The sequence below is a fragment of the Lissotriton vulgaris genome, chromosome 3_1, assembly GCF_964263255.1.
Source record: "Lissotriton vulgaris chromosome 3_1, aLisVul1.2, whole genome shotgun sequence".
NCBI classification, from domain to species: Eukaryota; Metazoa; Chordata; class Amphibia; order Caudata; family Salamandridae; genus Lissotriton; species Lissotriton vulgaris.
The window spans coordinates 45,820,785-46,109,142 of record NC_141689.1 but is presented as its reverse complement, the minus strand read 5'-3'; the positions used below and the strand labels follow the sequence as shown (position 1 = coordinate 46,109,142).

Here is a 288,358-nt window from a genome sequence, read left to right as displayed (position 1 = left end):
TATGTTCAAGTGATGATCTCTTTGTAACGGTGTCTGGTTGTGTGTCTGTGCCTCTCTGCTCGTGTCCCTATGTTCAAGTGATGCTCTCTTTGTACCTGTGTCTGGTTGTGTGCCTGTGTCTCTCTGCTTGTGTCCCTATGTTCAAGTGATGCTCTCTGTGTACCCGTGTCTAGTTGTGTGCTTGTGCCTCTCTGCACGTGTCCCTGTGTTCAAGTGATGCTCTCTTTGTACCTGTGTCTGGTTGTGTCCCTGTGTCTCTCAACTCGTGCCCCTCTGTTCAAGTGATTCTCTCTTTGTACACGTGTCTGGCTGTGTGTCTGTGTCTCTTTACTTGTGTCCCTATGTTCAAGTGATGCTCTCTTTGTACCTGTGTCTGGTTGTGTGCCTGTGTCTCTCTGCTCGTGTCCCTATGTTCAAGTGATGATCCCTTTGTACCTGTGTCTGGTTGTGTGCATGCCTTTCTGCCTGTGTCCCTCTGTTTTAGTGATGCTCTCTTTGTACCTGTGTCTGGTTGTGTCCCTGTGTCTCTCAACTCGTGCCCCTCTGTTCAAGTGATTCTCTCTTTGTACATGTGTCTGGCTGTGTGTCTGTGTCTCTCTACTTGTCTCCCTATGTTCAAGTGATGTTCATTGTGTACCTGTGTCTGGTTGTGTGCCTGTGCCTCTCTGCTTGTGTCCCTATGTTCAAGTGATGCTCTCTTTGTACCTGTGTCTGGTTGTGTGCCTGTGCCTTTCTGCCCGTGTCCCTCTGTTTTAGTGATGCTCTTTTGTACCTGTGTCTGGTTGTGTGCCTGTGTCTCTCTGCTCATGTCCCTATGTTCAAGTGATGCTCCCTTTGTACCTGTGTCTGGTTGTGTGCCTGCCTTTCTGCCCGTGTCCCTCTGTTTTAGTAATGCTCTCTTTGTACCTGTGTCTGGTTGTGTGCCTGTGTCTCTCTTCTTGTGTCCCTATGTTCAAGTGATGCTCCCTTTGTACCTGTGTCTGGTTGTGTGCCTGCCTTTCTGCCCGTGTCCCTCTGTTTTAGTAATGCTCTCTTTGTACCTGTGTCTGGTTGTGTGCCTGTGTCTCTCTTCTTGTGTCCCTATGTTCAAGTGATGCTCCCTTTGTACCTGTGTCTGGTTGTGTGCATGCCTTTCTGCCCGTGTCCCTCTGTTTTAGTAATGCTCTCTTTGTACATGTGTCTGGTTGTGTGCCTCTGTCTCTCTGCTTGTGTCCCTATGTTCAAGTGATGCTCTCTTTGTACCTGTGTCTGGTTGTGTGCCTCTGTCTCTCTGCCTGTGTCCCTATGTTCAAGTGATGCTCCCTTTGTACCTGTGTCTGGTTGTGTGCATGCCTTTCTGCCTGTGTCCCTCTGTTTTAGTGATGCTCTCTTTGTACCTGTGTCTGGTTGTGTGCCTGTGCCTTTCTGCCCGTGTCCCTCTGTTTTAATGATGCTCTTTTGTACCTGTGTCTGGTTGTGTGCCTGTGTCTCTCTGCTCATGTCACCATGTTCAAGTGATGCTCCCTTTGTACCTGTGTCTGGTTGTGTGCCTGCCTTTCTTCCCGTGTCCCTCTGTTTTAGTAATGCTCTCTTTGTACCTGTGTCTGGTTGTGTGCCTGTGTCTCTCTGCTCGTGTCCCTATGTTCAAGTGATGCTCCCTTTGTACCTGTGTCTGGTTGTGTGCATGCCTTTCTGCCCGTGTCCCTCTGTTTTAGTAATGCTCTCTTTGTACCTGTGTCTGGTTGTGTGCCTCTGTCTCTCTGCTTGTGTCCCTATGTTCAAGTGATGCTCTCTTTGTACCTGTGTCTGGTTGTGTGCCTCTGTCTCTCTGCCTGTGTCCCTATGTTCAAGTGATGCTCCCTTTGTACCTGTGTCTGGTTGTGTGCATGCCTTTCTGCCTGTGTCCCTCTGTTTTAGTGATGCTCTCTTTGTACCTGTGTCTGGTTGTGTGCCTGTGCCTTTCTGCCCGTGTCCCTCTGTTTTAGTGATGCTCTTTTGTACCTGTGTCTGGTTGTGTGCCTGTGCCTCTCTGCTTGTGTCCCTATGTTCAAGTGATGCTCCCTTTGTACCTGTGTCTGGTTGTGTGCATGCCTTTCTGCCTGTGTCCCTCTGTTTTAGTGATGCTCTCTTTGTACCTGTGTCTGGTTGTGTGCCTGTGCCTCTCTGCTTGTGTCCCTATGTTCAAGTGATGCTCCCTTTGTACCTGTGTCTGGTTGTGTGCATGCCTTTCTGCCCGTGTCCCTCTGTTTTAGTAATGCTCTCTTTGTACCTGTGTCTGGTTGTGTGCCTCTGTCTCCCTGCTTGTGTCCCTATGATCAAGTGATGCTCCCTTTATACCTGTGTATGGTTGTGTGCCTGTGCCTTTCTGCCTGTGTCCCTTTGTTTTAGTAATGCTCTCTTTGTACCTGTGTCTGGTTGTGTGCCTGTGTCTCTCTGCTTGTGTCCCTATGTTCAAGTGATGCTCTCTTTGTACCTGTGTCTGGTTGTGTGCCTGTGTCGCTCTGCTTGTGTCCCTATGTTCAAGTGATGTTCTCTTTGTACCTGTGTCTGGATGTGTGCCTGTGCCTCTCTGCTCGTGTCCCTATGTTCAAGTGATGCTCTCTTTGTACCTGTGTCTGGTTGTGTGCCTGTGCCTTTCTGCCCGTGTCCCTCTGTTTTAGTGATGCTCTTTTGTACCTGTGTCTGGTTGTGTCTCTCTGCTCGTGTCCCTATGTTCAAGTGATGCTCCCTTTGTACCTGTGTCTGGTTGTGTGCCTGCCTTTCTGCGCGTGTCCCTCTGTTTTAGTGATGCTCTCTTTGTACCTGTGTCTGGTTGTGTGCCTGTGTCTCTCTGCTCGTGTCCCTATGTTCAAGTGATGCTCTCTTTGTACCTGTGTCTGGTTGTGTGCATGTGTTTTTCTGATCAAGTCTCTATGTTCTAGTGTTCTCTTCTCTTTCTCTTTGTTTGGTTGTGTGCCTTATCCTTTCTTTTCAGCTGGTGTCCCTCCGTTCTAGCAATGGTGCTGGTTCAGTTTTCAGAGTGGGTGTGCTGCCATCAAGGTAACTTCACTGAAGTACTAGAACAAAAACAGTATGCAGTTCCTAACAGAGAATGCAGGATAAGAGTGTTTGGTGCGGAAACTCAAGGAGAACCGCAAGTTACAAGGTGGAGTGGAGAGGGCACCTCTCCTTCGGAACCCGGACCGGCTACGTGGGGGTAGGATCCCAGCCCTGATTTGCACTGAGCACCAGGACACTACTTCTGAGTGTCTACACGAGCCGGTACTGCTGAAACATTGTTTTGACCCCATATGGGTTGTGTTCATACAATCTACTAGGTACCACTTTTTAGGGTGCTGTATTGGTGGTCACTGATTCACTTTAATTGTTCCCATGTGACCGCTACCAAAAAGTTTAGGTAGATCCTTCTGGTCCTGATGAATCGTTATCTAATAGGTTAAAAGGCGAGAAACATGTTGACCTTTTTTCACAAACAAGTATACTCCACATCCTCAGAGTGAAGATACGCGTCTTGCTGGTATTTTTTTGAGTTCAAAATAAGTTTATGAATTATATACCACAGTAGGAATACAAAATATAAAAAAGAGTAATGAGGAAAAACAAAAGGGGGGAAATGAAAGGAAGGGAAATCACAGGAATGATAATCAAAATACATTACATAGTAAAACGGGCAATAAGAAACATAATGAACTAATCATGGGTTGCAGGAAGGTAAATAGAAAGGGTATAATAATTATACAATAATAGCAAATACAATTATAATAATGCAGTAAAACATCATGGCAAAGAATGAGGAAGGAGAAAGGGCATCAAGGGGGTTTGGATACCTCCTGCTGAGCAGGTCGAGGACGAAAGGAACGAGTTGTGCAGTTATCTAAATACAGCGTAACAGGAAGCCATAAATCAGCACGTTTAGCTGCCAACTGGGCAGGAAAAACAAAAGCAGTATCAAGTCTATGATTGTGACAAACATTATACCACCATGCTTTGAAAGTAATAGTGGATGAAGACTTCCAAATAACAGACTAGGACAGAGGCCACAGTCATTAAAATTCTTCTGAGTGGACCTCCTGCCCTATTTTATCACACCTTATTTACACTTTACCCATACCTACACTCACCTAGAGCCCTCAAACGCACCTCACCCACCGGAATTAAGAAAAAAAGCTCTCCGCCAAGTAGGCCCCATCTCGGGCGCCTTATCGGGTATTGCACCACCGACCCGATAAGGAGCAGATCCGATGATGAAACAAGATACCTAGCTGGCTGGGTGTGTGAGGGTATTTTTCCGAAGGAGAGGTGCCCTCTCCACTCCACCTTGTAACTTGCGGTTCTCCTTGAGTTTCCGCACCGAACACTCTTATCATGCATTCTCTGTTAGGAACTGCATACTGCTTTTGTTCTAGTGTTATCGCGGACATGTATGCTGGACCTGGTTAAATAATAGTCCGTTCTACCCCTTCTTTGATTTGCAACTTCACTGAAGTCACAGGGTTTGTGAAACATCCAAGCATCCCACAAAGAGCAAGTGTTGCAAATGAGCGATGCCCCTTCAGCAGGAGAGGGTGAGGGTGTGGGGTGTAATCGGATATGTATTAGGACACACTCTCACAAATATACTACTAAAGGACAGTGTAGTATGTCAGTCATTTACAGACAGCACCTTTTCCATCGAGATGGGCATCACATGTGCACAGGCATCCAGTTTTACTTGTGAAACTACCTACAGCACAAACAATATTATTTGTGGAAATCGTTTTTCAGCAAATATTTGTTGTGTGCATGAACAAGTAAAGTCTTGTGACTTTGTTTTGATCCCAGTAAAATCTTTGTTTCCTTCACATTTCTAAATTACAAAAAGTGCTTCTTTCTGCTTCCCTAACAGCTGACAGAGAAAGTAAGGAAAACACAATCTCCAGGTTAAAATTGTAAGCATCGATTTGTCTAAAGGCATGGCCTGGCGTTTGACCTCCATCTTTGAACTCACAGTAAATGTGACAAAATAAAAACACAATTTAAGGCGTTTTATTGCTCATTCCCTTCTAAACTCCATGGTGCCTGTGTTTCTCTGCTTGTGTCCCTATGTTTAGGGATGCAGCACCCCTGCATCCCTAAACTCAGTGCCTCTGGGTTGTAGCTTTCCTCTCTATGTCTGTATCTTTGTCTAATTGTGTGTTTGTGTCTCTCTGCTCATGTCCCTGTGTTCTAGTCTTTCTCTCTTTGTCTGGGTCTATGCGTGTGTATTTCTGCTCATTCCTCTAAGTTCTAGTGTCCCCCTCTCTTTCGCTTTGTCGGGTTGTGTGTTTGTGTCTCTCTGTCCACTTACCTCTGTTCCTGTCTCTGCATCATTGATCAATAGTGTGCCTGAATCTTTCTGCTCTACGGGTGTCCCTCTGCTCTATCGTTCCTATCGCTGTATTTTAATCTGGTTGTGTGTCTCCCTGCTCATGTCCCTGTGCACTTGTGTTTCTCTCTTTCTTTCTCTCTGCCTGATTGTGTGTTTGTGTCTATCCGCTTTTGTCCATCTGTTCTAGTGGTCCTCTTACCATATACTTATCTGCTCGTGTCCCTGTGTTCCAGTGTTTTTGTCTTTCTCTTTGTCTGGTTGTGTGTTTGTGAATCTATGATTGTCTCTAAGTTCTAGTTTTCCCCTATCTTCCTCTTTGTTGGGTTGTGTGCCTGTGTCTCTCTGTTCCTTTAACTCTGTTCCTGTCTCTGCATCATTGATCAATAGTATCAATAGTGTGCCTGAATCATCTTTCTGCTCTCCTGGTGTCCCTCTGCTCTATCGTTCCTCTCTCTGTATCTTTATCTGGTTGTGTGTCTGTGTCTCCCTGCTCATTTCCCTGTGTTCTAGTGTTTCTCTCTTTCTCTCTGCCTGGTTGTGGGGTTGTGTCTCTCCACTCTTGTCCTTCTGTTCCTGTGGTCCTCTATCTGTATTTCTGTCTGGTTGTGTTCCTGTGTCTTTCTGCTGATGTCTCTCTGTTCTAGTGTTCCTGTATCTTTAGACAGGTTTCTTCCTGTGTTTCTACCTGCTTGCTTCTGTGTGGGTGACTTCCATCCTCCCATTCATATGTTGTAATGTACATATCTATATATTCTAGTATTTGTATCCAAATGTCATTGTTGCATTGTATGTTTTTTGTTCACCTACCAGTATCTGTCTCTCCCAGATCTCGTGTCCATATTTCAAGTCCCAATGTCCCTTTTGATTGACCTTGTTTCTTGCCACAGAGTAAACATTTATTTCCCTGTCCAGTTGTTTCTGTCCCTTTATCTGCTTATTGCTGTATCCATGTCACTCTGTCCCAGTATGTATGTCTCCCTGTGTTTCTTTCTATCAGTGTTTCTGTCTCCCAATGTCTGCATCTCTTGTGCTTTAGTCTGTTTGTTACTCTATCACACTATGCTCTGGTGTCTGTGTTTCGCTGCCACAATGTCTGTCTTTCCCTATCCAAGTGTCATTGTTCTTCTGTCCCTTTGATTGTGTCTCCGTGCCTTAGTATTTGTGTCTCACTGTCCTGGCACGTGTGTTTACTTATCTTAGTATCTGTGTTTCCCTCTCTGGGTTCCAATGTTCCATGCTCTCTTGTCTGTGTTTCTCTGCCACAATGTCTGTCTTTCCCTGGCCCACTGAAGGTGTCCCTCTGTCCCTTCAGTTGTGTCTATGTTCCTTAGTATTTGTGTCTCCTTGTCCTGGCGATGGTGTTTCTCGATCTAAGGATTTGTGTTTCCCTCTCCGAGGGTCAGTGTTCCATGCTGCGGTGTCTGTGTTTCTCTGCCACAATGTCTTTCTTTCCCTGGCCCAGTGTCTGTGTCCCTCTGTCCTTTCGGTTCTGTCTCTGTGCCTTAGTATTTGTTTCTACTTGTCCTGGTGCTGGTGTTTACTAATCTTTGTATAGGTGTTTCCCTCTCCGGGTGTCAGTGTTCCATGCTCCGGTGTCTGTGTTTCTCTGCCACAATGTCTTCCTCCCTATCCCAGTGTCTGTATCACTCCGCCCCTTTAATTGTGTCTCTGTCCCTTAGTATTTGTTTCTCCCTGTGCTGGCAGGGCACTGGTAGCTCCTGATCTTAGTATCAGCGTTTCCTCCTCCGACTGTCAATGTCCCAGACTCTGGTGTCTGTGTTTCTCTGCCACAATGGCTCCTCTGTCCCTTCAGTTGTGTCTCTCTGCCTTAGTATTTGTGTCTCCCTGTCCTGGTGCTGGTGTTTCCTGTTCTTAGTAATTGTGGTTCCCTCTACAAGTGTCAGTGTTCCATGCTCTGGTGTCTGTCTTTCCCTATCCCTTTTTCTGGGTCTCTCAGTCCCTTTGGTTGTGTCTCTGTGTCCTAGTATTTGTGTCTCCCTGTTCAGGTGCTGGTGTTTCTTGATGTTAGTATCTGTGTTTTCCTCTCTGAATATCAATGTTTCATGCTCTTGCATCTGTTTCTCTGCCACAATGGCTTTCCTTATCCCAGTGTCTGTGTCCTTCTGTCCCTTTGGTTGTATCTCTGTGCCTTAGGATTTATGTATCCCTATCCTGGCGATGGTGTTTCCCTGATCCTTGTGTCTGTGTTTGCCTCTCCAAGTGTCAATGTTCCATAATCTGGTGTCTGTGTTTCTCTGCCACAATGTCTTTCTTTCCTTGGCCTACTGTCCCTGTGTCGTTTCAGTTGTGTCTCTGTTCCTTAATTGTGTCTCCCTGTGCTGGCACTGGTTTTTCTTGATCTTAGTGTCTGTGTTTCCCTCTCTGAGAGTCAGTGTTCCATGCTCTGGTGTCTGTGTTTCTCTGCCACAATGTCTGTCTTTCGAAATCCCCATGTCTGTGGCCCTCTGTCCCTTCGGTTGTGTCTCTGTGCCTTAGTATTTGTGTTTCCCTGTCCTGGTTCTAGTGTTTAATGATCTTAGTAGCTGTGTTTACCTCTCCAATAATCAGTGCTCCATGCTCTGGTGTCTGTGTTTCTCCGCCGCAATGTCTGTCTTTCCCTGGCCCAGTGTCTGTGTCCCTCTGTCCCTTTGGTTCTGTCTCTGTGCGTTAGTATTTGTATCTACTAGTCCTGGTGCTGGTGTTTGCTGATTTAGTATCCGTGTTTTCCTCTCCAAGTGTCAATGTTTCATGTTCTGGTGTCTGTGTTTCTCTGCCAGAATGTCTGTCTTTCTGTATCCCATTGTCTGTGTCCCCTCAGTAGTGTCTCTGTTCTTTAGTATTTGGTCTCCCTGTTCTGGCGCTGGTGTTTCCTGTTCTTAGTATCTGTATTTCTTTCTCCGAGTGTCAGTGTTCCATGCTCCGTTGTCTGTGTTTCCCTGCCACAATGTCTGTCTTTCGAAATCCCAGTGTCTGTGTCCCTCTGTCCCTTCGGTTGTGTCTCCATTCCTTAGTATTTGTGTTTCCCTGTCCTGGTTCTAGTGTTTCATTATCTTAGTAGCTGTGTTTACCTCTCCAATAATCAGTGCTCCATGCTCTGGTATCTGTGTTTCTCTGCCACAATGTCTTTCTTTCCCTGGCCTACTGTCCCTGTGTCGCTTCAGTTGTGCCTCTGTTCCTTAATTGTGTCTCCCTGTGCTGGCACTGGTTTTTCTTGATCTGAGTGTCTGTGTTTCCCTCTCTGAGAGTCAGTGTTCATGCTCTGGTGTCTGTGTTTCTCTGCCACAATGCCTGTCTTTCCCTATCCCAGTATCTGTGACCCTCTGCCCCTTCGGTTGTATGTTTGTGCCTTAGAATTTGTTTCTCCCTGTCCAGGCGCTGGTGTTTCCTGGTCTTAGTATCTGTGTTTCCATATCTGAGTGTCAGTGTTCCATGCTCTAGTGTCTGTGTTTCTCTGCCACAATGTCTGTCTTTCCCTATCCCAGTGTCTGTGTCCCTTTGGTTGTGTTTATGTCCCTCAGTATTTGTGTCTCCCTGTCCTGGCGCTGGTGTTTACTGATCTTAGTGTCTGAGTTTCCCTCTCCAAGTGTCAGTGTTTTTATGCTCTGGTGATTGTGTTTCCCTGCCACAAGGTCTGTCTTTCCCAATCCCAGTGTTAGGGTCCCTCTGCCACTTTGGTTGTATCTCTGTGCCCTGGTATTTGTGACTCCCTGTCCTGGCGCTGGTGTTTCCTGGTCTTAGTGTCTGTGTTTCCCTCTCCGAGTGTCGGTGTTCGATGCTCCGGTTTCTGTGTTTCTCTGCCACAATCTCTGTCTTTCCGTGTCCCGGCATCCTGCACCAGTCACTTCACAAAAGGGACCCCCGCTCTGCTAAGATCGCCTGAGAGGTCACTCAGATACTCTTCAGCTTATCCGTTACAGGTCCCCAAGTTTAGCAGATCTCGTTGGGGTGGCGCTCATTTTTAGGTCGAGTATATAGCGGCAGCGCACATGCGCTGTTCGCTTTACGAGGCATGCAGTATTCAGTATGGCTTGGAAGCTCCGTGGAAGCTCTGCCCACTCTCCCCCATCTTTTTCATTGGCTCAAGTGCTAAATGCTGCCTTCCCATTGGTTTTAGGCTTGTTATTGCCTCCTCATGACCATGTTGTCATCATTTGTATCCTTGCATAGCTACTGGCCCCTTTACTCCTAACACTATTTTCTACCCTGACTGCCCCCGCCCCCTCCCACAATCCGTGACTTCTCGGGCCTACCTCCAACCACCACCCACACTCCTTTTTGTACCTTCTCGCCCGCACTCCTGTTTCCAAAGCAATAGGTCTTGCATAAATGCGAGCCCTATTGCATCGCAAATGTTTGTTACTGAGAGCCCGTCAATTCCCTTTTTTTTATTTATATTTGCATCTTAACATTTTTAGGCTGGAGTGATTTCTTGAAGTGGAACGGTTTCAAGAGGTCGCCTTTTTTGCTCAGACTTTGCAGCTCCTGCAGAAAGCCCTCTGCTCTCATCCCTGCGCTGCTGTTCTGGCACCGAGAAGCACTGTCCCCAGCGGCAGCACCCGTTGGTGGCAGCGAGAAGGGAGAGGGCCGAAGTCCTTCGCCGGGCCGAGCATCGCAACAGTCGCCAGAGTCGGGGGAGGAGAAGAGCTAGGTGGAATGAGCACCACGCGGGGCTTGGCAGCTCCCCAGCCACAGCAGAAGCCCCTGGCGGTAGGGGGGCCCGCTAAGGGAGAGCTCCAGATGTTGAGTGCCGCCTTGTGCACCGTGGGATGGGAGAGATCCGGTGGTGCCCACAGATCTTGGGTAGTCTGCATCAGTCAGCCTCAAGTGTCGAGTCTGCATCAGGTATAGACCTCGTAAAGGACTCTCTGTGCGCTCAGTCCCGGAGTTTGCAGGGATGGGGCAGAGGCCCGATGCGACTCCCCTTTGCTGTGCGAACAGGGCAGGGTGGACGTTATAGTGACCGTGCTCACCCCGTCCCGTGGTGTCCGTAGCTCGCCCATCCCCTCCGCTTCTGTCTGCGGCGTCAGGCCTGGACTGGCTGTTGCGGGCACCAGGCAATCCCCCGGTGCGCCGCAAGGGTGGGGGCCGGTTTTGGGCCCAGGGGGCCGTTTTTGTTTCAGAGCCGTTTTTGCAAAATCGGCCCTGTAACAAAATCGGCCGAAAACCGGCCCTACAACGAGCTCGGTCACACCCCCAGGGGGCCGGCCGAGCACTTTGCCAGGGCTGGTTCTGGTTCTCAGTCCGGCCCTGCGTGTGGGTGCTGATGCAGCGGCTCTCGCATGGGCACCTTCCCCCAGGCGGCCGAGGATGATCTTCCCTGAGGGTCAGAAAATGCTTGTTAAAGCCCCTCTATGTTGGGCTTTTCAAAAGCCCTCACTTTTTTTAATGTTTCCCAAGAAAGGCTGACTACGAGGGGTGCTGTCCCACTTAGGACAGAGTTTCAGCGAGTCTGGCTACGTCTGTCTGCATTTCTACCTACTGTATATTTGTTATCATTTTTACAAATATCTAATACGGGTGACTTTTGGGACTTGAATCCGATGCATTCGACTTTTGCCAAGCCATGAATAAAGCAGCAAAAATTAATTAGCAAGTTGATGATAAAAGCATATTCTAGCGGCAATCCCATGCCTGGATGACAATTCAAACGTATGTCACATTGCAACCAGAAACATATCTATATCTAACCTATCCGGCTTATTTCAAGAAAAAAACTATTGGCCATACGCTTAGGTGAACTGCCATCCTTGGCAGATAAACCACTATGGCGATATAAAGGAGCAAAAATTTGCAGAATATGTGATGCCCCAATAGAAGACTTCATGCATTTGGTCTGCATATGTCCCTTACTAAATAATGTACGCCGCACACTTTTAAAGCACCTATTAAATGAGAGAGGGATTCACACATGTAAAACAGCTATCACTAGAAGCCTGGACACCACAGACCCTTAGTTAAACTGCAAACTCTTGATGTTTTTACAATTTCACGATAAAACGGTCAAATAGAATTGCAACCTACTTACAACAGCATAAGGAATTGCCCTACATTGTGAGCATAAGACATTGATATGATATTGACACAATTGTGGGATGTTGACATTTGGAGCAGTGGATACTTTTATAAACAAAACTAGTAGTGAATTTTACACTGATGCACATGTCACTTTATAATAACTGAGAAGAGTATCAACGATTGAATTGTAGAAATGTTATAATGATACACTTCAAAGAAGACATATATATATATATATATATTCACTGAAAAAACCATAGGTTATAGACCATATATAGTTAGGAATTCGCATTTACAAAACCTTATTTTACTCACACAAAACCATTGAAATTCCATATTTAGTTAGTTGCACTAACTATATATCGCGCACCCGCAATCCACTGCTGATGATGTCACATATTACATCATTCATGACATGGTCAGTGACATCACTGATGACATCTCAAATGACATCACTGATGACATCTCAAATGACATCACTGATGACATCACTGATGACATCTCATTTGACATTACTGATCACATCACTGATGATATCATTCATGTGATAATACGATGAACCTCTTCAGACTCTAATATAACCTTAGATACAATCAGTGTAAACAGACACTCACAGACTGTCACTCATCCATGGAGTTACTCACACACCTAGTCAGTCATGCAAAGAATCAATCACAATTCCATTTCCTCAACTATACAGTTATACAAACTTTACTTATTCAAACATATACTAACACATATTTACTCTCTTATACAATCCCTGATACAAGTTCACAAGGATCCATACAGCCACTCACACATTCACTGGCTCTTATGCACAGTTATTTATATATGTCAACTCTCACATGTACTGTGTTTTACATATGTACTTACTTTGACATGTAGCACTGAGATATCCATTCACTCACCAATACACTCATGCACACAGTCAACCGCCCATACAGCTGTTTCCACATGCACTTTTGAAACCATACATCTAGTGAATCAACTGCTCACACATCTATGCACAGAGTCATACACCTCCCAGCCACCCACACACACACTCAGTCTCCCATACAAATACTTGGGCAACCAATCAATAACCCATATAGTTACTCATATAGCTACTTATCAATACATGCAACAGTTTACAGAACAACAGACATAATGATGCACAAATTAAGACAGTTTAGTCACTAACCCATGCACTCAGTGAGACACATTTAATCACTCACTCATACAGTCAGTCATGCACCTACTAAATCCTTCATCCAGACACTTATACATCCACTCATTCTTCAATATGTAAGACATATTTTAACTTTACAGAAACATACAGTCACTGGATGTTGTCATCAGTGATGTCATCAGTGATGTCATTTGAGATGTCATCAGTGATGTCATCAGTGATGTCACTGACCATGTCATGAATGATGTAATATGTGACATCATCAGCAGTGGATTGCGGGTGCGCGATATATAGTTAGTGCAACTAACTATATATGGAATTTCAATGGTTTTGTGTGAGTAAAATAAGGTTTTGTAAATGCGAATTCCTAACTATATATGGTCTATAACCTATGGTTTTTTCAGTGAATTTTCAAGGTTTTGTAAATGCTAATTCCTAACTATATATGGTCTATAACCTATGGTTTTTTCAGTGAATTTTCAAGGTTTTGTAAATGCTAATTCCTAACTATATATGGTCTATAACCTATGTTTTTTTCAGTGAATATATATATATACATACATATATAAACATATTTCATCTGTATATCTATATAAATACAAACATAAATGCATGCATACATATACATATATGCATACAGATGCATGTTATTTACATGAAAGTTGAAAAAACACTAATAAAAGCAAAGCTAAAAAGCCACCTCATTACAAACAGAATGGCTTTAACTTAAACGAGGGCGAGATCTATTGCATTTTCAATGCTTGTTTACTTTGGTTCCATCAAGAAGGCATTCAGATGTGTCACACATTTGCCATAAATTCTGAATGTTAGCACTCTAGTTGCACATTAGATCACTGTAGTAAAGCTACTGCTCACCAGGGACGTCTGCTGCTGGTATTCAAAGTGCATGTTTCAGTCTGCATGTCAGAATTTTTTTAATGAAATAGAAGAGGATTTGAGAAGTCACTCAAAATGATCCCTAATTTTTCTTTCTGAAGCACTAATCATAATTTCTATGGCAAAATTAACCCCCTCATGTTGTTCCTTTTTAAATTGAGTGTTTTCAGACTTACCACTTCATTCCAATCAAGATGGCTTCTGGTGTGCCATACTTTTGTCATAAGTAAGACTGTTAGCGCTCTAGTTGTTCTTTAGAACACTCTGGGACATTCTGTCATTGGGCTATACTTGGGGTACATCTGGGTGATATTTGGGCTACATTTAGGCTGTTTTGTCCCTGGTGGCCATCTTGGGAGACTGTATGTCAGAATTTTTTAATGAAATTGAAGAGGGTTTGAGAAGTCACTCAAAATGTGCCCTAATTTTTCTTTCTGCAGCACTAATCATAATTCATATGGCAAAATATACCCCCTCATTTTGTTCCTTTTTAAATTAAATGTTTTAAGGGTTACCACTTTATTCCAATCAAGATGGCTTCAGGTGTGCCATACCTTTGTAATAAGTAGAACTGTTAGCGCTCTAGTTGTTCTTTAGAACACTCTGGGACATTCTGTCATTGGGCTATACTTGGGCTACATCTGGGTGATATTTGGGCTACATTTGGGCTCTTTTGTCTCTGGTGGCCATTTTGGGAGACTGCATGTCAGAATTTTTTAATGAAATAGAAGAGGATTTGAAAAGTCACTCAAAATGTGCCCTAATTTTTCTTTCTGCAGCACTAATAATACCTTCTATTGCATAATATACCCCCTCATTTTGTTCCTTTTTAAATTAAATGTTTTAAGAGTTACCACTTTATTCCCATCACGATGGCTCCAGGTGTGCTATACCTTTGTAATACGTAGGACTGTTAGCGCTCTAGTTGTTCTTTAGAACACTTTAGGAGGCTGCAGTAGAGCACAAAGGAATCAACTGACAGTCTCTGTCCTTGTTGGATGTACATGTTTTACTGAGAATGTCAGACTTCATTTTCACATGACTGAGAAAGATAATGTGAATTTACAGAAAATATGCTTTCAGTTTAGCTTATAGATCCCCTTCCAAACCACTGTGGGAAAATCATGAGATATTAGTTTTCTTTCAAACAATATTCATGATATCACAGCAGAAGGCTTTTTCACATGGTAAAATCACCTTAGAACCCACCACAATTCCTAAAACGAGTATGGCACCATCAACAAATGATTTATAATGTAACTAAAGTCCTAAAACCCTCTATTAACTACAATGCTTTTTAATGAGGTGCTATCATGTATATTGGTCCCAAGATGGCTGCCAACACTTCTTGGATGAAGTGCTGACAGCCAATCAGATCAGATGTGTGGTTAGGCTCCGCCCAGATATATATATTTTTTTGAACCTAAATTACTCAAAATCCACTGGAGCACATATATTGAGACCTAGCAAAGGCACATCGGGCTAACAGTCCCTACAATTTTGCCAAGTTTCGTGCAAATCCATTCAGCCGTTCGAGCTAAAAGTGAGGCCAACCGCCCTATGGAAATTAACATGGGAAAAACGCGTTTTGGGACCCCCCTTTTTTCTCGGGCCCCCCTTGATGTAACCCCCCCAAATTGTCAGGGGCTGCTCAGAAACAAAATGTTCCATTTTCCTGAACATTTCAGCCAATTCCGTCCCCAAACGCCAAAGTTATTAGACATAGAATTTTCAAAAATCCCATAGAGAAAAAATCCTAACTATATATACCTACTGGCGACCGCCAGTAGGTAATATATATATTCACTGAAAAAACCATAGGTTATAGACCATGTATAGTTAGGAATTCGCATTTACAAAACCTTATTTTACTCACACAAAACCATTGAAATTCCATATATAGTTAGTTGCACTAACTAAATATCGCGCACCCGCAATCCACTGCTGATGATGTCACATATTACATCATTCATGACATGGTCAGTGACATCACTGATGACATCACTTATATGCATACAGATGCATGTTATTTACATGAAAGTTGAAAAAACACTAATAAAAGCAAAGCTAAAAAGCCACCTCATTACAAACAGAATGGCTTTAACTTAAACGAGGGCGAGATCTTTTGCATTTTCAATGCTTGTTTACTTTGGTTCCATCAAGAAGGCATTCAGATGTGTCACACATTTGCCATAAATTCTGAATGTTAGCACTCTAGTTGCACATTAGATCACTGTAGTAAAGCTACTGCTCACCAGGGACGTCTGCTGCTGGTATTCAAAGTGCATGTTTCAGTCTGCATGTCAGAATTTTTTTAATGAAATAGAAGAGGATTTGAGAAGTCACTCAAAATGATCCCTAATTTTTCTTTCTGAAGCACTAATCATACTTTCTATGGCAAAATTAACCTCCTCATGTTGTTCCTTTTTAAATTGAGTGTTTTCAGACTTACCACTTCATTCCAATCAAGATGGCTTCTGGTGTGCCATACTTTTGTCATAAGTAAGACTGTTAGCGCTCTAGTTGTTCTTTAGAACACTCTGGGACATTCTGTCATTGGGCTATACTTGGGGTACATCTGGGTGATATTTGGGCTACATTTAGGCTCTTTTGTCTCTGGTGGCCATCTTGGGAGACTGTATGTCAGAATTTTTTAATGAAATTGAAGAGGGTTTGAGAAGTCACTCAAAATGTGCCCTAATTTTTCTTTCTGCAGCACTAATGATAATTCATATGGCAAAATATACCCCCTCATTTTGTTCCTTTTTAAATTAAATGTTTTAAGAGTTACCACTTTATTCCAATCAAGATGGCTTCAGGTGTGCCATACCTTTGTAATAAGTAGGACTGTTAGCGCTCTAGTTGTTCTTTAGAACACTCTGGGACATTCTGTCATTGGGCTATACTTGGGCTACATCTGGGTGATATTTGGGCTACATTTGGGCTCTTTTGTCTCTGGTGGCCATTTTGGGAGACTGCATGTCAGAATTTTTTAATGAAATAGAAGAGGATTTGAAAAGTCACTCAAAATGTGCCCTAATTTTTCTTTCTGCAGCACTAATAATACCTTCTATTGCATAATATACCCCCTCATTTTGTTCCTTTTTAAATTAAATGTTTTAAGAGTTACCACTTTATTCCCATCACGATGGCTCCAGGTGTGCTATACCTTTGTAATACGTAGGACTGTTAGCGCTCTAGTTGTTCTTTAGAACACTTTAGGAGGCTGCAGTAGAGCACAAAGGAATCAACTGACAGTCTCTGTCCTTGTTGGATGTACATGTTTTACTGAGAATGTCAGATTTCATTTTCACATGACTGAGAAAGATAATGTGAATTTACAGAAAATATGCTTTCAGTTTAGCTTATAGATCCCCTTCCAAACCACTGTGGGAAAATCATGAGATATTAGTTTTCTTTCAAACAATATTCATGATATCACAGCAGAAGGCTTTTTCACATGGTAAAATCACCTTAGAACCCACCACAATTCCTAAAACGAGTATGGTACCATCAACAAATGATTTATAATGTAACTAAAGTCCTAAAACCCTCTATTAACTACAATGCTTTTTAATGAGGTGCTATCATGTATATTGGTCCCAAGATGGCTGCCAACACTTCTTGGATGAAGTGCTGACAGCCAATCAGATCAGATGTGTGGTTAGGCTCCGCCCAGATATATATCTTTTTTTGAACCTAAATTACTCAAAATCCACTGGAGCACATATATTGAGACCTAGCAAAGGCACATCGGGCTAACAGTCCCTACAATTTTGCCAAGTTTCGTGCAAATCCATTCAGCCGTTCGAGCTAAAAGTGAGGCCAACCGCCCTATGGAAATTAACATGGGAAAAATACGTTTTGGGACCCCCCCTTTTTTCTCGGCCCCCCCTTGATGAAACCCCCCCAAATTTCCAGGGGCTGCTCAGGAACAAAATGTTCCATTTTCCTGAAAATTTCAGCCAATTCCGTCCACAAACGCCAAAGTTATTAGACATAGAATTTTCAAAAATCCCATAGAGAAAAAATCCTAACTATATATACCTACTGGCGACCGCCAGTAGGTAATATATATATATATATATGGTTTTGTGTGAGTAAAATAAGGTTTTGTAAATGCGAATTCCTAACTATATATGGTCTATAACCTATGGTTTTTTCAGTGAATATATATATATATATATATATATATGTCTTCTTTGAAGTGTATCATTATAACATTTCTACAATTCAATCGTTGATACTCTTCTCAGTTATTATAAAGTGACATGTGTATATATATATACACATATATATATATATATATATATATATTCACTGAAAAAACCATAGGTTATAGACCATATATAGTTAGGAATTCGCATTTACAAAACCTTATTTTACTCACACAAAACCATTGAAATTCCATATATAGTTAGTTGCACTAACTATATATTGCGCACCCGCAATCCACTGCTGATCATGTAACATATTACATCATTCATGACATGGTCAGTGACATCACTGATGACATCGCTGATGACATCTCAAATGACATCACTGATGACATCACTGATGACATCTCATTTGACATTACTGATCACATCACTGATGACATCATTCATGTGATAATACGATGAACCTCTTCAGACTCTAATATAACCTTAGATACACTCAGTGTAAACAGACACTCACAGACTGTCACTCATCCATGGAGTTACTCACACACCTAGTCAGTCATGCAAAGAATCAATCACACCTCCATGTTCTCAACTATACAGTTATACACACCTTACTTATTCAAACATATACTAACACATATTTACTCTCTTATACAATCCCTGATACAAGTTCACAATGATCCATACAGCCACTCACACATTCACTGGCACTTATGCACAGTTATTTATATATGTCAACTCTCACATGTACTGTGTTTTACATATGTACTTACTTTGACATGTAGCACTGAGATATCCATTCACTCACCAATACACTCATGCACACAGTCAACCGCCCATACAGCTGTTTCCACATGCCCTTTTGAACCCATACATCTAGTGAATCAACTGCTCACACATCTATGCACAGAGTCATACACCTCCCAGCCACCCACACACACACTCAGTCTCCCATACAAATACTTGGGCAACCAATCAATAACCCATATAGTTACTCATATAGCTACTGTTCAACACATGCAGCAGTTTACAGAACAACAGACATAATGATGCACAAATTAAGACAGTTTAGTCCCTAACCCATGCACTCAGTGAGACACATTTAATCACTCACTCATACAGTCAGTCATGCACCTACTAAATCCTTCATCCAGACACTTATACATCCACTCATTCTTCAATATGTAAGACATATTTTAACTTTACAGAAACATACAGTCACTGGATGTTGTCATTTGAGATGTCATCAGTGATGTCATCAGTGATGTCACTGACCATGTCATGAATGATGTAATATGTGACATCATCAGCAGTGGATTGCGGGTGCGCGATATATAGTTAGTGCAACTAACTATATATGGAATTTCAATGGTTTTGTGTGAGTAAAATAAGGTTTTGTAAATGCGAATTCCTAACTATATATGGTCTATAACCTATGGTTTTTTCAGTGAATTTTCAAGGTTTTGTAAATGCTAATTCCTAACTATATATGGTCTATAACCTATGGTTTTTTCAGTGAATTTTCAAGGTTTTGTAAATGCTAATTCCTAACTATATATGGTCTATAACCTATGTTTTTTTCAGTGAATATATATATATACATACATATATAAACATATATCATCTGTATATCTATATAAATACAAACATAAATGCATGCATACATATACCTATATGCATACAGATGCATGTTATTTACATGAAAGTTGAAAAAACACTAATAAAAGCAAAGCTAAAAAGCCACCTCATTACAAACAGAATGGCTTTAACTTAAACGAGGGCGAGATCTATTGCATTTTCAATGCTTGTTTACTTTGGTTCCATCAAGAAGGCATTCAGATGTGTCACACATTTGCCATAAATTCTGAATGTTAGCACTCTAGTTGCACATTAGATCACTGTAGTAAAGCTACTGCTCACCAGGGACGTCTGCTGCTGGTATTCAAAGTGCATGTTTCAGTCTGCATGTCAGAATTTTTTTAATGAAATAGAAGAGGATTTGAGAAGTCACTCAAAATGATCCCTAATTTTTCTTTCTGAAGCACGAATCATTCTTTCTATAGCAAAATTAACCCCCTCATGTTGTTCCTTTTTAAATTGAGTGTTTTCAGACTTACCACTTCATTCCAATCAAGATGGCTTCTGGTGTGCCATACTTTTGTCATAAGTAAGACTGTTAGCGCTCTAGTTGTTCTTTAGAACACTCTGGGACATTCTGTCATTGGGCTATACTTGGGGTACATCTGGTTGATATTTGGGCTACATTTAGGCTCTTTTGTCTCTGGTGGCCATCTTGGGAGACTGTATGTCAGAATTTTTTAATGAAATTGAAGAGGGTTTGAGAAGTCACTCAAAATGTGCCCTAATTTTTCTTTCTGCAGCACTAATCATAATTCATATGGCAAAATATACCCCCTCATTTTGTTCCTTTTTAAATTAAATGTTTTAAGAGTTACCACTTTATTCCAATCAAGATGGCTTCAGGTGTGCCATACCTTTGTAATAAGTAGGACTGTTAGCGCTCTAGTTGTTCTTTAGAACACTCTGGGACATTCTGTCATTGGGCTATACTTGGGCTACATCTGGGTGATATTTGGGCTACATTTGGGCTCTTTTGTCTCTGGTGGCCATTTTGGGAGACTGCATGTCAGAATTTTTTAATGAAATAGAAGAGGATTTGAAAAGTCACTCAAAATGTGCCCTCATTTTTCTTTCTGCAGCACTAATAATACCTTCTATTGCATAATATACCCCCTCATTTTGTTCCTTTTTAAATTAAATGTTTTAAGAGTTACCACTTTATTCCCATCACGATGTAACTTGTTAATAAAACTTTTCATTGGTTCATTTTACTTTTGTTATTTTAATGATGAAAAGCTTGGTCATATGACCTAAAAATTACGCTTTTTTTTGGTTTCGAACATTATTTTTTTTAAACATATATGTTGTAATGTTCCAGGCTAATGTACTTTCCCGGAAAATTTACAACTGTCCTGCAAGTAAAATATATTCCTTTTTCGAGAAAAAGGGCGTTTCTTCGTCCCATGACGGGGCCGTTGAGTAAAAGAGGCTCGGCCTGCTGTCTTACTCGCCGATACGCCTGATTATCAGATTCTTATCGATCACTTTATGTTGCAGGAGTGGAAAACACAACTGCCCTTGACCATTTATCTTTACTGCGTTCCTACGTATTATACCTTTTATCCGTCATGTAATTGGACTGCTTTATTTCACTTGCCTTTTACTGATTCGAAAACAGTGACTAAAAGTAAAAACTTTACCAATGTAAATACTACTACCATGTTTTGTTTTAAAAACCTTTATTGTGAAAATGTCAGTATACAAATACGGGCCTATAACCACGTGGGCCGGCCACGGAGCAAACTGAAATCGTATATGATGAGGAGACATTTACACTGTAGAGGAACGTAACGAGCGGGCCATTAGGTTGCAAGAACTAAGGTGTCTAACAGTTGCGGAATCGGTGGACGTACATTTTGTAATTAAAATACGACAAAGCCACTTACAAAAAAATCATCTAGATATACATTTGCGGGCAAGTACCATGAGTGACGTTAATTCGAACTTTCAATAGTACAGTAATCAATAACACATCAGAACTTAATATCAATAGGGATGTCGAAATATTCAATCAATTCTCGTCCCCGCCCGCCATGAGCATCAAAACTGCATTCATATCTCGTGATATCAAGGTTGTTCAACCAGTACACAACAAGGAGTTACGAGTCCCATTTATACCGGCGCCATTTTGGGCGAGGCCGGGCAGGTCCAAGATATAGTCAAAATGTCTCCACCAACCATCGGCCAGACCAGAACCCCTTTCGGCCCTTTATGCTACAAGATGGTGTCTTCCATTCAGAAAATATTGTTGGCATTATTTTGAAAGGAAAGATAAACAGCCGTTCTCCTAGTGAGTCTCACATTGTTACATTTAGGAAGAATGTTGAAGAGTAGTATGTTGAAAATCTGAAGCCATTGTTCTACAAACTCTCAATCAGCCTTGGATGGAAAAAAAAATCCTGAAGAATGTACAAACTGAAAACCAATTTTTGTCTGTATAGCATCAGCAGCAACGCTTGAGTCAGCTTTGTGTGAAGCCGCCATTTTGATTCAATCAATAACGTCCCCCTGCACACATTCAGGGACCTGGTCGTGTCTTCAGGTCAAACGGATTGTGGGACAAGATGCAGAATGGAAAAGGGAAAAAGTTCCGCCGGACCCCGGGAGCCGGCCGCCTATGTCATGGGCGATCTTTGGCCACACCAGGACAATAGTGAAGCTGCAGCAGGTGCAAATAAGCTTCAGACAGTCAATCAATCAATGACACTTATAGAGCGCGCTACATACCCGTAGGGTCTCAAGGCGCTGGGGGGGGGGGGGGGGGTGCCGCTACTGCTCGAACAGCCAGGTCTTCAGCTTCTTCCTGAAGGAGAGGTGGTCTTGGGTCAGGCGGAGGTCGGTCGGGAGGGAGTTCCAGGTCTTGGCGGCCAGGTAGGAGAAGGACCTTCCTCCTGTAGTCGCTCTTCGGATGCGGGGGACGGCGGCGAGGGCGTGGTTGGCTGATCGGAGGTGGCGTTTGGGAGCGTAGAAGTTGATCCGGCTGTTGAGGTAGCTCGGGCCTTGGTCGTGTAGGGCTTTGTGTGCGTGGGTGAGGAGGCGGAAGGTGATTCTTTTGTTGACGGGGAGCCAGTGAAGTTCTCTCAGATGTCCGGAGATGTGGCTGGTTCGTGGGATGTCGAGGATGAGTCTGGCTGAGGCGTTCTGGATCCGCTGGAGTCTCTTCTGGAGCTTGGCGGTGGTGCCGGCGTAGAGGGCGTTGCCGTAGTCCAGTCGGCTGGTGACGAGGGCCTGGGTGACGGTGTTCCTGGTCTCGGTGGGGATCCACCAGAAGATCTTCCGTAGCATGCGTAGGATGTTGAAGCACGCCGAGGAGACGTTGTTGACTTGCCTGGTCATGGAGAGGGAGGAGTCCAGGATGAAGCCCAGGTTGCGTGCATGGTCTGTCGGTTTGGGTGCGGTGCCCAGGGCGGGAGGCCACCGAGGTGTTACAAACACTGCTCAGAACTCTCAACGATGGCACTCAACATCCAGGACTTGCCATCCGGATCTTGGCGCCTTGTGCTGGTTCCGACCTATTCACACATCGGTCCACTACTGACATCACCTCATAAGCCAACGGGGCACCCCACGCCGACTTTCGGCGCAGCATTGTAGGATGGCAACACCAGTGCGGCAACTTGCTGGACACAACCTCGGTGCCATCCGGATCACGGCGCGTTCGAGTCACTGTACCGCAAGAGTGACCGGAACTCAGCTGGACACGCCGTCTTTCGGCGCAGCATTGTAGGATGGCCACACCAGTGCGGCAATTTGCTGGACACCACCTCGGGCAATAGTGAAGCTGCAGCAGGTGCAAATAAGCTTCAGATAGTCTTACAAGCACTGCTCAGAACTCTCAACTATGGCACTCAACATCCAGGACTTGCCATCCGGATCTTGGCGCCTTGTGCTGGTTCCGACCTATTCACACATCGGTCCACTACTGACATCACCTCATAAGCCAACGGGGCACCCCACGCCGACTTTCGGCGCAGCATTGTAGGATGGCCACACCAGTGCGGCAACTTGCTGGACACCACCTCGGTGCCATCCGGATCTCGGCGCGTTCGAGTCACTGTACCGCAAGTGACCGGAACTCAGCTGGACACGCCGTCTTTCGGCGCAGCATTGTAGGATGGCCACACCAGTGCGACAACTTGCTGGACACCACCTCGGTGCCATCCAGATCTCGGCGCGCTGTGATGCCTTCGGCCTACTGTAGCCGCAAGTGCGGACGCAACTCAGTTGGACGGCGAGTGAAAAGATAAGGGGCGCCGCACTGCAGCCGAGGAGCCTCCATCTTGGGGGAGACGCACAGCCCCCACTGACTGACGCGACCTTACAGGCCAACGGGGCGCCCCACGCCGACTTTCGGCGCAGCATTGTAGGATAGCCACACCAGTGCAGCAACTTGCTGGACAACAACTCGGTGCCATCCGGATCTCGGCGCGTTGTGCTGCCTTCGGCCTATTCGCACATCGGTCCGCTACTGACGCCGCCTCACGTGCCAACGGATTTTCTACACTTTTTGTAGCCCTATGCCGCATAACAGGTCATGTGACTTGTTTATAAAACTTTTCATTGGTTCATTTTACTTTTGGTTTCCTAATGATGGAAGGCTTGGTCATATGACCTAAAAATAACACTTTTCATTGGTTTAGAACATTTTTTTTTCCCAAACGATGAAAGCCCCACCTTGTTTCTGGATGTTTCAGACTGAAGCTGGCGTCAGCATGAGAGCACCACCATCTCGTGGCTCCGTCGTGGTCATTCCGCGAGCAATCATGGCAGCCGCTCCCAACCGGAAGCCTGAAGAGTCGAGGGCCCCCAAGACTTTTGTAGAATCTTCACGGCTGAGGGGACGCTTTCGAGGATGGAGCCCAAGCCCTAGCAGGCAAGCGTCCGAGTTCCAAGGTGTCCCAGGGCCATTTTAGTGGACCAGGCCCAAATCCGAAGAGCCGTCCGCCATTTTAAGAATCCAATGGCAGACGCCTATCGCTGCACCGCAAGAGTGGGCGCAACTCAACTACATGGTGAGCGAGACGCTGTAGCCGCAAGAGCGGGCGATAAACAGCTGAATGGCGGAAGAGGCACAGTGTAGCAAAAGCGGGCGGAATGGCAACTGAAACGGTAAAGGGGCGCCCCAGTACAGCAGACGAGCCTCCACCTGGGGACGCCCGTTCACGCCGCCTCCCCCACGCCCCCCCCGGGGCGCCCCACGCCGTTTTTCGGAGCAGCATTGTAGGATACCAAAACCAGTGCGGCAAGTTACTGGACATCACCTGGGTGCAATCCACATCTCAGCGCGTTCTGCTGCCTTGGGACTATTCGCACAACAGACCGCTACTGACGAGGCCTCCCCCCGCACCACCCGGGACGCCCCACGCTGTTTTTCTGAGCTGCATTGTAGGAAACCAAAAACCAGTGCGGCACCCAGGTAACATCACCTGGGTGCCGTCCAGAACTCAGCACGTTGTGCTGCCTTGGGACTATTCGCACAAAAGACAGCTACTGACCATTGTTGCTTCTTTTTGCCAAAAAAAATGTTTAAATGTATTTACAGTTTTTGTTGCGTTCGATATATTTATAAAGTTAATAAAGTTTTATAATCCTACTTTGTTGGAGTACTATATATTTTTAAAAAATCGGGTGAATGGGGCCTTGAATCGGGTTTCCGAAGCATGGAGCGCAATAGCAGGCAGAGAAAGGGTAATGCAAGTGTTGAACACTGCCTGGCCTGGCAAGTTGCTGGCAGTGCCCCCCCCCCCCGCCCGCTCCTGAAAGAGGGCACACACACACCGCCGCCCCCGAGTACTTCACATATCTTTAAAAGACCATGCGCTTGTTAATGAGGCTTAAATGGTTTATCACCCCTTCTAGAGCCCCTGCATCGGCCCTCTGACGTTTCCTGGAAGAATTAGCACGTAACACAATACCAAGCACTGTCAGCTGAAACCCCCGAGGAATCGGGTTTTTGCTTGCAGGAATCGGGAGGCGGGAGACTAGCACTGAAATCGGTAGTCTCACGCCTGAATCGAGAGGGTTGGCATGTCTGGATTCTCTGCAGCTGGGGCCATAAACTACATCCGCAGGGCTAGGTGATAGCCTGGGACCGGCCTGGACAATCGGACACAGAGGAAGAGGAGTGTCAGAGGGTGCGGTAGTGAATAGGGTGAAAGGGAGGTGTCGGACGGGCACAGGGTGTGATTCTCAGGGAAGAGCAGCGCAGATGGGGGGAAGTTTATGGCCCATGCATGAGAGAGAGAGCGGGGGTGACCAGTGCGTGGGGGAGATGCTTGCGAGGGTGGGGAACCGTGCTGAGGATCGGCGGCGTGCAGAGAGTGGGTCTGGTCAAGGCATCTAAAATGGCTGCCGTGCACGACAAAATTGTGGCATTGGAAAAAAGGCAAGATGGCGCAGACAATGTTTATCAATAAGGATTAATTTATAACAAAATATTTTATCGCAGTGACAAATTGGCGGTCAACACTTCCTGATTTCCATCGAATCGAACGTTAACAGACGTCACGCAGCAAAAAAAAAAAAAAAAACACGCACTGCCGCTGGAAGACATGTATCAACATATATGAGCCTCCTCAGCCACCCTCAGAAAACATAAGGGATCAGGATACGTCTCCCGCACCCCCTTATACCTAGTAATTTAATTAAAACGAAACACAAAATGGCGAATTCCCGTTTCGCTACCAGTTTGCGGCCCAGTTCGCGGCCCGAGAAGCGCTTCTACCGTGAAAAATCATTTTTTTTTTATTTTCCCCACGGGACCCTTTAATAACCCCAACATCATTCCTAGGGGGTCAAGAGGGGTCTACCTTGCCCCCTTTCATTAAATTCCCCCTTCGTTTTTCACCTCTTCTTCTCTCTCGATCCTACTGAGAGATAAGATGGCGGCCGCTCCGGACTGTTTAGAATGTTGACAGACACCGGAGAGCCAATCAGCTTCGCATCGCAAAGTTCCGTTTCGCGAAAAGTAAGCGGACCGGAGCGCAGCCCGGAGCGCTGTTACAGATATATATCTTGTTTTGAACGTTAATTTCTCAAAATCCACTGGAGCACATATATTGAGACCTAGCAAAGGCACATCGGGCTAACAGTCCCTACAATTTTGCCAAGTTTCGTGCAAATCCATTCAGCCGTTCGAGTTAAAAGTGAGGCCAACCGCCCTACGGAAATTAACATGGGGAAAACGCGTTTTGGGACCCCCTTTTTTCTCGGGCCCCCCTTGACGAAACCCCCCCAAATTTTCAAGGGCTGCTCAGAAACAAAATGTGCCATTTTCCTGAAAATTTCAGCCGATTCCGTCCACAAACGCCAAAGTCATTAGACATAGAATTTTCAAAAATCCCATAGGGAAAAAATCCTAACTATATATACCTACTGGCGAGACGCCAGTAGGTAATATATATATATATATATATATATATATATATATATATATATATATATATATATATATATATATATTCAACACAGAGCTGCTCCTGCTGCAACGCGGTGACCCGTGGACAAGTGGCGTACACTCCGGCGAAGCAACCGGAAATAGATATCCATGAACGAAGATGCAGTAAAGTACGCTCTCAGGAATCAAAACTCAGTCCAGAAGTACAGTGTAACCTTGGTTTTAATCACACAACGCGTTTCGGCGACCTGCCTTGATCTCGTGATCAAGGCAGGTCGCCGAAACGCGTTGTGTGATTAAAACCAAGGTTTCACTGTACTTCTGGACTGAGTTTTGATTCCTGAGAGCGTACTTTACTGCATCTTCGTTCATGGATATATATATATATATATATATATATATTTCTTTTTTATTTTTTTCTCTTCCTACATTGTGGTAACATTAATCTATGCTTTTTTTAAAAAAAGGATTTCTTGTATATGCACATCTAATCTGTGTTGTGACGGTAACTAAAAACCATGAACGTATTCATTCTGTTTCGACCTACTTTACGCCTTTGTCTGTGGGCCTCTAGTCTGACCTCTTAGGGTGAGTTTTCGGAATCAGCACACCTTATCATTCAGCGTTGCAAGTTTCCGTGAGGGGCCCCAGCGCTAGTCCTGGGCGGTAAATTACCTTCTGCTCACGGAATTTGCAGAATTTGGGTAATTTCGCGTTTTGCAGAGAATGTGGAATTGCCAAAAATTCTGCAATCCACGGCTTCGCGGAATTTTTTGCTTGTTCGCGCTTTTAAAATGTATGTTTGTGAGATATTTCCCTCAGAGCATGCAAACAGCGTTCACAAACGGGTGGCAAAAGCAATTCGGCGTGTTGGCGGAACTCTGCGCACTCAAGGAGATTTTTTACCATTTCGCGGAGTCTTGCGTAGGGAGACTATGCAAATTCCGCCCACCCCTACCCAACGCCCACTCTGAGAACATGACAACTCCCCTCTGAAGCGAGAGAGTAGGGAAAGTACACACTGAGCACACAACTCTTATCCACAGTTTTGTGTTTTAATGACTTTACTGCCGTTGTCTGTTTTTTTCAAAATTTACGATTTAAACTCATGTATATGTGTAATTGGTTCACCTTTCTAAATACAACCGTCTGTGATGCATTTTATGGGCTATCGACAACAATAATTTGAATCTTGGTGCACATGCTGGTGGAAACTCCAAGTTGTATTGTTCTTTGTATCCCACTTTCCATACTGTTAGAAAGTGGATTATTGGTAGGGGCAAATGTAGGTCTGCCACTGGCAATAAGGCCACTAACACATGATAGGACATAACATAGGTCTTATAAAATGATTCCCATGCTCAACCCTTGGTAGCTTAGCTGCGAGCAGGCAGGCTTAACTTCAAAGACAGGTATGTAAAGCATGTAAAAACACCCAATTCAGTAAATATTTAAGACACAACACATAATAAAAATCTAACACCAATTTATAAAAATGGGAAATATTTTTATCTTTAAAATGGCACCAACACAACAAAAATCCAATGTAGTGAACAGAAGATATACACTTTTAAAGATTTATCACGTTCTAGCACTTAGAAACGTATAGCACCATATTGGGACATCTGGTCACGATAGACCAGCTGAAAATCAAAGTTTCAGTCCGACCGCGATGGAGCCCAGAGCGGCTACCCCTCTCGGTAGGTCACAATTTATACCTTCGGACGTAGAATCATTTTTTTTTTTTTTTAACTTTATTTTTGTCGCAGGAAGAAGACGGCTGTTGCCAGCCCATACACTACATTGCCAGGCTGCAAATTACACATTGACACATGATGTAGTTTGTATCACAGCCCATCAGCCCACATCCCGGAGGCCGGGCGGCGCCACTTCCACCACTCAGCAAACAGTATTTCAGGCAGTATCATTTCGGGCTGCCAACGTCAAGTCGGAAACCTGCATTTTTGTTTTTTAACAACTTCCCTCCCCCCCAACTGTGCCCATTGTAACTGAGACAACATTCCCCAACAAGCTTAATGCCACATCATGTCCTTATTGCACCTGGGTAGTTATTGCACCCGCCCCCTGGCGGTAATGTTGCACCACCCCACCCCCCTCCTCCCAGCACTTCCCCTCAGAACATTGCAAGTCCATTCTCGTGTTTTAAATGTACCCTCAATATTTTACACCCTCTCCCCTGTGTCTGTACCCGACCACCATTGGACCCTATTCCGTCTTTGGCACTCCTCGCTGAGCCCCACACCCCTCACTGCCTTCCTTCAAGACCATGGTATTGCCTCCATTTTGCCCACACCCTCCTGAACTTCTTCGGGCATCCCCTCGCCTTATATGTTACCCTTTCTGCCACTTCGGACGTAGAATCTTTTCTGTTTTTTTTTATTCCACAAGGTCCCTCAATGCTCTTCACCTGGCTGGATTCGGCAAGGGTTCGCCAGCCTCAGATTTCTTCTACTCCCGGTCAAACTCTATAAGTCGGACCTACGGAGATTTTAGCGGGTCCAACCTGGATGGCTTGGCAGGCTCGCCATTGAAGGCAGGCGGCTTGGCTGGCCAGGTTGAGGCTGTCCCCCTATGGAGCTTTTTTCCAAAGTTGCTCCAAAAATCTTCAAACTTCTGGAACTTCTTCCTGAAGTTCCCGAAAGGGTCCAAACGTGTCTCAAACTTACTCCAATGGTCTGGAAGCTCCAAGATGGTCCTCGAAAGTTGAGGACTTTAGTTCCCACAATCCAACCCTTACAAATCCGACTGGTAGTTCTCCAGGTGAGGATCCTTGGTGGTGATGTTCCAGGTGAGGTCAGTTAACCTCTAGTTTGCAGGGAGTTGACTCTTTAGTTCTTTTACAGCAAGGTAGTCCACAGGGCTGTAGTTTCAGCTGGTGCAGTCTTCAGAGGGCAGGCCTTAGAATTTGCACCCCAACTTCTCAGCACGGCAACGTCTTGCTTTTTTACGTTTCAAGCAGCAGATCTGAGGGACTCTACCCCTCTCAGAAACTTATTCCAATTTCTCTGGGTCATGCAGGAGGTTACTGCTGACCAATGGGAGCAGGGTAACTCCCCATGGGTATGATCACATCCTGTAGAGTGTGGCAATATTTTGTGCCAGAGTGCACCAAATTTTCTAAATTTATAATGGCTGATTTTCCAGCAGGGAGGTAAGAGCTGGCTAAACACACCCCTAGGATGGCTATTTTCCATAGACTCTCCCCCTTGCATCTGCTCATTCTTGCCTTAATCCTAGCTCTGGCTTTGGGTCAAAAGAGTAGAGTTGTAAATGACATTGAGCCTGTACCCTTGCCTTTAAAGACAATGGTGTACGACTCCTCCACCCTGCCCTGGCTTTCCTGTGTAGCAGCACACTGCCCTCTGAGCAGAGCTGGTTAACCCCAGGGGCTCTTAATAACCTCTTCAAGGCAGCCTGGCTAATCCACTTAACTCTCACAAATCAGGACAGAACACTGGAAGGCTGAATCTGGAGTTACAAACAAGAACATATTATAACTTCTTGTCTGTACATTTTAGGAGAAATTCAACAATATGATATTGTTGGATTCATCACTACCATTCTGGTAAGTCTTTGAATGGAAGTTCTATCATTCACTTATCAGGAGTTATTAGTTAATAGCCTATTGCCATGTTAACCTAAGTGGCATAGGATTTGCAATGGAAAAAATGACTTGGCGCTTTTTCCAGCACCAGGACTTACAAAAACATATTTTATAAGTACTTGGCTTATATCTACAGGACCCCCACCCCATGGAACAACCGGGGAAGACTTTGGGGGTTTTGAATCTGTAGAAATAGTGCAGATCCTCCCTCCACAGTGCTTCTAGCCTCAAATTCGAATTTAGGCGGCACTTTCACAATGTGCGGAGTGAAATGTGAAATTTCACTTAACCCAGTGCATACAAAACTCATTTTATAAGGGTCTACCTTATAAATACCTGACCCCCTACCCCTGGGACACCTAGAGGAGACCCTGGGGGTTCCTAATATGCCCAAACAGTGTAGGTTATCCCTTTTTAAGTGCCCCAAATTCCAAAGTCGAGTTTGGTCAAAATTTACTTTTTAAAAGCAGTCCTGCCACCCAGGACTGCTTTTAAACTGGCCTCAGGCTTCTGCAGTGCACACATGCAAGTGCAGAAAAAACTGCAATGCCATACTTATACTAGGGACCGATAGGTAGTTTCAATCCCACTGCCCTAATATGTACTAGGGCCCTATGGGGTAGGTCATGGCAATTACAGGGGTACATGATAATTCAAGTCTTAGGGCACAGATAAAAGATTTCTTCGTGGGCCTCTACAAGAATGTGTTTTGCATAACAATGAAATTCATGTGAATTACAGTGGAATAAATGTTCGTTTTATTTGAATAAAAAAAGAGCTTGGTGTAAAGCTTATTATATTTTGATTTAATGTTGCAAAAGGGTTAACGCAGATTATAAGATTGTGGTAGCAATTGCTCACTATCAACAGTGCGTAAAGGTCAAGCCCTAAGACTTGAATTATCATGAATTAGACACTGGCATGACCAGGCAGCATGCCAGCTTTTGCAGCACGCTGTGTTAAATAACGTAATTATAAAAGTGAGGTATATCTAGGATTAAGAATCAGGAGTGCTCCTCGATTTTCTATTATTTCTCAAATCACAGGGGTACCCCATACCATAGTGTACCCAAGGGTACGTAGGTATTTTCACTGTATTCTAAATGTATCTCTTTCAGCATAGCCCTGGCCTTGGGCCTGGTTAGGCAGAGCCCAGGGTCAGTCAGAGTCAAGTACCACCAGTACCAGTCAGCAAAATGTTGGGGGATGCCCAGGGCACAGGATGACTTTGCAACATATACTCCTTGCGAGGCCTAAAGCTTTATACATGTTCTGAGCAGCTGGAATTTATTAAAACAGTGAACAAAGTAACTCGCTCCTGTTACTCTTAACACACATGCATCTTTGTGTCCATTAAGTGTATAATGTCTGGATGCTGGAATGCTGAATAGGGTGCTTGTAAATGCTATTGCTAGCAGATGTGCTTTGTTATCAGCCTCTATGAAGCCCTTTCTATCGGTATTCTGATGCTGTAGCGCTTTCTTAATCTTGGCTCACTTTCATTTACTCTCAGAACGCCATCAGTCGGTTGTATGTGTTTGGCAGTGTGCGCTTAGCAGACAGATGTAGAACATTTGGTTCAGAGGAGATTTGTGTCTGTTAATGTGAAAGTAAAATGCCTTTCATGTAGAGCCTCATAGGAATTCATGAGTGTGGTGAAGCATTTTCCCTTTTTATGGTCGAGCATTTGAGACCTCTTGTATTTACTTTAGTATATACTTATATGTATAAGTATTTTGTGGGCTCTGGAGATCAGGCCTAGGACTTCTTTGCTTCCGCTTAGAGGCTTTTTTTTCTATTAAACTGCCACTATTTAACTGTCTTGATAGAAAACGACCAGTAGAGGTCAGTAAAATATCAGAATTGCTTTCTACTGGGGGACTTAATTTTTTTATTTTTCTGGCAACTGCCTCTATTTAAGGTTTGTGCTAGAAAATGACCAGCAGATGTCAGTAAAATACCAGAATCACTTTAGTATTCTCTGGATTAAAGTCCACAGAAATTGTCTTCCATAAGCACCCGTAGACAATAATATTTTTTCCAAATCTTGTATTTTCAGTGATATGACCTCTGAAGGCCCCGAGTTAATGGTAAAAACAGAGCTTTGGACATTACCATTTCCCGGTGAAAGGCAATATTTCTCTCTATGTGTTCCCATACCTGGCATGTCACGCAGTTTGGTGCTCACTTCCCCTCCATGTTAAAGAACAGTAGATGTTTCAGCACCCAGGCTAATGTGCTGCATAGCTAAATACATATAAGGTCCCAAATGCGAGACAGATTGCATTGCAAATGCTTGTTCCATCAGGCCTCCAAAATTGAAACTCTCTTCCCCTAGAACTGCGCCAGCTTTCTAATGAGCTCTGTTTTTTTTTGGACCTTGAAACCTGGCTTTACCGTAATTAGCTCTTGCTGGCGGACTGGCTACAATGATGACTTTTGTAGCGCTGGGAGGCCTTCAGGCAGCTATGCGCTTTACAAGCCACACAGAATACAATAGAATTGTAAAAGTATCCATTGGTCCCAGTGGCTGTATCCATGTCCCATCGTTTGAAGCTCTCAGTCACCTTGTCTGTTACAGTGCCTTATAGTATGTGTCTCTTGGTCCTAACATCTGCATTTTGGTGTCCCAGTGTAGGTGTCTCTCTCGGCCTACTACCTGTAAAACTGCGTCCTATAGTTTTCATCTTGCCACAGAGTTTTTGTTACCTCTGTGTCTGTGGTTGTGTCTTTTTCCCTTAGTATTTGTCTTTCCCTGTCTTGGTGCCTGTGTTTACCTGCCCTAGTGTTTGGCGCTTTCTGTCTGTCAGTGTTTCCTTGTTCCAGTGCCTGAGGGCCCAATTAACAGAACTAACTTAAGACAAAATCCTAAACATACTACTTTTGGTATTCACAGAAGTTAGGATTTTGTCTTAAGTTTTCTTAAGACAGACTTAAGACAGACTTAAGACAAAATCCTAAGTTAAGTCTGTCTTAAGTCTGTCTTAAGTTTGTCTTAAGACAAAATCCTAACTTCTGTGAATACCAAAAGTAGTAAGTTTAGGATTTTTTTTTTGAAAACAGATTTTATTGTGTGAACTCACATATCATGCATATCTCTGACACCCAGAGACAAACCACCATCAATGTACCAGCTATATCTTTAGTCACATGCATAACAATGAATATAACTAAACACCCCCCCGCTGATGAATTAGTACCTCAGGATGTAATCAATATGCAACCCCCTTCCCTCTCCCCCTCCTGCACACTCCCTGCATGCCAACTCGCCCACCAGACGCATAAAATAGCAAAACATTACATGCCATGTACAATCCATACCAACTGCCACTGTTCATAGTCCGTGTCCTCATATAGTCGGGAGGGTGGCCTCCTCGGTTGGCGGGTCAATGTCTAGACCCCGGTAGTCCGCCCACCGTTTCCAGATTTTGAAATGCTTCCGGGGACAGCCCCTTGCTAGAAATACAGGTTGTTCCAAGCCCATGCAATAGTCCATTCCGTTCTTCCAGGCCGTGAGTGACGGTTCCTGGGGGGCCTTCCATGCCTTCGCAATATCACGTTCCGCCAGCGTAAGTCCTAACAACATTAAATGACGTTTATACCTGTTTCCACCGACCCCAGCCATGACATGCAGCAGTACTAGTTTGGGGTCCCTCTGTATCCTCCAGGCTAAGACTTCATCTAGGCAACGATGAACCCCATCCCAAAACCTTTGCAACGATGCGCAGTCCCACACCGTATGCAGTAATGTGCCAACTTCTGACCCACAGCGAAGGCAGTCGGGGGACGCCACTGGTGCCGCCTTCCACAGCTGCTGTCTGGTGTAATATGTGCAGTGCAAGTATCTGAACTGGATTAGCCGCAGGCGCGTGGATATGGCTGCTCCCCTGGGACTCTCGAGGGCTTCGACCCAATCCTCCTCGTCTAGTTCCCCGACATCCCGCTCCCAGTGGGCTCTAAGGCTACTCAGATCTGTGGAGCAATGCCGCACTAACATCTGGTAGATACGCAATAGTTTTTTGTCTGGCAGCTCACCCATGAAGATTTTCGCTTCAATGGGACTGAATTCAGGGATCTGCTCCAGGCCAACTAAAGAGGGCGACAGGGCATGGCGGAATTTAAGGTATTTAACTGGGTGCGGGGCATCCCATAGTCCTCCTGTAGATTCGCAAAGGATTTCAGGGTATCGCCGGACAGAACGTCGCCCAGGATGGAAATACCAATGGTGTCCCAGCCCCTGAAGCCCCTGAAGCCCGTCAGGGCGTCCAACTGTGGGAGCCTTCCATTGCGCCAAAGGGGGGTTTCCTGCGTAAGGACATTCCACCAGCCCGTTCGCCGCAGTGCCTGCCTCCACACGTGAAAGACCACCTGCGTGGCTGATGGGAGGGACCTCCTAAGGGGTGCCGCATACAGCAGCGTATGCACGGACGCCGAGCCCGTTAAATGCCTTTCGACAGCGTAGGCCGGTTCTCCCCGGTCACCATACCGCCAATCATTCAACACCAGAAGATGCGCCGCCTGATAATACGAGAGCACGTCCGACGTGGCCAGGCCACCGGTGTATGTTGACAAAAAGCACATCCGTAGAGCCACTCGGGCCACGCCCCCTTCCCAAAAATATGCGCTCAAAGCTGAATTAAGCTGTCGAAACCAGCGGGGGGAATCACATGTGGATGATTCTGTAGTTGGTACACCAGGCGTGGGAGCGCCACCATTTTAAAAATTTCAGACCGCCCGAGAATAGATAACGGCATCCGCGCCCAGACCTTCAGGTCTTCGTGTACCCGATCCCATACTGGAGTGATGTTGCGTTCCCGGGATATAGCCACATCTTCGGATAAAAAGACTCCCAAGTACTTCACTCCATCCTTCGCCAACCGGTGGCACGATGCCCAGTTCCCAACACTCGGCCGGTCTCCCAGCAGCCACAGCGTGGATTTGCCTGGATTCATGTATAGGCGAGAGGTCTCGCCAAAAATCTGCAAAATACGCAGCAGTCGCGCGCCGGAACGTCCAGGGCAGTGAGGAAAAATAGGACATTGTTAGACCTGGCACCTTGGCGTGAGTCTCCCTTCCACTTTTTGCTGATGTGCCTCCGATGTTTTGCTGGTTTTCCGATACTCAGGGCACTGCGCCACGGCTGACCCGTGCCGCAGTGCAAGTGCTCCCTACTGTAAATTGTACATGCGATTGGTATCCCTGATTGGTACATTGGATTTACTGTTAGTCCCTAGTAAAGTGCACTAGGAGTGCCGGGGCTTGTAGATGCCAATACTGCTGGTGGGCCTGCAGCGCTGGTTGCGCCTCCCACCGAAGCAGCCATAAAGATGTATCTGGGAACTGCGACCGCAGAACCCGCGTGCGGTCTCGTACTGTCACGCTAGCTGGGCAAGTGCACCCACTTGCCAGCCCCCGAACCTTCCCTTGACCACATATTAGTCACCCCTATGGTAGGCCTGCGGGCAGGGTGCGTTGTAGGTGTAAGGTAGGACCAGCCCGGATGTGTGTGGCAGGTCCTAGTAGTGACTTACAACCCAAACCGTATTTCACTATTGAAGGCTACCTGCTCCATTAGGCCAGACTGAGCTGCTGGAGTTATTACACCCTATAATCCCAGCAGGCTCAAGGAGCATGGTAGCGCGTCGTGTTTAGTATGCCTGAACTCAGGATGATAAAATATTTCTTTTAGTAAAGTTTATTTTAGTATCCTGGGTTTGCAAATGCTACTTTTAGAAAGTTAGCATTTGCTTGCCTAACCATTTCAGCCCGCCTCTGCTGGTATGTGTATCTGACTGTCTGGGGCGTGTGAGTGACAGGGCTGGGAGGATGACAGGTGGTGAATGCGCAGATTACACCTTAGTGGGAGGTAGGAGTGGCTCTTGACTCTGGATCTTGCTGTGCTCTGCCACCACAATGCTGGCTCCACCCTCCTGGGGAGCGTCGGATGATTCCGCCGACACCTGGCCCGGGAAGGGCGAAGCCCCATCAACAAGGTACTCTGGCTGCCCCTGTCCGCACAATGCTGGCTCCACCTCCTGTGGGGCGTCTGATGCGCCTGCCCCTCACACTGAAAGCAGAAGCCGGAGTACACCCGCCAGGGTACTCAAGGACTGAGAGTGGCTATGCAAAGGCCCCCCTGGCCTGCGAGAACAAAAGAAATGCCATATAAAAGAAGGAGCCCTGCTCCTTGGAAAGTTAGATCCTGTTTGGGCTACAGAAGGAACTCTGCCCGACGAGAAGGACCAGGAAGGACAAGGAAGAGTGCTGTCTCTTGCCTGTGTCCGGTGCCTTGCTGCCGAAGGAGAGGAAAAAGGAAAGACTACGAAAAGACTTTTGCTTTACAAGACTTTGTGCCAAACTCTGCTAAAAGATCTCCAAGGGCTTGCAACTGAACTTGCCCCCTGACCAGCGCCCCAGGACCAGTGGGCGCTACACCCTGAAGAAAGCAACTGCGTGTGCTGCTTCTCGCTGCAGTACCGACGGAGGAATCTCCTCCAAGGCAACAACATCCACCTGACCAACGTGACCGGGGCCCAAAGCAACCGCGAAAGCAAAGTGAGGACCAGCCGCCGCTGGCCCGAAAACCGTGACCGCAACTGCACCGGGAGCCCGAGAGCAAAGCGAAGGAGGACCCGTCCGGTCCGAGCTCTCGAGTTGACTGCGCAACGAGCAGCCAATCCACTTGCAAAGACGGACAGTTGTCCTGTGAGAGTCCCCTAGGTCGGTACCTTGCCCGACAGCTCAGCTGTGAGCGCACAGCTGCACCGGCACTTGGCTGGGTACGTCCTGCACTTGAGGACCGTACTGCCACTTGCCACCACCACGCAACCGCCGCCTCCAGGGTCGGAGCGGACGACGAGGAAAGGACCCTGCCGCCACAGAACACCGCTGCCCCGGATGACCCGTGAACTGCTCGGCTGAGAGCCGCAACGAACAGCGACCCCGGGAAGGCAACGCGACGTGGGACAGATCCCCTGGGAGCCGCCTGCTCCACAAGAACTTTGTTGAACTGGGCAGAAGGCCCTAAAGAACTCTTATTGCTCGAAAGAACTGTGGCAACTTGAACTAAGTAACTTGGAACCGCTACTTGAAAGTCTGATAACTGTATTCATAAGCCTGCTTGAATTCTATATAAAGATATATATTTTTACAGAATACAGTCTGGTCTCATTGTGTGGTGGGTTGGTTGTGACGGTGTAATATTGCAAGTGTTTAACCCTATGTGCCCCAAAGATTAGCCTACGACTGCTTAAGCCACACTACCTAGAGGGTAAGCAGAGGTTGTCTGGAAGGTAACCCTCAGCCCTGACGAGGAAGAGAGAGGCCTTGCTTGTCGCTAGTGTTGCACTGCGCCAACTAGAGCCTCCCCCTTCCTACAGACATCGTCAGCGTACAGGGCTATTTTGTCGGGGAGACCAGGCGCCCACCGGAATCCCCGGAGTTGGGCATCAATGCGCATCCACGCCGCGAGGGGCTCCATAGCGAGCGCAAATAAGTATGGGGAGAGGGTACAGCCCTGTCGCATCCCCCTCCGGACCGGGAACGAGCGAGACACCGCGCTCCCGACACGCAACGATGCCGTAAGAGCTGTGTAAAGCAAGTGGACATACGCTAAGAACCGTGGGCCAAGATTTAGGCGGCTCAGCAGAGTAAAGAGATACGTCCAGCTGAGTGAATCGAATGCCCTATCCATGTCCGCTAGGAACAACGCGGCTGGCTCCCCCAATCCTCTCCAAGCCGACACCGCCACCTGAGCCCGCCTGATGTTATGGCAGGTAGCCCGCTGCGGCATAAATCCGGCCTGATACGGATGTATCAGATCTGTAATATGCGGCTTGAGCCCGGTGGCAAGAGCCTTCGCCACAATTTTGGCTTCAGTGTTCAGGAGCGATATTGGGCGGTAAAACGCATGGCTCTCCGGGGGTCTCCCAGGCTTCAGAAACACCACCACCTCGGCATGGCGCCAGTCCGGCTGGAGTGAACCGCCTCTCCCATGATTCTCGCATCATGGGAGAATGATGCGAGAATTCTCGCATGATTCTTCAACAACCGGTCTAAGAAGCGGGCCCAGTTGAACCGAAAACGTCCGGAAAAATTCACTTGGAAATCCATTGGGACCCGGCGCCTTGCCCGGGTTTAGTTCGCCCAGGGTGGCGCCCAACTCCTCATCAGTCAGAGGCTGATCTAGCAGATCCCTAACCTCATCCGAGACGGCTCTTGGCGGGAGATCGTCAAAAAAACGCTGAACAGTATCAGCCTCCAAACATTCCCGGTGGGCGTATAGGGCCTCATAATACCCTGCACAACTCTCCGCAATCTCCACTGGATCTAACATGGGTTCCCCCTCAGGGGTAACTACCCGAGGTAGCGGCTGGGCATGCATGATGCCCTGGCAAAGACAGTGCAACATTTTGCAGGACTTGTCTCCCCACTGGTAGACCCGACTACGGGTCGCCAACCAGGCCTGCCTCGCCTCATCCAGCAAAACTGAAGCGTGTTGTTGCTGCGCTAGCACCAGCTGTCGCAGTGCCGGCCCACCATCTACCTCTCGTGTTCTGCGCTCCACTGCTTCCAGCTCTGCCTCCCGTCGCAATAAGTCCTTATGTCGCTCCCTTCTGGCCGCCGTGCACCAGGATATGTCCACTCCTCGCAACGTAGGCTTCAAAGCCTCCCAGAGAGTAGATAGATAATGATCTGTTTCTACCGTAAGGTGCGCTGTGTATTTATCTTGATTCAAGTGCCAGGCCGACATCCGCCACCGAAACGGCTGCGTAGCTGGGCCCACATGTAGCGCGGCTAGCACCGGCGAGTGATCTGACAGAGCCCGCGGTAAGATTTCCGCTGAGGCTATTCAAGAGGCAGACCCCCTAGGGATAAGTATGTAATCCAACCAGGAGAACAAATCCTGTGCCGCCGAGAAGTATGTGTAGTCCCTTCGCTCACCCTGTTTGTGTCGCCAAGCGTCTAGCCAATCCAGCCCTATGATTAACGCTGACAGTTTGGTGTTGGTTCCCTCACTCCCCTGATCCTGACCTGCCTCCCCCCTCCGCCACCTATCCCAGGTAAGTTTAGGATTTTGTCTTAAGTTAGTTCTGTGAATTGGGCCCTGTGTTTTCCTGCTCTAGTGTCTGGCGCTTTCTGTCTGTGAGTGTTTCCTTGTTCTGGGGCCTGTGTTTCCCTGCTCTAGTGTCTGCTGCTTTCTGTCTGTCAGAGTTTCCTTGTTCCGGTGTCTCTGTTTACCTGCTCTAGTGTCTGCTGCTTTCTGTCTGTCAGTGTTTCCTTATTACGGTGCCTGTGTTTACCTGCCCTGTACTTTTTGTTTCTGTGTTCCACTGTTGTGTCTCTCTGCTCTGTATTTCCTGGCCCTAGTGCCTGTCCTAGAGTTTATCTCTTTGTTGAATGAGTTACATATCACATTATGTATGCTGTACATCGAAGTACATACGTCCCTTGCTTTTAATAGTGTATTAGGTAGGTGTAAAGTCTCCACTTCTCAGGGACTAGGAATTCAAGCCTGCACTCCCACCTGTGGATCAGGCAAAACGGCTATGGGCCTGAAGACAGTCTTAATGGATGGGATATTCCATCACAAACCTGACGGATATTCAGTCCGCCGTATTACAAGTTCCATGGGATGAAATGGGATTGTAATTTGGCGGACAGGTTTTCTGACGGAGTAACCCTGTCCGTAAAGATTGTAAATTATGCCCAATGCCTCTACTCTGCACACAGGTAGACCAATCCTGAATATTTGAAGAACACATAAGTTAGCGTCACGAGGCATCTCTGGTGAATGAGTGCTGAAACTAGCGCTAACAAAACTTCACCTGTAAAAAAGCAGACATGTTACTTTGAGCCTGTGAGAGCAGTGATGCTGTATCACATGAGGAGGGGGGGTTAAATACCTACGCACACTCTTCCCTTACTATATACATCCATACACACCGGGTCAGTAGGTATTTATATGGGATATGGAATTTTGGGGCACATGCATCAATGTGGGCTTTTGCGATTCCATAATTGCGATTATTAAGGAATCGCAATTAAGGAATTGCAAAAGCCTATGCATATAGGAATCGCTATAAAATTTGCGATTCCCAAACATTCCTTAATTGAGACTCGAAAATTGCAATTCGCAATTAAGGAATGCCTTCCCATTCATTCCTATGGGTCTACAGGCCCAAAGGAATGAACGGGAAATTGCATGCGGAATTTGCGAGTACCTAATAGGTACTCGCAAATTGAGCATGCAATTTCAAGGGTGCAAGGGTGTCAAAAGGAAATCCTGTTGCACCCCTGAAAATGATTTGTCCACACATGTTGCGCACACACATACCCCATGGGTATGTGCGTGTGTACCCAACAACTTTGAGAAATTCACTTTAGTGCATTTTTAAAAGTTTTTGCAAATTACCATCAAGTTCAAATTGATGGTAATTTATGACTCCTATTAGCGAAATCGCTATTTGCAATTCCATCATGCATTGCATTTAAGGAATCTCAATTTGCGATTCCTTAAATGCAATTGCAATTTAAGAAATCGCAATAAATTGCGATTTCTTAAATTGCAAGAGCCTTACAGTTTGATGCATCGCAGAAGCCTTTTTTGCGGGCGCAAACTGCAGATTTTTGCAATTCGCACCATTTGCTCTTGCAAAAAACGTGAATTCATGTGCCTGTTAGTGTAGTGTTATGTTATGTGAAAACGATATGTAAAGCACATCGCTGACCCAACAACGGGTTTCCCAGCAATTGACTCATAGGATGAATGAACTACATATGACGGCCTTTCTGAGGGAAAATGAGAGAGGGATGCTAGTTGGAAAAGGGCATGTATTCGGGATTTTTCTGAAATGCAAGTTGTCCTCAGTGCTCCTCATGGAAAGAGGAAGCGAGTTTCAGAGATCTGGGGCTTTGGACCGAAAAGAGCGCCCCCCAACCCTGGCTCTCTTAATTCGAGGGACAATTGCCAAGTTGAGATCGGCTGAGCATAAGGGACAAGAGAGTCGGTAAGGGGACAGCAGTTTAGACAAGATGGGGGCCCCTGGGAGTGCAGGATCTTGTGAGCGAGACACAGGGTCTTAAAGTGGATGCGCGTATCCACGGGGGTCCATGGGGTCCACGGGGTCCATGTGGTTCATGAAGAAGGCCGGGGCGGAGCAGAATTAAAGATGATGAACAGCATCTCGGCCATCTTCAGGAGCGAAAGGATGTTTGACAACTGGATAAATACAGGGTTCAAGATCAATTAAAAATGTCTGAGGGTAAACCCAAAAGAATAACTTTTATCACATAGGTACCCTTGACATGATTAAAAAAGTTTGGTCTCAGATTCCTCTTGAAGATGATACTAAAACCATACATATTTTTTGTCCAAGTGTGGGCTCAGCCTTTGATAGTCTCAGGACCCCCGCGGCACCATCATGTCCCCCGGACCCATGCTGTGGGGTGCCGGTGCAGCAGCACTTTGATATGTCAGGTGGAGGCGGTCGTCGACTCTCACTTTGTCTTGTGTCTGCAGACGAGGGGTGAACAGGACAGCTGGACCAGTCTTGATGGGGTCTCACTGTCCCTGAAGTACCTCAACATGCAGGTTGGTCTTCATTGGTGTTGGTGTCCTGTCTGGACAAAGCAAGCCTTAGTTGCTGAAAGAGGTTCGGTAGCTCATGTATTGGCATTGCGCGGCTCCGGTCAGCCCTTATATCCCCACACTTGGAGGGAGGATGAGTCTGACCTTTAGGAGTATAGTGACCTCTTCATGGGTGGCTGCAGCATCGATAGTTCCGGTAGGTGGCAGGACGGTGAACCAGACCTTGCTTCTTTGGTGCCTGCGGCTGCAAGGAGTAGCTTCTCTACTCCAAGGGAGTTCTCTGGCAATTTATGAAGCACCAGCAGACCTCTGAGTTTCTTGGAGTCTGCACAGTGGCAGGACGAGTCGGTTTCTCCATGAGGGCCACGTGCAGCAGGCACACTGGCAAGGTTGGCACATAGTCAGTAGTTACTCTGGTCTTGGGTCATCAATCTTCTCAGTCCACTCCTTCTTTGTGTCTGTCGAATCTGGAGTCCTGGTATCAGGGGTTCCCCTACATCCTCAATTTAGGGATTTTAAGGGTAGTGAGGGGCAGTAGACAACCGGCTACTTACCCCTGGGGTCACTTCATCCCCTAGATGTCCACTTCTTTTGGGGAGTGGGCATCACCCTGTCCCAGAATTCCTAATTCCACCACACACAAGATGGTTGAATTCCTATCTTTTTGTACACTTCAGGCTGCCCACCCTAGAGGTGTGTCCAGCCTGGCAGTGCAACACACCTCTTGCATATCAAATTTTCTCTCCTGTCCTGGGCTAAATGGGCCCAGTAGGTGGCATTTCCGCAGTCTGGGGAAGCCTTGGGTCGCAAACCAAAGGCAGCAGAATCTTTGAGGCCTCCTGCTTTGATATGCTGATTTACAAGCCTTCCTGGAGGAGGAGGTGTAAACACCTCCTGCCAGTGCAGGAATTGTTACTGACCTCTAAGAGCATGGCTCTCACCTCGTAGGGGGTCATAAACTAATCTGTAGGGGCACGCAGAACTGGACTAGTGAGCCAGCACACTAGAGGGCTAGTAGGGTTCAGGGGGTAACTTTAAAGTACACTCTAGGTGCAGGTATTAACCCTTTCGATGCTGATGACGAGCTCAGCTCGTCATCAGCCACGGGTGTCGTGTGCTGATGACGAGCTGAGCTCGTCATGTAAAGCGGGATAACGAAAAATGCAGCATACCGCAAAAATCGCCGCAGCAGCGATGCGGTTAATACATCTATCACTGGAATCAGTGTGGGTTTATTAATATGAGGTGGTTGATAACAAACACCATATGTTTCAGTGAAGTCATTATGTAGCTGGCAAGCTCATTTTGACCAGTTCCCAGTACATACTTTAAGATCGCTTACCTGTTCACTTCTACTGTCAGTAATCAAACTGCCAAATACAGAGGCATATCTGCTCATGCATATATGTCCTCACAAGTAATATAATTCAATTTGCCTTAGGACTTTAAGGCGTGCTGTAGGGGTGACTTACAAATTTTACATGCAGTGTCAGGGGACATGACACATGAAGTGTATGCCATGTTGTGTTTTGACTTTTTATAGCACCTTGCCACACAGCCTGCAGTGGCAGTCTGTGAGAGTTTGGTGCAAGGTCCCTTATAGCGGCACAAGATATGCTGCAGCTTTTAGGGACCTTCTATAGTACCTATGCCCTGGGTACCAGAGATGCCATTTGCTAGGGACTTACAGAGGTGCTAAACGCCTGGCCAAGTAGGGATCAATTGACCAATTACATTGTTTTGGGGAAAGAACACTGGCACTGGGGACCCAGTTGTCTACGTACAACTGACAGAATATCTACAACACTAATATCGACCTACAGAAATATCTGGACATAAATATCATTGTCAAAAATAGCAACCTCCTATCTTCATTAAGGTAAGTAGAAAATTAGCGAGAAAAAGAATATTGTTGTTAAAAATATCGAAGGGCAAAATATAGTTTTTTAAATTTGTATAAACAATATTGTAAAAGAAATTAAATAATACATTTTACTTGAGAAAAAATATTTGGATGTATTTGTAAATGTTAACAATTGTAGGTAATAAATGTAATTTACAAAAATAAATTAAACATACATATATAAAATGAAATATATATTTACTAAAAAATAATTAGAATATAATAATTTTAATTAATTCTAAAATGTTAGAAATATATTAAAAAATAAACATAAATATACATATACATAGACTTGTAACATAAAATAAAAAATATATAATATAAAATAAAATACTAAAATATGTAATATTTTTAAACCTACATTTTTACACTACAATTATTGCAAAAGTAGAAAAAGTGTTGGACAGCGTAGGGAAATAATTTACTATTCCCACTCCAGCGAGTGCAACAGTAGGGAAAGTGTTGGATAGCGTATGGGAATAATTTACTATTCCCACTCCAATGAGTGCAAAAGTAGGGAAAGTGTTGAATAGCGGAGGGTAAAAAATTACTATTCCCACTCCAGTGAGTGCAACAATAGGGAAAGTGTTGGATAGCGGAAGGGAATATTTACTATTCCCACTCCAATGAGTGCAATAGAAGGGAAAGTGTTGGATAGCGGAGGGCAAAACATTACTATTCCCACTCCAGCAAGTGCAACAGTAGGAAAAGTGTTGGACAGAGGAGGGATAAAAATTACTATTCCCACTCCAGTGAGTGCAACAGAAGGGAAAGTGTTGGATAGCAGAGGGGTAAAAATTACTATTCCCACTCCAATGATGCAACAGTAGGTAAAGTGTTGGACAATTGACTGATACAAATTACTATACTCACTCAAGGGAGTTCAACAGTAGGGAAAGTGTTGGATAGCCTAGGGGAAAAAATTACTATTCCCACTCCAACAAGTCCAACAGCAGGGAAAGTGTAGGATACTGGAGGGGAATAATTTACTATTCCCACTCTAATGAGTGCAACAGTAGGGAAAATGTTGGATAGCAAAGGGGATCAAATTACTATTCCCACTCCAAGGAGTGCAACAGTGGGGAAATGTGTTGGATAGCAAAGGGGTACACATTGCTATTTATTCCCACCCCAATGAGTACAACAGTAGAGGAAGTATTGGATAGGAGAGGGTATTAACTTACTATTCCCACTCCAATGAGTGCAACAGTAGGGAAAGTTTTGATAGCTGAGGGTAAAAAATTACTATTTCCACTCCAGCGAGTGCAACAGTAGGGAAAGTGTTGGATAGCAGAAGGGAATAATTTATTATTCCCACTCCAATGAGTGCAATAGTAGGCAAAATGTTCAATAGCGGTGGGGAAAAAAATACTATTCCCACTCCAGCAAGTGCAACAGTAGGAAAAGTGTTTGATGGCGGAGGGATCCCACTCCAGTGAGTGCAACAGTAGGGAAAGTGTTGGATAGCATAGGGGTAAAAATTACTATTCCCATTCCAGGGAGTGCAACATTAGGGAAAGTACTGGATATGGATAGGGGAATAATTTACTATTCCCACTCCAATGAGTGCAACAGTAGGGAAAATGTTTGATAGCAAAGGGGAAAAAAATTACTATTCCCACTCCAGCAAGTGCAAATGTAGGGAAAGTGTTGGATAGTGGAGGGGAAGAATTTACTATTCCCACTCCAATGAGTGCAACAGTAGGGAAAATGTTGGATAACAAAGGGGATAACATTACTATTCCCACTCCAAGGAGTGCAACAGTAGAGAAAGGGTTGGATAGCGGAGGGGTACAAATTACTATTCCCACCCCAAAGAGTACAACAGTAGGGAACGTGTTGGATAGTGGAGGGGAGAAAATTACTATTCCCAGTCCTGCAAGTGCAACAGTAGGAAAAGTGTGCAATGGCGGAGGGATCCCACTCCAGCGAGTTCAACAGTACGAAAAGTGTTGGATAGCATAGGGGTAAAAATTACTATTCCCACTCCAGCGAGTGCAACATTAGGGAAAGTATTGGATAGTGGAGGGGAATAATTTACTACTCCCACTCCAATGAGTGCAACAGTAGGGAAAATGTTTGATAGCAAAGGGGAAAAAAATACTATTCTCACTCCAGCAAGTGCAACAGTAGGGACAATGTTGGATAGCAGAGGGGGCAAAAATGACTATTCCCACAGAACAAAATTCTAATTGAAAAACAAACAAAATATCAACTACAATACAAAATATGATTAAAAAAAATATAGATATATATAAATATAAAAATCAGGAAAACATATAAAAATATGTAGCAAAAATCTTGAATTGACATAAAAATATAACTTTTTTTAATTTACCCAAAAATGTACAAACAAATTAAGTGTACCTCCACAATTAACAGAATTAATTATCAATTAAACAAATATTAATAATTATAAAACATATTTTTAATATTAAACATTAATTTACAAACCAAACGTTACAGCTAGTGAACCTGAATCTCCAATCAAAATAAAAACTAAACAATTGCCAAAAATATTTATCAATTAATAATTGAATATTAATGATCAAGTAATGATAAAATAATTAAAACAAAATTACTTTCCACCCTCCACTCCAATAAACACCAAAACACACACCAAAAACTAAATATTTACACAATTTCCATAACTAATTTTACATTAATAAATTAATATTAATTAACAACAAATCATTCATTTAAAAAAATACTTCCCACCATCTAACACTATAAACCCCACAACTCACACATTAAAATATTACGAAATTAGCACATTTAAATTTTTATTAATTAACTAGCATTAATTAACAAATATTTAATTAATTATAAATAAATGACCTCCCACTATATTCCCCTATAAATGCCACCACCAATTTCGTAGAACATGACCCAATTAACATAATTAATTAAACAATTAATTCATTAATGAATAACAATTAACAAGAAAAACATAAATAAATATTAATACATTAATTCACAAGATTAACAGTATAAAATAAAATGAATTAAATATTATATAAAAAATATAAATACATGTGTTATAATAAATTACTTCCCACCCTACTCCCTTATCAACCCACAACCCGCTCCTAAAAAAATAACACAATTAAAATAACAACCAATTAATTAATAATAACTAACAACCAATTAATAAATAATTAGTATTAAATGACTTCCCCCAATTAACAATATAAAATAAATAAATATTAATTATAATTAAATTTCTTCCCACCCTACTCCCCTATCAACCCACAACCCGCTCCTAAAAGAATTAGACAATTTAAATAATTACTAATTAATAATAATTTACAACCAATTATTACATCATTAATAATACAATATTTCCCAAAATTAACAATATAAAATATAAAATAAATCAATATTAAATAATAACAATATTAATAAATTAATCATAATTAAATTACTTCCCACCCTATTCCCCTATAAACCCACAACCTGCTCCTACAAAAAGCCACAATTAACATATTTACCAAATAAATAATCAATAAAAATTAACAGCCACTTCTTAATAAATTAATTAAACAAATGTATTCCCACAATTAAAACTATAAAATAAAAAATAAATAAATACTAATCAATAACAATTAATATTTAATTTATTATATTTAAATTACTTCCTACCCTATTCTCCTATAAACCACCTGCTGCGGAACAAAAACGCAAAATCTTAAGAAAATAAATGTAATAACTTCTAAAAATGTAACACATATATTAAAAAACAAATGCAATACTTAGACAAAAAAATAGAGCACATACATTTAAAATACACACTAAAATACATAACACAAACTAAACAAACGATATTTTTTACAACTATATTTTTGCAAATGATATTAATGACTTTTATATTTTAGAATATGATAGGGCATATTATCAAGACAGGTGATAAAATTATCGCTGTTTTAGCGGCAGAAAACTGTCACTAAAACAGCGATAATGGGCTTGATAATAGGCTCTATGGAATCCCAATCGAAGCCCATGTAAAATGTGAAGGACATCTAGCATTGGTTTCGATTGGAATTCCATAGAGCATATTATCAAGCCCATTATTGCCGTTTTAGTGGCAGTTTTCTACCGCTAAAACAGCGATAATTTTATCGCATGTCTTGATAATATACCCCGATATTTCTTACCCTAAACTCGATATTCTTGACCACAATATTCTTGCAGTCGATATTTATGTATCTCAATACTTTGCACTCAATATTAGTGCAAGTCGACATTTCCAACGTGATATTCTTGCTCTTTACCGTTTTCTACACTTACCAATGTGAAACATAAAAATGTACTGAAATAATGTTATAGGCATGCTATTTTCTCACGGGTGCCATATGGTTCCAAGGTTTATCAGTGTTTCCTTTAGTGTTTATGAGTGTGCTTGGGAGCTGGTGCAAGTAAGAGAATGCAGACACATGCACTCTCAGTGCAGGTTTAAAAGTAAATAAAAAAAGAGTGCCATCTGGTCAGTGATAGGACACCAGCCACCCGTAGCAGTACTTAGTCCAATCTCTACCACATGGATGAAGAATCCAAAGAGCTGGGAGAAGCCGGAGGAGAGGAGATGCTGCGATCAATAGGGAGCAAGGGAACAAGACTTACGTGGGAGCCAGTCAAAGGTAATTAAAGAGGTGCTGACCGACATCAAGGAAGCAAATGAGACCCACATGGGAACCAGCCATTGGTAAGTAGAGGTAAGTAATAGGCGGTCTTTAAGACTTTTTAAGATTTAAAAAAAAATCTATAGATTTTGCAGGCACAAAACAAGTGCTGTGCAGGTAAAACAAAAGGTCAGGCACAGAGTGGGCCTTCCTGGACCTGCTATGGACACCTATTACATTAATGAATCATAAATGCAGTTGATCTCTCAAATAGAATTGTCTCTTGGAACTTTTTGAATAGGTGGTACCCAACAGAACCCATTTTTTTTTAATTTAAAACTGGCACCACAATGTGTGCATATAGACAAGTCTTTAACAGCTTTCTTCATTAAGTCACATCCCACCTGCGTGTATATTTTGGCTGCATCTCATCTGTGGGCACCGCTCACCTGTGTGCACCTAGCCACATCTTGCCTGTGTGCACCCCTAGACACATGTCCCCTTTGTACACCTTGCCTGTTTACCTTTATGCAAACATTCATATCACCTGCATCCACAAAATATCCATCCTCTGTGTACAGTCAGGAGACTTTCATTTTTGTATGCCTGTATCGTTTCCAGCTGAGTGCACCATGCCTTTCGATAGAAACAGCCCAGCTACTCAGACTTATTACGGACAGCTTGTGTATACCTGTTGTTCCATTTCATCTCTGTGCACATAACCCTCTCATGTGTGGGCTTTTAACCATTTTTACCTGTGTGCGCATAGCCTTATAACATGCATGGACCAATCTGTCTCTGACCAATTTTCATCTACCGCTCCAGCATATGCCCCTTCATCTGTTTGCATACCTGGTCCCTGACTAGTTGCACCTAGCCTCTCTCACATGCAGGCTCCTAGTCCCAATTATACACCTAGTGATCATTAAAAGGTATGTATAAAGCATCCTCCAATCTGTGCCCTGCAATCCTTCCTCAACTTTGGACACTCGCCCCCCACTCACATTTAATTTATTTATTTAGTGTATCTTATATAGCGCACAGCTACCCCAACGGGGTGTCCCGGCGCTCCTTCGTGTGTGCTGAGACTTACTTAGATGGCAATCCTATTAGCAGAAGAGGAAAGTTTTCAGTGCTCTGCGAAACTGAGGTTCTTCATGAATCATCCTGATGGAAAGTGGAAGTTTATTCCCGAGGGTGGAGGCGCATACTTGAAAGGTTTTTCCTCCGGAGCGTGCCTTTTTAAATCTCGGGGTGGCGATTTTACATCTATTCTGTGTCGCTCCTAGACTGCAGCTTGCGGCCGATGGCAGGCTGCTTGCGTCGCCTTTGGAGAGAGTGATCTTGATTTTGTGTTTCACTCCGAATGGTATATCTGTCTAACAGTAAGGGTGTAACACAGTGTGTTTTTTCATGTGTGCTTTGGTGCGTATTTAAGGAATGTGTGTGTGTTGGTTCAACCTATGTTAGAATATATTTGTGTGGATATGTGTTTGTTTTAGGAATGTGTGGCAGGCTGTGTGTGCCAAGAATGAGTCTATGCCTGTGACCATGTTAGATATGAGTTCCTAACATAGGGGTATATTTGGATGGTAGTCAGAAATTCCCTCCGACCGCCATGGTAGTGGGAAAACACCGCCCGCTAGGACCGCTTGAAAACCGCTGAAAACCGCTGGTCCAATTAGTATGTTCTGCAGTCGAATCCCCCAAGGTACAAGATCTCCAGGAAGGACCGCCCCACCCACCCAGGAGAAGGAATCGCCATCGTCCACAAATCCAGCCTCCGCCTGAGCACACTCCCTGACGAGTCCACAGAACTGATGAAACACCTTCACTTCAAGATACTGGCCAGCCCCACCGCCGCCCTCCGAGGAACCCTCATCTACCGATCCCCTGGACCCTGTGGACCCTTCGCCAACTCCATCAATGACATTATCTCCCCGCAGGCCATCGCATCCACCAACTACACCCTGCTGGGAGACCTCAACTTCAACCTCGACAATCAACTGGACCCCAACACCACATGCCTCCTGGATAACCTCCACAACATTGGACTCCGCCAGATCGTGACCGAGCCCACGCACTCAGCAGGACACACCCTCGACCCCCTCTTCACTACAGGAAACTCCATCACCTTCAGCCACACCACCGAACTCCCATGGACCGACCATCGCTGCGTCCACTTCACCTTCAGAACACCCACCATCCACAGACACCAGCACCTGCTTCCACAAAGAAACTGGAACAAAATCACTGATGACCAGCTCACCTCCTCACTCAACAACTCCACCCCAACCATCGCGGAAAACGACGACCTCAACACCGCAGACCGAACCCTGCATAGATGGATCTCGGACAGCACCAACACCATAGCCCCCTCAAGAAAAACAACAATACCCGTGCCAAGAAAGCCAGATGGTTTACCACCGCTCTTCGAGAGTCCAGGCGCACATGCCGCCGCCGCGAAAAGGCCTGGAGAAACACCAAATCCACTGAAGCCCACAACAACTTCAGAGCCGCCACCAATGCCCACCATCAACTCATCAGAGAAATGAGGAAAAAAGCGATTGAAGACAGAATCTCCACCCACGCACACAACAGCAAGGAACTCTTCAGCATCATCAAGGAGTTCGCCCAACCCACCAGCGAGTCTACCGACATCTCTCCCTCACAAGACCTCTGCGACAAACTCAGCATGTTTTTCCACCACAAAATCAAGTGCATCTACGACAACTTCGACGAAGACAACCAACACACTGAACCCTCACCAACCACCCCCGACACCCGGAAACCAGTGATTGATGTCTGGACAGCCCTCACCACCAAAGACACACTGAAGACAATGAAGTCAATCCACTCAGGGGCCCCCACGGACCCCTGCCCCCACCACATCTTCAACAGAGCCGCAAACACCATCGCACCCATGCTCTGCCAAACCATCAACGGCTCCCTGGGGACCGCCTCGTTCCCCGACTACTGGAAACACGCCAAGGTCAACCCCCTCCTAAAGAAACCCTCAGCGGACCCCACCGAGCACCGACCTCAAAAACTACAGACTCATCTCCCTGCTTCCTTTCCCAGCGAAAGTCATCGAGAAAGCCATCAACAGCCAACTCGCCACATTCATTGAAGAACACAACATCCTCGACTCCTCCCAATCCGGCTTCCGAAAAAACCACAGTACGGAAACCGCCCTCCTCGTCACAACAGACGACATCTGCACCTTACTGGACAAAGGAGAAACAGTAGCCCTCATCCTCCTCGACCTATCAGCGGCGTTCGACACAGTCTCCCACCGCGCCCTAATACGCAGACTCTACGATGCAGGAATCCAGGACAAGGCCCTCGACTGGATCTGCTCCTTCCTCTCCGGCAGGACGCAGCAGGTCAGACTCCCCCCTTTCCTCTCGGACCCCACACCTACCACCTGCGGAGTCCCCCAGGGCTCCTCCCTCAGCCCGACGCTCTTTAACGTCTACATGGCTCCACTTGCCCCCATCGTCAGAACCTATGGACTCAACATCGTGCAATACGCAGACGATACCCAGCTCATCCTCTCCCTATCCAACGAGCCCAACACCGCCAGATGCAACTTTCGAGAAGGCATGGAAGCCGTCGCCAAATGGATGAAAAACAGCTGCCTACAACTAAACACCAACAAAACAGAAGTACTCATCATGGGCCCAAACCCCGACGCCTGGAGCGACACCTGGTGGCCCACCGCCCTCGGAAACCCGCCAACCCCCACAGACCACGCACGCAACCTGGCAATCATCCTGGACTCCGAGCTCAAAATGGACCGCCAGATCAACTCTGTCTCATCTTCCTGCTTCTACACCCTCCGCCTCCTTCGTAAGACCTTCAAATGGATGCCCCTCGAACACCGAAACACGCCCTGGTCACCAGCAGACTCGACTACGGCAACGCACTCTACGCCGGAATAAACAAAAACTTTATCCGCAAGCTACAGAACATCCAGAACTCCGCTGCAAGACTGGTCCTCAACCTGCCAAAACACTGCCACATCTCCCAGCACCTGCGCATACTCCACTGGTTCCCCGTTGAGGCGAGAATCACCTTTAAGATGCTCACCCACGCACACAAGGCCCTCCACGGCACCAGACCAGCATACCTGAACAGCCAACTCAAATTCCACGCACCCCAAAGGACCCTACGATCAGCCCAGCTTTCCTACGCCGTGGTCCCCCGCACCAGAAAGACCAGATCGGGAGGCCGCTCCTTCTCCTTCCTCGCGGCCAAAGCATGGAACGCCTTTCCGCTCCACCTCAGACAGACAACATCGCTCCCCATCTTTGCAAGAAACCTCAAAAACTGGCTCTTCGACAGACCCCCTCCTTGATGGAATGGAACCTACACCCCCACCCCTAGCGCCTTGAGACCCTTATGGGTGAGTAGTTGCGCTTTAACAAACTCCTGATTGATTGATTGAATCCGACCGTCGGATCGTGGCAGTTAACATTGCGGTGGTTCCTGCATGTTCCTGCGCTGCGTAGCAGGCACTGCACAGTGCCTGCCACCTGGTACAGGGACATGTAGGGGGTTACCATGGGCACCCCCAGTGCACTCACACCCTCCCCAACACATTAGGGGCCCGCAATGGGCCGCCGGAGACATTTTCCGCATGTCTTTCCATGGCGGACCCACCGCCGCTGAACGGCTTGCTACTGCCGGCATCATAATCATGCCAGCAGAGCCTGGCCCTGCACCAGTGGATAATCTCACCATGGCAGACGTCACCACCATGCTAATGGGACCGGCGGTTTTCCGATCTCAGGCGGATGTCCGACGCCAGTCCGGCGGTTGCTACCGCCGGCGGCGGACATCTGTCCACCAAACTAATAGACCCCATAGTCACAGCCATCCACATATTCTTATTACATTCAACTTGGCACACATTCCTAAAAGACATACACAATACACATTCTAACATGGGCACAATCAACACATTCATTAAACATGCAGAAAAGCACACATTCAAAAAACACACAGTTACATTCACACAGTTTGACCCTATGCCATCCTGTGTGAGACACCCAAAAAAGGTCCTTCAATCGTTAGGGGTAGCAGGCAGCCTTCTTGGGGTCACAAGCTGCAGTCTAGGGGTCGCAGCTGCGACTGCTAGTGACCCCTAAATAATATCCATAAGAAGCGTTATTACAGCCGTAGCTGTTGAGGGAGCTGATCATGCTGACGCAAGCGTGCAGTATTCTTTCATGGTATTAAAGTGTTTAATAGTGCTGTTTTATTTGTGGATCCACCTGCGTTCTGCTCTATTCAGAAGAGTTTGCACATCACCACCTCGTCTTGGTTTTTTCACTGTCTCCATCACTTGCAATCGAATATCATTTTCTTTGTGACCAATTTCAACAAAATGACTTACAAATGCTGCTGTGATATTTCTTCATCGGGTACAGCTCTGTTGTTTACATAGTCTGACCATAACCTTTTGACTGGTCTGGCCTACATAGATCAAAATACAGGGGCAGCGGATGGCATCAACATAGTATTGACATCATTTCCCATGGAGTTTTATTTTAAATCCTTACCTCCATGATTTTCTATGGGAGGGTGTTGCAGTACATGGGTTGACCATATGTGGTGCTGGACTTACTACTGTTTTTTTTTTGTTTGTAGTAACTTACACTCGGATTTAGCAAATAAGCAATATAATTATACTCACTCAAAATTGTAACTTACTCAAAGTGGTGTGAATTACCTTTGCCAATCATCCCCAATATACTGTCTTTAGGCCAAATCTACCTTCTTTAGATCACAAACTGAAGAAGATAGAAAACGGTTCAACATTGTCAAACAACCCAAGGATTTGGACAGGAGAGTAAGAAGACTAAATTCTCTCTACCAACAACTTCAATGGACTATCCACTCCACGCTACAGCGCATACGATGAATAGAATCCCTTATTGGATGATTCTAATCAATGAAGATCTTCCTCTTCCCTAAGTGATCTCCCGTTCTCCTTTTCCCCTCTTGAGCCTGATTCTATCGCAGTGCTGGGATGCCTTCTGGTAACCATGTGCTATATAAAAACGCGTTACATTACATTAGATCACTTCCTAGTCCCAGGCGTAGCACCGAGGTGTTTAAAACAAGTCAGGTCACCCCTCTCCTAAAAGAACCAGGGGCAAGCAATGTTCTTTGCAAAGTGACTCAAACAATGAATTAATGACAAACATCAATTTGCCGGTAGCACAAGAACAGCTGTTCTATAAACCATGGATGACCCACTAAGTCTACTGGACGTGGAGACTCTTATCTCCTCATCCTCCTTATGCTATCCACATTTGTCCTATCAGCAGCGTTCAACACGGTCAATCAAAACATCCCATCTAACACGCTCACGGACAGAATTTTGATAAACAGCACAATGCTGAGATAGTTTTTCTCATACCTGGTAAATCGATCTCAATGAATAAAGTGGAATAAGACCTTATCAGACCCACCACAAGTTGGTGTTCCTGACAGTTCTGCTTCATCTCGAGTCCTCTCTCCTGTTCCTGCAACCTTTGACCACATTTTCAAAACCAGGGTCGATTGGGAAAGAAATTAGGCCCGGGCACCAAATAAAAAAGTGGCCCACATTTTTATTTAATGACCTTTCATGGACCGTTGCTTAGTACCTGGAGTAATCTCTGATAATGAAGCTTTCTAAACTTGCGGGGCAGTAGCATTGGCCAAGACTAGAAGCTCCACTAGACACACAATTAATCCACTGCAACTTACCCACAGGTCTCCTCACCTGATCTTCAGGCCTATACATTGCTCTACTTTGGGTGCCTGAATGTGTTTGTCACATATTGATCCCTTAGTCTGCGCTCCCCTGCCCCAAAGGTCCCAGAATGTCCTATCTCAGGCCATGAGTCAAAGACTGATGCACATCCTTTATGTCTGAAAGCTTCTGTGCACCCTCAAGTAACCAGGGGTCTTCCTCTTTTGGTTGTCACTCAGGAACCTCTCTGCAAGCGATGTCTTTGGGGATTGCATACAACTTCATACTTGATATCATTTCAATTGTGGGTAGAGAATTGACTTGAATCCAGAAGAGCTGCAGGAATTCACTCCAAATGCCTTTCATTCTCTCCGTCTCTATACCCCGTTCTCACTTGCTGTGCTGTGCTCTCTCGTTCTCCCTATCACTTTTTACCCCTCTCTCCAGTTCTTCTTTTTTGTCTCATACTCTACTTCTTTCCCTCTCTGTGGTGTCTCTCATTCTACCTACCTGCTTCAGTCTCTCACATTTCCACTCTCTCTTTTCGTATATTTTGTCCTGTCTACAAATCCCCCTCTCCCTCTCCCACTCCTGATTCCCCTGTGGTCTCTTTCTTGAGGTGTTTGTATTTTTATCATGCCCCTATTCCCCAGTCATTTTATATCTCCCTTTAAGTTTTATGTCATGTCTCTGTATTGCAAACCTTCCCTTATACTCCTGTCTTGCTCTCTCCTGTCAGTCTCTTTCACATCCCTCGGACCCTTGAATTTCTTTGTACGATACCTAATGCTCTCTTCTTATATGTCCCCTTTATGGCTTTGCTGCAGGCAGTAACAGAAAGTCCTCCTGTGCCTGGAGGGAGTGTTTAAACCAAAGGAGAACCCACAGGTGAAATGTTATTTACCATGGATTCCTTTGATGAAGGAAATTCCACTGGTGGATTTTAATCTACGTTTAGCACTCCCTCCTGGAACGCCAACAACCTCTAAATTAAGCCCTGGACAGAGGGAGCGAATTGGGACTGTGCATGTGAGGTAGTGAACTTCCTTCCTTTATTCTTATAGACCAGGGGCCAGATGTACAACCATTTTTGCATGCGCAAAAACAGCATGTGGAATGTAAAAACCCTATTTTGCGAGTTGCAATTTTTTGGGGATGCCCCTTCCTAACAGCAAGTCGCAAAACCCTATGTAAGAATGTTTTGTATCCACAATTGCTGGCGCATAAAACTCGAAAATCACCACCCTCTTCAACAGGGTGGTAATGCGGTCGCAAAAGGGAAGGGGTCCCTAGGGGACCTCTTCTTGCCCTTAAAAAATGAAATGAAAACGTATCATTTTTTTTTTTAAATGCATCCTTTTTTCTTTCAAGGAAAACGGGCTGCATTAAAAAAAAAAATGTTATTTAAAAACAGTCCCAGACATGGTGGTCTGCTGAGCCCAGCTGGCCACGATACCTAGGAGGGCCTGCCATTCCCAATAGGGTTGCAAATTACAAGAGGCTTATTAATATTCATGAGCCTCTCTATTTGCGACCCCATTAGAAATCGCTAACAGTGTGTTACACATTGTTGTACATCCAAAATAGCACCTCGCAAATTGCGAGTCGCAAAAGACTCACAATTTGCGAGGTGCTATTTTGGCCGTCGTACATCTGGCCCCAGGACATGTTTGACACCCACTACTGCCCTCCTCTCCATCATTTCCTTTGCCATTCACTTTTATTTTGGAGGTATATATATAGCAAACTCTACCGAATGGTATTGGAGCGCTCTATAGAGACACTAGACTCGCAGGATGTTGAGCCATCACTGAGACTCAGGCCTGGTTCCCAAGTCGGCAACTCTGGCTGTTATGCCACATCCTCGAGCACTTTACTGACTCCCTCTTCTCGACTTTCGCTTTCCAGCTTTATATCTTTCACAATTTCTGCCCTTCTCTCCAATGCCTTCCATCATTCATTTTCCCTAATATCTTCCCCATCACTCCCACCATCTCTCTGCATCTCTACCACTCTTATCCTCTCTCCTCTACCTTTCCTTTCTTATTCACTTGATTTCCTTTTCCTCTTCACATATGTTTGTCATTCTTGTCCACTCTGCTGTCTCACTTCTCCTTTTGTCTCTCTCTGCATTGCTCTCCTCGCTCAGTCCACTTAGTTACTGTCCTCCCATGTCTATTTTCCTATCCCTTTGTCATTTTGGCCCAGAATGAACGTTTTCACATTAATTTTTTTTTTTTTAATTTCCAGGTGTATTTTATTATCATGAACGTACGGTAAAGACATAATTGCCACACAGTTAACATGTATTTTGCTTAAAGATTTTCCTGTGCAAGCCTTGCACAGTATCCCCACTCAGCACTCCATAGGGTTTTTAAAAAAAAAACATTTTATTAATTTTAGAACAATCATCGGAAAGACAATTTGCAGACATAAATTCCAAGGTTACAGTAATCAATAAGAATTTGATACATAGAGTCTCATCATACCCCGCCCCTCCCACACTGATCAAAAAGTAATCCAAATAACACATCGCCCACCCCATCCCATCAAGCATCCCCGGAATCATCATCGGAGCTATCACCGTCAGGTTCAGGAATGGGGTCGCAGATGTCCCCTCAGTAAGTATTCAAGGCAGCCCATATTTTGGTCCACTTTTGGGGGCATTTCCGATTCATATAGACAGCTCTTTCAGTAATCATTGTAGTATCCATGTCCCTACAACAAGTCTCTAACGAGGACATATCAGTGGCTCCCCACTTCTGCGCCACGTCCCGTTTGGCTACCATGAGGCATAGTGTCGCCCATGTTTGTCCATGCCTTGATAAGTCGTTGGGTTCCAAACATTAAGGAGACATCTTCGGGGTTCAGGCAATAATGAAATATTCAGTGCCTGGGACATCGTTCGTAGGACTTTGCGACAATAATCAGTTAGTAATGGGCAATCCCAGATCGTATGGAAAAAGGATCCCTCATTTCCACATCCCCTAAGGCAGTATGGATGTTGTGTCCTACCTATTTTGTGACGTGTACTTCTCGTGAGATAAGCGCCATGTAAGATTTTAAGCGGAACGAGCCTCAGCCTGGCCGGAATTCCCACCTCCCTGGGTGAAGCAAGCGCTAACTGCTATTCCGTCTCATCCATGGCAGCAATGTCCCTCCCCACCTATCCTTCAAAGCTGTTATGGGGTCTGATTGGTTATTAATCAACTTGCGGTAGGTGAAAGAAGTGGCACGTTTAGGCATAAAATCTGTGAGCAATCTATCTTCTAAAGGAGAAGCCTCGGGTACGTCCTTGTTCTGAGGTAGTACGGCCAGGAGTGTGTGTCTAATTTGTATTTAATGGAATGTTTCGGTATGTGAAAGCTCGTAGTGTCTCCTCAGCTGATCAAGCGGGATGACCGTCCCCTTGTCCCACAGGTCGCCCACTGTGGATATGCCTATGCTGTCCCAGTGCTCAAAACCCCTGCTGTTCCTAAGTGACCCTAGCCGTTTCGTGTCCCAGAGATGAGTGAGCTTGGTGATGGTCTCCCTCCACCCCAAATGCGCCTGTGCTGTGTACCACAGCATGACTGTGTGTTTCGTTGGGCCCTCCAGTGTTTTGCCCATCTCCTGTTGTATAAGGCTGCCAAGATATTGTCCGTTCCAAGCTGCGCCCTATCTGCCTTGTATGCCGGGTCTGTTTGAGGGGCGTGTATCCACTGATTTATAACTTTGAGGTGTGCCGCCCAATAGTAAAGGCGTATATTAGGTAGTGCGATGCCACCGTCGTACCAGCTGCGGTGCAATTTAGCCTGTGCAATGCGCGCCTGTCTGCTGCCCCAAAGGAGTGTGGACACCAGCACCGCTATTTGTTTAAAATATCGCAAGGGTACCGGAAATGGTGGGTTTTCAAGCGCATACAAAAAACAGGGCAAGGCCATCATTTTGAACAAAGCCGCCTTCCCCAGCAGCGACGGGGGTAGTGATTCCAAGTGTGCCACGTCTCTGCGCAAGCACTCCAGGGGGGGTGCCAGATTCTTGTAGAAGAAGGCTGCAGGGTCTTTTGTTATATGTATACCTAGATATTTGAACGAATCTTGAGACGTCTCCAATGGACAGTGAGGGGAGAGCCGAGGTACAGGCCCCTTAAGTAGGTACAGAACTGACTTAGACCAGTTTATGGTGTAGCCTGAAACTGCCCCAAAAGCGTCGCAGATCTCAAATAAGACCGGCAGAGCACCTTCTGGGTCCATGAGATACACCAGAATATCGTCCGCATAGAGGGATATGCGGTCTTCCCAACCCTCCGCCCATGTAATACCTCGCAAAAGAGGGGTCTCTCTAAGTTGCGCTGCCAAGGGTTCCAGCACTAGCGCGAACAGAAGTGGCGATAGAGGGCAACCCTGTTGAGTCCCTCTTGTCAACGGTATAGTGTCCGAGAGTCGACCATTCACTGCCACGCATACCACTGGGTCCATGTAAACGAGCCGGACCCAAGCACAAAATTTAGGGCCGAAGCCCTAGCGTGGAAGAACTGCGAAAAGGTAAGTCCATTCCACCATGTCAAAGGCCATTCTTGCGTCGAGGGAAAGGACAGCTGATGGCTCAGACAGGACAAGGTCCCACGCCAGTGCACTATGTAGGCGTCTAAGATTAAGCGCAGTGTTCCTGTTTGGCATAAAGCCGGACTCGTCCGGGTGAATTAAGTCGGGAAGGTGCGCTTGTAGTCTGTTAGCGATCACTTTGGCTAAGATTTTGGACTCCCCGTTGAGCAGCGATATTTGGCGGTATGAATGACACTCCGACGGGGGCTTCCCTGGTTTCAGAATAGCCACAATCATGGCCACTCTCTGGTCCCAAGGTAGTAGACCCTGTCCTAAACTGTCACTATACATATTAAGAAGGTGGGGGCAGAGAACATGCACCATAGATTTATAGAGTTCCAGCGGGATCCTGTTGGGTCCCAGAGCCTTTCCGGGTTGCAACACCTTAATCGCAGTGCCCACTTCCTCAACTGTAAGATCTGCCTCAAGCTCTGCGGAGCCTCCGGTTTGAGGCCAGGCAGTTCTCAGTTGCGCAGAAAGTTTGCAGCCTCAGCCTATGTAGTGACCGAGGATGAGGCGTATGCTGCTCGGAAATGGTCAGCTAGAGCGTCTACTATTTTCCCCGGGTCTGACGTAAGTCTACCCTCAGCCGTACGTAGTTGTGCTATAGTCCTGGTCCCTCGCTCCCTCCTTTCGAGCCAGGCCAATAACTTCCCCGCCTTGTCACCTAGGTCATGCATTTTATGTCTGGTTGCCGTGAGGGCGGTCATGGTTTTTGTCTGAGATGTTCCCTGTATTGTTGTTGCTTTAGATGAAAGGCATGCACCGATTCAGGAAATGGGTTGTTCGTGTTGTCAGTGTCTGCTGCTTGCAACTACTGCTCCAGTGTTACGAGGTCCTGCCGTTTCGTGTGTTTATACCCAGTGATGGATGCAATAGCTTGTCCTCGGAGGACTGTATTATAGGCCTCCCACAAAACGGTTGGGGAACTGACTGAAGATACGTTTTCAGCAAAGAAATGTTTGGTGGTCCTATGAAGTTTCCTCCGTATTTGCGGGACATGCAAATAACCTGGATAAATTGGGTAGAGACGCTTGTGGGAAGTGTGATGGGAGGAGTACTTTAAAACTATTGGCGAGTGGTCGGAGACACCCCTAGGTCCAATAATAATGTCATCAACGTACGAGAGACTGGACTCTGAAGCCAAGAAGTAGTCTATGCTAGATAAACTGTTGTGCACAGTAGAGTGAAAGGTGTATTGTTTTGCTACTGGGTGCTTATATCTTCATACGTCTATCAGTCCCAAAGCTTCAGTAAAGCCCTGTAGGCGGAAGACCACGGGTGTCAAGGCCCATACTGGGTGTCTGTCTATGCTGGCATCCATTGTGGCGTTAAAATCTCCTCCAATGAGAAGGCCTCCACTAGGCAGAGACAATAGAAATTCACTGAGGGGCGGGAGAGCCACCGTCTGCAACGCCGGGGGAACATACACCGACACCACATTGACAAGTCTACCCTCCCACTGCCCATGTAATGCCGCAAACCTGCTCTGATCGTCGTGCTTAGTCTGTAAAACCATAAAGGGTGAGTTCTTTGGTAACATAATACCCGTTCCTCTAGACCCCGTGGTAAATTCAGAGTGTACTACCATTTTAAACCCCATCTGTCCTTCGCCTTACATGCCGCGCCCGTGAGATGGGTCTCCTGCAGCAGTACCAATGCAGAGGCCTGACGTTTCAAGGCTCGCAATACTAACCCCCTTTTAATTTTATCACCTAGTCAGTGGACGTTCCACGTGAGCAGTGTGAGCTAGGTTACCGGGACCATCGGGGCCTCTGCCCGGGAGTTAGTGTGGGGTGTGAATGTTCCCATCGAGATGTGAAATGCCACTTGAGAAGTGCAACCCTGTCATGTCATGTAAGGATCTAATTAGCAGTAAATACCAAGGTCTAAGGTCTGTTCCGATGTAAACCAAAACCAAATAGAAAACCGGTTAAAGTCTTCATGGTCCGCTCTACCTCTACAACCCTGTCGGTGATTTTCTGAAAATCCGCACGGACTAGCGACACCTCTGTGGAGATGGAACCCATCGTAGTTTGTACGTTGGCAAGTGCCGCCATTATATCCTACAAAGTTACTTTTCCTTTATTTGCAGCGTCGTCTCCATGCCCTCCACCCAACAGATGTTTTCCCTCCGGCAGTGGGGGAAAGTCTTTTGCGTAGGCGTATTTATCCAACTTGGCTCGAGTAGTTTGATTTCTGGGGCCTCTGCCTGACATTGTGTCCCTTTGGGTAGTCAATGGGGACTGTCGCGTAATGGCGCCTGTCGCTTCGATGACGTGCTTGACCAACAACTTCCCAAGGCGTGCCAGTCCTCTATGTGGTGTGCTCCACTCCACACCGGGCCTCCAGTGTGTTTGTCGATTTAAGGGGGGCGAGGAGGCGGGACCTCGTCCGTCGCAGCCCAGGGGTGGCCACCGCCCCACCAGTGCGATAGTCAATGTGGGTCTAGGTCTCACTCTTGGCAAAGGCAATGCTGGCTATGAGAGTCAGTGATTTCCACCCCAGGGCCACACTTGGGGAGGGGGTAGAAAGCGGGAGGGGGGCCACAGTGTAGTGAATTTCACGCTGTCGCAGCCTGTTGGCAGGGCCAGGCGAGGAGTCCAATAGCAGTGCGACTGGCCCCCGATGGCAGCACTGTAGTCTGGGGCCGAACGACTGATCAAGGAGGCGTCTATGGAGGGGGGGGCAGGTAGCTCAGCCCGTCGCGGCCCGGACACCTCAGCAGTGTTCTGAATCACTATGCAGATGCAGCCCATCGAGTGCCGGTAATCCAGGCCCTGGTCCCTCGCACATCCAGTCCTCACCGTCCCTTGGCCCAGGCCTCCAGGCCAAGCTCTCCCCCAACTGGCCACCTCGTACTGCTGGAATAATTGGGAGCTCACCAGCTTCTTCCCAGTAGATGGGCCCGGAGCAGCTCTACAGCCTCCTGCGTCGCAGCACTTCACTCGGAGCCCGTTCGGGCAAGTGGGCTACTCGAGACCCCGGCTTCTTCGGCGGGAGTAGGCCACTGTTTCGTGGTCGCCGCAGACCCCGGTTCTAATTAGCGAATTTTGACCGGGACCTCAGCAATCAATGCCGCTCAGTCACAGACGTCTGCGGGAGCACCGGCCTCTCGCCAGCGTGCAGGATAAGCGTTCGGATTTATGAAGAAGGGCACCTCATCGCCGGAGCCTTCTCAGCACGCAGCCATCTTGCCGGCTGCTAGCCACGCCTCCTTTCACAGTCATTTTTAAAAAGAAAATTGTTTTGTGTTGTCTAAAACATTTGTCTTTCTGCTCATTTTTGTATTTGCATTGTTTTTTATTTTCTTTCATTGGTGAACCGGAGTACCCTAACAGTTTTTAAGATGACACAGTGGTCACGGGACTAAATATAAGACGGGGCCCCCTGGAATAGATGTAGGGCAGACTGGCAGGGGATAAATAAATCCAAATTCAAAGAAGAGAGGTCAGCCCTATATATTTTAGTTTAAGGGCTCATAAAGAGTCCCACAATAATCAAACAACACAACTGTGAGCTCACTGACGGTCACAGTCACCACGATCAAATTCTCAACACAGTTTCAGAATAAATATATAGTTTTATTTTCATTTTTCAAAATATAAATTAGATTTCGGAGTGATTCCATCCCATTCAGTCAATTTCTCAGATTAAGGAGAAATTCCTCTCAAATTAGAGATTTTTTGTTTCAAGCTGACCTTTTAAAGGTCAAACTGGCGGCACGGGGATATCCGCATCGCCTGATCCGTGACTCATTCAAGCGTGCGAGGTACTTTAATAGAGACAGCATGTTTCAGAAACAAAATTGTGAGAAACAGGATCAGTTGGTATGTATTACAAGACATTCTACGATTGACAATAAATTGCGGCAAGTGATCAACTCTAATTGGCACATTTTAAATACCAGTGACCCAGAAAACCAACTGAATAAACCCATTTTTGCTTTTTGTCGGAACAAAAATCTCCGCAACCAACTAGTTCAGGGTCCAGTGCAACCACAAAAAGAACTTAAACAAATGGGTATATTCGGGCTACCCCTTGTTGAGGGCAACCATCGCTGCGGGACATGCCAGGCGTGCCCCCATGCCATCACAGGTAATAACCTGAAGATTGGTAAGCACAACATTCAACTGAAGAGTATGAGTAACTGTCGAACTACCAACACAATTTATGTCATCATATGCCCCTGTGGACGGCCCTACGTTGGCGAAACAGGACGTGAGTGCCGAACCCGGATTGGTGAACATAAGTCAAATATTCGAAATCAGAAAAGTGGGGCTCCACTTGTGGCACATTGGACCACGGCCAAACATTCAGAGAGTGATCTCAAATGGTCCATTCTTGAAAAGATTCGGAACATCCCTGGCAAGGATGCCACACTGCTGAGAAGAAAATGTGAGGTATACTGGATCTTTTTTCTTGATTCTGTCAATATGAGTTTGAACGAGTGCTGCCCATGGGCGAATGCTATCTTGTAGGGATTCTCATTAGCTCGAGCCCGCCCCTGATCAGTAAGGAAACCCGACCCGGGTTTTCATTTGTGTGCTCCTCATTAGCTCGAGCCCGCCCCTGATCAGTAAGGAAAGAAAGAGAAGGAGGGAAGGGAGGTGTGTCCTCCCCATGCTTTAAAAACCACGGGAACCCGGCTTAGATTTCCTGAACGCCCGGACTGCTGTGATTGCCGCCGGAGGACCCTGTTGTGTCGGGTGATAGGGAAATGACTGCCCTGGGGAGATCTCTCTAGGGCCTGCACTCAGGGGCATCTAACCCTAACTAGGCCTGACACGTGGCCGTAGAATAAACTCAGTCGGACACTGGGAATAAGTTTGCTTGCTCGGTCTGTGAGTCTCTCTCTGAACGCCCGCGCACGTGCTAGACCTCTTTTTATTATAGGGAGTCACATGACCAACACGTCCAGCCCTCAGGGCACCGGGGGCGGACCTTCGGGAACATAACATTCCTCCCAAAATAAGGAAAAACCAAAAACTGCACACATTGAACACGATTCAACCATAACTTTTCTTACTCATGAAACATTAGGACCGATGCCTTCAGCGTCCTTTAAATGCTAGTGCATTCAGTTCAAACATCACATGTCTATATGTAAATGGGAACAGTCTTACGTGAAGTAATCTCTCAGCCAGCCGGAGGGGGTGGGATTGTCACGTAGCTGACGTTGGGACCCCCGATGAGTCATCAGTTCCGTTCCAACCTCCAACTCGTGTCTTGGCGCCTCTCTGTCGGCCCCCTCCGTATCTGGGGCCTCATCCAGGGCCTCCGCGTCACCTCCCACTTCTTCGCTAGAAACCTGATGCTCGCTACTTTGCCTGACCTCGTGCCGAGGTGTTGATTCAACGGTCGGCAACGTGGTTGCAGTTTCGGTTTGTTCACCGCCTTGCTGGCGCCTTGGCTCGATGCTTGAAGGATGATACAGTTTGAAATGAGACACATTGCGAGTCACCCTGTCTCGTCCTCGAGTGGCCGTGATGCGGGTCCCTTTCACTCCAATGATTCGCCATGGTCGCTTTTCGTAATTAAGTTTGAACTTGCCACCAGTTACGCGATTTCTGATGAGCACCACATCGCCTCTTTTGAAGTGCGGGGCTACAGCCCGGCGTCTCTTACTGATCTTGTCACATGCAGAGTTTCTTTTCTTCTCCACTGCGTGTTCCTCTATCACTTTGGGTGCCCACTGGGGGTGATGAGGGATGGAGTCAGTTATTATCCTTCCTAGAAGGAGATGTGCGGGGGCCACCCCAGTGGTGGAGTGCGGGGTCTGGCGGTAACTTCGAAGGAACGTGAAAATGGCCATTTCCACTGACTGCCCCTTGTCATGAGCAATGCGGATTACCTTGTTCAAGGTCCTCATGAACCTCTCGGCCTCCCCATTGGCTTGAGGCCACCTCGGTGTGATGCGCCTATGCCGTGTTCCCAGGGACGAGAGATATTCAGCAAAGTCTTGACCCTGGAATGGCGGCCCATTATCTGTTCTGAGCTCCCTCATGGCTCCATGAGTAGCAATGATTTTTTCTATCTTGGGGATGACACAGTCTGCACTGGTGCTGGTGACAATTTCGACCTCAGGATATTTTGAGTGGTCGTCTATCATTACCAGCGTGTGTCTTCCATCCGGAAGGCTGCCAAAATCCATACTGACTCTCTCCCAGGGCCCTCGTGGTCTGGGTTCCACAATGATGGGGGCCTCACGGGGGCTGTCGCCCGTGACTTGACAGGCCGCGCACGTTCGCACCACGCTCTCCACCATGTCGTCCATGAGCGGGAACCATACCTTGGTTCGCAGCCGGGCCTTCGTCTTGACCATCCCCTGGTGTCCTACGTGTGCCAGTTGAATCACTCGTCCTGTCAGAGCCGTCGGAATTACCAGGCGATGCCCTCGCAGGAGGCACCCCGCCGCGTCTTCATTTAGTTCAGCCCTCACGTGGTACAGACTGTCCATGATTTTCTGAGCCTCCGGTGTGAGTACTTTCCAGCTCTCCTTGGCTTTCTGCCAGTTGGCCGTTCGGAGCAGGTCCTTGGCCCGCTGTATGCAGGCATCCTGAGCCGTGGTGCTCACGACCTCTTCCAAGGATATGGGGCGCGGGCATGATCTGGCCACAACCCACTGTACATAGGCTTCCGTCTCTTCTGCCTCATCCATCTCCTCAGGGGTTGCAGGCCTAGGGTGTCGTGATAGGTAGTCCGCCGGATTCTTTGCCCCTGGCTGGTATTCGATGGCACAATTATATTCTTGCAGTTGTAAGATCCACTTTTCAATTCTGGGGGATGGCTTGGAGGAGGTGCCTGAAAACAGAGCCAGCAGTGGTGTGTGGTCCGTCACTACTGTGAAGGGCTTGCCATATACGTACAAGTGGAAGTGACGACATCCCCAATGTATCGCGATGGCCTCTTTCTCGATTTGGGAATATCTTTGTTCTGTGTCCGTGAGGGACCGGCTGGCAAAAGCAACAGGGGCCCAGTCTACCTCATCTCGGGCTCTCTGCATCAGAACGGCCCCCAGTCCCGCCGGTCCGGCATCTACTGCAATGAGGGTGGAGTGTCGTGGGTCAAAGAATGCCAACGTGGTGTTGCTTGAGAGTGCGCTCTTAATGTCTTGGAATGCCCTTTCATGCTCAGGTCCCCAGTTCCATGGGGTGGAGTCTTTGGTTAGTTCGCGCAGAGGGAGAGTCAGGTTGGCTAAGTCCCTTATGAAACGGCCACAGTAATTTACCATCCCGAGGAAGCTTCGGACTTTCGTGACCGTTGTAGGCGGTGGTGCATCCTTGATGTCTTTGACCTTGTCGGGATCAGGGTTGACGCCGTCGGTTGAGAACACATACCCGAAAAATCCTAGTTTGTTCTGAAGGAATTCACATTTGTCTCGGTGCAGAGTGAGTCCGGCACTGCGGAGCCTGCGGAACACCTGGGCCAAGCGTTGGTTGTGTTCGGGGATTGTTCTTGCGTGCACCATGATGTCATCACTGACATTGATCACGCCCGGTATGCCAGCAATCAGTTCCTGGATAACATTCTGGAAAACTTCGGCAGCACTGGATATCCCAAAACTCAGCCTGGTGTACCTGCGCAGTCCGATGTGGGTGGAGAACGTTGTGATGTTCCGGGACTCCTTGTCTAATACGAGTTGATGGTACCCCGCCCGGAGGTCCAATTTGGAGAACCACCGGGCCCCGGCCATCTCTCCGATCAGGTCATCGATCGTGGGGGTGATGTGTCGCTCCCTCTTGATGGCAGCATTGGGTACGCGCATGTCCACGCAAATCCGGACCGCTCCCGGCTGTTTTGGCTTCCTCGTGACCACGATGGGCGATACCCAGGGGGTGGGACCGGACACCTTCTCGATTATTCCCGCTGCTTCCAGCTTCTGCAGCTCTTCCTCAACCAGTGGTCTCAAATGGAACGCAACACGACGGTGTCGCAGGGCCACCGGTTGAACAGTGGGGTCCACATGCAGATGTATTTCCCGACCCTTGAAACAGCCAATCCCTTCAAATAGGTCAGAAAAGTCTGCAATCAGTTGCTGTACCGATTCCTCATGCACGCCGAACGCAAATGAGACTACCCCCAGATCCTCTGCCGTCCGGCAACTCAGGAGCATGCCTTGACCTTCTTCCGACACAAAGATGTTGGCTTGCGTGATTTTGTCCCCGTGTCGGACCGCTGCTTTGAATTTTCCCCGGATGCGGAGGGGAACGTCCTGGCCGTAGGCAAAAACGGTGATCGGAGTGGAGCGGAGGCTGGGAGGAGTAGCCATGTCACCGTAGAGGGATGCACTCATGAGATTTATCGAGGCGCCCGTGTCGACTGTCGCCATGATGTCCTGATCGGCCACTTGTATGGCGCACTGTGGCAGTGTCCTGGTGCGTCTGGTGGCGGTGCCGATCATGTGCACCTTGTGTACGGATCGCTCCTCCTCGTCATCGTCCATATCGCTATTGCTGGGTTCTCCTTCAGCGCCTTCGGGCTCAGCCACAGTGTGTATTGTCTGGCGAGGCTTGCCGAACTTCTTGGACCGGCACACTTTTTCAAAGTGATTCATCTTCCCACAACCGGAGCATCTCTTGCCCCGTGCTGGGCATTCTGGCGCCGGATGTCTTGGGCCACCACAGTAACCACATGACTGCGCTGAAGCTCCGCCCTGCGGAGTTGTTGTTCGCTTTGCCCACTTGGGCTGTGGGCGGACTTGTAGTTTGTTAACCGGCTCCATTTTCATGTTGGCTTGTAGTGCTGCTTCCATGTGGGCTGCCCTGGCCTTGGACAGCTCCTTTGTGCGACCCAGCGTGAGAATGTCTGGTAGGGGCTTCCCCGACTCCTCCAGTATTCTCTCGCGTAGTTTAGCAGAGGCACATCCCTGGATTATCTGGCCTCTGATCTCTTCTGTGACATCCTGAAATCCACACGTTAGTGCTAGTTTTTTTAGCCTGGAGTGGTAGGCATCCAGCGATTCGTCTGGTAGTTGCCGTGCTTGCCGAAAAATGAATCGTTCATAGTCTTGGTTGGCCATTGGTTCAAAATGCGCGTTGAGTGCATTGATAAGTGTGTGGTGGGTTTTGGGAGTTGCCTCCGTGAGGGTCCGGGCAATGGAGTGGATGTCCTTGCCACCAAGATGGAGAATCATGGCGCGCTTCTGTTCTTTATGGACCTTGGTGGCCTCGAAGAATATTAGGAGCCTGTCCACCCACTCCTTCCACTTCGGTGCGAGAGTGGAGGGCGCACCCTCCACCACAAACGGTTCAATGGGCGGAATGGTAGCCATCGTTCTGGGCGCTCTGGAGTAGGTCCGTGGGCGGCCCGGAGACGATCCGAGGAGGCACCCCGATCAGTGCGGACGGGGCGTCGAATGCGTTCCGGCGAGGTAAATTCCACGGGCCGAGTAAGGGACGGCCCTGGCGCTCCAATGTCTGGAAGTAGGGTGAAGGCCCGGGACGGGTCAGCACCACGTCCCCTCGAGCAGCCGGGCAGGACCGGGCGCCGACCGGAGCGCCTCGCCAGGCGCGCCGAGGTGCGATTCACGCACGTGCAGCCAAGCACGGTGCGGCACCGGGCGTGGAGGGTCCACAGAGGGAATACCTCGCGCGACCAATCGAGCTCCTGTGCGCGGCAGGAGGGTGCAAGCCAGCGCCGCTCACCTGTTGAGAGCCAGGGATCAGAGTCGTTCCTCCAGGCGAGCAGACCGGGGGTGTGTGTGGTGGTAAGGCACGAGCACCGCAGGCAAGTGGGAGTGCCCGCAGCCGCCTCACCCCAAGAGGGACACACACACACCCCGAGCGAGGGATCGACAACCACCCTCATCGCCAATTGTTGTGTCGGGTGATAGGGAAATGACTGCCCTGGGGAGATCTCTCTAGGGCCTGCACTCAGGGGCATCTAACCCTAACTAGGCCTGACACGTGGCCGTAGAATAAACTCAGTCGGACACTGGGAATAAGTTTGCTTGCTCGGTCTGTGCGTCTCTCTCTGAACGCCCGCACATGTGCTAGACCTCTTTTTATTATAGGGAGTCACATGAACAACACGTCCAGCCCTCAGGGCACCGGGGGCGGACCTTCGGGAACATAACAGACCCGATAAGAGAATCACTGAACCGTATCTCGGAGGTAAGCTCTCTAAAGTTTTGAGGTTCCCAGCTCTAATTCCAGCATGTTGGCTTTGGTTCTTGTACATACGGTATCTTTTCCTGGCCGTTTGTTTAAAAATCGAAATCGCCGACCCAGCCTCGTATGCACCACAATCGTGGATCGGCTGATAGAGGAAATGCAAATAACTGCTGGCTCTTACGGAATACGGGTTATAATGTAACACCTCAGCCCCCAGAAAGGCCTTTGATTTTAATTATATACGGTGTCAGAATGTAGCGTTTCAGTCATCCAAAACGCCCGAGATGTAATTTTGTTTTAGACATCAGTTTCGGTATACTTATATCATCTCCTGCTCTCTCTATGTTTAGAGCCCCGAGCCTACTAATATCGGAGATCCTTCTTGGCTGGACAATTACCGGGCCTTTGAGCCATGAAAATCAATTTCTGGGAAGAAGCGGTTTAGAACAGAAATATCTCGCCTGAATAGTAAGTTTTAAAGCACGTTTGTTTACGTGAGGTTTAGACATCTTTATGAAGAACTTTCGCTACCACTATTAAATCTCCCTCATATTTTGTTTACAGGTTATCTGTTGCTCAAGTTTTGCTTTGAAAAAATGGGCATTTACAACACTCTGGCCGAGTAAACAAGTAACTGCTACTATTTAAGATCCTGAAGTAAGTCTTGATTTAAAAGTAAGGAGTGTTACGACACGCCCCTTGACAGAAATTTTAGAAACTGACGGAAAAAAACTGTCTTCCCTGTCTCCTAATAGAGTCCATCCTGAGTCAGTTTTTTCATTCTATCTAACCGGCCTGAACCTCCTGGAGAAACGGGAGTGGCACCTTGCTCTCACGTTGTGGATCTAAGGTATATGTTATCATAGCTCTACATTACTTAGACCAGAAAAACGCCTCCAATAACCCCATTGATAGATTCCTGGGAGGGCTAATTACAAGAGCTTCTATTGTTGTCCCAAGCTTTCTCTCCTGTACATGGTGTGCAATGTCTTTTTGATATATTTTTTTACATTTTGTATTGTTTGACTAGCGTTTGTTTGTCTTCCTCAAGGGATTCCTTTGCTTCATGACCCTTTTGGGCTAATAATTAATCACAGTGTGATAAGGCCTTTATTAAGTTGCACACTTCTTTGAGCTCGCTGCACGCACTCTGTGAACTGAACCTTTTCTGCCTAGAATACGACTGTTACAAAAAGGACAATATATAAACTTGACTTGGTCTCAAATCTAATTACTTTATCACGGACATAACAGTGTTAGCCTCTTCAAAGACCCATGTATGTAACTGTATTTTAGAAAATGAAGTGAAAAGAGAATGTAATTGTGTATTGTGATTCTAAAAATTGTCTCTTTTGTTCATCACAGAGTGACCACGGCTGTAAAACTGTACTGTTCCCCCCCATTTGCTCCCCCTCGTATACATGCCCTGATGAAGGTGCCGCCGTAGATCGGGCTTGGCACCGAAACGCGCATCGGCGTGGTGACCATCTTTTCTGCCTACACCATCTGGCATCTCCCCAGCAAGTTGCTGAGAGGATACAGCAGAATTACCTCAGTGTATTTGTGTGCGATGGGTTTTGAGGTTTTTGTATTTTGTTAATTGAATAAATGGATTGAATGTGTTAGTTGATCTGAGTGGAATGAGTCTGTGTTTTTGAATGAAAGATGAGAGGGTTCATAGGGGATATGTATTTATGTATATTGTGATTCCATCACTGTGCTCTGCATTTATTTGAAGGATGATGTTTTTACATGTTTCTGAAATCAAATTTATATTTTGAAAAATGAAAATAAAACTATATATTTATTCTGAAGCTGAAGTTGAGAATTTGATCGTGGTGACCGTCAGTGAGCTCACAGTTGTGTTGTTCGTCTATTGTGGGACACTTTATGAGCCCTTAAACTAAAATATATAGGGCAGACCTCTCTTCTTTGAACAGTGGACACGGGAGCCTAGGGCTTGTCTGTCTGCTGCTGAAGACAAAAGTATAGAGTCTTGGATGGCCGCAACTTGTGATCTGTCTCCCTGCGCACCCCCTTTCTCACCAACGCCAGGTAGCATTACTGCTGGCTGTGATGCTCAAAAAGAGAAAATCCACTCCCAGTGGCCTCACTGTACGCTGAGAGACCTGCCATGGGAGGGGACCCACCACATGCTGTGCCCGCTCAGTTTTGGCCATTGTCCTATTGCATAAGACAATGAGCCAGGCATTATCTGTACTTAGTTGTAATGGGCTCTAATCTTCCCTCTAAAGCTGCAGCAGCCAGCAGGAAGGAAATGTAATCTTATCTACATATAAGGGGGGGCACATTCCTGCCCTTTTACTTTGAGCTAGAACCGTTTTGGCAGCCTCGTGCCATTGCAGGCACCCTTGCATGAAGATATTTCTCCTCACTGCACCTCTCCTGGGAGGCATATCTTTTTGGCGTATTCCCAGGTTTACAAAGTCTTATAAATCTGGGAATGCATCAAAATCCATGGAAGTTGCGTGGGAACACCCACACAATGCCCATGGAATGCCTTCTCAGGGCAGGTTAATGAAACACAGTGATTTGCACTGTGCTGCATTATTCCAGTTTTTGGAGTCATTGAAATCCATGCAAAGTGGTTTTGCGTGGCTTAAAAAATCTGACTTAAGGGTTGCACTGCCCTTCCACCACGTTGCGTAGTGCAAGCACAATGCAAACCATACAGAAATATGGCCCTTGGATCACCTTGCTGACTCACTATACCAAGGTATGGTGGTACAGCTATAACAGCAGGTCTGGCAGAGTTTACTACTGCTATGCTTTCTCTAGTATAGGTGCTAGAGACAGATAGGATTAGAGTAACAAAAGCAACAATTAACAAGGTTGAACTGTTTGTATTTTTCGCCATGCTATAAATTCTAATTACAGTGATGTGTCTCATCTGCTTAATCATTGCAGCTCACATTTTCTATACAAAATGCAATAATTTTAACCAATGTTTTGAAAATGTATTTTCGTACCTTTTCTGTGTATACCTTGGGCATGCAAAAGTAACAAACAAAAGGGTTTTGACCTGTTTCCACAAATTCCTTGGGAATCAGAGGGGTCATGTTCGAGGTTACCAATAACATCTATTTGCCTAGTCAGGTTTGGGCGGTTAGATGTGGTACTGTGAGCTAGCCAAAGCAAACCTAACATTTACTGAAGATATATGTAGACTGAGTCTCTCTACTGTGAAGTTCTTGGTGAGATAATACACAGTCCTATTAAACTTGTAGGAACCGTATAACACTGTCCACTATAAAACAACTGTGTTATATCCAATGGAACTTGAAGCACGGCAGATGCCGAACTCTATATCGGCCCTAATAGCAAGTGACATTTTAGAAAGTAACATATGTTGGAGACATTGGGGTAGTTTATGGAGCCTACTTTAACTTGATTAATGACATTCTGTGATTGATATATTACTGATTGTTACCTATTTCATCCCATAGATTCAATGTCCGATATTACCGGGATTTGTTGGCCATGGTTTTTGCAATAAAAGAAATTAATGAAATGCCAGATCTGTTGCCAAATATCACCCTTGGCTTCCGGATATTTGATTCATGCATGTCTGAGAGCCGAGCAACTGAAAGAGTGCTGAATCTTCTCTCGGGTGAAGGAGTGACAACTCCCGGATACTGGTGCCCACCACGTCCCCCACTAGCTGGCATCGTGGGGGAAACTATGTCAACCTTGAGTGTACCAATGGCCAGAATTATGGGAGCTCTTCATTACCCACAGGTAAAGTTTAGCAGGAATCATACAAATGCTTACTAGAAGATTTTAAAGAAATTCTGGTGTTGAGGGTTTGTGTCAAAGTTCATTGAACTTTTTCAATTACTGTTGAAGGAAATTCAGTCTTCTATGCAACACTAATAGGAAACATAACTGTTTACAGTCAAAATATTACAGTCCCTCAAAAATTACACGATAAATCAAACTCCCAGCCTAAACGTGTTGATATAAACGACATTGGGAAGTTCTTGGTCAGCAAAACTTCACATTCTTTACTTACAAATTAAATTTATCAAGCAAATTGACTAATCTGAGAATATTTCTCCTTATTAGGTTAAGATGACTTCAAATATGCTGCATGTCAGAAACTCCTGAACAATGCCGAATGAGTCAAGGGACATAACCCTCAAAGTGTAACAACATGTCTGTCATATTCATGCTGGACTTGAGTCGCTATGGTGAGAGACGTAAGAGAACAAAAGGTTTAGGACACAATAGTGGCTTAATCTTATGGGTTTTGAGCCCCTAGATAGACACTAGATAAACCCAAGATTACTTAATGATACTAGCCTCTAGACTTCAGGAGATATCTCTCTTTGAAAACACTCTTGAGCACTGCCATAAACACCAGCTATCAGTTAGAATTGCTCTGAAGCCTTGTGGGTCACTGGATGTCTCAGACCTTTGGGTCTTACCAGAAAATCATTAAGGAAGCCCCTGAAAATCATTAACAATTGGCCAGTATTGATATACAGCCCATAAAGGTTGTATCCCTTAGGGAATGTTGTAACATGTGCTGCCCCTTTAAAACATCTGGGTCTAATGATGATCCATGATAACCTTTGGCCCTTTAACTGGTCTCAGCACTGAATTCTTTTCTGACCCGATACTGGTTACCAAGTCCCAGGTTGCAAATGGAACTGGAAATCAACACTCTCTGCTCTAAAAACTTCCTCCATTGAATTTAAAAGTGCTACATCCTTGTTTTCTGGGTGGGTTTTTTCAATTTCTGTTTGAAAATACAGCTCCAGCCCACTGAGAGAACATTAATACAAAATGCTGGATACATCATAGCAAAGTTGCCACACCTTAGTGTTTTTTTCTTGGACTGCAGAACAATTTAATAACTTTTTTTGATAAATATTAAACATGAAGGGTCCAAACACCTACTCCAGCTATGGACCCAGAATTTGGAACAGCATCCAACTGACACTGCACCTCTTTGAAGCATTCTCATTATAACTGCCCCACCTATCCTCCTGCTTGTTGACCTGCCTACAACGTTGGCCCATTGTTTGTCGTACTCCAATAGCATCTTCCCAAAAAGAGAAGACACTCTCAATGGCATTAGACTGGTATGACATTTGTTAGACATTTAGAGGTTGACTATGCTTTTTAACTCCTTTATATAGCCTGGTCAGATATTTTACCCTATTGACTAAGACAAGACCACTGTGTTCTCAATATTTTCTTCTCTTCTACTTGATACTCAAACATTGTGACAGCCTGTGGCACAACAGAACGAGGTTCAATCCCCAAACCTCCAATTACTTTAAAAGACCATTTGTTGAGCCACCTTTATTTCAATAATTTTCCAAGTAGATCGGGCCACTTCAGATAGTTTCCTGGGATTCTCAGGACCTGCAGCAGCATTCCCACTCGCCTCATCTATGTGGATAAACATTTACATTGCTTGTACTTTTATAATTGCAGGTAACACTTTTACAATTGCCACCTGTGCTCTCCCAGGCCTGCTACTCACATGGTCCCAACTTGTATCCCTTTTATCCCATACAGACATCACACTAGCTTACTGCTGTCCCTGGTTACAACACTTCCCTGTGTAACACACATTTCTCTTCTACTTCTTGATAAACTCTGTGTAACACTAAGTAGCTTTACCTTCCCTGTGTGTGCACCACTCCCACTTTTTGTACAGGTTAACGTGCTTCATGAGGCCGTTACTTTAGGAAAGGGACTACAGAGTTTGCTTATAACTCTTGTGCTATTTGACAAACGTCACAAAACATTTTAAAACATCCCATTCATCTCAGCTCTTTCTGAAAGTTTTTGGGATATTCTATCACGTGGGGTCTGAATAAAAGTGGGGTCACAAAATGTGTTTTCCCAATGCATTTTCTCATAGGAAAATTAGACAGCCAAAATGGCAAATTTCCAAATAGTGTGATTTGGCGTAAATCTGTTCAGAAGACTTTGAGTTTGAGAGGTTTACAAACATATGTATATAGAGGGGTGCAGAGGATCTGTGGATCCAAGGATCCAAGAGATGAAAAGATAACATCTGATTGGCCTATATCAACAATGCTGTTGCAGCAGTTATTTTAGGGCTCAGTCCCCTGTTCTGGAAAAAGAATATGAAAACACATAAGTGGCAGGGTAGGGATACAGTGCCACCCACAGGGACCCCCAGGGACCAAAAACATCATTTAATTTGGGCAAGCTCCTGCCCTTTTCAATATTATTGCTTGCAACGGGTGAGCCAAGGCCAGAGGGGGTGCTGCTTTCTTACTTTATAAGGGGAAGTGATGTGTGCCCCTCTTCCTGCACCATTACAATACACCAGGGACGCCATCCCCATATTTATACATATTCGGAGGGGAATGTGAGACCCCTGTCCCCAAATAATTTTAAGGCCCAGGGGACTCCATCTTAATGGAGAGGAGTCATGTGAGCCATGATATGGCCCATGGGATCCCATCCCCTGGTCCTGTTGTATTTTTTTTGGAGAGGAGGGCTTCCCTCTTCCTGTTCTTTATGGTAAAGAATGCTAAATTTGTAATGTCCTTCTAACAAGTGTAATTCTGTATAGGAATCTATGGGGACAGAGGATTAGAACACCTTGTCTTGCATTTGGTGCTGGCCACCGCCTAAACTGCTTCATCACTGTGGGATCTCACCGATCTGCCCACAACCCCTGGCCTCGCCTCCTCAAAGCGCTTAGAGACCTGCTGGTGATTAGCGCTATACAAATACAAATACTCTGGGCCCGTTAGACCTGTGTACTTGTTTTTCCAATAAAGCTCCTACTCAAGTATTTATGCTGTGGACCACATCTTTTCATTTGGCGACGATCTTCAGATTGGATTTGGAGTGAGCTGATTTTTTGCAAGTACTTCATTTTTCTGCCTCTGCTTTCTCAAGGTACTGTTCTGTTTTTCTCCTTCTCCTATCAGGCCCATAGGTTGTATTCCCTCAACTTTCAGCTTACTTCCCTTGTGCTCATCTTCTTCTATAGAGCCTTATGTTCCTGCTCTTGTATTTTTTTTTGTTTTCTCAACTTTCTGCTTTCTAAAGATGCCATTCTGCTCCTTTGTTCTTCAGCCAAAGGGATACTGCTCCGGCTTGCCTGCTCATAAAGTCCCCGTCTCGCCTGGGCATTGCGACCATGGGAGTTTGCTCTCGTCTTACTTCCAGCATTTCTTCACGTCATCTTCCTGGTCATCGTGACTGTGGGAGCTTGCTCCGGTCGTGCTACTGGCACGTCGTGATGTCACTTCCTGTGTGCTTCTCTTGTACACCAACCTCGTCCAAGCATTTGTGGATTCAGTGATCCACATACTCTTTCATGTACATTTCTCCCTGCTGATACATCAAACTACTCTTTTTCTTTCCTAATTTTTTGTTTTCCCAGATTCTGTATTATTTTACAATTATTTATTTGCTTTTGCTCACTGTGCTCGTTGATTCAACGATTCATTCACCTTAATCATTTCTAGGAATTTAACCATTCTAGTGTCTTTTTCCATTCCTTTCTGGCGTCTTCCTTTTCCACCTTCTTTATTCCTTCTTGCTTTCTGGGTTCCATTCCTTCTCACACCCTTATTTGTTTTCTTATTTCTAGTGTCTTTCCTTGTTTTTGTGCTTTCTATTAGTGCACCATGCAATCTGTTACACCTCCAAGGTATTTCCTCCAGGATCCTGGTAAACCACCAATAATTTGGTGGCTATGGCTTAGATCCTTCAATGCCTATTTGGATGCAATTGATGGCATGAAGGTCAAACCTGATAGAAAGCGCAGCCTCGTATATTATTACTTGGGTGATGAGGGGCAAAATGTTTTTGATCATTTACTTACTTACAAAGGCAATTATAGTGGTGACATGGACAAATACAAACTAGCCCTCAAACAACTTAGTACCTACTTTGAAGGTAAAGTCAATTTGGTTGTGCATAGGCACAACTTTTTTACTCGTGTCCAAGCTCAAAGTGAATCCTTTGGCATTTACATCACTGCTTTGAAGGTTTTAGCCAGAAATTGTGACTTTGAGGACTTTACTTCTCACTTAATAAGAGATCAAATCGTGAACAGGTGCTATTCCAAAAAGATCCAACAGAAATTACTCTTATGCAAAAAGCCTTTGCTGGATGAGACATTGTTAAGAGCATTGAACAATCAGAATCCACTTTTGGCAGCAACCATGGAGAAAGTATTGGACTCTAACTGTTTAGAATCCAATACTTTCTCCACGGTTGCAGCCAAAACTTCTTCCTCTTGCCTTCGACAGCCTCTCAGCAATGTCAAGTTGAAAAAGGGTAAAGATCTACCGGATAAGAACAATAAGTATGTTTCCTGCACATCATCTTTCCAGCTTCCAGTGTTTCAGATGTGGTTCACCCTCCCTCCTGTCCAGTTTCAAAAACTGCTCCGCTATTGCCCAAGAGTGCTGGAAATGTAAAAATAGTGTTCATTTTGGGAACGTTTGTAGAGGTGGCAAACACTTTCCCATAATAAGTGTTCATGAGCTTGTTCCCAATGAGGCCCCAAATGACTTCGATAAAAGAGTCAAAGAGTTATCTTTGTCTGTTGTCTTGGTTGAATATTTGGAGATAAATAATGTACACACAGAAACAAGATTTGGCGATCCATTTGTCCAAGTGTCCATCCAGTCTCATGATATTCCGCTACTCATCGACTCTGGTGTGAGAATTACCATCATTTCAATTGATAAATATAAACAGATTTGGTCACACATGGTCTTGCTACCCCCTGAAATCATCAATACTGCATTTTAGGGTAGCAGGGTTGATCTTGATGGCTATTGTTTGGGCTGATATCTCTTTCCAAAACAAAACCAATCCATGGCAAAGTTTATTTTGCTCTGAAAGGTATTAACGTACCAGGGTGGTGGCACCAGGCTAAATTTGGTATGATCATTAGACCTGGTCAGAAGAAACCTGTTTTCTTGGTAAACTGCGTTTCCATTTCTTCCCAATGGAAAGAAAAGTTTGTACAGATCTTTGAGAACAAGATTGGAAAAATTAAAGACTTTAGTCATTCCATTAAAATCAAAGAAGGTGTAGCTCCGGTTAAGCACAAGTTAAGGAGCATTCCCCACAGTGTAAGAAGCAACCTCTCCCTTTTGCTTAACAAGATGCTCAATGATGGCATAATAGAACGTGTTGATGCCACTCTCTGGCTATCTCCCATTGTTTTAGCTAAAAAAAGGACTGGAGAACTTGCCTAAGCATTGATTTAAGATCCCTCAACAAAGCAATCTGGGGGGAAAACTTTCCGTTGCCTTATATAGATGATCTCATTACTGCAGTAGGACGGTCCAAATGGTTCTCAAAGCTGGATTTAACTCTGCATACCATCAGGTAATTCTTGATGAACAATCTCGCCACTTCACAGCTTTCATAACACCTGATGGTACATTTCAGGTTTGACGCATGCCATTTGGACTGGTCAAGGCAGCTTCTGTGTTCCAGAAAGTTATGACTAAGATGTTTCTAAATGTTCCCAAAGTTGTAATTTTCCAGGACGATATTCTGGTGCATGCTAACACTGAGCTTGAAAACAGCCAAATATTGGATCTTGTTCTACAGATTCTCCGAAGCAATGGCATCACTTTGAGAGAAGATAAATGTATCTTTTCAGTGAATAAAATTGAATACCTTGGTCATGTTCTCACCAAGGAAGATGTCCAACCCAAGTCCAGTATTGTTGAGGGTATAGTCAATGCACCATATCCCATGGACAAAGACCAGTTACGCTCTTTTCTTGGTCTGTACGAATTCTATTCCAAGTTCATTAAGAAGTTTTTTAAGTCTCACTAAGTGCTTTAGGAACCTGTTGAAAAAAGGCTCTGACTTCATTTGGACAGCTACATGTCAGGAACACTTCAATCTAATCAAAAATGTATTTTGTCTGCTCCAGCCCTCCAAGCGTATGTGGAAGGCTGAGACAGTTTTATCACTGTTGATTTGAGTGCCTATGGAATGGGTGCTGTGTTATCCCAGATGGATGGTGGAAAGGAGATCACTGTAGGGTTTGCGTCCAGGAGAATGAGAGATGGAGAGTTGAGGTACTCTGTCATGGAAAAAGAAAATCTGGCTTTTGTGTGGGGCATTGAAAAATGTTAGTCCTATGTTTGGTGGAGGAGGTTTTGTTTAAGAACTGACCATAAACCCTTAGTAGACATTCTTTCTGGTACCAAGATAAACACATCTACATCCAGGCTGGCTGTGTTGTCCACCAAACTATTGAAGTTCAGTTTTGCTGCCCTCTACATATCCGGTGGAAAGAATGTTAAGGCAGACTTGCTATCTAGGCTTCCAATGGACAATTCTCAAACTAACTCTGATATTCCGGATGACATCGAAGAGTGTATTATTGGATTGCCAATGTTGATGACACTGTCATTTGTCCTGACATGTCATTTTGGCCGGATGCCCTTACTAATGACGCCGTCTTCAGGCGAGTAATGGATTTTGTCATCAAAGGTTGGCCCAAGGAGAAATCTCTCTCCATTGATTTACAAACCTACTGCAAAATTTCTGATGAACTTTCTATTGAGAATGATTAGTTGGTTAGAGATAGCAAGCTCATTCCTCCAGACATCTTCAGAGTGAGAATAATGAAAACCACACACTCTGGCCTTTTGGGCATGAATGCCACAAAGTGCAGGATCAGAAACAATTTTTGGTGCAGAGTATGGACCAAGATATTGATAACTTAGTAAGGAATTGTGTCCAGTGCTGCTATAGTGACAAGCATCTTAGTAAAAGCACTCCCACGCTCAAACCTGTTCTTTCTTTTTGGGAGGGGGTTTCCTGGTTGATTTTTTTTTTTTTAAAGGGGGAGATTTTTGGTGTTCTGCATGTTACTGTTTCCCTCTACCTGTTCTTTATGGTATAGAATGCTGAATTCGGTATATCCTTCTACCAAGTGTCATTCTGATTTGGACTCTATGGGAACAGAGAATTAGAACACCTCATCTTGCAGTTGGTGCTGATCCTCTGGGCCCGTTAGACCTGGGGGCCTGCTTTTCCAATAAAGCCCCTACTCAAGTATTTATGCTGTGGACCACATCTTTTCAGACTCTCCTCCTCGAGCCATGGTATGGCCCTGGGTCCACATCCCCCAAGCCGGATGAGATACTATCCCCCAGACACTGTTTACAGCAAGTGAGGACGTGGACAAGGAAGACTTCTGAGCTCCCACATGGTGGGAGCAAGCAAAAAGGCTCTCATAAGGTGGGAATTGAAACGTTTCTCTCTGCTCACACTCAAAGATTACTCAACCCTAGCAGGAGCAGTGAGAAAATCTCATCCGGGCATTAGCAAAGTCGTCTGTCTCAACACCCAGGATGGTTCCCACCGATGCCAATGTGAAAAAGGTTGTTGGGCACCCAGTTTAGGGCCAGGGCACCCAGTCTTACAGACAACTCAAAACAAAAATAATTGCCCATATCCAGTGCAGCCTTACAGAATGGGGCTGCTTGAGGGAAGCTGGGGGGCTCCCTCCACTGCTCCATGTAAGAAAGAAAGCTGTGTGGGTAGTAATTACATATTGCTTTACATAAAAAAAAACATTGAAATTCACACAAAAAAGATTACAGGGACATTATAGTTAGGTTCACATTTTACACACACAAAACCACAGAAATTCAGCAGGTGAAGTTGGAGTTCTCTGAAGAAACTATAAATCGTGCCCTAAGGTAACTATAACTCATGTCCTCGGCAGGGACTTCTAATTACCCCACTTAGTACATCACTTTTGACATCTTCTTTGACATCATTGATCAAATCACTGCAATATTTGCAATACAATTATTGGTGAGAGAACTGTGCACGGCGGGGGCATGAGTTATAGTTACCTTAGGGCACAAGATAATAAATTATTTAAAAAAAATAGAAGAAAAAAAATCAATTGCTAAACAAATCGATTTAAATTAAACATCAATTAAAAAATTCAACAATTTATATAATTAACAATTAAAAAAATGTAATTCAACATTAAAAACTAAATTAAAAGAATCACAATTTATATAACTTCTCACTCTATTCCCTATAAACCCAGCAACCCACTTTAACAACATAAACTATAATCACAGATTTAACATTTTTAATTTAAATAAAAATGAATACACCAAAATAAATATATTAAATAAATAAACAATCACATTTATACAATCATATTTATATTGTGTTCTGAAAGAAGGAGCACTCTGCTCTTTAATGGAGCCTCTTTTACAGACCATTGGGTGGTAAAGCCTGGATTCCAAAAAGAGGCAGCAAGCAAACTGTGTTATCTTGGCCAACTGATGCTTTCTCGTTGTATCTAACGTCTTCTATGACACAGTTTATAAGTATCTAGAGGCATTTCACTTTACTGAATGTGTTCTACAAAAGCTGTTAATCTGCCTGGTGTATGAAAGAACAGCAGTAAATTACAGAATGCAGCACATTTCCTAATTTATATTCTTCTGACTTTCTGGTGTTTGTAAAAAGCTGACAATTATTATGATATAATTTGCTCCCCTAAATGTTTTTTCTGGTGTTGAATTGGGCAGGTCAGTCATGGATCCCTGCTCTCTTCCCTCAGCGATAAGCTCCAGTATCCCTCCTTTCTGCGTACGGTGCCACCTTCAACGTTCCAGAACAAGGCCCTGGCATGGCTGGTGGGGTACTTCCAGTGGGCATGGGTGGGCATGGTTGTGTCCGATGATGAGTTGGGCCTTCAAGGAGGACAAGCAATAAGAAGAGACATCGAAGAGAGTGGCAGCTGTGTAGCCTTCGTGGAGCCAATCAGCCTTCGCTACTCCAAGGAGAAGGTCCTTCGCATTGCAGAAATGATACAGGGACATACAGCAAAAGTGATCATTTTTCACAGCCCAGAGGTGCACCTCAAGATGTTGCTACAAACCCTTTACTCACTGGAATTAAGTGGCAAGGTCTGGGTATTCACTGCCCACTTTACAATTACACCTGGAGTACTGGACAACCAAGCCTGGAGAATACTCAATGGATCTCTGGGAATTGCACCTTACACTGATCACATGCAGGGATTCAAGGAGTTTTTGCAAAGCTTAGAACCCATGAGATACCCTGACGATATATTCATAAAAATCTTCTGGATGAAGGCGTTTCATTGTCATTTTGCAGAGACCAATGGGACAAGAGATGTGGTCTTCCAAGGAGAGGAACGTGAGAGCAATCTTTGCTCAGGGAAAGAAGTACTGGATGAAAAGACCATGACTTTATTTGAAATGAATGACCTGAGCTATACTTATCAAAGCTACACCGCCGTATACGCCTTCGCTCATGCACTGGACACTCTGCTAAACTGCACACCTCAGCGAGGATTGGTCACAAAAGAGCCTTGTGCTGACATCAACAAATACCTACCTTGGCAGGTAACAAGAATGTTCTTGTTTATTTCTTAAGATCATGTCTGAAATATATAATTTTCTTTACATTGAAAAACACAAAGGTTTAAGTGACTTTATAGTCAGACCTAGTGATAACACAAAAACTATTGTTTAAAAAGCAAAAGCACAATGAAATTTACCCCTTAGAGTTTATTGAGCCTCTACCATAAATTGATTATGACCTCACACAATACATCACTCTTGACATGTTACAGGCAGGACATTGTTAATGACATCATTGAAGTGATCTCGATTTATAATATTTTATCATATGGGGGTGCCCACCCTGAGCCTTGATTGGCCACGGGGATCCCATCCTGCGCAGCCCGCTCCGCCTTTAAAATAAAAACTGCTCTGGGGATGGGGTCCCCTGGCTTAATAAGGCTGGGGTACAGCAGCCTGGTGGCACTCCTCTTCTTTTATTTAAAAAGTCAGCCCTGGGGTATGGGGTCCCCAGGGCCTATTAAGGCTCAGGGAGAGGGTCCATGAGGTCCCCTCCCTTTAAAAAAACAGAAAGCCTAGGGGTTGGGTTTCCTGAGGCCAAAAGAGGGTCAACGAGGGTGGGAATGTGCCCCCCCCCCTTTTTATTATATTTGGCACAGGGGGATAGGGTCCCTGGGACCTATTAGGGCATGGACAGGGGGGCCACGAGGCCCTCACCACTTTTTTATTGTCTTTGGCCCAGGGATGGGGTCTGCACTTCCCCGTTCTCTTATGTTGGTGACATTACCGTTTTTAGCTAAAAAAAACACAGAAATTCACCAGTTATAGTTAATGGAGTTAACTATCACTTGCACCCCGCCATGTACTGCTTTTGACCTTCATAATACATGTTCCTGTGCCCAACTCTCTGTGGGCAGTCAACTCCTGCTGTGCACAGTCTTTGGTGAGGCCCTGTGCCCTACACTCTGTGGGTGGCTAAACTCCACAGAGCTTGCTCTCCAGGGGTGTGTGAAGCTAGAGTATTAGTTGAGGGAGCTGATGACCCACCTCAAATATTAGCTGAAGTCCTTGTCAGGGAGAACTTCTAAATTTGCTCAATTTACCTGTGTTCAACCTCCTTGTAGCTACGGCACTGATCAGACCGGCTGAACTTAGAGGCAATGTATAAAGAATTTATGACGCACCAAAACAATTAAGAAGTAATAACAAAACACAAGAAAAATCCAAAAACAAATTAGAAAAATAGAGATTATTCTAATAAATATGATACTAAAATGACAAAAATCAAATAAGGAGACCAGAAATATGATTTTCTTTTACATTTTAAAAGAAAAATAATGCCAAAAAATGTTAAGCGCCAACCATGTGACCTGGTCACAGTAAACCATGACTTAAGCTCGATATGAGACCAGCTTCAATGGAGCGCAGATCGGATACAGAAACCAGGTCAGATATTTTAACCTAAAAAATTTAATTTCATGCCAGCAAAGTTCCCTCATCAGCCGGATACTTTTGGCATGTTCTTCCGGTCATGATTTCAAAGTTTAGACTTAGTCATATTTCTCCATCAAGGCAAGGCTGCAAGCTTTAGTCAAAGAGAGTCCCAGAAGCCAGATATCTCCATGAGGACCTGATCTATCAGATTTGCTGCTTCAGAAAAAGTATGAGTGGGAGAAACCTGAATATCTAGCCCAGGGTAAACGCACATCTGTTGGATCAGTTTGGCAAGTTTGCCCTAATCCTCTATAGGTCCTTGAGCCAAAATGTTTCTATGTTCCAAGATTTCCAGGGTCATAGGAAAATTCCATCCAGATACACTCAAATGCTCCAGGACCTCAGGATAGCACTTTGGGATCACGACTCGCTCCAGCTGGATCCACCAGTGGAGTCCAAGGCAGGTCCAATAAATCTCGTCACCTGGACATCTGCAGAAAATGCCTCTTGAAGATTGTTATGTTCTAGTATCTTGAACAGGAGGTCAACCTTATGGCTTTTGGAGTCACTTTTCTGTGCTGAGTAATAGAGAGAGCAGGTGACTCCTCTAGACTCAATCAGCAGACCCAGTCTTCTTTAATTCTTCCTCAGGTCCAAAAAGTGCACATCCGGGGAGGGTACTGGGGATGACATTTGTTTACCTGCCACAAGCTAGTGGGTGGGGACGACTACTGCCACATTCTTACCCAATAGGGTAAACATTCCCAGTGGTAAAGCTACCCTCTTTTGCAGCATTTCTTATGTGACCTATTGCAATTAATCCTGCAGTGCCCCTCTCTGCCTAAATCCACAAAGGTGAAACCCTTCTCCTCCTGTGCAGAGCCAGTCCTCCCACTCAGTTTTGTGCTCAGGGAAGGAGCTGCTCCTCAACTGTATTCACTCTAAACCAGTTCTGGGGGCAGCTACCCCTGTGAAAGGAGCCTGCTTGTCTGCGGAAACAAAGAAAAGGACTGTGTCCAGGTGTCCACATAGTTTTTCAGTGACATGGGAGACCTCTTTTAAATTAATCAGGGCCCAACCCCACCGGCCATCCTGTCAAGGGAAAAACAATACCAACCCACATCCCTTTGTTCTGTGCTCTTGGAGACGTTTTCACACCTCATCGTGGTTTTCGCACTCAGAGGACTACAGCTGGTGACCAGTACAATCTAGCCTCCAGAGGCTTTAGGCAGTGGAAAAAAGTATCTTTTTTTAATTGAAAATGAAACTTTATCATTACACTGGAGTTTAATAATTATCAAAGAGAGTCTCTATATAATATTGCTAACTCTTTCCTAACCAGAGACAGTATTATTAAATCCAATAGTGCATCCCAGTGGTTTTCTCTGGAACTCTACTAAAGAAAGCCAATGCCGATCCCAATAATCCAGCTAATTTTCGTCCCATCTCTCTCCTTCCGGTCTGGTCTAAAATCTTGGAAAAAAACATTAACAAACAGCTCACCACTTATATTGAAGCAGGCAACTTCCTCCATCAGTCCCAGTCTGGTTTTAGGGCTGGCTTCTCGACCGAGTCAACTCTTCTCGGGGTTTCTGAGACCATTCGATGCCAGGTAGACAAAGGGGAAACAGTGGCACTCATCCTATTGGATTTAAGTGCCGCTTTCGACACTGTTTCCCATTCCATCCTTCTTACTGCCATAAAATCCATCGGCATCAGTGGCTCAGCGCTCGGTTGGGTAGCCAGCTATTTTTCTGACCATACGTTCCAAGTTTTCTCCCCTTCCTCAGCCTCTAAAATTCATCACTCCACCCGTGGTGTCCCTCAGGGCTCTATTTTGAGCCCTTTATTCTTTAACCTATATGTTAGACCCCTCGCCACCATTGCAGAGCAAGCCGGACTTGTCATCCATTCCTACGCCCATGATACTCAGATCATCTTTTCACTCTCTACAGGTCAAAATTCCTCCACTTCATCTCTTCACCCTGGTCTTAATAACATAGCTAGTTGGATGCACGACAACAAATTAAAATTAAATGGGGACAAGACCGAGCTTCTTTTGCTTGGCCCCAATACCACACTCTGGGGTCCCCATCATTGGCCACAGCAGTTGGGCTCCCTACCCATTCCCTCTAAGACAGCTCGCAACCTAGGCATCTTATTTGATGATCAGCTGTCAATGAGGCAACATGTGATCAAGGTCTCGGCCACCTGTGTTACCATCAACAGGTGGCTGAGAAAGATCATATGGATGCTTCCCCATGACACCCAGAGAACCGTAGTCCAGCGTTAATTACTTCTCAGCTGGACTATGGGAATGTCCTTTTTCTGGGTGCATGCAAGGAGGTGACTCGTAAACTTCAGACAGTTCAAAATATGGCATTTCGATTACTCTGTAATCTTCCCAGAACCTCTCCCACCTCGGCCTCTCTGCACAGCCTTCATTGGCTCCGCATTGAAAACCGTTCTAAATTCAAGGCCCTTTGTTTCATGCATCACATTAAGTCAGGCATTGCCCCTTTCTACTTAAGAACTCTGGTTCAACAATACTGTCCCTCCCGTACTCTCCGTTCATCAACCCAAGAAAGATATCAGGTCCCTCGCATCAGGAGAGCCAGAATGGGCGGTCGCTCATTCGCTTACTTGGCCCCTTCCCTGTGGAATGCATTACCTCTCTCCCTACGTTCTGAATTCTGCTATCTTAGGTTCCGTAGAGATCTTAAGACCTGGTTATTCAATCTTTAGACCCTATAGATTCCTTAGAGACCTTTTCTGCAATTAACTGTCCTCTCTTTTCTGGTAAGCGCCGGGAAACTTCCAGGTAGCTGCGCGCTGTATAAAATTAAATATAATAATAATAACAGACAGCCTCGCTACAGTGAAAATTGCTTCTGGGGCTAGTCAGTGTAACGTTACATTTCTACATGTCCTATTTCTAAATACCATGCAATATGGGCTATAAGGCCTACGTAATGGTGGTATTAATGTTTACAAGTAAGCTTTTGACCTGTAAAAATGGGTTCCTTTGACAGGTCAAATTGCACAGTCAAGCTACAATGGTATGCCTTTTGTCACTGTAGTGGATGCCACAATGAGTTCTGTAGTTCACACCTGTCATTAATCTTACAGGCCTTAACTACACTTTGTACCATATACTAGGAACTTATAGGTAAGTTAAAAATGCAAATTAGGTGTATACCAATTTTACTATGTTGAAAGGAGCAGCACAGGCATTGTATTACTGGTCAACAGTGGTAAAGTGCACACACTTGTACAGCCAGCAAATTACAGATAGGGCAAAACATCTGTGGGGCACCATGCCATGCTCCTAACCCATCGCATGTGGCACACCTTTACTTGTACTATTTCTTAGAGACCCAAAAGAAGATGCAAAGAGTTCAAGCAGTGTACAGTAAAAGCGCTTCACAACTTGGAGAAGCACCACAAAAGATTTGAATCTGAAGTTGGCCATATGGAGGAAGGTGTGAATCTAACTCAAACTGGAGGCAAGGCATAAAGAGTGAGATGTAAAATAGGCTGAACAAGAGAAGTAAGACATAGGGAAGCTAGACCATGAACACTCACAAATATAATGCGTTAGAATTGGAACAAGCATTACGAGAGGCAATAGGTCTGACCTTGCCAAGCATGAAATGTTTCATATTTGTTTACTTTTGCAAATAGTACTCAATTTTCACCAAATCTATCAAACATATAAAAAATAAAGGTGGACTCCCATCAGCCCACTCACATCAGCCTTGGCTTTAGGGTGCATTTATATTCAGAAGGCTGAGCACACGTGAGCAGGAACAATGCAGTCTTGTTTGGTACAATCCAATAAATGGATAAACTGGGTTGGCCAATTTGTTGTGGTGGGTGGAAGCCATAAGTGATTGTCACATTGACAGACCAATGGAAAAAGAGAACTGATCAAATCCTCGATGCATGCATTTAACTTATGAAAACATGAACCTGGCAAGATGCTAAAGCTGTGTCTAAGGTAGACCTAAAAATAAAGACTGCAAGAGAAAGGGAGTGAGGACCAAATCAAGTCTTTGAGAACAATTTAAGAAGATTGATGCCAGATTTAAAGACCCATTTAATAGAAATTGGTGAATAAACAGACACAGCAATCAGTAGAATGCAAGGATAGTGAGGATGGGATGGAGTAAGAGTTAGAAAGAGGTTTAATGGCCTGAATTTCTCAGAATAGTTGATTCTTGCAAAGACCAGGAACAGTGGAAGGACAGCCTAGAATAGAAAATAGCAAGAATATGTAAAGTTGACTGAGATAGCAAGAGATGTAAAGGAGGACAAATCTCAAGAAGGTGATGAGGATGAGTGTGGGGAGACTGCAGGCAAAGAAAGAAGAGTTTAGAAGGGTTGAACTATAAAACATTAGATGAGAAACTAGGTCTGCCTTATGAACACTGTGCACAAGCTCAGAAAGGAGCTTTGCACCTGGACTTTTGTCTGCTTTCACTAACTTGATTATTGCATGGGCTATAGACAGCAGAACTGAACAACATGGCATTCTTGATGCCCCTGAGTTTCCAAGCTGTGTTATCTGCAGCTCGTGCTCTATGTCAATGATTAACTGAGAAACCTATTATCTGTGTGTGCAGTGAAGATGGGATGCTGTAGGAAAGTAGGATCTGCTCTTATGGTCACCCCCACTTTTTGCTGATGTCATTATGTTTTACTGACTAATCTGACTGGGATCCTGCTAATCAGGACCCCAGTCTTTGTGCTTCTTCCCTACATTGGACCATGGTGAGTACTTAGGTACACTCCACATTGGCTATTGGTGTACCCTTGTAAGTCCCTAGTATAGTGTTCTAAGATACAGAGGGCCTAGGTACACCAGGGGTCTCCCATGGGCTGAAGCATGTATTATGTCACCCATGAGAGACTACTCAAATTGTGACTACAGCCCTGCCCCTGCAGCCTTTGTAAGCTAGTGCTAGCGCCACTTACGACAGATATACATTTCCTTATATCACCACACTTAAAACCCCTAAGGTAGACCTTTCAATCATGAAGGCAGGGTGCTTGATTCTAGGTGTGAGGGTGTACCTGCATGAGCAGGGCACCCCTACAACCTTCAGACTCCATTCTCCCGGGTTGTGAGTGCATCAGCCATTACAATACAAAGAGTGGCCATGCGTCATTGCGCGATGGCTATCTCTAAATTGGCTATTACCAACCCTGTTGTGTTTGGTATCAAACATGTTGGCATCATAACCCCATACCATAAACGGCATGGGAGGTATGATCACATGCACTTGTGAGGCTCCTCCGGGAAGCCCTCAGTGCTCCCCGTAACAGTCTTCTAGACCCAGACAGCAAACTATGGCTGCTGCCAACAAGGACATGATTCTGCAGTTTTGCTGCTGAAATGAGCTCAAGCAGGGGAATGCAGGGCAATAGATTTTCTGTCACAGGGATGTGTGACCACCTCCTAGTCGGGACTTAGTGTATTGGTACGGGGTGAGAGCCCTAGTCAGCACCACTAGACTACTGAAGGGCACATTTGGAGCCCTCTTTGCATAATTCAGTTGAAACCAGTTAAGCGAGCATTTGTCTCCTGCTCTGGTGCGAAACTGGGCAAAGGACATCGGAATATCACACCACTGTCCAGCCCCATTCTCTGGGAGGACTCCTGAATCGTTCCAAACATCTTCTTAACGTACTTGAGGAATTACCTGAGGGTAGGTCCCTAGAATCATCAAGGAACAAGATTTAGATCAGAAACCACTTTTACTTCAAGCATCTGGGCATTCTGGACTTCACTTTGTGAACCTAGACCGCAACTGGGAAGACTCCCCTGCTGCTCCTGGTCTGGTCGCCCTGCATGTCTGCTGCAACATCCATGCCTGTGCTCCATACAGGTTCTTCACAAAGCCTGTGAATATCCAAGACACCCGAAGGAATCTCCATTGGAGTGAAGGAGTCACTCCCCTGCATCAGCAGGCACCGCAAAGAAGCTGACCGGTCTGCTGTTCCTGAGTTTCTACAGACTTCAAAAGGTTCAGCAACACAGGTGGTAGTTATGCAACTCCCTCGAGGCCTGCACTGTCTTCCTAGCAAGTTGGAAGCCAGTATCTGTCGTCGGAACGGCTGGAGCAGTACCCCTGTGCACTTGCAGTTGCCAAATATTGTTGACTCTCTCCTCCAGAGATCTTCGGGCTCCAAGAAGCTCCAGCCTCAAGCATCTACTGCAGCCCGATCTTCGCATACTAAACATCCTTTGTACCGCCGGCCTACATCCTTTGGTGAGCTGTTCAAGGTCCTCTTGCAACTCCTGTCCCTACAGCCAGTGGGTCCTCTTAGGGTCTTCTTTGGTTCCGGTGGGCTCCTAGCATGCCTAGGGACTGCTCTGACTTCCCTGATTGTGGTGAGTCGCTTGAACCTTGCAGGTCTTGGCACAGCACCTTTTTCTACAACTAAGTTGCTCGCTGCTGCCAAGGCTTGTTGGTGCCCCTGTCGGACACCGACCCCTTTGCTTTTGATATCTGACATGGGACAGATCATGAATGGCTTCTGATATTGCTCGGCTTTGCCAGGTACTTACAGCTGCAACTTCAAGGGCACCGTCAACTTGCCTGCATCCAACACTTTGGTGGGCATTCGTCTTCTGTGCCTCCTGGTCAATCCTGAGTGGCATAGACTATGTCCCCTCTGCTTCCAGGTACTTCTCATCTTGAAACCACCTTTTGGTTCTACCAAACCATTTCACCTTCTTTGCCAGCGGAATCTTTTCTGAAGTCATCCATTGTGTGCTACGTAGATTTCCTACATCATATCGCACCGACGCCCCCGGCTTCCCTGGAGTAGGCATCCTGGTTCCAGGGGTATCCACGGGTGGGGTGACTCTCTAACCTTGCATCTTCCACTGGTTTTCTTCAGGGTCACCTGGGAAGGGTCCTTCTTCTTTAAAAATGCAACCAAGACTTATCCATTGAGCATATGGTCATGCTTCCACTCTGCACATGGACTTCATGGGTTTCCTAGATACTCACCTTGAGAAGTTCCTTGGGTCCCTAACTCTTCTACTTCTTCTGGGTCTATTCTATACTTAAGTTATGGTTCACATTTCACTATTTTAGTATATGATTTGGTCTTCCCCTGGAGAGCACTGTGTATTTGTGCTAGTTAAGTATTCTAATGACAAAGAGTTGTGTGTATTGTGTTTATATAACCGGGTAGTAGATATTGCATTGTGTTAGTGAGTGTTACTAATAAGTACATATTTTTATAACTACACCATGTGGTTCTAATTCACTTAGTCTATACCATAAGATTAAGTTCTGGTAAAACAAGTGGATTCACACTCCTGGACTAACCCTGAAGGCTACTCTCCACAGCTACTACTTAGATAGCTTTCTCAGGTTGTCTAAGACCACTACAATCACCTTAAGGGTTGTCTGGATTAGTGTAGGGTGCTACACATGCTTAAGTGAGCCCCAGATACTAAGCCGGCCTCCTACAGATGCCATTATTTATAAATAATAAAGGTCTTAAATCGTCAAATCTCACACATGATTTAAGGGATTGTCTAAGCTGTCAGTGTTCATGCTTATTGCTGGTAAGAGCTTTTGTTTGTGTGAAGTATCTGAGGTTGTTGAGACACTCTTGAATTGTGTGGATTCTCAGAAATCATTTTTGGTGCTGTCATGAGGGGAGGTGAGAGTTGTGGGGTCGCGGCCAGGGTGACTGACGCTGGAATCTGGGGATCACAGTTCGATCCCCGGCTCCGGCGGCAGGCTAGCCCAGCATCATGTGACTCTGGGTAATAGCTTGCTTAATCTTCCTGATAGCCTCCAGCGCCTAGAACCCTTACGGGTGATTGTTCGTGCTTTACAAATGCGGATTATTATTATGAAGCAATAGATGTCTGAAGGTACATAGTTCAGGTCCAGACAAGGCGTGGGCTGAACACATCGAGTTTTACTCCGCTGGGTATCCTAAAAACTCAGCGAGATTCACAGAGTTCCACAAGCAACTGAATTTTGCTAAGTTGTGCTGCTTGTGTTGATTTCTATCACTGGGAGCTTGTCCCGGTATAAAATCTGTGCAACTGGCACCACGTGGCATGCCATTAGGTGCTGCCTTTTTCCGTCAATCGAGTAGATTTCCTACTTGAGAGGCAGCTTTCTCAACACGAGCGGCAGTTTTCTCAATGCAAGCGATAGCAACCTGCCATGACCACCAGTATCGAGAATCGTGGTGGGTTTCATCGTAGTACTCAATTTTCAGTGGGTACGGTACCAGAGAGATGGGCCTGCAGTTGACTGGTGAAGCTGAGTCTGCTGTGGGTTTCTTCAGCAGTGGCAGGATGGTGCATGTTTCCAGGGGTACGGGAAGGTGGCCATGGTTAGTGAGTCATTGAGTATCAGGTGAAGGCGGTACAGATAGGCTTAAGTCCTCTTATGAAGGTGAAGTACAGGAACAGGACCAAGGGGGCTTGTGAGTGGATGGATTACATAGCAGTGATTGTTTCTGGTTTTGATGGTGATCAATAGATTATGGTGGTTCCTGGAATGCTGTTGTCATCTTGAATTAGGGCTGTCAGAGCGGACGGTTTCCATTGGGGCGCAAAGTTGTCATGGATAGTGCTTATCTTGCAGCAGAAGAAAAGCTTGAGCTTGGAGCAGAGCTCCTGAGAGGGGCTAAGGCAGTGGAGCTTATGGCTGGTGTGGTGAATTCTTTCACAATGGCGACGATTTCCTTTGAGCTGTTGGTTCTTTTGTCTATCTGTTCGGTCAGTGCTTTGTACTTGGTGGCATTCAATTGTTTGTTGTATTGTTGAAGCTTATGTTTGTAGAGTTGTTTGTCAAAGTCATTGTGGTTGACTCTCCAATGCCATTTGAGCTGCTGCAGGCACATGGTGCGTCAATGTTGTTATTGTATCAGCTGGCTTGCAGACTGGTCCTTACGTTGCTCTTGGTTTTAAGAGGTGCCAGAGCATATGTGCAGGAGATGATTCAGGAGATTGAAGCTGTTGATAAAGTAGGCGAGGTTGTCTTGGTGAACCATTTTTTTGTATTGTAGGTTGGAGATGTCCAGCAGCCCCACTGGGAGATGTGTCCTGGGTTTAGGGCATGGAGGATTATGGCGAGGTAACATCTTGGGCTGAGTTGGGATGGTGGATGGCCCGGGGTCCTGGACCTGGGCTCAGGCCGGGCAAGCGAGGCATGTACTAGCTTGCCTTTGGCATTCCTTTAGTGCTGCACATGTCTGCACTGTGGCCAGGAAGGAGTGGGAGGAGATCCTGGGCCACATGTGCATCACTTAGGATGCAGACAGTGGTTGCGGAAAGGAGCAGGTGAAAGCTGCTCAGCGGGAAGTAAAGGTGAGAAAGAGCAGTGGGAAAGTAGAAAGAGGTCAAAGAAAATAAAAGAGTGAAACAAGTCGGATAGAACGTGAGTGCCACAGGGTCAAAAGTGCTCAGAGAAAGGAAATGAAGAGACCAAAGTGTGAGAGAGTGAGTTGAGGACTGGAAGAATGAGAGGAGCTGGACAAAAATGAGCATTAAAACACAGCAAAAACATAAAAGAGAAGGAGAGCGAAAGAGCGGGCAGAGTTAGAGAAGTGGGGTGTGAGAAAGTGGGTTGTTGGTTGACTGGGGGTGAGCCCTGGTCAAGCAACATCCACAATGTCCTTGCAGGGTGAACCACAAAATGCCACTAAATTAACCTGTGCTTAACCTTCGGTAGTTTGGCACATAAAGCAGTCAAGCTTAACTTAGTGTAAAGTATTTAGGGTTGAAACGTCGACGTACATCTAAGCTCAGAGTTTGCAGGATTCCTTCAGACTAAGGATAGGAGTCACTGTATCATTAAACCTCTGACCACCCAAACTGTACATATGCCAAATTGTACATATGCCTGCACTGTATATGTTGTTCACATTTTTGTGCACTATACTCACATGTGTCACTTCACTTGTCACTTATGTGTAAATTCCCTGTTGACAGAATTTCATTTTTCCTTGTTTACTTTGGATATCATTGAATGATGCAATTCAGATAAAAGTAACAATTAAAATTTATTGTCTCACTCTCAATCCTTTTGAATCTTTTCCAATGGATAATCTGTACAATAAGTAACGACAGTGAGTTACTTTCCTTGCAGTTATTGTGTAGAGGTTGCTGTGTATTTTCTTGCTTCTTGTTTAAGAGCATCCATTATTAACTTTTTTTACCCGACAGAGCCATTTTTGTTTATATATAAAGTATTTATGCAGCACACAAACAGTAACAAGGTGAAAACCGAACAGAAGAAAAATCAATTATTTCATGTAAAAATTACAAATATCTAATCAGTAGAACTAGAGTTATGCATTTTTAAAGTTTAAGGTTCAAAATAGTGCTTAATAAATATAAGCGCCAACGACAGACATCTGGTTGTGTGAGAGCGAAACAAAGTAACAGGATAAGGTCGACCGTGATGGAGTGTTGATCGGATACAAGAAGAGGAATGGGCCAGTCAGCCCTTACCTTCAGATGTAAAAATATCTGAAGGGAAAATGTCTGAGGAAGGAACGTCGTTGTGGGATGACTGTAGAGAAAAGTCACAGTGAAGATTTATTTCTTTAAACTTAGTCATTGAAATGGAAGTCGAAAATCTCCTATGGGATGAAGCAGAAGGTAGTAGCCAAAGACATTGTTGGTTACCCCTTTTGCAAAGGACTGATGAAATAGATTTGATCCTCCGGAGAAAAACATAGCGGGAGATGCCGCAAAGTCAATCCGATCGGTGAGGCAGAAGGAGAGCAGGTTGGTCCCAATCTCCTACTAGTTCTCAGAGCACCTTTTAGCCAAACTTTGTCTAAATCCTCAGTTTTGGAAAAGGGTAATTTGAGCACCTTTTCCACTATAACCAAGCGTCCAGGAGTGGATGGAGACCTCTTGGGGGTCAGGACTCACTCAGAGTGAGTCCAAGTGACGTTCAAGATGGCGGGACCCTGTTATGTCCCTGTGGTTCTGCACGACAAGTTAGCACACTAGCCCTTGGAGTCACTTCTAGCAGAGGTCCAGGGAGTAGGCGTGGATGCAGGGCTCCATAGCAGCAAAGCAGAGGGTTCAAGGCAGGCTCCAGGCAGCAAATCAGGTCTTCTAGGTACAGCAGAATTCTGGCAGACTGCACAGCAAGTCACAGCAGCAGGCAGTCCTCGGAGAGTACTAAACAGAAACAGAATAGGTAGTAGGAAAAATCTGCACAGGGCAGTAATTAAGGTAACTCCAATGGATCTCCCAATAAGTGCTAATGCTCGAAGGTCACCATACAACGACCACCCCGTGTTGTAAACTGTAGACAGAAGCCCACATGAAATACAAAATTAACAATTGGCAGACCGAGCACACAAATAGAAGCAACAAATAAAGTCGAAATGTGAATCCTTGGTGTCTTCTTCTTGTTTTTTTCGAAGTTTTTATGGTATCTTTTCATGATATCCATCTTCTTAACAAAATAAATTCAAACCACAGACCATGCCAACACGTGTTTCGTCCATACGGCTGTAAGCCATGGACTTCATCAGACAAGGCAGCAAATAATCATAAGCATCGTAATTCTGAAAATTGCATCAAACAGATTCTTTAATACTCCTAAAATCCTAAAATGTATCCACACATGAGTTAAGTGCATAAGTTAACTGCAAGGGAAGCCTGCTTCTCTCCCAGACAGCTACAATAGACTGATAACATGTGGCTGATTGTGACCATCTCTTTACTTACGTCATCAATATTGGGGGATACTAGCACTTAACTCATGTGTGGATATGCTTTACCACCTCCTCCTTATCAGTGCACCACCAACTCAGCATCAGCGCAGCACCACCTTAACATCAGCACTGCACAGCACTGTCTCAGCATCAGTGCACCACCACCAACGCAGCATCACCTCAGCATCAGCGCATCACCACCTCAGTACAACACCAACTCAACATCACTCAGCACCACCTGATCACCAGCTCAGCAGCACCTCAGAAAGAGTGCATCACCACCACCTCAGCATGACTCAGCAACACATCAGCACAGTGCATCAGCATTAACACATGATCACCTCCTTATCAGTGACCCACCACCAGTGCAGCACCTACTCAGCTTCAGTTCAGCACCAGCGCAGCACTATCACCTCATTAACACAGCACCACCTGAACACCACCCCCTCAGCATCAGCACTGCCCCATCTCAGCATCAGCTCAGCACTACCTCCTCAGTGCACCACCAACTCAGCACCAGCAGAGCACCAGATCAACATCAGAACAGCACCATCTCAGTATTAGCACAGCAAAATCTCTGCATCAGTGCACCACTGCCAGGGTAGCACCACCCCAGCAGCAACTTAGGACCCATACAGCATCACTTCAGCATCAGCGCAGCAAAACTCATAATTACTCAGCACCACCACAGCATCAAGCACCACCTCAATATCACTCAGCACCACCTCAATATCACTCTGCACCACCTCCTCATTAGTGTACCACCATCTCAGCATTAGCACAGCACCACCTCTGCATTTGCATAGAACCATATCCACATCAGTGCACCACTACTTCGGCAAAACACCATATCGGCATCACTTAGCACAAACTGAGCACCAGCTGAGCACCACCCAAGCACCAGTGCAGCAGCACCACCTCAGCATGACTCAGCGCCACCTCAGCACCAGCTCAGCACCACCTCAGCATTAGCACAGCACTATCTCTGCATCAGTGCATCACCACCAGTTCAGCACCAACGTAGCCCCACTTTAGCAGCAACTGAGTGCCAATACAGCACCACTTCAACATCAGCACAGTATTAACTCAGCACAGCACCAAATCATCATCCAGAACCACCTGAGAACCAGCACAACACCACCTCAGATTGAGAGCAGCACGACCACGTCAGCCTCACTCAGCACCACCTAAGCCCTAGTCAGCACCACCTCAGCATCATTCATCACCACCTAATCATCACCTCCTCATCACTTCACCAACAACTCAGCATAAACACAGCACCACCTCAGCACAGCACAACATAAATATCAGCACAGCACCATTTCTGCATCAGTGCACCACCACCACCTCAGCAGCAACTCAGCAGCAATGCATCATTACCTCAGCAGAGCATCACCTCAGAATAGCACCACCTCAGCACCAGCGCTGCACCACCACCTCAGCATGATTCAGTTCAACAGCATCACTAAGCACCACCTCATCATCACTCAGCACCACCTCAGTAACTTTCAGTATCACCTCTACACCAGCACAGAACTACCTCGGCATCACTTACCACTACCTGAGTTTCATTCAGCATGTCACGTTCTAATCTAGGACCCCGATCAATACTGTGACCTTATGCCCCTATACGGCTATAATCCATTTATTCCCCTATAATGGCATAAACGATCAAGAGTGATATTTCAGAAACTCGTCTCTGGCCTAACACGATCAGAGCCACATTTCAGAATCTCTTCCTCTGCAGCTTCCTCTGCAGCTCATTAGAGCAAATGACACAGCAGAAGCCACTATCTAAGATTCCTAGATTACACTCCGAGTTCTTCAACAAGATAAAACTCAGCAACCTGGGAAAACCCCGCTTGCTATGTTTTGATTAGTAATAGAACTCTAATGAGCACTGAGAGACGATCACTTCCTAGTGACATCTTTATTGACGTCTTATGTCCAAAAACTTACGTCAAACCAGGCACCTTTCAGGTATAAATATTACCAACGTTGCCTTAAGCAAACGCTGATGTTACAACTGCCGCTACTGCTGTCTCAACGACATCGATGATAGCGATGGTGTGGTGAACATAGGAGCAGAACAGCTGTCCCCTTCAGAGCCCAGCAGATGCAAGCTGCCCACGGACGCTGCCCCTCCTCTTCCTCGACCCGCTGAGAGAGACGCTGTCTTTTCTCCTGCCGAGAAATCCAGCTCCGGCGTTTCCAGCCTACTCTTGCGAGTGACTGGGATATCGAGTCCTGGAAGGAGATACAAGACCTCCAATATTCTATTCCAGAGGTATGGTGTTGACTAAACCCTTAGAGAGAATTCTTTAAGCAAACCTTGGCAAAACCAACTTAACTAAAACTGCTACTTACTTACTCCCTCCCAAGTATTAGGCTTAGGTCAGGTACACTGGGGTAGGCGTAGTTAGAAGCACCAGTTGAGTACGTTAGTCAAATGTATATATGAATGTATATATGTTTTATTCGTTTTAAACCATTGTATGGCTAAGAAATCATATCAATGCTTTTACAGTATTATTTCGCAATACTCATTTTACTGTACGCACTTTTTATAATAACTAGTCTTGCAATTGTGGCAATTCATTTCTCTTGCACGAGAAGAAAGACTGTTCAATAAATAATACCTTTTATTGAAAACGCCCGTCTCACCATTCTCTGCATATTGGTATAAGTAATCTGCACAAAACTGACTGAGTAAAATAACTGTCTATTGTTTCCCACGACTCTAGAGATTGACTCTTATTCTAAGGAGCAAAGTTGTCATGTTTATGCTGTTGTTGGAAAACTGAATCCCTTCTTGTCTGTACCAGGGAAGCTGATCACTTCCTATTCAGTCAAGAAAGTTTCCAGTGACCTCTGAGCTAGTTGGTAACAAACCCAATTAAGTTTAGCATAGTCAGTGGAGACCTGGAAGATCCGCACTTCTACGTCCGTACTACTGTTTATGTTATTCCAATGCGCAGGGCCTATTGGGAAAATAGGAACTACACTACATGGCGCCCAACGTTTGGTAAGGCGATAAAACTAACGCAAGACGTTAGAGTAACTCAGTCGTGCATTTTTCACACAGACCCCTTTCTACCGTAAATACTCCAATAGACGTCTGGAGTGGGTGAAAGGTTAAAATCCGCCCGACCTTAGTAGGAAGAGATTCCTATGTAAAGCTCTGGTTTATTCAACGTTGAAGGATACAGTGTTCCAAAATATCATGCACCTAATCTTTGTCTCCTTGGAGACCTGCTCTGCAAAACCTGCATTTATAAAATGTCAGTAGAAAACAACGGAACTGATGCCGCAGTAGATGCGACTCAGCAGGGTCCCGACTGGACTACTGAACCGGGTGCAATAATCATTCTGGCACATTTAAGAAAATCTATAACGTCAAAACTTATAGAAAATGGACTGACCACACAAGGTGGCACAGTCGTCTTCGTGATAGAGGCACACGAATATCGGCAGACAGAGGTATTCCATTCTTGGATAAAATTTCCAGCGGCAAACACACGAGTTCCACTATTACAAAATAGGGGATCCACCGGAAGAGTACGCTCCTTTCGAGGAGATTGAAATCCCATTAAAATTCCAAGAGCACCTGCTCTGGTTTAAAGGCACCCTAAAACACAATGATCATATTACCAGGCTCGGTCCACTAGGTAGACCAGGAGCAACATGGCCGGTTCTAGCCAGCTACACACCACATCCGGACATTGATAAAATGTCAAGTGAATAACTAATAATTCAAATACTCATAAAAAGAGCTGGGATGGAAATAAACAATCCACTCCCAAGGAAAAAGTTTTCCAGTCCAGAGGAAGGTCTCCTCGACGGAGTTAAAGAACTCTGACTCGAGAACACCAGTCTCCCCAGAGGGAGCCCTCTGGGAAGAGATATAACCTTAGAAATAGGGATAATTTGAAGAAGCCTGATAGATATCAAAGTATTGATACACGTCCCTTTCGATCTTTTTCGCAGAAATCGGAAAGAAGAGGACGGTCAGACCCAGGAGAGCACACCAAGTCCAAAGACAAGGAACCTGCTCAGAGTAAAAAATCTCTATTTCCAAAAAAGAAGGTAGCCAGTATTAGAGTAATCGAACATGCCGAGAATACTGAGGACACAGTTGAAAAACGGGGAGTGGGCACAGACATGTTAGACAGTGCAGCAGAAATCACCATAGCTCGCAAGATCCTGATGAGTCATCTGGAGACAGGGGACACGAATGAATACATTCAGGTTGAAACTGCCGACACCAGAGTTAGCGAGCCCCATAAGATATACGAAATAACATTGCGTATAGAGGGTGATAAGACTAGGAAAATAAGGGGTCTATTTTGGGATAAACTCTCAAAAGGCTATGATATTCTGTTAGTTGAAAAAGATTGGCCCCCAGAGTTTGTCAGGGAGTGCCCTCGTGGCGAAGAAATGATTATGGTCAATATCAACAAGAGAGGTAGGGCGTGAATAGGCACTCCTATACCCCAATAAATCTATATTAACAACAAAGGAGTGACTGTGATAACAAAATGAACTAGTGAGGTGTAATGTTAATCCGCCGTGTGCCGCAAATGTGATCAATGCTCACACACGTGCGTGCACACAGCGAAATCTCTCTATCTCCCTATGCACGCCCTTTTGGGTCCTCCTCTAGGGAAGAAACCTGGTGGGCTTATTGGTCACCCAGTGTAAAAAGGAGGGAAATAACCTTACTTGTTTGAAGGACCCTCACTCACCACTAGTTGGTGACATGCTTCATCATTGGGTCCCCGCTGGGGTGACCGAATGTCTCCCCAGCGTGCTACAACGCCTGGTTACAGCGGAGCAGGATGTGGTGAGTGCAACAGTGCCCAAATTAGGAGGTGACTAAACGTGAATGTGTAAGTGTATTAAAAAATGCAGGAGTTGTGCCTTTACAAAAATCTTTAATAATGGCCAACTTGCATTGGATAAAAACAGAGTGGGCGGACTCCCAAGGTTCTAAGTTAAGGAACCGGAGTCCTAATTAGGATCAAACATTGGTCAACATGTTTCTGCTGTCAAATTGCATTTAGCTCAGCATTCTTCAGGACCTAAGCAAAAGTCCTCCGGTGGTGTGCACGCGCTAAGGCGTACCCTCCCGGGAGGCTCTATATGTGAAAAATATAAACAGTGTGGAATAACCGGATGGTTTCTGTAAGTAACCCACTACAATTTCAGTAAGACAGCAGCCGAGAGAGCAGGTACACTGAGGGGAGCCGCGGTTGTCCAAATTTACACCGCATGAAGAAGTCCCATGCTGTCTTTTCCGAAGGGGCGTGATAATGCCTCGTAGGAAGATTTTTTCATATCCCTACTGAAATTGTAGTGGGTTACTTACGGAAACCATCCGGTTATTCCACACTGTTTATATTTTTCACATTTAGAGCCTCCCGGGAGGGTACGCCTTAGCGCGCGCACACCACTGGAGGACTTTTTCTTAGGTCCTGAAGAATGCTGAGCTAAATGCAATTTGACAGCAGAAACATGTTGACCAATGTTTGATCCTAATTAGGACTCCGGTTCCTTAACTTAGAACCTGGGGAGTCCGCCCACTCTGTTTTTATCCAATGCAAGTTGGCCATTATTAAAGATTTTTGTAAAGGCACAACTCCTGCATTTTTTAATACACTTACACATTCACGTTTAGTCACCTCCTAATTTGGGCACTGTTGCACTCACCACATCCTGCTCCGCTGTAACCAGGCGTTGTAGCACGCTGGGGAGACATTCGGTCACCCCAGCGGGGACCCAATGATGAAGCATGTCACCAACTAGTGGTGAGTGAGGGTCCTTCTAACAAGTAAGGTTACTTCCCTCCTTTTTACACTGGGTGACCAATAAGCCCACCAGGTTTCTTCCCTAGAGGAGGACCCAAAAGGGCGTGCATAGGGAGATAGAGAGATTTCGCTGTGTGCACGCACGTGTGTGAGCATTGATCACATTTGCGGCACACGGCGGATTAACATTACACCTCACTAGTTCATTTTGTTATCACAGTCACTCCTTTGTTGTTAATATAGAAGAAATGATTATGCCTGCCTTCTCGAATCACATTCCGATTCACAAAAAATATACTTATGCAAGGAAATGGGCAGTAGCCCAGGCACCAGCATTATATAAAAATCATGTAGGATGGGATGAGGACTCTCCTTCTCACAAAATCCAGTTAAAAAGTCAACCGACTGCACAAAGGCAGTGTCCCCTTAAGCAAGAAGCTAAAAAACAAGTCAGGGAGATTTTAGATCAACTTGAATACCAAGGGGTGATTGAAACATGCACCTCTCAAATGAACAATCCTTTGTTTCCTGTCTCCAAACCATACAATTCATATAGTCTAGTTTTGGACTACAGACACCTTAACGCATGTTGCAAAACATTTGCAGTACAGAATTCGCATAGTGCTGCACTAATGAATAACATAGTTAGGAAAAAATATAAAACGACATTAGACATATCTATTGGTTTCTTTTGTCAAAATATTGCACCAGAAAGCAGATATTTGACCGCTTTCTCAGTAATGGGGTCACAGAAAAATATCTGTAGGCTCCCATAGGGATTCAAGAACAGCCCAGGACTATTCTTAGCCAGAGTAACAGAGTTACTACAAATATATGATGATGAGGCATTATCTTATGTAGATGATATCTATCTCACAGACGACGACTTGGAGACTCACTTGATAAGAGTGAACACCATAATACTTGGGTTCGCAGCAGAGGGTTACAAATTCAACTTTAAAAAGACCCGAATTGCCCATCTGACAGTATTATTTTTAGGATACGAATTATCAAGTGAAGGGAAAAGCCTAGTGGACAACTTCTTAGAGAAGTGCGCTGTACTCCAAGCACCGAAAACGCTGAAGAACTTACAATCGATTCTAGGCTTTCTGAATTTCGGAAGAACTTACATTCTAAATTACGCAGAGAGGGTTAAACCTCTCTACGAACTAATTAAACCTGATTTTAAACCGATCACTTGGACTCAAAAACACACAGAAATTTTGAGATCACTGCAAACAGACATGTTAGCAAAAACACAATTAGATACACGTGACAACACACGCAATCTTGTAATCCGAGTCATCCCAGGAGGATGCGGATTCACGTACCTGACCTCTAATGAGGGAGAAAAGGTACCAATTTCAATAAAATCTCACTTGTACACACAAGCGGAAAAAACATTCTGTCCAACAGAAAATACTGTGAAAGCAGTAGAAACTGCATTAGCGAATGAATGAGAACTAGCACATGGTAGAAGGATCAAGATCCTCACAGCGGAATCCGCCGTCAAGGCGCTATTCAGCCCAGTAAACCTGCCTACAGTGTCACTCGATCCGAAATGGATACAGTGTGTAAATTCTCTTGGAGCGGAAGATGTGAAATACTATTTCGCTCCGCAATTCGAAAAACTGAATGAATTGACTTATGAAGAAGAATATCCTCTGCCAATCGAACTTCTGCCTCTCCCACAGTACGCCTGTATAATCTATACAGATAGATTTGTACAGCATTTCAACGTAGAGAGCAAATCCTACGATGCAGCCTGCGCGATTGTTAAAGGTCGCTGGCTGTGCGGTAAATTCAGACCAAAAATAACAAAAACTGAATCAGTTAGAAACTGTTAGGCTCAGAGAGCTGAAATCAATCTTTAAAGATGGCGCTTGAAAATGCAGAATGTGAATTCCCGACAGTAATCGTGTGCGATTCTCATTTTTGCGTCAAGTCTTACAATAATAAGTTGCAGAGCTGGATTCAAAATGATTACAAAGATGACACAGGTGCCACAATCAAGCATAAAATGCTTTGGAAAGATGTAGCTCTTTTACAGAAAGAACTACAAAAGACTCACGTGATACACACTCTGAGTCATCAACGTGATGGCGTTCACGTTGCAGGGAATTCATTGGCTAATACAGCCATAGCAGAAGCAACTAAACCGGCTTATGTAGCCACAAAAAAGCGTTCAGAAAAATACATAGACGGGGAAACCATGCTGGCAGTAAAAAAGTCCGTAAAAGGCGACTGTGCAGCGTTACCTGTGAACTATCCACTCAATTATGCATACGTAATTGATGCATACTCCGTTCCTTTTGCTCAAATCCCTGGAGTGGGGGATAGGGTAATTCCAAACATGAACAGGAGAAGATTCCTATTACAGGAGGCACATATGGGGTTGGGTCTGAGACACCAAACAATCAGGGACTCTCTGAGAGAATTGCAATCAGAGTACTGGTGGCCGGAAATGAGTGTAGGTATTCATGAATTTGCAAAAAACTGTGAAGACTGCAACAGAGATCGCAGTGGAGAACCGGCCAGTGTAGTGTCAGAAACCCTAATAGAAAGCATAAAGGCGATCTATCCGCGCAATCAAACAAGAGAAACGCGTCTCATTGTATATCATTAAGGCTAAACACACTTAAAAAAATGTGGACCCAGCGCTCGGCTGACGCCAGAACGGTTATAAAAGATCTGCGAGTCTTTATCGGCACATACGCAATTGCCATGTTCCATTCTGACCAGGGTCCTGCTTTCAGCTCTCGAGCTTATAAGGAGGCCATGGCCAGCATGGGTGTTGGCTTGCGGTATTCTTGTCCATCACACCCCGAAGGGAACAGTGTGGTAGAAAGAAGAAACCGGGACATAAAGCAATCTATAACAGCAAAGGTATTAGGTTCAGGTGCTCGGTGGGTCAAACATTTAATAAGTGTCCAGTTAAGCCTAAACAACTTGCCAAGAAATTCTCTAAAAGGTTTCAGCCCATACGAACTAATGTTCGGAACTAGAATGCACATTCAGGACTTAGATAGTCAGGTGTCAGTGGTAAAAGATAAGAAAACAGACTTTGACATCAAAGACCGTTAGGCTGTTTTACAGGACTTGAATGAAACAAGAAAATCCTTAAGCAACATAAAGTTAAAGCAACAGCCAGCTACCACTGACGAGGCACCACCAGCCCCAGCAAGGCCTGTCTGGATTCCAAAGATTGGGGATCTAGTCAGAGAAAAAATAGCGGTGAAGAAGGAATTTGGGCCTTCTTACAGAAAAGCAGTACCTGTCTTAGCAATCAACGGAACAAAGTCAGTAGTACTATCGCCCCTTCCTGGTAAAAAGGAGAACAGAGTTGTATCAATCGACCTGGTAAAACCACAAGCATGTGGCCTATAATCAACAGTAGGCCCAGTGGACTCCCGAGAAACAACAAAATACCCAAACTTGCAACAATTCAAGAGGTTCAAACTAAAAGACTAATCACATTCGATAAGCCTGCAGTGCACAGAGAGGGACTATGCAATAATGCCATGGAACTCGTGCCTCTTGAAAGACAGATTGAAACAGTTTGTCAAGAAACACCAGTCTACAATGATTTGGCATCAGAATGTGCTACCGAAAGACAAATTGAAAGAACAATTCCAACAATTGACAGAACTGCCTCTGGCTACTTCATCAACTTCGATAACTTTTCTGAGGATCAAAGCGACCCCAAAGTGATGCCAGAAACAAAGACTTTTAAAGAAAAAGCAACAGAACTCTTTCGTCAACTCAAAGAAATTTACCTTATCTCTCCATGGTTAGAGTTCTGGTTTGGACTAGGTGTATTTTTCCTCCTGCTTTGGCTCATCGTGGTACTTTGTTTGGGAAAATTCATTGAGGGAAAATACAGTACAATGGACACAGAAAGTCAGAACATCAACTTAGTCCTCAAACCACACAGATCATCCCACGTGAAGAAAAGAGAACTGTCAACAGTAAATGTCACAGCCATTCCAATACCCGGCGGGGTAGTATGGGACAAAACTGACTATGAAATATATGGTCCAGTCGAAATCCTGAAGTATCCTCATCAATTCAAGGTTTCATTAAGTGACTTTGTAAAACCTAGTACATTCTCTGATGATTGGGACTTTGAAAGTATTAATAATATGATGTCTGATTTAGTAGTGTCAGCAAGATTCACAGAACATGATTATTTACATGGTTCGTCTAGTTACGAACAGATGTTCTGCTACACACACTATGGTGATCATTACTTGCATAAATCTGCACAGCCTAGAAATGTTTTTAAGTATAACCAATGGGAACATTGTGCTACACCACCTAAAAGCAGTTCTAAAACATTCTATGAGAAATTTCAGTACTTTTCAGGGTTTAACACCAGTGATGCAGAAACGTTTTATTATAAACTGTTAGATAAAACAGGATTGAAAACAATGCTGACAAATACTAAATTAATATATTCAGAAGCATTTTATGAAAAAATGATGACATTTGGTTTTGATTATTGGAAAAATAACAATGAAACAAAAACAATCTGGGGTACAAAAGATTGGCAGGTACAAGGCCTAGAAGCATTATTTCGAGCCTGCATGATACCAGAGCAAATAATGTTCTTAAATGAAACAATTCAGCAAACAACCTGTCTTGGCCTAGCTAAGATCAAAGACCTTAACAAACCGTCTATTCCAAAGCCAATACCTGATAATGCAACAACAGATATTGAGATAGACGTATCTAACATTTTACATCTAAACAGAACACAGCCTGATTGGAAAAAGTGGTTAATCTGGCCTACTGACACAAACAACTGTCAAGATAGATTCCTGAATAAAACAGAGGGGTTAACAATGACCAGACAAGACCCTAGATACTCCCAGAGACAACATCCAGGGATAGTAACAACATACAGTGTAGGGAAGCTGTGCCTTGAATGGCTAGAATCATCCACACTGGCTGAAATTAAGCAACACTTATCTTTACTTAAAGATGGTGCTGATTTGCGCGATTTTATTATGGGCCCATGCAAACAGCGGCAAAAACGCCTTATAGCGGCCAGCATCTATGCGGCATACAATGAGGCTTGGAAAGTCACACAAATTGAAACAGCTGAAAAAATACGAGAAATTGATCGTATTAATTTGGAAAAATCACTTTCTGTTGTGGACAATGGGTTAATGACTGTCTTCCAGAATATATTCACTGGACAGTATTGTATCATCTGCCATAGATATAATAGACAAAGACTTGCTAATGTTACAGCATGGCCAGTCACAATTGCGTTCTATTGTACAGTTAGGCTGGACGCTGCAAAATCTTCGTTCAGGCTAGGTGCCTTGGCGTTTAATCAACACAACGTCATTGTTTTCCATCTTTAACCTTACTGATAAACAAATCAGCTTGGCACAAAAAGGAGCAGACTATACAATCCTGAGCATCGAAAAACTTGAGAGATTACCTTTGACAATGTCAGAAAGTCCTGTCATTGAATGGATAATACACGGGATTATCACAATTCCGATAACAACTTTCCAATTTAAAAAATTGCCTTGAATACATACCTACTGGCCAGTATGAACGATTAGGTAAAGGATACATTAAGTCAACATGGAAATTACCATACACACACACATGCTATAGTGACAGCAACAAAAATGTATTTCTTAGTGGTGAAAACTGTAAACATTCACTAAGCGGTATACTTTTGTGCCAGGGTATTAATTTACAGGGAGCCTGTGAAGGAACTTCTAACAACCTTTCATGCCACCAACATGTCACACCTGCAACACAGATAGAGCCTTTCTTTAAGCAACTCTCGAATGGGAGTTACATTCTAAGAACGGTTCGCAGCTGTTGTGGCCTTTTGCCAGGGAAAGCATATCTCGTACACGTAACTTCCATGGTCAAATGCTGTATGCAAGCATTGTTTCCAAACGGCCCTGGAGACACTGAGACTCCCATATGGCCTCGGTTTGAATTTCTCTTCTATACGAATTGATACTTTAAGCAGAATGAAGTCTGTGCTTTTGCAGACAACAGTGCCCATCACGTCATCAAAAGAGACGTATGATCTCCTAGTTGCAAGGACGGCTACAGAGATTCATGACCTTTTATCAACAAATTGCCCCGTGCATTTCACAGAAATGCTTAGCCAACTCCTTAACATGTCTAGTGCCACAGGCATGCCCAGGCATATTTAGGACGATTTTTACGGGACTGCTAACACCATTCAAAGCAATTCTGGGAATCATTCCTAATTTTGTCCATTCAGTCTTTGGCGGCATACCCCTATTTTTGGGACTTGTAGCAGGCATTTTATTTTTGACCCTCCTGCTCCGATATGGCAAGCCAAAACTCAGACATGACTCCTACAAGGATGGAAGAAACGATCCTAGCAATACGCTACCGGGACCGCATAACTAGAGTCCTTGGATTGGCCAGGCTGAGAGATCTGAACATGACCTGGTTTCTTTCATTCAGACCTATATGGCAGACCTGCATCTTACCTGTGCTTCGATGTATGCTATGCGGAGATGAGTGCGTGTTGGACATCTGTCTTGCACTTCCATCAGCAGTACCAATGGATATCGATACTTTGCTAAGTCCTATAACGGCTCACGCATTGTGTTGTCCCCAGCGGCTACCAATCCTGATGACGGCATTCGTTGAGACTCCTGTGCTACGACTAGGTGGTGACAGTGGAGCGAAAAATAAAAGCAACATCACCCAGGTACGACCTTCTGTGAGCATTGCTGATCCAGACTTTGATTATAGCAATCATTCTCACACCTGCCAAGTTACAGCGTTATCGAACTTGGTCGAACTGTCACCTGATTTTGTAGACCAATTCTTTAAGAGCCTGTCTGATATGATGTTCTCCCCCGAACAGAAACAATAATTTAGAAAAGCATTCCGACACACAGCGTTCCTATGAACTCTGAATTCGGCCTTCAGTTTTGATCAACAAAAACTGCTGTAAAGCGTTGGAACTCTATTCCCCCGTTCAACAAGAATTTTTTTTAATTGAACACTTTTTAAAAATATTTACCTTTTTCTGGCACAAAAATTCTTTGCTTGGACCTGGAACACCCTCCCAACCGACCTTCGCCTGACCCAAGACCACCTCTCCTTCAGGAAGAAACTCAAGACCTGGATGTTCGAGCAGTAGCGGCACCCCACCCCCCCCAAGCGCCTTGAGACCCTCCGGGTAAGTAGTGCGCTCTATAAATGCCTTGATTGATTGATTGATTGATTGCTTAAAGTAGACCTATTCATAAAGAACAGAAGCTTCTATTTTTAGGTAAATCTAGAGACATAATAACTTTACATCAGCCTCTAGCACATTTTATAACAAATGCATTTATATGTGATGAAATTATCTCGCCCTTCTTTTCTGTATTAAGAGATATTTCATGTGTAATTTTTCGCAAAATCGTTCACTGATTACATATGCTATAATTTTGAATGATTTCTATGCTTAAAGACGTACAGTACATTCCATGTATTTCAAATACGCCATTTTCAAATGCATATATGTATTTTGGGGTGGGTAATGGTACACATGCATCTTTTGCTATAGTTTTTAGTAAATTGATGGACATAAATTCGTGGAGTGGGTGTCGCGTTCTAATCTAGGACCCTGATCAATACTGTGACCTTATGCCCCTATACGGCTATAATCCATTTATTCCCCTATAATGATATAAACGATCAAGAGTCATATTTCAGAAACTCGTCTCTGGCCTAACACGATCAGAGCCATATTTCAGAATCTCTTCCTCTGCAGCTTCCTCTGCAGCTCATTAGAGCAAATGACACAGCAGAAGCCACTATCTAAGATTCCTAGATTACACTCCGAGTTCTTCAACAAGATAAAACTCAGCAACCTGGGAAAACCCCGCTTGCTATGTTTTGATTAGTAATAGAACTCTAATGAGCACTGAGAGACGATCACTTCCTAGTGACATCTTTATTAACGTCTTATGTCCAAAAACTTACGTCAAACCAGGCACCTTTCAGGTATAAATATTACCAACGTTGCCTTAAGCAAACGCTGATGTTACTACTGCCGCTACTGTTGTCTCAACGACATCGATGATAGCGATGGTGTGGTGAACATAGGAGCAGAACAGCTGTCTCCTTCAAATCCCAGCAGATGCAAGCTGCCCACGGACGCTGCCCCTCCTCTTCCTCGACGCGCTGAGAGAGACGCTGTCTTTTCTCCTGCCGAGAAATCCAGCTCCGGCGTTTCCAGCCTACTCTTGCGAGTGACTGGGATATCGAGTCCTGGAAGGAGATACAAGACCTCCAACATTCTATTCCAGAGGTATGGTGTTGACTAAACCCTTAGAGAGAATTCTTGAAGCAAACCTTGGCAAAACCAACTTAACTAAAACTGCTACTTACTTACTCCTTCCCAAGTATTAGGCTTAGGTCAGGTACACTGGGGTAGGCGTTGTTATAAGCACCAGTTGAGTACGTTAGTCAAATGTATATATGAATGTATATATGTTTTATTCATTTTAAACCATTGTATGGCTAAGAAACCATATCAATGCTTTTACAGTATTATTTCGCAATACTCATTTTACTGTACGCACTTTTTATAATAACTAGTCTTGCAATTGTGGCAATTCATTTCTCTTGCACGAGAAGAAAGACTGTTCAATAAATAATACCTTTTATTGAAAACGCCCGTCTCTCCATTCTCTGCATATTGGTGAAAGTAATCTGCACAAAACTGACTGAGTAAAATAACTGTCTATTGTTTCACACAACTCTAGAGATTGACTCTTATTCTAAGGAGCAAAGTTGTCATGTTTATGCGGTTGTTGGAAAACTGAATCCCTTCATGTCTGTACCAGGGAAGCTGATCACTTCCTATTCAGTCAAGAAAGTTTCCAGTGACCTCTGAGCTAGTTGGTAACAAACCCAATTAAGTTTAGCATAGTCAGTGGAGACCTGGAAGATCCGCACTTCTACGTCCATACTACTGTTTATGTTATTCCAATGCGCAGGGCCTATTGGGAAAATAGGAACTACACTACAAGCATCACCTGAGCATCACATCTGTACCAGCACACCACCACCTCAGCACCACCTCAGCATTACTCAGCACCATTTCAGTGTGCCCTCAGAGTCTGGCATCTGTTGATTATCTCCTAGTGTCTGCCCGCTGCTCATGTTGTAATTCAGGTACTATTTCTCAATCTCCACCCTCCTAACGTTTATGTCCCTGCATAAAAAAATCTATTAGAAACATGCATTACAACAGGCAGAAAGAGACTGCCAGCATTGCAAGGACAAAAAAACCTCAAAGAAATGTTTTGATAATTCTTTTTTTAAAAGAGTCATTCAAATGTACACAATGTCTTATTTAAACTTCACTACATAACACTCCACAACACAAAATGCCATTCCACATACCTACATTCGATTAGATACAGTCTCACACCACATAATTCCAATACACTTAAAAATACATAATTACGATCCACACAATACAGCTGCACAAAATGCCACATAATTTGACTACACAAATTCACACCACGGTTTCACACCACACAATCTCACAACTAACATGTCTAATCCAACCCACATAAATGGTACACACCACATACATCCACTCCAATCCATAACACATAGGTAAGAGACACTTACATTTACAATGCCAATAGCTCCAACTCTTTCCTTTTTTTTAAACTCCTAGATCTGATGCTGAGCTCCTACCTATTTGTTCTTTTCTGTCACCAAAAACGCAAAGCAATAAACAAAGTTCCATGTCACACAATTCAGCTCCACACATATACAAATCACACCATATAATTACACCAAACCACATAATACAACTCACCAACACACTGACACAACACCACCTACATCCAATCCACACCACAGAATTCGACATTGTGCTGCAAAAGTCAACTGCACACCACATAATTAAACTGTACAAGGTAACACTCGACACAATCCCACTACACATAATGCCACTACACTGAATTCTGCAAATTGCTCACACTATATTTCCACAGCACACCATGCCATATAATGCCACTACACAAATTCACTCCACACCACACAACTACACTCCACACAATTACACAATTTACTAATCTAATCCAGCCCACATAGTTCCACTACACACCACATACATACACTCCACTACACATAAGTAAAACACATTGCCATTTACAATGCCAATTGCATCAACACAAACAAATGCGAGACCGAGTGCATTTCCAATGCTTGTCTTCACCATGATACTCTCGGCATCACTAGTTCCTGATGCGGAGTCTCCTGGACCTGGGTGCACTTTGATACCTGAAAGGTATGCAATGGTTCCTGCATGGTTTTTACGGTTCTATTGGGATCCTTTCAATGTTTAATTGATTTAATAACTTTCCCATGCATTCTTCATTTATAGCACCCCAGAGGAGAGCACCCTCGCTACGGCATCTAGTTGATAGGTATCTTTTGCTCAACGGCCAGCCGTGGCATTGTCCTTATTCTAGGTTTTTTTCTACCATATCCTTTTATATCTAATTTGGCAAAGACCTTGGTTCATTTTGGTAATTTTTCGTTATTCTTGACTGACAGCCTCTTGTCGATTCTCTGCATATTTGCATTATTTTGATGCACGCTTGGTTCGTATTGAAACTTTGGTTTCCACCATATCCATATCCGCAGGTGTTTTACAACCAGCTAAGTTAATAGTCAGGTAATTCCTGATACCTTGTACTTTACAGTTTATAAGGGCATTCTTTCTCCAGGTGTTTAGGTTTATTTTCCCATGTCATTCCCTATTCTAGAATGGTTTCACCCTGGGAGGTTACCTCTACCGGGCTGGCCTCTTTACTACCGGTGTCAGTATTTTTGCACCTGCGATGGAATTGTCTATACTCTAGGTGAATAACATAGTCTGGTTGCACTTTTGGGCCCCTTGCATAGTGAACGCTCCCTTGCTTGACTCCAGGTATGGTCACCGTAGGCACCTAATGCATGTGACCCCGAGAAGCACGGAGGAATGTAGTATTCATACAGATATTGTCCTGTTGGCAATTAGTTTTCCTTCCTTTTTCCTCCTTTCCTTTTCTTTCAGTTCTTTTCCCTTACCATTGAGTATACATTATTAGGCATGATTTGTAAATGTCCTGATGGGGATCCTGTTATTGTGTAAGGATCGAAGCATCATTGACTCTCACACACTGACTCTATTAACATGTATAAAGTAAGAACATAGGGGCAGAAGTACTGCTTCAGATGTAATTGTGACTAACCAACTTTTTGATTCATGTCAAACATTATTGCCTGAGCATCTTTGTATATTTGATTGTGTGTGGTATGTGTTTCCATCCACTGATTTGATTGATTTGCTTAATAAATATTTTTTAATTTGTCTAATGGATATTGTGTCTGAACATACATGGTTTTCCCAGTAAAACACTTACAAATGTTTTGTTTAGGGGCCTCTGTTCCTTTAACAACTATGGGGCAGATTTATGAGCCCCCTGCGCAACCAATGGGTCACATTTCACTTCTCCATATTTACAAGGGGAGGAAAAGCCACCCTGCGTGACTTTTCTTCTCCTTGTAAATATGGCCCCTTCACATACAGCACTTTGTGTGGAAGGGGCGATCCATGGGTGTTGCTGTGAGTGTTCTCACGCAACACACATGGAAGGAGACACATTTCCAGATTTACGAGTAATCGTAAATCTTGAAATGCGTGTCAATGCTACACCTCCCCAGGGGAGGCATAGTGAGGCGCAACGAGGAGAAATGTTTTTATTTCTCCTAGTTTTTTCCTCTTTCAAAGTGTGCTGCATTGAAAGAGGAACATGATTGTAGTAATTGTTTTTGTGCAGGAAGGTGCCCCTTCCTGCACAATAACAATCTCTCCATGAGGCAGGCATTCCATCCTCATGGTGCAAGGGTGCCTACGCCGGCGCATGGCAGCTGTTTGCGCTCCAGCGCAGGGGAGAGCACAGGAATGCGACATATTATTGTAAATATGTTGCATTCCTGTGCTTCGGAAGTGCCACAGCGTGGCACAGCCAAAGGGCTTGCATTCCCATACTGTGGCAATTCCTTGTAGATCTGCCCCAGAGTCCTCCATGTCCCTAGATATCCATGGATGTCCTCATGGTCCCTAGATATCCATGAGTTTCCCTTGTGGTTTTTGTAACAGCTTTCTAAAAGTGGCATTTTCAAAATTATACTGATTTATCTGACTTCACCAAAAAAGAGGGTTTATCATTGCAATTCTATTGGTACCAAACTTGAAATATCAACATCCTCTCATTTAGAAATGACACCTTATTAAATGTAATAAGGAATCCCCAATGTTACCCTATGGAAAGTTAGGCCTCAAAGTAGTGAAAAACTAATTTGGGAGTTTTTCACTTCCAGGATATGCAAATCTTAAAAGTACATGTCCTACATTTTAATTATACAGCAACCTTCCCTATGGGCTACCTAGGACCTACATTATGGTTGACGTATACATAATAAAAACGTGAGTTTAAGACTGGGCAAAGGGTTTTAAATGACTAATCAACATTGCAGTCCAACACTGCAATCATGCTGCAATTGCATGCCAGGGGCAAGGTTTAGAGGGCTACTTGGATGGGTGGCACAATGGGGGCTGCAGGCCCACTGGTAACATTTAGTTTACAGGCCCTAGTTATATGGCATACCACTCTACCGGAGACTTACAATCAATCAATCAATCAATCAATCAATCAATCAATCAGTACTTGTAGTGTGTAGCTTATCACCTGTGAGCATATTCAGGTGCTGAGATGCTGGGCTTAGTCAAAGAACCAGGTCTTGAGTTTCTTCCTGAAGTCTGTCAGCAAGGGTGATGTTTGGAGGTGGTGGGGGATGGCATTCCAGGACTTGGCGGCAAGGTGGGAAAAGCAGTGTACTCCATTATGGCTACGACAGATGCAAAGTGTCTGTGCCAGGGCAAAGGTTTCTGGATGGTTGGTGGAAGTTCTGGTGGGGGTTCATGTATGCTGGTCCTTTGTCTTGGAGGGCTTTGAAGGCGTGTGTCAGGAGTTTGAATTAGCATCTTCTTTGTATGCAGAGCCAGTGGAGGTTTCTTAGGTGCTGGGTGATGTGTGTGTCCCTTTAGACAGGTTGAGGATAAGTCTGGCTGCTGAGTTCTGTGTCATGTGGAGCCTTCTCATGAGTTCACTGGTGGTGCCTGCATACAGTGTGTTGCCATAGTTTAGACGGCTGGTGAATAGGACTTTCATAACTGTTTTTCTGTTGCTTGTTGGGAGCCATTTGAAGATTTTTGGACCATCTGGAGAGTGTGGAAGAAGACCAAGGAGACAGTGTTCATCTGTTGTTTCATGGTGAGATTGCTTTCCAATATGATGCTGAAGTTCCAGGTGGGGTTTTTTGGTGTAGGCGTGATTCCAGAGGGAGGTATGGTTACCAAGATCAGCACTTCGGTCTTGTCCATGATGAGTTTCAGGCAGTTCTCCTTCATCCAGGCTGTGACATTTTTCATGTTCATGCATTTGTGGAAGTTGGTCTATATTGTGGTGTGGTCTGCTGAGAGCAAGAGGATGAGCTGGGTGTTGTCAGCGTAGGATATGACGTTGAAATCGTGGTTCTGATGACATCGGCTAGCAGCGTCACATAGATGTTGAAGTGGTTGGGGCAGAGGAATGAACCTTGAGGTATGCCGTAGATGGTTCTCTTGGGTTGCAAGGTGTAGGGGGAGATGGATTCTCTGCACGCATCCCGTAAGGAATTATGCCATTCATCTGAGTACGTCTTGGTTGATTCCGATCTGATGCAGTCTCTGTTTGGTGGGAGAAAGTGTCAAAGGCTGCAGAGAGGTCGAGAAGGATCAAGGTGACTGATTCTCCTCCATCGAGTAGGTTGCGAACGTCATCTGTGGTGGCAATCAGGGTGGTCTAGTTGCTGTGGTTGGCTCTGAAACAAAATTGGGAGGGGTCTAGCAGGTTGTTTCTCTAGAGGTGTTTGTTGAGCTGAAGATTGATGGCCTTCTCCGGGTCTTTAGCGGGAAACTGGAGCAGCAAGATGGGGTGGTAGTTCTGGAGATTGCTGGGGTCTGCAGAGTGTTTCTTGAGGAGAGGTCTGACCTCAGCATGTTTTCAAGCATCAGGAAAGGTGATTGTGGCAATGGATGCGTTGAGAAAGGTGGTGAGTTAGTGGCTGATCTTGTTGCTTCTGAGGTTGAAAATGTGGTGGGGGCAGGGGTCGGTGGGTGCTCCTGAGTGATAAGAGTTCATTTTGGCTGAGGTGTCTGGTGTGTTGAGCTGTTGACATGCGGTGAGATGGTGGTCGGGGCAGTTTCTGTATGAGTGGGCAGGCTGAGGAGGTCAGTGGGTTGGGAGTCAAAGTTCTTGTAGATGCTGGATATCTTCTTGTGGAAGTGATTTGCTAGAGTGCCACAGAGGTCCTGTGAGGGAGGGCTCGAGTTTTCAGTGGCTTCTGGGCAGGAGAACTGATGATGGTAAAAAGTTCCTTGGAGTGGTTGGTGCTAGCCTCAATGCTGTCTGCAAGGGCCTCCTTTTTTGCCTCTTTTGTTGATGGCGTTATTTGTTGAGGGTTGACTTGAAGGTGGATTGGTCTATTTTGTCTCTGCTGGTGTGCCATCTTCTTTCTAGTTGTTTGCAGCTGTGTGTCATTGCACTAGAGTGTACCAGCTGGCTTGTTTGGTGGCTCTGTGGGTTTTGGTTGGTTTGATGGGGTGACTTTGTCGGCAGCATTGGTGAGCTAGGTGTTTAAATTTTCGACTGCCTGTTTCAGGTTGGTTGCAGGGTTGGGCTAGGTGGTTTTTAGGGTGTTACTTTGTCAAATCAATTAAATATGCCAATCAGGATCCCAACCATGATAGGGGGTGTGAGCACAAGCACTGTAGCACTCACAAGAAGTGGTACAGTGCTTTAAAAAACTCATTAGCGGAGCTCTCACTGGAAACAAAATATGTACGCTCCCCTAAAAATCACTTTACATTTTGCTGGATTCAGCAGATGTGCTTGCGCATTTTTAGCCTGTAATCTGGTGATCATCTCGCAAAGCTGTCATCTAAGCTCAACTGTTCGCTTACAAAAATCTGGCTGTACAAAAAAATCAAAGTCACCCCCTGATCTTTTTTGTTAGGCCGTGCAGAGCGATACACTTCCTTTCGTGCCAAAAAGCTATTAAATGCAATTAAGAGAGCTCTAGGGCGCTCTTCCTGCTGGGCATTACTAGGGCTAGCCACCGGGCACCTATTAAATGGAAAACGATGCGCTCTCTCAATTTTACGGTCCCAGTCCCACTTGTACAGTTCCGGGAAGGATTTCGTAAAAAGTTCAACAGTATAACGCCGTGGAGCCTGTCCTTCCTTCCCCTCAGGAATCTGAATCACTCTCAAATTATTACGACGAGCACAGTTTTCAATGTCGGCCATCTTCCATTGTAAGTCGTCCTTGACAAATTGAATTGAAGCGGTTTAAGATTTTTGCTGAGCCAGTTCATACTCTAAATTGGAGATGCGAGTTTCAGCTTTAGTCACCCTAGAGACAAAATCAGCCTGTGACTTAGACATCTGCCATGCAGAGTTCTGTAACTTCCTGCATATATTCTGGACTTGCTGACACTCTTCACGTGTTTCAGCCCGATGAAACATGATGGATTGATAGATAAATGACAATGAGATCTCCTCTTCCCCTAGCGGCTGTAAGTTCTCAATAGAGTACTCTGGACCTTTATCCTCATTTAGCGGCCATTTTTTCCGCACAGTTTGAGATTGCCCATCATTAAGGCGTACAGCATCCTCGAGGAATGAGCTACTGTGCACACTACCACCATTAATATTCATCTGCATTGCGTATTGTAGCTCCGCCACATCCCCTGATGCATTAGATTGATCGGACAGTGAAAAGAAGTCGCCAGACTCTGTATCGGGCATCACATTTTGATCATCCGGTGAAGTCTGTGAGAGAAAATCTGGTATCTCTATTGCACTGACTGTAATCGTCGACCCCTCCACCCCTGCGCTGGCCCCTTCTCCCCATACCGTATCCCCACCTGGATTTAATTAGTCATTCCCCCTTCCAATCCTCACCATTACACCACTAGAGGAATCATTGCTCTGCACAGAAGGTGCACAAGTCTCAGACATAGAATCCGCAATTAAGTTTGATTGTGCAGAGTCATTCACAGGGGGGAGGGGGGCAGTTTCACTTAGCGCTTCTCTTTAGTAGCGGAGAAAATCGCTGGTATTTTCTTCTCAGCTTCCTCTTTATGTTTATGTTTATCTTTATTTTTAGCTGAGTCAGACTCCAGAACAGGACCAAGTTTCTTCCCAGATTTCCCAGAGCTTTCAGAACTTTCGCCTGTAATATCTTGTGCCAAATCAGCACTACTGCCATTAGCATTCGCCATGTCTGTATCCGGTGCCCGGGGTCTCCCACGCGTTCCCTTAGGGGGCATCTTTATTGTTTTAATATTCTCCTCCAGTGTTATTGACGATTGAATCACAGCAACTAATCTCACCAATACGGAATTATTACAAAGTCCCAACAGCCGCTTCAAAATTCTGTATCTTAAAACCCCGTCCGCCGACTCTCCCAAATGGTGTACCTCCTCATACCGCTCTCAGAGAAGCAGTCTGACGTTTGCTCTACAGCCCGCAGGCAAGGTGAATCCACTGTCGAATGGAAAAATCTATCTGTCCATTGACAGGCGCCGGGAGCGAGACATCAAACTCCACTCTCTGAGCCTGGGTCCCGAAACACCAAAGCACCGAGCACCGGACTCCCTGGGCTTCTCCCGATCAAACAGCGCCCGCCATCACCACATCATCGCATCGCCGGTCTAAGAATCAGAAAGCAGCTGTAAGTAAACAGGGAACAATGTAGCCACAATGTAGCAAATTATTGCACAGTAGCCATGAGAGGGGGCAAAAGTACGATCCTCCTATGCGCGCACAACGGGCGCCATCTTGTCCTAGTTATTTTTTTTCCAGTGAGAGCTCCGCTAATGAGTTTTTGAAATCAATTTAAGTGGCTGGTTTAGCTTAGCTAAAGGGATAACAATGTAGCGTTAGTTTAATTATGGTTGGCTGATTGAGCGATGTTGTAATTTCTAATTTTCTGTATTACTGTGCTTAGATACAGTCATGAGTAGGGGCAAGGGTGAGTGCGATCACCTGCATCTACAGGACCTTGTGTCCTAAAGCCTTGTTCAGGGGTGGTGGGTGAGGAGGGTGGCTAAGCTGGGAGGGAGATGGGTTGGTGGGGGGGTGGCGCACTGAGGTGGGGAAAAGGGGTAAAAAAAATCACAGTAACTCAAGGAGTCAATAAAGTAGGATTTATTTGGTTGGTTCTTCAAGTAAAATGGGATGAAGGCTTGGTTAATATGACAGTGTCAAATTATTATTATGATGTCTAAGGGGGTAAAGCATAACCCTGGGTGAAGCACTACGCTACGCTCGCGTAGTTTGCAAAGTTTACGCCACTTTGCACTACGCGAAATGCACGTAGCACAGTACGAACACGTGTAGCATAGTGCAAGCAAAATTACATCCTCGCAAGACTTTTTCCTTGTTCGCAAACAGCGAGCATGGAAAATAAACCTCCTGGCTTGATTCTCAACGCGGGGAGGTCAGATTTCTCAATGCGAGTGGTGCTGCATGCTCTCCACCACTCGCGATGAGAAACTACCAGTCTGCGGTGAGAAAGCTGCAGCTCGAGTAAAAATCTACTTGAGCGGGCAGAAAAGTACAGCTCGCACTGTGCAAGATGCCGTTTTCAATGATTGCACAGTGCTGGATGCTTGTCCGCACTGTGCAATCATTGAAAATGACATCTTGCACAGTGCGAACATGCTACTACGCAGTTCGCGTAGGCAACGCGTAGTCTGTGTAGTGCGAAGTGCACTTTACGTAGCTACGCGTAGCGCTACTTCGCAAACTACGCCCACCCCTAGTAAAGATTTGCTCATTAAACATCACCGGCCTTAATAATTGGCATAAAAGAAATAGAATTTCTGCAGAGTTGCGTGGTATTTATCCAGACTTCGAGTGTCTCCAAGAGACACACATCCCTTGGTCACAGCGCACAACCTTGGAAACACTGGGGTACTCGTTACTAGTGACTTCTCAACAATTATCTTTGATTAGGGGGTAGCTGACAAAGCAGTAGATGGGTTATTGTGGAGTGTCTGTTAGGGCAGATTAAATGTACTCTCTGTACAATGTACGGCTCCAATTTGGGCGACGCTTCTGCTTTAATAGAACTTAATAATGAGTTAGCAATGTGGGGGACACCTCTTTTAGTCTGTGGGGATATTAATATATGTTTTTCCATTGGTGAATTAAAGACGGGCCCCAATATTACAAGGGACGCAAGCCAAAAGTGTTTAAAGCTTTGTATAATCTGGTAATAGATCATGGACTAGTGGATGCCTGGGGGCACTTGAATGTGGTAGATCCGGGATATACTTATTATTCGTTACCTTCACAAAAGGTTTGTGCGTCTGGACTACTTTTTTTGTCAGGCTCATTAATTGATCGGGTTTCAATGCAAACTCTGCCAAGAATCACATCTGACCACTCTCCAATTGTGCTTGGCGTTCCTACTCTAGCTTTTTTACCTCTGATTCAAATATTTGTGACCGAAAGTTATGCCTGAATGAAGATTTTGCCTGAATGAAGATTATCAGAGATGTATGAGTGGATCAGGGATTTTTTTCTTTTAGAGGGGAGGTACTAAGCTTTGTGAGTTACCAGAATAGGAAGAGAAAGCAGGAGATGCTGGAGCTACATGCTAATTTGAGGGACGCGGAAAATAAACTAATTCAGGGAACCACTGCATGCACAGGTAATTTACAAGCATTAGAGGAGGCTGTGGAGGTGGCTAGGTCCAAAATTAAAGGAGTCTGGAACGTTGATAATGCCAGGAAATACCTGGTCTATAAAAAACAAATTCACGAATTTGGGAAAATCTGTTGGCTGGTGTTTGGCGCTTTGCCTACGTATGAAATCAATCAATCAAAGCATTTGTATAGCGCGCTACTCACCCATAGGGTCTCAAGGCGCTATGAAAGAATCTGGGTGGCGTATTGCGGGCATAAAGGATAATGCCGGAGTACGTTGTCAGGACCCAAAAGGGATCTTAGCTATTTTTCAACTGTTTTATTCAGAATTGTATTCGCAAAAGCTATTTTGTAGTATACCCACTTTATATAGTAGGGATTGGCCTATATTACAACTTGATAATAATGAAAGCTTGAGGTTAGACACGCCAATTACCATGGAAGAGTTGGAAGCAGCGGATAACGGACTAGCTTTGGGGAAACGGCTGGGCCCGCCAGACTTTCGGCAGAAATTTATAAGTTATTTTTCAGTGTTTTAAAAGATGATATGTTATGTACATTTAGGGCTGCCCAGAATGGATCCGCCCCTAAATCATGGGCAAAAGCCACTATTGTGGTTTTTGGAAAAAAAGGTAAAGACCCTGAACTGGTGGGCTCTTATAGGCCAATTTCATTAATGAATTGCGATAGCAAGATATATTCTAAAATTTTAGCTAACCGATTGTCTCAAGTCATTACTCATTTAGTGATGCAAAAACAACATGGTTTTATCCCTGAGCGCAGCACAGTATCACATGTCAATAAGGTGGTGACGTTGTTTGATATTGCTCAGACGGGGAAGCGGGAATTAGGCCTTATATTATTGGACGCAGAGAAGGCGTTCGACCGTGTGGAGTGGGCTTACTTGTGGGAATTGATGTTAATGATGGGATTTGGTACACGGTACATAAATGCCCTACAAGTCTTGTACACTTCACTGGTCACCAAGATTGCTTCATTGGGCCTGCTTTCTGAAATGGTACAAATCACTCGAGGCACAAGGCAGGGGTGTCCCTGTTCCCCGCTTCTCTTTGCGCTATTTATAAATCCGTTTTTAGAACAAGTAAGGAATAATTTGTTGATCAAGCCTTTCAAGGTTCACAATGTGTCTTATTCAGTGTTTGCATATGCAGACGATATTGCCATAACTACTTTTGACCCTGTTTTAGCACTTCAAGAGATTGAGCGGCTTGCATTTTCATTTGGGGCAGTATCTGGCTACAAACTAAATGTTGCTAAGACACAGGTTTTTTATTACTGATCAGGTGATCATGCACGACGCTCGTGTGGTAAAAGAAGTGGTATATCTGGGTATCAAAATTAGGGCATCCATGGATGAATTGGTTAATGTCAATTGGATCTCGCTATTACGTAGTAGTCAAGATTCATTGGAGAAATGGTCCAGAATGCAATTTACTCTGATCGGTAGAAGCAATATTATCAAGATGAATGTTTTTCCTAAGGTGTTGTATGTATTTCAAGCAGTTCCGTTGGAATTCTCTGTGGCACAATTGCAGCACCTGCAGTCTATTTTCTCTAAGTTTCTCTGGACCCCGGGTAAACCTAGACGAGCAATGAGATTCTTGACTTTACCCATTGAATGGGGGGCTTGCTATTCCGGACTTTGCCTATTATTTTTATGCTTGTTTTTTGTTAAAAATGCGTATTTTATTAACCGGAGAAGAAGTTGGTAATATCGCGGAGGCCCTGTCTATTTTCCAGATTTTGCTGGATCCTGTAGCACATCAATGTTTCTTTAAACAAATTGACGGAAGTTACTATAAGCACACAAGGTTTAAGGTGCTTATATCAGCTTTCAATGTGTGGAAAATAATAAGAAAGCTTTGTCTAGTTGAGAAATTGTCCTGGTATACCCCAACAAATGCTGTAAATATTCTTCCTACTATTTTCTGGGATACTACTGCTGTGGGCTGGAGGGTAAAGGGCGCTGTCCAACTTGGGGATTTTTTTTTGTAATGATGGCTCCCTGATGCTATCTGAAGAATTTTCATGACAGTATAATTTGCCCAAAAAACCAATATTTTACGTTTTTACAGTTAAGAGATTTTATTTTTCGGAAAAAAGTTAGATCTGATTCCAGTTCAGTAGTCACTGCTGTCCAACATCAGGTCAAAATCGGGGAGCTGTACCAATTATTGTTATCCTGCAGAAAGGATGACCTAGATAAACGTAGTGTTAAATGGGCTGCGATCTTGGGCATTGAGAATTTGAGCCTAAAGGATACTATTATTAGATCCAGGGAGACTCTGTTGTCTGCGAACCTGAAAGCTCAATGTTTTAAAACTTTTTTAAATTTGTATTATACGCCGGCACGTATGCGAAAGTGGGGGAACGGGCAAGATGGAAAATGCTTTCGATGCCGGGGGGATAATGCAGATATGTTGCATATTTTTTTTATGTGCAGTTTGACAAATTATATCCAACACATTGAACAATTTGTGTCTAGAATAATAGGAGTTCAAATTGTTATAACACCTATAATGATGCTTTTGGGTATTGGACCGGATGTTGGCAGGGGTACTCCATTATATAAACATAGATACTTTATTTTCGTTGCAATGATTGTTGCCCGACTTTGTATTGCCGCTGAGTGGTTACAGGTTGAACCTCCCTCCTTCGATCGAAGGAGGGCTAAGATGTATAATTTATTTGTGTTAGAATTTATTTTGTATTCTGTTAAGGGGGTCAAATTACTAAATATTGGTTTAGGAATTTGGGGGATGTTTTCTGATTATGTGTTCGCTTGAAGTGTTTTTGTAACTTATGTATTGGTCCATTGAGTTACTGTGGAAATAAATAAATACAATTTTAAAAAAAGTGGTAAAATGCACAGAGTCCTAAGGCCAACAGAAGCAGAAATCCAGACAAAATGGAGGCAAGCGGTCAAAACGTTTGGGGGCAGGCCACACTTAGGGCTCCATTAGCGCCGAGACGCCTACGGGTATTCGCCGCGCTTTAGAAATGACAATAAATAAATAAATAAATAAATAAATTAGGATGCCCGCCTGCCACCCTATCGGTAAACGGGACCGCCCGCCTTAAGGGCGGGGGTCCCGACGCCAGCATTAGGATGTGCCCGCCACAGTGGCGGGCACATCCTGCATTTCTAGCATTGTGGCGGGCGGTGCTCTCACAATGCTAGAAAAGTATTTCTGCATTTGCAATAATAAAGCGGCAGGCACCGCGCGGTGCCACCGCTTTGTTAATGCAAAGGAAGGGGGGTACCTGTGGTACCCCCCCATGTGCAATACCCCTTCCTGCACTCTGGGGGCCTGCAGGGGGCCCCCAGAGTGAAGACCGCATGCCTTTCGCCACCACGGAAAGGCATCACCCTCAGCCCATCATAATATGGCTGGCGGTGTCTGCTTGACACCGCCACCATATTATTCATTTTTCACCTTGGCCGCAATGCGACCGGGGCGGAAAAGTGGCGGGCGGTGTTTTGCTTCGCCGTGGCCCCCCCGCCATTCTAATATGGCGGTGGGAATACAGGGAAGGATGGCGGGCGGATTTCCCCCGCCAGGCTGGCGGTGGCAATCCGCCCGCCATGCTAATGGATCCCTAAGGCTGACAGGTCTAAGAATGGGCAAAAGGATGAAAAAAGCGGTGAAGAAAAGTAGAGGAAAAATGGTGACAAGTGAGGCAAGAGATGGGAGAGATAGAGAGTGAGAGAGGGGGCAGCGAGGGGCTGGGTATCAGGAGGAGCAGATCTGCAGCAGTTCCGAGGTCCAGAGGGGCTGGGCCTGGCTGGAGGACCAAGGTCACCAGGTAAGGTGATCTGGTAGGGCCTGGCAATCCAGGCAATGCCTTTTCAATCAAGCAAATTGAAAATTAATGAAATATATATACCTAAAAAAGGCAAAATAGAAAAAATGAAAATGCTTTTGTAAAAAGAGAGTATGAATTAGGAGCAAAAAGAGTGATGTAGTAGAGTGTAGCATATTGCTTCTTTTTTTAGAAGTAGGAGGCACTTTTGAAAAGCTCCAACGTTTCCATTAAAATTACAATTTAGAATTTTGTAACAAAGAATTGTTTGTGAATGATATAAAATATTTCATATGTTGTGTATTTGTTCCTGAGTTATGTCTGTATTATTGCGTATTGTTCAGAGGTTCAAATCATGGATATTGCTTGTGCCGGGGATCTGGGTTTGCAATAGTGATTTTTTGGGGTCACTAAAGATATAAGGTTAGCAACGGCTGCTACAAGTAGTTTCCTTACTCTCGCTAATTTAGACAAGTTGCAGTGTAAGTGCCATATGTCCACTTACAAGATAAAACCTGTGCTAGTTTCATTTTCTTGTTATTAAAAAACCATTGATTCCCTGGAGCTGCAGTAGCAGGAGAGAGGAACATGGGGCAGGGATGCACACAAGCGACAACAGGATCTCCGATCTTTTTCTTCACAGTGTGTACATTTGTAAGTTGATAGAAAAGACACATGATTGTTTGTTTATTAAATTTATAAAACACAACATGCTTTAAGGTACTATTCAAACATATGTGAGGAAGCAGATTATTTAATGTCCCTTAAAGTATAATGCAAGAAATTGTGCTTTAATTAACTAAGGGGGAACCTTAACCTCAGTCATCCATCTTGGACACGATACCCCAATACATCACATGATGTTTCTGCTCTTTAATCCCTGCTGCAATAAATAACTTTTAGGTTTTGCTATAATAAGAGAGCCAATAATATAATAAGAGAGTCAGATGAACTATACTTTTCCAAAGACAAAGCTCATTTTCCCAGACCAAATAACATACTATGTAACACGTCATGCTCCATGTGAAAGCGTGTGAAACACCCAAACTCATGTATTAGAGTGATGTGAGAATCACTGAATCTATTCTGTATTACATGTTTCTCTTAGCTTGCTTTTCTTAGGTTAACCCGTTCGCTGCTTCTGTCAGCCAAAGGCCGTCGCGAGCAAACCTGGCTAGTGCTGCATACTTCCGTTGGCCGACTCTTTAAAACCACCGCACAGCGGCGGAATTTCCGCCATGCTAAAGGGGTTAAAAGCCTCTGAGCTATGTACTAGTGTAATGAATATATGAAACTATTTGTTTAGAGTCCTACAGACGTGTGATTTCTCCATCTGAAGAGGAGACCCTTTCTCAATTCTACGAAGGTACACCCATATGCTGGATTTGCCATTGCTTGACATATACTGAGTTCTTTGATTTTCACCTGTTTGCTGAATTTGTATGTTTTGATATTACTAATTGTTGTCCCAGCCTATACCTCTCTGTAAGTAAGGACCAGATGTAGAAAGACTAGGAATACCAATTTTATCTGAATTGCTAATTGAAAATTGCTATTCCTAACGCATTAAACTTTTTGTTTCATACTTTCGATTCCTAGTGGGTTGCAAATCGTCCTGCTTCATGAATGATAATATGATAGGTCTCCGTTTGCGACCCATTAGGAATAACAGCCATGACAGGGGACCACTGCCTGCTCCTTAAAAAATGTTTTCTCAACATTCACAAAGGGGAAGGGGTCCCCTGGGGACCTCTTCCAATTTGTGAATGCATAACCATCCCCTTTGAGTTGGTGGTAAAGTGCGAAAGTTTTGCGACATTTTGGTCGCAAAACATTTGTAAATACCAACGCAAATCAGTATTTGGAAGAGACGCCCTAAACACACCCTTCCGAATACGAAATAGCACAACCCAAACTGCGATGCAGTAGCAAATTACTGAATCGCAATTTGGACTTGTACATCCCAAAAATCATTTTTCCAATTGAAAATGCAGCGATTCTGCAAATCAGTCCGTTTCCGACCGGAAAAATTCCTCATACATATGGCTCCAAATTACTTTAAGTAACTCTTTCAAATTAAGCCTCTGTCTGTCAATCTTTGAGCAGAAATACTTTCCATTAAATGTTTCACGCTTTGAGACTTGACTACCAGAGAGATGGATCTAGCGGGGAGCATCAAAGTCTGATGGGGACTACATTGCTCCCGGTCCAAATTGTCAGCGGACAGGGAAGTAAACAGGGGCAAGCAGGTTAGAGAGCAGACAATAGTAAAACACATAAAACCCACAGAAATAAACAAATAAGTGAGTGGACAAATAATATTATCTCATCTTTCAGATCCTTCGCTGCCTGCAAAACCTTCGCTTTAAGACTCCCGCCGGGGAAGAGATATTCTTTGATGTAAACGGAGATGCCCCCACCTCCTACAACATCCTGAATGTGCAGATATCCCAGGAGGAGGAATTCCGGGTGGTAAAAGTGGGAAAGATAGATCCAACTGCACCAGGAGGAGGTGCCATCACCGTCCGCGCAGGTGCTATCCTGTGGAGTGATGGGAACTCTCAGGTATGTTGAATCCAAAGGCAGAGATTTGCATTAACTGTGGCGGGGAAAGTAATGCTTCAAAAAAGTCAATAGAATGTGATGAACACGTTGGTCTTCAAGCTTATCCTTGTTCATTTGTCAGTTTAAATTCATTAAATTCATCGACAATACATACAATATATGTAAAGTATAAAAATAATAAAAAAGTTTAAAAATATAAAAACAAGAGATTAAAAGCTCTTACATTCAAATCTCAATGGTAATTCCTCAGAGTATTTAATACAAACTAGCAGCCGTGCCAGACAAACAGGCAAACAAAGTGACTTGTAAGGTTGTTAGTATGGAAAGTGCAAATCAATCTTAGTATTGGACAGTTTAGATCTTATAAACCAAGCCACTGGGAGAAATGTAGACACAGCAAACACAACCGTGTGGATATATTTGTTGTACAGATCCTTAACAATGCCCAGAAATACCTAATCCTCACAGTTATGCATAGAGGTTGAATCCACTCCAGCAGGAGTTGTTTATACGCAAGAAAAAAAAATGTACATACTCATCATTTTCATAACTAACGCCAAATGCGGGGCATATACCAGAATATAAACTAGGATCTGACCAACTACTCACACAAGATACCAGTGGGAGAGTGCCCAATCCTAGTTGTACAAACAATTTCCTGCAGAGTGGAGTTTTAAGATCGTCTATAAACTCCTAGAATTTATAGTCAGGCTTTATGTTTAAAATAGTGTTTGCAAAGCTCCCCAGTGAAGATGAATTCATTCTCTTTTCTTATCACGCAGCACCAGAATCTCTTTCACTAGATAAAGCGCATTAGAGTGAATAGTAGCTACACTTGATCAGAAGTCTCCCAACACCAAATTATCCATTCACGAACATTCTCCACGGTTGCTCTCAATGAAATATAACCTCATTATCAAATCTATACCCAATCAAGATGGGAGTACCTCAAGGATACACCACATCTCCAACACTCCAATCTTTACATAAAACTGCTAAAGAAGCTCTTCGAACAGGCAAACCTATCTTACACATATGACAAGCAACTATACCTAAAGATTTCCTATAGCGATGACACCATATCAGCTCATCCACTTGAAGTACATTTAACCAAGTTGACCTCCTTAAGAAGGTGAAACCTTGCGTGATGCTAGACGACTTTAAAATGGCAATACAATCCTTGGTAGATTACAGATCCGAACCTTAGCGGGCACACCAAACGCATACACAGCACCAATAAAGGCTATACGAAATGTCGCTGTGAGATTATTGACAGGAAAAAAGCAATTCAACTATATCACTCCCTCTCTAAAGTGTCTACATTGGTCCCAGTAGCAGCCCTGATTCAACTGAAAATACCTTGCCTGACAGTCAAAGAACTTCATCATGAGACATCTAGGTCTCTCAAAAATATTCTCACTATATTAGGGGGCAGCAGTTCCTTATGTAGAGCAAACTCCCTCAAGCAAGCACTTCCAAGATTCAGGAAAAAGTAGACCTACACCCTCAACGTCTTTGGATCAGCACCAAGAATCGGTAACTCTATCTTTGGAGAACAGGTCATACCATTCTACAGCCACCTTTAAAAAAAAGGTTGAAAGGATTTTACAAAACAGATTCAAAGATTAAGTTCTAGGCAATAAACTCTCCTCACCAGCAGGGCTTCTGCTCTGACAGACTCAGCTACATCAACGAACACATGCTATCATTCATAGTGAAGAGGTGTTATGGCATTGAACTTGAAGCTTATCATATGTGTTTGACGTTTAACAGGAAATGTTACTATGTTATTTTGCATGACGTTTTTGATGTTTTACAGGATATGTTGTAGAGCGGTCTGATACTCATGGGTCATGTTCGCCCTTTATAAAACTCTCTAAACAAAATAAAAACTTAAAGTTATTTCAGGCCCTCCATGTGTGTTGCCTGACAGATGCAGTTTTTTAAACCTGCATTAGACCTGTTAAAAATCACCCTTTTGACGGGTAAAAAAATCCTTTTAAGTATTAATATGTTATCACTGTGTAGTTTGTATTGCCCATAAGGCAGGGTGCATGGTATTTAAAGGTAGGACATGTTGAAATTTAAAGTTAGCATGTCCTTACAGTGACTGGGCCCCAGAGGCTATTTTCAATGTATCAAGGCTCTCTGCTATTTAGGGAAACATTGAGTTGCAATGTTAAATAATGCTATTTCCAGTTAGGAAACAGCTAGGATCATAATTCAATGATCCCTTTTAATATAAAACGGAAGTCCAATTTAATGATAAAATTAGATCTGTGATCAATATGAAGTAAATGGTTCTTTTATAAACTTACGAAGTAAATGGTACTTTTATAAACTTACCTTTTTCTTGCCTAAAGTCTCTGGTTGCTCATTTGCTTGAGCCTCCAACTATCACCCAGCAGTTGAACAGCCTTGAATGAGATGTGAAAACTGTTCCAAGTGAAGAGACAAAGGCCTGAGTGTGGAAAAAAATGTCGGGGAATTATGATGAGTTTCTGTCTAGCTCAAACAGTGCTCTCCAGGGTGACAGTTATCCTACCATTCACCATTAATGCACTATAGTAACATAACATGTACGAGGCACCTCTCCAGAAGCCAGAATACAATTTAGGTATTTGATAAACTTTTATTGCTATTAGTCTGAATTTCATGGACTATACATATATTTTAGTCAATTTAGTAAATGAATATAATTTATTCACTATGGCACAGATATTACTTGATTGGTCACAATACTTTCTGAGTTCATAAACATATTGATAAGCAAAGAAATATAAAACCAACCAATCTCTTAAGTAAATTAGTATTAAAACATGTTGGACAAGACCTTAAAAGATTCCTCCTCATGTTATCACCAATATGCTTAGTTGTACCTGGGAGAGTCTTCTCCCTCTGGGTATCCCATCTGTGACATAGATCTAGTGTTAGATATTATTGCCTACTCATCAGGGGCCGTATTAGAGATGATGGCACTAGCGCTAATTGTCGCTGTGCGCCAGAGTATGCGCATGATGGCATTACAGAGGATCTGTCTGTAATGAGCTGTGATGTTGGCTCAGACTTTAAACTCTGTGCTTATATGCTTTTGTGTCTGTGTGCATATTGTAATAGTGCACAGACACAAATCCACATAAACACAAACATACTCTGGCACACAGCGACAATTAGCGCTGGCACTTCATCTGTAATACGGACCCAAATCTTCTATATTGTGATTAGTTTCACTGCATTGTGTATATGTGAAGAGGCTCTGGTCAGTCCTGTACTGGGCCCTGCTTCTTTCTAAGACTGTCTCAAAGGAGAATCTTCTTTACGTCCCAACCTCATACCAGGCTGAGAAGGGCCAAGGCCCAGAGCAACCACTAGTGTAGCGGATCCCTGAGATACTCACTTGGCCTTCTATGCGACTAGCACGGACCCTCTGCCACACCTTTTATATCCTTTCACACCTGTCACTCCCCTGCAGAAACACAACAAACCACTGTCAGCCATACTGAAGCCTAATGTAGGCACTGTCAGCCATACTGGACTCTGTTGTAACCAGTGTCAGCCATGATGGACTCTAATCTAGGCAATGTCAGCCATAATGGCCTCTAATCTAGGCACTGTCAGCCATAATGGACTATAATCTAGGCACGGTCAGCCATAATGGACTCTAATATAGGCACTGTCAGCCATAATGGACTCTGTTGTTAGCAGTGTCAGCCATAATGGAATCTAATCTATACACTGTCAGCCATAATGGACTCGGTTGTTAGCAGTGTCAGCCATAATGGACTCTAATCTAGGCACTGTCAGCCATAATGGACTGTAATCTAGGCACTGTCAGCCATAATGGACTCCGTTGTTAGCAGGGTCAGCCATAATGGACTCTAATCTAGGCGCTGTCAGCCATAATGAACTCTGCTATAAGCGATGGCCAGCCTGCTACCGAGCCACCCTGAAACGTACCCACGGACCCTTCACCTGTCAAGCCTGCAAATTCACCTGTCCCCGGACCTACACCCCTCCCGCCAGACCAGACAACGACAACAACCACCTCAAGTGTATCCTACTCAACACCCGCTCCGTACACAAACACGCCTTTGAACTCTGGGACCTCCTCGACACAACAGTGCCGGATGTCGCCATCCTCACGGAAACCTGGATGAACGATTCCACAGCCCCAGACATCGCCATAGCAATCCCGGACGGCTACAAGATCACCCAGAAGGACCACGTCAACCAAACCGGAGGAGGAATTGTCATCATTTACAGGAACACCATCAGCGTCACAACCAATTCCGAAGACACCCTCACTGCTGCCGAACACCTACTTTTCCAGATCCACACCGACCCCAAAACCACCCTAAGAGGAACCCTCATCTACAGACACCCAGGCCCACGCACACAATTCAGTGAAGCCATCGCCGACTTCATCAGCCTGCACGCCGTCACCTCATCAGACTACATTCTCATGGGTGACCTAAACTTCCACCTGGAGAACAACAACGACAGCAACACCACCACCCTACTCGCCAACCTCGCCAACCTCGGACTCAAGCAACTGGTGAACACCCCCACCCACGAAGCCGGCCACACACTCGACCCCATCTTCTCCGCCAGCGCCCGCATCACCTTCAGCCACGCCACCAGAATACACTGGGCCGACCACAGCTGCATCCACTTCACCTTCAAGAAGAAGACATCCCACCACCGCCCGCAACAAATCCCTCGCAGATGCTGGAGCAAAGTAACCACGACCATCTAACCACAACACTGAGCCAGAACCCACCAACGGACACTACAGACACCAAAGCCGCAGCCCTCAACCTCACTCAGTGGATCACCAACTGCGCTGACGCCCTTGCACCACTGAAGAACCCTTCAGGCAAGCCCAGCAACAGGAGAGCCACATGGTTCACTGACGACCTTAAAGACTCGAAGAAATCCTGCCAAACCCTCGAGAAAGCCTGGCGCCACAAACAGACAACAGATAACCTGACAGCCCTCAAGAACGTAACTCATAAACACCACCAGCTGATCCGCACCACCAAAAGGACATAGTTCAAAGAGCGGCTGGACAACCACACACACAATAGCAAGGAACTCTTCAGCATCATAAAAGAGCTCTCCAACCCCAGCGCCAGGAACAACGGCATCACCCCATCGCAAGACCTCTGCAACTCCCTCGCCGCGTTCTTCCTCTGCAAGATCGCCAACATACACGAAAGCTTCGGCCCCCAGAACCCGCCTCCAGCCACCGAACCAGCGCACCCCATCACCACCCTCAACGCCTGGACTCCCATCAGCACTGAAGACACCACCCACGTGATGAACACCATCCACTCCGACTCTCTCTCCGACCCATGCCCTCACCACATCTTCAACAAAGCTGACACCATCATCGCACCCCAACTCCGGTACTTCATAAACAACTCCTTCACCTCCGCAACCTTCCCAGAGAGCTGGAAGCACGCAGAAATCAACGCCCTACTGAAGAAACCCACAGCAGACCCCAAAGACTTCAAGAACTTCCGCCCCATCTCTCTTCTCCCCTTCCTTGCTTAAGTCATCGAGAAGACCATCAGTAATTGGCTGACTGCATTCCTCGAGGCACACAGCTCCCTCGACCCATCCAAGTCTGGATTTCGAACCAACCACAGCACCGAGACAGCCCTCATCGCAGCCAACGACGACATCAGGACCCTGCTCGACAACTGGGAAAATGCCGCCCTCATCCTCCTAGACCTCTCAGCCGCCTTCGATACCGTCTGCCATCGCACCCTAATAACCCGCCTCCATAACACCGGGATCCAAGGAAAAGCCCTGGACTGGATCACCTCGTTCCTCTCCGACAGAACCCAGGGAGTCCGCCTCCCCCTCTTCCGCTCCGCGGCCACCGAGATTATCTGCGGTGTACCCCAAGGCTCCTCGCTAAGCCCTACCCTCTTCAATATCTATATGACCCCCTTCGCCGCCATCGCACGCAAACACAACCTCAACATCATCACTTACGCAGACAACACCCAGCTGATACTCTCCCTCACCAAAGACTCTGCCACCACCAGAATCAGCCTCCAGGAAAGAATGAGAGACGTCGCAGAATGGATGAAGCTCAGCCGTCTGAAACTGAACTCAGACAAGATGGAGGTCCTCATCCTCGGACCATCCCCATCCGCCTGGGACGACTCCTGGTGGCCCACAGCGCTGGGAACCGCACCAACACCCACGAACCACACACGCAGCCTGGGACTCCTCCCTCTCGATGACCAAGCAAGTCAACGCCGTCTCATCCTCATGCTTCAACACCCTGCGCATGCTCCGAAAGATCTTCCGGTGGATCCCCACCGCAACCAGAAAGGCGGTCACCCATGCCCTCGTCACCAGCCGACTTGACTACGGGAACGCCGTCTATGCTGGAACCACGGTCAAACTGCAGAAAAGACTCCAGCGCATACAGAAGGCATCCGCACGACTCATACTCGACATCCCTCACCACAGCCACATCTCTGCCCACATAAGAGACCTGCACTGGCTCCCCGTCAACAAGAGGATCACGTTCAGGCTCCTCACTAACGCACACAAAGCTCTCCATGACATGGGCCCCTATAACCTCAACAACCGCCTCACGTTCTACACACCAACCTGCAAGCTACGCTCCACTAGCCTCACCCTCGCCACCGTCCCATGGATTTGCAGAACCACTACCGGAGGAGGATGATTCTCCTACCTGGCTGCCAAGACTTGGAACTCCCTCCCCGCCAACCTACGACTGACTCAGGACCATCTCACCTTCAGGAAACACCTCAAGACCTGGCTATTCGAGCAGTAGCAGCACCCCCCCCCCCCCCACCTCCCTTCAGCGCCTTGAGACCCTCACGGTGAGTAGTGCGCTCTATAAATGTATTGATTGATTGATTGATTGATCGCACACCTTCTAGACTCTCTTCCAGTCACTGTCACACTTACTAGACTCTGTCTCAATAATACTGGATTCAGCTCCAAACACTGTCAATCACACTGGACTCTGTTGTGGACACTGTAACGCATACTGTCCTCTGATGGAGGCAATCAGTCATAGTGGATTCGGATCTGGGCACTGTCAGTCATACTGGACTCTTCATTATTGGCATTCACAAATGCTCTTGCCTTCCCTTTTTCACCCTGAACAGAGTCAGAGATTGTCAGAAAGCACTAAGCTTGTCTTCTATATCTGAGAGTGGTGCACTCTTGGGCCCTCACACCAACCACCATTACCCACACACAGACGGAATTGGATGGCCAATAATAGAAAATGGGAAAAGGTAAAGAGATAACGGAGAAAATAGAGGCATTGAATATCACCACTCTGACTTCTCACTCTGCTGAGCATGAGCATCTAATGTCAAAGTGTGTATCGAAAGGCAGAGAGATGTTAATAGTCTGTTATTGAGGTGTTGATTTTAATCTTAACTGCAAAAAGGATCTACCTTAAAAGTATGTTTAAGTCACCAACTTTCTGTATTCTAGAATGAAAATGATGTCACTGAAATTGAAGCATGACAAAAATTGAGTAACTATGTGACTGATTTAGAGTTCGGTGGACAGGGTACTTTGCGATGGAGTATCCTGTTCACCAAACCGTAGGTTCACCCTCCTCATTTTTAGTCAGGTGGACCCCCAGCTTTCAGCAGAGCTCACATTGTCACCGTCAACAAAAAACTTCCTCCTACGGCCCAACGAAGTTGGGGCTGTCGAATGACTGGCATTGCACCAAGCAGTGATGGACAGAGGAAAACAAATTATTATGTACTAGCAGCCCGTCCCGGCGTTGACCGGCTATGAATTGCTGCCGGCCAGTAGTATATTGTTTTGTAGGATTTTGTTTTGATAGCATTTCTTATCTGTGAAACGCTCCGATTCACAGTGCACTGCTGATGCACTTAAGAGTGCGCGTTCAGTAGTGTGTGAACGCGAGTTTCCCTGCTTTATTTTTGCTTGCAATATTATATAGCGCAAACTCGACAACATGGCATTAGCACAATTTACATTACAGAAGAACACATTCATTTGTGGTAGGCACGGTGTGACAAAGTGATTTGCCTGGAATCACAGGATGTTGAACTGATGCCGAGATTCGAACGTAGCTCCCCAGCTCTAAAGTTCGCAATTCTAGAACTTGTGGCCGGAGGTGTGTCTAAAAGTGTATGTCGGTGCTGGCCATTAATGAGAGAGACCTGTGCATTTTTCAAATGGGTGGTGAAAAAATATGAGTATGTTGCTGGAGATGTGGGCCGCCGTGCCACCAATGTACTTACCGGGGGAGGGTAAACACCCATTATTACGCAACTTTCTTTCCGCATACCATCACTCCGCATATTTTCATTACGAAAGTACCATGACTCCGCAATGCCATTATAACGCATGGCATTACATTTTATATGCTTTTACCACGCATAGATTTACAACGAAATTCGTTGTAAATGCATGAATGGTAAAAGCATGTTTTTTTTAATGTTTGGATCAGGTAAGTATGGGTATAGGGGTATATGTTTTGGGGTACTGAGGTATATGTTTTGGGGTGTTTGGATATTTTAAGATTTCAGATATAGTTTTGGGTTATGGGTACAGAGGTAGTTTTAGGGTTTAGAGATAGGTATGAGTTTTGGGGTACAGGGGTATTTTTAGGGTTCAGGGCTAGGTTTGGGTTTTGGAGTATAGGGGTATTTTTAGGGTTCAGGGCTAGGTTTGGGTTTTGGGGTACAGGGGTATTTTAGGGTTCAGGGGCAGGTTTGGGTTTTGGGGTACAGGGTTATTTTTAGGGTTCAGGGCTAGGTTTGGGTTTTGGGGTACAGGGGTATTTTTAGGGTTCAGGGGTAGGTTTGGGTTTTGGGGTACAGGGATATTTTAAGGGTTCAGGGCTAGGTTTGGGTTTTGGGGTACAGGGGTATTTTAAGGGTTCAGGGCTAGGTTTGGGTTTTGGGGTTCAGGGGTATTTTAGGGTTCAGGGGTAGGTTTGGGTTTTGTGGTACAATGGTATTGTTAGGGTTCAGGGCTAGGTTTGGGTTTTGGTGTACAGGAGTATTTTTAGGGTTCAGGGGTAGGTTTGGGTTTTGAGGTACAGGGGTATTTATAGGGTTCAGGGCTAGGTTTGGGTTTTGGGGTACAACAGTTTTTTTAGGGTAGGGGTAGGTTTGGGTTTTGGGGTACAGGGTATATTTTGAGGGTTAACATGGGTTAGTGTTTAAGGGTGTTGGGGTATTTTAAGGAGTAAGGGTGGGTTATGATTATGGGGTGCATGGGTAATTAAAGGGAGCAGGGTGGGATTAGCATACGATATGAGACATGGCATGAAGGGCGGAACGTACCACACGCCCCCAGCGTTTGTCACGCCCCCCAGCACACGCCCACTGCACAACGCAGACACGACCACAAGGGACTACTTTGCTTGCACAGTTCTTTTCCCTTTTAAGTGTATATGGTGGGCATCTGCATAGCCTATGTCCTTCTGCTGCAACTGCCCTTTCCAACGCTGTATTGGGTGTTTTGATTGGTGCTGTGGTTCCTGAGATTACCCGCCTCAAAGGTTTGCGCTCTCTCTTTATTATATTAGTATGGATACGGCGGGGCCCTCCACACCACATTCTCATAGGCGGTCCAAAAGGATGTCATGAGAGATGGTGTCGAAGGTAGCTGACAGATCAGGTAGGATTAGAATAGCGGATTGTCTGGCATCTAAAGAGAGACTGATGTTGTTGACTATTTCTACCAGGGCCGTTTCGGTGCTATGATGCGCCCGGAAACCCGACTGAGATTAATCTAGAAAAGTGTTACTTTCTAAATGTTTGGACAGTTGGTTGTTGATCAAGGATTCAATTACTTTGCCAAACAGGGGCAAGAGAGAGATTGGTCTATAGTTAGATATTACTTTGGGATCAGCTGAAGGTTTTTTTTTTAAATGGGCCTAACAATGGCTTCTTTCAAGTGAAGGGGTACTGTGGATTGCGATAATAGGAGATTACGATTTTTGGTTAGGTTGGAAATAAAAGCTGGTGGAACCTTGGATAAGATCTGAGCAGATGCTGGGTCAGTTGGTGAACCCGATTTCATCTTCTTAAGTGCAGTGGAGGTATCTTCCTCTGTTATTATACTGAATTCTCTAAGAGAGTTGAGATGCCGGGGAAGCGTTGCAATGGAATTTTGTGCAGCCGAAGTGTTTATAGCTTGGAGAAATAGTTTGTATCTTATTCACAAAAACTACTGAGATGGAGTCAGCCCACTCCCGGGAAACAGTGTGAGATGGTAAACAGGACGGGGGTTGGTAAAGTCCTTTACGATCTGGTCTAATTCTTTGTGAGAATTGGAGGCTCGGTTGATTCTATTTGCTAAGGTAGACTCATTTAGCTGTGGCTATATTATCCATGTAACGGTGATGTACTGTTTTGTAGTGATGCTTGTCAGTGGTATCTTTTGTGAGTCGCCATTTGCGTTCCACCTTCCTGATTAAAAGTTTCTCGCTTTTTAAGTCCTCAGTATACCAGGGAGACAGTTTCTTTGGGCAATTGTTTTTTTACCTGGGAGCGATAATATCAAGAGACATACTGATTGCTGTCTCGAAGCTTTTGGCTGCCTGGTTGATATTAGTCATTTTGGAGGAGAAAAGTGGAACAAAAACTGAAGAGAAAGTTTCTAGATTTATCCTGGTCCATGACCTGCTTAGTTTATGCTCTTTCGTGGGATGTATTTGAGTCGGTATCCCACGCATATGGAACCTTAATAAATAATGGTCAGACCACAGGACGGGGAAAGGTTGATCTTTATCAACATGAGGGGAGTTAGTAAATACTAAGTCTAGAGTGTAGCCAGCGATATGAGTGGGTCTTGTCACTAGCTGTTTAAGACCAAGGGTGTCAAGGATAGTGATCAGGTCAAGTGTATGAGGATCTGTTTTGTCTCTGCATGGTAGTTAAAGTTTCCTATGAGAAAAAGGTTATCTGCGGCCAGGCCGTATGGCGCGATTGTCTCTATTAATTTGCTAGCGAAATGGGCTTTATTTCCAGGGGTCTGTAAAGCAGGGCCCTTTCTGGGTTTCCTGTCTTGGGTTCGAGCTCTCTATTGTGAAGACACAGATTTCACCCCAGTCTGCCTGTAAGGTCTCATCCGTATGTAATTTAATGCCAGTTCTAAAAGCAATCACAATGCCGCCGCCTTTCTTATCTTTTCTGTCATGTCTGATCAGCTGGTAGTTGTGAGGTAGAGTTACTGATATGTCGGGTTAGGAGCATTTGTGGAGCCAGGTCTCAGTGACAAAGAACAAGTCAGGATTTTCAGAGTCCAGGAGCGACCAGATTTCAAGTGCGTGTTTAGAAAGGGAGCGGGCATTGCAAAGGTGCTTAGGGTTTGGATTTTCTGCCTTTACTTGTAAGTGATTATAGTTTCATTCAGCATACATTCCTCACTACCATCAAAAACTCCTATGCATCTTGTTGCTCATTCACAGTGAACTGTGTACCACCATTGCAGTGGTCAACCATATCACTTGTAAATGCACTAAAATTACAAATGTGTTTTTGAGTGTGTACTACATTTAAAAGAGTTGTCAAAGCTTGGCATAAAGGTTTCTCTTTGTATTAAACAATGTTTTCAACCTCCAGCTGTAGGTGGAATAGAACAGTAACTACCACATTACAGTAACATGAGACTCCAGAAGTGTTAGAAATTGGAAAATCTATTACATTGCTGACTTCATTAATTATTTTTAAGTGTTTGTAGATTGTTCATCTACAATTGCATCACTTTTTCTCATTCTGTAAGTTGGATGCTTTTCAACAATGGAATATATGTTCAGATAAAGAGCATAAATTCCTTGCAAGTGATTATACTGTATAACACATGATGAGTCAGCATTTACTTTGTTCTCATCAATATCAAGTAGGTACAAGCCTGGCAAAGTCCTCATTGTTATAAAGCAACATAAAAACGTTGTGACCTATATACGTCATAGCTGCATCTAAACTTAATGCTTAAGAATTGTGAGTGGTGATAGCATAGGCCAAGCACAGAAAAAAACTTGTGAACTTTCACATACATATGTTTTAACTGGAGAACTCTAGCAGTGCATCTTCCTATTTTTTCCTTCCTCAATGTGATCAAATGTAATAAGAACATATTCATACTCTGTACTATTGGATATGTAATTAAGTCTATTACATTTGCCTCTGCATCATTCAATAATCCCTCCTCAAAGTTAAGATTTTGTTACAAAATTATTCAGCAATTTTCACAGCGGTGTACAGACTTTGCTAAACTAGCTGTATGTGAAACTGTTCTTTTTAAGGATTTCATTTTCTTTGCTACTGATTGCTATATTGGTAAGTTTAAACCTTGATGTTCCATTTTGTCTTTACTATTAAGAGTTACTATTTCCTGTTTCGCCCAATTGAAGCATTTTTAAGTACATTGTGTGCACTCGTCTAGTGTTGACATTAGGTATACAATCTGTTTCTGACTTTTCATAATGTGTTGTATTATACAAACTAGTGACTTCTTGTGTGGGAATAGCGATGTAACCATGCAAGAAGCAATAGCTGTTTTACCTTCTTTGCTAATTATAGCTATTCTCATAGCTTTTGATGTTTTTCCAAACTCTAGATCTGCGGCTTGTCTCATATTTTGTGTAAACTCAGCATACTGAAATTTAACCAATGCTAGCATTTCTAATACTGCCTAATGACTTTTTAGTTCTTCATGCACAAGATTTTAAAAAAACTAGTTGAACTTTGACTGGAGTCAACTGTAAAAGGTTACCACAGACTATGACGTGTTGACCTCAAAACAAAATGTCATAGTCAGTTCTGAAGACCTTTCCATTCTCACATGAATAAAAGCTAGCATGCGGTTTGATACCACGCAACTTCATCAATACTCAGAAATTTCAATTTCTTCAGAACTCTGGATGCCTCAAAAGAAGATACACTAGATAACTTTAGGTATTACAATTAGTTGTCATGTTCTACATGCAACATAAGTATTCTGTGCAATGTTATTCCTTTAATGTTGTGTGCAGCTACTCCAGTAGGAGCAGTCACAACACATGAAAGGTCACAGCTAGTTTTTCTCTGAACAAATATAGTAATCACTGTAATCAGTCAGTCAGTCAGTCAGTCAGTCAGTCAGTCAGTCAGGATATCTTTATTCGACTTTTTCCAAGTCATACAAAGAAACTTAAACAATAAAACATATAAAATACATATATGACATTACATGTTTAAAGAAGCAATCTACGTACATTTTAAAAATGCTATATACATTATTAATATTAAGAAGGCAAGATTTGACCAACAGCTTTCGCCCTGGCTGCGGCCACTAAAAAATTTGCGATACAGAAGGTTGTGCGTGGATTTGACGCAAGCTGTAAGTAGAGCAGTGCCGGGCGTACCTGTGTGAAACCTGCTTCTTTCAGAATGGGGAGCAGATATTTTTTCCTCTGCTCATGATATAAGCTACAGAACATAACACAATGCATTGTGTCCTGTACCGAAAAGTCATCACACCTGCAGGGTGAGGCTAGCTCTGGCTTCTGCCATCGCTTAAAAGAGCCTAAGTAAAAATGTATCAGGTTAAACCTGAATTTTGTCAATAAAAACCTGTGATAGGGGTATGTAACAAAGCTGAGATAAGGGGCAAGGGAGGGAGCGCTGACCAAAAGGTTATGTGACCTAACTGAGGGCTTCAATAATTCAGCATCCTCACGGAGTGCTGCCTTTTTTCCCAAGAACGCTTTTTTTGTATAGGCTATGTCTGAGGCCTTGATTTTTTCTGGACTTAGAAAGAGTTCTGGTCTGCCTAAATCAATAAATGATTTGTTTAAATAGGCCACCATGGAATGCTCCTATGTTTGTCTAGGGAAAGAACGTCTTTTAATATTAGGTGGTTCAGTGGTAGGTCTTCGTTCAGCCATATTTTCAGCCAAAGAACCAGAGGTGCTAAGCTTAGTAAATCCGTCAGGTAGGGCAAGCCCACCTCCTGGTGAATCGAATAAGTTGGGGCTGACTGAGGTAGAGAGAGGAGAGATCTAATAAATTTATTTTCTGCTCTCTGGATAGGATCAAGATCTACATAACCCCATACTGAAGATCCATAGAGTGCAATGGCCACAGGCTTACATTTGTAGATCTTAAGAAGTGCTTCCATAGGCCTTGCCCCCAACTTGCCCGCAAAGCCTAGGATCGCTGAGGAGGACCTGGTTACTGCCAGCCTTTTTGCTGTTATCTGTGGCCCCCAAGTTCCCTTCTGGTCAAACAAAATGCCCAAGTAGGGGAATGTGGATACATTCGAGACAGGAACCCCACTACAAAAGAATGACTTATGACTTTTTTTGATGCACTCGCGCTCCGTAACCATCGTATGTGATTTTGATACGTTCACCTTTAGGTCCAAATTTTCCATAAAAGAGCCGAAGGCATCCAATAGGAGCTGCAGTCCAACACCTGTGCGGGCTATCAGCACCGCGTCGTCCGCGTACAGGAGGGCCGGGATAAGCACATCTCCTGCTCGCGGGACGTCCGCGGCTTGACTGCGCAGGTGTTCCCCTAGGCCGTTGATATACAAGGTGAAAAGCGTAGGGGCTAAAATGCACCCTTGCCGTACCCCCTTTAGTGATTTAAACGGAGGGGTACATCTGCCATTATTTGACACTCGTACCGCTGCGAAAAGTTCCTGGTGCAACGCTGCCATAAATGTGACCAGAGCTTTGTCAATGCCCATCTCTAACAGGATCGCCCACAATTTTGACCTATTTACGAGATCAAATGCCGACGAAAGGTCCATAAAAGCAAGAAACACTGAACCCTCCTTGGCAACCGTGTACTTAGAGATGAGTAGATGTAAATTACTGCATTGTTCGATGGTGCCTTTCCTCTCTCTGAAACCGTATTGCAGTTCGGACAGCCCACCGCAACCTTCGACGTTCTCCTTCAGTCTGGATAAGAGGACTCTGCCCAAGATTTTTACAGTTGAGTCCAGGAGGGATATTGGTCTATAAAATGCGGGGTCGTCCCGCCGACCTTTGTTTTTAAAAATAGGGACTATGATAGATTTGGCCCATGAAGCAGGAGCAGGGTTTCCAGTTACTGCATTAAATACGTTTGACAGAACCTCAGCCCAAAGTTTGGGTGAAAACATGAAAAAGTCAGCGGGTACTCCGTCTGGCCCAGGCGCCTTATGTCTAGAGGTTTCCAACAAGGCTTTTTCCACTTCTTGAACGTTAAAGTTGATGTGGTGGGCATCTGTGTTATGCAGTTTACCTATCTTTGAACCTTCAACAACGCCCCCGTATACTTTTTCAAAGAAAGACAACCAAGACTCGTCCGTAATCACGCAGTCCATGGGATCGTTGCTGTCGTCGCGAAATAAGGGCTGTTTGATGATATCCCAAAATCTCCTACTGTCCTTCAGTACAGCCGCTGAAAGGAGATTATCCCATGTTTCACGTTTGATGTTGTCTTTACGGATCTTTATGGCTGCTTTATAGGCTTTTCTTAATCTCGCGATGTCCTCTTTGACCCTGGGCACTGATTTAAGTGCCGCCAATAGTTCTCTGTGGGCTTTAGAGCATGTAGGGTCAAACCATCGCTTGTGGCCCTGGGCTCCCCGGATAGGTTTGGCGAGTAGATCCTTCGAGACCTGGTCACAAATTGCCACATAGGCGGCTATAATTTTACTGCTTTGGGTGCCCGGATCTCTACATAACTCCACCTGGGCTTTAATTTTTGGGTAGCATTTTCCATAAAAGTTTTCAGGGATAACTTTAGCCCACTTTACACGTCTGTCTTGATCAGAGATCCTCAGGGGATGGGCAGGTTTAGGCGTTGCTGGTGGTAAACCCAAGTGAGCTCCCCAGGCTGCTTCAAGTAGGACCGGATTGTGATCACTGTAGTGCGTGGTGACTGTGCGATAGGCCATTGTCCGATTTAGGATGCCTAAAGAGACGAAGATATAATCAATCACTGTGCCATGTTGGGCCCCAGTAAAGGTTGGACTTCTCAGCCCGCAATCAGGTTCATGCAAGTCGTAGTAGGCCAATAGCTCTTCTAATTCCTGCCCCTCTACAGAATGTTCAAAGTGAGGTCCCCGTGTGGCTGCATCATCTGTCATGATTCCCAGCCCCTATTAGCTTTACATGCACATACATGCAGGCTTCCCAGCCCCTGTTAGCCTTACATGCACATACATGCAGGCATAGTTTCCCACTCATAGAAACCCACCCCTGTCCCGTGCAACCAGCACGCCTGAGTTGTGTTAATATGTAATAGTGTGTTGTGCTTTTATTGCTACTATGAATGTTTAAGCTTTATTTGTCTTGCCAAAGGCTTGTTGGAAATCATTGCCGAGCAAAGAAGTACAAATGGCCTGCCGAGCAAAGAAGTACAAATGGCCTGTGAGCTGCAGGTAAGAAATCAGAGAAAGACTATTGGCTTGAGGTCAAAGCGGGAGACAATTCAGACACTGAACGGACATGCCGGTTCAGCGCGCACGCTGAAAAAACGGCACGTTCAAAAAAACACGCACGCATTTGGCGCGCGATGCGCCAGCCTTCCTTGGGTGTGGCTGGGTGTGGCCCCTCTATAAAAGGCCACACCCAGAGCAAATCGGCGCTTTGTCTTCTGCCTTCGCCGCCCTCCAGAGGTGTCTCCTGAACCAGCTGGAACTCCGTGGACGTCGGATGTCATCCTGGGATTCCGAAGGTCTGCATCTTTCGCGTGCACAGCCTACAGAGAAGAAAGGACATTATTAAGCTAAGTTGCAGTTTTCTTTTTGTTTGGTTTAATTGGCGCCCGACGCAAGCAAGCTACCAGCGAATTACAGATCCAAAAAAACTTACTTGGAAATAATTTAACCCTTGAAACCAGTGGAAACTTTTAAAGAACTTTTAAAGAAAAGAGCAAGTTATAAGAACTTCTGAAAGAAGGAGTTAGAGACTTTGAGAAGTATCAAAGTGAAAAGTGTAAATGTTATTGCTGTATGCCAATTTGTTTTCTTGTTTTATAAATGTGAATACTAGGGAGTGAAGGCGAGGAACGGCGTGGTGAGAATACTAAGTAAGTGAAAGTAGATTAAGGGGAAGCGCTGAGTAATGCAAACATTATAGTAAAACCGTAACTCATCATTTCTCTTTAAATAAACGTTTACAGAAAATAACCCTGATCAGCCACTCTTCAACATCATCATTGATCTCGCCCAGACTACCCCCTTCACGACGACAACACGGACGCGACGCCACATCTTACCCAGTCGCAGGTAGGACTCTTCTAAGAGCACAGTGAAAACCTAGAAAACTAGATAGGGATAATATACAACGCTAGAAAACAGTATTTACAAAAGCTCTCCTTATTGCTTCGCAGGTCGACAATCAAGGAAGCAGGTAGCGTCCACGATCCGGCCTACCTCCCTGATTTCTATCTAATTACCTCAGTGTGATAATACAGTCACTAGGTGTTGCCTAGAATTTGGGGAAGTGGGTCCATAACGTCTCTGCGAAATCACCTACAAGCCATCTACAGGTAAGAAAGCTTGTAACCTTGTCAGAAGACAAAGCCCACGAAGATAATTTCGCCCAGACGTTATGGATCCTTCTATCACAAGTTCTCTGCAAGACATAACAGCCTTGTTAACGGCTATTCAAGCCGAAAACGCCGCCCTTCGTAGGGATGTCACTGACATTCAGAGTAATATGCAATCTGGTGCAAGTCAGTGGAGCTTTCCCTCAGCACAAAGACCTGTACTGAAACCACCTACTTTTCAGCCAGGGTTTCAAACCTTGCACTCTGGTCCTAGTTCTTCCTCTACTCCAACTCAAATTCAGGTAGTGACTCCTGTGACAGTACCTTTAGCACCTCCCGAACGCTTTTTGGGAGATAGTAACAAGTTTTCGATTTTCTTAAATCAATGCCATCTGCATTTTATAGCCAAGCCAACAGCCTTCCCAGATGACTCCTCTAAGGTAGCCTTTATTCTGTCATACCTAGGAGGGGATGCAGCCCTTTGGTCTGTGCCAATAGTAGAGCGTGATGATCCAATTCTATATAATCTTAGACTTTTTAAGAACACAATGAAAAAATTATTTGCCAAGCATGTTTTTGTCCAGTCCGCAGACCATGAGTTACTCCATCTTAAACAAGGGTCTTCGGATCTATTACATTATATTTCCCAATTCAACAGACTGGTTATTGAGGCTCGCTGGCCTGAAGAAAAAAGAGTTTCCCTTTTTTATAAAGGGCTTAGGGATGAGCTAAAAGACATGGTTACGCAAATTTTAGACCCACCAGATACCATAGAAGATTTCATTGACTTAGTGGTTAAGCTAAATCATCGACTTTTAGAACGCAGAGGAGAAAGAGGTAAATCTGAAATTAAGGTCTTCTCTTTTAAAGAAAGATACAATAGTACTAAACCTGAAAGCTCGTCAAAGTTGGACACTGGAATAGAACCTATGCAAATAGGCACAATTAAAGGGCCCTTGAGTAAGGAAGAGAAGGACAAGAGAAGGAAATTGAATCAGTGTTTATATTGCGGCAAATCCGGTCATTTCGTCAAGGAATGTCCAGTTCGCCCAAATAAACCTAAAGGTAAGAACTCTGAGGTAGCCTTGGTTCAGCAGTCGGAAAACTAACAGGCTCGACTAATCAGGAGGTCAGATTGTCGAGTGAGTTAACCAGCTTGGCCTCAATCACCCCAGAGATAGCCTCCCATCATCTTAGCATAACTATTACTTTGCAATCTGGAACAGAGAAGGGGAAGGTATGGACTGTAGATGCCTTGATAGACTCAGGAGCCACAGGCAATTTCATAGACACTATGTTTTTGAAAAGACTAGAGTTTAAAACTAAGGCCAAAGAACACCCAGAAGTGGTCAAAGCAGTCGATGGTAAGGAGTTATCATCGGGACTGATTCAATTTCACACTGAAACTCTGTTAATGACCTGTCTAAATAAACACAAGGAAGACATAACTTTTGACGTCATAGATGCCCCTCAATTCCGCTTAATTTTAGGGATACCTTGGTTAGTCAAGCATAATCCTAAAATAGATTGGGTGGAGAGAACTCTGTTATTTGATTCAGATCATTGTACATCATCTTGTCTGACTACACCAGATTCCCAAGTGACAATCATTGGAAATAATTTTCCCTTGACTTCTAAGAGCATACTTCTGCTGGAAGGAATTCCACAAGAATATTCTGACCTTCACGATGTGTTCGACAAAAAAAAGGCAAATACTCTACCCCCTCACCGGGATTTCGACTGTAGAATAGATTTGGTGCCAGGGGCTACACTACCTTGTAGTAGAATCTATGCTCTCACCGAGAAAGAAAACGAGCACCTAAGAGAGTACTTAGATGAATACCTGGCCAATGGTTTTATTCGACATTCGAAATCACCAGTTTCCTCCCCCCTCTTTTTTATTCCAAAAAAGGGAGGTGAGTTGAGAACGTGCATCGACTATAGAGCCTTAAACAATGTTACCATCAAAAACAGATATCCTCTTCCGTTGATTCCAACACTTTTGGACTAATTAAAGGATGCCACGATATACACTAAATTAGATTTGAGAGGAGCTTATCATTTGGTTAGAGTTCGCAATGGAGACGAGTGGAAAACGGCATTTCGTACTAAATTTGGTTTATACGAGTACCAGGTCATGCCATTCGGACTCTGTAATGCTCCAGCAGCTTTTCAGTTTTTTATTAACGAGGTTTTGAGAGAATTCCTGGATATCTGTTGCATTGTGTACATAGATGACATTCTCATCTATTCAAAGAATACCATAGAACATGTACAACAAGTAAGAGCTATCCTTCGAAAACTACTTGACAACTCCTTGTACATTAAGCTGGAAAAGAGCGTCTTTCACACCACCAAAGTGGACTTCTTAGGATATGTCCTGAGCCCAGATGGTATTGAGATGGATCCTAAGAAAATCCAGGCAGTTGTAGATTGGACCAGCCCTTCTTCAGTTAAACAGGTACAAAGTTTCTTGGGGTTTGCTAACTTTTATAGACGCTTTATATGTAATTTTTCGCAATTGGTAACTCCAATCACTAGGTTGTTGAGAAAAAACACACAATTTGATTGGAATAGTGATGCTGAAGAAGCCTTTCAAAATTTAAAGAATCATTTCACTTCAGCACCTGTGTTAATGCACCCTGATCCTTCCAATCCATTCATTGTGGAGGCGGATGCCTCACAGTTTGCCATTGGAGGCATTTTGTCGCAAAGACACAAAGAAACTGGTCAAATGCATCCAATCGCATACTACTCAAGAAAACTCACTCCTACGGAACAGAATTATGCCATAGCTGACAAGGAATTGTTAGCCATAAAAGCAGTTTTCGAAGAATGGCGCCATTACTTGTTAGGGGCAAGACATCCAATAACAATTTATACAGACCACAGAAACTTACAGTTTTTACGCTCAGTGAAAGCTCTCACTCCTAGACAGTTAAGGTGGACAATGTTCTTTAACGACTATAATTTTGTCATTACTTACCGTCCCGGAAGGGAAAACCTAAAGGCTGATGCTTTGTCACGTTTGGGGACTGTCGAGGAGAAGGAAAGTTCGCTTAAGGAAATTCAACCTGTATTACCAGAGACTTGTTTCAAGGTAGGAGTGGTGGTTACTGATGTAGTAGAAGACATTAAACTAAAAGTGCAGGAAAAGACTTTTCAAGAATGGAAAATACTGTATCCGTTGATGCAAATTAGAGAAGGTTTAATGTGTTTGAATGAACAAATTGTTGTACCAACACAGGAACTGCAGAAAAAAGTGATACAATTACATCATGATCCACTTACGTGTGCACATCCAGGAGTTGCTAAAACTAGTCAGTTAATCAAAAGAAAGTTTTGGTGGCCTACCTTGTTAAATGACGTAAAAGAGTATATCGAAACTTGTGTAGTTTGCATTCAACACAAAACACAACATCAATCACCTAGTGGACTTCTACTTCCCCTCCCGATTTCGCCTCAGCCTTGGCACACAATATCGCTGGACTTTATTGTGGAACTTCCTGAGACCAAAGAGGGGTATAACACTATTCTGACTGTGGTAGACCATTTCTCCCGAATGGCTCATTTTATCCCGCTAAAAAAAATCCCTTCTGCAAGAGAATTGACCCAAATCTTCTCTAAAGAAATAATAAGGTTGCATGGAATCCCCTCAGTAATTATCTCTGACAGAGGTCCGCAATTTGTCTCTCACTTCTGGCAAAATTTAGGAGAAACTTTGAACATGGATATTCGCATGTCCTCAGGTTACCACCCTCAGACGGATGGTTTAACTGAAAGAACGAATCAAACCATAGAACAGTTTCTTAGATGTGCTTTGGCTGAAGACGAAAGAGAGTGGTCAGATATTTTGTGGGTTTTAGAATTCGCTTTCAATAACTTAGACAATTCCTCCACCAGTCTGTCACCCTTCTTTTGTACTTATGGTTTCCACCCTAAAACTCTCCCAGAAAAGATATGTATTCCTTCAGTCATACCGTCATTAGAGGAACATATTACTAGATTGGTTCAAATTCAGAAGCAGGCTCAATATCACTTGGCTCAAGCTAAAGAAAGTCAAAAGGAGTCAGCAGACTTACATAGAAAACCATCTCCAAATTATTCAATCGGAGATAAAGTTTGGTTATCCACAAAGAATTTGAGAATGACTACTTGTAAAAAGCTGCGTCCCAAATACATTGGCCCGTTTGTGGTGGAAAAGATAATAAATCCTGTCAGTATTAAACTTACCTTACCCAGTAGGTATAAGTTTCATTCGGTGTTTCATGTATCATTGATCAAACCTTGTAACCCAATGACAAGATTTAAAAAGAATCCACCACCCATTCTGATTGATGGTGTCCCTGAATTTGAAGTTCAAAGAATTGTAGATGCAAAGAGAGTCCGAGGGAAACTGTTTTACTTAATTCATTGGAAAGGTTATGGTCCTGAAGAACGGACATGGGAACCCCTTTCTAACGTTCAAAATTCTGCTCGTTTGATCAGAAAGTTTCATCTTCGTTATCCAAATAAGCCGAAACCTGTTCCACGAATTTTGGGAGGGATCTTGAGAGGGGAGTACTGTCATGATTCCCAGCCCCTATTAGCTTTACATGCACATACATGCAGGCTTCCCAGCCCCTGTTAGCCTTACATGCACATACATGCAGGCATAGTTTCCCACTCATAGAAACCCACCCCTGTCCCGTGCAACCAGCACGCCTGAGTTGTGTTAATATGTAATAGTGTGTTGTGCTTTTATTGCTACTATGAATGTTTAAGCTTTATTTGTCTTGCCAAAGGCTTGTTGGAAATCATTGCCGAGCAAAGAAGTACAAATGGCCTGCCGAGCAAAGAAGTACAAATGGCCTGTGAGCTGCAGGTAAGAAATCAGAGAAAGACTATTGGCTTGAGGTCAAAGCGGGAGACAATTCAGACACTGAACGGACATGCCGGTTCAGCGCGCACGCTGAAAAAACGGCACGTTCAAAAAAACACGCACGCATTTGGCGCGCGATGCGCCAGCCTTCCTTGGGTGTGGCTGGGTGTGGCCCCTCTATAAAAGGCCACACCCAGAGCAAATCGGCGCTTTGTCTTCTGCCTTCGCCGCCCTCCAGAGGTGTCTCCTGAACCAGCTGGAACTCCGTGGACGTCGGATGTCATCCTGGGATTCCGAAGGTCTGCATCTTTCGCATGCACAGCCTACAGAGAAGAAAGGACATTATTAAGCTAAGTTGCAGTTTTCTTTTTGTTTGGTTTAATTGGCGCCCGACGCAAGCAAGCTACCAGCGAATTACAGATCCAAAAAAACTTACTTGGAAATAATTTAACCCTTGAAACCAGTGGAAACTTTTAAAGAACTTTTAAAGAAAAGAGCAAGTTATAAGAACTTCTGAAAGAAGGAGTTAGAGACTTTGAGAAGTATCAAAGTGAAAAGTGTAAATGTTATTGCTGTATGCCAATTTGTTTTCTTGTTTTATAAATGTGAATACTAGGGAGTGAAGGCGAGGAACGGCGTGGTGAGAATACTAAGTAAGTGAAAGTAGATTAAGGGGAAGCGCTGAGTAATGCAAACATTATAGTAAAACCGTAACTCATCATTTCTCTTTAAATAAACGTTTACAGAAAATAACCCTGATCAGCCACTCTTCAACATCATCATTGATCTCGCCCAGACTACCCCCTTCACGACGACAACACGGACGCGACGCCACATCTTACCCAGTCGCAGGTAGGACTCTTCTAAGAGCACAGTGAAAACCTAGAAAACTAGATAGGGATAATATACAACGCTAGAAAACAGTATTTACAAAAGCTCTCCTTATTGCTTCGCAGGTCGACAATCAAGGAAGCAGGTAGCGTCCACGATCCGGCCTACCTCCCTGATTTCTATCTAATTACCTCAGTGTGATAATACAGTCACTAGGTGTTGCCTAGAATTTGGGGAAGTGGGTCCATAACGTCTCTGCGAAATCACCTACAAGCCATCTACAGGTAAGAAAGCTTGTAACCTTGTCATCATCAGCCGCATCGAGTTCTCTACCCTTACAGGCTAAACCACATGGGTGAATATTAAAATCACCTAATAAAATGAACTCAAAAGTAAGATTGATATCCTGTGATACTGTGTTTAAAATGTTTTCCAGGTTAGTGATATTGCGCCCACTATAATCGCTGTTCCCAGAATTATAGAAATTGACAAACAATGTCCTGCTATCTTTATTAATCACCCTCTCGACTATAAGGATGTTGTCAGAGTCAACGCTGATCGGCCTATAAGTGCCTTTTAGGGCTAATGAAAACAGTAACACCAAGCCGCCTTTGGCTCTGCCCGCTCTGCTGGATCTTGCAGGTTTAGTAAAGCTGGTGAACCCGTCCATCCAGAAACTGTTAGATGTGTCCCAAGTTTCTTGCAGGGCAATGATGTGATATTCTGAAACAAATCTCAACCATGCTTTATCCTGGCGTTTTGAATTTGTGCCTGCTACGTTCCAGCTAATGATCTTACAAGAATCGGTGGGTGGTTGCTTTAAGTTGTTAGCACGAGCTGGAGCTGAATTGACTGATTGTTGTGCTACCAAAGCGCCACTCGCCAATGGTGGGTCATTCGGCTCCTCCCTGGCGTGCGAGATTCCTTGTTCAAGTCAATCACAGGAGTTTAAGTCAGAAAGAGGGGCAAACCTATTGCCTGTGCTAAAGCCCCACTCAAGCGGAGTAGCTACTTGCCCGTGGCCATATAGTGCTGGGTTCCACATAAATTGAGGTGTGTTTGGACAATGCGGAAACTGGTCGTTTCTCGGCCATTGTACTGACCTGACGCCCCGGGCGTTGCGATCCTCACGCGGCAGGCCCCCTCCCCAGGCATTAACTCTTAGCTCTTGTTGCAAGACAGGCCTGATGTTCAGATCAAACGGACGATAAAATCTTCCTGGGTCCTGATGAGCTATAGGCTGAAGCCAGTCATTTGGATGTCGAGGTCTGGTGGCAGCTCTCCAGTTACTCTTATTGGAGTGACTGTTGTAGCCGCTGGAATTTGGTAAAGTGCGAAACTTAGACTCATCAAAAAAGAACTTAAGGGTGAGAGGGACAATGGAGCCTCTACGGCGTTGAGGTGGAAAGACATTGTTCAGAATATCTGGAAGGACCTCCGCGTTTGCGAAGTTTAAAATAACGCAATCCCCTTGGAACTTTTTAGGCTTGCTTCCTATCCAAGGTACCCTCCTAGACATGACAATGTCCCCTGCCAGCTTATCGTATCCTTGATCTGTCATAAGCATGTTGTTAGTGAGCCAATACAGCGCTTTATCTTTCATATCCTGATTGGTCTCTACTTTGCCTGGTGCTAGGACAGGGACGTTTGCCAACACCAGAACTACCGGTGAGGCTTCCAGAATAAATTGGGCTGAAAGGTCCTCCTGCTGTGTTCCCCCGGGGGCGGCAGTTATGTTAGCACTGTGATCTACTGCTTCAGCATCCTGCCCAGGGACAGGCAATAAGGTTGGTGGTAATGGCGGCGGCGGGAGCGAAGGCCCCTGCTGAGTGAGTTGCCCCTGCTGAGTGAGTTGCGAGTTACTTGTGCTAGGAGTGTCCTCTGCATTAGTAGGAATTAGATTTGTAACAAGGGAGGACAGGTTTTCGACCTCTTCGGCCAGCTTGCTATGGGCCGCGCCCAGCTTTTTGACCTCCGATGTTAATTTATCAAGCTTCCCTATCATGGGTTTGATTATGGTCTTGATTTTAATGTCTATCATTTCTTGGATCCTATTAAAGAGGTCGTCATTATTATTACTACTAAGCTCGCTCTCAGTGTCAGGATCCGCCAAATTCTCTGGCCGTCTAGAAGATGGGGCGGTGGCCTTTTTTTTGCCTAGGTGTTTCCCCCCCCCGTTTGGCTACGGATTTACGGCAGGCTCTGACCGCCCGTGTAATGGGCCGCGGGGACTGAGATGCTACTTCCGTGATGGAAATCTGATGGTTAGAGTCGTTGTTGGTATTTACTGATAAGTTTATCGGATCTGATCCGTCAAATCGAGGATCAGAGTCAACATCGGTATTGACCTCGGCTCCATTGTGGTGTAGGTTCTGTTCTGTGAGATGTATTGTAAGGTTTACCAGCGGTGGGTCAGTTGTCTCAGTACTAAGTGTGCTTGTGGAAGGACTTACCGAAGGCATAATGGGTGATTGACTTAAGCCTAAGGATTGCCTTCGCTTGTTATTAATGTCATTAACCACTTGTACTAAATAAGAGTCTAAGGTATTCACAGGCTCGTCCGGCGCAGGTACCCGTTTTTTCACCATAGTCAAAGCTGTTGATTGAACAGCCTACAGAACGATTAGCCCCCGATTTGATCTAAAGAAGTGCCAATAGTGAAGAGTAATTATGGCTGACAATGGATCAATATCTGATTGTGTACGGTCCAATCGCAGACCTATAGCTTAGTTAACACAGTAATAGGGAAGAAACAGTACCTTAGTAATCCGCCGAGATGTTAAGGAAATGGCCTAGCCTGGCCTTTTCGTGCCTCTGAGGGCCACAGAGGGCCCGCCCTTTGCCCGGGCTTAGCCCCGGGCGTCCCGCTCGCGTCCCGCGACGCTGAGGGCTGTTGCCTTTCTAGAGCCCCTCCCGTCGCTTCTGCAGCGTCGGGGAACGCGCCGCCGCTGAGCCTGATGGGAAACGTCGTCCCAAGGCGGCGGCGCGACTGGTGGCGGGAATTCGGCTGTGTGTAGGTCTCCGGTCTCCGTGCGCTCTCCTGTCACAGGCGCTGTCAGCCAAGGTAAGGCTCTGGGCGTTTTTGTGCTTCTGCAGCGTCTCCCCCCCGCTCCACCGAGGGCTGTTGCCTTTCTAGAGCCCCTCCCGTCGCTTCTGCAGCGTCGGGGAACGCGCCGCCGCTGAGCCTGATGGGAAACGTCGTCCCAAGGCGGCGGCGCGACTGGTGGCGGGAATTCGGCTGTGTGTAGGTCTCCGGTCTCCGTGCGCTCTCCTGTCACAGGCGCTGTCAGCCAAGGTAAGGCTCTGGGCGTTTTTGTGCTTCTGCAGCGTATCCCCCCCGCTCCACCGAGGGCTGTTGCCTTTCTAGAGCCCCTCCCGTCGCTTCTGCAGCGTCGGGGAACGCGCCGCCGCTGAGCCTGATGGGAAACGTCGTCCCAAGGCGGCGGCGCGACTGGTGGCGGGAATTCGGCTGTGTGTAGGTCTCCGGTCTCCGTGCGCTCTCCTGTCACAGGCGCTGTCAGCCAAGGTAAGGCTCTGGGCGTTTTTGTGCTTCTGCAGCGTCTCCCCCCCGCTCCACCGAGGGCTGTTGCCTTTCTAGAGCCCCTCCCGTCGCTTCTGCAGCGTCGGGGAACGCGCCGCCGCTGAGCCTGATGGGAAACGTAGTCCCAAGGCGGCGGCGCGACTGGTGGCGGGAATTCGGCTGTGTGTAGGTCTCCGGTCTCCGTGCGCTCTCCTGTCACAGGCGCTGTCAGCCAAGGTAAGGCTCTGGGCGTTTTTGTGCTTCTGCAGCGTCTCCCCCCACTGTAATCAGAAAACTTGTCCATGTACCTGTCTGAACACTAACATAGAGAAGTGTAGGCTTGAAGTTTTGCAAGTAAATTCAGACTTATAATTTAGCAGTGCATGCTGTACAGATTATTTGCTGGAAAATCTTCACTGGTTCTTCATTTTATTGTGAAGTCAAACTTTCTAAATCAATGCTCTCACTCCTCATTTAACCCATAGCATTTTCTGCTTCATTCAAAGCCATGGGCGCCTCATTTTCAATGATAGGCTGGCTAAGGGGATCTTAAATTAGGCCCTGAGCTCTGGCTGTCTTGTGACCTCTCTTTTGCAACTTCCATAGCAATTGTTGGCCTTCCTAGTTTGAAATGTTCTGATCTGTGGGAAACACTTCACATTGGAAGCTCTGAACAGAAGGTTTAAAAGTTTCAAGAGAGCCAAGTAAAAAAATCCTCTTTTCTTACCTGTTTTGACAGCTCAATTTATGATAAGTGCGACTTAGTTTTACATGTCTCACTAAACATCCATTACTGCCAGTTAGCCCAAACATTCCTTGCTCAATGTTCTTATCTAGTTTATTTCTGTATGTATAGTACAGCAGTATTTCATACAAAAACATTTTCTTTATCAACACTTCGGTTCATATATGATGTCCATCATATTTGTTTTTAAAAGCTCAGTACTTTCTGGGTTAAACATAGCAAGTTACTCAACAAGGTTTTCCGGTTGATGCCAGACCTAAACTAGGCCAAATTATTGCTTTGAAATTCTCATATAAGCTGGAAGAACTTAGTCTGTCACAACTTTCATAGGATCCAATTTCTCTGTGTGAGACAATTTTTAAACTGAAGCTGTAAAGCATTTTACTTAAAGACTTCTTTGCTGCTATCTATTCCCATAAATCCTTCAGCTCTGTCTTTTCTGACTTTGCTATATATGAAGTGACGTATCGAGCTACAGCAATAGAATTGTGTGCTACAAACTGAATATACATGTTGGCATTCCATATGGACAGGATTACTGGATTGTAATCATTGGTAAGTTTTAGAGCATCGCTTCTTTTCAGAATTTATGTATTTTTAGATGATTTCCAAGTAACAGACTGCCTGTCTGCAGACATAAAACTGTTTAATCCTCCTGTAGAGATTACAGGCCTACGAAATCCAAAACAACACTTAGGGTCCGATTCCATTCTCTTTCGGGAAGCAAACCAAACAACTCATGTCCGTAATGCTTTCCGTACAACTCATGTCAGGGGGGTACAACCGAATAAGTGTGATGCGTTAGAATGCATCTGGATACGATTCAGTGGGACTCCCATTGACTTCAATGGAAGCCTGTGTACCGAACGTGTACAAAGGCTCACATTGAAGAATGGGGTGACTGTGGAAAATCGTGCACCCTGTGGGGGGCACACCTTGGTGCCTGCCTCACTGTGCATGGTCTCAAAGAGGGGGCCCATGGGTACCCGCACAGGCATGATACGGAGTGCCCTGGGTGAAGGGGGGCCTAACATGGGCCCCCAAAGACTGATTTGGCTGCCTTTTTGATCTGGGCACAACGACTCGTATAGGCTGTCTGAATCGTTCATCATACTTGCTCGCTTGGAAAACCTACTCCATAAAGCTGTATTATTCGGCTCCAGAGGGCTCTATCTCTCTGTATTCCTTCTGTATTCCTTCCAGAAACAATTTGGTTCGCGCTAAGGGTGTCCAGACATCGTACTTGGTTGATCGGAAAGGGGAAAAAGTTCGTTGGAAACAAGGGTTATGGATCGGTTTAGGTAAATCAAATCAGATTCAGAGCCCTTCGGGCCGAGATCGGAATTGGGGCCATTGTGTAGTATTTCCCTTTTGCTCTGAATTTCCATTGCCACATTTATTTGACTGGAATTGTGAGACTTGTTCTGCAAAACAAGGGGAGGGACCACTTTGTCTAACCAAAGGAAATAGGGTACTCTTGCACATAAAAACTAGGTTTTTCCTCAGTTATCTAAACACATAGATGCACACACTATTGCATCCTATTCAAAAGAGATTTATACTTACAAAACCACAAATTGGAGAGACAAATAAAGAATGAAAGCCCAAACAATAAACTCAAAAGGAATGTCAAAAGTAGAAGTCAATACAAATGTTTTATTAAAAGAATATACAATTCAAGTAAAAAATATCATAACATCGAAATTAAAAACATAGTATATCAAATCAACATTGTATAAAACATACAATCAAAAAGGCAAGTTCATACACTATTGAATGCCTGCTGGATGATAAAGGACAAAAAGCCAATTTCAATCCTAACTGTAACCCCCAAGAGAAAACAACAGACAATACAATTTGTCATAGATTTTAACACATCCGTAAGAAAAAACAAACTGTTGACTGCAACCTGATACACGCTCGTCTGGACGTATCTGTTGAACCAGTCAACTACCGAATTGTGTCAAAAGGCTGCGTCTATGTGTTTCTATGGCACTCATATATTCACAGTATCTTTATCAAGACTATCTTATAGTTATCTCTATGGGAAACTCTCACAATATCGCATAAATCAAGACCTGTTTATGAAATACAAGAAACAACTCTCTCTTATATTAAAAACATCATATAAAACAATGTATTCTTTTAAATTCCTAAACATTGGATTAACTCTTTAACATACAGTCAATTAATCAAAGTTCATACCTCGGATCCCGAACATTACATTTGGCATATTGGATGGGCTATATAGAAAAGAGGAGTCGGTAGAGAGAAGAGAAGAGAACACACATAGAAGGGTCTGTTTTTCCTCACGCGTGCACATTAGGCACAAATGATCTTATCTAAGAGTTTTTTCAAACGGCTGCCTGATCTTATGAAAGTGATCAGAAGATCTAAATGTCATCACTGTAATTATATAACTCAACTAGTTGAGTGCAAATGACTCACTATGTGGAGCTATATATTCTAAGGGTAAAATACTCATACTAGCCCCTGGTATAATGACTCCTTGATTGCCTTGAGGAAAACATGCAAACAGACAGAACGAGACTGGAGGAAAGACTATGAGCCCGGAAAAAAAGCTATGTTACTTGACTAAAATCAAACACTATCACAGAGCTATCTGCAAAACTCGTGCTGCCTATTATGCAAATCAAATCAGGTCTAGTCCAAATCCAGCTAAATGCATTTTTAAAATTCTTAAAGATTTTAGGACTAGGAAAGTTGAGGCACCTGTCATATCATCTGCACGCTATTGCGATGAGCTAGCGACTTTTTTTATGGAAAAGGTTCGCACCATCTATCATTCCTTCCCACAAGCTCCCACCTCGTCCACCTCTTTGATGTCCGGCAGTGGGTGCGGTGCAACCCTGCAGTAATCCCAACCTTGTCGGAGGAAGAGTTTGTTAGGCTGAGCGGAAAAATTTAAACTGGCTCTCCCTTTGACCCTTTGAAGCCAATGCAATTTATGGAATCTCTTTCCATCTTTTTGGCCCCGCTCTGCAAAATAATCAACTCCTCTTTTTCAACTGGGACTGTTCCGGCTCTCTGGAAACAGGCATGGGTCTCACCTATCTTAAAAAAACCTACACTGGACCCAACCAAACCTGAGAATTTCAGACCCATATCCCTTCTTCCTTGGGTGGCCAAAATCGCCGAGGCACCTGTGAACTAAGTGCTAACTCAGTTTGTGAATTCTAATGACATCTTGGATCCCTCACAGAATGGGTTCCATCCAGGTCAAAGTACAGAAGGGGCCCTTCTAGCCACGACTAGATACTGGTTAAAGTGCGGCGCTATTTTTGTTATATCTTAGCGCCGCCTTTGACACGGCCTCCCATGGCATCTTACTTCAGAGGCTAGAGGAAGTGGGGGTAAGGGGGTCGGCCTTAGAATAGTTTTGTTCCTTTCTGACCAACAGATCTTTCCGAGTGTTTGCCTCCCATTCCTTTCTCAGATCCACTCCATCGATCAGGGGGCTCCCCAGGGAGTCCATCGCTCTTTAATATTTATGTTCAGCCGCTGGCTGCTATCGCTAAGCAATGGGACCTTACTATGGTCTCCTACGCTGACGACACCCAGCTTGTCATTACCTTGGCTGAAGGATCCTCCCCAACTGCCTCCAGATTTAGAGAAGGAATGACTGCAGTAGCAGAATGGATGGCGGCCAACTGTCTGCAATTAAACGCTTGCAAAACTGAGATTCTGTTGGTGGGAAAAAACATCAGTCTGTGTAACAAGCATTGGTGGCCTACTGCCCTGGGTGCATTATCCACGCCCAGGAGAGTGGTTAATAACCTTGGGGTTTTGATGGATTCTTCTCTCACTTTTCAAGCCCACACTAGGCAAGTTGCTTTCACCTGCTTTGGCCTTATGCGAGGCCTTCGGCCCATTCTGAAGTTTTTTGACCCACCAATACAACAACTGATTGTTCAGGCAACTATTTTATCTTGCCTGGACTATGCTAGTTCCCTCCTTTTGGGAGCGAATAAGGCGGAAATACTCAGGTTGCAGCGGGTTCAAAATGCTGCTGCCAGAGCTTTGGTGGGTCTCCCGCGCTTTTGCTCTACCACTAGTACTATCCTTAGGTTGCAATGGCTCCCTGTTGAAAAGCGGATTCATTTTAAGACATTGTGTCTATCTTTTAAGATATTGAAATCTGCTAGTCCTGACCTTCTGAGCAATTTGCTTGCCTTCTACGTCCCTTCCCGCCGGCTTCGTTCAGCAGAGCAACTCCTGGAGGTTGTCCCTTGAGTGAGGCTCTACCGTGCGGGTGGACGTTCCTTTCGCTACCTCGCTCTCAGGCTATGGAACTCCCTGCCCGAGCAAATTCTTGGCATAGACTGCTTGCTTGCTTTTAGGAAAGCTATTAAGACTTTTCTCTTTCCTTCAGTTTAGTTATGCGACAGGATACATTGCCACTTTTTAGACTGTTATGTGTGTCTGTGCCCTCTCCGTGGCCAGCACCGGGACGCCCCTTCGCTGGGGCAGCTGTGCGCTCTACAAAACCTAATAACATAACATAACATAAAATAACATAACATAACATAACATAACATAACATAACATAACATGTAGTCCAAAAAACAAATCTATTACCTTATAAGATAAGGGAAATACTGATTTTAGTCCAAGGCTTATACTGTAACTAGGTGGTATTCCTCACAGAAGGGGATTATACCTCCACTTGGGAAATCAAGCAAACAAATTAGCCTTGTATCACACTGTATCAATAGAATTTATACTTAAAACAAGGGGGGGTGTTTAGCTCACATACCTCCTGTATTTAGTTGTAGGACCCTCGCTTTTTAAATGGCACTTCATCGTATAAAAGGTAATCACAGTTTTTGTAGCACTGTTGATCATGTCTACGAGGAAAAGAGGTTTGTTTAGTCAAAGTCCTTTTGAGTTTATTGTTTGGGCTTTCATTCTTTATTTGTCTTTCCAATGTGTGGTTCTGTAAGTATAAATCTCTTTGGAATAGGATGTGATATTATGTGCATCTGTGTCTTTAGATAACCAAGGAAAAACCTATGTTTGATGTATTGCGAGACTTGTTACCTAAGAGTTATTTCTTGATACTCTTCTGAAATTTCACAAGTCATATATTGTTCAATGAATGACAGCATCAGTATCTTGACCAAATGGTGGTGCATCTTTCACCTACAGTGACATATGCATATGTGTTGCTCCTTTAGCTTGATATTCATTTCTCCAGAAAAAGTCTACAACCTCAGCTAGTGGTGGGTAATTTGTATTGCAGATCAAATGAAGCATGGCATTAAATCTGTGCTTGGAGTACCTACAAACATTCAATCAATCAATCAATCAATCATAACACTTGTATAGCGCGCTACTCACCCGGGAGGGTCTCAAGGTGCTTGGGGGAGAGGGGCCGCTACTGCTCGAACAGCCAAGTCTTGAGTTGTCTCCTGAAGACACAGTGGTCCTGGGTCAGCCGAAGGTGGGTGGGCAGGGAGTTCCATGTCTTGGCCGCCAGGTAGGAGAAGGATATGCCTCCGGCGGTGGCTCTTCGGATGCGTGGTACGGCGGCGAGGGCGAGGCTAGCGGAACGTATCTGGCGGGTAGGCGTGTGGAAGGTCAGGCGGTCGTTGAGGTACTTGGGGCCCAGGTTGTGGAGAGACTTGTGTGCGTGGCTGAGGAGCCTGAACGTGATCCTCTTGTTGACGGGGAGCCAGTGGAGGTTCCTCAGGTGGCGGGAGATGTGGCTGCGTGGAGGGATGTCTAGGATGAGTCAGGTAGAGGCGTTCTGGATGCATTGTAGTCTTTTCTGTAGCTTGGCTGTGGTTCCGGCGTAGAGGGTGTTGCCGTAGTCCAGGCGGCTGGTGACGAGGGCCTGGGTGACCGTCTTCCTGGTTTCGATTGGGATCCATCGGAAGATTTTGCGGAGCATGCGGAGGGTGTGAAAGCACGAAGAGGAGACGGCGTTGACTTGTCTGGTCATCGAGAGGGAGGAGTCCAGGATGAAGCCCAGGTTGCGTGCGTGGTCTGTCGGCTTGGGGGCGGTGCCCAAGGCTGGGGGCCACCAGGAGTCGTCCCAGGCGGTGGGTAATGGCCCAAGGATGAGGACTTCCGTCTTGTCTGAGTTCAGTTTCAGGCGGCTGTCCTTCATCCACTCGGCGACGTCTTTCATCCCTTCGTGGAGGCTGGTTCTGGCGGTGTCGGGGTCTCTGGTGAGGGAGAGGATCAGCTGGGTGTCGTCGGCGTAGGAGATGAGGTTGAGGTTGTGTTGGCGTCCGATGGCCGCAATAGGTCTCATGTAGACGTTGAAGAGGGTGGGGCTGAGTGATGATCCTTGCGGGATGCCGCAGATGACTTTGGTGGCCTCGGAACGTAACGGGGGGAGGCGGACCCTCTGTGTTCTTCCAGCGAGGAACGAGACGATCCACTTCAATGCCTTCTCTTGGATGCCAGTGTTGCTGAGGCATTGGACTAGGGTGCAGTGGCAGACAGTGTCGAACGCGGCGGAGAGGTCCAGGAGGATGAGTGCCGCTGTTTCCCCGTTGTCGAGGAGGGCTCGGATGTCATCGGCGGCTGCGATGAGGGCGGTCTCGATGCTGTGGTTGGCTCTGAAACCGGACTGCGAGGGGTCGAGGGATCCATTCGTCTCGAGGAAGGCGGCAAGTTGCTTGTTGGCGATCTTCTCGATGACTTTGGCAGGAAAAGGGAGGAGCGAGATAGGGCGGAAGTTCTTGAGGTCGGTGGGGTCCGCTGTTGGTTTCTTCAGAAGGGCGCTGAGCTCGGCATGCTTCCAGCTCTCCGGGAAGGTGGCGGTGTCAAAGTAGGTGTTGATGACGTCTCGGAGTTGGGGTGCGATGGTGGAGTCGGCCTTGTTGAAGACGTGGTGGGGGCAGGGGTCAGTCGGAGATCCGGAGTGGATGGTGTTCATTGTGCGGGCTGTGTCTTCAGTGGTCACTGCGGTCCAGGTGCAGAGGGTGGCAGTGGGGTGTGTTGGTTCGACGGTTGGGTGCGAGGATGGTGTGCCGAAGCTGTTGTGGATGTCGGCAATATTGCGGTGGAAGAACGAGGCGAGGGAGTCGCAGAGATACTGCCTAATGACTTTTTAGTTCTTCATGCACAAGATTTTAAAACAAGCACTGGCGTTGCCAATAGGTCTCGCAGTAGGAAAGTTGGAGCTATTGGTTTTGTAAATGACAAAGCCCTTTATGTTTTTAAAATGAAAAAAAAATAAAAGGCATTGTCATTTGCAATTGTAATGGTTCCAACTTTCCTACTGCGAGACCTATTGGCAACGTGAGTGGTGTTGCGTGTGTGAGTGGCGTTGCGTGTGTGAGTGGCGTTGCGTGTGTGAGTGGCGTTGCGTGTGTGAGTGGCGTTGCGTGTGTGAGTGGCGTTGCGTGTGTGAGTGGCGTTGCGTGGGTGAGTGGCGTTGCGTGGGTGAGTGGCGTTGCGTGGGTGAGTGGCGTTGCGTGGGTGAGTGGCGTTGCGTGGGTGAGTGGCGTTGCGTGGCTGAGTGGCGTTGCGTGGGTGAGTGGCGTTGCGTGGATGAGTGGGGTTGCGTGGATGAGTGGGGTTGCGTGGATGAGTGGGGTTGCGTGGATGAGTGGGGTTGCGTGGATGAGTGGGGTTGCGTGGATGAGTGGGGTTGCGTGGGTGAGTGTGGTGTTGCGTGGGTGATAGTGGGCTTGCGTGGGTGATTTCCCTTTTAATGAATATTTATTTTTTTAATCATGGTGAGCTGGCCACAGACATGTAGCCCCTAAGCACCGACCATACCCTTGTATATAACCCCCAGCAATTAAGGTTGTTGCAGGGTTAGAAACAACTCATGCAGCATAAACACAGGCAGGGCAAAACAGTGGTTTCACAGCAGAATCGGCAGTCTGAAAACCGTAGCAAGGCACAGGGTTTGGGGGACGGGCAAGCAATGAAGAGACAGGAAACAAATTAAATGGGGGAGGGGGGGCAGGAACGATTGGAAAGCTCGCAGAGGAGGAGAGATAAAAGCTGCAAATGCAGTAATAGAGTGATAGATAGCAAATACAACTTTGCTCAGGGTACTTTATCAATAAAATAAATATTCATCTAAAAAAGTTTGATTGCAAAGCGTCCTGTCCAGCTTAATGAGTGCGTGTTGCAAGCTGGTCAATGATGCCACAGAAAGGGCTTAAAAGTTTCCCCTCTTCTAGGTAAGGACATGGATGGCTGCGCACTCTATGCACGGGGAAGGGTGGGTTGAGGGAAACGTTGCATTCATGCTCGGAGGGTGGGGGAGGGCTCAACACCAATCCGGAAGGTGAGAGCGCTCACTTTGAAGCTCCGTGGGCTTATCTTATTTGTAATAGGACTGTTGAACACTCTCCCTTATGTGCTCTTTTAAAAATAGACTGACAGTGTCACCATGTGGTGGTCTGACATAAATATGTGTAAAGAAATAAGTGTCGGGCCAAGCAGTTGTAAACACCAGCACAAATTAAGCACTAGGTGCATGACTATACACCATGCGTGGGCATTCCTGTCTCTACAGTACCCTCTTTGTTGAAACAGATTCACGACTTGCAGCTGTGATGTATGAATCATGCAAACGACATACACATTTTGTGACTGAACAGAACAAGTTTTGTTCTCAAACAAAGATTTCCTTTTGAGTAGAATAACTAATGCCACTAATAAAGCATACAAATTCTGCCCGGTCGCAGACGAATAGTGCATACTCTTGCAAATAATTCTATCCCTTTCAAATGATGTTATATCTCCGTCACAGGGTAAAGAGTGTACAGAAAAGCAGGGTAACTTCCTGCGCCATCACTTTCACTCCCTGTCTTACTCAGACTAGTCAAATGTTAACCTATTATGATGTGCAATAGAAATGAATACGTTAAATTAAACATGGGAACGTGAGTGTTTACACATTCTTGTCCCTGCCCAAACACACATAAACACAAGCATACGACAAACACATAAGCAGGCACCGAGAAATAAAGACATGCATCACCAAACCAAAGTACGCCCCTAGCTTCCTGTGTTGCCCAGTGCCACAATTACCGTGAATATGCACATTAAAGACGGATATCCGCAACAAGACAGACTGAGCCTGACCACGCTCTCAGTTTCCTCTTGTTTGTAACATCAGGGCGGTGCTTCCTCCGTCCTACAAACACACACAACCTCGAAATCCCACACACACAATGGCTTATCTAACGCGTATATTATGCAGGTACAGACATACATCAACTAAACACCACTAAAACACACTTCCACACACAAAGCAACGCACATCCACATACACGCATAACCAAACCACAATTGCAGGGAAACAACGTTACTGATACCTCAAGTTGGCATTGTAGAATGCCTGCTGTGCTAGTGTTTGCATAGTGTTTACCCGTATATATATGCTGCCTCAAAGCCCTGTGTGGAACAGGAGAGGCCAGGGAGGGAGGGATGAAATCAGCCAGGAAAAGAGGAGTTTGTACTGGGCCTCAGACCCCGTATCAGCAAGAAGTTCGAAGGCCGAGGACCAGAAACATGCTCATCTGCATGGCTGCCAAGCTTCAAAGGTCCCAGCATAGAGATCGTTTCACATGAAGCCGTGTAAGACGAGCCGCTGCCAGTAATCGGAGCATTCGGGGGAAGATGGTGTGCACTGGGAGACGGACCAAGCTGTACAAATGATAACCCAATCCCGGCCATGGATCGGGAGTCAGACCCTTAAAGGAAAGGTATGAAAAAAGGCATTGGCAAACTCAGCAAGTGTAGTAGGCGCCTGCTCAAATATTAAGCAAGGCACCCCTGTTGCAGTGGAAAGTAACAATGAAAAATACGATAAAGAGTGATGTGGGTCACAGGAGTCCCACATGTTCAATGGCCGCAGGGAGGACGAGGAGCTGATGCTTCTGGGGCCTGGACAAATCCAGCATGGAAAGGGGGGAAGAGGGCGGGGTGAAAGTACAGCAGCTGCTGAACGCAAGCCAGGTTTTAAAGGAGCAGGCATCATTAATTTGATTAAACACCAGACGCATACGAAAACAAATATAATTAAATAAATAACAAAAATACAACCTAATGTGTATAAAATTGCATCATGACGAGCGCCGTGCTGATTATGTAAAACTAACAGCGTAGCACTCGTGAGAGCTCCGTGCAGACGCATGCTGTGCATCAAAAAAAACAAGCGGAAAACGAAAGCTGTGCAAAACTAGATGGGCCGGCCAGCAGTGAATAATTAGTGGAGAGAGAGGGGAGGTGCTGGGGAACAGATGGCCGTGAAGCAGGAGGCGGGGCAGCGGAACCCGGATGGCGCGAATGCGAGAGAGGGGAGGTGCTGGTGTGGGAGGGCGGAGTTGCTGGCGTGGGAGGAGTGCTGCTAGGGGAGGACTGGGCTGGGCTTGGATGCGATGCGCGTGCATGTACACGGGCACTGCATGAAAACCGCGGGGCTGAAAGCCCTTTGGTTTGAAGATGTTTTCGCCACATGAATTCTCGCTACGCTCGATGCGCTTGCGCGCATCGATAGGTCGCGAGACCTAAAAACTGGTTGAACTTTGACTGGAGTGAACTGTAAAAGGTTACCACAGACTATGACGTGTTGACCTCAAAACAAAATGTCATAGTCAGTTCTGAAGACCTTTCCATTCTCACATGAATGAAAGCTAGCATTCGGTTTGATACCACGCAACTTCATCAATACTCAGAAATTTCAATTCCTTCAGAACTCTGGATGCCTCAAAAGAAGATACACTAGATAACTTTAGGTATTACAATTAGTTGTTATGTTCTACATGCAACATAAGTATTCTGTGCAATGTTATTCCTTTAATGTTGTGTGCAGCTAGTCCAGTAGGAGCAGTCACAACACATGAAAGGTCACAGCTAGTTTTCCTCTGAACAAATATAGTAATCACTGTAATCAGAAAACTTGTCCATGTACCTGTCTGAACACTAACATAGAGAAGTGTAGGCTTGAAGTTTTGCAAGTAAATTCAGACTTATAATTTAGCAGTCCATGCTGTACAGATTATTTGCTGGAAAATCTTCACTGGTTCTTCATTTTATTGTGAAGTCAAACTTTCTAAATCAATGCTCTCACTCCTCATTTAACCCATAGCATTTTCTGCATCATTCAAAGCCATGGGCGCCTCATTTTCAATGATAGGCTGGCTAAGGGGATCTTAAATTAGGCCCTGAGCTCTGGCTGTCTTGTGACCTCTCTTTTGCAACTTCCATAGCAATTGTTGGCCTTCCTAGTTTGAAATGTTCTGATCTGTGGGAAACACTTCACATTGGAAGCTCTGAACAGAAGGTTTAAAAGTTTCAAGAGAGCCAAGTAAAAAAATCCTCTTTTCAAACCTGTTTTGACAGCTCAATTTATGATAAGTGCGACTTAGTTGTACATGTCTCACTAAACATCCATTACTGCCAGTTAGCCCAAACATTCCTTGCTCAATGTTCTTATCTAGTTTATTTCTGTATGTATAGTACAGCAGTATTTCATACAAAAACATTTACTTTATCAACACTTCGGTTCATATATGATATCCATCATATTTGTTTTTAAAAGCTCAGTACTTTCTGGGTTAAACATAGCAAGTTACTCAACACAGGTTTTTCGGTTGATGCCAGACCTAAACTAGGCCAAATTATTGCTTTGAACTTCTCATATAAGCTGGAAGAACTTAGTCTGTCACAACTTTCATAGGATCCAATTTCTCTGTGTGAGACAATTTTTAAACTGAAGCTGTAAAGCATTTTACTAAAAGACTTCTTTGCTGCTATCTATTCCCATACATCCTTCAGCTCTGTCTTTTCTGACTTTGCTATATATGAAGTGACGTATCAAGCTACAGCAATAGAATTGTGTGCTACAAACTGAATATACATGTTGGCATTCCATATGGACAGGGTTACTGGATTGTAATCATTGGTAAGTTTTAGAGCATCGCTTCTTTTCAGAATTTATGTATTTTTAGATGATTTCCCAGTAACAGACTGCCTGTCTGCAGATATAAAACTGTTCACTCCTCCTGTAGAGATTACAGGCCTAAGAAATCCAAAACAACACTTAGGGTCCGATTCCATTCTCTTTCGGGAAGCAAACCAAACAACTCATGTCCGTAATGCTTTCCGTACGACTCATGTCAGGGGGGTACAACCGAATAAGTGTGATGCGTTAGAATGCATCTGGATACGATTCAGTGGGACTCCCATTGACTTCAATGGAAGCCTGTGTACCGAACGTGTACAAAGGCTCACATTGAAGAATGGGGTGACTGTGGAAAATCGTGCACCCTGTGGGGGGCACACCTTGGTGCCTGCCTCACTGTGCATGGTCTGAAAGAGGGGGCCCATGGGTACCCGCACAGGCATGATACGGAGTGCCCTGGGTGAAGGGGGGCCTAACATGGGCCCCCAAAGACTGATTTGGCTGCCTTTTCGATCTGGGCACAACGACTCGTATAGGCTGTCTGAATCGTTCATCATACTTGCTCGCTTGGAAAACCTACTCCATAAAGCTGTATTATTCGGCTCCAGAGGGCTCTATCTCTCTGTATTCCTTCTGTATTCCTTCCGGAAACAATTTGGTTCGCGCTAAGGGTGTCCAGACATCGTACTTGGTTGATCGGAAAGGGGAAAAAGTTCGTTGGAAACAAGGGTTATGGATCGGTTTAGGTAAATCAAATCAGATTCAGAGCCCTTCGGGCCGAGATCGGAATTGGGGCCATTGTGTAGTATTTCCCTTTTGCTCTGAATCTCCATTGCCACATTTATTTGACTGGAATTGTGAGACTTGTTCTGCAAAACAAGGGGAGGGACCACTTTGTCTAACCAAAGGAAATAGGGTACTCTTGCACATAAAAACTAGGTTTTTCCTCAGTTATCTAAACACATAGATGCACACACTATTGCATCCTATTCAAAAGAGATTTATACTTACAAAACCACAAATTGGAGAGACAAATAAAGAATGAAAGCCCAAACAATAAACTCAAAAGGAATGTCAAAAGTAGAAGTCAATACAAATGTTTTATTAAAAGAATATACAATTCAAGTAAAAAATATCATAAAATCGAAATTAAAAACATAGTATATCAAATCAACATTGTATAAAACATACAATCAAAAAGGCAGGTTCATACACTATTGAATGCCTGCTGGATGATAAGGGACAAAAAGCCAATTTCAATCCTAACTGTAACCCCCAAGAGAAAACAACAGACAATACAATTTGTCATAGATTTTGACACATCCGTAAGAAAAAACAAACTGTTGACTGCAACCTGATACACGCTCGTCTGGACGTATCTGTTGAACCAGTCAACTACCGAATTGTGTCAAAAGGCTGCGTCTACGTGTTTCTATGGCACTCATATATTCACACTATCTTTATCAAGACTATCTTATAGTTATCTCTATGGGAAAATCTCACAATATCGCAGAAATCAAGACCTGTTTATGAAATACAAGAAACAACTCTCTCTTATATTAAAAACATCATATAAAACAATGTATTCTTATAAATTCATAAACATTGGATTAACTCTTTAACATACAGTCAATTAATCAAAGTTCATACCTCGGATCCCGAACATTACATTTGGCATATTGGATGGGCTATATAGAAAAGAGGAGTCGGTAGAGAGAAGAGAAGAGAACACACATAGAAGGGTCTGTTTTTCCTCACGCGTGCACATTAAGCACAAATGATCTTATCTAAGAGTTTTTTCAAACGGCTGCCTGATCTTATGAAAGTGATCAGAAGATCTAAATGTCATCACTGTAATTATATAACTCAACTAGTTGAGTGCAAATGACTCACTATGTGGAGCTATATATTCTAAGGGTAAAATACTCATACTAGCCCCTGGTATAATGACTCCTTGATTGCCTTGAGGAAAACATGCAAACAGACAGAACGAGACTGGAGGAAAGACTATGAGCCCGGAAAAAAAGCTATGTTACTTGACTAAAATCAAACACTATCACAGAGCTATCTGCAAAACTCATGCTGCCTATTATGCAAATCAAATCAGGTCTAGTCCAAATCCAGCTAAATGCATTTTTAAAATTCTTAAAGATTTTAGGACTAGGAAAGTTGAGGCACCTGTCATATCATCTGCACGCTATTGCGATGAGCTAGCGACTTTTTTTATGGAAAAGGTTCGCACCATCTATCATTCCTTCCCACAAGCTCCCACCTCGTCCACCTCTTTGATGTCCGGCAGTGGGTGCGGTGCAACCCTGCAGTAATCCCAACCTTGTCGGAGGAAGAGTTTGTTAGGCTGAGCGGAAAAATTTAAACTGGCTCTCCCTTTGACCCTTTGAAGCCAATGCAATTTAGGGAATCTCTTTCCATCTTTTTGGCCCCGCTCTGCAAAATAATCAACTCCTCTTTTTCAACTGGGACTGTTCCGGCTCTCTGGAAACAGGCATGGGTCTCACCTATCTTAAAAAAACCTACACTGGACCCAACCAAACCTGAGAATTTCAGACCCATATCCCTTCTTCCTTGGGTGGCCAAAATCGCCGAGGCACCTGTGAACTAAGTGCTAACTCAGTTTGTGAATTCTAATGACATCTTGGATCCCTCACAGAATGGGTTCCATCCAGGTCAAAGTACAGAAGGGGCCCTTCTAGCCACGACTAGATACTGGTTAAAGTGCGGCGCTATTTTTGTTATATCTTAGCGCCGCCTTTGACACGGCCTCCCATGGCATCTTACTTCAGAGGCTAGAGGAAGTGGGGGTAAGGGGGTCGGCCTTAGAATAGTTTTGTTCCTTTCTGACCAACAGATCTTTCCGAGTGTTTGCCTCCCATTCCTTTCTCAGATCCACTCCATCGATCAGGGGGCTCCCCAGGGAGTCCATCGCTCTTTAATATTTATGTTCAGCCGCTGGCTGCTATCGCTAAGCAATGGGACCTTACTATGGTCTCCTACGCTGACGACACCCAGCTTGTCATTACCTTGGCTGAAGGATCCTCCCCAACTGCCTCCAGATTTAGAGAAGGAATGACTGCAGTAGCAGAATGGATGGCGGCCAACTGTCTGCAATTAAACGCTTGCAAAACTGAGATTCTGTTGGTGGGAAAAAACATCAGTCTGTGTAACAAGCATTGGTGGCCTACTGCCCTGGGTGCATTACCCACGCCCAGGTGAGTGGTTATTAACCTTGGGGTTTTGATGGATTCTTCTCTCACTTTTCAAGCCCACACTAGGCAAGTTGCTTTCACCTGCTTTGGCCTTATGCGAGGCCTTCGGCCCATTCTGAAGTTTTTTGACCCACCAATACAACAACTGATTGTTCAGGCAACTATTTTATCTTGCCTGGACTATGCTAGTTCCCTCCTTTTGGGAGCGAATAAGGCGGAAATACTCAGGTTGCAGCGGGTTCAAAATGCTGCTGCCAGAGCTTTGGTGGGTCTCCCGCGCTTTTGCTCTACCACTAGTACTATCCTTAGGTTGCAATGGCTCCCCGTTGAAAAGCGGATTCATTTTAAGACATTGTGTCTATCTTTTATGATATTGAAATCTGCTAGTCCTGACCTTCTGAGCAATTTGCTTGCCTTCTACGTCCCTTCCCGCCGGCTTCGTTCAGCAGAGCAACTCCTGGAGGTTGTCCCTTGAGTGAGGCTCTACCGTGCGGGTGGACGTTCCTTTCGCTACCTCGCTCTCAGGCTATGGAACTCCCTGCCCGAGCAAATTCTTGGCATAGACTGCTTGCTTGCTTTTAGGAAAGCTATTAAGACTTTTCTCTTTCCTTCAGTTTAGTTATGCGACAGGATACATTGCCACTTTTTAGACTGTTATGTGTGTCTGTGCCCTCTCCGTGGCCAGCACCGGGACGCCCCTTCGCTGGGGCAGCTGTGCGCTCTACAAAACCTAATAACATAACATAACATAAAATAACATAACATAACATAACATAACATGTAGTCCAAAAAACAAATCTATTACCTTATAAGATAAGGGAAATACTGATTTTAGTCCAAGGCTTATACTGTAACTAGGTGGTATTCCTCACAGAAGGGGATTATACCTCCACTTGGGAAATCAAGCAAACAAATTAGCCTTGTATCACACTGTATCAATAGAATTTATACTTAAAACAAGGGGGGGTGTTTAGCTCACATACCTCCTGTATTTAGTTGTAGGACCCTCGCTTTTTAAATGGCACTTCATCGTATAAAAGGTAATCACAGTTTTTGTAGCACTGTTGATCATGTCTACGAGGAAAAGAGGTTTGTTTAGTCAAAGTCCTTTTGAGTTTATTGTTTGGGCTTTCATTCTTTATTTGTCTTTCCAATGTGTGGTTCTGTAAGTATAAATCTCTTTGGAATAGGATGTGATATTATGTGCATCTGTGTCTTTAGATAACCAAGGAAAAACCTATGTTTGATGTATTGCGAGACTTGTTACCTAAGAGTTATTTCTTGATACTCTTCTGAAATTTCACAAGTCATATATTGTTCAATGAATGACAGCATCAGTATCTTGACCAAATGGTGGTGCATCTTTCACCTACAGTGACATATGCATATGTGTTGCTCCTTTAGCTTGATATTCATTTCTCCAGAAAAAGTCTACAACCTCAGCTAGTGGTGGGTAATTTGTATTGCAGATCAAATGAAGCATGGCATTAAATCTGTGCTTGGAGTACCTACAAACATTCAATCAATCAATCAATCATAACACTTGTATAGCGCGCTACTCACCCGGGAGGGTCTCAAGGTGCTTGGGGGAGAGGGGCCGCTACTGCTCGAACAGCCAAGTCTTGAGTTGTCTCCTGAAGACGCAGTGGTCCTGGGTCAGCCGAAGGTGGGTGGGCAGGGAGTTCCATGTCTTGGCCGCCAGGTAGGAGAAGGATATGCCTCCGGCGGTGGCTCTTCGGATGCGTGGTACGGCGGCGAGGGCGAGGCTAGCGGAACGTATCTGGCGGGTAGGCGTGTGGAAGGTCAGGCGGTCGTTGAGGTACTTGGGGCCCAGGTTGTGGAGAGACTTGTGTGCGTGGCTGAGGAGCCTGAACGTGATCCTCTTGTTGACGGGGAGCCAGTGGAGGTTCCTCAGGTGGTGGGAGATGTGGCTGCGTGGAGGGATGTCTAGGATGAGTCAGGTAGAGGCGTTCTGGATGCATTGTAGTCTTTTCTGTAGCTTGGCTGTGGTTCCGGCGTAGAGGGTGTTGCCGTAGTCCAGGCGGCTGGTGACGAGGGCCTGGGTGACCGTCTTCCTGGTTTCGATTGGGATCCATCGGAAGATTTTGCGGAGCATGCGGAGGGTGTGAAAGCACGAAGAGGAGACGGCGTTGACTTGTCTGGTCATCGAGAGGGAGGAGTCCAGGATGAAGCCCAGGTTGCGTGCGTGGTCTGTCGGCTTGGGGGCGGTGCCCAAGGCTGGGGGCCACCAGGAGTCGTCCCAGGCGGTGGGTAATGGCCCAAGGATGAGGACTTCCGTCTTGTCTGAGTTCAGTTTCAGGCGGCTGTCCTTCATCCACTCGGCGACGTCTTTCATCCCTTCGTGGAGGCTGGTTCTGGCGGTGTCGGGGTCTCTGGTGAGGGAGAGGATCAGCTGGGTGTCGTCGGCGTAGGAGATGAGGTTGAGGTTGTGTTGGCGTCCGATGGCCGCAATAGGTCTCATGTAGACGTTGAAGAGGGTGGGGCTGAGTGATGATCCTTGCGGGACGCCGCAGATGACTTTGGTGGCCTCGGAACGTAACGGGGGGAGGCGGACCCTCTGTGTTCTTCCAGCGAGGAACGAGACGATCCACTTCAATGCCTTCTCTTGGATGCCAGTGTTGCTGAGGCATTGGACTAGGGTGCAGTGGCAGACAGTGTCGAACGCGGCGGAGAGGTCCAGGAGGATGAGTGCTGCTGTTTCCCCGTTGTCGAGGAGGGCTCGGATGTCATCGGCGGCTGCGATGAGGGCGGTCTCGATGCTGTGGTTGGCTCTGAAACCGGACTGCGAGGGGTCGAGGGATCCATTCGTCTCGAGGAAGGCGGCAAGTTGCTTGTTGGCGATCTTCTCGATGACTTTGGCAGGAAAAGGGAGGAGCGAGATAGGGCGGAAGTTCTTGAGGTCGGTGGGGTCCGCTGTTGGTTTCTTCAGAAGGGCGCTGAGCTCGGCATGCTTCCAGCTCTCCGGGAAGGTGGCGGTGTCAAAGTAGGTGTTGATGACGTCTCGGAGTTGGGGTGCGATGGTGGAGTCGGCCTTGTTGAAGACGTGGTGGGGGCAGGGGTCAGTCGGAGATCCGGAGTGGATGGTGTTCATTGTGCGGGCTGTGTCTTCAGTGGTCACTGCGGTCCAGGTGCAGAGGGTGGCAGTGGGGTGTGTTGGTTCGACGGTTGGGTGCGAGGATGGTGTGCCGAAGCTGTTGTGGATGTCGGCAATATTGCGGTGGAAGAACGAGGCGAGGGAGTCGCAGAGATACTGCCTAATGACTTTTTAGTTCTTCATGCACAAGATTTTAAAAAAACTGGTTGAACTTTGACTGGAGTCAACTGTAAAAGGTTACCACAGACTATGACGTGTTGACCTCAAAACAAAATGTCATAGTCAGTTCTGAAGACCTTTCCATTCTCACATGAATGAAAGCTAGCATTCGGTTTGATACCACGCAACTTCATCAATACTCAGAAATTTCAATTCCTTCAGAACTCTGGATGCCTCAAAAGAAGATACACTAGATAACTTTAGGTATTACAATTAGTTGTTATGTTCTACATGCAACATAAGTATTCTGTGCAATGTTATTCCTTTAATGTTGTGTGCAGCTAGTCCAGTAGGAGCAGTCACAACACATGAAAGGTCACAGCTAGTTTTCCTCTGAACAAATATAGTAATCACTGTAATCAGAAAACTTGTCCATGTACCTGTCTGAACACTAACATAGAGAAGTGTAGGCTTGAAGTTTTGCAAGTAAATTCAGACTTATAATTTAGCAGTCCATGCTGTACAGATTATTTGCTGGAAAATCTTCACTGGTTCTTCATTTTATTGTGAAGTCAAACTTTCTAAATCAATGCTCTCACTCCTCATTTAAAGCATAGCATTTTCTGCATCATTCAAAGCCATGGGCGCCTCATTTTCAATGATAGGCTGGCTAAGGGGATCTTAAATTAGGCCCTGAGCTCTGGCTGTCTTGTGACCTCTCTTTTGCAACTTCCATAGCAATTGTTGGCCTTCCTAGTTTGAAATGTTCTGATCTGTGGGAAACACTTCACATTGGAAGCTCTGAACAGAAGGTTTAAAAGTTTCAAGAGAGCCAAGTAAAAAAATCCTCTTTTCAAACCTGTTTTGACAGCTCAATTTATGATAAGTGCGACTTAGTTTTACATGTCTCACTAAACATCCATTACTGCCAGTTAGCCCAAACATTCCTTGCTCAATGTTCTTATCTAGTTTATTTCTGTATGTATAGTACAGCAGTATTTCATACAAAAACATTTACTTTATCAACACTTCGGTTCATATATGATATCCATCATATTTGTTTTTAAAAGCTCAGTACTTTCTGGGTTAAACATAGCAAGTTACTCAACACAGGTTTTTCGGTTGATGCCAGACCTAAACTAGGCCAAATTATTGCTTTGAACTTCTCATATAAGCTGGAAGAACTTAGTCTGTCACAACTTTCATAGGATCCAATTTCTCTGTGTGAGACAATTTTTAAACTGAAGCTGTAAAGCATTTTACTTAAAGACTTCTTTGCTGCTATCTATTCCCATACATCCTTCAGCTCTGTCTTTTCTGACTTTGCTATATATGAAGTGACGTATCAAGCTACAGCAATAGAATTGTGTGCTACAAACTGAATATACATGTTGGCATTCCATATGGACAGGGTTACTGGATTGTAATCATTGGTAAGTTTTAGAGCATCGCTTCTTTTCAGAATTTATGTATTTTTAGATGATTTCCCAGTAACAGACTGCCTGTCTGCAGACATAAAACTGTTCACTCCTCCTGTAGAGATTACAGGCCTAAGAAATCCAAAACAACACTTAGGGTCCGATTCCATTCTCTTTCGGGAAGCAAACCAAACAACTCATGTCCGTAATGCTTTCCGTACGACTCATGTCAGGGGGGTACAACCGAATAAGTGTGATGCGTTAGAATGCATCTGGATACGATTCAGTGGGACTCCCATTGACTTCAATGGAAGCCTGTGTACCGAACGTGTACAAAGGCTCACATTGAAGAATGGGGTGACTGTGGAAAATCGTGCACCCTGTGGGGGGCACACCTTGGTGCCTGCCTCACTGTGCATGGTCTGAAAGAGGGGGCCCATGGGTACCCGCACAGGCATGATACGGAGTGCCCTGGGTGAAGGGGGGCCTGACATGGGCCCCCAAAGACTGATTTGGCTGCCTTTTCGATCTGGGCACAACGACTCGTATAGGCTGTCTGAATCGTTCATCATACTTGCTCGCTTGGAAAACCTACTCCATAAAGCTGTATTATTCGGCTCCAGAGGGCTCTATCTCTCTGTAGTCCTTCTGTATTCCTTCCGGAAACAATTTGGTTCGCGCTAAGGGTGTCCAGACATCGTACTTGGTTGATCGGAAAGGGGAAAAAGTTCGTTGGAAACAAGGGTTATGGATCGGTTTAGGTAAATCAAATCAGATTCAGAGCCCTTCGGGCCGAGATCGGAATTGGGGCCATTGTGTAGTATTTCCCTTTTGCTCTGAATCTCCATTGCCACATTTATTTGACTGGAATTGTGAGACTTGTTCTGCAAAACAAGGGGAGGGACCACTTTGTCTAACCAAAGGAAATAGGGTACTCTTGCACATAAAAACTAGGTTTTTCCTCAGTTATCTAAACACACAGATGCACACAATATCGAATCCTATTCAAAATAGATTTATACTTACAAAACCACAAATTGGAGAGACAAATAAAGAATGAAAGCCCAAACAATAAACTCAAAAGGAATGTCAAAAGTAGAAGTCAATACAAATGTTTTATTAAAAGAATATACAATTCAAGTAAAAAATATCATAAAATCGAAATTAAAAACATAGTATATCAAATCAACATTGTATAAAACATACAATCAAAAAGGCAAGTTCATACACTATTGAATGCCTGCTGGATGATAAAGGACAAAAAGCCAATTTCAATCCTAACTGTAACCCCCAAGAGAAAACAACAGACAATACAATTTGTCATAGATTTTAACACATCCGTAAGAAAAAACAAACTGTTGACTGCAACCTGATACACGCTCGTCTGGACGTATCTGTTGAACCAGTCAACTACCGAATTGTGTCAAAAGGCTGCGTCTATGTGTTTCTATGGCACTCATATATTCACAGTATCTTTATCAAGACTATCTTATAGTTATCTCTATGGGAAACTCTCACAATATCGCATAAATCAAGACCTGTTTATGAAATACAAGAAACAACTCTCTCTTATATTAAAAACATCATATAAAACAATGTATTCTTTTAAATTCCTAAACATTGGATTAACTCTTTAACATACAGTCAATTAATCAAAGTTCATACCTCGGATCCCGAACATTACATTTGGCATATTGGATGGGCTATATAGAAAAGAGGAGTCGGTAGAGAGAAGAGAAGAGAACACACATAGAAGGGTCTGTTTTTCCTCACGCGTGCACATTAGGCACAAATGATCTTATCTAAGAGTTTTTTCAAACGGCTGCCTGATCTTATGAAAGTGATCAGAAGATCTAAATGTCATCACTGTAATTATATAACTCAACTAGTTGAGTGCAAATGACTCACTATGTGGAGCTATATATTCTAAGGGTAAAATACTCATACTAGCCCCTGGTATAATGACTCCTTGATTGCCTTGAGGAAAACATGCAAACAGACAGAACGAGACTGGAGGAAAGACTATGAGCCCGGAAAAAAAGCTATGTTACTTGACTAAAATCAAACACTATCACAGAGCTATCTGCAAAACTCGTGCTGCCTATTATGCAAATCAAATCAGGTCTAGTCCAAATCCAGCTAAATGCATTTTTAAAATTCTTAAAGATTTTAGGACTAGGAAAGTTGAGGCACCTGTCATATCATCTGCACGCTATTGCGATGAGCTAGCGACTTTTTTTATGGAAAAGGTTCGCACCATCTATCATTCCTTCCCACAAGCTCCCACCTCGTCCACCTCTTTGATGTCCGGCAGTGGGTGCGGTGCAACCCTGCAGTAATCCCAACCTTGTCGGAGGAAGAGTTTGTTAGGCTGAGCGGAAAAATTTAAACTGGCTCTCCCTTTGACCCTTTGAAGCCAATGCAATTTAGGGAATCTCTTTCCATCTTTTTGGCCCCGCTCTGCAAAATAATCAACTCCTCTTTTTCAACTGGGACTGTTCCGGCTCTCTGGAAACAGACATGGGTCTCACCTATCTTAAAAAAACCTACACTGGACCCAACCAAACCTGAGAATTTCAGACCCATATCCCTTCTTCCTTGGGTGGCCAAAATCGCCGAGGCACCTGTGAACTAAGTGCTAACTCAGTTTGTGAATTCTAATGACATCTTGGATCCCTCACAGAATGGGTTCCATCCAGGTCAAAGTACAGAAGGGGCCCTTCTAGCCACGACTAGATACTGGTTAAAGTGCGGCGCTATTTTTGTTATATCTTAGCGCCGCCTTTGACACGGCCTCCCATGGCATCTTACTTCAGAGGCTAGAGGAAGTGGGGGTAAGGGGGTTATGTTATGTTATGTGTTATGTGGTTTTTTATTAGGCGCACAAATGCTCCAGCTAAGGAGCGTCTTGGCGCCCGACAAGGCAGCTGCACAACACAACTAAATTAAAACAGCACAAGCGAACTAACTAAGGAAATAAAAATGTTTTCAAGGCGCGACGAAAAGAAAGCAAATCGCTCATGGCACGAATTGCCGGGGGTAAGGAGTTCCACAGAGCAGCGGCCCGCACTCGAAATGAGCGCCCACCGGCCCTGCTTCGCTTAAAGCGCGGTACCACGGCCAATTCGAGATCTGCCGATCTTAAAGGTCGTGCCGGAATATAGTTGGCCATGAGGGTCGTGAGAATCATTGCCGGGGACCCCTTCAAGATCTTATGGGCGACGCAGAGGACCTTAAACTGAATCCGCTGCGCCACCGGGAGCCAGTGCAGTGATCGAATGGTGCTGGAGGTGGGGCAGAATCTTGGAAGGCCCACCACCGCTCTCGCTGCTGCATTCTGGATCCGTTGCAGGCGCCCGATCTCAGCTGCATTCAAGCCGGCCAGCAAAGAACTCGCATAATCCAATCTGGAGATGACGGTAGCTTGGATCATGAGTTGCCGAGTGGGGGCATCGAAGAACTTTAGCACAGGACGGAGCCCACGCAAGATGCCGAAGCAGCAAGCAGCCGTGCGTTTAGTGTGGCATGCAAACGTGAGGGAAGGGTCCAGCCAGACCCCGAGGTTTTTAAGCTCGGCGACTGGGATGGGAGCAGAACCCAACTCCTCCGGCCACCATCTCTCTCCCCACAGGTCCGGTTGCCTACCAAATACCATCACCTCGGTCTTACTAGCGTTTAGCTGGAGACAATTAAGCGTCATCCAACTAGCGACCGCCCTCAGTCCTTGTTGAAACCTAGGAGCGTCGACCTCCGCATCCCCGCTGATCGTGACCGCTAGCTGGGTGTCATCGGCATATGACACCATGGTCATACCCCATTGTTTGACAACCTCAGCTAGCGGCCTTACGTACAGATTGAACAGCGTAGGACTCAGCGAGGAGCCTTGGGGGACGCCCAGGTTCAACGGGTGGAATTTTGACTGATAAGGTGGGACGGTCACGCTAAAGGCCCGGTTGGTTAAGAACGACCGGAACCAGTCGAGCGCAATGCCGGTAACACCAGCCTCCTCTAGACGCTGCAGAAGGATAGGGTGTGAGACGGTGTCAAAGGCAGCGCTTAGATCTAATAGCACCAGCGCTGCCGTTTGTCCCGCGTCCAGCACGGAGCGAAGGTGCTCCACCATATAAAGTAGAGCCGTCTCCGTGCTGTGACCTGCCCTAAACCCATTCTGCGTAGCGTCGAGTATATCAGCTCGACGGAGATGATCCGAGAGAGCGGCATTTACGTGTGCCTCCATCACCTTAGCCGGCCACGGCAAGAGTGAAATAGGCCGATAGCTCTCCGGCTTGCTTCCGTCCAGGCTAGGTTTCTTCAGGATCGGACGAACCATGGCTCGCTTCCACTTAAGTGGAACAACACCAGAAGTCAATGACGCATTGACCAAGGAACAGAGCGGAGAGATGTCATGTACCGCCAGGTCCTTGAACACTTCCGGGCAAAGTGGATCCTCGGGGGACCCAGATTTCACTTTGCGAGCCAAAGTGCCTAGGCTATCAAAATTTAACAGAGGTAGAGAACATAGCCCCTCAGATGGTGGTGGCTTAGATGATGTAATCACCGAGGGAACGACCACAGGAAAGGCTCGATAGATAGCATTCACCTTTTCCAGAAAAAACTCTGCCAACTTTTCACAGTGCTCCAGAGAGCTCTGATGAGATGTTATAACTTTTTTGGCAGTAAGGTCTTTCAATACCTTAAAGATAGCCTTTGCTGGGTTCGAACTATTCCTGAATTGTGTCGCATAAAAAGCGGCACAGGTTCTACACACCGCCCGATGGTACACCTTCACTGTAGCCTGATATAAGGCTTTCTTAGAGCTGGAGTAGGCTTTGCGCCAGGCCCGCTCTGCGCGTCTGCAAGACACCTTCAGAGCTCGCAGAGAGTCGTCGTACCAGGGGCTGGCCTTGCCAGGACCAGTTTTACAGGTCACCAGGGGGATGAGAGTGTCCAAGGCCCTGGAGACCCATTCGCTGAATCTGTCGTACATCTGATCCGGAAGCCCTGAGACGTCAAGCGGGTCAACTGATAAGAGATGAAAGAACTCATCTAGCTTAAGTTTGTTCCAGCGTCTTCTTGGAACAGAACACACCATTGGCTTAGATGGACTAGCCACAATGGGGCAGTGGAACTGTATCAAATAATGATCAGTCCATGCCAGAGGTGTGTAGCTGGTGACACAGACTTCCGTCAGATTGGTAAAGAACGGGTCAAGGGTGTGGCCCCCTGAGTGTGTGGGCTGCGTCACCAACTGAATAAGCTGTAACGCCTCAAGGTCAGCCAGGAAACTGGCGACTGAGGGACTACTGGAGTTGTTAAAATGCAGATTTAGATCTCCAATGATGGTAAAATTGGAGCACCCCGTAGCCAGATTGCTAATAGCCTCGGGTAACGCTGCTCTGAAGGCCACTTCGCTCCCCGGGGGCCGATATATTACCAGTCCCGACAGGGTGAAGTTGGAAGAGATAGCAACCTTAAACAGAGCGCTTTCGCACCCCGAGATCTTTTGCCCATGCCATGTGGTAGGGTAACAGGACTTGACGGCAAGAGCAATGCCCCCGCCTCTTGAGGTCCTATTCAAGGTGAATACCGAGTATTCCGGCGGGAAGGCCAGATTGACAATGGCCGTGTCGGCATCCTGCAGCCAGGTCTCTGTTACACAAAATAGGTCAGGCAGCTCCCTGCCTAGCAGATCATTAATGTCGAGATGGTGCTTGACAAGCGACCTAGCATTAAGGTTCCAAATGCTAATACCTGGCACCGGGCTTAGAGGCGTGCGCAGTACTTCCCTACAGCTCCTGCTTACAGGGGCAGCCAGCGTAAAGCATCCGCAGCCACACAATAAGGGGCCGCTTAAGGGATCCACCCTAGGTGTAAAGCAGGGTGGCCGCGACCTCTCAATGGCAATCAGACTATCTCTGGTATAGCACTGCATGATGTAGAGAAAACCGACCAGGAAGGGGGCCAGGGTCCAGCCAAGTCCGGCGCGTCCTGTCGCGGACGGGCGCAGACGGGCAGGACTCTGGCACGACTCCGGCATGCGACGGCGTCCCAACTGCGCGTTCCCGCTGCGCGGGAGAGAGCGACTTTAAGTAGGCGCCGGGATGGAGGGAGGAGCGCGTGGACGCTCCAAGATGACGCCCGCCGAAAGACGCCTGGTCCCAAACAAAGATGGCGCTGGTCGCCGATCACCTAACAGCCCCCAGACCACCCACAGAACCCGGACCCACCGAAAACGGTGGTGGATATTCCAGAATTAAATGCAGGTATGAGGGGGGGGAGAGGCCAAGCAGTGTGCAGTTAAAAATGCGGAAACAAAGAAAAAACGAAGCAAACGAAGCAAAGACGCGCTAAATGCGTCCACAAATAATTATTAAAATTCTAAGCGCTTACAAACCGCTGCGCGGTAATATGCCGCCTTGTCAGGCCGGCCGATACCTGAAAGTGCCTTAAGTAGGCGCCGGGATGGAGGGAGGAGCGCGTGGACGCTCCAAGATGACGCCCGCCGAAAGACGCCTGGTCCCAAACAAAGATGGCGCTGGTCGCCGATCACCTAACAGCCCCCAGACCACCCACAGAACCCGGACCCACCGAAAACGGTGGTGGATATTCCAGAATTAAATGCAGGTATGAGGGGGGGGAGAGGCCAAGCAGTGTGCAGTTAAAAATGCGGAAACAAAGAAAAAACGAAGCAAACGAAGCAAAGACGCGCTAAATGCGTCCACAAATAATTATTAAAATTCTAAGCGCTTACAAACCGCTGCGCGGTAATATGCCGCCTTGTCAGGCCGGCCGATACCTGAAAGTGCCTTAAGTAGGCGCCGGGATGGAGGGAGGAGCGCGTGGACGCTCCAAGATGACGCCCGCCGAAAGACGCCTGGTCCCAAACAAAGATGGCGCTGGTCGCCGATCACCTAACAGCCCCCAGACCACCCACAGAACCCGGACCCACCGAAAACGGTGGTGGATATTCCAGAATTAAATGCAGGTATGAGGGGGGGGAGAGGCCAAGCAGTGTGCAGTTAAAAATGCGGAAACAAAGAAAAAACGAAGCAAACGAAGCAAAGACGCGCTAAATGCGTCCACAAATAATTATTAAAATTCTAAGCGCTTACAAACCGCTGCGCGGTAATATGCCGCCTTGTCAGGCCGGCCGATACCTGAAAGTGCCTTAAGTAGGCGCCGGGATGGAGGGAGGAGCGCGTGGACGCTCCAAGATGACGCCCGCCGAAAGACGCCTGGTCCCAAACAAAGATGGCGCTGGTCGCCGATCACCTAACAGCCCCCAGACCACCCACAGAACCCGGACCCACCGAAAACGGTGGTGGATATTCCAGAATTAAATGCAGGTCGGCCTTAGAATAGTTTTGTTCCTTTCTGACCAACAGATCTTTCCGAGTGTTTGCCTCCCATTCCTTTCTCAGATCCACTCCATCGATCAGGGGGCTCCCCAGGGAGTCCATCGCTCTTTAATATTTATGTTCAGCCGCTGGCTGCTATCGCTAAGCAATGGGACCTTACTATGGTCTCCTACGCTGACGACACCCAGCTTGTCATTACCTTGGCTGAAGGATCCTCCCCAACTGCCTCCAGATTTAGAGAAGGAATGACTGCAGTAGCAGAATGGATGGCGGCCAACTGTCTGCAATTAAACGCTTGCAAAACTGAGATTCTGTTGGTGGGAAAAAACATCAGTCTGTGTAACAAGCATTGGTGGCCTACTGCCCTGGGTGCATTACCCACGCCCAGGAGAGTGGTTATTAACCTTGGGGTTTTGATGGATTCTTCTCTCACTTTTCAAGCCCACACTAGGCAAGTTGCTTTCACCTGCTTTGGCCTTATGCGAGGCCTTCGGCCCATTCTGAAGTTTTTTGACCCACCAATACAACAACTGATTGTTCAGGCAACTATTTTATCTTGCCTGGACTATGCTAGTTCCCTCCTTTTGGGAGCGAATAAGGCAGAAATACTCAGGTTGCAGCGGGTTCAAAATGCTGCTGCCAGAGCTTTGGTGGGTCTCCCGCGCTTTTGCTCTACCACTAGTACTATCCTTAGGTTGCAATGGCTCCCCGTTGAAAAGCGGATTCATTTTAAGACATTGTGTCTATCTTTTAAGATATTGAAATCTGCTAGTCCTGACCTTCTGAGCAATTTGCTTGCCTTCTACGTCCCTTCCCGCCGGCTTCGTTCAGCAGAGCAACTCCTGGAGGTTGTCCCTTGAGTGAGGCTCTACCGTGCGGGTGGACGTTCCTTTCGCTACCTCGCTCCCAGGCGATGGAACTCCCTGCCCGAGCAAATTCTTGGCATAGACTGCTTGCTTGCTTTTAGGAAAGCTATTAAGACTTTTCTCTTTCCTTCAGTTTAGTTATGCGACAGGATACATTGCCACTTTTTAGACTGTTATGTGTGTCTGTGCCCTCTCCGTGGCCAGCACCGGGACGCCCCTTCGCTGGGGCAGCTGTGCGCTCTACAAAACCTAATAACATAACATAACATAAAATAACATAACATAACATAACATAACATAACATAACATAACATGTAGTCCAAAAAACAAATCTATTACCTTATAAGATAAGGGAAATACTGATTTTAGTCCAAGTCTTATACTGTAACTAGGTGGTATTCCTCACAGAAGGGGATTATACCTCCACTTGGGAAATCAAGCAAACAAATTAGCCTTGTATCACACTGTATCAATAGAATTTATACTTAAAACAAGGGGGGGTGTTTAGCTCACATACCTCCTGTATTTAGTTGTAGGACCCTCGCTTTTTAAATGGCACTTCATCGTATAAAAGGTAATCACAGTTTTTGTAGCACTGTTGATCATGTCTACGAGGAAAAGAGGTTTGTTTAGTCAAAGTCCTTTTGAGTTTATTGTTTGGGCTTTCATTCTTTATTTGTCTTTCCAATGTGTGGTTCTGTAAGTATAAATCTCTTTGGAATAGGATGTGATATTATGTGCATCTGTGTGTTTAGATAACCAAGGAAAAACCTATGTTTGATGTATTGCGAGACTTGTTACCTAAGAGTTATTTCCTGATACTCTTCTGAAATTTCACAAGTCATATATTGTTCAATGAATGACAGCATCAGTATCTTGACCAAATGGTGGTGCATCTTTCACCTACAGTGACATATGCATATGTGTTGCTCCTTTAGCTTGATATTCATTTCTCCAGAAAAAGTCTACAATCTCAGCTAGTGGTGGGTAATTTGTATTGCAGATCAAATGAAGCATGGCATTAAATCTGTGCTTGGAGTACCTACAAACATTCAATCAATCAATCAATCATAACACTTGTATAGCGCGCTACTCACCCGGGAGGGTCTCAAGGTGCTTGGGGGAGAGGGGCCGCTACTGTTCGAACAGCCAGGTCTTGAGTTGTCTCCTGAAGGCGCGGTGGTCCTGGGTCAGCCGAAGGTGGGTGGGCAGGGAGTTCCATGTCTTGGCCGCCAGGTAGGAGAAGGATATGCCTCCGGCGGTGGCTCTTCGGATACGTGGTACGGCGGCGAGGGCGAGGCTAGCGGAACGTAGCTGGCGGGTAGGCGTGTGGAAGGTCAGGCGGTCGTTGAGGTACTTGGGGCCCAGGTTGTGGAGAGACTTGTGTGCGTGGGTGAGGAGCCTGAACGTGATCCTCTTGTTGACGGGGAGCCAGTGGAGTTTCCTCAGGTGGCGGGAGATGTGGCTGCGTCGAGGGATGTCTAGGATGAGCCAGGTAGAGGCGTTCTGGATGCATTGTAGTCTTTTCTGTAGCTTGGCTGTGGTTCCGGCGTAGAGGGTGTTGCCGTAGTCCAGGCGGCTGGTGACGAGGGCCTGGGTGACCGTCTTCCTGGTTTCGATTGGGATCCATCGGAAGATTTTGCGGAGCATGCGGAGGGTGTGAAAGCACGAAGAGGAGACGGCGTTGACTTGTCTGGTCATCGAGAGGGAGGAGTCCAGGATGAAGCCCAGGTTGCGTGCGTGGTCTGTCGGCTTGGGGGCGGTGCCCAAGGCTGGGGGCCACCAGGAGTCGTCCCAGGCGGTGGGTAATGGCCCAAGGATGAGGACTTCCGTCTTGTCTGAGTTCAGTTTCAGGCGGCTGTCCTTCATCCACTCGGCGACGTCTTTCATCCCTTCGTGGAGGCTGTTTCTGGCGGTGTCGAGGTCTCTGGTGAGGGAGAGGATCAGCTGGGTGTCGTCGGCGTAGGAGATGAGGTTGAGGTTGTGTTGGCGTCCGATGGCTGCAATAGGTCTCATGTAGACGTTGAAGAGGGTACACAGACAAAATATCGAGTTTTAAATTTCGATATACAATTATATCGAAGTTTAAATATCGATGGGACAAAATATCGAAGGTAAGTAATATCGACAGTCTTAATATCGATATTAGTATGATATCAGTAATATCGAAGTTTTAAATATCGATGTCAATAATATCGAAATAAATAACTTCGATGTTACTAATATCAATTTTTAAATAAATTTAGTGTATATTATATTGTATTTATTATGTTTTATTATTTATTTTTAATGTAATTTAATTAAATATTGTCTTTTACTACTGTAGCGGGTTGTGGGTTTATAGGGGAAAGGGTGGGAAGTAATTTAATTATGTTAAATTAATTATTAATTATTAGGAATTATTAATTAATTAATTGAGAATTAATTTTTAATAAATTTTAATTAATTGATTAATTGATAAATATGTTCTGTAGCGGGTTATGGGTTTATAGGGGAATAGGGTGGGAAGTAATTTAATAATAATTAATTAATTAATATATGTTTGTACATATTTTAATTAATAATTAATTGGTAATTAATGTATATTAATTAGTTAATTAATTAATATAATTTTGTACATATTTTTAATTATTAATTAGTTGGTAATTAATTAATATTAATTAGTTAATTACATTAATTAGAGTAATTTTTTATATATAATTTTTTGTTATTCTTAATTAATTAATTGGGAAAAATAATATTAATTATTAAATTAAATTAATTACAGCTAATGTGCTAATATATTTACTTTATTGTTATTGTTAATTAATAATTAATTGGTAATTAAATAATATTAATTAATTTTGGGTAAAGGAGTATTTTTAGGGTTCAGGGTCAGTTTTCAGTTTTTGGGTAAAGGGGCATTTTTAGGGTTCAGGGTCAGTTTTCAGTTCTTGGGTAAAGGGGTATAGGTATTTTTAGGGTTCAGGGTCAGTTTCCATTTTTTGGTTAAAGGGGTATTTTTAGGGTTCAGGGTCAGTTTTCAGTTTTTGGGTAAAGGGGTATTTTTAGGGTCCAGGGTCAGTTTTCAGTTCTTGGGTAAAGGGGTATTTTTAGGGTTCAGGGTCAGTTTTCAGTTTTTGGGTAAAGGGGTATTTTTAGGGTTCAGGGTCAGTTTTCAGTTTTTGGGTAAAGGGGTATTTTTAGGGTTCAGGGTCAGTTTGGGGTTTTTGGGGTACAGGGATATTTTTAGTTTTCAGGGTCAGTTTTGGGTTTTTGGGGTACAGGGATATTTTTAGGGTTCAGGGTCAGTTTTGGGTTTTTGGGGTACAGGCGTACAGGGTAAAAATAATTTTTTTTTACATTAAATCAATTAAATGAAATTAAAAAAAAGAAAATTACATTAAATTATTAAGTGTTTTATTTATTTTAAATGTATATGTATTAGTTTTAATTTTGTTTTAATATTTTTATTTAATATTTGTAAAATTATATGTATTTTAAAATTATTTTTACATTATTATTAATACATTTAAAAAAACGATATTTTTAATTTCGATATTTTTGTACTACGATATTATTTTTTCGATATTTTTGTACTTACCTTTATGAAGATATGACTCCGATATTTTTGATGTCGATATTTTTGTGCCGATATTTTTGTATTTCGATATTCTGTCTGTCGATATTATGTCAGACATTCGTTGAAGAGGGTGGGGCTGAGTGATGATCCTTGCGGGACGCCGCAGATGACTTCGGTGGCCCGGAACGGAACGGGGGAAGGCGGACCCTCTGTGTTCTTCCAGCGAGGAACGAGACGATCCACTTCAATGCCTTCTCTTGGATGCCAGTGTTGCTGAGGCATTGGACTAGGGTGCAGTGGCAGACAGTGTCGAACGCGGCGGAGAGGTCCAGGAGGATGAGTGCCGCTGTTTCCCCGTTGTCGAGGAGGGCTCGGATGTCATCGGTGGCTGCGATGAGGGCGGTCTCGATGCTGTGGTTGGCTCTGAAACCGGACTGCGAGGGGTCGAGGGATCCATTCGTCTCGAGGAAGGCGGCAAGTTGCTTGTTGGCCATCTTCTCGATGACTTTGGCAGGAAAAGGGAGGAGCGAGATAGGGCGGAAGTTCTTGAGGTTGGTGGGGTCCGCTGTTGGTTTCTTCAGTAGGGCGCTGAGCTCGGCATGCTTCCAGCTCTCCGGGAAGGTGGCGGTGTCGAAGTAGGTGTTGATGACGTCTCGGAGTTGGGGTGCGATGGTGGAGTCGGCCTTGTTGAAGACGTGGTGGGGGCAGGGGTCAGTCGGAGATCCGGAGTGTATGGTGTTCATTGTGCGGGCTGTGTCTTCAGTGGTCACTGCGGTCCAGGTGCGGAGGGTGGCAGTGGGGTGTGTTGGTTCGACGGTTGGGTGCGAGGATGGTGTGCCGAAGCTGGATGTCGGCAATCTTGCGGTGGAAGAACGAGGCGAGGGAGTCGCAGAGATCTTGTCAGGGGGTAATGTCGTTGTTGCCGGTGCTGGGGTTGGAGAACTCCTTGACGATACTGAAGAGTTCCTTGCTGTCGTGGGCGTTGTTGTCCAGTCGATCCTTCAGTGATTTCTTCTTGGTGGTGCGGATGAGCTGGTGGTGCTTGCGGGTCGCGTGTTTAAGGGCAGTCATGTTGTCAGTGGTCCGGTCGAGGAGCCAGGCTTTCTTGAGGGTGCGGCAGGTCTTCTTGGAGTCCTTGAGTTCGTCGGTGAACCAGGGGGCCTTCTTGCTTCTGGGATTGCTGGGAGGGTTCTTCAGAGGTGCAAGATCGTCGGCGCAGGCGGTCAGCCACTGTATGAGGTTGCGGGCAGCTTCGTTGGGGTCCGTGTGCTGGCAGGTGGGTTCTGGCTGAGGGAGGCGGTGAGCTAGTCGGCGGTGATCTTGCTCCAGCTTCTGTGAGGAACCTGTTGCGGGTGGTGGTGGGTGGTGGTTTTTCTGAAGCTGAAGTGGACGCAGCTGTGATCGGTCCAGTGAAGTCCGGTGGAGTGGCTGAAGGCGATGTGCTTGCTTGATAAGAAGACTGGGTCAAGAGTGTGGCCGGCGTAGTGGGTGGGGGTCTTGACCAGTTGCTTGAGTCCGAGGTTGGCGAGGTTGCCCAGCACGATGACGGTGTTGCGGTCCTTGTTGTTCTCCAGGTGGAAGTTGAGGTCCCCTAGGAGGATGTAGTCGGCTGAGGGGAGGGCGTGTGGGCTGATGAAGTCCGTGATGTCTTCACTGAATTGTGTGGGTGGTCCCGGGGGCCTGTAGATGAGGGTGCCTCTGAGGGTCGTCTTTGGGTCGGTGTGAATCTGGAAGTGGAGGTGTTCGGCGGCGGAGTAGGTGTCGTTGGCGTCAGTCGTGATGCGGATGGTGTTCTTGTGGACGATGGCGATGCCTCCTCAGGTCTGGTTGATGCGGTCCCTCCTGAAGATCTTGTATCCATCCGGGATGGCGATGGCGATGTCGGGGGCTGAGGAGGCGTTCATCCACGTTTCAGTGAGGAAGGCGACATCTGGAGATGTTGTGTCGAGCAGGTTCCAGAGTTCGACGGCGTGTCTGTGGACGGAGCGGGTATTGAGCAGGATGCACTTGAGGTCGCGGCTGGGGTTTGGCTTGGCGGGCGCGGTGCATGTTCGGAGGCAGGTGAACTTGCAGGTTGTGCAGGTGAAGGGTCCGTGGAAGCGTTTCGGGGTGGCCCGGCAGTAGGCGGGGTTCCGGCCGGCATTGAGTGCGTTGAGGGCAGCGGCGTCATAGGTGTGTCGGGTCGTCTGGCGTCGGTGGGGGCCAGGGGTCATGGCGCTGGGCGCGGTCCAGGCACGGACGGGCGCAGACGGGCTTAACTTTGGCACGCCTTCGGCGCACAATCGGCGCGCCCGCTGCGCGTCCGCGCGGTTGCCATTTATGGTGAAGTGGGAGGGAGGGAGGAGCAGCTGGGAGGCGGGGAAGGCACAGAAGGAAAAGGGGGCATGGCCGTTAGCACGGCGGCGGGAAGCGGGGAGCGGGGCGGGCGGCACAGGGGGGCACAGAGACAGAACAACAGCGCAGACAGTCCCAATTTGCAGGATCAATGGAACACAATTCACCAGCAGTCCTGAAACAATACCTGGAATGTTTGCATTAGCTTGCCTGAGGAAGTCATGAAGATTATCCCAAGCACACTCCGCACAACTCAAAGTAACAACCTGGTAGGTGGACCTAGATTGTGTAACATATATTCCTGTTCACCCTGAGGATGGAACCAATATTCATTAGTACCACAAGGGCAATTCACAAGATTCAGCAAAATACTTCTAGTACCTCATCTTTGCAATATATTTTTCACTTAAATCAACCTTATTCAAACTGAGCAGAAACATCTGATGTGCAACTTCCAGTTCTAAGAAAGGTGATATATTTCTCTACATCCAAATCTTTGTAAAATACATTTTCTATTTTAAGGCATTGTAAAACCTTCATAACCCTATCATTGCTGACAAGTTCCTACAAGTTTTCTTTCTCTTTGGTAGGAACTCCATTAACTAGTTGTTCCTCTTCAACTCGATCTACCCCTACAGTTACAATATTCCCTTTCATATTCAAAGGCAATTACACAACTTTGACTTTCACACCTTTAAGTAGTTTAGAAGAAGGTAATTTCTTATTTCTAGTTTCCATTCTAACAATGCTTGGAAGGGATGTGCTCTCTGTATGAGAATAGTCTTACACACATTCAGATTTGTTGAGGAGGAATTGGAAATATTCCAATTCGCTATAAATCCCTCTAGCAGCTATTTTATTATCATTTAGCTTGTCAACACAGTATTTACAGACAAGCTGCCGTATGCACAAGTCAAATCTATCTTCAGTGATCAAATAAAGAGCAAGATTAAACCACCGTACTAGATGGATGTCTTCTTTTTTTTCACAAATATACATTTTTTGACTTGTCTTTTGTAGTGAGTTCGCCTGCAACAAAAAAACTCCTTGTATGGAATTTCTGCAGTTTTTCTTGCAAATACATCAATTTCTTTTTTTTGTGTTATTGCCAGTCAGTGTTGTTCTCAACAACCATCTCAGTCTCTTCACTTGGCCTTTCAGGCCCATAGTTTTGCATCTGAATATCATCTATTACAGAACTGATTTAATAATGAGTACCTCTTGATAACATATTATTTAGTTTCTGAAGGTGCAGAGCTGGACTTTTTACAAAATACAATCTTCTTATTGTATTGCGTATTTTAGTGTGGTGCACAGGCAGCATCCATCTGAGACGGAAGATACTGTCACAAATCTGCTGTGATAAGCAAGCAGATGAATGTCCTTGAAGGTTTGTAAGTTTCCTTACATGCCAAGGATTAAGGTTTTGAAGTAGTTTCATTTTTTTGTTTCACAGTTCCTTTGCTGTCTTTGTTTAAGAAGAGTCTAAGTTTATCAAAAGACTGTTGTTTTATGTTGCATACATGTCTACATTTCCTCTCAAAACCTGGATTTTGAGGAAGTTGACCCAATACTTCATTTATTCCTTCTTTTTCTACATTTCTAGGCACTAATGTTTCTTTTTCAATCAGTGTACTTTCATTGATTTCATATCTAAGACCATCCCTGTTAATTGCAAACATTAACTGAGTTTCTTGCAAATATCTATTCAAATTAAAAAAATGCCTCACTAATGAAAATGTGTTTCTACTCTCCTTGGAAAATACTGCAAACATTTATTTTACTCAATTGAACCTTTTGACGAAACTATTTCTTCAGAGAATTAATAAATGCATCTAAACATCTAATTATTTTCCAAATTAGAATGAGCAGCTTTCTTTTTAATACAAAGTAATTGTCAACTGGACACTCATCAACAGTTTTCTGGTTTTGCAAAGTTCTTTTGCTTTTTACTGTTTTCATGCTTCTTATAATATGAAATACTGGTCTTCTGATGCAGTTCTTTACATTACTTTTTCTTAAATCGGTCTGGTTGGGCTCTTTTTGGAAAAGTAATATGATCTTTTGTTAGATGTTAACACATTTTACATTCAAGTGACACCTGTAGAAGAAAGTTTACATGACTGACTGACTGACTGAAGGTATTTATGGAATGCACTACTGCCGAGGCATCTTGGCGCTAGGGGGAAAGTGACAGACAGCCAATTGACATGTTAAGGTTGGGAAAAGAGCCATGTTTTAATTTCCTTCCTAAAGGTCGATATGTTCGGTAATGCCCTCAAGTGTAGGGGCAATGAGTTCCAAAGTTTGGATGCTAGGAAGGAAAAACGTTTTCCTCCACACCTTGCTCTTTTTATCTTAGGAAGTCGTACCAGGCCAATTGAGGCCGGCCTTAATGACCGTGAAGGCAGGTAGCGGGAAAACAGTGATTGAACATCCACCGCCCCACCACCAAACAAGGCTTTATGCACCACACAGAGCGTCTTGAAGTCGACACATCGGCGGACAGGGTGCCAGTGAAGTTGTTTTATAGCATTAGATGTAGGATGATGCTTAGGTAGTCCAAGCAGGACTCTAGCTGCCACATTCTGAATTGATTGAATTTTGCCGATTTGGGCAGCACCTGCTCCCAGATAAAGAGCAATACAATAATCGATTCTTGTGAGAATCGTAGCCCCTATCACTGTCTTCCTCAGATCAAAAGGGATGAATGGAAGAATCTTCTTAAGGCCTTTTAACATAAAAAAGCACGCAGATGAGACTTTAATAATATGAGAGGCTCAGGTAAGGTCTTTGTCAAACATGAAACCAAGGTTTCTGGCTTTGTTAACCGGCACAGGACAGGTGCCGGCTGTAGTTGCCCACCAAATATGATTCCAGATCGAACCTTTCTGACCGAACCCCAGGCCTCGGTTTTGTCGGTGTTCAACTTTAAAAAGTTGGAGTTCATCCAGGTCATCACGGCTGAGATGCACTTACAGAATTCACCTGACATGGTATCCACTGATTGGGTTACCACCACTATTAGCTGAGTGTCATCAGCATATGACACCAGCATAAAGCTGTACCTTTTTATTAATCTGGCCAGAGGGGCTACATATATATTGAAAAGTGTAGGCGATAAGGCTGAACCCTGAGGGACTCCACCTGGGAGAGTGAATTCCTCAGATCGAAATCCATCCCAGGAGATCACTTTTTCCCTAGATGATAAAAAAGAGGAGAGGAGAGCAAAAGCAGTACCAGTTATACCTACATCGCATAGTCTTTGAATAAGCACCGCATGGTTCACGGTATCAAAGGCTGCCTGTTAGATCAAGCAGGATCAGTATGGCCCTTCCTCCCTCATCCATCACCTTCCGTATTTCCTCCGCTGCCATAATTAAGTTAATATCTCACTGTGTAGTGAGATCGATAGATTATCGCAATTCCTTCTCCTTTTGCACCTAATCTGTCAGAATTTGCTACAACATATCCGGCTGGAATTGCTAACTGCCAGTCCGGGTCACATGATATTATTTAATATTTTTGGAAAAATTTGGTACTCTTACTAGACTTAGAACTTGAGACTTGGTACCTACTTACTATCATTTTGTTTCTGTGTGTCTGCTTCATGTTTGGATAGTTCTTTGCAGTATTGTTGTTTTGTCTTATTTCTCTTCTGTTGCTTTGTTGGCATCTTGAACTGCCTGCAAAACCTTTAGAAACAATGTACAACACTTATTATTTATTTTTGCTTTTTGAAATGTGAGTACTAATTAATTAAAAGCAGGCATTGTAGTACTACATTTAAACATGCTACACATTCTCCATGGTACAGTCTGTGTAATTCTTCTGCCTAAGGTTCCAATTACAGTAGGCCTTATCTGATAGCCAGTTCTTCTTGTTGGGTTCTAAGCCTGCTTCCCCAGTGAAGGGCCACCCTTCTCTTTGCTAACAAGAGAGACACAGACATACATTTATGTTTGGACATTTGGAGATCTTTGACCAATCCCAGTAGCCTCATTGCAGGGTCACAGTCTATTTGTTCTGATACCATATCTGGTAGAGTCCTAGTGACTTGAGTCCAATATTGTACTGTGGAAGCACATTGCGAGACCAGATGTGAGAAATGTGCTGCCATTACTCCACATCCTACACAGTTTGCATCCGACCACAACCCAAATTTGCATATTTTAACAGGTGTATAATACATTTGGTCGACCAACTTGAAAGGCATTACTTGTAAGTTGCAATTTGAAGTAACTGTATGTAATTGTGCACAACAGCCCTGTAGCGCCTTCTCAGGGGTCTGCGATCTATCAATCTGTGCTGCATTATATAGTTTTGTGATTAAGGGGCATATAAACAAGGCGGTGATATAAAATTATCGCCGCTTTTGCAGCTGTTTTCTGCCGAAAAGCTGCGATAATTTTATAGCCTTATCAGCTAAGACACTCTATTGCTTTTTTTTACTGATTTTGCTCCTGTTTCCAGCACGCCTAACTTTGCATCACTAATGAGATGCAAAGTAGGTGTGTCTGTGAAAACAACATGGGTAAATATCACGATGGCAGCTTTGCGATATTTACAACGCGGGGAAGCGATTATTTAATCACGCTAAGTATGCCTTAACGCAGGAATTTAACGTCTGTTAAATTCCTGACTAAGGCATACCTAACATGGGGGGTGGATTCATGTGATATGACCACAGGGTCGTATTATCAAGCAATACGCCCTTTTACATGGAAAAGGACAATATCGCTGGAATATTCATCGCCCCGCGCTAAATTTTGTTAATAGAACGCTAGCCTGGCGAAATATTCCAGCAATAGAAAATAATGCGCTATACAAGGTCAGCGATAATTATCGCTGCTAGTTGCAAATATGCCCCTCAGTGTCTGAATGTGGTGCTAGTGAGTAGTATCTCTGATGCAGTGATAGTAGGCGGGCCTCTAGGAATTGAGGGTTTAAGTTACGCAAAGACACCTGGAGTCAGTAATAGGTGAACTTCAATAATGGAATGTGCTTTTGAGTGCATGTGAGATCTTCAAGGGCTGTAAAGGTACTATTAGTGTAAGTGTCTCCAATAGTTTTTAGGCCCACCTGAGTGAGTATTTGGAACACATTATCTTCTTTCGAGACCAACATTTTAGGGTGGCACTGCAAATGGTATTGCTGGGGCACATAGAGGGAGCTTCCCTGCCCGACCTCCCAGTATCCGATAATCCATTGATGTGGAGTGCAGTGTGTACATTTCTGTGCATGGTATCCCTTCCCATTTGTATGGTATGACAGCTGGATGTGGGATGGGGAAGGCATCATCATGCTCCACTGTGATGTGTGATATGTATTCATGTGTTCATACCAATAGTAGGCAAAATGGGCACGCTCGTAAAGGTAGTACAGATGAAAATCAGGTGCATTAAACCCCCCACTAGCGTATGGCAATGTGAATGTATCCCAACTGATTCTTGTTTGCTTGCCTTTCCAAACCATTGTGATCAGGAGTGTCCTTAGTTTCAGAAAAAATTTAAATGTAAGACAAAGGGTATGTTAACGATTATGTATAAAAATGTGGGCAGTATCACCTTCTAAGGGTGGGCGTAAAATCCGTTTCGCGGGCGAATTTGCAGATTTTCCGCGATTTCGCGATCCGCAAATCTCGCGAAATCGCGGTAAAATCCGCCAATCAGCGGGGACGAATTTTCAGCCAAGCAAGGGTTACAGCAGCAGGTGCAAAAGTTGAACCTTATTTCTTTGTAACCTTTTACAAAAGAGTTACAAACAAATTAACTTCAACTTGGACACCTGCTGCTAATTGCTTCCTGGCGCCTCGTTGCCTACTTGCAACTATTCTCTGACCCTGCTCTGACCCTTGAAGCAGGGTCAGAGAATAGTTACAAGTAAGGAACGAGGCACCTGTCCAAGGAATTAAACCTCATCAGGAAGCACTTACAGATAAACAGGAAGACGGAAGAGGATGGCAAATACACCCATTTTGAGTTGTCAGGAGAGGTTAAACTAAAAGAGACCTTTACAGCACAATTTTCATATGCATTTTGCTAAAAATAAAAAGCTGTATGTTCTGTAGGGGCAACTCAGGAATCTGGCCCTTCAGAGATCCGGCCTCTCTTTCTTTCGCTCGTTCTCTCTCTCCCTCTCTCTTTCCCTCTCTTTCTCTTTCTCTCTATCTATCTCTATCTATCTATCTATCTATCTATCTATCTATCTATCTATCTATCTATCTATCTATCTATCTCTCTCTCCCTCTCCCATAAACGACTGCATGGGTAACTTCGCTATGCAAGCGGCTCGCGAAGACGCAAAAAGCCCCGCGAACATGCAAAAAACTCAGCGAACACGCAAAAAACCCTGCGAACACGCAAAAAACCAAAAATTCGCAAATTCGCACAAATTCGCGGATTTTGCGGATCGCAAATCCGCAAATTTGCGGATCGCGAATTCGCAAAATTTGCCCATGCTTATCACCTTCTTATGACTGCTATTCTATCTGCCAAGGACAAAGCCAGCTTCTACCAGCTAGATAACCGATCCTCCTATTTTGAAATGGCTCTGCTATAGTTCGATCTAACCACCAGTTCAGCATCTCTAATGATCCACACTCCTAAATTTTGACAGGGTCCATGTCCAACACTAGCAGGAATTTAAGCTCTGCTGAGTGTTAGGTGTAATCTGGAATATATCTGAATTTGACCAGTTAATGCAGTAGTGTTTGAATCTAATGCATTCCCAAATCACTGGGGATTGGTGCAAAGGACGGTGTCTAACATACAGTACCATATTGTCTGCATGGAGGTAAATACAGAGAGGCCACAGCCAGAACTGCAGTGCAGACACTGCATGCCTTTGCCGGATGACACATGCCAGCGGGTCCAGTGTTATAGCAAATATTAATGGCGACAGGGGCACCTTGTCGCTTACCATAACATTTTGGAAACCCATCAGATGTGTGTCCATTGCATGTACCCAGGCCACCGGTTCCGTGTAAAGGAGTTTAATCCAGTGGAGGAATATCTCTGGAATGCCCATACAGCCATAATGGCGAACATCTACTCCTGTGCAATAGGCGGCATCCGACAAGCCAGCCACTGCTTGTAAAGAAGGGAGTAATTGATATGATAGGGCGAATATGGTGCCCTAGTTGTGTGTAGTGGACCGGAATGGCATAAAGCCGGACTGATCAGAGGTTGGAGGTGCATTGCCAATATTTTAGCTAGAGATGTCATAATAGTGTTTATTAAAGACATAGGGTTGTAGGACTCACAATGTTCAGGTTTTTTATCCGGTTTCAATAGAGTCACTATAAGGGCCTTCCGTTAGAAGGGGGATGACACCTGTCTCCAATAAGCCTCTTTGTCCATGGCATGTAGATGTGGTGCTAGGAGCTCGATTAACTCCTTACAGAATTCTCCAGTAGGCCGTGTAGCACTGGAGCTTTGCCATTTGGGAGAGCACATATTGCTTTCTTTGTCTTCAACTGTGATACGTTGCATGTGATACTTGCGCTGTGTCGAGGTCAACCATGCCAGTGCCACATCTTCTAGGTAATGATTGATGTCATCAATTGTGGCGGAGGTGAGTGCACAGTAAAGATCAGTTTAGGAGTGCTTAAAACCAATAAGAATAAAAGGTGTATCATATTGTTAATGGGCCTCTGTGTCTACTATCCTTATTACATGTTCTGCATCCCTCATGCCCTCAGCTTTTCAGCTAGACTACAACATGGTCTTTCCCAGTCACAGTATGCACGGCTGTATTGTGTAGTTAAGTACAGATCACTTTCAACACTCTTGCGTGAGTGCTCATACATATTCCCCTGATTGTGACCTTGAGTGCCTCCCATATAGTATCTTTCCCCGCGATCGGGTGCGTCCCGCAAACGTAGGATGCGACGGCTCTGACAGCGGCAACAGGCGCTGCGACAATCTTGACCTTGGTAGCAGCGGGAATTTCCTCTCACTGTCGGGGATGCGCTCCGCAGCGAGCGATGCGATAACTTTTCTGTAGCAAAGTCTCTCAAATCTTGGTTTCCAGCTTCCCAGCACAGGTACAACTTCCAGAGGCACCACACATGGGCCACACACTCCAGGAAGGACAGAACTCTCTCAGTAGAGCTCAAGGGAAGCTGGGGGTGAAGTCGTTTTGTTCCTGGGACTTAAGAACAGGGAGCCAGCTCTTCTCAGGCTCTTGGAGATTCCTTCAAGCAAGGGGACACAGCACAATACAAAGTCCTTCCCCTCTCATTGGCAGCAAAGCAACAGCAGGGCAATCCAGCAGAGCAACAGCTGGACAATGTTCCTTCTTCAGTTTCAGCGTCCTCCTTGGCAGAGGTTCCGTCTTGATTCCAGGATGATCTAATTTTCTGTTGTCAGGGGTCCTGTACATATACCCCTAAAAGTATTTGTTCTCTTTGTGCAAGGCCCTGAGCCCGGTCTGAACCAGTTCTGGGTGTTCCTTGAGCACTTTGTTTTCCTGGTTTCTCCTTTCCTTTTAGAATGAGGGGCAGGGTCGTCAGTCTCCCAGCAGGCGGTGGAGCCAGCATTGTGGAAGGCAGGCACAGCCCTATACAGGCCCAGGTGTTATCTCCTCCCACCACTCATTTGGCAAATGCAGTCATTCAGCCTAGGGCTGACTCAGCCAGCCTCCTGGGGAATCCCCAGCCCCTGTCACTCTCAAACCAGACAGTCAATACACAAACAGGCCAAGGCACACAGAAAGGGCAGACAAGAGAACAGCAATTTTCTAAAGGTGCTGTCCTCAAACACAGGATTTAAAAACAACCTTTCCTAACAGGTGTGTTATTAAATTCTGAGTTCAGGGATACTAGACTTTTATGTCCTATTTTGTTCCTATGGGAAGATATACTGGTAGCCACTGTAGCCAGCCTACCCCATGATAGCCTATGGAGCAAGATAGCCTTGCAGCAGTGGAAAACGAAAATAGCTGTAATTCACTACCAGAGCATGTCACCTGCACATGTACATGCTCTACCTTTCACATACACTGCACCCTGCCTAGGGGGGTACCTTGGGCCTTCCATAGGGTTGACCAATGTGCACAAAAAGGGAAGGGTTAGGCCTGGTCAGTGGGGAAACTGACCAGGAGGACATGGCAGTTCACAGACTGCTCACAGGCACTGTGGTGGCAGGCCTGAGACACCATTTTGGGGCTACTCCTGTGGGCGGCACAATCAGTCCTGCAGGCCCACTAGTAGCATTTGTCATCACCAGTCATGGCACACCCAGTGCACTTTACTAGGGACTTCTTGGTGATACAAATATGCCAATCATGTATATCAAATCACAATAACAATTTACACAGAGAGCATATGCACTCTAGCACTGATCAGCAGTGGTAAAGTGCGCAGAGTCTTATTGCCAACAGCCACTGGTCAGGAAAAATAAGGGAGGAAGAAGCAAAAAGTTTGGGGATGACCCTGCAAGAAGGGCCAGTTCCAACAGGGGGCATATGTCTTGACCAGTGTGATGGAGTGCTGCATAAACTCCCCCAAGCAATCACCAGATCATCCTGATCATCCACCAAAGTGTGAGTAACCATGAAGGGTTTAACCAATATCAAGACCCCTCTAGTGTAGGAGGAGTAGGATGATGCCAATCTGTGAACGGCCCAATGAGAACCAATTGCCTTATTTGTGCAGAACATCAGCTGTATCTCCTGCAAGAGTGCAATTTGAATATCATAATGGTGCAGATAGTTAAGGACCAGTCAGGTTTTGTGGGGATTATTGAGCCCTCGTATATTCCCAGTAACCAGAGTTACATGACCCCCAGATCTTGCCACCGTAGAGACATATGAACAACTTTTGTAGGGTGTAGCCCTTGGGGCAACATATGGGGCATGTGAGTATAGGCAGTATGGGTGACACTAAGGTGATGTACATAAAATCATACCACTAACCCCCGCCCCACTTCAGCATTCCAAATTTGCTAAAGACATTACCCGGTTCAACAACAAGCAAATGAAAAAACAGAACAAACAAAACAGGCATGATTAGTACAAGTCTATTTATCAAGACCATTCAGAGTGTTGCCTCTTGAGGGGTTTCCAGGCTACCAGTTCCCCTCCAGATGAAAAGAGGTGGCTGGGAAAATCTGGGCCATACTGTTAGAAGGTGGTTCTGACACAAGGGGCCGCCTAGATTTTTCGCTTTTTGAGCACCTAATTGTTGAGCTTTTACTGTGGGGGAGCCTCATAATCTGGGACTCATCCACAGTGAACTCATAATGAAGGAGACTGCATGGAGATTTTACTGGTGTCCGCCTGGCTGGACTTGGCCGCTGCGCAGCAGCTGGAGTACATGCAGACACGGGTGTACATGCGTGTGCACAGGTGTACATGGAATAGGCTTTATACCCTGGGAAGGAACATGCCAGGGAAAGTCAGTGTGTTTTACTGTATTTTCACTTCATTATTCCCCTATGGGGATGTGGGGCCCATGGCTAAAATGACTTCCCCAAGGCCTACAGATTCCAGACACGCACTAAGGTCCATTGTAGAGTAGCTGAAAATAAGTATTCTGCAGAGTCCAAAGTCATATGTACTGCTTTTGGGTCATACAGAACTGTCATATTTATCTGAGCCAGCCGAGAGTCCATCTAAGATGAAAAGATCCAAAGGCATCCATGTTTTTAAGAAGCCCAGTTTTTCGGAAAAAAATAGAAAAGGAATTTAAAGTTAAGGGTTGACCTCAGCTGGATGGATTGATAACCTTTCTTCCACAAGCTAGGGCCTCCTCTCCACAAAGAAGAAGATGGGTGGGGCTACAGGCTCATCCATTAGCAGCTGTCACTGGGTGCCAGGCACCAGGCTGCACCAAGAAGGAAAGAGTTGGGTTTCAGAGGCCATGTGGCCAGAGACACTGGACGACTCCATTTTGAACAAACCCAGAGGCTGGACAAGAAGGAGGGAGCAGGGACAGGGAAGTGATGTGTCGCTGTTTGATAGGACCCACAGAGGCTTTCTGCCAGCCCCCTACTCAACTTTTAAAAAGTACTTGCACAGGAAGAGAAGCTCTCTCTGGGGTGTGGTCTGCGGAGGCGAAAGGTGGTGGAGCCTGGTGCAATGGGCAGTTGGAAGGAGAACACCCCTGACTGCCCCCCCAGACCCCTAACAGTGCCAGAAGAAGAGCCCAGGACCGGTGCGCAGAAGAAGAGGCCTCTGCACCGGGATACGAGAGGCGCAGGAGGAGAGCCAGGCGAAAGGCTGGCGCAGGGAGCCAGTGCAGACAGCTCCCTGCAGAATGAACCCTCTTGGAGACCCGGAGGGTGAAGGAGAGTGCTCCCAGCGCCTGGGGGGCACTGCCAGGAGCAAGAAGACATGGAAATGGGGCAGATCGGACCTCCAGTGGCTGAGATATGGCCCCCAGAAGGTGAGCGACCTTTGACTTGTGGCCCCCTGATGGTGAAGCGCGTGAGGCTCCGTCGCCGGTCCAGAAAAGGCCACTGGGGTGGGTCAGGTCCCGGGGACTGCCCTCCAACGTGGAGAGCCTGCGGGGGTCCCGGGTGGGACCAGGGCCCCGGAGAAGGAAGGATGAGCCAGGGGCCCGGGTGGGACCGGGCCCCCGACTAAGCAAGGAGCAGCCAGGTGTGGGCTCCCCGCATCGCAAATCCTTACCCGGGGGCCCGGGTGGGACCGGGCCCCCCACCGAGGCCCCAGAAAGCGGCAGGAGCTTGAAGCGCCCCATGATGCCTTGCAAGGCATGAGGAATGGATTGTTTTGGGCGTTTTGGTGGCCCCCAGAGGAGAGGGGTCCCCCTTGAGTGTGAAAAGATGCTAGGGGGAGCTGCTGGAGCAGCGCAGTCTCGCCCCCAGCACAAAGCTAAGTCCCACCCTAAGTTTCTTGAGGATTTAAAAAGAATAACCCCTCAACTCTCAGTGAAGATTGCCTCACCTCCTAGTCTGGAACTTTTGTTCTACAGCTGGGGGTTCATTGAGAAGTGCATCAAAGATTGAAGCGCTGAGTTGGAGATGTCTCGAGAAGGGCATCCCCTGGAGGTGAAATGACGTAATTGCACTGAAATGCATTTATTAATGGTTATTTCTTTTAGAGGGACTGATGTTCAATGTGAAGTATAGGTGTAAGGTGATGTCACAAGCAAAGTGGATTTAAGTGGCTAGACACTCCTGCTAGGGTGTCTGATGGTATTTACAACTTAATCCTGTGATCATCTGTGATGCCTTTAGGGGCTGCAATTGCAATGCATTTTTAATGTTATACAAATATGCTGAGTACTGTCATTCTAAAGTGTGCGTAAACATGTAGTCTTGCTGCTGCGCTTAGGTGAAGACCCCAGACTGTTAGCCCTTAAGATGTAGAGGGGTATACTTTAGGGTCAGTAGGAAATGCTTGGTCAGGGTCATGTGTCACCAAGGCAGGTGTATACCTGTTTAATGCTTGTTGAGGTAATGGGGGGGGGGTCGCCACTGGGATGGTGCCAGTGCGCAGGGCCCTCGCTCCAGGATAGGTTCAACTAATTGCATTGGGGGCAAGATGATGTGCATACATGGGAGTGGTGGTACTAGACCATACCCCCCCCCCCTTGCGGGAGGTGTGGAGATAGCAAGGTAGGGGATGCTGTGCACTGTGCCTATATATTTGCTTGCCTGACCACTCACCTCTGGCAGATATTGCCCCCTCAAGCCAGAGCAGATCTATGTAAAAGAAGTACAGGCCCCCAAGAAAGTTAGTTTGAGTGCAGTGGTTTAGGGACTACAGCTCCATTGTGAGCCAAGTGGCATATTGCTGTAAGGCAGCTGATCTTTGCTGTGGGTGAGCCTAGCCTGTAGTCTTAGGCTAGTGACCCCATCTCATACTGCTGTGTAACATAACTCTCTAAAACTGACAGCTCAACAGAAACTAACTGTTTTGTGTAGAAGAACTTTAATTGCAAGTACCTCATGTGTTACACATCTACTAGTTTCTCAGTGTAGAGTATTGGTTGTGGTTAAAAGGACTCAGACAAACACTATCCCTGTTCTAGTACATTTTACCAGAGGAAAGATGAGGTGTATTAAAGTTTGCTGTCAAACCACAGATTTCTAACATAATTCCATACACAGTCATTAGCTCACCTCACCAGATAATTCCCTCTCTACTAAAAGGTTTGTAGAACACATAGCTTGGATCTAAAAATGTTTAATGAAAGAGTCACCCCTCGATAAAGGTGTTTCTAAGAAAACATGGTGTATGAATAGCTTTATAGGCACCAAAGTCTCCACTGTTACCTCTGAAGAAAGGAAAGGGTTAGTTAGTAAAGGGTTAGTAAAGGGTTAGTGTAGAATGTTTTCCACAAGCACTGGACCCTCTCCTACCAGATTTATACAGGCTATTCCTTTCTTGTGATACTGTTTGATGAAACAGTAACTCCTTCCTTATATAAGCCCATACCGAGTGAATGCTTCACAATTAAGGCAACTCACCATCTCTGCTTACAACCCTGCATGGGTTAGACAGTGGTTGTGAAAGGGTTTACTAACAGATCCATGCCTCTCACCAGAGTGAACAGTCGGGTTGCTTCAGATCAGAAAGTCTATTTAAGTGCTGACACTTCGGAACAGGATAAGGGATGTATTTAAGCCTATGAATGATTGATTGATTGATTGATTGATTGATTGATTGATTGATTTAAAAGGCTCTATTGGTAACATCACCTCTATTATCACCCTGTAACAAGCCTCATATTATATATCATTCAGTTTCAGGAGAGAGGAGCTCATTTTATTATGTGTGCACAGTCTCCGTGCATCACTTCATAACTGTAAAACACTTTACTAACAAAACCACCTCTCTGCCGACATCTCAGCAGATACTAAATACAGCATGAAAAATACTCCGCTATAATTTAAACTGTTTTAACAAAATGACCTCTGTACTGAAACCTCTCCACATGTTAGATACTGGCTGTAAAACAGTTTTGTTATACACCCATCCCTCTATAAAAAATATTTTCTGTCAAAAAATCGCATGCATATGTAGTTTATGAAACAGCAACCTCTTTACTCACACTGCGGAGTACCATACATTTGAACAGCTTTAAGATTAAATAAAGTGCAATTTGATAAAACCCTTCAATGCGCATCATATAACATTATAGAGTATGAACACTTCAGAAATCAGTAGTAAGTTTAAATGTTTCACTTAAAAACAATTCAACAACATTACAAACAACAACTACATTAATGAACTACATCAACAACTGTAAAACAACAAACTATAGCAATTCTTAACATTTTTCCCTCCCTCTCATAATCAGGCATCAGACATCTCCTCCCCTTCTGCTTTATTTGCCAGCTGGATTTTGATGTACGTAGTTCTTGTTTTCCTTTGCTTCAGCCATCTTGCCTGGCCAAACAATATCTCATTTATTAGTCTTTTTATAGCAGGCTAGGTGGCAAAAGAGTCTTTACAATTTATAATTTTATAAAATTTGGAAAAGGGAGTTCAGCCAGGAAATAAGAACATGCCAGTGTGTTACATCCATGATATGAATGTGGAAGTATTGCAGAACTAGGCAGTTCTTCAGCTGGCTACTCATCCTCTCAACTGGAAGATCCTACCTCTCTTCAGATATTTACTCCTCAAGCAATAAAGCACTTTTTTGCTGTTTAACCAAGTAGATAATTTTCTGTTCAAAAACAAGTAGACCTATACAGAACAAGTCTCACCAAGGGCACAAATGTCAACACAGGCAGTAAGAAAAACATAATTTGTTTCCTGGTTTTCCACACAGTTACTATTTCCTCTTTCTTCCAAAGTGAATAGTTTCTGTTTTCCTTCTCCATATATTGTGTTATATGATACTTCTGCTTTTCAAAACTTCTGTTTTCCATTTTGCTCTTAAAAAAGAAAAGAAAAAACGATATGTAAAGTTACATACTGATCAATAATTGATTACAGTGGCACATCACTATATTTTCTGAAGATTTCTACATTTTTCACTCACAATCACATATTGCTATGTACTGTACAACTAACTTCATATTCCTTTCTCCTAAAGAAATTCCAGTCCCTCAAACACTGCATTTTCTTATTCACAATTACATTTTAACATACCTTCAAACATGGTTCCATAAAAACTTGTAAAGAAACACATTGAAAATATCTCCTTACAAGGCATGCGAATACATTGCATGCCATTACAACGCGGTTGTTACAACAACCGCATTGTAACAATGCGAACCAGTACATCGCAAGTCATCACAACGACTTGCTGTAGGGGGCGCGATGGACTTAGGAATAGTATTATTTACTATTCCTATTCCAGTTTGCACAACAGCAGGGAAGTGTTAGATTGTAAATCCAACACCAGTGCCCCCCCACAGCAAGTGATTGAAATGACTTGCAATGTAATGGTACACACGGTAACAACGCAGTCATTTTATCAACCACGTTGTAAAGGTATTGCGTTGTGGAGACAGCATTGTAAATGCTGTTTCCCAACACATTTCTATTTACACACCTTTTCTAACAGTGACCACAGTGTTTTACTCTAAAAATACCAATATGTTTACTCAAGCATCTCATAGGAATAAAATAGGTGTACTGATTCACAGGATGTTGAGCATCGTTGCCGAGGCTCGAACCCGGTCCCCAGCTTCGAGGTCGGCCGCTTTATTTGTAAGGTTACATCCTCTCCATAAGTTCAGTCACTTCTGCTGAGCAAAACTCAGTCTTCCTTCTCCTCCAAATCACTAAGAACAAAGTGAACTATTTCTGGTCTCACCTAATCATATCACCAAAATCAAAAGGAACAATTGATGGACGGAATGCTGAACTATGCAAACATTCACCCCCAGTCACAAGGTTCTGGGTTTAATCTATTGTTCTTTTGATCACCACGCCACCCGTTTGAAAGGGTGTATGAAAGAAACATTGTAATCCCTACAGAGGTGCCTGAGCAGGCACCACCCTATTGTAGGATATTACTTTCTGACTGATAGTCGGGCGGGCTTCTTTAGCTTGTTGGAAGTGTCAGTAGATCCCTCCGCCCGCTGCCTCTGACCGCCGCACATCATAATGCAAAAATAATGAGGCATTCAGACTACAGCAACAGATGTCGGTTGAGATCTGAACATCATAATGAGGCCCCTTCTCTCTAACTCCAGGGTGATAGCATGCCTTTCTGCTTCCTCCTTAAACAGCTTTTTTTTACTTCATTTCCACAGCATATCTAATTTTATCTAAACAGCCAGCCAATCAGAGTGCTCACGAGGCTTGTGGGAGCTTTTCGCTCCTACGAGAGCATGAAGGCTCACAAGAAAATTAGACCACTCCACCAATCACAGGACTCAATTTTTTATTTTGTGCTCTCGCTCGATGCCTGCAGGATTCTCGCAAGCCCAGCTGCCAAAATATATAATTATATTTTACCCTTAATATCTCAAAAACTACTGGGCGTATTGACACTAAATTACAAAAAGCATAATCTGCCTACCAAGATCTAGCTTCCTGCTGAATTTAGTGCAGACGGTTCAGCCGTTTTTGCTGTTGCCATGTCGAAAGAAGTCTACAGAAAATGCATTGAATTTTAATGTTTTGGACCCCCCTTTTTTTCAGCCCCTGCTTGATGGGTCACCCTGAAACTTCCCAGGAAGGAGCTGATGTGGATGAATATTTTTGGGAAAATTTCATGGAGATTCTTCATATGGGTCCAGAGTTATTAACAATCCAAACAATGCTCTGTCTAAGGAAAAGCAGACCACACATAGGTGTCCTGCGTTAGGTGTTGCTGTATTTCAAATAAAATAAAATATAACTGAGCACTCAGACAGCATTGTGCCGTCTTCATGGGACATGGGGAGGGTGTGCGGCCGATTGTCTTACAAACAGAGGCTTTGAGTTGTAATATATGTATTTGAAATTCTTAGAAAAACAGACTTACTATATATATGTATTCAGAGGTATTCAAAAGCGGAGACATGGGACTGTTTCGCAGTGCAGCAGTTGCATCTGAAAAAGACGTTGGAGTCAAAATGTATTATGCCTACCTGCTTGTCCAAATAAAGGCTTTTCCGGTATTCCCCCGCATGGCCTCTTCCTACAGTTCTTCTGGAGGTTTCGGCACACATTTTCAGCGTCAGCCAGAGATGCTTCAAGAGGCCCCGTCTGTCAAGGGGCTGAGGTATCACTGGCTTCTGCGTGAGCAGCTTTTCTTTTGCATCCGAGTTATCGGATTACTTCAAGCCCACCTTTCCAGAACAGGGCTCTTTGAGTTTACTGCCAGGCGGCATTTCATGACTACACGGATAGGTTTGGACATTGTGCCGGCCTAAGACTCAAGGAAATTGTGCTGCGGCAGGTGATGACGTATGCGGGGACCCAGGGAAACCTGAGGACGGACAGTACACCCGCATCAGTACATCCCGTTCTGCAACGCACCTACCCAGAAAATGATGCATTCTGGGAGTTGTAGGACGACCAGCACTACAGCAGGTGAGCGGTCACATGACAGGGGAGCTGCTTCCTGTCCACAATGGTGCGAGGTCTGCAGATGTATTCAAAAGTGGAGACATAGGACTGTTTCGCAGTGCAGCAGTGGCATCTGAAGAAGACGTTGGAGTCGAAATGCATTATGCCTACCTGCTTGTCCAAATAAAGGCTTTTCCGGTATTTCCCCGCGTGGCCTCTTCCTACAGTTCTTCTGGAGATTTCGGCATATATATATATATATATATATATATATATATATATTACCTACTGGCGTGTCGCCAGTAGGTATATATAGTTAGGATTTTTTCCCTATGGGATTTTTGAAAATTCTATGTCTAATAACTTTGGCGTTTGTGGACGGAATCGGCTGAAATTTTCAGGAAAATGGCACATTTTGTTTCTGAGCAGCCCCTGAAAATTTGGGGGGGTTTCCTCAAGGGGGGGCCGAGAAAAAAGGGGGGTCCCAAAACGCGTTTTCCCCATGTTAATTTCCATAGGGCGGTTGGCCTCACTTTTAGCTCGAACGGCGGAATGGATTTGCACGAAACTTGGCAAAATTGTAGGGACTGTTAGCCCGATGTGCCTTTGCTAGGTCTCAATATATGCGCTCCAGTGGATTTTGAGAAATTAACGTTCAAAACAAGATATATATCTGTAACAGCGCTCCGGGCTGCGCTCCGGTCCGCTTACTTTTCGCGAAACGGAACTTTGCGATGCGAAGCTGATTGGCTCCCCGGTGTCTGTCAACATTCTAAACAGTCCGGAGCGGCCGCCATCTTATCTCTCGGTAGGATCGAGAGAGAAGAAGAGGTGAAAAACGAAGGGGGAATTTAATGAAAGGGGGCAAGGTATACCCCTATTGACCCCCTAGGAATGTTGTTGGGGTTATTAAAGGGTCCCGTGGGGAAAATAAAAAAAAATATATTTTTCACGGTAGAAGCGTTTCCCGGGCCGCGAACTGGGCCGCAAACTGGTAGCGAAACGGGAATTCGCCATTTTGTGCTTCGTTTTAAGTAAATTACTAGGTATAAGGGGGTGCGGGAGACGTATCCTAATCCCTTATGTTTTCTGAGGGTGGCTGAGGAGGCTCATATATGTTGATATATGTCTTCCAGCGGCTGTGCGTGCGCCATCTTGTCTCTCGGTAGGATCGAGAGAGAAGAAGAGGTGAAAAACGAAGGGGGAATTTAATGAAAGGGGGCAAGGTAGACCCCTCTTGACCCCCTAGGAATGATGTTGGGGTTATTAAAGGGTCCTGTGGGGAAAAAAAATTGATTTTTCACGGTAGAAGCGCTTCCCGGGCCGCAAACTGGTAGCGAAACGGGAATTCGCCATTTTGTGTTTTGTTTTAATTAAATTACTAGGTATAAGGGGGTGCGGGAGACGTATCCTGATCCCTTATGTTTTCTGAGGGTGGCTGAGGAGGCTCATATATGTTGATACATGTCTTCCAGCGGCTGTGCGTGAGCTTTTTTTTTTTTTTTTTTGCTGCGTGACGTCTGTTAACATTCGATTCGATGGAAATCAGGAAGTGTTGACCGCCAATTTGTCAGTGCGATAAAATATTTTGTTATAAATGAATCCTTATTGATAAACATTGTCTGCGCCATCTTGCCTTTTTTCCAATGCCACAATTTTGTCGTGCACGGCAGCCATTTTAGATGCCAGGCCGGTCCCAGGCTATCACCTAGCCCTGCAGATGTAGTTTATGGCCCCAGCTGTAGAGAATCCAGACATGCCAACCCTCCCGATTCAGGCGTGAGACTACTGATTTCAGTGCTAGTCTCCCGCCTCCCGATTTCTGCAAGCAAAAACCCGGGGGCATATTACCAACAACTAGCGATAATTTTTGTCTCTAACTTGTTTAGAGACAAAAATTATCGCCGCACATCGGCGATTTTTATCGCAGATAAACCTTGCTATTAGCAAGGTTTATCGCAAATGCGATAAAAAACGGCCGCAATGCATGAATATCGCTGAAAAGTCAGCGATATTCATGCATTATCGAGCAAATGCTCTTAGCCATGTTATCCACCTCCTATTGGATAACATGGCTAAGAACTGCTCAGGGCAGGTGTTAGCTTTTGGAGATATTCGCACTTAGCGCGAATATCTCCAAAAGTTGGTAATAGGAGATAGCGAATCTAGGGACTGTTTCCAGTCGCTAACATCTTGGCACGCCCACTTTGCATGTCATTAGTGATAAATATCACTGACATGCAAAGCGGGGCCCAAGATGGTCGCTATCTCCTTTTAGCTGTCACTAACTGGTGTTAGCGACAGCTTGGTAATAGGGAGATAATTTTATCTCCGCTTTCTTGGCTTTTAAAGCCAAAAAAGCGGAGATAAACCCCCTTGATAATATGCCCCACGATTCCTCGGGGGTTTCAGGTGACAGGGCTTGGTATTGTGTTACGTGGTAATTCTTCCAGGAAACGTCAGAGGGTCGATGCAGGGGTTCTAGAAGGGGTGATAAACCATTTAAGCCTCATGAACAAGCGCATGGTCTTTTAAAGATCTGTGAAGTACTCGGGACGGCGGTGTGTGTGTGTCCTCTTTCAGGAGCGGGCAGGGGGGGGGGCACTGCCAGCAACTTGCCAGGCCAGGCAGTGTTCAACACTTGCATCACCCTTTCTCTGCCTGCTATTGCGCTCCATGCTTCGGAAAGGTAAGAAAAAGAACGTGCATTTGAGTTTGAAATGTCCGATCCTGTAGCAGTACACTTGCAAAGCCCACACATGACAATAACCCGATTCAAGGCCCCATTCACCCGATTTTTAAAAAATATATAGCACTCCAACAAAGTAGGATTATAAAACTTTATTAACTTTTAAATATAACGAACGCAACAAAAACTGTAAATACATTTAAACATTTTTTGACAAAAAAAAGCAACAATGGTCAGAAGCTGTCTTTTGTGCGAATAGTCCCAAGGCAGCACAACGTGCTGAGTTCTGGACGGCACCCAGGTGATGTCACCTGGGTGCCGCACTGGTTTTTGGTTTCCTACAATGCAGCTCAGAAAAACAGCGTGGGGCATCCCGGGTGGTGCGGGGGGAGGCCTCGTCAGTAGCGGTCTGTTGTGCGAATAGTCCCAAGGCAGCAGAACGCGCTGAGATGTGGATGGCACCCAGGTGATGTCCAGTAAACTGCCGCACTGGTTTTGGTATCCTACAATGCTGCTCCGAAAATTGGCGTGGGGCGGCCGGGGGGGGCGTGGGGGAGGCGGCGTGAACGGGCCTCCCCAGGTGGCGGCCATCCAGCTGAGTTGCGCCCGCTCTTGCGGCTACAGCGTCTCGCTCACCATGTAGTTGAGTTGCGCCCACTCTTGCGGTGCAGCGATAGGCGGCTGCCACAGGACTCTTAAAATGGCGGACGGCTCTTCGGTTTTGGGCGTGGTCCACTAAAATGGCCCTGGGACACCTTGGAACTCGGACGCTTGCCTGCTAGGGCTTGGGCTCCATTCTCAAAAGCGTCCCCTCAGCCGTGAAGATTCTACAAAAGTCTTGGGGGCCTCGACTCCTGCAGGCTTCCGGTGGGGAGCGGCTGCCATGATTGCTCGCGGAATGACCACGACGGAGCCACGAGATGGTGGTGCTCTCATGCTGACGGCAGCTTCAGTCTGAAACATCCAGAAACAAGGTGGGGCTTTCATCGTTTGGGAAAAAAAATGTTCTAAACCAATGAAAAGTGTTATTTTTAGGTCATATGACCAAGCCTTCCATCTTTAGGAAACCAAAAGTAAAATGAACCAATGAAAAGTTTTATAAACAAGTCACATGACCTGTTATGCGGCATAGGGCTACAAAAAGCGTAGAAAATCCGTTGGCACGTGAGGCGGCGTCAGTAGCGGACCGATGTGCGAATAGGCCGAAGGCAGCACAACGCGCCGAGATCCGGATGGCACCGAGTTAGTGTCCAGCAAGTTGCTGCACTGGTGTGGCTATCCTACAATGCTGCGCCGAAAGTCGGCGTGGGGCGCCCCATTGGCCTGTGAGGTCGCGTCAGTCAGTGGGGGCTGTGCGTCTCCCCCAAGATGGAGGCTCCTCGGCTGCAGTGGAGCGCCCCTTAGGGTTTCACTCGCCGTCCAACTGAGTTGCGTCCGCACTTGCGGCTACAGTAGGCCGAAGGCAGCACAACGCGCCGAGATCCGGATGGCACCGAGGTGGTGTCCAGCAAGTTGCCGCACTGGTGTGGCCATCCTACAATGCTGCGCCGAAAGACGGCGTGTCCAGCTGAGTTGCGGTCACTCTTGCGGTACAGTGACTCGAACGCGCAGAGATCCGGATGGCAACGAGGTGGTGTCCAGCAAATTGCCGCACTGGTGTGGCCATCCTACAATGCTGAGCTGAAAGACGGCGTGTCCAGCTGAGTTTCTCCCGCTCTTGCGGTACAGTGACTCGAACGCGCCGAGATCCGGATGGCACCGAGGTGGTGTCCAGCAAGTTGCCCCACTGGTGTGGCCATCCTACAATGCTGCGCCGAAAGTCGGCGTGGGGTGCCCCGTTGGCTTATGAGGTGATGTCAGTAGTGGACCGATGTGTGAATAGGTCGAAACCAGCACAAGGCGCCAAGATCCGAATGGCAAGTCCTGGATGTTGAGTGCCATAGTTGAGAGTTCTGAGCAGTGCTTGTAAGACTGTCTGAAGCTTATTTGCACCTGCTGCAGCTTCACTATTGCCCTGGTGTGGCCAAAGATCGCACATGACATAGGCGGCCGGCTCCCGAGGTCCGGCGGAACTTTTTTCCTTTTCCTTTTTGCTTCTTGTCCCACAATCCGTTTCAACTGAAGACACGACCAGGTCCCTGAATGTGTGCAGGGGGACGTTATTGATTGAATCAAAATGGCGGCTTCACACAAAGCTGACTCAAGCGTTGCTGTTGATGCTATACAGACCAAAATTGGTTTTCCTTTTGTACATTCTTCAGGATTTTTTTTTCCATCCAAGGCTGATTGAGAGTTTGTAGAAAAATGGCTTCAGATTTTCCACATACTACTCTTCAACAATTTATCCTAAATGTAACAATGTGAGACTCACTAGGAGAACGGCTGTTTATCTTTCCTTTCAAAATGCTGCCAACAATATTTTCTGAATGGAAGACACCATCTTGTAGCATAAAGGGCCGAAATGGGTTCTGGTCTGGCCGATGGTTGGTGGAGACATTTTGACTATATCTTGGACCTGCCCGGCCTCGCCCAAAATGGCGCCGGTATAAATGGGACTCGTAACTCCTTGTTGTGTACTGGTTGAACAACTTTGATATCACGAGATATGAATGCAGTTTTGATGCTCATGGCGGGCGGGGACGAGAATTGATTGAATATTTTGACATCCCTATTGATATTAAGTTCTGATGTGTTATTGATTACTGTAGTATTGAAAGTTCGAATTAACGTCACCCATGGTACTTGCCCGCAAATGTATATCTAGATGATTTTTTTGTAAGTGGCCCTGTCGTAATTTAATTACAAAATGTACGTCCACCGATTCCGCAACTGTTAGACACCTTAGTTCTTGCAACCTAATGGCCCGCCCGTTACGTTCTTCTACAGTGTAAATGTCTCCTCATCATACACGATTTCAGTTTGCTCCGTGGCCGGCCCACGTGGTTATAGGCCCGTATTTGTATACTGACATTTTCACAATAAAGGTTTTTAAAACAAAACATGGTAGTAGTATTTACATTGGTAAAGTTTTTACTTTTAGTCACTGTTTTCGAATCAGTAAAAGGCAAGTGAAATAAAGCAGTCCAATTACATGACGGATAAAAGATATAATATGTAGGAACGCAGTAAAGATAAATGGTCAAGGGCAGTTGTGTTTTCCACTCCTGCAACATAAAGTGATCGATAAGAATCTGATAATCAGGCGTATCGGCGACTAAGACAGCAGGCCGAGTCTCTTTTACTCAACGGCTCCGTCATGGAACGAAGAAACGCCCTTTTTCTCGAAAAAGGAATATATTTTACTTGCAGGACAGTTGTAAATTTTCCGGGAAAGTACATTAGCCTGGAATATTATAATATATATGTTTAAAAAGTTCGAAATCAATAAAAAGCGTATTTTTTAGGTCATATGACCAAGCTTTTCATTATTAAAATAACAAAAGTAAAATGAACCAATAAAAAGTTTTATTAACAAGTCACATGACCTGTTATGCTTACGTTACGCGCTGCGCGCCGCGCCCCGGATCACTTCCGGGTGCGCTAACGCGGCGTGTCATATAACGCATTACGCGACAACGTAGGTCAAGAATATAGTCAAAATGTCTCCACCAACCAGCGTTCGGAACACAACCCCTTTCAGCAGTCCAAAAAGTTCTGTTAAATGACAACAGAGGGGACAGGCAACAAGAACCATCAGTCAAAGAGGGGAGGGCAAGTTCTTCTTTACCGGGTCATGTTGGGGCTATACCGGAACTGATCGAATTGGTAGTCTACAGTGTTTCTGGATGTTTCAGACTAAAGCTGGCGTCAGCATGAGAGCACTACCATCTCGTAGGTCCGTCGTGGCCATTCCACGAGCAAACATGGCAGCCGCTCCCCACCAGAAGCCTGCGGGAGTCGGGGGCCCCCAAGACTTTTGTAGAATCTTCACGGCTGAGGGGACGCTTTCGAGAATGGAGCCCAAGCCCTAGCAGGCAAGCGTCCGAGTTCCAAGGTGTCCCATGGCCATTTTAGTGGACCAGGCCCAAAACTGAAGAGCCGGTCGCCATTTTGAGAGTCCTGTGGCAGTCGCTTATCGTTGCATCGCAAGAGCGGGAGCAACTCAACTACATGGTAAGCGAGACGCTGTAGTCGCAAGAGCGGGCGGTAAACAGCTGAATGGCGGAAGAGGCACAGTGTAGCAAAAGCGGGCGGAATGGCAACTAAAACGGTAAAGGGGCGCCCCACTACAGCGTGTCTTCAGGTCAAACGGAATGTGGGACAAGGTCCAGAATAGAAGAGTCATCAAAAGGCAAAAAGTTCCGCCGGACCCCGGGAGCCGGCCGCCTATGTCAGGGGTGATCTCAGGCTAAACCGGTGCTATAAGACTTGGGGAGGGGGTCGGAGCCAAGCGTCTTCTCCGAGTCCGTGCCATCACACCGCCCCTCGGGGGCCTCCGTCAAGCGGTTTAGGGAGGTACCATATCACATTGTTTTCAAATGCAGTCAGGTCCACAAACGACCCTCACTTACTTTGAGAATAGTGAAGCTGCAGTAGGTGGAAATAAGCTTCAGACAGTGTTACAAGCGCTGCTCAGAACTCTGAACTATGGCACCCAACATCCAGAACTTATGCCATTTGAGAATGGCAGTGACATCGAAGCCATTAACGTACTTTCACGTATGAAAATCTTACTTGGGGAGGGGGCAGGAGCGAGCCGCCCCCTCCCAGTCCGCGCCACCACACCGTATGTTGAAAATCTGAAGCCATCGTTCTACAAACTCAACCAACCTTGGATGGAAAAATCTAGAAAAATGTACAAACTGAAAAGCAGTTTTGGTCTGCATAGCATCAGTAGCAACGCTTGCTATCAGAGTGCATGAGTTTCATGCTCGATCGATTGAGCTAGCCGGATCGGGCAATAAAAAGTATAAAATAGTTATGTAAATAGTTATTTAATAAAATGTTTTACCCTGTTTCTTTGCTGGTGTGTTGTATATATTTTTAATATTTGCATAGGGTTTGTCGTTATTTTGGGCGGGGTGGGTGACGGAGCCGAGCTGTCTTGCAGCCCTCATGGTGTGGAGCTCAGTTCATCTCACTATTTTCGTATTTCTCATGAAGGGTTGTTCCTAATATTTCTATTTTAGCGAGGTCAAAAAGAGATCCAATTAGTGGCCTACTGATTTTGCTTGATTAATTTTATTTTTTTACACGATTTTTCACGATTTTTCACTATCTGCAAAGACTAAACAGAGTATTGCGACTTTGTGCTTGTTTGTAAATAGAGAATGAACCAAAGAGAATCAATTGTAAAACAGTAAATGCTTGGATAACAATCAATCAAATGGAGAGACAAGCAGGCACGACGGATTACAACGGGGTAAAGGCCTGCGTTAACTACTCTTCACTATCTGCAAAGAGAGAGTACTACTAAGAGAAAAGAGGGGGGGGCAGCGTTCAAAGCACATCAGCGTGCATAAACACGAAAAAGTTTTTACCTATCACGTACTTGACATTTGACAGCTTTTGATATTTGCTATTAAAAAACCATTGAAATTCACAGAAAAAACCATAGGTTTTAGGCCATATATAGTTAGGAATTTGCATTTACAAAACCTTGAAAATTCACTGAAAAAACCATTGGTTATAGACCATATATAGTTAGGGATTAGCCTTTTCAAAACCTTATTTTACTCACACAAAACCATTGAAATTTCATATATAGTTAGTTGCACTAACTATATATCGCGCACCCGCAATCCACTGCTGATGATGTCACATATTACATCATTCATGACATGGTTAGTGACATCACTGATGACATCACTGATGACATCTCAAATGACATCACTGATGACATCTCAAATGACATCACTGATGACATCTCAAATGACATCACTGATAAAATCACTGATAACATCTCATTTGACATGACTGATCACATCACTGATGATATCATTCATGTGATAATACCATGAACCTCTTCAGACTCTAATATAACCTTAGATACAATCAGTGTAAACAGACAGTCACAGACTGTCACTCATCCATGGAGTTACTCACACACCTAGTCAGTTATGCAAAAAATCAATCACACCTCCATTTTCTCAACTATACAGTTATACACACCACACTTATTCAAACATATACTAACACATATTTACTCTTATACAATCCCTGATACATGTTCACAATGATCCATACAGCCACTCACACATTCACTGGCTCTTATGCACAGTTATTTATATATGTCAACTCTCACATGTACTGTGTTTTACATATGTACTTACTTTGACATGTAGCACTGACATATCCATTCACTCACTAATACACTCATGCACAGTCAACCCCACATACAGCTGTTTCCACATGCACTTTTGAACCCATACATATAGTGAATCAACTACTCACACATCTATGTACAGAGTCACACACCTCCCAGCCACCCATACACACACACTCAGTCTCCCATACAAATACTTGGACAACCAATCAATAACCCATATAGTTACTCATATAGCTACTGATCAACACATGCAGCAGTTTACAGAACAACAGACATAATGATGCACAAATTAAGACAGTTTAGTCACTAACCCATGCACTCAGTGAGACACATCTAATCACTCTCTCATACAGTCAGTCATGCACCTACTAAATCCTTCATCCAGACACTTATACATCCACTCATTCTTCAATATGTAAGACATATTTTAACTTTACAGAAACATACAGTCACTGGATGTTGTCATCAGTGATGTCATCAGTGATGTCATTTGAGATGTCATCAGTGATGTCATCAGTGATGTCACTAACCATGTCATGAATGATGTAATATGTGACATCATCAGCAGTGGATTGCGGGTGCGCGATATATAGTTAGTGCAACTAACTATATATGAAATTTCAATGGTTTTGTGTGAGTAAAATAAGGTTTTGAAAAGGCTAATCCCTAACTATATATGGTCTATAACCAATGGTTTTTTCAGTGAATATATATATATATATATATATATAAATATATATATATATATATATATATATTCACTGAAAAAACCATAGGTTATAGACCATATATAGTTAGGAATTAGCATTTACAAAGCCTTGAAAATTCACTGAAAAAACCATAGGTTATAGACCATATATAGTTAGGGATTAGCATTTACAAAACCTTATTTTACTCGCATAAAACCATTGAAATTCGCATATATAGTTAGTTGCGCTAACTATATATCGCGCACCCGCAATCCACTGCTGATGATGTCACATATTACATCATTCATGACATGGTCAGTGACATCACTGATGACATCACTGATGACATCTCAAATGACATCACTGATGACATCACTGACGACATCTCAAATGACATCACTGATGACATCAATGATGACATCTTAAATGACATCACTGATGACATCACTGATGACATCTCATTTGACATTACTGATCACATCACTGATGACATCATTCATGTGATTATACGATGAACCTCTTCAGACTCTGATATAACCTTAGATACACTCAGTGTAAACAGACACTCACAGACTGTCACTCATCCATGGAGTTACTCACACACCTAGTCAGTCATGCAAAGAATCAATCACACCTCCATTTCCTCAACTATACAGTTATACACACCTTACTTATTCAAACATATACTAACACATATTTACTCTCTTATACAATCCCTGATACAAGTTCACAATGATCCACACAGCCACTCACACATTCACTGGCTCTTATGCACAGTTATTTATATATGTCAACTCTCACATGTACTGTGTTTTACATATGTACTTACTTTGACATGGTAGCACTGAGATATCCATTCACTCACCAATACACTCATGCACACAGTTAACCGCCCATACAGCTGTTTCCAAATGCACTTTTGAACCCATGCATCTAGTGAATCAACTGCTCACACATCTATGCACAAAGTCATACACCTCCCAGCCACCCACACACACACTCAGTCTCCCATACAAATACTTGGGCAGCCAATCAATAACCCATATAGTTACTCATATAGCTACTGATCAAGACATGCAGCAGTTTACAGAACAACAGACATAATGATGCACAAATTAAGACAGTTTAGTCACTAACCCATGCACTCAGTGAGACACATCTAATCACTTTCTCATACAGTCAGTAATGCACCTACTAAATCCTTCATCCAGACACTTATACATCCACTCATTCTTCAATATGTAAGACATATTTTAACTTTACAGAAACATACAGTCACTGGATGTTGTCATCAGTGATGTCATCAGTGATGTCATTTGAGATGTCATCAGTGATGTCACTGACCATGTCATGAATGATGTAATATGTGACATCATCAGCAGTGGATTGCGGGTGCGCGATATATAGTTAGCGCAACTAACTATATATGCGAATTTCAATGGTTTTATGCGAGTAAAATAAGGTTTTGTAAATGCTAATCCCTAACTATATATGGTCTATAACCTATGGTTTTTTCAGTGAATTTTCAAGGTTTTTGTAAATGCTAATTCCTAACTATATATGGTCTATAACCTATGGTTTTTTCAGCGAATTTCATTGGTTTTTTAAAAGCTAATATCTATAGCTGTAAAATATATTCTTTATTACGTGACGTATCACGTAGCCACGTGAGACGCCTCATGACACGTCGCATAAACGTGACGTATCGTCTCTGCAGCGCAAACAAAACCCGTAACATAAGCGCGCCAGAGCACGCTTACAGATATATATATTTTTTTTAACCTTAATTAGACAAAATCCACACGTGCACATATCTTGAGGCCTTGCAAAGGCACATCAAACAAACAGTCCCTACAATTTTGCCAAGTTTGGTGGGAATCTATTCCTTTAAATTTTATTTTACTGTTTCTCTTGGTTTTCCCCTTGTTACGCTTACTGGAACGCTACCCGGTACGCAAACCGGACGCTCCAAAAACACAAGATGTCGGACTCCCGTTACGCTGCCGGTTAGCTGCCCGGTTGGCGTACCGGGAAGCGCCTCTACCGCGAAAAATTGCAATTTTTTTTTCTTTTGCCCCGCGGGACACTTTAATATGCCCCTCATCAATCCTAGGGGGTCAGAAGGGGTCTACCTTGCCCCCTTTCCTTCATTTCCCCCTTCGTTTTGGCCTCCTCTTGTCTCTCGATCCTACCGAGAGACAAGATGGCAGCCGCTCCGGACTGTTTACAATGTTGACAGCCAATCAGCTTCTCCTCAGACTCCCGTTACGCTGCCGGTTAGCTGCCCAGTTAGCTGCCCGGTTCGCGTACCGGGACGCGCCTCTACGGCGAAAAATTGCAATTTTTTTTTTTTTTTGCCCCGCGGGGCACTTTAATATCCCCCTCATCAATCCTAGGCGGTCAGAAGGGGTCTACCTTGCCCCCTTTCCTTTATTTCCCCATTCGTTTTGGCCTCCTCTTGTCTCTCGATCCTACCGAGAGACAAAATGGTGTCCGCTACGGACTGTTTAGAATGTTGACAGACACCGGAGAGCCAATCAGCTTCGCTTCGCAAAGCTCCGTTACGCGAAAAGTACGCGAACTGGTGCGCTATCCAGGACGCTGTCACAGATATATAAATTTTTTAAAACGTGAATTTCTCAAAATCCACTGGAGCACATATATTGAGACCCAGCAAAGGCACTTAGGGCTAACAGTCCCTACAATTTTGCCAAGTTTCGTGCAAATCCATTCAGCCGTTCGAGCTAAAAGTGAGGCCAAACGCCCTATGGAAATTAACATGGGAAAAACGCGTTTTGGGACCCCCCTTTTTTCTCGGCCCCCCCTTGACGAAACCCCCCCAAATTTTTAATGGCTGCTCAGAAACAAAATGTGCCATTTTCCTGAAAATTTCAGCCGATTCCGTCCACAAACGCCAAAGTTATTAGACATAGAATTTTCAAAAGTCCCATAGGAAAAAAATCCTAACTATATATACCTACTGGCGACCGCCAGCTCCTATCTGTATGGAATGAATACTGATATGTTTTATTTTATCTTCTATTTTATTTTGTTTTCATTTTACATCCTAGAATGGAGATAATTCTATTATTCTATTATACATGTTTTCTGGGTATACACTATACCGAGTGTTACAAGTCATGAACTAGGGGCTCCGATGGAGTACACAGGCGCGAAACAAAATGAAGGAACGTGCTAGTTGGCATACACAATTACCCAGCTCGTAAATTAGATACAATGTATTAACTGTTTGTATTTTGATTTATACATACTATGCCACAGCTTTTCTGATAAGAAGTACGCAGTATATAGCTCCAGACATATGATGTGTTGGTAGTCTGTTGGCTATGTCTATCATGCAACTAAGTCATGTGATTTACTTTAAATAATGGATGTAAACAGACTATGGTACTCGTGACAAAGGGAAGGCAATTCCCGAAACGCGTCGAGTAGGGCTGTGAAAATAAATCCAGTTTGAATACATCTGTGGCTTGGACGTCGTTCTTTTGGATTGTGGACGAAACGTTGGAATATATATATATATATATATATATATATATATATATATATATATATATTCACTTAAAAAAACATAGGTTTCAGGCCTTATATAGTTAGGAATTAGCATTTAAAAAACCATTGAAATTGCTCCTATATAGTTAGTTGTACTAACTATATTTCGAGCACCCACAATCCACTGCTGATGATGTCACATATTACATCATTCATGACATGGTCAGTGACATCACTGATGACATCTCAAATGACATCACTGATGACATCTCATTTGACATCACTGATGACATCATCCAGTGACTGTGTGTTTCTGTAAAGTTTAAATATGTTTTACATATTGAAGAATGAGTGGATGTATAAGTGTCTGGATGAAGGATTAGTAGGTGCGTGACTGACTGTATGAGTGAGTGATTAAATGTGTCTTACTAAATGCATGGGCTAGTGACTAAACTGTCTGAATGTGTGCATCAGTATGTCTGTTGTTGTGTAAGCTGCTGCATGTGTTGATCAGTAGCTATATGAGTGGCTATATGGGTTATTGATTGGTTGCCCAAGTATTTGAATGGGAGACTGAGTGTGTGTGTGGGTGGCTGGGAGGTGTGTGACTCTGTGCATAGATGTGTGAGCAGTTGATTCAATAGGTGTATGAGTTCAAGAGTGCATGTGGAAACAGCTATATGGGCGGTTGACTGTGTGCCTGGGTGAGTTGGTGAGTTAATGGATATCTCAGTGCTACATGTGCAAGTAAGTACATATGTAAAACACAGTGCATGTGAGAGTTGGCATATATAAATGACTATACATGAGAGCCAGTGAATGTGCGAGTGGCAATATGGATCATTGTATACTTGTATGAGTGATTGTATAAGAGAGTAAGTATGTGTTAGTATATGTTTGAATAAGTAAGGTGTTGTGTGTATAACTGTATCGTTGAGGAAATGGAAGTGTGATTGATTCTTTGCATGACTGACTAGGTGTGTGAGTAACTCCATGGATAAGTGGCAGTGTGTGAGTGTCTGTATAGGTGTATGAGTGCATATGATAGTGTTGTATTGATGAGTGACTGTATGTATGAGTGATTCTATGGGCAAATGAGTGAATGTGTGTGTAGACCTAGGAATCAGTGAGTGCGTATGTAGTAACTGGTATTGGCGTGTCAATGGTTTCAAGAATGGTAGTCTGTATTTAACACTGGGTGTATCAAAGGTTATATTAGAGTGTGAGGAGGTGCATCGTATTATCACATGAATGATATCATCAGTGATATGATCAGTGATGTCAAATGAGATGTCATCAGTGATGTAATCAGTGATGTCATTTGAGATGTCATCAGTGATGTCACTGACCATGTCATGAAAGATGTAATATGTGACATCATCAGCAGTGGATTGTGGGTGCTCGAAATATAGTTAGTACAACTAACTATATAGGAGCAATTTCAATGGTTTTTTTAAATGCTAATTCCTAACTATATAAGGCCTGAAACCTATGGTTTTTAAAGTGTATTTGCAAGGTTTTTAAAATGCTAATTCCTAACTATAGAAGGCCTGAAACCTATGGTTTTTTAAGTGAATTTGCAAGGTTTTTTAAATGCTAGTTCCTAACTATATAAGTCCTGAAACCTATGTTTTTTTAAGTGAATTTGCAAGGTTTTTTAAATGCTACTTCCTAACTATATAAGGCTTGAAACCTATGTATTTTTCAGTGAATTTGCAAGGTTTTTTAAATGCTAATTCCTAACTATATCAGGCTTAAAACCCATATTTTTTTTCAATCAATTTCAAAGGTTTTGTAAATGCTAATTCTATTAGCGGATAACGTTTATATATGTTAATATCCTTCTGGGACCACCTGAGCAGCCATCGTGAGGCACAAGAGAGCACAAAACAAGAGTGGAAAACACTGTGCTTTGGTCAACTAAGGATTACATCATTGAAGCCCGGAGACACCTTAGTGACACCGCTTGTTATTGAGCTACCTCCCAGTTTGCGATGAACAAATGTAATGAATCCACCCACAAACAAATACATGCGTGGAAACGAAAAGGCTTGCTCACGAAGGATGAATGTAATTTTCTGGTGAAAGAACACCCTATCACTCCAGTATTGTATTTTCTACCGAAAATTCATAAGCAGACAATACCTACTCCTGTTCGTCCTATCATAGCTGCCATAGGTAGCAACAACGAAAACATCTCCAAATATATAGACTACTTTTTGCAACCACACATGCAGAATCTCCCATCATTTGTTAAGGACACCACTGACTTTTTAACTAAACTCATGAAAGTGGAATGGAATGCGAACTTACTATTTTTGATAATGGATATTGAATCCCTTTACACGTCGATACACCATCTACAGGGCATGAATGCGTGTAAATACTATCTGGACAGACGTGATATCTGCTTTCGTGAGCATAACACGATGTTAATGGAAATGTTGAACATTTGTCTAACCACCAATTTTTTCAAGTTTCAGGGCCAGATATATGAACAACTTCGAGGTGTGGCAATGGGCTCGTGTTTCTCCCCCAGCTACTCATGCTTGCATGTTGGCTGGTGGGAGGAACGGGAGCTCAGAACCACACATCGCCATTGGTTACCGCACATCAAGCATTACTGGCGGTTTATAGACGACGTCTGCATAATCTGGCAGGGCACAACAAAAGATGCTGAAATGTTTGTTGAGGAGATTAATAGGAATTCCTTTAATCTTAAATTTAACTCCAGCACTACGACTGACTCAGCCGAATTTCTTGACGTCAACATTTTCATTAAAAACAACCGAATTGAAACCTGCCTACACAGAAAGGCCACTGCAGGCAATTCAATTCTTCACGCTCACAGCTCTCACCCTGCCCACACGATTCGTAGTGTCCCCTATGGGGAGTTCATTCGTATATGCAGAATATGCAGTGAGAATGACTCCCTGGAAAAATGTCTCCATGAATCTAGGCAACGTTTCATTCATAGGGGATACACTGATTCTATTCTTGACAAGGCCCTACACAAAGCTCGCGCAATTGAGCGTAAAACACTTCTAATGCCCAAAACTCCTGAAATCTTGACAGATGAGAACACTGTGCGGCTTATCACCAACTATAGTGCACAGGAACATAAAATCAGGAATATCATCACTTCTGAATGGCCTATAATCCTTACGGATGTCATTCTTGGACCTATACTGCCTAGAAGTCCCAACATTACATTCAGAAGATCACCCAGTATGCGTGACGCATTAGACAGATCTATGCCCGAAGAACCTCCTAAAAAGAGTCTAACCACCAAGACAGGTTTCTTTCGGTGCACTTCGTGCAGAGCTTGTACTTTTGCCAAGAATAGTACCCATTATTCCACAGCTTTTTGCTCCACACCTGTCCCCATTCGTGAACACCTGACATGTAGATCCGAATTTGTTGTGTATAAACTAAAATGCACATGCAACCTGGAGTATATCGGAAGTACCAAACTTCCGGTACACCAGAGAATATTGCAACACATTCGTGCAATTGTTAATAGCGACAATAACTACCCTGTCACGCGACATTTTCGAGCTGTTCATGACAAAAAATTGAGAGATCTTGAATATACAGTATTGTGCTCAGTCCCTCAACCCGGACGGGGAGGTGACAGAATGAAACTTCTTCGGCAGAAGGAATCTCATTTAATTTTGGCCTTAGACACCAAGGCACCTAACGGTTTAAATTTGACCGAAGATTTGAGCAACTTTCTATAACTGTATAGGGTCAGTTTGAGATAACTATTCTTTTGAATATGTACATGAGTTATCTGATGTGGTGTAGACTTTCGCAGAGAGGTTGGCCGGCTGGCTAGCCTACATTTGTACATACTTTGTTTTGGTGTTCTTTCATTCTAATTATATTAGAAATGTATATTTTGAGAAGGTGTACACCTAGTTGCAAAGTTATTTGACTGATTACTATGTTATGCACTGTCATGGCTTATTTTTCTTTAGTTGTGACTAGGTTTATGAATCCCATTGCCTTCTTAGTTTTTCCCGTCACCACATTCCTCTTTTAATTTTCTTATGCTTTCTCCCACATGTCTGGCTATATCATTATTATTATTATTTTCTTAATTAATTTTTTAATTTATTTACTTTTTATTTTTCCATGATGATGCTTTGGTCTCAATTTTCTTTGATCATTGGAATGGTTTGTAGTACACTTGTTATGATTCTTAGCTGCCTATTGTAGGTTCAGCGGTTTCTTTATACTTATAGGCACTATGTCAATATGAAAATGCATATTTTTTGTCTGTTGTGATTGACAATAACAGTATAACCTTATTTTGGTTTCTAAGGCACTTGCCGTCACTGTTACTTGTAAATACACGATACCCCTTTAATAATCATAACATTGTAAATATTATCTATACGCTAAACAGGCAGGCCGTCTAGTTATGCGTAATTTTTTTAACCATTTAAGCCGAAGCATCCATATTGTTGCATTTTGTGTTACTTTGTTTTTATTTTTTGTTTAAATGTTTAGTCCTTCCTCTGTTGCTATGTATTGGAGAAGGCGTGTATCATTAGTGGTATTCTTTGGAGTCCTTTGTTTATGTTGAGTATTTAAACACTTCTTTGTTTTGGGCGCATTGTGTGATCAAGCTCTCTTGTAGAGTGAAACGCGTCATCCCAATTAAAAATTCATCTACCCTGATATCCATTGTGGATCTATTTTCTTTGAGGCTCAACTGTTTGCTGGTTGTGAGGAGTTACGAGGTCTCGACCGTTGGTTCCAGCACTTTGTGGAACCTGGACTGCTTTTTTCATATATATATATATATATATATATATATATATATATATATATATATATATATATATATATATATATATATATATATATATATATATATATATATATATTACCTACTGGCGGTAGCCAGTAGGTATATATAGTTAGGACCTAGTTTCCATAGGAAATCCCCAACATTCTATTGGGAATAACTTTGGCGCTGGTTGATGAATCTTTGCAAATTTCTCAAAGAAGATGGCTCGCTCCGCTCCGCTCCTTCCCTGAAAGTTTGGGGGGGATTCGTCAAGTGGGGGCTGAGAAAAAAGGGGGGTCCCAAAACGTGTTTTCCCCATGTTAATTTCCATAGGACCTTTAGACTCGGCTACAGCTTGAACCGCTGAAGGGAATTACACCAAACTTGTCAAAATGGTAGTGTCTGATACGCAGATCACGCTTTTGGTAAAATAGTGTAAATCCCTCCAGTGGTTCCTGAGAAAAGTAAAAGAGAAACCAATTATATATCTATAAGCGCGCACGCGTGCGCGCACCCCCGCGAATTTTCGGAATTTGTTTTTTGGGGGGGGGGGGGGCTTGGGGGGCTTCTGTCTTATATTTTATTGTGTTTTATTTTAATTTCGAGGGTGCTCACCCCTCGTTTTACTGCCGAGATCACCGCCGCGGCCCGAGCCGCCTTAAGATGGCTGCCGCCGCCGCCTGGTTGTGGGCGGGGCCGGGAGGACGTGGTTTCCGCTTCCCCCTGCCTGGGGGAAGCCTGTGCCTGCCGGTCTCCCGTGCCAAGGGGGAGACCGGATAATGATGCCGGCTGGTGCGGGGCTCCCGTGTGCTGAGGAGCCCAGGGAAAAGAGGAGACGTCGTCGTGAGCGCTGATTGTCTCCTCCTGCAGCCCTGCCTGCACAGGTGTGTGCTCTGATCTCAGCGCACACCCATGGAACTGGAGGGACCGGCAGTTGGAGCAGCATCGGCAGGGTGGCCGGAGTGTGCTAGAGGCAGCGAGGAGCTGGAAAGACGAAAGACTGGTGGCTCGAAAAGCCTTTGCTGTAAGGACGGCTGCGCTGTAAGGACGGCTGCACGGGGGCTGTTGAAGCGGCAGTGAGGAGACGGTAATCGCCGTATACGCCTGCGGTCTGTGGACTGCGGACATGGAGGAAGGAATTGAAAACCGGTGTTGTTACTGGCAGTGAGAGAGGAGTAACGGCAGTGGTGTTTAAAAGCGGGGACATTTTTGGCTTTAACAAAAAAGAATAACTACGGGATTTATGCAGCTGGGGGCCAGTGTTAACAGCTATTGAAGCACTGCTGCGAGTTAGCATGCCTCCCAAAATGGCCTGCGGGGGAAATCAAAGCTGTGACTGAAGCTGTGAGCAGGGCGGAACTTTCTGGGTGTTCTGTTAAGGGGGCACTAGAGGGAGCGGAAGGGCTCATGGAGAACCCACTGCAAGGTGGTGAACAAGGGGCAGTGAGCAAAAAAGTGCCACAAATACTCCTAGCAGGAAATAGGAAAAAACAGCCAAACCCCCATGTACCTAAGGTTCACCCGCGTAGCTAGGGGGGGGCGAGGGGGGGCGGTCCGCCCCAGGCGGCACTATTTTCGGTGCGGCGGGCTTTATAATTTATTTGCGGACACTGACAGTGTCCGCGAATAAATTATGAAGGCCGCCGCCATGGGCAATCAGTGCTGCGCAGTTGGCGGCATGGAGGGTGACTCTCTGATAGTGCCCTGGGTGTCGTATAAGAGACGCCTGCATATCTTTGGCCCGTTTAACTGGAGAGCCTCCGTTGGATTGTAGCTGCCTTTGGGGGGTCTGTGAAGCATTCTGTGCCCATGTGCGTCCCAGGCTGCACTCCTGGCTTCACAGAAGCCTATAACACATTCTCTCTGCCGTTCTTATTTCAGTGTAGTATTTTAGTTGAAGTGCCTGTTTGAAAGGAGCACACGTACCGCCCCCTGCGCTGCAGTGACGACATCACGTGCTCCACCACTGCGGGCTTTCGAGTCTTGAGAGTGCAGGGAGATTAGTACCAGCTTATTGATCTTGTTTTAAAGAACACAACACAAAGATGTTAAAAGCGTGTTTTAAGAACATTGGAACCAGTGCGTTTTTTGTTCCTGCTGAACACCTATCATTAACTGGGATTTTCAGCGGTCTCATTATCCCGTTTAACTGGCTACATGACTGCATTACCTGATTACGATCTGGACTCTTACGCTTCTGTGAGGGTATGTGATGGACCTATCATATTTCTATCTGCTTTATTGCTGGATGTCTGGCTGCATAGAATGGTGCTTTAACATTGTTCTATTTAAATCAACCCACCAATGTTAAGATAGGTAGAATACACGGTTATCATTCAAATATTTGGATCTTTGAGTAAACCCCTACAGCTGAGATGTTACTGTTTGAACCATAAAGGATGTACGTGTAAGCTTCCTTTTTACTCGGATACCTAGGTAATTGATGCAACGTTCTGTTTTAAAGACACTGTATCCATTGCCTTATGTTTTTGGATTTATTTAGTGCACCAAGACCGACTCAGTAGGTCCAGGAATAGCAGCTTGGAAAAGGAATAGATTTCTTTAGTGATCCGGTCCAACATGTGGTGTTTGCAGGCATTTTAGAAAGGGGCGGAAAGGGCAATTATATAGCAGATGAATCTACGGCCATGATTTCGATACAGTCCCAGGGTCCGACATAAAACTGTGGCTGTATTATGATGAATTTAAGAAATGATGGGGAATATTATTAAGAAGAATGGCAAACATACTACCCTGTCAACCCATCCATCCATTCATTGACCCATCCTTCATCCATCCGCACCCTACCATCCATCCACACAACCGTTCACCTATAGATCCACCAATTTTTATTCAATGTACTCTGCTACAAATTACTAGCATACCTTTCACCTATCCTCAAACACTGCTCACCCTGCACACTCACCCACCATGTACTACGCACAGTCACCCTGACATTGTGCAGGCAGTCTGATACTGCTCACCCACCACTCACACAGTCCACCATCCAGCCACCCATCCATCCACCATCCATCCAGCCACCCATCCAGCCATCATACATCCATCCATTATTCATTCATTCATGCATGCATGCATCCACTCATCCATCCAGCTATCCACCCAACATGCATCCACCCATGCATCCATCCATCCACCCTGCATCCAACCATCATGCATCCACCCAGCATTCATTCATCCACCCACCCATCATGCATTCACCCATCATGCATCCACCCAACAATCATTCATCCATCATGCATCCACCAGCCATCCATCCATCTTCCAGCCAACAATCATGCATCCATCCAACACCCAACCACCCTCCCACCCACCATTCATGCACCCCATTCATCCACCCACCCATCCATCCATCCTGCATCCATCCATCATTCATGCATCCATTCACCCATCTATCATGCATGCATCCATCCATGCATCCACCCAACAATCATTCATCCATCATGCATCCAAACATCGTTCATGCATCAAAAATCGAATCCCTAGGGCTGCTCAGGTGGTCCCACAAGGATATTAACATATTTAAACGTTATCCGCTAATAGAATTAGCATTTTCAAAACCATGCAAATTCACTGAAAAAACCATAGGTTTCTGGCCTTATATATATATATATATATATATTAGATTTTAAAAAACCAATGAAATTCACTGAAAAAACCATAGGTTATACACTATATATAGTTAGGAATTAGCCTTTAAAAAACCAATGAAATTCACTAAAAAAACCATAGGTTTTAGGCCTTATATAGTTAGGAATTAACATATAAAAAACCATTGAAATACCTCTTATATAGTTAGCTGGACATTTTATTGATATAAAACCAATGAAATTCGACATATAGTTAGTTGCACTAACTATATATTTCGCACATCCGCAATCCAATGCTGATGATGTCACATATTACATCATTCATGACATGGTCAGTGACATCACTGATGACATCACTGATGACAGCTCATTTAACATCAATAATCACACCACTGATGATATACTTCATGTGATAATACAATGCACCTCCTTACACTCTAATACACCTAGTGTAAAATACAGAGTATCATTTTTAAAACTATTGACACACCAATACCATTTACTACATACCCACTCACTGATTCCTACGTCTACATGCACATTCATTCATTCACCCATAAGGTCATTTGTACATACTGTCACTCATCATTGCAACACTATCATATGCACTCATACACCTATGCAGACACTCACACACTGCCACTCATCCATGGAGTTACTCACACACCTACTCAGTCCTGTAAAGAATCAATCACACTTTGATTCCTTCATCTATACAGTTAAACACAGAACAGCTTACATTTTCACAGATATACTAACACATACTTACTCACTTATACAATCAAATCCTTCATCCATACTCTTATACATCCTCTCATTCTTCAATATGTAAAACATATTTAAACTTTAAAAAAACACACAGACACTGGATGATGTCATCAGTGATGTCATCAGTGATGTCACTGACCATGTCATGAATGATGTAATATGTGGCATCATCAGCATTGGATTGCGGATGCGCGAAATATATAGTTAGTGCAACTAACTATATGTCGAATTTCATTAGTTTTATATCAATAAAATGTCCAGCTAACTATATAGGAGGAATTTCAATGGTTTTTTATATGTTAATTCCTAACTATATAAGGCCTAAAACCTATGGTTTTTTTAGTGAATTTCATTGGTTTTTTAAAGGCTAATACCTAGCTATATATAGAGTATAACCTATGGATTTTTCAGTGAATATATATATATATATATCACGCTCACTGGTCTGCCACACAAATGAGGGAGCACTCGAGACAGCCGAGAAGGTTAGACCTTTAACCTTTAATTCGTGGTATGAACAGCCAACACGCAGAATACGTGCGCAATATGAGTTAGAGCTTGAACTCATACAGAGTGAAATGCAGATAAGAAAAGTGCATCCGTTCAGGAACTATAAGACTTCAACTCCCACAATGCTGAGAGGCGTGACACTGCCCATTTAGCCAGCGTGTGGGAGTGTGCACGTATTCTTCGTACCAAAGCCTCTGAAGAAGAATATATTTTGAAACGCGTAAGGCGAGACGAAGGAACTGCTGTGACTAAAACCTATGCGTGTTGGCTGTTCATACCACGAATTAAAGGTTAAAGGTCTAACCTTCTCGGCTGTCTCGAGTGCTCCCTCATTTGTGTGGCAGACCAGTGAGCGTGATGTATAGCGGCAGCCCAGTTGCGAGGTGAGCAACACCCCGGTTAAAGGCGGGGGCCCCGAGGATGGATCTCCTACCTCTTTGTGCAGATAAGAAAAGTGCATCCATTCAGGAACTATAAGACTTCAACTCCCACAATGCTGAGAGGCGTGACACTGCCCATTTAGCCAGTGTGTGGGAGTGTGCACATTTCTTCGTACCAAAGCCTCTGAAGAAGAATATATTTCGAAACGCGTAAGGCGAGACGAAGGAACTGCTGTGATTCAAACCTATGCGTGTTGGCTGTTCATACCACGAATTAAAGGTTAAAGGTCTAACCTTCTCGGCTGTCTCGAGTGCTCCCTCATTTGTGTGGCAGACCAGTGAGCGTGATATATATATATATATATATATATATATATATATATATATATATACCGGCTGGTGACTACCCTATTTGTATATTTTTTGTAAATAGAAATATAATGTATTTGGGAACAGATTATTCTATCACACTATTGCTATATTAGCTTATATTAGCTGTCTCCAAGAATATTTCCTTATTTATCATAGTTTCCCGCTATGTGCTTTCTTTGGATCAAGATTTTATCATTTGTTTGGTTTAATACATCACAATACTGTTTCTTCATTATGCTTTTTTAACATGTTTATTTTCACCACATCTTTATGTTAGATTATCTTGATTAGAGAGACAGTCTATTCTAGTTTATACCTTATAATGTGATCATTGCTTGAATATGAAATAGACACCGTGTTGCAATAATAGCTCTGCTGCTTTTCAATGAATTTTGGTAAATACCCTTTGATTTTTTCCATTTAAACAGGCACTATGCCGGTATTGTGTTGACAGGAAATTTGGGGTTTGGTTTACCTTATAAATTAAATATCCAATGTATTTAACTATACCATTGTTTAACGAATTACACATTTAGGGGCCGATTATGATTGCGGTTTTTCCGCATCCTCCGGGCCGGCGGAAGCTACCGCCGGCCCGGAGGATGCGGAAAAACCGCTGCGGAGCCTCCAAAGACCCACCTCCATATTAGGATGGCTGGTGGGTCTTGAATTCCGTTCGCCGCTTTTCCGCCGCAGTCGCATTACAACCGCGGCGGAAAAGCCCTAATATGGTGGCAGTGTCTAACAGACTCCGCCAGCCATATTTGGATGGTGGGAAAGACATGCTTTTCCGCTGCGGCTTTTACGCCGTGGAAAAGCATACGGACTTTCACTTCGGGGCCCGTTGCGGGCCCCCTGGGTGAAAGGGGGTTGAGGGGTGCACATGGGGGGTACCTATGGTACCCCCCTGCATTTGCGTTCACAAAGCAGCAGGCACTGCGCGGTGACTGCCGCTTTGTGCATGCAAATGTGATGCATGCATTTTTAGCCTTGTGGCGGGTTCAGCTTGAAGCTGCACCCGCCGCAATGTTAAAGATAGAGGATGTGACCGCCACCCTGGCGGTCACATCCTAATCTGCTCGGAGGGAACGCCGCAGCCCCTGCGGACGTTCCCTCATCCTCAGGGGTCGCGGACGGACTCAAGTCCCTCCGCGATCATAATCGGGCCCTTAGTGTTTATATTTATTATTTTTCACAAATGTATTAATTTTTCATTTTGTGAATAGCAGTCTGTCTTTCTCTATTTTCTTGCACTTGCAGTATATTCAGTCTTTTTACCATTTCTACTTTAAAATGTAAAGAGGGTGTGTACACTTTTTTGTTTTGTCCTACCTTTATTTTTTCTATATATATGTCTGTAATGGCTCTGAGCGCGCTATGTGAACAAGCTCCCTAGTGGAGTGAAACGCGTCATCCCTCATTGAATAAATCACCACTCTGCAACTCACTTGAGACTTGATTGGTTTTTCAGCTTGATTTTCGCTGCATTCATTGGGGCCATTGGAGGTCTAAACCTGCTGTGTTCCGCCGATTACTGACGGAACAGGGACTGCTTTTCTCATAAATATATATATATATATATATATATATATATATATATATATATATATATATATTACCTACTGGCGTCTCGCCAGTAAGTATATATAGTTAGGATTTTTTGTCTATGGAACTTTTGAAAATTCTATGTCTAATAACTTTGGCGTTTGTGGACGGAATCGGCTGAAATTTTCAGGAAAATGGCACATTTTGTTTCTGAGCAGCCCCTGAAAATTTGGGGGGGTTTTGTTAAGGGGGGGCCGAGAAAAAAGGGGGGTCCCAAAACGCGTTTTTCCCATGTTAATTTCCATAGGGCCTTTGGCCTCACTTTTAGCTCGAACGGCTGAATGGATTTGCACGAAACTTGGCAAAATTGTAGGGACTGTTAGCCCGATGTGCCTTTGCTAGGTCTCAATATATGTGCTCCAGTGGATTTTGAGAAATTAACGTTCAAAACAAGATATATATCTGTAACAGCGCTCCGGGCTGCGCTCCGGTCCGCTTACTTTTCGCGAAACGGAACTTTGCGATGCGAAGCTGATTGGCTCCCCGGTGTCTGTCAACATTCTAAACAGTCCGGAGCGGCCGCCATCTTATTTCTCGGTAGGATCGAGAGAGAAGAAGAGGTGAAAAACGAAGGGGGAATTTAATGAAAGGGGGCAAGGTATACTCCTCTTGACCCCCTAGGAATGTTGTTGGGGTTATTAAAGGGTCCCGTGGGGAAAATAAAAAAAAATTATTTTTCACGGTAGAAGCGCTTCACGGGCCGCGAACTGGGCCGCAAACTGGTAGTGAAACGGGAATTCGCCATTTTGTGCTTCGTTTTAATTAAATTACTAGGTATAAGGGGGTGCGGGAGACGTATCCTAATCCCTTAGGTTTTCTGAGGGTGGCTGAGGAGGCTCATATATGTTGATATATGTCTTCCAGCGGCTGTGCGTGAGCTTTTTTTTTTTTTTTGCTGCGTGACGTCTGTTAACGTTCGATTCGATGGAAATCAGGAAGTGTTGACCGCCAATTTGTCAGTGCGATAAAATATTTTGTTATAAATGAATCCTTATTGATAAACATTGTCTGCGCCATCTTGCCTTTTTTCCAACGCCACAATTTTGTCGTGCACGGCAGCCATTTTAGATTCCAGGCCGGTCCCAGGCTATCACCTAGCCCTGCGGATGTAGTTTATGGCCCCAGCTGTAGAGAATCCAGACATGCCAACCCTCCCGATTCAGGCGTGAGACTACTGATTTCAGTGCTAGTCTCCCGCCTTCCGATTTTTGCAAGCAAAAACCCGGGGGCATATTACCAACAACTAGCGATAATTTTTGTCTCTAACTTGTTTAGAGACAAAAATTATCGCCGCACATCGGCGATTTTTATCGCAGATAAACCTTGCTATTAGCAAGGTTTATCGCAAATGCGAAAAAAAACGGCCGCAATGCATGAATATCGCTGAAAAGTCCGCGATATTCATGCATTATCGAGCAAATGCTCTTAGCCATGTTATCCACCTCCCATTGGATAACATGGCTAAGAACTGCTCAGGTCAGGTGTTAGCTTATGGAGATATTCGCGCTTAGCGCGAATATCTCCAAAAGTTGGTAATAGGAGATAGCGATGTTAGGGACTGTTTCCAGTCGCTAACATCTTGGCACGCCCACTTTGCATGTCATTAGTGATAAATATCACTGACATGCAAAGCGGGGCCCAAGATGGTCGCTATCTCCTTTTAGCTGTCACTAACTGGTGTTAGCGACAGCTTGGTAATAGGGAGATAATTTTATCTCCGCTTTCTTGACTTTTTAAGCCAAAAAAGCGGAGATAAACCCCCTTGATAATATGCCCCACGATTCCTCCGGGGTTTCAGGTGACAGGGCTTGGTATTGTGTTACGTGGTAATTCTTCCAGGAAACGTCAGAGGGTCGATGCAGGGGTTCTAGAAGGGGTGATAAACCATTTAAGCCTCATGAACAAGCGCATGGTCTTTTAAAGATCTGTGAAGTACTCGGGGCGGTGGTGTGTGTGTGTCCTCTTTCAGGAGCGGGCGGGGGGGGGGGCACTGCCAGCAACTTGCCAGGCCAGGCAGTGTTCAACACTTGCATCACCCTTTCTCTGCCTGCTATTGCGCTCCATGCTTCGGAAAGGTAAGAAAAAGAACGTGCATTTGAGTTTGAAATGTCCGATCCTGTAGCAGTACACTTGCAAAGCCCACACATGACAATAACCCGATTTAAGGCCCCATTCACCCGATTTTTTAAAAATATATAGCACTCCAACAAAGTAGGATTATAAAACTTTATTAACTTTTAAATATAACGAAAGGAACAAAAACTGTAAATACATTTAAACATTTTTCGACAAAAAAAAAACAATGGTCAGAAGCTGTCTTTTGTGCGAATAGTCCCAAGGCAGCACAACGTGCTGAGTTCTGGACGGCACCCAGGTGATGTCACCTGGGTGTCGCACTGGTTTTTGGTTTCCTACAATGCAGCTCAGAAAAACAGCGTGGGGCGTCCCGGGTGGTGCGGGGGGAGGCCTCGTCAGTAGCGGTCTGAAGTGCGAATAGTCCCAAGGCAGCAGAACGCGCTGAGATGTGGATGGCACCCAGGTGATGTCCAGTAAACTGCCGCACTGGTTTTGGTATCCTACAATGCTGCTCCGAAAATTGGCGTGGGGCGGCCCGGGGGGGGCGTGGGGGAGGCGGAGTGAACGGGCCTCCCCAGGTGGCGGCCATCCAGCTGAGTTGCGCCCGCTCCTGCGGCTACAGCGTCTCGCTCACCATGTAGTTGACTTCTGCCCACTCTTGCAGTGCAGCGATAGGCGGCTGCCACAGGACTCTCAAAATGGCGGACGGCTCTTCGGTTTTGGGCCTGGTCCACTAAAATGGCCCTGGGACACCTTGGAACTCGGACGCTTGCCTGCTAGGGCTTGGGCTCCATTCTCGAAAGCGTCCCCTCAGCCGTGAAGATTCTACAAAAGTCTTGGGGGCCCTCGACTCCTGCAGGCTTCCGGTGGGGAGCGGCTGCCATGATTGCTCGCGGAATGACCACGACGGAGCCACGAGATGGTGGTGCTCTCATGCTGACGCCAGCTTCAGTCTGAATCATCCAGAAACAAGGTGGGGCTTTCTTCGTTTGGGAAAAAAAAATGTTCTAAACCAATGAAAAGTGTTATTTTTAGGTCATATGACCAAGCCTTCCATCTTTAGGAAACCAAAAGTAAAATGAACCAATGAAAAGTTTTATAAACAAGTCACATGACCTGTTATAGGGCTACAAAAAGCGTAGAAAATCCGTTGGCACGTGAGGCGGCGTCAGTAGCGGACCGATGTGCGAATAGGCCGAAGGCAGCACAACGCGCCGAGATCCGGATGGCACCGAGTTAGTGTCCAGCAAGTTGCTGCACTGGTGTGGCTATCCTACAATGCTGCGCCGAAAGTCGGCGTGGGGCGCCCCATTGGCCTGTGAGGTTGCGTCAGTCAGTGGGGGCTGTGCGTCTCCCCCAAGATGGAGGCTCCTCGGCTGCAGTGCGGCGCCCCTTATCTTTTCACTCGCCGTCCAACTGAGTTGCGTTCGCACTTGCGGCTACAGTAGGCCGAAGGCAGCACAACGCGCCGAGATCCGGATGGCACCGAGGTGGTGTCCAGCAAATTGCCGTACTGGTGTGGCCATCCTACAATGCTGCGCCGAAAGACGGCGTGTCCAGCTGAGTTTCGGTCACTCTTGCGGTACAGTGACTCGAACGCGCCGAGATCCGGATGGCACCGAGGTTGTGTCCAGCAAGTTGCCGCACTGGTGTGGCCATCCTACAATGCTGCGCCGAAAGTCGGCGTGGGGTGCCCCGTTGGCTTATGAGGTGATGTCAGTAGTGGACCGATGTGTGAATAGGTCGGAACCAGCACAAGGCGCCAAGATCCGGATGGCAAGTCCTGGATGTTGAGTGCCATAGTTGAGAGTTCTGAGCAGTGCTTGTAAGACTATCTGAAGCTTATTTGCACCTGCTGCAGCTTCACTATTGCCCGAGGTGGTGTCCAGCAAATTGCCGCACTGGTGTGGCCATCCTACAATGCTGCGCCGAAAGACGGAGTGTTCAGCTGAGTTCCGGTCACTCTTGCGGTACAGTGACTCGAACGCGCCGAGATCCGGATGGCACCGAGGTTGTGTCCAGCAAGTTGCCGCACTGGTGTGGCCATCCTACAATGCTGCATCGAAAGTCGGCGTGGGGTGCCCCGTTGGCTTATGAGGTGATGTCAGTAGTGGACCGATGTGTGAATAGGTCGGAACCAGCACAAGGCGCCAAGATCCGGATGGCAAGTCCTGGATGTTGAGTGCCATAGTTGAGAGTTCTGAGCAGTGCTTGTAAGACTATCTGAAGCTTATTTGCACCTGCTGCAGCTTCACTATTGCCCGAGGTGGTGTCCAGCAAATTGCCGCACTGGTGTGGCCATCCTACAATGCTGCGCCGAAAGACGGCGTGTTCAGCTGAGTTCCGGTCACTCTTGCGGTACAGTGACTCGAACGCGCCGAGATCCGGATGGCACCGAGGTTTTGTCCAGCAAGTTGCCGCACTGGTGTGGCCATCCTACAATGCTGCATCGAAAGTCGGCGTGGGGTGCCCCGTTGGCTTATGAGGTGATGTCAGTAGTGGACCGATGTGTGAATAGGTCGGAACCAGCACAAGGCGCCAAGATCCGGATGGCAAGTCCTGGATGTTGAGTGCCATCGTTGAGAGTTCTGAGCAGTGCTTGTAAGACTGTCTGAAGCTTATTTGCACCTGCTGCAGCTTCACTATTGCCCTGGTGTGGCCAAAGATCGCCCATGACATAGGCGGCCGGCTCCCGAGGTCCGGCGGAACTTTTTTCCTTTTCCTTTCTGCTTCTTGTCCCACAATCCGTTTCACCTGAAGACACGACCAGGTCCGTGAATGTGTGCAGGGGGACGCTATTGATTGAATGAAAATGGCGGCTTGACACAAATTTGACTCAAGCGTTGCTGTTGATGCTATACAGACAAAAATTGGTTTTCAGTTTGTACATTCTTCAGGATTTTTTTTTCCATCCAAGGCTGATTGAGAGTTTGTAGAAAAATGGCTTCAGATTTTCCACATATTACTCTTCAACATTCTTTCTAAATGTAACAATGTGAGACTCACTAGGAGAACGGCTGTTTATCTTTCCTTTCAAAATGCTGCCAACAATATTTTCTGAATGGAAGACACCATCTTGTAGCATAAAGGGCCGAAAGGGGTTCTGGTCTGGCCGATGGTTGGTGGAGACATTTTCACTATATCTTGGACCTGCCCGGCCTCGCCCAAAATGGCGCCGGTATAAATGGGACTCGTAACTCCTTGTTGTGTACTGGTTGAACAACGTTGATATCACGAGATATGAATGCAGTTTTGATGCTCATGGAGGGCGGGGACGAGAATTGATTGAATATTTCGACATCCCTATTGATATTAAGTTCTGATGTGTTATTGATTACTGTACTATTGAAAGTTCGAATTAACGTCACCCATGGTACTTGCACGCAAATGTATATCTAGATAACTTTTTTGTAAGTGGCCCTGTCGTATTTTAATTACAAAATGTACGTCCACCGATTCCGCAACTGTTAGACACCTTAGTTCTTGCAACCTAATGGCTCGTTCGTTACGTTCCTCTATAATGTAAATGTCTCCTCATCATATACAATTTCAGTTTGCTCCGTGGCCGGCCCACGTGGTTATAGGCCCGTATTTGTATACTGACATTTTCACAATAAAGGTTTTTAAAACAAAACATGGTAGTAGTATTTACATTGGTAAAGTTTTTACTTTTAGTCACTGTTTTCGAATCAGTAAAAGGCAAGTGAAATAAAGCAGTCCAATTACATGACGGATAAAAGGTATAATATGTAGGAACGCAGTAAAGATAAATGGTCAAGGGCAGTTGTGTTTTCCACTCCTGCAACATAAAGTGATCGATAAGAATCTGATAATCAGGCGTATCGGCGAGTAAGACAGCAGGCCGAGTCTCTTTTACTCAACGGCTCCGTCATGGAACGAAGAAACGCCCTTTTTCTCGAAAAAGGAATAAATTTTACTTGCAGGACAGTTGTAAATTTTCCGGGAAAGTACATTAGCCTGGAATATTATAACATATATGTTATAAAAAAAAAAGTTCGAAATCAATAAAAAGCGTATTTTTTAGGTCATATGACCAAGCTTTTCATTATTAAAATAACAAAAGTAAAATGAACCAATAAAAAGTTTTATTAACAAGTCACATGACCTGTTATGCTTACGTTACGCGCTGCGCGCCGCGCCCCGGATCACTTCCGGGTGCGCTAACGCGGCGTGTCATATAACGCATTACGCGACAACGTAGGTCAAGAATATAGTCAAAATGTCTCCACCAACCAGCGTTCGGAACACAACCCCTTTCAGCAGTCCAAAAAGTTCTGTAAAATGACAACAGAGGGGACAGGCAACAAGAATCATCAGTCAAAGAGGGGAGGGCAAGTTCTTCTCTACCGGGTCATGTTGGGGCGCTACCGGAACTGATCGAATTGGTAGTCTACAATGTTTCTGGATGTTTCAGACTAAAGCTGGCGTCAGCATGAGAGCACTACCATCTCGTAGGTCCGTCGTGGCCATTCCACGAGCAGACATGGCAGCCGCTCCCCACCAGAAGCCTGCGGGAGTCGGGGCCCCCAAGACTTTTGTAGAATCTTCACGGCTGAGGGGACGCTTTCGAGAATGGGACCCAAGCCCTATCAGGGAAGCGTCCGAGTTCCAAGGTGTCCCAGGGCCATTTTAGTGGACCACGCCCAAATCTGAAGAGCCGGCCGCCATTTTGAGAGTCCTGTGGCAGTCGCCTATCGTTGCATCGCAAGAGCGGGAGCAACTCAACTACATGGTGAGCGAGACGCTGTAGTCGCAAGAGCGGGCGGTAAACAGCTGAATGGCGGAAGAGGCACAGTGTAGCAAAAGCGGGCGGAATGGCAACTAAAACGGTAAAGGGGCGCCCCACTACAGCGTGTCTTCAGGTCAAACGGATTGTGGGACAAGGTCCAGAATAGAAGAGTCATCAAAAGACAAAAAGTTCCGCCGGACCCCGGGAGCCGGCCGCCTATGTCGGGGGCGATCTCAGGCTAAACCGGTGCTATAAGACTTGGGGAGGGGGTCGGAGCCAAGCGTCTTCTCCGAGTCCGTGCCATCACACCGCCCCTCGGGGGCCTCCGTCAAGCGGTTTAGGGAGGTACCATATCACATTGTTTTCAAATGCAGTCAGGTCCACAAACGACACTCACTTACTTTGAGAATAGTGAAGCTGCAGTAGGTGGAAATAAGCTTCAGACAGTGTTACAAGCGCTGCTCAGAACTCTGAACTATGGCACCCAACATCCAGAACTTATACCATTTGAGAATGGCAGTGACATTGAAGCAACTCAGGGACCAAAACCATTAACGTACTTTCACGTATGAAAATCTTACTTGGGGAGGGGGCAGGAGCGAAGCGCCCCCTCCCAGTCCGCGCCACCACACCGTATGTTGAAAATCCGAAGCCATCGTTCTACAAACTCAACCAACCTTGGATGGAAAAATCTAGAAAAATGTACAAACTGAAAACCAGTTTTGGTCTGCATAGCATCAGTAGCAACGCTTGCTATCAGAGTGCATGAGTTTCATGCTCGATCGATTGAGCTAGCCGGATCGGGCAATAAAAAGTATAAAATAGTTATGTAAATAGTTATTTAATAAAATGTTTTACCCTGTTTCTTTGCTGGTGTGTTGTCTATATTTTTAATATTTGCATAGGGTTTGTCGCTATTTTGGGCGGGGTGGGTGATGGAGCCGAGCTGTCTTGCAGCCCTCATGGTGTGGAGCTCAGTTCATCTCACTATTTTCGTATTTCTCATGAAGGGTTATTCCTAATATTTCTATTTTAGCGAGGTCAAAAAGAGATCCAATTAGTGGCCTACTGATTTTGCTTGATTAATTTTTCTTTTTTTTACACGATTTTTCACGATTTTTCAATATCTGCAAAGACTAAACAGAGTATTGCGACTTTGTGCTTGTTTGTAAATAGAGAATGAACCAAAGAGAATCAATTGTAAAACAGTAAATGCTTGGATAACAATCAATCAAATGGAGAGACAAGCAGGCACGACGGATTACAACGGGGGTAAAGGCCTGCGTTAACTACTCTTCACTATCTGCAAAGAGAGAGTACTACTAAGAGAAAAGAGGGGAGGGGGGCAGCGTTCAAAGCACATCAGCGTGCATAAACACGAAAAAGTTTTTACCTATCACGTACTTGACATTTTACAGCTTTTGATATTTGCTATTAAAAAACCAATGAAATTCACTGAAAAAACCATAGGTTATAGGCCATATATAGTTACGAATTTGCATTTACAAAACCTTGAAAATTCACTGAAAAAACCATTGGTTATAGACCATATATAGTTAGGGATTAGCCTTTTCAAAACCTTATTTTACTCACACAAAACCATTGAAATTTCATATATAGTTAGTTCCACTAACTATATATCGCGCACCCGCAATCCACTGCTGATGATGTCACATATTACATCATTCATGACATGGTTAGTGACATCACTGATGACATCACTGATGACATCTCAAATGACATCACTGATGACATCTCAAATGACATCACTGATAAAATCACTGATAACATCTCATTTGACATGACTGATCACATCACTGATGATATCATTCATGTGATAATACCATGAACCTCTTCAGACTCTAATATAACCTTAGATACAATCAGTGTAAACAGACAGTCACAGACTGTCACTCATCCATGGAGTTACTCACACACCTAGTCAGTTATGCAAAAAATCAATCACACCTCCATTTTCTCAACTATACAGTTATACACACCTTACTTATTCAAACATATACTAACACATATTTACTTTACTCTCTTATACAATCCCTGATACATGTTCACAATGATCCATACAGCCACTCACACATTCACTGGCTCTTATGCACAGTTATTTATATATGTCAACTCTCACATGTACTGTGTTTTACATATGTACTTACTTTGACATGTAGCACTGAGATATCCATTCACTCACTAATACACTCATGCACAGTCAACCGCCCATACAGCTGTTTCCACATGCACTTTTGAACCCATACATATAGTGAATCAAATACTCACACATCTATGTACAGAGGCACACACCTCCCAGCCACCCATACACACACACTCAGTTTCCCATACAAATACTTGGACAACCAATGAATAACCCATACAGTTACTCATATAGCTACTGATCAACATATGCAGCAGTTTGTAGAACAACAGATATAATGATGCACAAATTAAAACAGTTTAGTCACTAACCCATGTATCAGTGAGACACATTTAATCACTCACTCATACAGTCAGTCATGCACCTACTAAATCCTTCATCCAGACACTTATACATCCACTCATTCTTCAATATGTAAGACATATTTTAACTTTACAGAAACATACAGTCACTGGATGTTGTCATCAGTGATGTCATCAGTGATGTCATTTGAGATGTCATCAGTGATGTCATCAGTGATGTCACTAACCATGTCATGAATGATGTAATATGTGACATCATCAGCAGTGGATTGCGGGTGCGCGATATATAGTTAGTGGAACTAACTATATGTGAAATTTCAATGGTTTTGTGTGAGTAAAATAAGGTTTTGAAAAGGCTAATCCCTAACTATATATGGTCTATAACCAATGGTTTTTTCAGTGAATATATATATATATATATATATATATATATATATATATATATATATATATATATATATATATTCACTGAAAAAACCATAGGTTATAGACCATATATAGTTAGGAATTCGCATTTACAAATCCTTATTTTACTCACACAAAACCATTGAAATTCCATATATAGTTAGTTGCACTAACTATATATCGCGCACCCGCAATCCACTGCTGATGATGTCACATATTACATCATTCATGACATGGTCAGTGACATCACTGATGACATCACTGATGACATCTCAAATGACATCACTGATGACATCTCAAATGACATCACTGATGACATCACTGATGACATCTCATTTGACATTACTGATCACATCACTGATGATATCATTCATGTGATAATACGATGAACCTCTTCAGACTCTAATATAACCTTAGATACAATCAGTGTAAACAGACAGTCACAGACTGTCACTCATCCATGGAGTTACTCACACACCTAGTCAGTCATGCAAAGAATCAATCACACCTCCATTTCCTCAACTATACAGTTATACAAACTTTACTTATTCAAACATATACTAACACATATTTACTCTCTTATACAATCCCTGATACAAGTTCACAATGATCCATACAGCCACTCACACATTCACTGGCTCTTATGCACAGTTATTTATATATGTCAACTCTCACATGTACTGTGTTTTACATATGTACTTACTTTGACATGTAGCACTGAGATATCCATTCACTCACCAATACACTCATGCACACAGTCAACCGCCCATACAGCTGTTTCCACATGCACTTTTGAAACCATACATCTAGTGAATCAACTGCTCACACATCTATGCACAGAGTCATACACCTCCCAGCCACCCACACACACACTCAGTCTCCCATACAAATACTTGGGCAACCAATCAATAACCCATATAGTTACTCATATAGCTACTTATCAACACATGCAACAGTTTACAGAACAACAGACATAATGATGCACAAATTAAGACAGTTTAGTCACTAACCCATGCACTCAGTGAGACACATTTAATCACTCACTCATACAGTCAGTCATGCACCTACTAAATCCTTCATCCAGACACTTATACATCCACTCATTCTTCAATATGTAAGACATATTTTAACTTTACAGAAACATACAGTCACTGGATGTTGTCATCAGTGATGTCATCAGTGATGTCATTTGAGATGTCATCAGTGATGTCATCAGTGATGTCACTGACCATGTCATGAATGATGTAATATGTGACATCAGCAGTGGATTGCGGGTGCGCGATATATAGTTAGTGCAACTAACTATATATGGAATTTCAATGGTTTTGTGTGAGTAAAATAAGGATTTGTAAATGCGAATTCCTAACTATATATGGTCTATAACCTATGGTTTTTTCAGTGAATTTTCAAGGTTTTGTAAATGCTAATTTCTAACTATATATGGTCTATAACCTATGGTTTTTTCAGTGAATTTTCAAGGTTTTGTAAATGCTAATTCCTAACTATATATGGTCTATAACCTATGGTTTTTTCAGTGAATATATATATATATACATACATATATAAACATATATCATCTGTATATCTATATAAATACAAACATAAATGCATGCATACATATACTTATATGCATACAGATGCATGTTATTTACATGAAAGTTGAAAAAACACTAATAAAAGCAAAGCTAAAAAGCCACCTCATTACAAACAGAATGGCTTTAACTTAAACGAGGGCGAGATCTATTGCATTTTCAATGCTTGTTTACTTTGGTTCCATCAAGAAGGCATTCAGGTGTGTCACACATTTGCCATAAATTCTGAATGTTAGCACTCTAGTTGCACATTAGATCACTGTAGTAAAGCTACTGCTCACCAGGGACGTCTGCTGCTGGTATTCAAAGTGCATGTTTCAGTCTGCATGTCAGAATTTTTTTAATGAAATAGAAGAGGATTTGAGAAGTCACTCAAAATGATCCCTAATTTTTCTTTCTGAAGCACTAATCATACTTTCTATGGCAAAATTAACCCCCTCATGTTGTTCCTTTTTAAATTGAGTGTTTTCAGATTTACCACTTCATTCCAATCAAGATGGCTTCTGGTGTGCCATACTTTTGTCATAAGTAAGACTGTTAGCGCTCTAGTTGTTCTTTAGAACACTCTGGGACATTCTGTCATTGGGCTATACTTGGGGTACATCTGGGTGATATTTGGGCTACATTTAGGCTCTTTTGTCTCTGGTGGCCATCTTGGGAGACTGTATGTCAGAATTTTGTTAATGAAATTGAAGAGGGTTTGAGAAGTCACTCAAAATGTGCCCTAATTTTTCTTTCTGCAGCACTAATCATAATTCATATGGCAAAATATACCTCCTCATTTTGTTCCTTTTTAAATTAAATGTTTTAAGAGTTACCACTTTATTCCAATCAAGATGGCTTCAGGTGTGCCATACCTTTGTAATAAGTAGGACTGTTAGCGCTCTAGTTGTTCTTTAGAACACTCTGGGACATTCTGTCATTGGGCTATACTTGGGCTACATCTGGGTGATATTTGGGCTACATTTGGGCTCTTTTGTCTCTGGTGGCCATTTTGGGAGACTGCATGTCAGAATTTTTTAATGAAATAGAAGAGGATTTGAAAAGTCACTCAAAATGTGCCCTAATTTTTCTTTCTGCAGCACTAATAATACCTTCTATTGCATAATATACCCCCTCATTTTGTTCCTTTTTAAATTAAATGTTTTAAGAGTTAATACTTTATTCCCATCACGATGGCTCCAGGTGTGCTATACCTTTGTAATAAGTAGGACTGTTAGCGCTCTAGTTGTTCTTTAGAACACTCTGGGACATTCTGTCATTGGGCTATACTTGGGCTACATCTGGGTGATATTTGGGCTACATTTGGGCTCTTTTGTCTCTGGTGGCCATTTTGGGAGACTGCATGTCAGAATGTTTTAATGAAATAGAAAAGGATTTGAGAAGTCACTCAAAATGTGCCCTAATTTTTCATTCTGCAGCACTAATCATACTTTCTATGGCAAAATATACCCCCTCATGTTGTTTCTTTTTAAATTAAATGTTTTAAGAGTTACCACTTTATTCCAATCAAAATGGCTTCAGGTGTGCCATACCTTTGTAATAAGTAGGACTGTTAGCGCTCTAGTTGTTCTTTAGAACACTCTAGGAGGCTGCAGTAGAACACAAAGGAATCAACTGACAGTCTCTGTCCTTGTTGGATGCACATGTTTTACTGAGAATGTCAGACTTCATTTTTACATGACTGAGAAAGATAATGTGAATTTACAGAAAATATGCTTTCAGTTTAGCTTATAGATCCCCTTCCAATGCACTGTGGGAAAATCATGAGATATTAGTTTTCTTTCAAACAATATTCATGATATCACAGCAGAAGGTTTTTTCACATGGTAAAATCACCTTAGAACCCACCACAATTCCTAAAACGAGTATGGTACCATCAACAAATGATTTATAATGTAACTAAAGTCCTAAAACCCTCTATTAACTACAATGCTTTTTAATGAGGTGCTATCATGTATATTGGTCCCAAGATGGCTGCCAACACTTCTTGGATGAAGTGCTGACAGCCAATCAGATCAGATGTGTGGTTAGGCTCCGCCCAGATATATATCTTTTTTTGAACCTAAATTACTCAAAATCCACTGGAGCACATATATTGAGACCTAGCAAAGGCACATCGGGCTAACAGTCCCTACAATTTTGCCAAGTTTCGTGCAAATCCATTCAGCCGTTCGAGCTAAAAGTGAGGCCAACCGCCCTATGGAAATTAACATGGGAAAAACGCGTTTTGGGACCCCCCTTTTTTCTTGGCCCCCCCTTGATGAAACCCCCCCAAATTGTCAGGGGCTGCTCAGAAACAAAATGTTCCATTTTCCTGAAAATTTCAGCCAATTCCGTCCACAAACGCCAAAGTTATTAGACATAGAATTTTCAAAAATCCCATAGAGAAAAAATCCTAACTATATATACCTACTGGCGACCGCCAGTAGGTAATATATATATATATATATACCCACACAGTTTGCCTGTTGAGAGAGAGCCCACAAAGGTGAGTAGAGTATGCCATCATATTTATTTGCAGGAAACAACGGAAACCGCTTGATGCCTCACAGAAAAGTCAAGTCCAGCCCAATGTGTTTCGTGATCATCACTTCGTCAGGGGCTCTGGGCTCTTGAGTGAGTTAATTCCGCAGCTGTTATTCAACACATTCCATAACCCCGCCTTGATGGTCGTTGTAGTCTTTACTCAAGTGAGTTGCCGCATTGATCTCTTTAAAATCCTGATTAAGACCAAGTGGGTTGCGGTAAGCATATGGGCTGATTCACGTTATTTATTTATTTATTTACACTGAGTTTATACAGCGCCTGGTTACACTAGCCAGTGTGTCCCCGCACTATTCAGTCGCCTAGGAAACCCCCCAGTACAGCTCACAAACTAATGCAGTTAACCCTTAGGGAACAGATATGTTTTAAGTTCTCTGCGGAAGACTTTTTCGGAGGGCTCCGTCCGGAGTCTAAGAGGAATAGCATTACAACTCCAGGCCACCAAAATATTAATGTTAATGTTAATGTTAAAACGGATCTTTTATAGCGCACGGCTACTCCTAGGAGTGTCCCGGCGCTTTGAAAAAAAACAGAGAAAAGAGACCGGGGCAAATGCAGGGCAAAAAAACAAAGGAAATTACTGGGTAAAAAGCCATGTCTTCAGCTCCCTCCTAAAAAACAGTAAATTACTGATTTTCCTAAGAGAGACGGGCAGAGAATTCCAACATCTCGGTGCCAAGCATCGAAAGGAGCATCCTCCAATTCTAGCCCGCCTGATGGAAGGACCAGAGGCCATAGCCAAGGAAGCCGATCTCAGAGTTCTGAAAGGGACATAGAAGGTCAGGCGCTTCCTTATATATCTGGCCCCTCTCTGGTGAAGCGCTTTAAAAGAAAGGGTGAGTGCCTTAAAAGTAATGCTACTTGCGACAGGCAGCCAGTGGAGTTTTTAAGCAACTCCGATGCGCTCACTCTTTGCTGAAGGCCATAAATGGCCCTTGCGGCTGAGTTTTGCACCATCTGGAGGCGCGACACAAGAAACTTTGGCAATCCCAAACAGAGCACATTCGCATAATCTAGGCGTGAGCCTATCAATGACTGCACAGTAATCTTTCTATGCTCAAGAGACCGGATAGGGAGAAATTTCCTCAACATTTTCAGGATGCCGAAACATTTCCCTGAAAGCTCCTGAATCTGAGGCCCAAAAGAAAGACCATCATCAATCTGAAACCCGAGATATTTTGCTTTGGAAGAGGCATCTGCCGGAGGGTACATGTCCGGAGGCCACCAGGCCTTCCACCTAGGATCAGGAGAGCAGCCAAAAAAAAATTGAAGACTGTGCTGCTTAAACCAGTCAAAGACCGCCCCCAAACAGCTTCTGATCCGTGTGCTATCAAAGTCAGTAAAAAGAAGCTGGGTGTCATCAGCGTAGGATACGATCTGGGCACCAAACGACTCCGCCACCGCCGCCGGAGGGGCCATATACATGTTAAAAAGGGTGGGGCTTAGAATGGAGCCCTGAGGCACCCCCACCTCCAGCAGCGGCATAACGGCGGAGAAAGGTGGTGCCCAGACCGTTTGCCGAAGGCCGGCCAGAAATGACTCAAACCAGTTCAACACCGTTCCACGTACTCCGATCTCCCAAAGTCTTAAAAGGAGACCGTCATGGGGAACGGTGTTGAATTACGCCGACAAGTCCAGCATAACTAAAATGGCCTTTCCTCCAGTGTCTAATACCTCTCTGATGGCATCAGTAACTTCAAGAAGAGCGGTCTCTGTACTCAAGGTGGAAGGATCTGCCGCCCATCTGGCCCTAATGGTCTTTGGAATATACATTAATCCAGTACCCTCAGACCGCAGAAGCCGTGTGGGTTTGTACGGTGTGAGCAGGTTCCGCAGGAAACTGGGGCCAGTCCCAAGGGCGATTCGATAGCCTATGCAAAGGGCTTTTAATTGGATGCGCTCCTTGTTTGGCAGCCAGTGTAGCGTCTTCAAGGCCTTCATGGAAGGGCATCTTTTCGGCAGTGTCAATACTAGGCGTGCAGCAGAGTTTTGAATGTGCTGTAGTCGCTGGACACACCTCACATTGGCTCCCAAATATAAGGTATTCCCGTAGTCCAGCCTGGAAGTAACCAGGGCATGGACCAGGGCCCTCCTAGCTGACACCGGGAGCAAGTTGAGCGTTTTCCTCAGACAGAGGAGGATGCCAAAGCACGTTCCAGCTACACGTCTAGTATGACACTCGAAAGATGGTTTCGAGTCCATCCAGATGCCAAGGTTCCTGACCTGATCTTTAGGTTGGGGTAGAGGACCCAAGGTCTGGGGCCACCATGCAGATGTCCAAACTGACGGAGACTTGCCAAGAATTAGCACCTCCGTCTTGTCCCTGTTTAGCCTAAGACAGTTATTTGACATCCAGCTGGCCAAGTCCTGAAGACATGACGCAAATCGACTGGATGCCTGCTCAGCTGGCTGTGAGAGAGCCACAACCAGCTGAGTATCGTCAGCGTAAGTCACCACATCAACCCCATGTTTCTCCGTGACTAATGCCCCCGGAGCAACATAGAGGTTGAATAAGTTACTTATCGCTTCCTTGCAAACTGGCTTCGCCTTTCCTTCAGCCAATGCGCAGCTTGACATACCAAAGGGACTTTACGACGGTGCAGCGGTGCTCTCTCGCGACCCAGGCTTAGCCACTGAATTCATATTCACACAGTTTGGCTGTTGAGAGAGAGCCCACAAAGGTGAGTAGAGTATGCCATCATATTTATTTGCAGGAAACAACGGAAACCGCTTGATGGCTCGCAGAAAAGTCAAGTCCAGCCCAACGCGTTTCGTGTTCATCACTTCGTCAGGGGCTCTGGGCTCTTGAGTGAGTTCATTCTACAGCTGTTTTTCAACACATTCCATAACCCCGCCTTGATGGGCGTGGCCACCCCTGTGGCTTAATGGTCGTTGTAGTCTTTACTCAAGTGAGGTGCCGCATTGATCTCTTTAAAATCCTGATTAAGACCAAGTGGGTTGTGGTAGGCATATGAGCTGATTCACGTTGCTTATCGCTTCCTTGCAAACTGGCTTCGCCTTTCCTTCAGCCAATGCGCAGCATGACACACCAGCGGGACTGCACGACGGTGCAGCGGTGCTCTCTCGCGACTCAGGCTGAGCCACTAAATTCATATTCACACAGTTTGCCTGTTGAGAGAGAGCCCACAAAGGTGAGTAAAGTATGCCATCATATTTATTTGCAGGAAACAACGGAAACCGCTTGATACCTCGCAGAAAAGTCAAGTCCAGCCCAACGCGTTTCGTGTTCATCACTTCGTCAGGGGCTCTGGGCTCTTGAGTGAGATCATTCCGCAGCTCTTTTTCAACACATTCTATAACCCGCCTTGATGGGCGTGGCCACCCCTGTGGCCTAATGGTCGTTGTAGTCTTTACTGAAGTGAGTTGCGACATTGATCTCTTTAAAATCCTGATTAAGACCAAGTGGGTTGCGGTAAGCATATGGGCTGATTCACATTGCTTATCACTTCCTTGCAAACTGGCCAACTGAGTACGAAACGCGTCGGGAGGACAGAAGACTTTGGCGAGACCCTGTGCTGTTTGTCCTTGCTGCAATCTTCAAATAAAGAGATGCAATACATACCTCCTTGTGTGGGCTCCACCTACAGCAGGCAACCTGTGTGAGTTGATGTTTAGCGGCCTTGCCTGGGTCGCAGGAGGTGCCTCGCTGCAGCCGATGCAGCCCTGCTGTCCCGTTTAACGTCGAGGCAGAACAGGACGAGGAAGCCATTTGAGACATTTACGGATGCAGGCAGGCAGCCCGGGTGTATCTGGCAACCCACTTGGGAAATATCGAACTTTTATTCATCGAGATGGCAAGCAACCCACATAGGAAAGATTTGAACACTGCAAGTTCCAGAATGCCACGCGTTGTGGCCACGCCCACTGAGGCGGAGACTTGTTAATTACAGGTGTGTTAAAATACTGTGATGCCGTCTGAGATGTGATTTGTCCCAAACCCATGACTAAGTGCCAACTGAGTACGAAACGCGTCGGGAGGACAGAAGACTTTGGCGAGACCCTGTGCAATCTTCAAATAAAGAGATGCAATACATACCTCCTTGTGTGGGCTCCACCTACAGATTGAAAGATTTGAACACTGCAAGTTCCAGAAAGCCACGCCCGCTGAGGCGGAGACTTGTTAATTACTAGGCATGGGCGGATTTCGTGGATCCACCATCCGCGAATTTGCGTATTTGCAGATCCGCAAAATCCGCGAATTTGCGGATTCGCGGATTTTGCGGATTTCTTAAATGTGGGGGGGTCTGTGTGTAACTTTGCCATCACACCAAAGAGCGCCGGGGTCCCTCGAGTGAGCTGTCCATCAAGTGGGTAAAGGGCACGAAGACGGTGCACACACCACTAGTGTGTGGGGAGGGGCCAAACGGACGGGGCTTATATGCGAGTTCACATGCCTCTTGTGTGTATAAAAGGACAGGCACGGATCAGAGAAGCTCTTGGTCACAGGAACTGCACAGGGATTGAGCTTGTGAAAGTCAATTATGCAAAGGCCTCCATCAAGCATCATAGCTAATTTTCGACGATAGATATGGGGTGAACGCACACCTACCCAGCCTCGACAAAACACACATTTTTGGGGGCCTGATTACCTTTGCCATCCCACCAAAGAGCGCCGGGGTCCCTCGAGTGAGCTGTCCATCAAGTGGGTAAAGGGCGCAAAGACGGTGCACACACCACTAGTGTGTGGGGAGGGGCCAAAAGGACGGGGCTTATATGCGAGTTCACATGCCTCTTGTGTGTATAAAAGGATAGGCATGGATCAGAGAAGCTCGTGGTCACTGGAACTGCACAGGGATTGAGCTTGTGAAAGTCAATTATGCAAAGGCCTCCATCAAGCATCATAGCTAATTTTCGACGATAGATATGGGGAGAACGCACACCTACCCAGCCTCGACAAAACACACATTTTTGGGGGGGCTGATTAACTTGCCATCACACCAAAGAGCGCAGGGGTCCCTTGAGTGAGCTGCCCAGTGCCCAATTGCCCATCTTCCTGTAACTATTTTAGGATGGTGCCGGCAAGCTGCCAGCGCCATCCTAAAATAGTTACTAAATTAGCTTCATCAGGAAGCACTAATCGATCAAATAAAGCAGGTGCTCGAGCATCAAATGTCATGCATCAAATTTCCAAATGACGCGTTTTAGCCACCAGACATGCAGTCTTCATCACATATATATTCTCTGATTAAACCACAGGTTTCAGGAATATTATAGTTAGTAGGACATTTCACTCCTACAAAACCAGAGAAATTGTGAGGTGGCTGCTTGGGTGAGTGACTGGGGTATGGCTGTGTTGGTGTGTTAGTGAGTCAATGGATGTCTCAGTGGTATATGTGTGAGTAACTACATATGTGAATGGCTGTATATGGGAGTATATAACTGAGTATATGTGAGAGTGAGTGATTGGGAGAGTGGCTGTATGGAGGAGTGTGTTCTTGTGTCAGTGATTGTATAAGAGAGTAAGTATGTGTTAGAATATGTGTGAATAAGTGGGGTGGTGTGTGTATAACTGTATTGGTGAGTCAATGGAAATGTTATTGATTCTTTGAGTGACTGACTAGGCGTGTGAGTAACTAAGGATGAGTGGCAGTATGTGAGTGTCTGTATGGCTGTATTGATGAGTGACTGTGTGTTTGAGTGACCATGTCAATGAGTGAGTTGATATGTGTAGACCTATGAATCAGTGAGTGGGTATGTACTAACTAGTATTGGTGTGTATGGTTTCGAGAATGGTAGTCTGTATTTTAGAGTGGATGTATGAAAGGTTATATTAGGTTGTGAGGAAGTGCATCAGCTATTAAGTGGATGATATCATCAGTGATGTCATTAAGATGTCATCAGTGATATCATCAGTGATGTCACTGACTATGCCAAACGTGATGTAATATGTGACGTCATCAGCAGTGAATTGCGGGAGCGCAAGTTATAGTTAGCTCAACTAACTATAACAGCTTAATTTCTCTGGTTTTGTAAGAGTGAAATGTCCAACTAACTATAATGTCCCTGAAGCCTATAGTTTTTTCAGTGAATTTCTAAGGTTTTTTTAAACGCTATTTCTAACTACAAAGTCCTTGAAACCTATTGTTTTTTTCTCTGAATTTTGAAGGTTTTTTAAATGATAATTTCTAACTATAACTCCCTGTTCCTATGTTTTTTCGGTGAATTTCTAAGGTTTTTTAAATGCTAATTTCTAACTGTAAAGTCCCTGAAACCTATGGTTTTTTCAGTGAATTTCCAAGGTTTTTTAAAGGCTAATTTCTAATAATAATGTAGTTGTCACATTTGCAGAGTGATGCACAAAGGGGCCTGGGCTTCCAGCCAGGGCTCGGGAATTCTGCTGAGAAAGACTTACAGTAGGTACCAGGAGGGCTACTTGGCCGCCAAAGTCCCTCTGGAGTAAAGCGGACTTCATCCCCCAACCGAACTGTGCCAGGATGCATGTGTGCAGAATAGTGGAGCAAGGTGAGTGTGGCGCAATCCCACTTTGTGGGACTTACAGGAGGTAACAGAACGGGTACCCCTCCTATTACCTGCAGCAAGTCCCACACAGCAGGATTGCTAAGTTCTCATAGCAGGCCACACCCCCTTTCCCCACTACTCTGCCAATACACTTCCTGGCACGCTCTTGGATGGGGATTAAAGTCCCCTTTGCAGCTGACACTCATCAGGGGCCAACTAGCCTACCTGATACCTCCAGTATGCCCCAGATAGTGGGATTGCTGACAGGTGGACACAGGCCATGCCCCCTTTTTCCACCACTCTGCAAACGTACCTCCTGGTGCGTTCTGGGTTGGGAGACTAAGTCCCCTTAAATCCTGAGGGTCCCTGGGGGCCAACTAGCCCACCAGATACCTCCAGTAAGCCCCACACAGCTGGATTGCTAAGAGTGGTCTGAGGCCACGCCCCCTTTTTATTCACTCTGCAAACATACCTCCTAGTGCACTACTGCTCGGTGGATGTAGTCCACTTTAGTCCTGAGGTCCTCAGGACACAAGAGGACCTCATTGCCCCATCAACAATACCCCAAGAGGCGTGTTTGCAGAGTGGTCTAAAAAGGGCAGTGACTGTGGTGGGCTTACTGGAGGTATCTGGTTAGCTAGTTGGCCCCTAGGGATTCTTGAGATTCTTGGGCACTTAAACCCCAACCCAGAACCAGCAGGGGGCGCATTTGCAGAGTGGTGCAGGGAGGGGGTTGGGCCTCTGACGAGATGCTGTATCTTTTTCTTCTTTTTTTTGCTTAGAAGGGGGTCTGTCTGCCCCCCTTCTCTTAATATTTTGTGGACCCTGGGGACCCCATCCCCCAGAGGAGCCTGAGACATTTTATGTTTTAATTAAATAAATTGGGAAGGGGGCCACGAAGCCCCCTCCCGAGGTCGATTTGGGCCCCGGGGACCCTATCCCCTAGGCCTTTGCCTCTTTATAATTTGTTTAACACCTTTCTATTATGGGAGGGGGCCGCGTGGCACCCTACCCCGGGCAACTACTGGCCCTGGGGACCCCATCCCACGGGCCTGGCCAGACTTTCCTTTTTTTCTTTTTTGGAGAGGGCCACGTGGCCCCTCCTCCTGAACCCAATTGTGGCCCCGGGGTCCCCACCCCCCCTGGCCTGGCCAGTTTTGATTTGTATTTATTTTTATTTTGGAGGTGGGCCGCGTGGTCCCCCTCCTGTCCTGAGGCCAACTATGGCCCCAGGGACCCCATCCCTCGGGACCTGGCCAGCCTTGTTTTTTTTATTTTGGAGGGGGCCATGTGGCCGCCCTTCTGAGGCCAATGATGACCCTGGGGACCCCAGGGCCTGGCCAGCCTTAAGTTTTTAATTTGTTTATTTTGGAAGGGGACGCGTGGCCCCCCATTCTGAGGCCAATTATTGCCCATGGGGATATGTTGGGGACTGCAGGAGGAGCCCCAATGCGGCAGCAGTCCCAGTCGGCTCCCCGCCTCAATCAGGAGCTGGCATTGCTTTTGGACAAGGGGAGCTGCTGAAATGCAGCTCCCCTTGTCTAAAAGCAATACTGCTCTGCTTCATGGAAGCGAGAGCAGGTTTCCTGCTCTGGCTTCCATGAAGCGAAGCACACATTTGCAATGACAGGGCGGGAGCCATGCTCCTGCCTTGTCATTGCAAACTGCAATGCCCCGGGTGCGGTCACCCCGGGACATTGCTAGAGCTGGTCCTGGGAGATTGTAGTTCCCTGGGCCATCCAGGGCTCCAGGAAGGGGGCCATGTGGCACCCCTCTCAATAAGTTTTAAGCCCCTGGAGGTGGTGGTCCCGGGGCAGTGTGGGGAGACTCGAGTTAGTTGAGCTAACTATAACTCACACCTCCACAATGCACTGCTGATGACCTCACATATTACATCATTCATGACATGGTCAGTGACATCACTGATGACATCACTGATGACATCTCAAATGACATCACTGATGACATCATCCAGTGACTGTGTGTTTCTGTAAAGTTTAAATATGTTTTATATATATATAGGCCAAGGTATATTGAAGACTGAGTGGGTGTATGACTGTCTGAATGGATGATTTTATAGGTGTGTGACGGACTGTATAAGTGAGTGATTAAACATGTCTTACTGAATGCATGGGTTACTAAACTGTGTGAATGTCTGTATCAGTCTGTTAGTTGGTGTGTAAGCAGCTGCATGGGTTGGTGAGTAGCTACATGAGTGTCTATATGGGTTTGTTAGACCTGGCACCTTAGCGTGAGTCTCCCTTCCACTTTTTGCTGATGTGCCTCAGATGTTTTTGCTGGTGTTCGATGCTCAGGGCACTGCGCCACGGCCTATCCGTGCTGCAGTGCAAGTGCTCCCAATGTAAAGTGTATGTGTAAATGATTTCCACGATTGAATTATTTGGTTTACTGTCAGTCCCCAGTAAAGGGCACGAGGTGTGCCGGGGCTTGTAGATACAAATGCCGCTAGTGGGCCTGCAGCGCTGGTTGCGCCACCCACAGAAGCGGCCTCGTAAGATGTGTCTCGGGTCCGCCATTGCTGACCCCGCGTACAGTCCCGCACTGTCACGCTGACTGTGCAAGTGCCCAAACTTGCCAGTCCCCGAACCTTCCCTCACCTTCATATCAGTCACCCCTATGGTAGGCCTACCGGCAGGGTGCATTGTAAGCGTAAGGTAGGACAGGCCTAGAGTGTGGCATGTCCTAGTAGTGAATTACCGCCTCTCTCGTTCTTCACTATTGAAGGGCTACCGGTTCTCTTAGGCCAGATGAGCTGTCGGAGCTATTACACGCTATAGTCCCGGTAGGCTCAGGAACATGGTAGAAGGACAAGTTTAGTATGCCTGAACTCAGAATAATTAAATACTTCCTTTAATAAGGTTTATTTTAATATCCTGTGTTTGCAAATGCTACTTTTAGAAAGATAGCCTTTGCTCGCCTAACTGTTCAGCCCGCCTCTGCCAGGATGTGTATCTGCTGTCTGGGTTTGTGTGAGTGACAGGGCTGGGAGATTCCCGGGGGATTAGTCGGGTGCTCAGGAGGGTGAATGAGATGCTTACACCAGGATGGGTGGGCGGAGTAGTCCTTGACTTTGAATAGGGTGTGGTCCACCACCACAATGCTGGTTCCACCTCCTGCGGAGCGTCTGATGTCTCTGCCCCGCACCCTGAAAGAAGACGGCAGCGTCCTGTCAACAAAGTACTCTAGAACCGGGTTGAACCAGGCTCAGGCCCCCTGGCCTTCCAAAACAAAAGAAATGCAGTATAAATATAGGAGCTCCGCTCCTTACAAATCAGATCCAGTTTTGACCACGGCGAACCTCTTCCTGACTAGAAGGACCAAGAGAAGCTGAAGGACAGAAACCAGTCTGTATCCTGTGAGACTGGCCTGCAGTGCTGCCTTGCTGAGAACGGAGAGGAAAGACTTGTGCCTGAAACGATCTCCTAGGGCTTGATCGAGAGCTTGCCCCCTGAACGGAACCCCAGGACCATTGGGTTCTATCTGCTTGTGCCCGTTTGCTGTTGGGCCTCAGTTCTTATTCCCTCGCCAGAGTTGTGACTCGGGTGCCTTCGCCCTCTCTCAGGCCGTGACAGCTCGGAGCTTGGTCGCCCCGCCGTAGAGAGTCCCGCTCATCCCTGAGCCTCTCTCTGCTTCATTCCCTGGCCGCCTGCTCTCCTGTCACCTCGCCGCTTACAGAGCGAGCTTCGCACCTCTCATCTTCTCCAGCCGGAATCTGCACGGAGAGCATCTTATAGCCTCGGACGGTCCGTACGTCGTAACGTACCCGACTGTCTCGCTTTGTGCTCCTGCATACCAAGGCTTGTGCCGCACCTCAAGAAAGGCCTCCCCGTACCGTGGTACCGGAAGCCTGGTGCTGCCCCCGTCTGCCCGAGAACTTGACGCCCCTCACAGATCCACGAGTCAGACCCGGTGTGCTAAGAAGTAGTACGCCCCGCAGGCCTGAACGGCGCCTCACCCCGTGAGCTGTACCGATCCCGGATCGCCGCAACCCTCCACAGTCTAGCTCCTTCACCTCGATCCTCGAGGGGATTGAGCCGGAGAGATCCTCTGGAGAACCATCGGCCTCGTTCGAGGTCCACCCTCACAAGTAGCCGCGCCTGAAACGCCTCAGACTTCCACCCGCCAGGTACACTTGAACTCCGTCTCGAGTTCATATCGGATCCAGGGTCCGCAACGTTCTTATTTCCCTGTCATCGTACCTTGCTGAACAACGAACATTGAAAGACTAAGTTTGCCTATTGTAATCTAGTGACCTCAGTTACTAAACGTTATTTCGGTCTTGTGATAATCCTGCTTGAATCTATCTTTTATATAAAGTATACGTATTTCTGATACAATCATACGACTGGTGTCCATTTGTGGTGGGTCAGTGGGTTTACTGTGTGTGCTCATGAATGCTTAACTTACTATTGCCCTGAGGATTAGCCTTGTCTGCTCGCGCCACACTACCTAGAGGGTGAGCAGGGGTTATTCGAAGGAGTAGTTCCCTTGCCCTGACGTAGAGCTGAGGGTCCCTGCTTGTCACAACAAGTACATACCTGTGCCAACCAGAGAACTCCGGGTCTAACAGGGTTATTGAGTGATTGTTCGAGTATCTGTGTGGGTGCCTGAGTGTCTGTGTGTGTGGGTGGGGGTGTGTGACTCTGTGCACAGATGTGAGTGGGTAATTCACTGGGTGTATGGGTTCAAGAGTGCATCTGTGAAGGGCTGTAGGGGTGGGGCAGTGTGTGTATGGATGTGTTGGTGAATGAATGGTTGTCTTAGTTTTACATGTGTGAGTAACTATATATGTGAAAGGCAGTATATGTGAGTGTTGGGGTATAGAAATCACCATATGTGAGAGTGAATGATTGTGAGAGTGGCTGTATGGATGCGTGTGTGCATGTATCAGTGATTGTATAAGAGAGTAAGTGTTTTTAGTATCTGTATGAATAAATGAGGTGGTGTGTGTATAACTGTATAGGTGAGTAAATGATTCTTTCCATGATTGACTAGGTGTGTGATTAACTCTATGGATGAGCTGCAATGTGTGAGTGTCTGTATAGGTGTATGCGTGCAAATGATATTGCTGTATTAATAAGTGACTGCATGTATGAGTGACTGTATGGGTGAACGTGGACGTGTGCGTAGACCTAGGTATCAGTGAGTGGGTATGTAGTAACTGTTATTGGTGTGTCTATGGTTGGGAAAATGGTAGTCTGTACTTTAGAGTGGGTGTATCAAAGGTTATATTAGGGTGTGAGGAGGTGCATCAGATTATTGGGGAGAGGAGTTGGGTTAACGGCTAGGGCAGTCAACCTCGAATCTGGGGAACCGGGTTCGAGGCTCGGCAATGACACTGAACATCAGTGTTTCTGGGCAAATCACTTAATCTGCCCATGCCTAACAAAAATGAAGATGTCCTCAAGTAACATAACTGGTGCTATGTAAAGCGCTCTGATACCCGATACCGGGTCAAGTACGTGTTATATAAAACTCCGGGAAAAAAAAAGAAAAGATTATCACATGGATGATGTCATCAGTGATGTCATTTGAGATGTCATCAGTGATGTCATCAGTAATGTCACTGACCATGTCATGAATGATGTAATATGTGACATCATCAGCAGTGCATTGCGGGCGCACAAGATATAGTTAGCTCAACTAACTATAAATGCCAAATTTCTCAGGTTTTGTACAAGTGAAATGTCTATAACGTCCTTAAAAAAACATGCTTTTTTGCCGTCCCCCCCCAGCAGGCCTAGAGGGTCAGGGTGTTTCTACAGAGTAACTCGGTTACTGAGTCTCAAGATGGCTGCCAACACTTCCTGGTTTGGAGTTTTGACAGCCAATCAGAGTGAAGCTCGTGCCCAGGAGGGTCGCAAACCCTCCTAGCTGCTCACATATCAAAACTTTTCTTTTTCTAATTTCCCTGAAACTACTGAACAGATATACACCACTTCAAAAAAAGTGCTCTTTCTGAACCAAGACCAACCTTTTTGCCAAATTTGGTGTAACTCCGTTCAGCAGTTAGGGCTGTAGCTTTGTCTAAAGTACTTATGGAAATTAACATGGGGAAAATGCATTTTGGGACCCCCCGTTTTTCTCTGCCTTGCTCGACGAATCTCCCCGAAACTTTCAAGACAGGAGCTGAGTGGAGCGCTCCATTAGTTTAGAAAATTTTGCGAAGATTTGTCAACCGGCGCCAACGATATTGGCAAAAGAAAAAACTCTTTTTGAAAAGAAATTAGGTCCTAACTATAACTACCTACTGCTGACCACAGTGAAGGGTAATAGGACTCATGTCCAGCGCTAATAATCTCAGTTACTAGTCCTCACCAGGAAGTTATTACTCAATTCATAAATGCCATTTCCTGAGACACAAAGCACAAATAAAATAAATTACTTTTCTTTGAAAATGTCTTTATGTTTTCTTTAGATATTTCCTCCAAGCAGCACCCAGCCTCCAAAGTTGTGAATAGCTGGAAATAGCCAACATGTGTTTCGCGCTCAAATTCGCTTCTTCAGGGCTGTTACAGACAAAAATTCAGTATCAGTACATATTCAATTTAAAAAATAAAGTATGCAAAATTAGCACAACCTTAGTCCAATATAAATCTTTTCCTCTAGTATTCACATTCCTATTTAATAATACACTGAATTAACAAAAAAGGTACATAGATCATAACTTGGATACAGAAATGAGATCTTGAAAATTAGTTAGTTCAGTGCTTTCTATTTAGCAGCAAATAGTGCACCTTAGTAAACAGTTCCTATCAATAAACCTCCAGTTCTACAGCCCCCTTTAAGGTTGTAGCCACAACTGCAACATAGGGTTGTCCCCTTATTCTTCCACACAAAATGTTGTCTTCATAAATCCAAACTTAGTGTTACCAAAAAGGGGATAAATATTAAGGGGCAGATTTATGTTGAGAATGCGCTATGTTTGCGTCACGCAACAGCGGCGTAAACGTGGCGCATCCCTACGACCCATTTACAACGTGACGCATCTGGGCAGATGCGTCACGTTGTAAAGCCCTGCGCCACTTGTGGGCGTTCCGGCGCAGGGTGGGCGTTCTGGGGTAGGTGCGCCACGCAAAAGTGGCTGAGTGAAATCTATAAGATTTCACTCAGTCACTTTCAGGCCAATGCTGCGTCAAAACCCTGCGCCTGCTTGATGCAGGCGTAGGTCTTGATGCAACATTGTAAAGATGGGGCACCCCCGAGCCTTGCTGGAGCTGCGTCGCGCTTGCGTCGCAACTCCAGCAATGCGCCACCTTTACGGCACAGATGCGTCACGCATCTGTGCTGTTTTTGCCCCATGGTGCGCCGCATTGTAAATTCGGCGCACCATGGGTGGCGGAGCAGCGGCGCAAAATACCTGGGGATGCGCCAGTTATGATAAATCTGCCCTTAAGGTACCTCTTGAATAAGATCTTTATCGATCTGTGGTGCCTCAATATCCTTTAACCACGTTTGTTAGTCTGTAGCAGAAATTGGAACCAGTTACTAATTTCTGCTACTGACTAACAAATGTGGAATCGCTGTATTATGCTATGTCTTCCATTAACATTTTCGGAGGGGCAAACCTGAAATCATATCTATGAGGCCACGCAAATCCACTTTCCGTGGCATTGAATGGCGTCATAGATTTGGAGTAAGGGAAGGCAGCGCACATTGCTGCGTTGCCTTACTCTGCACTTGGGAGGCGTTCAATGGGCATTGCGGTAGGTGTTCTCAAGCAACAACCATGGAGTTGATGCTGCCCTAGATTTGCAAGACCATGTAAACCTGGGGATGTGCCAAAACCTTACTCCACCCGAGGTGAGTTGTAACAAGGAGAAATAACTTTATTTATTCCTTCTGCAGCACAGATATTAGGAGGAAAACACCTTGCAGTATTGTTTTGTGCAGAAAGGTGCCCCTTCCTGCACAAAAACAATCCTTCCAACAACACAGGCATCATGGCATCATGGTGCAAGGGTGCCTGCATTGGCGTTAGGCTGCTGAAACGGTGCCAGCACTGGAGAACAGGAAAGATATTGGATAAATGCAATGCATTCCTGTCCTTTCACTTTCACGTAGGGCAGCAGAGCAAGGTAACTTGCTGTGATGCACTGCCCCAAAAGCCCATAAAAGAGTCCTGGTGTCTTCCAGGTTCTGGCATCCATCTTCCATTAATAGTATCTCTTTGCACCTCCAGTGGGTTCTGTGCTCTGTTGTCCATTTATTGTTTATTTTTGGTCTGCAGATTCCATGTTCTATATTCTATTAATACATTCTATCTGCTCCCCCCGCAGGTTCCGCGCTCCGTCTGCAGTGAGAGTTGCCCTCCTGGATACAGAAAGGCCGCCAGAGAGGGGGAGCCCGTGTGCTGCTTTGACTGTGTTCCATGTTCACACGGAGAGGTCAGCAGTGGCACAGGTCAGTGCTGATTTTGAGAAATTGCACACAAGTTTACCAAGTAGGTTTAGACACAATGGAGACTTTTCACAAAGGTACTTTCTGCCATAGGTATTAGCTTAATGGCAAAAATAGGCCAGGTATAATTGCCAGAAATGCATACCGGAATCCTTGGCATGCGTAAATGCATTCACTCTGCCATCAGCTGGTGAAATTCACAGTAGTAAATCCTACTCATGAGGAGGGGAAGTCAGTGTTGCAAGGCATGGTTTGTACATCTGTGTGTGTGTCCCAAACTCCAATACAACCTCCTCCACCCTGGAAATGGTCGGAGATTTACTTCAGTAAAGGAAAGCACTGGGAAGGGATTGGGATCACCTCCAGATCTGCTTTGTGTGGAATTCTATATTATGTAGATTTTGGCACAGAGGTAATAGCAGCTTGAGGAGCATGGCAAGGATTTCCAGGCTGTTTATCAGGAACAGGGCTGGCCTGGAGCAAAGGCGAGCTGGGTTCAGTCTCGGGCTGCCAGTACCCTGAGGGGTGCAGCAGGGAGCTGTCTGACTTACTGTCATGCAAACAGCAGCTTGTACACCCCACTTGGTCTCAAGTGGGTCCTGTTAAAGACTTTGCAAATAGTCCTTAATGTACCTCAGCATAATTGTTAGCACTCCATCAACCTTCTGCCCTCCTCCCAATCGACTCACACCTCCTGCTGTCACATCGCAACGACCTCCCTCACTTCCACAACAAACACCAAATTGTCTTCACACCCAAGGCCAAGTCCTAGTCAATCCGACTTCGGGCCAACCCTGATCAAGAATGTTCATGAAAAAAAGAAAATAATAATTTAAACTATGTTGCCACACAGATGTAAATCTCTGTATGTTCTTGGAGGTTTCTTTCCTTAAAAGATCCCAACAAATTCCGTTCTGCCTTCTTCATGAAAGGATTGCTTTTTTTTTAAGAAAAGGGGACCAGTGTGGAAAAGAGTGGCATGAACTTTGTGACTCCAAGTAATTGAGGTACATTTAATGACAAAGATCTGTCTTGGGCTTTCCTTTCAATTTAACTCCACATGTAGACTGTCTCCTTGCAGTCAGTCTGCACTTTTTCATCACAAAATAATGGGGCATAATTTCAAGGATCTATTGCTGAGTTATCAGCACTTTATTTCAGCCAAAGTTGCGATAACATCATCGCCCCATTCACAAGCTGGTGCTAACATCTGATACCACCAGTTTACCTGCGATAGCAGCTGCAAAGAACATCACCACAGATTACCCTGGCAACTATCTCTAAAAAGATGCAAAGAAGGCGTTCCCGAGCAAAAAGCTGCGACAACACCAAGTCACAACATTCTCAATGACCAGCCAGATATACGATAAGATCACAAAACAGACGATAAGGCGGGTTAGCAGCAGGAAACTAACACCTGCTCTGACCTGGTGCAAAGTCGAACTACAACCTGCACCAGAAAAGGGAGACCAGCCCAGAGCCTCACCTGAAGAACAACAGATGCCATGGAGCCAACGATCAGGCAGCTCGGAGCCCCAAGAGGGCCACAAAACCCACCGCCATCCACCCCCGGGGCCCTGTCCCGGGCACCCCCCACCTCCCCAGGCCAAAAGATTGCACATCAATGTCACAAAATCATGAACAAAATCATTCGCCTGATGCCACAGAATTACAACAACATGTCATGTGAGTACAGAAAAAGCAGAATCAATCATTCACCATTGAAAGTCCCAAAATAATATCACAATCAAATTTGTCTCAAAACAACCATTTGGAATAGTCATGGCAGGTCATCCCTGGACAATCTGTAAGTGACAGCCTGTAAGACAATATCCAAGATAAGAAGGTGTGTCAGGCACTCATCGAAGGACAGAGAGAGAGAGAGAGAGAGAGAGAGAGAGAGAGAGAGACTGAACAAGGAGCGCAAGGACAATCGGGCCCTTGGCTCATACATGCCAACTGTTGCGTGTATTTCACAATTGGTGCACCCTAATCTAAGGCCTGGCATCTATTTCAGCGCGAAGGCCACATCACATTTCAGAAATGCAAGCAGTAGTCAGACTAAAATTAGGCATGAAAGCGCCTTTGTCTCAATACACAAGGCAGAAGGAAATCCGAACTTGATACCATACCAGACTTTTACGACTCCCACACCACAAACTGCGCTAATGAAAGACCAACGTATCCACACCACACTAACAATAGTCCCTGCTCGAGCTATACCTGTATGGGATGCCCCTGACACATTGGTAAAAAACAACCCTTATGTCCAAATATTGACCACTCATATGACTCATTGCTCCGAGCTGTGGCATATTGTCCACCGAATTGCCACCAGTCTGAGGAGTGTCGGTGGTACGAGACCAACAAACGCAATGGCAGGCAATCCTGGGCACATGCACAACACCTGTCACGTGGAACTGTACCGTGCATGAATGCTGCATCTGTTGGGAGCTCTGCCAATGGCAGTTTTGCGAATTAGTTACCGTCTGAGTTTCCGGCTTGCATACGTCACATGCGTCTAGCCCTGGTTCCAGTGTTGATCATGCACATTCGAGTGGCCCATGGGTGTCTGCCTATCCAACCCAACGATAGCTGAACTGGATTATGACGTGTGTGCGCCCCCTGTTGGCCCACAATCAGGAGTGCAACCGGGATAGCCGTGCATGAGATGTCCTGATCTGTGGCATATGTGCTCGCAGTAGTGGATAGGAGATTGCACAAGTCATCGTGTGAAGTGACCACATTGAGGCGCTCCCCTATTGGGCTGTGTTGTGGATTGGTATAACTGCGTGGACAGAGCACATCCGTCTGCACCAGTTATTGGATTAGCTCTCCCTCGTCTTCCTCGAACTCAAGAAGGACATAACTCTGGAACTGATTGCCTATGAAGCTGCGCTCGCATTCATGGACGAGTAACTACCTTCCTGCAGCCACAACTGATTGACACGAGAGCACAGATCCCAATACCGTGTTGCATCATGGAGGAATGGACACATATCCCAGAACAACAGTGGACATGTCTGCATTCGCCTGGACTCAGAATACATGTCTGTGCACCTATGCGTGTTTTCACACACCTGTGCAAGGTGATGCAGCCCCATGGGCGTAGCTGCACAGCGTCGTTTGGCAGCGTTCCTAATTCTGACATACTTCTGGAGGGCGACTACAGACATGGCAATGTAGCATGACATGTGACCTTGTTGGTCCCTTTCACCTGTTCACTGTCAGCATAGCACACAGTCGGCGTAGTCTGGTAGTACAGCTCCATGCAGATCCCATGGGCTATGAGTCGTGTCCCCTGGCACGGGGCAATGAGCAGATGCCAAACATCACATGACTCGACCAGCAAGGCAAGGTGGGCTGAGACCATTGCCATCCGTAAGGATATGTGTTCATTTTTCCCTCACCATTTCTTGCACCTCGACATGTTCCCATTCTGACTGAAAGTGTCTTAAGCATTTGTCTGCCTGTCGTGGCCCATTCCCTGCCTGTACTGACACGCACATGCTAATAAAGTCTACGCAACCTCACCAGTGTACAACTGTGATGAGTGTTGATTAGTATGACAAACGTGTGCCTCAATGAGCATTGTCCGTACACAGGGAGGGATATACTGCCGCACATACATTTGTGGTGAATCCCTATTGGCAGCTCCACCTCTGTGTGCCAGACATTGTGTTTCGGATAGTTGCTGGTAGACCTGTGCTCTTACGTGTCTTCAGCAAATGAGAGTATAGTGTCCAGCTTCTTGCCATGTGGATCAATGTGATCCATTAAAACAGCTTGTGTCCACACTGATGTGTGTGAGTAGGTCATGCGAAGAGATGTTCTGTAGCCACATTCGATGGGGATACTACTTCAGGCGTGCTACTGATTTTGACATTTCTACACACATCCCTATATAATACATGGATGTGGGGCTATGTTGGGTGATTACAAGATTGTTGTTCATGTGCAATGAGGCCACAGCTGGTTCACACCTTCACACTCATCCAATTGACCATGTGAGTCAGGGTCAAACATGCTCATTGATGACATTTACCAGGGTGTACCTTTTTGTGCAATCAATGTCCCTACACTCATCCATACTTGTAAACGTGACAGAACATAGACATAACACATCTGTGTGATTTGGAATGTTTTGTTCACATACTGGTGAGTGTCGGAGCTGGTGCGGTACATGGCCAGTTCAAGCCCACATAACGTGGTTGCCCAGTAGTGGGCCAACCAGAGTCCTTGGGGGAATGCAAAGTTAATATGAAGAGGAAGAGTTCAGTCTGCAGCCAGATTGATGTGTCATTGGTACCAGAGCAGATATGGCAGGCCATGTTGGGGTCCAGGTGAATGTCGCACAGTGTTTCGGGAGACAGTGAGAGATGTTGTTCCAGGGCATGATGAATAGGGCTGAACCAGGCAGGAACAGGCCATGTGGTGGGTAAAGATGCTCCTACCTCCTTCCTCAAACAGTCATTACCCTCCACAGCTTACTACTCTGAGATGTCTTCTGTGTCCGGTGTATGTGGTGGTGTTATGGATGCATCACTGTGGGCCACTGACACATCAGGGTGCAAAGGTAATAGGGCTGCATCACTGTGTGCCAATGACACATCAGGGGCAGAGATGTGTGTGTCCAGGTTCCTGCAGCAGTAATCTGTGACAGGCCTAGTGGCAGCAATGGCAAGATGAGGATCTGCAAGGCATGGAAGATCCCAGCTACATCTTGCTGGTGTTCATCCTTGGCAGCCCTACTTCGAGCCTGCATTGCCTCCATGGTCTCCATTGTCCTCTACATATGTGCCAACTCTGTGCCGTCATCGCTGGAGCCTGTCTGACTAGACAGTTCTTGTATCCGAGTAATGGCCCCAGCGATGTCACCCAAAGATTGTTGGTGAGCATGGTGCGGACAGTGGGTGTCCATTAGGGACTGTAAGTGGTCCCTGATAGGACTCAAACACTCATGTATGGCATGAAGTTTGGCTGTCATGAGTTCGAACCCCACCCGCAGCTGATCAGCCATCTTCTCCTGCCACCCTAACACACGGTGTTGGAATTCCATGTGTTGGTTGTGGGAGTCCTGTGAGCCAGCCCTGGTGGTTTGAGCTTCCGGCTGTGTGGTCTGTGCAAGATGTGGGGTCACTGTGATGCAGCTGGGCTGCCCTGCTCCTGGGGGTGGGGTGGGGAGGCTATCCATGAGCCATTGGAGGGTGTCTGGGCAAATGTGTAGGGTGTCCTCTTCATCATCACTGGAGAAATGTGTGGTCTGCTCTGCAGGAGGTGTTGATTGTCCCTCTGCAATGTAACGGGGAGATGCAGGTTAACAGTGTGTTCAATGTATGTTCACTCATTGGAGATGTTTACATTCAGACTGCATGGCAATGTACATTTTGACAGTTTTAGTGAAGCTGGCCATTTGATGGGAAACAGTGAACATTTCTACTACAAAAGGGATGTGTGGTTGTAATCGTACATTATCATCTCACAGTGTCATGCAATGCCAGATGTGATTGGCCAGTTTCCACACACGAGCGGCACCAGTTGTGTCCTCTGTCCTGTGGTGTAAGGGTTGCACTTTGTACGACATTGTTGTCAATGTTGATGTACTGTGATTGATATGTGTGTGTGCTGCATTGTTGGCGGGTCGCCCCTGCAGCTCTCATTTAGGGGCCCTTATCCCTTTGAGATGGTGGGCCTTTGACTTTTGTACTTTTTGGGTGCTGGGATGTTTGCGATTTGGGTCATTTTTGATCTTGGACATATTTTGTACTCTTGTACATTGTTTGTCTGCAGATGTGTTTTTGATGTCATGAGTTGTAGGTGCACTTGGATGCGTCAGAGTGTGACCTGCTCCTTTACAAATGTGGTTCACACTCAGCCACCTCAAAGTCGTCTCGTGCACTGTTGGACTTGGCCCCTTTTCCCCAAATTTTTTGCTTTCACCCCCCAACATGTAAGATGTCTCCCCCATGGTAAAGGTTACTGAATGGGCCATGTGAGGTATGAGAAGCCCTGTGTAATGTTAAATGCAATGCAACAGTGTGTACATTTACTTTCCCCCATTGTAAACATGTACCCTGGTGAAATGCTGCATTTGTGTTTTCCATTTGAAATGGCTGGCATTGCTGTGCGTTGTGCCACCTGACTGCAGAAGGTTAGAAGTCTAGTTGTTAGGTACCCAGCCACCCCTGCATTTGGAGGGAAAGCCTGGCACCCAGGGTGCTCTACTCCTCCCCCTGAGCCAGTTAGAACTAGTTTGCCTGTCTGAGTTGGGTTAGCGGTCTAGTTGTCTGGTACCCAGCAATCCCAGCATTTGGAGGGACCTTCTAGAAGCTTCCAGCCTTTCTGGTACAGGGAGAGCAGTAGAGATGTGATGAGCAGAGACAGAGCACGGACATGAATGTGAGGGGACCTGCTGTCAGGGGATGCCGCCACTTGGGCCCGTGTGCTGGGTCCTGCACCCATCTAGGACCCCCCTACTGTCCACAGGGATTGTGAAGCCCCACTTCAGGAGTTCAGGCTGCTGTGTAGGAGGAGGGCCACGCTGCAGTGGGGATGGTGAATGCCTACCACCCTGTTTTGATGATGCCCCCACTACCTGCTGACCTGGCCCAGTAGTGCCTACTGCTCTGTCCCCCGATCCCCTGAAGACGGAGGGCCCCCCTAGGTCCCTGAAGCTGCCGGGACCCTGCGCCACGCAAGCGCTGTGCAAAGAAGCGCCTAGAAGGGAAGGAGCATCTTAGACCCCCCCAGGAGGTGAGGAGTGTTACCCCGGGACTTGCTGCTGGGACTGTCCGCCCCCCTTGCGCTGTGTGCCTGGAAGTGCTGGCCTGCAGAAGACTGCTTGTGTCCCAAGAACGCTGTGACCAAGACTGCCCTGCTGATTGCCTGCCAAGCGCTATAATCTGGGAAGCGCTGGCCTGTTAAAGAACTGAATTGCTGAGTGCCTGCTAAGCGCTATAATAGTGAAAGCACTGTGCTGCAGAAGCCCTGGGTGGTCTTACACTGCCTGAACTGTACTGACTGCTCCTAGCCTGAGCACTGTCAGCGCTGTTGTGACTGCCCCCAAAGCGCCGCTGTGTACTCTAAGCACTGTACCTGCTGAGTGCCGTGTTGGGAGGATTGTGCCCTCAAGGAGCTGTGGCGCCTGTATGCAGAGTTGTTCAAGGAGGGAGCCTACCCCTCATTGCCCACGGAGCTAGTGTTTGGCTGCCACGGAGGCCGTCCTGCCCCCTGGAGACTGTAGTCGGGCCCCGTTGGCCCCTGGTAAACTGAAGCGGCCCGAAAGGAACTGAGGCTCCTGAGCTGGGCATCAATAGAACAAATGCCTAGGGTTGATGAATTAAATGGTGTCCTCGCATCGAGGAGGATGCCCTATGCCCTGAGTTATGCCTAGTGGTTGCATGCCCCCAGGTTCATCTTCAGTACACCCCTGAGGTATAGGGAGATATATGCCCCAGGTGCTGATGTTGAGGTCCCTTGTTAAAGGTGTTTTAGGCCTGACAGGTTTCAGATTTACCTCCTGTTGGTAACGCTGTTGATGCCATTCATATTTGCACAGTGCTGCTGGACTAAGGAGTTTATCCACAAGGGGCTTCCATGACTAATGCATATCTTTATGCAGAGGGCTGTTATCAGCAGACTAATGTTACCCCTGAGGTTAATATTTTACGCCTATTGATTGCTTGTATGCGGATTCCATGCATGAGGGGTATTCACGCCTAATGATTTATTTTACGCCTACAGCTTACTTCTAGGATAAGGTCTGAGTTTGCCCTGCAATATTGATCCTTTGCTTTACACATGTCCTCTGAAGTTTGGCCTTCCTGCTCTGCTCCATGCTACCCCCTGTAGAATTGGTAACCCCATTTCTAACATGCACCAGGGCATGTATTGTGACTGCAGCCATGCTATCTGTCATGCAGTGTCACTTGCATTGTCCGTGTGGGTCACAGAGCTGCTGCTTTTCTGCATTCTGCACATGTGCATGGGTAGATTGTGGCATGTGGAGGGGGGTCCATTTATACACTTTGTGGACGGAGGCCTACCTGGACTTTCTATGTGTGCTGTAGTGTAGTGTGCCAAGGGTATCAGGAACATGTTCAACACTCATTGTGGGTATGCAGAGTGCTGCATATGATTGTGCATGTGTGTCATTGTGGCCATCTCCCCACGTCCCCCAAGTACCTGGTCATTTCTCACCCTGTTGGGTCAGGTCATATCGAGCTGTGTCCAGACCCCCAACTCCTTGCACCGTCTCCACACTGATGACTGTGGCCACCATTTCCTCCAGCTCATCCAGCTCCTCCTGTGGTGCAGGACTCCCACCTCCAGTCGCCTTTGCTGCCTTTCTATTGGCACCGAGTTTCTCCTTGGTTTGGCGGCGCACTTCATGCCAGCGCCTCTTGACCTCCTCCATTGACCTCCTCGATACTCTGACTCCTTTCACGTTGGTGACGATGGACTGCCAGTTTTCTGTTTGTGTTGCCAATGATGCAGTAGAGGTGATGAACTGTTGTTGGTAGTGTTCTATCACCTCTGTGACCATGATCTGGTCCTCCTGCGGACTGAACCCAGTCTTCCTCTTCCTTTTCTCCTTGCCATTCCCTGAATACGGGGTTCCTGGCTGATCCTCCGTGGGGCTTGTGGGGTTCGGGTTGTCCTCTGCACTCGGTCCGGGTGCATCCATGGTGCTACACAGATTGATTTGGTTTTGGTGTGTTTTTGTTGTTGTTTTTGTAGTGCATTTTCCCGCATGACGTATGGGAATTGCAGGCCTGTCGCTGGTTGTCGCTGATTTTTTTGTATCGCGTTTCGGGGCATTGCAACTTTTTTCACGTTGGTGTTTCGCATTTTTGCCAAGACGCCCTGGTTTTAGAGTGGTCATTTGACTCGTTATCATGGGACGATAGTATGGTGCTGCCAGCTTGAGAATACCACGTTAACACAGAGTTAGTTTCCTGCGATAGACTGCATTGTAAAGAATTGCGATAAGCTAATTTTGTGATGGTTATCACACGTTCTTGAGAATATCCCCCTATGTTTTGCATTGGAAAAATGCTCCCCCTTCTTCCACACATGTCAAAGATGTTGGTGGTCCAGGTGTCAGGAATCCAGGCAAAAGAAAAAACCATATGTACCAGATAGTAGGGGCAGTGTCATGGAACAGGAAGAAGAGGAGCCCCAGTGTCTACCGTTCCCAGAGGGAGCTTAAAAATTTGTCATGGACTGGGTTGGTGGGATTGCGGTTTTCTAAGATGGCCATCACTAACTTTCAAAAGTTAGCGCTCCACTCTTCCTGGTCGGAGCACGAGGACTAGAGAACATTGTAAGGCTTGTGCGCACCCTCCCAACTGCACACTTCACCTAATCCAGTCAGGAGAGTAGCAGTGTTTCTTTGTTCCTGTGTACCTAAGATGGACTAATGTAGTTTAGTGTTCATTGTGCATGGTCATCGGCAGTGATAGCGTTCCGTCACTCTTCAGATGTGTTTTCTGCTTTAAAGAGGAGTCTACAGAAGAAAAAGAAACAAGATGAAAACCAAAGAGGTTACTATCCGTTTTGCTCATTTCCTGATAATTCCAAGTAGCAGATTGATACTTACTGTATCTTCACAGCATCTCCCTGTGCAGTCATGGAAGTACCTGAGAAAAGGGAATAGAATTATTGCTTTAGTCTATTGAACATGTTTTCACTACAAGTCAAGGAAATAAATGTTTGATAATATCATTAGAAAGGTTACCTAATATAACTTACTTGAAGTAGTAGAAGGATATTATTTTCTCCTGAATAGTATTCCATTATCACTCTTTAAGGACTAAAAAAGCTATACTTAGGAGATACTTCCTTTACATAATCGAATTACATACAAATAGAAGGGAAGCAATAGCCAGTGTCATTAAGGGTATGTTTATCATAAGAGTAAAATACTTAAGTCAGGCTTCAGTAATGTGTCCATTTGTTTTGCAGTGTTATATCCATGTCTTCTGTGCGAAGAAGTTCTAGAAGTAGCGGTAGAAGTAGAAGAAACCTTAAGGAAAAGATGGGGTGCTCTCTTCTCTATCCCCATCCCCTTTCTCCCCTGAGAGATCCTTTACTCCCCTTTGAAGTTCTCTATTGGGGTGTGGAGAGGATCTCAGAGAAGCATTGGGAAAAGGCTTCATTCTGCTCCTGTGAAGTTTTCAGGAACTTCAAGCAAGACTCTGACACCAGGCCATCATCCTCTCTCGCCTGGACTATGGCAACTCTCTTTACCTGGGAGTTCCAAAGACCACAATAAGAAAATTACAGGTGGTACAGAATTCAGCCGCTAGGATTCTATGTAACCTACCTAGACATCAATCCGCTCAACTAGCTCTTACCTCCCTTCAATGGCTCTCGGTGGGCGAAAGGACACCATTTAAATCCCTCTGTATTAGTAGAAAATCGTTATTCAGTTTTACAAAAACCATAAAAGCACAATGAATATTACATAGATTTACAATAATTTTCTGTCAATTATTTATTCATAATAACAAAAAAAACTATCAGTTAAAATAATACAAGTAATAGACCTAGTGGTACGGTGCGTACACTGCGATCTTGGGGTGTACGCACCATACCACGCGATCGCAGGGTGTACGCACCGTACACCCAGCGAACATGGGGTACGGTGCGTACACCCCAAGATCGCGGGGTACGGTGCGTACACCACAACATCACAGGGGTACGCACCGTACCCCCTGCGATCTTGGGGTGTACGCACCTTACCCGGGGGGGGGCGTTCCATACCTGTTTCGGGGTAGACTCTGCTTTTACGGCTGTTTTCAGCTCCCGTAGAAAAAGGGTCGTACGGTGCGTACCCAACACGAATCGTACTTGCCGGGTCGGAAAAAGCAGCCGCGAACCATACAGATGTAGCGTACAGCGGGTTCCGAGGGAGATTCATGCGGGGATTTGATTTGTGCGGTCTCTGTACAATTCGTATGGAGTCCAGCTCCTGGTACGAATCGTACTTCGTCGTACGTACGTATGCGGGACGTTGCAGGGTACGATTCATACGGGAAAAACGTTCCAAGCGGCTTTTCAGAGCGTTTTTTCCCGAATCGGAATCGACCCCAAAGTGTTTCCTGTCTGTATTTATTTTTAAAAGTGGAAAAATACATACAATTGTGCTTCTTGTGTGTGACTCTCCATGCTGTTTTTCGTGATTTCTAGGACAATGGCAGAGCATATTGGCAGCATGGAAACTTAAACATAGGTGGAGATTTCCGTAAATGCAGGTGTATGGTAACATATATTTGTATTACAATGCTCATATTTACCTGTAAGTGTAGTGTTTTGCTATATTTGGCTGCTTAAGTTACTAAAATGTGACAGGCAGCAAAGTATGAGTGCATGTTTATCAGTTATATAAATGTGGAAATATAACATTGTATGCCTCCATATATTCGCCAAACAAAAAATAAATATGGATAAATACTAATTAGATGGGCCAAAAATAAATATGGAGAAATAGTGACATAAATGTTAAAAAAAATAATTACCATAAAACCGCGAGCGCTAAATATAGGTTACCACAGGCCAATGCAGCCCATAATCATTTACGTTATTTTATAAGGAGTTTCATTTTCCTAGTGCTTAATCTCCAGGCATACAGCAAGTATCTGTACAAGAAACAGATCACTTCTGAGGATTTGGATATTATCTTTTAAGCGTTTAACTGATAAAATGCAACATATTGTAATTAACCAGGTTTTTCTGATCTCAATAAACTCGGGACAAAAAAAACAAGAAATGTTCTTCATTTTCATGCATGGCCATACATGAGGGACAAATGTGAGTGATATTAACGCCTTTCTATTTACTACAAAATTCCTTTACTGGCCAAATACTGTATCTTAAATTTAAAAACAGGGATTTCGCTAACGGAGGTTCTTTGATATTCATAAACTCATCTTGTTGCATATAATCCTTAAAATCCAGAAATCTCCTAGTTAGCTCCCTGGTACTTTCACCAATTAGCCATGACTTGTTAATATGGTCCAAGGATTGCCTTTTTAGCTCAATCATGGATTTTCTTTCAATAATCTCCGAGTTAATCCGGAGCTCGCCCAAACCCAGTTTAAACATCCAGCTCTTTATGTGCTTTAACCACTCCCTTTGGTGTCTAAAGCCATCACATTAAGCAATGAATGAATATCTCAGGGAAAGTGGAGAATTATTTGACCATACTTGTATCTAGAAGGCGAGGGGCCTAAAGGCAATCACATGTGCTAAATTTCGTAAAACCCAAATCCAACCAGATTGGGAGATTATTCCAGAATATAGAGCCAAGTATCTTAGAGGTCGTCCCTCTGGAATGGGCTTTGTTGTAAAGGTAACCAGCCTCATAGAAACATCTTGTGGAATATGACATGGGAGGGCATTACACAGTAAGATTGAAACAACGTGGCAAGAGGCCTCCTGCACAATACACAGGATATCTGTCTGCTGCTTATGTGAAGCCAATATGCTGAAGGTGTTTGCACAAATCATTCCAATATTTGCCATAAATGAAATGTAATGGTGCTTACCAAAACTTTTTTATGAGCTTGCCCTTTGATGCCAGTCTTACATTTTACTAATCCTACACTATCCTTTCTTTTACAGCAACTGTTAAATGTTTAAAGTGTCCGGAGAGCCAGTGGCCCAACGATAGACGTGATCAATGTATCCAAAAAGTGTTTGAGTATCTAAGTTATGGCGAAGCTCTGGGACAAACACTCACCATTGCTGCCTCCCTCCTGGCCTTCTTCACTATGTGTGTCTTGGGGATCTTTATCAGGTACAGACACACTCCAATCGTGAAAGCAAACAATCGTGGCCTCAGCTACCTGCTCCTCCTTGCGCTCATATTCTGCTTTCTCTGCTCTTTCCTCTTCATTGGCCAACCCAGGACAATCACCTGCATGCTTCGACAAACTATCCTTGGAGTTATTTTTTCCATCAGTGTCTCCTGTGTTCTTGCTAAGACTATTCTTGTTGTTCTTGCCTTCAAGGCAACAAATCCATGTAGTTCTGCGAGGAAGTGGCTTGGACCAAAGACACCAACCTGCATCGTGTTCTTCTGTTCACTGGTTCAGGCTGTTATCTGCAGTGTTTGGCTGGTGAAGTCTCCTCCATTTCCTGAAATGAACATGAAGTCGTACAATGAGAAGATAATCTTTGAGTGTAACGAGGGTGATGCCATCTTCTTCTACTGCATGCTGGGATACATGGGTCTCTTGGCCACAGTCAGCTTTATAGTGGCCTTTCTCGCAAGGAATCTGCCTGGAAGCTTCAACGAGGCCAAGCTGATCACCTTCAGTATGCTGGTGTTTGTCAGTGTGTGGATCTCCTTCATTCCGGCATACCTGAGCACCCGGGGGAAGTACATGGTGGCCGTGGAGGTGTTTGCCAACCTGTGCTCCAGTGCTGGGCTGGTCAGCTGTATATTCCTTCCAAAGTGTTATATCATTCTAGTTAGATCTGATCGTAATACCAGAGAACACCTGGTTAGAAAATCACAATTAGTTAATAAAAAAAAAGAATGTTAATGAACATGATCACTGGTACTGATTTGTTAAACGGCAAGCATCTGAAATGAAAAGAGATAGTTAAGGAAGGGACTTCCCCATGAAATGAAGAATGCTTGTTTGCATTCACTCTTGTGGGATAAAGTTGGATTTTTTGTAAAAACATGCACGTTCCAGCATTCAAATTCGAGTCTAACATTCTCTTCAGGCTCTTCCATCTTCGACCACTATGCATCTTTTTATTTACACCGCCATTGAATGCAGATCATTGGGGGTTGTGCCACTTCTATGGCAAAGCCACAATGCAAGCTCCATTTTGGCATATACTAAGCCACAAAAAGTCCTTTCGCGTCAGGGAGGCGTTACATGGGTGAGCATGGGTGTTGTCATGCATCCATACATGGATTTTGGCAAAATTCCATATTTACAAGGACTTGAAAACCTGGGAATGCATCTAAAAGCTATGCCTGAAGTAGGAGTAACATGGAGAAATACCTGTATTTCTCCTCATTCCTTCCTCTTTCTCTGTGTGTTGCATTTTGCAGCATGCATAGAAAGAGGAAAATGCTTTCAAAGATTACTTCTGCAGGAAGGTGTCCAGTCCTTCACAAAAACTATTTTGCCTGTGCCTGTGTTGGCCCTATGCAGCACTCAAGAAAAGAGAGAGGTGAAGAGCATCATATCTTTTTAGTTCTCTTCAATTCACAGAGCACAGCGCGGCAATTTGTCTTGCTGCAACGCGGTTCATGAATAAAAATGCCCCATCGTTTTTTACACAAATAGTTTTTACAGTTTGGTTTTGTATTAGACCCCATAGCTGTTCTTAAGATAATTCACAGTTCAAGAAAGTCAACATGTTTGTGTGGATAATTGAACATAATAATATATGTGAAATTGATTAACTAACATCAATAAATATGTATGCCTGGACAGGATAATGACAAAACAGCCTCAATTGAAATAATTTGAGCAGGAGGCCTGTCGAGACTCGGTTCTAGATAGAATGTGGATATGAAAGCTTCATACTTCCATTAGAGTGGGCTCTGCATTGATAACTTAAAGTCGCTTTCGTTCTAAAGGTGAACAAAATGCAGTAACTGAATGATTAGGCCATTTTATCCTAGGCATGCATGCTGCAACGCAGACCGTGACTAGAATCACCCACTTAACAAACCCACCTTTACTTATTTGTATTAGTGTTTGACTTTCCCAGTGTGTATTTTAGTTTTTGTGTCTGTTTTCGAAGACTTTTTTGTACTTTGTATTTTGTTTTCCTTTCCTAGCCTGTCCTCTCTTGTTTCCATCCCAGTCCAACTCCCTCCCGTCCCATCAGGGCAGAACCAGGTCGCACCACTGCACCCACTGTAGGTGACTCAGATAGGCAGGGCAGCAGCCCCACCCTATCTTTAGTGAGGAGGTAGTGACAAACGTATTTCCTGGGTGCAGCGCAACCTCCCCCGCATTATGGCAGCAGGCCGCAGGCCCGGTAAGGGTTATGTCTTGCAAGAGCATCGGGTGCTCTGTGAGTGAGTGAGGCAATGTGTGTACTACAGCACCATAATGCAGTGCCCCCAGCAGCAGCTGACACACTTCTGGGTGGACATCCTAGACAGGGAAGAGGACCTTCTCAACCTGCTAGGCAATGAGGTTGTGGGACTCAGTGTGTAAGATTTGTGTTTTTTTTTTCCTAATAATATTAGTTTTTTTTCAAGCAGCACAGTACATGTGTATGTATATACATATATATACATGACCTACTGGCGGTCGCCAGTAGGTAGTTATAGTTAGGACCTAGTTTCCAAAGTAAAGAATTTTTTCTTTTCCCAATAACTTTAGCACCGGTTGACGAATCTTCGTGAAATTTTCAAAACTAGAGGCCCGCTCCGGTCAGCTCCTGCTTCGAAAGTTTCAGGGTGATTTGACAAGCGGGGGCCAAGAAAAAAAGGGATCCCAAAATGCATTTTCCCCTTGTTAATTTCCATAGGAAACTTTAGACAAAGCTACAGCCCGAACTGCTGAACGGAATTACACCAAATTTAGCAAAAAGGTAGGTCTTGTTTCAGAAAGAGTCCTTTTTTTAAATGGTGTAAATCTGTTAAGTAGCTCCTGAGAAATTAAAAAAAGAAAAAGTTTTGATATCTGGGTGGAGCCTAACCACACAAGCATGAGTTTGCGTCTGAATGGCTGCCAACACTTTAAACCAGGAAGTGTTAGCAGCCATCTTGTGCCTCGGATGGAGAGAGAAATAAAAAGGTAAGACAAAGATAAAAAAATAAGAAAAGGGGTTAGGGTAATAACACCCTGACACCCATACCTGCTCAAGGGGCCCCACATGGATCCCCAGTCTCAGAAAAAGCATTTCTTTAAGTGTATTTTTTGGCGGGGTCACGCCAGGTGTGCAAATCCATCTGAAAAATTGTAAAAACAAAGAGCGGTCTCCTGCACTTCGTTTTCAAAGCCCCCGGATGAGGCCCCCCTTCCCTATAATACATTTTTTTTTTAAAGGAGAAGGCCTGAGGAGGGGGGCCATGCATCCTCCAAATATAATATAAAAAAAAGAATGTTTGCCAGGCCCTGGGGGATTGGGTCCCCAGGGCCGTAATTGGCTTCGGAAGGGGGCCACGACCCCCTTCCCGTTTCTCTTTTTCTATAAGGAAAATGCTCAGGCCTCAGGGGATGGGGTCCTCGGGGCCAAAAGTAGCCCAGGGAAGGAGGTCACACAGCCCCCTCTCAGAAAAAAAAAGAAACCGGCAACTCACCAGAGGACCCGCCCCCCTCCCTGCAGCACTCTGAAAACGCACCCCCTGGTGAGTATTAAGTTGGGAAATTAATTCCCCTTGAATACTGAGGGTCCCTGGGGGCCAACTCGCCCACCAGGTACATCCAGTAAGTGACAGAGAGCTGAGTTGCAGAGAGGTGATCCAAGTCCATGCCCCCTTTTTACACCACCCTGCAACGCAACCCTGTGGCACTTCCTGGAGGTAGCTGGTGAGCTAATTGGCCCCCAGGGACCCTCAGGACTCAAGGGGATTTAATCCCTAATATACAATGCACCAGGGGGCACGTTGCACAGTGGTGCAGGGAGGGGACGGGACTGATGTGACGTGTGTACTTATCCAATCACTCCGCCAAAACCCAAGCACTTATAAATTCACCATGCGCTCTCTTGCAACACTCTAATCATCCAGTCAGTACCCAAGCACTCATGCAATGACCCATGTACTAACTCATGCACTGCTACAATACCCATGCAGTCAAGCCTTCGCCCTGTCACTACCCAGGCACTCCTCCAATCACCCAGTGAGCACCATGTACTTATCCAATCACTCCGCCAAAACCCAAGCACTTATTTATTCACCATGCACTCTCCTTGCAGTACTCTAATCATCCAATCAGTACCCATGTACTCATGCAATGACCCAGGTACTAACGCATGCACTGCTACAATCCCCGGAGCACAACCATCCAGTCAAGCCCTCTCCCTGTCACTGCCTATGCACTCCTCCAATCACCCAGTCAGCACCATATACTTATCCAATCACTCTGCCACAATCCAAGCACTTATAAATTCACCACACTCTCTCCTTGCAGTACTCTCATCATCCAGTCAGTATCCATGTACGGTAACTAGGCATAATATCGAATCCAAAATATAGAATAGCCATAATATCGAAGTCAAAATATAGAATAGACAAAATATAGTGGTGAAAAATATCGAATTGAAGGTAAGTAATATAATATCGATTTTCAAACTATAGAAAATCAAAATATCGAAGTATATAATATAGGTATTAAAATATATCGAATTTTTAATAAAATCACATTTTTGAGTGTTTTGTATGTTAGTATATGTGTGAAAAGTGTATATTATCTGTATATTTTAATTGGTAATTATTTATTTATTTATTTATTTAAACATGTTTTTATTGTAGCGAAGTCACAGAAAAAGCGGGGCACAAAGCACAGCGACATTGGCACTATCAACATACAAGCAACAAGAATATGCAGTTCCAAGGACACTACACAGCCATGTAAGGCCCACATCCCGGAGGCTGGGCGGCGCAGGATCGGGGCATGTCTAACAAAGGAGGAATCTGCATCCGCGCCCCAAGGATAAGAGACGTATCAATGCCTTCGCCATTTTTTAACACATCAGAACTATATAGCACATAACAGTCAAACAATAACAATTTACCCCTAAAATGGCATCTCTAGTACTGATCCAACAGAGTAGGATATTTGTGTGAGGGCCAGCGAAGACCCAGTTAATGTCAAGACCACATAGACTCATGAGAATCTCGGCTATATACATTCATACATATTCAGGGTACTGTAACGTGGCAACAGAGGACACCTACACGGTCCCACGGCCCTCCCCTTCACTACTCTCCCCTCCAGATTCAGACCCCGAAGCATCAGAAGAAAACAACTCAGCGCTAGTGGCATCTGAGTCATCCTCCGCCAGGCCCCCCATGCACAGCATCCTCCAAGCCAATAGATCATCCTGCAACTTTCCATCTCTACGGGTATGCTGCATACGGGTCTCTTCGGCTAACGCCCATTCCCTTGCATCCCTCAACCATAGGGAAATGTCCGGCGCCCTTTGACCCATCCAAGTGATAGCCACTCGTCTCCTAGCCAAGACCAGTAGGAGTTGCAGGAACTTATAAGATAATCTACTATTTTTAGGTTTGGGCACCAGTGCAAGCAGACATTGGAGTGGGTCCAGTTGAAGTCTGAGTCGCGTAGCCTGGGCAATATACCGCACCACCTTACGCCAAAAGTCCTGGACAAGAGGACATTCCCATGCCAAGTGCAGGAAACCCGCCAGTCGCACTCCACACCTAGGACAATTGTGGCGCCTATCCGCCGATATGCGATGAAGGGAGACCGGTGTCATGTAAGTGCGGTGGACAAAATTAAAGTGAATAAGTTTAAAGCATGCATTGCAGGAGACCTTGTGGGTCAACAGCCCAATCCGTTTTCTTTGGGCAGGCTCCAATTCGACTCCCAGGTCTATTTTCCAGGCCACCCAGGCCGGAGCAGACGGGGGGGCTGAATCCCGGCGCATAGCTGAATAGAGGAGGGAGATCAGGCGTCTACCCCTCCCACAGGACATGATGATGTCTAGGGTATTAGTGAGCGGAGGCGCTTCCGGGAACTGGGGCCACGTGGTCTTGGCCACATCCTGGAGACTACCATAATGGAGGTATTGTCCCTCACTCAGCTCAAATGACTCCCTGGCACCTTCAAAGGACACAAAGGTGTCGTTCGGGTAGAGGTCCGCTAGGGTCTCGCATCCACCAGATCGCCACTCCCCAAAAGACATGCTTTCCTCCAACCGGACCACTGGGGCCAATATCCAGATAGGGAGCTCCCTATGGAACGGCGCACGACACAGCACCTTTTCAACAAAGCGCTGCCAGATATTAGCAGTGTGACGCACCACGTAAGGTAAAGTGTCATCCGCTCCGCGACCTTGCATCAAGGCTTCCTGTAGGGCCCTATCAGTTGCCGTACCGGCTAGTAATGCCAGTTCCCAATTATTATCATCGGCAAACCATCTGGCTGCCGGAAGAAGCTGTGCCGCGTAGTAGTAGAGGTCAGATCGCGGGGCCTTGAGGCCACCCTCATCCCAACACCTTGTCACCGTGCGCAAAGCGACTCTACTGCGCCCACCCGCCCAAAGCAGGGAGGTGAGGAGAGAGTTCAATGTGCGGAACACTCGTGGAGGTAACGGACACAAAGAGTTCTGCAAAACATATAAGACCCTAGGGAGCATCACCATTTTGGCCACTGCCAAGCGCCCCATAAGGGAGAGAGGGAGTGTGTTCCAAAAGTCAATTGATTTGCGGAGGGCCGTGAGTATCCTGTCGATATTATAGGTGAGCAAGGTTTCTGTAGATGCGGCCACCTGGATACCTAAATATCTGAATGCCGTTCTCTCATAACGGAGGCCCAACCGTTGAAGCTCCGTGTCGGTGTCCGGGACAGTGTCAGTCAGTGGAAAAACTAGAGATTTAGCAACATTTATACGCAACCCAGAGGCAGCGCCAAATTTGTCAAGGACTCGCAACAAAGCGGGGAGGGCCTCAGCTGGAGAGGTCAGATAGAGAAGTGCATCATCCGCATCAAGGGAGACCACGTTGGTGGTGTCCCCTACCATAATGCCCCAAGACTGTAATTCAGTACGGGCGGAAACGGCAAGGGGCTCAATTGCAAGAGCAAAGAGGAGAGGGGAGAGAGGGCAACCCTGTCGGGTGCCTCTCCCAAGCGACCACTCCGCCGATCGAGCCGATCCCAGGCGCACCCGGGCCCGGGGCTCCCTGTAAAGCACACGGATCCAGTCTCGAAATCGAGGTCCAAACCCCATTTTCTGTAGCACCTGCAGCAGATAGCCCCAATGCACCGTGTCAAAGGCCTTGGCCAAGTCAACCGTGACCACTACGTGAGGCCCCTCCCGCCCCTTCACCTCATGTAGTATATGATTCAGGAGACGTATATTTATCGCCGTGTTACGACCCGGAATAAAGCCACATTGGTCAGGGTGGAATAGTCGAGTCATGAGTGGGGCGAGGCGCATGGACAATAATTTAGTAAGGATTTTCGCATCTGTATTTAGCAGCGTGATGGGACAATACGCCGCGGGATCAGTGTTATCACCTCCTGGCTTCAGAATCATGCATACCTCACCTTGATTCATAGTAGGCGGAAGAGTACCGACACGCAGGGCTTCATTGTAAACCTGCAAAAGGAGGGGGGCCAGAACATCTCCAAATGCGTGGTAAAACTTGACCTGATAGCCATCACCGCCAGGGGCCTTAGCGTGGGGGAGGGCAGCCATCGCTGCCGTGATCTCACCCAGTGTCAGTTGGGCGTCCAGTTCTTTCATCACAGCTTCCGGCAGGGTCTGGAGTTGGACATCATCGAGATACAACTGACTGCCGTCCTCTGAGAGTAATGGGTCAGCTTCATAGACAGTTTGCAGATGGCCCCGAAGAACCTCAAGAACATCAATTTTAGAGTGGACCATAGTTCCAGCAGGGTTTCGTAGGCCTACTATCCTTTCGGTGCAAATTCCCGCTTCAGAATCCAGGCCAATAAGCGCCCGGACTTATCCCCCTCACGGTGAAGACGTTGACTATATTGACCCAGTGTGAATTTATCAAGCCGTTTGAGTATGTCGTGGATCGACACTGAGGCCTCACTCTCAGTCCGAAGATCCAGTGCTCCCGGATCCGCACAAGCCTGGGCTCGTTGGAGCACCAGCTCCGCATCTCGCAAGTCAGACAACAATTATTTCCGGACCCCATAGGAGAGGCCCATACACGTGCCCCGCACCACTGCCTTTAACGCTTCCCACTTAGTGGAGTAAGGCAAGTCCCCCCTCCCAGTTGAGCTCCAGATAACCTGTCAGTGACTCCGCCACATGCTCCCTGGCCACTTGATCTTGCAGCAGGTCAGCCGGCAATCTCCACGTCCGCGGGCGCGCGGCTCGATCAGGCCACTGCGCCACACACGTCACCGGGGCATGATCCGATAAATGCAGAGCCTGGTGAGTGACGGACAAAGCAACGGATGTGTTGAAGTTAGCCGCGAGTACGCGAGTACGCGGTCCAGCCTACTGTGCGTACCGTGGGTCGGAGTGTAGCACGTGTACAGCTTCTGGGTGGGGTGACAAGTGCGCCACACGTCCCTTGCCCCAAGGTTATGCATCACCTCCCGCAGACGCGCCGTCTTACGGGCCTTAGTGCCCGCCCTAGGTGGATGGTGGTCTAGCTCATGGTCCAGTAAACAATTGAAATCCCCAAACCAGAGAGGGGCGCGTCTAAGCTAGGAGCCAGTAGATCTTGCACCTGAGAGAAAAAGGTCGGGTCATCGGTATTCGGGGCATATGTGTTAAGAAGCAGGAGTTCCCTATCGTCAAGCCGAAGCCTCACCAATATGTACCTGCCTTCTACATCCGCGTCGATATATTGTACAGTACAGGGTGTCCCCGGGGCCACCCAGATGAGAACCCCCCTAGCATATGTAGAGAAGGAGGAGTGGAAAATCTGGCCTTCCCATTTCCTGGACAATCGCTGTGCACTATCATCATCCAGATGGGTCTCCTGCAAGCAGGCGACCGAGACCCCATGACGTTTATGGAAGGTGAGGACCCTGTGTCGTTTAGTGCAGGTGCCCAAGCCACGTACATTCCACGTTAAAAACTTGAAACCCATGTCATATTAGTGTGCCCACACGGGCCACATCGTAGGAACATCGCAAACCGGGACCTCTCGGCCCCCACCATATATGAACCTGGAGGCGCAGCCCAAAGTAGGAGCCCCCCACAATTCTGAATCAATGTGTACAAGATGCCAATGAAACCTCTGTCGTGAACCCCACCCCACCCCCCAACATTCCCAAAACTCAAAACTTTCGCAAAACCCCACTTCCGCCCCCCACCCACGAGCAATAGGATAGCAACAACCAAAAACGCCACCCGCCCTTCCCCCGCCAGTGCCAGGACGTACACAGCCACCCCAAACCAACCATACACCCCACACTCACACACACCAAACCAGACCCACCCACCTCCCCTCCCGGCTCCCCGAAAGACCCAAGTAACCCAAGAAAAAACACCCAGGCATGTCCCCACAATACTGTCAGCAAGATGGACATAACATCATTCTGAGCCCCGGCCAGTTCCCCAACCCCTCTCCCCACACCCCAGGTCACCAGAGCGCCAGTCCCAAAACATGGTCCAATATCCAGGGGAGCCACAACAGCAAGGAGGGGACGAGGCATCTCAGTACACCATTAGCAGGCGGCCACCCAGGCCGAGGACATCCGTGCAGACGGGCACAATGGGGGCAAAGCAAAGGAACAAAATGAACAAGAGCAAAGGAAAGGGAAAGCATTATTCCAACCTCGTGTCAGTCAGAGCCGTCTCCGGGATCACCGGAGCCGCCGAGTCCGCACTCAGGGGCGTCTTTTGAAAGGTGTCCGGCACCAATATCTCACTGGGGTTACGAGCTCCAGGCGACTCCGGACCCGCTCTCTCCGGCGAGGATTACATATGGATAGCGCCATCAGCTCCCACCGTGGGTCTAGACTCAGGGGGACCCCGGGATCCAGATCGTCGTCCTCGTCGACCACGACGTTTCCTCTGCGGTCTGGTCCCCCAAGTCTCACGCGGGCCACCTCGTTCCCCTGGGGGCAAATCATCCCCCCTGATCTCAAGCCACTCCCATACCTCCGCTGGCGTCTCGAAAAAGTGTGCACGACCCTGGGCCAGAACCTTCAGTTTGGCAGGATACAACAGCATGTACTGCAGCCGCATATCGCGTAGCTTCTGTTTGACCCCCAGATAAGATTTCCTCTGCTCCTGTACTTGTTGGGTATAGTCAGGATAAATGGAGATTCGGCTATTCTCGATCATGAGGCACTCTGATTCTCTTGCCGCTTTAAGGATACAATACCGGTGTTTGTAGTTCAGGATCTTCGCGATGAGAGCTCTAGGGGCCTCACCCGGTTGCGGGGGGGGGGCACAAGGGCTCTATGCGCCCGCTCCACTATGAAGACACTGGACAATCCAGTCGGACACAGCCGTTCACGAATCCACGTTTCCAGGAATTGTTCAGGGTTCCCTGCCTCGAGTTGTTCCGGAACCCCTAGGACCCGGATATTACTCCGGCGCGCCCTCCCTTCCGCATCCTCAGCACGTCGTTCCAATGCACGGGTAGTAGAGGTGATTTGGGCAAGCGATTTCTTCAAGGATGCCACTTCCCGCTGCAGTTGAGTGATATTGCCCTCTGCATCCGAAACTTTATCCGCTACTTTGCGGAGGTCTGTCCGCAAGAGATTGACATCCACCGAGACCGTCTCTATTTGGCGCTCCAGGGCAGAGTGGGACCCCTGGATAGCTTTAAGGAGTTCAGCTCTAGAAGGCTCTGCAGCCCCCTCTCCTCCATCGTCCGCTCCAGTCTGCCGCGTGATTCTCTGCGGCTGGAGACGCGGGGTAGTGTATTGCACTATCGTGTTGGGTTGGGTGGTCTTCGTAGAACGCCTGTGCGGCCCGTCATATTGGTGCTTGTAGCGCCCCAGCTACGCACTCCAAGGCACCACACCCGGGTCCCACTGGTCCTGGGGGAGCCTCCCAATCAAGTTCAGGACAAGGAGAATAGGCGGCAAAGAATCACACACAAAGTCACTGGCAACTCGGTACAAGCAGCCCCTGAAGTAGATCAGCCAACCTAGTAGGCAGCGCAGGATAGAGTCAAGGTAGGCACAGCTCCTCACGACTGCCGTAGTACAATGGAGTCCACAGCTTGGCTCCCCCTCATGGGAGCAGGGGTCCGGGCAGGCGGCAGCGCGGGCTCAGATTCCTCTCTCGGAGCCCGAGGGTGTTCACCGCCAGTCAACAGCCAGCAGACAGCAAGTCTCCTAGATCGCCCCCCCCCCCCAACAGGGGTCTACAGTGGCCAGCCGGCCGATGGACAGGCACGCCTCGCTATGCTGCTTCACTGTCTCACCCCAGGCCTAGCGAAAATGGCGGACTTGTGGGGGAGGGGGCGCAGGACCACTGTATCCACGTGGGCGCCCGTTTCCGTGCCCCCCCAGGGCAGCAGGGTGGTAATGTACAGGAGCCAGGCACAGTTTTAAAATCCGGGGGGGGCAGAGGGGGGCCGGCGCGCTGCTCCTATCGGCCGCCGCCTCCAGGATCAGGCGAGGTCAAGCACTAGTTCAGGCGGGACCCCCACTCCAGCCGTGGTGACACACGGAGGGTCCGGGCGGCAGTACTTACGGCCCTCGTCACCCGGGAAATCTCTCCAGCGGCCCCCCAGGCGATCACCGGCAGCCGCTTCAACCAGGGCGGGGCTCCGCCTCCGGAGCCCGGCCAAGATGGACGGTACCTCCGCTCCGCCCCGTCTCTCACCTCCGATCGCCGAGGTGGAAAGCCGCCGTCTCCTCTCCAAACAAGGCCGCCTCCAGGAGCTCAGGAGAAACGCCGAGTCCCGTCAGGGGCCCGCCCTGCCCCCCAGCATCAGGCGTATCTCCCGCCGTGTAGGCCCAGTCCACGGCGTTGCGTAGCGCAGCGCGCCTCCGCTACCTCCAGCAATGTTTAAATCCCCGAACACAAAGGAGTTCAGGACCGCGTCTTCAGCTCAACGGCCCCAGGTGGGTCAGGGGGAGTTCCGACACAGGTTCAAGGTGTTGGGGCCGCCCGGGCAGGAGGATAATGCAGGATTCTGTCGGTCTTCGGGACGGAGCTGGTGGAGCTCACGTCCTGTCGGCCATGTTGCTTGGCCACGCCCCCTAAATAATTTTTATTAATTGGTAATTAATGTGTATTCATTCATTAATTGATAATTACGATAATTGTATTAATTTATTTTCTGTAGCGGATTGTGAATTTATAGGGGAATAGGGTGGGAAGTAATTTAATTGTAATTAATTACATATTAAAAATACTTTTTGTGTATTGATAATTAATTTACTGTTAATTAATTATTATTATTTATTTATTTATTTATTTAATGGTTTTGTAAAGCGCGTAGTAACTCCGAGGAGCATCCCAGCGCTGATCTGCTTCTCCAGGGGTTTTTAGCCAACTAGGGGATTATATTTGCGGGAAAAGGAAGGTTTACATTTACATGGTATACATTTTTATTATTACTTAGTTTTTCTATTGAAAATTAATAAGTTGGTAATTAATTATGAATAGGTCATTAATTTTAATAACTAATATTTATTTGTATTTCTAATTGATTAATTATTACATAATATTAAATTGGTAATTCATTTTACTTCATTTTTTATTGGTATTGATATTTAATTTATTTTTATTAATATATTAAATCATTACTTTCCCTACTGTTAAACTGACTAGAGTGGGAATAGTAATTTTTACCCCTAGGCTATCCAACGCTTTCCCTACTGTTGCGCTCTCTGGAGTGGGAATAGTGTTTTTTACCCCTACGCTATCCAACGCTTTCCCGATGGTTTCACTCTCTAGAGTGGGAATAGTAATTTTTAGCCTCCAGCTATCCAACGCTTTCCCTACTGTTGCACTCTCTGGAGTGGGAATAGTAATTTTTACCCTCCCGCTATCCAACGCTTTCCCTACTGTTGCACTCTCTGGAGTCGGAATAGTAATTTTTACCCCTACGCTATCCAACGCTTTCCCTACTGTTGCACTCTCTGGAGTGGGAATAGTAATTTTTATCCCTACGCTATCCAACGCTTTCCCTACAGTTGCACGTCCAGGAGTGTGAATAGGAATTTTTACCCCAACGCTATCCAACGCTTTCCCTACTGATGCACTCTCTGGAGTGGGAATAGTAATTTTTACCCCTACACTATCCAATGCTTTCCCTACTGTTGCACTCTCTGGAGTCAGAATAGTAATTTTTACCCTCCCGCTATCCAACGCTTTCCCTACTGTTGCACTCTCTGGAGTGGGAATAGTAATTTTTATCCCTACACTATCCAATGCTTTCCCTACTGTTGCACTCTCTGGAGTCAGAATAGTAAATTTTACCCTCCTGCTATCCAACGCTTTCCCTACTGTTGCACTCTCTGGAGTGGGAATAGTAATTTTTACCCTCCCGCTACCCAACACTTTCCCTACTGTTGCACTCACTGGAGTGGGAATAGTAATTTTTACCCTCCCGCTACCCAACGCTTTCCCTAGTGTTGCACTCACTGCAGTGGGAATAGTAATTTTTACCCCTACGCTATCCAACGTTTTCCCTACTGCTGCACTCACTGGAGTGGTAATTAAGGGTGGGCGTAAAATCTGTTTCGCGGGCGAATTTGAGGATTTTCCGCGATTTCGCGATCCGCGAATTTTGCGAAATCGCGGTAAAATCCGCGAATCAGCGGGGACGAATTTTCAGCCAAGCAAGGGTTACAGCAGCAGGTGCAAAAGTTGAACCTAATTTCTTTGTAACCTTTTACAAAAGGGTTACAAACAAATTAACTTCAACTTGGACACCTGCTGCTAATTGCTTCCTGGCACCTCGTTGCCTATTTGCAACTATTCTCTGACCCTGCTCTGACCCTTGAAGCAGGGTCAGAGAGTAGTTACAAGTAGTTAACGAGGCACCTGTCCAAGGAATTAAACCTCATCAGGAAGCACTTACAGATATAAAAAAACAGGAAGAAGGGAGAGGATGGCAAATACACCCATTTTGAGTTGTCAGGAGGGGTTAAACTAAAAGAGACCTTTACAGCACAATTTTCATATGCATTTTGCTAAAAATAAAAAGTTTTATGTTCTGTAGTGTGTGGCCGGCGTAGTGGGTGGGGGTGTTGACCAGTTGCTTGAGTCCGAGGTTCGCGAGGTTGTCCAGCAGGGTGGAGGTGTTCTGGTCCTTGTTGTTCTCCAGGTGGAAGTTGAGGTCCCCTAGGAGGATGTAGTCAGCGGAGCGGAGGGCGTGCGGGCTGATGAAGTCCGTGATGTCTTCGCTGAATTGTGTACGTGGTCCCGGGGGTCTGTAGATGAGGGTGCCTCTGAGGGTCGTCTTTGGGTCGGTGTGTATCTGGAAGTGGAGGTGCTCGGCGGCGGCAAAGGTGTCGTTGGAGTCGGTTGTGATGCGGATGGTGTTCTTGTGTACGATGGCGATGCCTCCTCCAGTTTGGTTGACGCGGTCTCTCCGGGTGATCTTGTATCCGTCTGGGATGGCGATGGCGATGTCGGGTGCGGAGGAGGCGTTCATCCAGGTTTCAGTGAGGAAGGCGACGTCTGGTGAGGTAGTGTCGAGCAGGTTCCAAAGTTCGATGGCGTGTCTGTGGATGGAGCGGGTGTTGAGCAGGATGCACTTGAGGTGGCTGTCGTTGGTGTTCGGCTTGGTGACTGTGGTGCAGGTCCGGATGCAGGTGAACTTGCAGGCTTGGCAGGTGAAGGGTCCGTGGGTGCATCTCGGGGTGGCTCAGTGGCAGGCTCTTGATCGGTCGGGTTTGAGTGCGATGAGGGTTGGGGTGTCGTAGGTCCGTCATGTGGGCAGGCATCGTCGGGGACCAGGGGTCCTGGCGCTGGGCTCGGTCCAGGCGCGGACGGGCGCAGACGGGCTTGCCTTTGGCGCGCCTTCGGCGCACAATCGGCACCCCCGCTGCGCGTCAACGCTGCGCGTATGCATGGGCATCATAAGTAGGAGCCGGGAGGGAGGAGCAGCTGGGTAGCGAGAGCGGGGCGGCAAATGGGCAGGAGGGGGGTGGGGCCGCAGGGAGGCAGCGGTGGGAAAGGAGGACAGAGGGCGGCTCAGCGGCAGCTGGGTCATCCAGGGAAACGAGGAAGAAAAAACAAAGGCAGGAATGGAGGAATCAAGGCTGAGGAAAACACGAGGCAGGAATGGAGGTAATCAAGGCTGCAGAAGACACGAGGCAGTAGCAGGGGTGTGTGGGGGCGACCTCGCCTGGTTACAGGCTCAGCGGTCGCTCCCTGCACCTCTGTGCAGTCCCCTTAAGTAGGAGCCGGAAGGGAGGAGCAGCTGGGTGGCGGGAGCGGGGCGGCGAATGGGCAGGAGGGGGGGGGCCGCAGGGAGGCAGCGGTGGGAAAGGAGGACAGAGGGCGGCTCAGCGGCAGCTGGGTCATCCGGGGAAACGAGGAAGAAAAAACGAAGGCAGGAATGGAGGAATCAAGGCTGAGGAAAACACGAGGCAGGAATGGAGGTAATCAAGGCTGCAGAA

The 288,358-nt window shown here is 45.3% G+C and overlaps 2 protein-coding genes and 1 long non-coding RNA gene across 3 annotated transcripts; 2 read left to right on the top strand and 1 right to left on the bottom strand.

Moving 5' to 3' along the window:
* Nucleotides 1–70,544: 70,544 nt before the first annotated feature.
* Nucleotides 70,545–71,606, top strand: LOC147725909 (uncharacterized). Its single transcript, XR_015309402.1, has 2 exons — nt 70,545–70,642; nt 71,158–71,606. It is a non-coding gene; the product is annotated as an uncharacterized LOC147725909 (long non-coding RNA).
* Nucleotides 71,607–72,022: 416 nt separating this feature from the next.
* Nucleotides 72,023–273,703, top strand: LOC147725907 (vomeronasal type-2 receptor 26-like). Its single transcript, XM_086963386.1, has 5 exons — nt 72,023–72,072; nt 73,260–73,551; nt 127,133–127,360; nt 260,030–260,153; nt 272,778–273,703. The coding sequence occupies exons 1-5, from the start codon at nt 72,023–72,025 to the stop codon at nt 273,701–273,703; spliced, it is 1,620 nt and encodes a 539-aa protein (XP_086819512.1).
* On the bottom strand, nt 264,940–268,695 carry LOC147725908 (uncharacterized). Its single transcript, XM_086962715.1, has 2 exons — nt 268,350–268,695; nt 264,940–265,442 (listed from the first exon to the last, which is right to left on the bottom strand). The coding sequence occupies exons 1-2, from the start codon at nt 268,693–268,695 to the stop codon at nt 264,940–264,942; spliced, it is 849 nt and encodes a 282-aa protein (XP_086818841.1).
* Nucleotides 273,704–288,358: the final 14,655 nt, after the last annotated feature.

Bases quoted from the DNA above. Each gene is read 5' to 3' on its own strand.
- LOC147725907 (XM_086963386.1), top strand. From the start codon at position 72,023: ATGGGCTCTAATCTTCCCTCTAAAGCTGCAGCAGCCAGCAGGAAGGAA. The intron at 73,552-127,132 runs GTAAAGTTTAGC...CTCATCTTTCAG, and splicing joins GAGCTCTTCATTACCCACAG to ATCCTTCGCTGCCTGCAAAA. The intron at 260,154-272,777 runs GTCAGTGCTGAT...TTTCTTTTACAG, and splicing joins AGAGGTCAGCAGTGGCACAG to CAACTGTTAAATGTTTAAAG.
- LOC147725908 (XM_086962715.1), bottom strand. From the start codon at position 268,695: ATGGTCACAGAGGTGATAGAACACTACCAACAACAGTTCATCACCTCT. The intron at 265,443-268,349 runs GTGAGAAATGAC...GTTACATTGCAG, and splicing joins ATATGACCTGACCCAACAGG to AGGGACAATCAACACCTCCT.